Genomic DNA, 281,709 nt, shown 5'->3' on the forward strand with positions numbered 1-281,709 from the left:
CACTTGCTAAGGTTAATTCAAACAAAGAAAGATTAAAAATTTGCTTCATTATTTATTAAATTAGAACTGATACTTTCATTCGGTAATGAAATAATTATCAAAAAGTTTCCAGAAAAGATTGTTGTTAACTTATGTACTCATTTGTTTATGAAATACGACTTTAGAGTAAACTGTACATCGTTTATTGTAAAAAATTAATTACTTTTAAAATAAAATTATTCTGAATTGCTTGAATAAACTTTCTGGAGTTTACAAAATATTTGATTGCTGCTTAGTTTTAGTGTTGTTTTTATGGAGCAGGAACATTCCTCATGTGTCTCTGTTTAAAACTTATGTAAGTAAGGGATGACGGCGTTTTAGAGATGATTTCATAGAAGTGTATATTTAATGATTTTAGTGTATTATAACATGCTCTTCGAGATTGGAAAAAATTCTGACATCTATAAGTTTTATGGATTGCAAATCTGTCTTAAGAAGGAAACAATAGATCATATTCATGACTATCATAACTACATTCATAACGTGTAAAAAAAAATTTTTTTGTGTTCTGTAGTATTTGTCTACATAATGAGTTAAGTTAAAGTGTATTTTCATAAGAACCCATATAAAATAGCAGAATTTTAAAATTTCTCAACTTTAAAAAATGACCTATGAATACTGAAAACTCTCTAGATAGCTTAGGATACTCTAAAAATATATTTATCAAGTCTCAACGCATTCTCTGAAATTTCATCTAACTATTGACTATCAATAATTATTCAGGTTCTATTCAAACCTTTCTACTGTGAAAGTATAATCTTGCAGTTAGTCAGATAGGCGGTCGATCAATTGTTTCTTAATGCAATTAATATTGGTATGACTGAGCAGTTAAAAAAATATCAGATGCCACCTTACTACTTGTTGACACATATACTAACAATTTATTTTCTTCAATTGTATTCTCATCATAACAAAATAAAAAATTTCGGTTTACAGGCAGAATTGTCTGAAAAGTATATCAATTAGCCATACGTTGATTTGAACTTGTAATTTTTTTGAGACCTCAAGAAAGTAAGAGAAAATCGCGGACACGCACATGATGCGCAGTAGGAAAAATAGACATGTAATTCATAGCTTACTCTAAAATCACAGTATTTCATAAGAAGCTCACTTTATTTTGTATTTTTATCTGGTGCTTATGTACCAAAAGTGCATGTAATACAGTATGAAACAACTTTTGTTGTAAAGTAGATTAATGAAAACAGTGTTTATGTCGTTAACGCGACAGTGGGGGATATACTGTTTGTAAGAAAATTATTTATTATGTTTACTTGAATCTTGAAATACATTAATTTTAATTGATATAGATTTGTTGTCCTGATTGATACGCTGGACTTCCTACTCTTCTTATTCCTCGAAAATTTACAGATTTTGGTAAAAGTGAAGGTGATCTTAAATAAATTCCACGAGCTAGTGGAGTCCAAGCTTTTACTCGGATTATATTATCATAACTAGCAGCAATAGCTATCCAACCTACATTAAAAAAAAAATTAAAGTTTATAACTATTATTTTTCATGAAAGAACGTAAAAATAATGGGCTAAAAATATACAATACCGGCACTTGATAAGACAATGTCAGAAGATGATTCAAATTGGCTAACTCCTACAATTTCAAATTCCTTGAATTTTAATTCAGGCCACCTTTTTAATCTAATATGATCATTACATGGTACAGTGAAAGCTTCAGTTTTTATCAATTTTTTGTACACCTCTTTTGCATCTTTTTCCTTGCAGATTGTGATTGGTAAATGTTCACTGGCAAACACTGTGCATCTGTAAAAAAATTTCTAAATCATATATCAGAAGTAATTATTGTAAATCAGTGAGAAATAAGTATAGAATTGCATTGGAATCCCGACTCACTTACTATTTTATTTAAACGAATTTCTATTATTTCTATACTCTTTTTATTTAGTCATAAGATAACGCATAGAGGTATTAGAATGAAAGATTAATCACCTGAAGTTTGTAGTAATAAGCTGACAATTAGATGTATTAGATTTTTTGAAGTTATAAAAAATCACTTACCACTCTAAGTGCTAAAATAATTTTTTGTTGTACTTTATGAAAAACGAATAAAAATGCAAATAATAAGGTTTGATTTTGATTTTCCATTTATAGATAAATTAGATATTTAAAGTTTTTGTGTAATATTATTACTGGTATAACAAGCAGTATTTGTGATGCATATGTATCATCAAATTTATAGGCTCTTCTATATAGATAGAGGTACTGTTCCAAGCACTCTCAGTCCATCCCTATTTTTTTATGATAACAAATAATTTTCGAATTAAATTTTGAAAAGTCAAAAATTATAAGTTTAAAGAAATTTCAAACTATCTGCAAGAATAAAAAAATTTTTTCTTGAGTATGGGTCAAACCCATAACCTCGTATTTTCTAAGCAGTTGCTCTACCACTTACGCTACCGAGGACTCGTGCGCTCACACACACCGTAGGTTCTCATATATTTGATTCTTGGGTTTAAGCCTTGTTTCTCAACCGTAGTTCGAATTTATTATCTTATTTACTAATTTATTTATCAACAAATGGGAAATCATTTTTCAATCAAACCTTATTAAGAGCAACTGTTGAGAAAACATGAAGTTGTGTGTTCAACCCACACCAAGGGAAAGATTTTTTTATTCTTATTATTTTTGACTTTTCAAACCATATCCTAGTTTTGCAGTTATTAAAAAAAACATTAAAAATATGCGCACTGCCATCTATATACGAAATTAGCAGGGCACTCACGTTTACAGTGGAAACAACGTCGACTGCAAAGTTCTTCATGAGATAGAAGTTTGCAGTTTTTTTGCCCTTTTTCTAGTTGCCTCATACGAATTTTGCAGCTGATAATTTTTTTAAAAACTCCTTAAGCACGAGAACTTTAAAAGAGAACGAGATAATGATGTTGGTACGGAAATAAGAGTGAGGGAGAAATTTAGAAGAGCTCGCAACAGAAGACACAGAGTGAGAAAAAGGGAATTAGGTATAGAGTTGAAATGAGTATGCCACAAAAAACAATCAGAGAAAGAGAGAGAGAGAGAGAGAAAGAGAGGAAAGTAAGACAGATGTAACTAAAGATGAAACATAAAAAAAATAAGAGACTACGAAAAATCAAAAGACGTGAAGTAACACACATACATTGACGTTAATGGCGAATTTTTCTGTGGTTTCTGCAGACTGCTATCGTCGACGTGCTGCAAGGTTCAACTCTACGTCACTGTTTAGCGACCCATAAATTTTAGTCGTTTTTAGTTGCATACTATAAATACTGTTAATTTCGTTCGGAAATTTTAAACTCCACACTAAATTTTTTACATTGGCAAATTGTACCAGAAAATAATTTTATTTTTCTTTAAAAATTTTTACTTAATTTCTCATTGCTGTTGCATTATTTTCTACATTACTATTAATAGTACTTTGTTCCTTACTTAATTACTTAAAAATTCAAAACTGATATAGGTTGCGATGGACAATTCAAGTCTGAGAATTACTCGGTATAGGTGAGTTCTGAGTACCTTTTCTGGATGACACAATAGTGGACTGCCAGGTAGCATTCAGGTGTTGGCTGATCAAATAGGGCGCTTGAAGAGCGAGATTAGTGGGGTGTCAGTACCTAGGGGATGGGCCGAGCCAGAGCGAGACTGGCCCCCACGGACTCGTTGGAGCCTGTTGGTATGCAGTTGCGCCCTCGTGGCAACATCAGCCGAATTTCTTTCTGAGGGAACATAGTGCCGTTGAACTTGCGGTACCAGCTCTCGAATGTGAAAAAAGTATCCATCGACCAGCTCGCTGCCGATTGTTCCATCGGTCAGCAGCTAGTAAAGCACGGTGGTGTTGTCACACCAGGCATGGTAATCAGCTTAGGAGACGTTGAAGTTCAGGGCATGGTTGTAGGTGATTCTCTAGCGGGACGCCACCAAGAATCTGTGGGTCGTTTGCCACCCACTTCTTTAACGCGAAGCCACCCTTCTGAAGGAGGTCTCGGAGCTGATCTCTGCAATCTTGAGATTTTTAAGGTCGTCGCTGCCACTCAGGAATTTTTCTAAGTACAGATCCCTGCCTATTGCTTCAGATGCCTTAGGAAAAGGTTATCCTACATCTTCGCAGAGCTGGTGAAGTGTGTGAAAAGCTAAGTACGGTGCGCACACCGTTCCATACGTTACGGTAAGCAGCACGTACTGCATGGTAGGAATTTTCTCGGAAGGGCTCCAGAGGATCCTCTGCAGGTGAGCATGGTCCGGGTAGATGCGCATTTGCCTGTTCATCATCTTGATATCGGTGTCAAACACCCACCGATCCAGTCTCCATTATGTGACGATATCCACTAGGTTGTTTTGCAACTTGGGTTCAGCATATAGCACGTCGTTAAGGCTGCGTCTGGAAGACGAGGAGCATGAGTCATTGAAGACCACCCGAAGCTTACCCAAAGACCTTTCTGCACAATCAGTTGCCTGCGGACTTCGATATCCAGAGCCTTGAAGACAGCGCAGTGCCCTATGTTGTGATACTCCTGACTGCTCGGACAGTGTAAAGAGAGTAGAGTGGCCAGTGTTCTCAGAGGCCTGAAGGAAACACTTTGGATTCTCGAAGGGTGGCATCGGATCCTTCTCCAATCTGTCTTTGGTCTCCTTCTACGGCTCATCGACTTCTTCCTCCCAGGCTTGATGAGTAGTTAGGTCCATTGCTTTCAAGGCTATTGAGACAAACCAGTCGTTTCACTGCCCTACGAAACGACTTAGAGCTCTACGCTGATCGCGGCATCTTTTAAGCTCATCAGCCAGGGACTGACTACTTTACAAAGACTCGTTGTGGGATGGTTACAGCTTGATAGGGTAGCTATGTGATCATGAATGTCAGTCTGCTTACGATCCATGTTTAAGACGGGCACGGAGATGGGCAGAAGCTGAGGAACTCGGTGCAAGTCCATCTCCGATGTGAGCCACCCACCGTTCGTCGAGGGGATTCCTGGCGATTTCGTTTATTGAAAAGTTTGCCTCTTGCTTTGATATAGCTTTCCCCCCCGGTCGAGTACTAATCAAGATTCGAGTACTTAGATTCTGCTGCCTGAGAGTCCTCTAGTCTGTCAGTAGCTTTCGAGAAAGTCTAATCAGCTGGAAACCAATTCGAACATCCAGCTCTCCTGTTAGATAAGGCTCATACCTGAATTATTTTATTGCGTGAGTGAAAGGCTTATATTGAGAGCCTAATTCATCCCACCAGTCTGTGCCCCACCCACCTTTCCACGTAGTAAGCTTTCGTTTTTTGATACGTAGTGACTCTTCGAACTGCATGCGTTGGGCCAGGACGCCATTGCGAGCAAGGACTCATCGGGTAGTAATTTCCATGTGTAAAGCGCGAGGTTGAAGCACGAGGCAATCAGTAATCGCCACGTTTGTTAGGTCATACTCACGGCAAGGACAAAGTGCTTGTCAATTTCTCAGAGATTTCGCTTCAGTAAGAGACGAGCTCTGCCCAACGCAGCCCTCTGTCAGAAGTTCAGCATAAACGAGAGACGGGAGCCGGCACGACGCGTTTTTCACGTTGCCTTGTCGCTCAAGCCATAGTCCGTTCGGAACCCGTTTCGAGCCTTGTGTAGACCAAGACGATCGTCCGGAAGCACATCATGAGCTTAAGTACGAAGAAGCTCGGATTTGACACGCTATAACCTCTCTTAGTTCACGGGTACGTGATTGACTCGCTCTTGCACCCTGTTATGATCGCCCCAAGCCTCTTCTGCTATTTTACTGATAGTTACAGAAGTCGAGTTCAGTCGGTGCTCTGGGTTCATCTCCTGGGGGGCTCTCGTTTCGATCCACAAAGCATGGTCAATAGATTGGCCTTGATCCTCGCTATTTCCAGCTCTAAGGACAAATACATCGAATCGACTTTTGTTATCATCTGCTTGTTAAACATCGTAAGAAGTCATTTCTAGAAGACATCATTAGTGGAAAATTGTAACAGAAGATTAAAAGAAGATTTATTTTGACAATTCAAAGCAGAATAAAACACATGTAGATTCCAGACAACCCTCCAAGTTAATTTTAAAACGCGAAATTTTTACAGATAAAGTAAGTGCAAGTTACAAGTGGGTCAATAATTTCTTTGCATTCAAAAACCAAGAATTCTTTCGTGAAGGGATCTATAAATTACCGATTCAGTGGCAGAAAGTGTTGGACAATAACAGAGAATACTTTAATGATTAAGTGTGTAAGGTTTTCTTTGTATGAATAAAGTAGAAAAATGAAACAAAAGTTGCATTGTAGTTGCACACCACCAATAAATAAAAAAGATTCGGGTGGTAATACTAGTATCAACCGTTTTAATTTTAAATAATAAAACAACATTTTGGCCCGTATAGTTATAAAAATAACAACTGTACCTGATAAGGGCCTTGTTATATTTAAAACTGCACTGATCAAAAAGCAGTCCATAGAATTACCACCCGAGTCCCATCATTTAATATAGCGCAGTCGGTAATACCCCCACTTCCTGGGTTAGGTACGTTAAACACTACAGCAAACGTATTATTTGGTGAATCGTAACACTACGACGCTAAGTCAATGATTTGAAAGGAAAGAATACTGTAAGTAAGAGCAAATAAGACTTTTAGGCCAGCGGATGCTTCCTAACGAAAATAAATTAAGTTTAAATGTTTGTAGAACAAATCTACGAGTTATTTAGAAGTTCGGACGTAACATTACTTGTAAGCATATTAAGAATATCGAATTTTACAGTAAGATTTTCTCACATCAGTTAGTGTGAGCCCATGAAATTACTTTCCATTTCTTCAAAATAGCATTCTGAAGCTTTTTTCTGCTACTCAGTAAAAGTAAAATTGTAACATTGAAGATTTTGCTCGTAATTTTTTGTAGTATCAGTATTCACAATCATTGCAATTTTTCTTCCAAGACTATTTCTTGGAATGCCTGATTTCCGTGATTCAGTTTTGCTTCAAACACATTTTCAATCAACAAATGGAGTTGCATCTCATTCCAACATTTTAAAGCGATATTTTTCTTACAGTTACACATTATAACTTAAGTTTCTATTGTACCTTAAATGCATACATGTTCCTTAATGGAAAAGCTGAATAACTTCCATTTCATTCGCTTGTTTTGGCAGCACTCCGTGTAAAAATGTAGGGTTAGGATGCTCAGCTTCGACCATGTGATCGTTTACAGAAACTTTAAAACTGATGCCCAGTTTACCTCGGAAATGGTGGCCACTGTATCCGGAAAAAAGGTTATTTTTAATTATATTATTTTGTTTTGTGGTGGAGTTAGTTTTTTTTCTTTAAGCTTTGAGCACCAAAACCTGGGTCGATTATTATATAAGTAGCTTTATTTTTAATGCCATTGTGTATGTACTTAGTCCAATAAATGTTTTAGAGAAGTAATAACCAAGCATCTGATGATGCTGATAGCCAAAAAGTAAGGAATCAGAAGTAATCTTACTATTATTAAAGAGACAGCATTTGTTTGCATGTTCGAAAAAATCTCAAAAACTACAGAACCAATCAATCTCAAACTTTAACAGAAGTTCAATTACAACTTCTAATGTGTCATAAGCTATTAAAATTAACGATAACTTTAATAGAAATATTTTCTGCTACTGATAAAAACTAACTGCAAAACAGTTCTAAAAAAAGTTTTTACGTTTGACCGCTAGAGGGCAAGTGGTTATGTTTTTAATGTCACTTTACTTTGACCGAGCCGCTCAGTCGATGTTGAGTGATAACACATCTCATGAAATTGTATATCTCATGAAAGAGGGGGGCTTAATTTCACCCTAAAGAGATCGCTTCAAACCCTTCCTGATTTACCACAACCAATCCTAAAAATAATGGAAATACCATCAGTTAGTAAAGGAATATTAAAGATGTATGTGTATTACTAGATTACTGTGGTTGCTGAAACTAAATATGTATGTGCATTCCAATTTTTTGGTGTCATTGACAGCGAATGTGATTATCAGAAATCATTTAAATTGACTATTCCACCTCTAGCACTCCCTAACCACCCCCTGGAAGAGGTGGAATTTTCAATTTTTGTATAAAATCACGATGAATATGTATTTGTATGTTTTTAGGGTCGCTGGAAACGAATATGACTATCAAAAACCTTTTGAAAAATAGTATCACGACTAGTATTTTCCTACTATCGTTTTGAAGGGGTGGAAGCCGCACGTAATGAATCTATTAGTTTCTGGAGCGTTTTACCTAGACATCGTCATCTGCATTTATTGACATTGCAAATAACGTTTTTAATATAATTATTTATAATATTGTATTACACACATTTCCATTGCTACGTCTTTACCCTCCACTTCAAAGTACTGTACATGTGGCTATAAAGGTTTTACATTAAAAAATCACAAAACCTAATTACTGGGCTTTGAGGGTTCATGATTTTTAATTAATATGCAGTTTAACGTGTGGTTGCATTCAGGGCACCTCCACGTGGTGACGGTGGGCAACGGAGTTATCCCACTATCCGGCAGAGTCTCCGGTTTACGGCGATCATGCCGTCATGACAAACACGCGTAAAAGTGTTACGGGACAGGGATTCAGAACTCCAGAATCGGCAGCTGGACAGGGTGGGAAAGCGGGCTCGCCGGCGTCGTCATCAAACGACCACAGCTCAGTATTGATGGGGAACTTGGTTAACGTTGAGTCAAATATTATAAGTAAAATAATGGATGTCGATCAGAATATTACTTTGCTATTCAAAAGAACCAGTAAAACAAAAAGTTATTGCTTTATATGTCATGCCAAACAAAAGCTTTGCGTTGTACCACTTGAAGCAAGGTTGCGGATATTTATTAACCAGGGAATGATTATTCATGAACAATCAAAATTGTGTAAAAGACATTAAGAAGGTAAGGTAATTGAAGAAGATAAAGAATCTCGGGTACCAACAGTTTCAAATACAACAACCTTAACTAGTTCAGAGATCACTGCTTTGCTTGATGATCTTAGGTGTTTCGCTAAAAAAAGATTTCTAAACCTCGATATTCCTGGTGCAATGAGCAATTCTGACTATATTAGACTAAGAGGTATAACTTTATCAAACTTTGATGATCTCTTCGACTATGTTAAGGGCTCTATGCGAAATACAGCTAATAGAAGCTCACCAACTTGTCTTGCAACACTGTTAATAAAACTCAGAACTGACCTTTTGCACTCTATACTTTCAACACTTTTTTAAATGCCAAGTAGGTACATAAGTACAGCGATTGAATGTACGGGAACAGCTCTCATGAGTAAGTTTGTCTCGTTTCATCTTGGCTTGGACCACATCCACAGAAAATACTTTACAGAATATCATACAAGAGACTTAGCTAAATTTTTGTTTGCAAATGGTGAAGATGTAGCCATTGTTTTTGCTAATGAGATGTGTATATATATATACCTACATACAATATACATATATATATATATATATATATATATATATATATATATATATATATATATATATATATATATTGAAAGGGTCTCTTTTATATGAGAAAGTAGTGTGGGTGGTAAGAACAGAGGTTCACATACAGTACTACAACAAAAAGGAATAAATACGATTGAAATATGATTTATTATAAAAATAACAAAAATAATAGCAACAATGTGTGTTCATTCATCATTCAAATAAATCGCATACAAATATCAAAACGTAACGGCCAGTTAACAAAATTGCCGTGCTGGAGAAAAACAAGTGGCATATGGCCGGTAACGCATTATATAGTGCGGTAAAAAAATGTACCTACACGCAAAAAAAAAGAAGATTACGCAGAAATGCAAACGTTATAGTAAATACGGCGTGGGACTAGTTTCGAGTAAGTCGCATGGCCGAACGCAAAAGAAAATAATAATAGTCGTCGGAGGTGAGTTCCGAGAATTTAAGTATAAACTATTCGCGTATGACAACGACTGTAAGGTGAACTTGAAATTGTTATGATCCGGCGTATACTAAAGCAATACGTACAAGGTCAGCGCCGCTGCTCGTTGAATCAACCAAAAGAAAATAATGAATAAGCGCCTGACGACGTCTGTGCGACACAAAAACAAAAGGAAAATCAAATCCAACACATGCCGCGTTTACGTTTTTACTCCTGGAAATTAGATCCTTATAGAATAACCAGGCGCTCTAGCATGTCGGTGCTTTTCATATATTCGTAAACAAACAAAAGAAAAATCACTAAAGGTCTTAATAAAAAATTAAACAAAGCCGACACTATCTTCTTGGCCGGTTCGGCGATGCAAAAAACAAAATATTACGCAATTACAAAGCACAGCGGCCCTTAGAATAAAAAAATCGAGCAGACTAACTAAATTAAAGAACGCACACAAAATAATCGTCAGGTCGTAACCACACGGGCGTAGAGACAACTATGGGCCAAGGATTACCCCCTCGATCGTGTGAGTGCTGGACTCACCGCCTCGCTCTCCGACGGGTAGCTCCTACTCACTCCTATCCGATGCTCAGCTCCTGATTTACTTGATTCCGCTCGGGCGTCCCGTGACTAACTAACTCTCCTCGGCTCAGCCTTGACCCCTTTTCCTTTGCTTCCCCCTTTGCCTCTCTTTTTTTTCGGCGGTGTACCTGCGGCCAACCTGCGCACTTACAAATTGCGTAATTCCTCCTTTCGAAAAGAAAGGAAAAGGAGAGCAAGAGGTCCCACGTGACTCAGCTCGCGCGTGTGCGCACCTACACCTTGCAATATCAAAAAAGTAGTAACTATCTGTTTCAACAGCGGAGTTCCTTTATTCACAAGGGTAGACCAATGGTTAAGCCTTTGATGTTGGTGAGCACAACAGGCTATATTTTAGAAATATATGGGCCTTATTTTGTTGATAGAAAAAATAATGATGCCAGTATTAATGAGAGGCAAGGGGACTCGCGCTAATCAAGTACTCCAAAGAGAACAGAGATTTACCACGTCCACGTTGTTATTCTTGGATTAAAGTGAAAGTCAAAAATTAAAACAAACAACAAAATTAAATTCATGTCGACCTACTTTGACATTTATGAGATAGATACTATAAACGGGAATTTCACTTAAGATGGTTGGAATGCGGAGCTTTGTACCGAAGGAAACTTTAGTTCTCCTTTTGTCTTTTAAGAGCATCAGGGTAATTTACCGATGGATAACTACTATTTGGATATTGCTGTGTTATTTCGAATAATTTTAAGAAAACTGAATGTTAAAGGGTGGTTGAATAGGTGTACATTAATTTTGGAAAGTCATATTAGTTTTCAGCGACCCCAAAAACATAGAAATATACATATATCTTGATTACATACGAAAATTGAAAATTCCACCTCTTCCAGGGGGTGGTTAGGGAGTGCTAGAGGTGAAATAGTCAATTTGAATGATTTCTGATAATCACATTCGCTGTCAATGACACCAAAAAATTGGAATGCACATACATATTTAGTTTCAGCAACCACAGTAATCTAGTAATACACATACATCTTTAATATTCCTTTACTAACTGATGGTATTTCCATTATTTTTAGGATTGGTTGTGGGAAATCAGGAAGGGCTGAAAGTAATCCATTTAGGGTGGAATCGATTCAGTTTATGAGTAGATCCAACAGAAATTTTTTTTAAATCACCTAAATCCCATTTGGGTCAAAAACTCCCCCAAACGTATGTGAGGTGAAAAGTACCTTAAATATATAATAATTCTAAAATTCAGCAGTTCTATTTTGTTTGTATTCAGTTTTGTCTGATTTTCTGTCCTCAATAGTTTTTCAGATTTTTAAAGTCCAAATTAAAGATTTTTAGCATTAAAACTTCTTTCAGTTCTGTACAATCTCATTATTGCTGTGTATACTTGCTGCAAGTTATTTAACTTTGATTCTTATTTTTAAATTATATTATTCTTTCTATTTTGTTGGCGATTACTAAAAGTTTATCTTTGGGTTTAGATTCTGGCATCAAAATGCCAAAATCAAGATTATCTTGCAAGACAACTGCTGCAAGATCAGTGCTATCTGGATAACTGAACAAAAGTTTAGATGATAGTAAAATTTAAAATTCTTAAATGAGAATAGCAGCTGCTAATAGACGTGCTAGGAAGATTTCTTCCGTTTGAGAAATGCGTATGTAACGTACGTACAGCAACGAGTCTGGTCCTCTTCTCAAAAACATTGTCAATCATGAGTACACATCAACTACGGCTAACAATTATTTTATGCCGTAAGGAACGCACGCCACTTACAGCATAATATTTTTTTCACTTTTTACAGCTTATTATTTGACAAAATAAACTACATGGATTCCAAACAATTATATTTTTAATAAGAAGATTTTTGTCCCGAGAAGTATCAGAAAAAGATGTAAAATTCTTAACTGCAAATGTTTTACATTACGTGTCAACACGCTACGGTGTTCCATTCACTGAGTCTCGGGCGAAGCCGAGACGAGGCGAGGGGGCCGCTAGTAAATGTATAAAGCGCATAATCGAAGATGCGTGTTGAAAAATATACAATTGATGAAATTAAGTTGAACTATTATACAGTATATACATTTGCGTCTTTTGTGTAACTACCAAATTATAGCGTCAAAAAGTGTGTAAGGATTGTATAAGGTGTGATACGTTAGCCGGGGAATGCTATAGTGCAGCGCCAGCTACAGCAACTGGTAGTATCGTATATCTATTAGGATTAAATAGCTATTTTTTCTCTTTATTAAGAAACACTTACCAAGTTACCACTGTACTGTAGCTGCAGTTAGCGCTACCTAATACCACTGAATAAACGATATAACGTAATACTATTTTAGTGTATATTCACAGAATACTTTGATTGTAAATGATCTGCACACCACGAAGGTAACGACATTCACGTCGTGGCTTGCAGTTGTGGATACAATCTGTTGCTAATAACGTGGGCATCAAGTAATAACTCGCGATAGGGGACTTCGAGTTGACTCTATTATACTTGGTTAGGGTAATTAGGGATGACTTCTTCTTTACAACACAACGCATAGCACCAAAACTAGGCATTTACATCTACCAGGATAAATGCGGTGAAATTCTCAGTTGGCGTCCTCAAATATGCTGTCTAAGTCCGGAGCACTGAGAGTTGACGGGGTCTTGCAAGGACGTATTGGTGTTCGTACAGCTGGGGACTCGATCGACGCAGTGCACAGTTACCCGTCAGGTGAAAGTCTACTGACGCTATGCCACGCTGCTTCAGTGTCAGCCTCACGCCGAATTTAAGTATTCATCCTTGTCTCAGTGCGCAGGTGCACTGTGCGCTATACGACCCACTGTGTATTAGTAGCCAATACATCACTGTGGATTAGCCACCATTATTTTTTTACCTCTCGGTACTCCAACACACTAGTAGCTGCCGTTCACACATTCATACCCTCAATATCACACACACACACACACACACACACACACACACACATTCACACACGCGCACACATATCTGAAGGATACAGGTGGGAAGTACAGAAAAGGAGTCAGACCGAGCCCTTAAGTTACTTGTAACGTCGATGCCTCCAGACCTTACACCGGAATTTTGCCCATAACAACAAGCCACCTAATGGAGGGACAGCTAAATACGAAACTCTCACCGCTAACTGACGGTAACAAGGGGCCTGTGACGTGTTCAGAGATTTTGCTAGTTCACGAGGTTACAAAAGGTATGCACGAATGGTGTTATAAGCTCGGGTTAAGGGCAAATAAAAAGCAGACTAGATTGTATTATCAAGAGAAAATGAGACAGACGTAATCAGTAAAAATCTACGTAAGTCAATAGCTCCCACAGCATCATTTTTTTCCCAGTTCCTGAGCAGTGAGATACAGTACGCACGAGATTTCACATTTGCAAGAACTCGTCACCCAGCAGTTGTCATCATCAGACTTCATTATTTCCTTCAGGCCTATCATTCTACTACCAACATATCGTGACGCCCCGATAGGTGTGTAAGAGAAAGAAAGAGAGAGAGAGAGAGAGAGAGAGACTTCAAGTGATTCGTAGAGGGGGTATTCAGATGTTTTTGAAAGAGCCGTGAAACGAGGAAATCACAGATAGAGATGAGATTAAAAACTGATTTATGAATGCTATGATCCTGAGACCATATGGCAACAACTTTTTGGGTTGGGGAAGAAGTAATTGCAGTTTTTTTCATGTTTTTCAAAGCGAATTCATTCATATGAATTTCGAACACTAATCAACGATGCATGTGCCATTTGGATCGATGACCTTTTGCCACTTTTCTGGTAGAAGCATAATTTCGTCAATATGAAACTACTGAGGTTGTTGGGCAAAACCTGAATTAAGTGATTTTAACAAGCGTCTTTTAAGGCTAACTTTACAACACTGAGAGAGTTCTACAGAGATCGAAACTAATGGTAGTCAGACAGGATAAAATCCAGGCTATACGGCGGATACAATACAATTTTTGCCGAATCACTAAAGATGTGTGTGGTCTAGCGTTGTCGTGATGGAAGACAACGTCTTTCCAATTGATCAATTCTGGCTGTTTTTTTTCATCGCCTGCTGCAATCACATTAGTTGTTGACAGTAGACAGTTGAATTTATTGTTTGATGAGGTTTAAGCCGCTCATGCTGAACAATTCCTTTCCAGTACCACTAAACAATCAGCATCACCTTTCTTGGCATCAATACAGGCCTTGCAATAGTCTTTACAACGATTAAGTAACCTTTATGAAAGGTCATATAATAAGTATACTTTTTAATAGACTTGTTTTCAAAAATTTGCATGATAAAGGGGTGTGATAATTTGACAGAAGATTCCTATCATCTTTAATGAAAATCTCTCGAAGTTTTATGAAAAATTAAAGTAAACTGACGACGTAAAGAGCCACCATAATGCTCCGTGAGAATGTCATCAATAAGGAACGTTACCTTGCCATGGCTCTGCACCAAAATCAGGAAATTTATAAAAATGAGGAAAAGGACTAAACTAGATGAGGGACCCTGTGACACCTCAGACTTATCAGGGCGTGTTTCGATATTTCTTTTATCTAAGCACACTACAGTCTATGATCGTCTAGTTAGGTAGGAGTGGATGAACCGAATCGAATCGTCTGAGAAACTCAAGTGACTGAGAATTTGAAATAAATCATGATGATCTAGGTTGTTGAATGCCTTCTCAAAGTAAAGAAATTATAAAACGGTCATCATCCCTTTACCCATCCCCTACCTTGTATAGTCTAATACCCACAAGAGCGCAGCTTGAGTCCTGTACTCTGCTAAGAGAGAGAGAGAGAGAGAGAGAGAGAGAGAGAGCGAGAGTTGTGTACGTATGTAAGGGGTTCCGGGATAAAAAGAGTGAGAGAGCTGCGTAGCACGCAAAGATTTTACAGGAAGAAGGAATCACCTGGGTCAGAGATTTTTGTGAGTGTCAGGCAGTGTATATATATGAGCTGGGAACAAAGATCGCGTAGTAAGGCGTTGGATGGCATCCAGTGATCTCCAGTGTATTTGACAGTGTTATTTTGTTATAAACAAACGAGAACTTTTAACAGAGATTCTTGGCGTTTGAGTATTGTTGTCACGAGTTATTTCCTTACCCAGGAATGGCTAGTACCCGACTAGCCACCTGCGACGAAACCCCCTTTTTTTATGCGAATGCAAGGTGAAGGGACATCAGAGCAGAGTAGAGCACGGTGACATCAAGTATGTCACCAGAAAAAAATGTACGTACAATTTTCTTTGAGCAAGATGATCGGGACAAATTGTGATTACAACTTGGGAGATTAAAAAAAGGAATGTACAGTTAAGATTTCAACTTTCGATGACAGTCAATTCATTAATAATTATGTATACTCTTAGTTTTGGAAAAGTCTGATTAAGTAGTTGTTCCTCTTAATTTTTGAGCTATAAAATCAAATCTATCTAAAAAACAAAAAAAATTTTATATTAGTAATAGAATGAAAAACAATGGATGGCCAGTTCACCCGGAAGGCCCAGAGAACCCTGGTCTTTCTTACGGTCAATAAATAAAATACTCTTTGATTTTTAACTTTAAACCCTTATACCTAAGGATCAGAAGTTGTAAGTTGGATACCTTTTCTTTAACGTGAATTTTTCTAAGCTTTCATTTTTATCTAAACAGTACTATACAATATCATGCAGTCGAGATACAATAATACAAAAATAACATAGTATTATAATAATTATGTAATAATAGAATGTAAATAATCTCATGAATAATAACAATTTATTAATAGTTGGTATAATAATATAGCAATAATGTGATACAAAATAATATAATATTCTAAGACTTAAGGTAAAGCGTTGGAAACACCTGACAGAGCGGACAACAGATCACAAACAATGCTAAAGATAGACACAACAAGAATACACTTAATTTGAGATTAGGAACGCTAAAGAATTCATTATAAAGGACGATATGGTTAAAGGAAAAAGAAGTCTGAGAACGCAAGCTATCATACGGCAGCAAACAAAATCTTCCAAGTTAAGCGGCGCCTAGTACCAAAGCACAAACTGCGATATTCGACATAAAAGGGTTTTGGAAAAAAAAAAGAAAAAAAAAAGGAGATAAAGCAACGCCAACAGAAGTAAAGATAAATATGTTCAAGAAACTAGAAACGAAAATGCATTAAAGCTTGGAAAAACACTTCATAAAAGTAGAAGGTCACTAGATTTCTTCAAATTAGAATGTTACAAGAAAAAATTGACCTGGAAAAAAGAAAAAGAGTCCTTGAGGAAACAGAAAATAGTAATAAACAAGAGAATTAGAGCGCTAGAAATCGAAAGTGACAAGAGAAGCAGAGAAGAAAGAATATTAAATTTTGTAATAAGAGGTAAAAGTTTTGAAGAAGAAAAACGGTTAGAAGATAGTCTGGGTTCGTAGGCAAAGTTTCTAAATGCAACATTCAGGCTAGCAACTCATTCTTTATTAAGAATAAAAAAGGTACCAACCAAAGCAAGATAACAGTGGGTAAATCAAAGAGCCTGCAGAACAAGGTCGAAATCATGAAAAGCAAAAAACCCCTCACCAAAGAAATATAGATCCTGATTCAACGAGATTTTAATTGAAAAAGAGATGTATGCATAAGCAACTAAGAGATGAGACAGAGACACAACGGATAAAGGCAAGATGGCAAAAGTTGAACGTATCAAACTCTATGTTGACAGTTAATGGCTAGGATGGGATGAAGCATTTGGCCAATTAAAAGAGCTTGTAAAAACAACTAAGCAGAAAAACTTGTATTCTAAAAGAGATAACAAGAAGAGAGAGAGAGCATAAGGATAAATTTTTCGAGTACAGCGGAAGTTAAAAAAAAAAGAATAAAGACCTTTAAAGTAACTGGCAGCAATGCACTACTAGATACGATGTACAAGATATGTACTGGAATACTCCATAAACAGTTAGAAGGCAAGCTGCAGGAGGATCAGCTAGGCTTCAGGAGAGGAAAAGGAACGACCGATTCCATATTTGTCATAAACCATGCAGCAGATGTAAGACTGAGTAAAAAGAATTGAAAATTAGATGCCTGCTCTGCAAATTTTAAAGTTGTTTATGATTGACGCCTGCTTCGTGTCAGACTTGAAAGAATATATTAGGGAAAAAAAAGGTACAAACTTTGATTGATGCAAATGACATAGTGCTCTTAGTGGAGGATGAAACGGAGATGAAAGACACGCTAGTTTACTTTGATAAGTACTTGGAATACAAGGATCTGACTCCAAAAATAGAAAAAACAAAGCTAATAATTTTTAAAAAAGCAAAAACGAGTAAGAAAAGTCTGGAAATGGAAAGACCCTACCTCTAAAGGAAGTAAGTGAGATGCAGCACTTAGAATATTTGTAGCGAAAAAATGGCAAAGCAGACAAAAATCTCAGGGAAAGAAAGACATAAGCGATGGTGGCTACGAAAAAAACTTGAAGCATAAGAAAAAAGATCTTTTAACAAAAATATTGCAAGATCACTTAAGATGTATAAGGCACTAGTAGTAAATGGAGAGCTACTTGAAGTAGAAACTTGAAACCTAGAAGATAAACGGAACTTGGACACAAAGAGAAAAAAGTACTTGAAATGGATGCTTGAACTGGGAACTGACACATTAGATTATCTGGTACAAGAAGAAACGAAGCACATAAAATATAGAATCAAAGCAACAGAAAAAGCAGTCAGGTATGAGGAACAAGTATCAAAGTTAAGTATAATACTAGTGTTAAAGTGTAAAAAAAGAGATAAGAAAGGCTTACACGACCAATGCGGCAATAGGGTGAGGTGTGAATAAGAAATCTTCAAAAAAACAGGTACCTCACAAGGTGAGCTAACAAGTTTAAGAAAAAATGGCTTTCCATATCAATTACTGACCAGCAAGCTAAAGCGCAAAAAGTGTGCACAAAGGCACAAAAAAATAGAAAAATCTAAGTGTATCACAGTGTACAAGTCTTTCGCATCGAATACGACTAAGAGCCCAAAATGTATAGAGATGAAACCGAAGAAAACAAAACTATGTGCCTTGGTTCAATGCACAGTAAATAAGAAGAAAATCTCAGATTTAAATAATGCACGGAAAAAGTTACAGAATGATGGCAAGAAGCTAAGTAAACAGATAGAGAAGCTCTCGGAGACTATCAAAGTGATGAAGAACTGGGGAAACGGTATCGACGTAGGGACGAAAAAAATGAAGAGAAAACGAAACTAAGCGTCAAAATAAAAAAGCTGGAGAATGAGATTACTTGTCTAGACAGTCGTCAAGATGGAGGTACCAGGTACAAAGAAACGTGATAGTAATAGGGACAGTGTATCAACTTAATGCTCTAAAGAAAAAAAAGGTAAAACAGTTCCAAAGCGAAAAATAACAATACAAAAAGTGAAGTGTTCTTGATCACAAGCAATCTCACAGATGACATTCTTCATTTTAGCAGCTATATTTGCTAATTTTTAACCCATTAAAAAAAAGGAATCATGTCTAGTTTACAGATGCATAGTGATACATTTTTATACATTTTTGTTACGACGAGGCTTTAAAAAAAAACGTGTTTAATTCATAGTCTACGAGCAAAGTTTTGTGAAGTGAAGTCACTAATACATCAAGATTGACTCTAATCTTTTTATTAACTTACTTAGCATGACTTCAAACAACTCAAATACTTTTCAGTAATCGACTTCATAGATCTAATAGATCAAAATGTACAGACAACCCCACCCTCTACTTAGCATCACCACAATTTTTGAGTGGTCTAATGTTTGTCAATAAAAAACGGGTTGCATCACATGTGACGGACCACAGAAGTAAGAACTTATAAAATAATCCAAACATATGTGAATTAACAGAGAGAGCGAGAGTTTGTGATTGAAAAAGTTTGGGGTTAGAAATTATTAATATATTGGTACTATAAAAAAAGAAATCTAAACACAAAATTGAATAATCTTTTTACAAACATGTTGAACTGTGTTCCAGAAAGTGTACAGGACTCATACTGTGGCCATAAAGTCCAGTACTGTAATAAGCACATTGACATAATGCTCATTGACAATAAAATTGCTGATGATAAAAGTTATACGAAATTTTATAAAAGTCAGCTTTCATCAATTTTCGAAAAATTGTGTCACTTTCTAGCACGTGTACATAAGCTCCTTTAACAGTTTAAGTGCTTTTACTGTGCTCAAATGAAAGCTGGGATCAAGATCTATTAATTAAAAAAAAATTTTGTTTGATTTTGTGCCTACATTCAAAAGTTACAGCTGTTTTAACTAGAGCGTAAATATCACTAATAATGTAATTTTGGCTAAAATTCAGTATTTTTTATAAAATCACTATAAATTTTCATTCGGGGCATAAAATTCAAAGATTTTTATTTTAATCATTACAACTATGTTTTTGCTTTCATTTAAGCCCAGATAAAGCCACCTAGTGAAGTGCACCACTTGGCTACCAACGTTGAAAGCAGCACTACCGTTTTTGCATTTATGTAGCGAAAAAGGGTCAATTGGACAAAACCCCAAGACATATGTCTCGTCTCTTAGCCCAACAGTGATGAAAAAAAGTTTGGCTGGGATCGATTGCTCTAAAACGAAAAAAACGGCACTTTGAGGTGAGGTAGGGTCGGAATGGAATTTTCAAAGTTTGTAGTGCTCGTGCGACTCATATACGTATTACAATGACTTGTCTACTCATACTTTATTTACTAACCTCAAATGCAATAAGAAACCGTAGTTTCCGTACCTGCACACGCACACCGAGTGGTTGTTCCATGGGGGTCGGAACGGAATGAAATGTTTATACGGGCGAAATACGTGAAAAGAAAAGCTTGGCTATTCGAGAGGTAACAGCTTCAGGTACTACTGTCGTAAGGATTTATTTATTTTAGTCCTTTACTTTGAAAAGTGACCATTGGTTAGCATTTCCAATCCAAAAAGTTACTAGTTTGAACTGATTTTTGTTAAAACCGCGATTATGGTGCAAATATGCGGACAAAATGTATGCAGTAAAAACTCACTCGTATTAGTCAATTTTTGGTGGGGCTAAGGTACAAATCCTATCTCCAATAGCTAGAGCATATAATGCTTACACGCCCAAGTGGCATATAAGCCTTATTGTTTACCGGTGAAATCTTTCATGAGTGAAATTGAGTTGCAGACATGGGTCGGAATGGAAAATTTGACTCTAAATGATCGATTATCTCAATGAAGGGATCAATATATTGGTATAAGATAATATGTCAAGTAAAGTCGATAACATGTAACACAATTTGACGTTTTTAAAGTTTTGGATTTCATTACGGTACGTGAGTATAAATACCAGACACGATCTGAGCAAGTTACAGCAGAATCACCCACATACAAAAGCAGTTAGCGGCAATTTCAGAAATGTGGTAAATTTAAAATTATTTTTAAAATCTGTTAAAGTTTGTACAAAGTGGCTCTAAGTTGTATTTCTGAAACATTATCAGCATTGCAGCATTCTTAAACCAAAATCTAGAAAAATTAATATCCTCGTAAAATCATACCATCCCGTACTCGTACATTAACAAAATCAAACTGAAAAATTTTTTCTGTTTACTGGTGCTGTATAAAAATATGACATTGAATTCATTAGTGTCATCATGTATCATAATTTCATTATATCATGATTTATCAATAGTATACAAAAACGTTAGGTCATTTAGGGCCAATAACATACTTTGATTAGTTGTCGAGCCATGCCTTTATGTAACATCCTAATACTGTAATACATGTTAGGAAAATATTCTTAGTTTGTTTGAACTACGCGCGTTATTAGATCGGTAAGCTAGGTCCCTCAGTTAAGCGTTTACATTGAGACAATTCAAACCTAACATACGTGGCAAATACGTATCAAGCAGTATGAGTGATCAAGCTATACTAAACACAACGAATTAAGAAAAAATGATTTGTTACAGTAATTAAAAGAAATATACCGTGAATAATAACATTGAATATTATTTCTTTGTTATTTACAGGTAGCACTGACAACTAGAGTAAGTGATTTATTGTATCTGAAACAAAATATCCAAGATCTTTGTTATTTACACACAAACACTTCTTGTATCATTTACATCTAAGAAACAACATTACATACATAATGATACGTAATAATACTTACATGTTATGCAATGCAATGAACGATTTTTTTGCAAATAAAATTTAAATGCAATGATAATCAAACATTTTTATAGAATTATTATGACATAATGAATTTGTTACGAGACAACTATTAAATAATAAAATAGATTTTCATACACTAACTGGATAGATCGTCATAAATAAATAATAAATCTCTTTTTTACAAAACGAAAAATTCTTAATTAATTATAAAATCCTTATTTTTTAATTTGTAAGCTAACAAAGTTTAAGTAAAACAACTCACAATTTTGTAGCATAATTCAGTAATAAAAAAATTTCATTTTAATGTATAAACTTAAAAAAATTTTAAAATGATAAGCAAGTTACAAACACTTTTATTTAATAATCAATCATTTAATTGAATGGATTTTATATTTTTTGTTTAAAACAGTGTATTAGAACAAATTTTTTCGTGCGACCATGCAAAGTATACTTTTTAGTCATGGCACTGTTGAAACAGCAAACACTATAGCCAATAGTAAATGAGCAGTGTTATAGATACTACTTCAAAAGTATGCCTACTTTAAAAATGTAGGAAAATTTTGCCAGTAGCCAAAATCACACCAAAAATTGGAGAAACTAACGTTGAAAAACGTTAATTTGAGCATTCTGAATTTAACATCCTTATGTATATCTTCCTATATTACATAGTTGTTTATGTAGCACATTCAATGCAACTCTGCCTACAACCCCACTTTAGATCCTCACACCCCTTTAACAGATCCTCACTCACTCCCGACCGACCCCCTACTGACCCCTACCAACCACCCACTAAATAATAATAAATTTAGTATTTTTCTTCATTACTTCAAATCATGACATTTTTTGTCAAGATTCCCTACCACCCCTACTGACCCTTAACAGCCCTCTACAGTCCCACAAAAAATTTTGTATTTACATTTCACCGCCACCAAAGGTTCAACTACTACCTTGCCGAGAAACACACTTTTACTACTATTTCCGACCACGATTTGTCCACTAAAAGACTATAAAAAGCTAGCCACTATTAAACCAAGTCAGTCATTCACTGGCAGACGTCACGAGCGGAGTTGTTCGTTGCAAGGCTGAGAATCCCTGCGACCGACGACCAAAATTACTCTCTCGACTTAGCATTCAACTAGAAATCACCGATCCTCTCCAAGGTCTGCGATGGGCGAAACTAATAGCTATAGAGAAAAATTAACTTTAGCCAACGAGACAGTCTCCAACGGGCAAGTATCACGAACCAATCTCCCCACCTTAGACCACCAAAACAACTGAGTCTGCAAAAAAAGAAGGTGCTTTAGACACCAATGTTTTCGGCGTAATACCAGGAGACGTTAGGAAAGAGCTCTACATATAGCTTCAACGCTTCAGACGTAGTTTTTCTCCCGATCATTCTGGTGCTGCAATAATAGGCTAGAGAAGATCACCCTGAGGTATATTTGTATTTTTGTGGCGATAAAAATGGAGAGATTAAGTCATCATTAAAGTTGCATGATAAGATAAAAAACTTTTTAATTGTATATTTTTTGTGAGATTTAAATCTTTACAGTTTTAAAAAATAGCCCTTTTCGTAGATTATGCGGGAGAAACTACAAATCAACGGCCTTTGAGGGTCAGCGATTATTTCATGGCATGAGGAACGCACGGTACTTTTCAGCATACTTATATTTTTTTTACTTTTTACACTTCATTATTTGACCAAATAAACTGTACGGATTCCGAACAAATACGTTTTTAGTAAAAAGATTTTTATTCTGAGAAGTGCCAGGAACTGATGTAAAATTTTTAACTGAAAACGTTTCACATGACATGTCAACACACTCCAGTGTTCCATTTAGTGAGTCTCGGGTGAAGCCAAGACGGGGGGGCCGCTAGTTTATATTTATATTATTTTAATATATTTATGAGTACATTGTTCATGGTGCACTACGATTTCTTAAAATAATTCTTTCACAATCCCCTTCACACAAACCCTTTTATAAGTAATTTTGCTTTGTATCTTTACAATACAATTAACTTTAGACTATCAATACTTATCATTTGGTTTTTCCGCTAAGTAATTACTTTGACTTCCTAGATATTCTTGAAAAGAGGATGATTTTACCTATCTTTGGGGCCGTTCATATATTACATCACGCAGCTAGGGGGGAGGGGGGTATTGGTTTAGCGTGATGAAGTGTGACATGGGGGGAGGGGGGGTAAAATTAGCTGAAATAAGCCACTACTTTTGGTACAGAATTGGATGCTCCATGAAACCTACGTAAAAAATTTTTAAATTGTAAAGAGTTTTTTTTTATTTTAATAAGCAACATGCCTTGATGTTCAAGCAATAGATTTGTTGCGTCTTATTTCACCATGGATTTCAATCTGAATGCAATGGCTATTTTTGTTACCAAGTAAAATAATTATTTTAATTATTGTTTTTTGTAAATCGGTTCGTTAAATAATTTTTATATTAAATATTCTTTAACAATAATTTTGTTTGCCTACGCTGTAATTAAAAATGTTCATCTACACAACATTTTTTATTTTATAACTACAAGGATCGTTATTTACATAAATTTACCATTTAAGTTGTGCATTGTGATAACACTGCACAAAATTGCCCATGGATAAATAAAGATTCTTTTAAGTACCAAACAACAAGGTCAAAACTTTTTCCCCAAAATTTATTAATTGTTGTAGCAAGCGTTTAAAAAATAGAAGTTGCTTTTTGCTCGGTATAAAAGGTGAAGATGATAGATTACTTGTAGTTGAAGTTATTTTTAGTATAAAACTATATTTTTTAGTTTTTATCCAGTTGTTGTTTCTGGTTTACGTTAAACTAAATATATTTTTGTTATTTGTCATCGTGTACCATTGCTCAAACCATCTCATATACTTTAATTTCTTATTAATATGGCTGTTGCTCAGACTTTTTAATTAAGTCAATGGAGTGGGTGACCTTTATAAACGATAATGCTATAATTACTACTGTAGCACAATATTTTCTACAATGAATTTAAAACAGAAGATTAGCAATAGCAAAATCTCAAGAAATAAGACTCCATAGCATTATAAATTTTATTGATTCACATGTAAACATAATTGTTATGTTATATTTCTCAATTCAATGTATTTTATTACTGGTATAAAAAAAATAAATAAATAAAATAAAATAAAAAAGGATCAGGCCACTGTAAACTCGCCTAAAAATTAAATCAAAGAGAAATAAGAAAGAAAGGACCACTGATTTGAATTTTAACTTTCAAAGCAGCAGTATAATTATAATCATCACCACGAGTATTCCCGGGTAGGATTGAGATAATCATTGCTGTCAACCTTGTAAGATTTTGCAACTGCGTGTGCGCAAGCAGCGGTTAACAAACAGTCATAAAAGTAAGTTCATTAAGAAAAATTAAAAATTGTTAACCATTGTCCATAGAAACTTGAAAATGTATAATTTATATTCATGTAAGGTAAAATATTTCCTGCTTTGCTAATTTTATTAAATTACCAGATAAGATATAACTTAGTTATTGATGAAATTTGATTCTTAATTTAAACATTTAAATATTTACAATCTCTAATTAATAGAAACATGGTTTTAGATTTGATAAATAAATCAAATACCAAGCAAAAATAAGTAGATAATGTATGATAACCGTCTATGATAAACGACACCTATCTGTAGTAGGTGAACGTCAGCTAGGCGTACGACACATTAACACCACTCAATACTTACCATTCAGTGAAACCTAACATCACAACGCCAAGTCAACGATTTAAAAGAAAGTATACTGTGAGTAAGAGTAAATAAGGACTTTGGGCCTACGGCTGGTTACTGACAAACAAAATTTAAATTTATTTGTTTGTAGAACAAACCTACGAGTTTTGCCCTTGAATTAGAAATTTGGACGTAACAAAGTGATTTTAAAAGAAGTTAATATTTGGGAAAACTTCTTCTGGTCCCCAACGCAGATAAGACTAAATCCAAGAGACATGCTGCTGTACTGCGTTTTACTATTTCCAGGAGTCATCCACTTTTTCTACTGTTAGCCGTGTGTTGAGACCAAAGCCCCATGCGCTTTTCCTATGGATCACCATAAGTTGTTTCCATAGTAACTTGTAATAAAACACATCTGCAAAACTTGTGCATAATGGATCTATACCAAGACATGTTGCGATACAATAAACGCTCATTTTTTTCTTCCAACGTGTACAGAAAAAAATTTTGTTTACTACTAGTTTTTTAATAAGACCACTGTTAGAATTATATGACACATGTAATCATTTATTATTAACTAGATAGAAAATAGTAGTGCGATTTTCAAGGCTTTGTCTGTGTCTTCAACTTTTCTTGTGTCGTTCTGGCGCTAATAGAAATAAGTTTTTAGCTAAAAAATCTCAAAACTTTGTAAACTTTCTCCTACTTACACTTACCATGAAATAACTTTGCACATTGCAGCTTAAAAGAGATTCAATATTATGAAAAATTTTGTACGTTACGTTACTTGGGCAGAAAGTAAAAACTCGAGTGCCCGAAGAGCACGGTTGTTGTATGTTTGTGCCCGAGTCACGTATATTTTTTTTTTACAGAGGGCGTAAAGTGCAGTTTTGCGCTCGTGGGCACACTTTTCGCCCCGTAAATTATTTCAGGCCCTAAAGTAGAAAACTACTTTGGGCCTGAAGGGTAAAAAAGACTTTTCTGCCTTTGAACCTTAAGTTATTACAAGGGTGCAAAATGTGGCTTTAGGGTTCTAATGAGTTTTCTAACTTACATGAGCAAATAACTGATGAACTAAAAAGGCAGTTAACAGATAAAACTTGTAACAGCCATAATTTTACGGTTAAAAATATTTGAAGAATCTTCGATAACTTTTTGGCCTTGAATGTATGGAGCATAAAATGTAATACTTTTTAAGTATGTAAATTAACATTAAAACATGTAAGTTCATAGTTATCCATGGTTAAAGCATAGAAACACGTGAGTTTCGAGATTATAAACGTTCAAATTATGCAATTTGCTGGGTTTTAAAGTTTAGAGATGAATGTGTGTAAGTTACTGACTTCTAAACGTTAGAACTTAAGCACGCAACTTATTGAGGTAAGTGATAACACACATGAACAATATAACTATGTTTAAAAGTAATAAGTACTTGCAGTCGATACCTTACTGGATTTTAAAATCAGAAGCTTGAAACATTTATCTTACTGGGATAAGATTTTCAAAGCCTGAGAAATGTAATGTCACTAATGAACAGCGATCATGGTTGCACAAAAACTTAGGATGCGGTTCTTGTAACTCAATATTTCAAGATGTAGTAAACGGTTAAAAATCCACGTGAAATAAGTTGACCCCATTTTTGTGTGATTGATTTACAACGAATAGAGGCGGTTTTTTAATATACTAATGACGATAGCATAACTGAGCCGACTGAAATAGCAATGCAGAGCTTTCATATGCATATTATGTTAAAATAACCGTAAAATAAGAAGAAAAAAATCAAAACACGTATTTAAGAAAAATTTGGGGTTAAACATGTTTGCAGCACGTAACTTACCAGATTTGGGATCAAAAATGTTTACTAGTTTTTTTATTGAATGTACTTGAAACATAAAGCTTACAGAGTTTGTGACTATAAGTATTTAACGCATATATCTTACTGGATTTCGAATTTGATAGTTTGGAGCATATAATTTACTAGCGTTCAATGGGTTGTGTGGATTCGAACTCAATTGTTTTATTTATCACTTTGAATAGTTTGGATTTGACAGGTATTTTGTCTTAAGTAGTCTTTCTTACTCCTAGAAAGATTTAAGTATACAGAATAATATAAGTAGTTATCAAAATATTTCATGGTCCACAATCTTAAGGCTTTTTATACTTTTTTAACTTCCATATATGCTGTTACACCCTCTTCGTACTGTGAGATCTCCTCCTCCTATGATACATAAGTGTTATCGAATTGTATTCTCCTGTAACAATGTCAGAAATTCCTGTTATAGCTGGCTTAGACTGAATATATGTGAGAAATCATACTGTTATAATTGTATTTTATGTGTAGATTGATAAAAGTACCAACCCTACAGTTTCACCTGTAAACCACAGTCAATAATTTTTACCCATGCATAATTAAAAATGGAATGTTTGTAGTATTATATGCAAAGCGTGCAGATTTAAGAGGGTCATTTGTTGGGACAAAGGCCAGAAAATAAGCACACAAGTGTATCTGTTTTTATCCCTTTCTTTTCTCTTTTATTGTGGCAACATTTCGCTTGCTGTATGTGCCAGCCTTATTAAGCTAAGCAAATTGTGTACATATCAGATTACAAAGTGTGTACATTGTTAACTTGCACGTCAAAAGCAAAGGGTGAGCAATGAACTCGACTGAATTTTGAACTTTCTCATGAAAGGAAGATTAACTATAGTCAATGGATGTATTTTCTCCTTCTTATTGATACTCTTCTCGTTCTTGTATGGAGAATTTACTTATTTACTTTCTTATTTTGACTTCAAAACTTTTTTAGCCATTACAATTTCTTATCTTTCTTTACATATATCATATCAATACTCTCGAAGATGGACCAAAGAGCTACTTTCAGGCAACTATAGTATATATAATCCAGACCATGATAGATTTGTTCTAACTTCTGATGTTTCTAGATCTAGATCTTCTGATACTCTTAAAATGGGATAATTTCTTCCAGGAGTAGGGCAGTTTGGAAATAAATATCAAAGGGATTGTATTTTCTTCTACGAAAACGATATACCTCTTTATGAAAGTCTACCATAGCTCCACGCCTCCACTTCATTACATTAAGAGCTCTCAACCCTTTTCCACCATTCATATGTTGACTAATTTTCAAGTAGCGTGTGTATAGGATAGGAGGCGGTGATGGACAACTGAATACTCACAGTAAATAGAACACGCACAGTCGGTCAGGCAGCGGAATCAAGAGCTTAGCATACGGCACGGTACAACCATTCAGGCCATACTAACTTGCGCCGTTTCTGGCAACAAGAAGCAGCATGGCAGCTTACGCATATGATGCATAAAGGTCAAGCTTGTGCAACGCGTTTCATTAAAAATATAACTATTTAGTTTTTAAATTACATACGTTTATCGCTGTAAAGCTTCAGTGAACATTTAGAACTCATCAATTAACGTTGAGTAGTGATTTCTTTATTTGACGTAAGCCTTTGACTACTAAGTCATTTTTAAAAATTTTGCAAGAAGAAGTCACTCGAAGTAAGATATAGTAAATATGGTAGAAAATCTATCAACTAAAACTTCAATTTCCTAATATTTTCGTTTTTTTCTAATAGTCAACGAATAATATTACATGAGCCCCAAAACGCATTAGCGATTACATTTCTAGCTGATTTTACCTTTTTTGTTTTTTTCGAAGCTCATTTATCTTTTGACAATCCATGCTATGACTGTCTTTCGTTTCGGAAGTGTAGTAGTGTATCTATGCTTTATCCACAGTTACTAATATGTAAAAACTTATCTGGATTGCAATGCACGAGCTCTAAACGAGGCTTAGAAAAAACCACACAGTTGCGTTTTTTCTCACCTGACAAATAATGCAGCACTCATCTCGCAAATATTTTCTTATACAATAATGCAAATGAACAACTCGATTTAATAAAAAAATGACTGAATTTACAAAGTTTCTCCCCGCAACATAAGAGACATGTTTCTTAATGAGTTTTAGATATTAATAGTTTTTAATACATTGATTTGTACGTATAAATTTCATTTCTATTTCCATTTTAATCATCTTAGAATGATGTTTCACTCTTTCACTCTTTAAGACTTCTTAAAAGTAAATTTTTTTTAGAGGGCGGGGGGATTTAAAATATTTAACAGAAAAAATTAACGTTGAGGATTTAAATAATAAAATAGTTGATAAAATAGTAAGATACGCGTTATTAGTTGTTTAAATAATTAATTTCCGTTAAAAAAAAAAAAATGAAACAGTATCACCAAAAAATATTTCAGTGGTGAAAAATTTTCCATTCTAAGGCCTGTACAATGTTATTCCAACTAAAATGCCATTTTTTACTATAAGTTAAACCTTACTTACCTCATCTGGGGATTGTCAAAGTAAACATGCTCACTGGCTTTTACAAACTGTGATCTAGATACAGTTGTATTACAGAAGTATTTGTTTAATTATGAAAATTGCATGCAAGAATGGCGACCTCTTATCTCCTGCGTCAGATTACGTCGTCCACTGCATACCAGTGATATTTCGTATCGTTAACCGTCTATCATTCGTGCATTATTTATGTTTTATTCATGAGATTGGAAGAGAATTTGTCGATTGAACTCATAAAAGGATTGCTGTTCTATATCTAAAAACCCATAAATTAATATATAAGAGAAAAATGTTCACCATCCAGCATTTTCTAGAAAGAAGAAGAAAAAGAAGTGATTAGCTGTTCAATAAATGCTAGCGTGCAAGAAATAAAGTTCTGTAGACTACGTTATGAATATCGAGTTTGTACTAACATTAGTTATTAAAATTAAATTTATAATATTTTATAGGAAAAATTAAAAAATTATACGTCACAAACAAAAAATAATATTTATACTTCAATCATTCGTATTTGACTTCAACTACTTTATGCAGGTTATTTTATACTTTCTACACTAAAAAAACGGGTGATTTTAAGCCATTAATGGAAGAATCTACTTACACTAAGTATTTTAACCATAGTTATAAAGATATTGTGAACGATCATGAAAAAAGTAAAAAACAAGATAAAAATATTTTGTGCTTAGAATTTGATTTTGGCCAAATCTTGCAGTTGCCTAAGATCCTCGTATCTGATCAGTTTTAATGGTGTTTACTTCGGTTATACATCTTTAATGTCAACGTATTTGGTCATCATAAGAAGAGTTATACGTATTTATTTATGAAGAATAATTAAAAAAAGGAAAGTTTTACAGTACGTACTTGTCTATTGGATGCAATACAAAAAGAGCTAGCTTTAGATTGGTGCAATAAAATATACTTTTCCTGCTTTGGGCATTTTTTAACATTTAGACGTTTACTGCGCCCTCAGTAGCAAAAATAGAGTTGGCACCTGGTGTGCATACAACCAGAACAAACACAAATAGTCCCTTACGCATGTTGCTTGCTTGGGTGACATGCACCGCCACGTTCGAAAACTACTATTTCTTTCCTTGGGCTCGGTGCTTTGCTGCCCACTATTTACTTTTCAACCACAGGCGAAAAGGAGATTCCAGCCCTGCCGGGCCTAAAGTTCAATTTCGCCCAAGGGCAAAAAGTAATGACCCAGCGAAAAATGTGCCCCAAGGTAGCACTTTCCGCACTTGGTACAAAAATCTCTTTCTCACTTTACGCACAAACATACAACAACCACACCCTTCGGGCAGGCAAGTTATTTTTTTGTAAGAAATATACTAATTTTTTGATTTATGGAAAGGACAAACCAAAAATAATTTTATACTTAATTTTTTATCTTTACCATCAAAAAAATTGAAACTTGAAGTTTATTACTGTTATCGTGTTCCTGGTCATTCATACTGTTCATGCAGCAGAAATTTTGGATTCAATGGTTAAAAAATAAAAAAAATTAGAGACGTTCCAGACACAAGAAAATTATTTTAAAGTTATGTACAGCGCAAAAACATCCTTATTTATAAAAGAAAAAGATATACCAATCAAAAACTTAGAGATTTATTTACCAGCAAAAATAGATAAACCAAAAATTTACTAAAGTAAATGTGTTATAATAATTTACTATATAAATAAATAAATATTAATACTCCTCATGCAGGTGAATCAAAACAAGAAAAGAAAAAATTTTTAGTAAAGTTTAATAATTTAATAAGAACCAAACCAGCTGATGCAGCTGGACTAAGCAAAGAAAAACTACAAAATGTAAAATCACTAATGCAGTATTCAAGGAGTTAAGGGCAGAAGACTTAAAGCAAACTGTTTAAAAAAGCTTTCATAAAAACTAAAGACAAAATAATAAAAGAGTCACATAAAGTAAACTTACAAAGAATAGAACTGTGAAATCCAAGGCAGTAGTCGAAAGAGAGAGGAAAAAGAAATTTTTCAAGATTTTCAAAATAAAATATTTGATTTAAGAAATTATGTATTGTATACATTGTATGTACATAAAAATGTGCAAATATAAAATAATACTTTAAGACAAATCACTGACACGCCCCTATCTCATAAATAAAGTGTAAGAAAACGCACGGATGATAAACAGTAGACGATAAAACAAGTCACCGGTGTGCAGCAAACCTGACGCAGACGCTAAAAAATCTCCGTTATTGCATGAAATGTACGTATAATTACAAAGATCTCTGTATTTTAGCTGTTTCTTGAAGAATCAAGTCAAAATTTTGAGGGAAATTAGTATTTTTTTTTAAAGTGATTGATCGGTTGAAAAATTGACTCTTTGGTCGTAAGCTTATATTTTGTTACGGGCGTTTGGTATCTTATTCTATGCGGATCCTCCATTCTAATAGTGATAGTAATACAGCCAATTTTTTTTTTACAACTTTACAAACCATATTTTTAATGTCTGCTATATTTTATATTATTAACTAGTGGTCTTAGCTTCATCCGAGATCCTCTGAGTGAAGCACTTAAATGTGTGGACAAGTCATGTAAAATGATTTTAGTTTGTCAATACTTCAAAATTTTGCATTTATTTTTGACACTTCTCAGAAAAAATCAGCGGATAGTGGGTACTTCCATACCCAAGTATGAAGTTATACTTCTACGACATTATGTGGCATACAATATAAAAATATAAATATATCTTTTACAAAACGATATTGTGTATAAAAGTGATGTAACTGTCGTTGGGACGAGTATATAATTGGGTGTCTTTTTAATGAATATTTTTATGTTCAATAAATAAACAATTATAAGGAATATATTACGTAAATAAAAAAAGTACAGAGTCCTGCCATGGAACGGCGTGCTGCCAGGTTGGCCAGTATGAGAGTACCCACTTTCATCGACTTTTAAGATAATTATTTTTAAACAACTACCTACTCTAATAATATTTCTAATATCACGCTCAAAATTTGTCGTATAAGCTGACACACTCATTCTTGAAATTAATCGCCTCTACAACACTTACAGTGGTTATCTAAAATAAGGCTCAGAAAGTATTAAAAAATAATTTTTATTAATAAATCTTTACGTAATTAAATATTTTATAAAATTGATGTTTAACATTTCGTCAATAAAGTATGTTACAGACATAATGATCATGTATACAAAAATTATGACTGTAAATTAAAAAATGAAGATGTATGAAAACAGTTTTTGTTAACTTTATACAGATTTCAACCTCGTAATTAGGTTCATTTAGATTACATTCTAAAAATAACTTGATTGGCTTATGATAACTTGAGTAAAAAATATAAACCTTTGACGCTAATGTAGAATAATTAACATCCAGTTGTGCCGGTTTATCTTAATTAGAATTACATTACATGCCAGTGAATTTAGCTTAAAAATCACTTTTTTCACGAATGAAAAAATTCTAAAAGTACAAGACGCAACGAAGCTATGATAATGCATCCATAAAATTGTACTATCAGGATCACTCGTTAACTTCGGGCCTTTTTTTAAACATTTGGAAGTTTACTCACCCTCAGACGGAATAATAGAGTTTACACCTGGTGCGCATTCAACCATGGCAAGCATAAGGAGACCCTCAGGAATGATGCTTGCCATGACGACATGCACCATCAGGTACGAAAACAACTATTTGTTTAAAATTTATGCAATTTAGCCGAATAATAAGATGTAAAAAATGGAATGATGCTGAAAAGTCCTGCCCGTTTCTTAGGTCATAAAATGTTCGTTTGCCCTAGAAGTCCGTTGATTTGTATTTTTACATGTTAACATATATGAAAAGGACTATGACTTAAAGTTGTAAGGGTTAAAAACTAATTAAAAAAATATAGTTTACTATTTTCTTTTTTAATTACAAAATTTTACTACTAGAGCAACAAAATCTTGAGGCCTCATTTTTTTCTTTTAGCACCACAATCAATATAAATACATTTTGCTCCACCTATTTAAATAGCTAGAAGAATTAGGTCATTAATGTCAGGATTATAATAGAAAGCTGATCTGTTCCTTAATGGATTATTTTCTTTTGAATTTTCCCTGTTGCAACTTTAGACATTGTTAAAAACTTTTGTGAGTCCTGTAAAGAACTATTTTTTTTTGCAAACTTTGTTAAGTTGTAATATATTATTGGAGAGGTAGTTCAACGTTAGACGGCTCTGAACTCTTTTTCGATTGAAGTTTTCAGCAAATGTGATTGCCTGGAAACCTCTGGATAGTGATCTATGGTCTACTGTTGTAGCACCAGACTGGTTGAAAGAAAAACTGCAACGCTCTGAAGAGATGGACCTGATAGTAGTGCTCTTTTTCAACATTTTCTGGTGTTACACTGGAGATGTCAGCGTCCAAAGCACCTTTTCTTTCGTAAAACTTGGACGTCTTCATAATCCAAGGTAGAGATTGGTTTACATTGCTTGCCTAATGAAGACTGTTAAGCATTATAATCAAGTTTATTTCTCCTATAAAGCTTTTCTGAGGTTTGCCGAAGATAGACCTCGGAAAGGACTGGCAGCCTTGCAAGGAACAACTCCGGTCCTAAAATATGCCAGTGAATGACTGAATTGGTTTAAAAGTAGCAGGCTTCATAGAGTGTATTAGTAGACGAATCGTTGTCAGAATGTGCTATATAAATAAGATTAGTGGTGATTGAGTAAACGTGAAGATAAATGATGACCCTAAAAAGATGAAGATAATGTTTCTAGCAGATGCGGTGGCATGAACTTCTTGATGTTGTTCTCCCTGGCTTGTTGTTCTAGTAAGAGGTGCTTTGGCAGCACCACGTAGCTCGAAAAAATTGCTACGACACCGTTAAGCGTTGGAGCTGGTTGGGCTGCGGCCAGACGTCTCCAGATATTACGGTAGCTAGGATATTCAGATCCACGATGAATAGCTTTCAGCTTGACGCACTGCCAATAAACGATTATGGTATATTATCACCAGACTCATTGATTTCTGTTGCAGGTGGCTCTGATTTTACGTTGACGTCACATAGCGAATCCAACTGAACTTTTTTTGCAAAACTTTAAGCTTGTATATTGCTATTGTTATTAATTTTTTAAAATTATGCGGAAATCATCGAGGAAGTGTCAAGAGAAAGTATACAGAATTTCAGAAAAATTGGTTGAGTAGTTTTTGTGGTTGGTGATTACAACATTTCTTGGGACTTTGGTTTGTATATTAGTGGGATGTTTTTTAAATTTTTATTAATGATTTTAATTTTTAAATGAATATTTGCTTATTTTATTTTTGTGTCAGTCTTTGAAAAGCTTTTACTTTTGTTTATTATTAGCTTATTCATAAAATGTTCTACACTTCTATGGATAATTATTACATTTTCATTGTGTCATATTCCTAAAAATTTTTTTTTTCGTAAACAAGGTGATTTTTTAGTTAAGCTATATTAAATGTCATGTAAAATGATCAATTACTACCACTTAGAATCAAATACTACCACATTCAAGATAAAGTGGTAATACAGTATGTTCTTTCTGAGCCTTTTAGATATTTATTGTTGTTATTGTATACGTCACTAAGAATAAGTGCGTGAGCGTCTGTGACAAATAAAAATTGAAATTTTAGAGCTTTTTAGGGTCGCTGATTACAAATTTCATGTCAAATCGATGGGATTTCACCTTCTTTAAACCCTATTCACCACTATCTGAGGTAAAATATCATGTATTATAAATCATAATCAAGTTATCTATCAAGTCGCTGATTACCGACTTTGCACTGAATGATTAAAGAAATATAGTGTCATAACTGCAAGATTAAGCAAAAAAATATTTGTGTTGCAGGTTGCTGAATTTATTTATATCAGCAATTATGACTACATTTAAATAATAAACCATCTAACATAACCTTAAATTTAACGTATACAAAATTGTTTCCATTTGCAAATATTATATTACAAGAAAAATTTTTCCTTGTCCTTATAGTCATTATCATCTACATCTGTACCTGACTCCGAGGTCAAGCTTCTTTCAGTCGATTATTGTTCATCTTTGGAACTATGTACATAAAAAAGCATGAGTAAACTGATAGTTTTCTTAGATAAAGATATATGTTTTTATTATACAGCTTATATTAAAATTTTTATTAGATCAACTGAGTTCTCGCTTCGACGCTGCCGAAACATTTAAAATCAAAATGTTTAAATAACTGGGTTTCTTAATAATAACTAAAAACTTTTGCTTTGTTTCACATTTTATTTCTTAGACTAAGTAAGGCTGACAGCTGTTTCGGCAATTACGGCATTGTCAAAGGTTCGACATACACTGAATATATAAGCGGTATAATCAGCAACGTGTGTATATAAAATTGATCAGGTAAAAATTGATAAGGTGACAATATTGGGAAATTTCATCCAAACATCGTCTTACACATACAAAGAAGATACAAAAAATACTAAAAGACAAAACTCATCAGACACAACAGACAAAGACTCGATATCCCGGTCAGAGTTCAATGGAAACAACAACGCTGTACAGGTTGGAGACTTTAGAGCAAAGCCCTTCATTTGTATTGTATCCTCAGGTTAAAAGCTTTTCCACAATTAAATTAATATAAGAAGAAGCTAATATTTTGAGTAAAGGCTTAAAGCATTGTCCTAACATTAGAAAACCAAAAAAATTTATTTCACTTTCAGTAGATACAGAATTAGCCTCAAACAAAATAAAGAATAACGCGTTACACCTTTTTAGACATAATTTTATCGACATATTAAACAAAAATAAAAAAATTCAGCAAAAGTAATAAATCAGAGTTTAAGGTAATAAAACATTTGAAATAAAAAATTGACGATAATAATTTAGTTTTGTGTAAAGCAGACAAAAGAAATACGGTTACTATTCTTACAAGAGATAATTATATCAAAAAAATATAAGATTCAATTAATAATGAAAATTTTTAAATTTTGGCTTCCGACCCTACTAAAACTTTTCAAAAAGCTACGAAGTCCATTATGAAGAATTGCCATATTGTATTGTTTAAGGTAAAGACAGAATAAATATGTTAACTGTTATGAATCCTGTGACACCGAAATTATACAGCTTACCAAAAATACACAAAGGAAATATACCTATAAGACCAACCGTATCTTACACTAATTCACCAACGTATCGACTCAAAAAAGAAATTGATGAAATACTTTCTTTTCTTCTAAAATTTCAACCAAAATACAGTATTCAAAATACAAGCCAGTTAGTTAATAGTATAAAGAATATAAAAACACCACATAATACAAAATTAGTGTCATTGGATGTAGTGAATTTGTTTCCTTCTATCCTCACGGACTAATTTAAAACCATAGTTAATAACTTGATCAGTAATGACAATTCTATATGTTTAACTTGTAAGCAAGAAATTTTAGATTTAGTTAACATTCGTCTTGAAAAATTTACTTTAAATTTAATGAAAAATTTTATAAAGAACTTAACGGTCTAACGATGGGCTCCCCACTCACTCCTCTCCTTAGCAAAGTCTTTATGTCACATGTAGAGGAAATCATTTTCAACTCTTCCTCACCTCTAGTAGATAGTGTTCTACATTGGGCACGATACGTGGATGACGTCGTCTGCGTTTAGAGAGGGACAGAGAGAACGTTAAAGATGTATCTGAATTACATAAATATCCCTGCACCCAGTATTAACTTAACGATTGAAATTCAAAATGATAATAATTTGAACTTTCTAGACTTACAAATAACATGAAATAATGACGAATTAGTACATGAAATTTATCAACTTTTACTGAAACTTTAGTGCCACATGATTCAAAATAGTCCATGAAAGTTAAACTAAGTGCTTTTTATTCTCTTATACATTGATCATTGTCGATACCTTTACGAAAAGATTACTACGGCAGAGAGATAAAATTATTAAAATGCCTAGCAACAAATAATGGAGACGATGAAACTATTATAGATAGACTAATTAGAAAAACATAAAAAAAAACTCTTACTTAAATACTTTCATACAATATTGCCAGGAAACAAAAAATTCCACATGTTAATTTATGTTCCCGTAGTTTCAAAGAAAAGTGGTAAATTATTAAAACGGCACAAAGTAAACTCAATTTTACTCAATAAACATAATGTTGAAACCATTTTAGTTAATAATAAAGAAAAATCTGGCATCTTAGAGAAAAGTGGGGTATATTTAGTTTAATGCTCAGATTTTGACCCTATGTATAAAGAACGAACAGTGCGTGCCCTGTATACAGGTATTGATGAACATGTTAAATCTATTTACAATAATCAGTGCTCGACTAGTTTTAGTGAACATTGTAGCTCACATGCAAATTTCCAAGATTTTAATAATGTTAAATTGTTACATAATGCACCTAAAATCCAAAAATTAAATTTATTAGAAACAATAAAGTCTGTCCGGAAAGTATTGGGCCTACCTCTATAAATCCACGCCATAGTATTCGAGCGACCACTGTGGTGCATAAACGTAAATAGTAAAGCCTCACCAATTCAGCGGTTACTTGTTGATACCTTTCGGACGCATAGCTCATGCACAGCGCGTCTTTGTTTATAAAGTTATTTTTGAGTTTGGCGGATTTCGTGATTGTTAAAAATGAGTGAAAAGCAAGATCAACGAATTTGCACTAAATTTTTCTTTCAGCTTAGAAAAACGAGTTGTGAAACTATTCAGATGAAGCAAAAGGCTTTGGGGATGAGTGTAAAAGCAAAACACGAATAAAAGAGTGGTTTAATCGTTTCAAAGAAGGCCATACTTTTGTTGATAGTCGAAGAAATATTAAGTCAATGTTGATTGTTTTTTTTTTTTTATTGGGAAGGTGTTATGCACCACGAATATGCACCAACAGGTCAGACCATAAATTTCTCTTTTTTTCTCTTTCTAGGATCGGACCATTTTCAGTTGGGTCTTTTAAGAAGAAGGTTTCAGTCAGTAGACATTCGTATAGTGTGTTTGCACAATACGCTGGGGCAAATCCAACTTTACCCTTATAATAGCTTGATTTGCGTACAGGTGTTCTTTCGGAAATTTTGTCTTTTTCCTATAAAAACAACAAAAATAAAAATGATTCGATTGCTAAAAAGCTTTAAAACATGTTAATATTATGCCCCATATGTTGAAAATTCTAAAATCTAGCGAGTAAAAGGCTTCAAGCATTTATAGTTTCAAGACCTGGTAAGACATTTGCTTATCACCCTTATAACCTCGAAACCCTGTGAGTAACAAACTTTAAATGCTATAAATGTAAAACATTAGTAAATTCTATGCTACATGCATTTATAATCTAGGTATCACTATCATGGCATACCGCTTAGAAAGTCAGCTGAGGCAATAACTTCTTACCAAGAGAATCAGCCCCAGGACGCAGTAGGAGATATTCTCATTACCCAACCTGTATTAATAAGATTACTGGTGAAATCGGTATGCTAGAAGACATATAATAGCCTCGTCGCCACCCTTGTCAGCAAATGAAGATTTATGCATTATCCAAGGCGCTTACTGGCCACTCTATCAAACAATAAAATGGTATTTAATCACACAAGCGTCACTCACCTGATGACCTAGGACGCTAACTGGCCACTCTATAAAATAATAAAATGTTGAACAATAACACAAGCGCCTATTACCCAGTGATCCGGGGCGCTTACTGGCGACTCTATAAAATTATAAAATGTTAAATATCAACAAAAGTACCTATCACCTGATGACCCGCGGCGCTTACTGGCCACTCTATAAAATAATAAAATGTTGAACAATAACACAAGCGCCCACAAGCAGTATAGATAGAGCGCAGTGACACTTAGAACTTGGCAGCTCGGCAATGAGGGCTGGGAGCTTTCACGTATGAATATGAGATAAGAAAAGTAAATTAAAATAATATAATTCTACGTTTATAGCATATATTGTACCGGGTTTTATGGTTTTAAAAGATTTTTTAAGCTGCAAATACACGTTAGTATTTAATTGGATCACTAGATGAATATTTATTATAGTCTAAGATAGTCTTTACGCTCAGCAGCTAGCGCTTTACAAGAAAATACATAATGTTTTCAAGAATTTAAGAAAGTTAGGTGCAGCAATAATCACTTCGGATAATACAAGTCTGGGATTGAAGTAGTTAACGATTCATACAACTAAATCCTAGCGGTTCATAATCAAATTCTGAATTTTTATGAGGACCTTCGCAAGGATGAGTACGTCAAAAAGGACATGACTGATGTATTCAAAGAGACCTATTGCTCAGTGGTGGGTGGCCAATCACGACCACTAACTCTGCTTCATCCTTTGCTCTATATAATTTATTTTCTTTACCAAACGTTAATACTTCAACGTTCTCGGAAAACTTTGAGAATCGGGAAAGTTTTCGTGACGTCTTTAAGGCCTTATTTTATCTTAAAACCAAGCTTGTGACTGTAATCAAGTACCAGCATCTGCGAACTCATTTGACTGGAGACGTGACCGACCCTATAAAAAATATTCCCTTTCGGGTGATAACTATACTCAAGCTTGGGAAGCTCTCGTAAAGTTTTATGATAATAAATGACGCCTTTCACTCTTCTTAAAATTTTCGTCTGCTCATCAGAGCTCTACTGCTCATGAGGATTCGATTACTGCTGCATAATGTCTTTGGGTTCATACAAATATTTTTGGTGAATACTGTGCCAATGTTATTATTATTAATGTAAAAAAATTTAGCACTATTATAATGAATTAAATTTAAATACTGAAAGTGCTGTTGGACCAAGCCCAGCGAATCGTCATAGTTTTAGCTAGAGGCTAACTTCATATAAATGGCTTATACGAAATATTCACTGGTCATTTACAAAAGCATTTCAATATGGCCTTTACTATGGATTGCAATGGAAAAACTAGTCGAAATCAATTAGTATTAAATAAAAAATAAAAAAAATAGAAACAAGCTATCCATTATTCTCCAACAAATTTTTTGTTTCAATTCTTTTCAAACAAACATCATCTATTTTTTAGATTTACGAGGATTAAGATATTTTGAGGAGCAATTTCAAAATATTCAATTATACTTTTATCATAAGTATTAATGCAATAATGGGTAAAATGATTTAATTTATTTGACGCTTAACTCATTAAATAGTAAATAGTTTGAGTTCTTACAATAAACATTGAACATTTTAGTTTATATTTTACTGACCTGATCTTAACACCACTCCTTTATAAAAAGTATTTGCTCAAATTTTGGTTTAGCGTTGAAACATTACACATGTAAACGTATCATTATATAAACGTGGCATTCTATTTTTTTTACTATGTGTAAAAAAAAAAAAACAATTATGTGTGTGTGTGTGTGTGTGTGTGGTCACGGTGGCGCAACGGTAGAGTTTCAGTTCCGTTTATCTCCGAGCTTAAGCTGCAATTGGTGCGGTTAGTAATTGGATGGGTGATCGTCTGGTTACCATTCAGGTCTCGCCCTATCGCCTGTGCTCTTGTTTCTCGAAGGTCGATTGATTTTTCCGAGCCTACGGGCGACGATGAATAAAAAATACATAAATAGTTGTTTTTACTATTCTCTAAGATTTGCTTCTCCACTCGGCCCCACCCTTTCCTAAAAAAAACATAAGACGCCCATACATGTGTATATGTATTGTATATATGTATATATGTATGTATGCATATTTATTGATACATATAGCATTCTATATACGGGCGTTTTATGTTTTTTTTTGTAATTTTTAATTGATCAAAAATTAAAGTAAAAATAAATTTTAATTTATAATTAATTAAAAATTTAATTAACAAATAAGTTTAATGGTTAAATAATCACTGGTTTAATTAAAAGGTAACATTAATTGTTCATCAAGTTCTGTATAAATTGACTATTAATTTAATTCTTTCTTGATTTTGAGTTTGATTATTTATAATTATGAATTTTTAATTAATTACTAATGTCATTAACAGTTAATTCTAATTTTTTATGAGTTATACATTTTATAAACAATTGATTTTATTTCTTCCATTAATGAAACATTAAATTATCAATTACGTTTGAATTAATTAAATTGAAAAATTTTAAATATTTCTTACAATTCTTCAGCACACTTGCAAACTTTTGCAAAAAAGTTTTATGCTCAACTCATTTGTTTCATGATAATAATTACTGTAAATTATAAAATTGAGGATTTTGTTGGTATTTGGAATTTATTAGTTGAAAAATACAGATCTCCAGCCTCTTTAGAGTTTGAGAGGTTGTTATTTATCAGTTTAAAAACACAGGCCTGTCTAGGGTTTAGGAGCTTGGGAATTATTAGTTTAGAAATACAAGCCTGCTAACTCGTTTGGCATTTAAGAGCTTGTGGTTGATCGGTTCGAAAATGCAGGCCTCCAGTTTGTCTAGGTTTTACGGGTTTCCTAGTTTAAAAGCTTCCAGCAGGTTTAGAGATTTAGGATTTTGCAGCTTACATTCACAGGCCACTGCTCTGTCTGGAACTTAGGAAATTAGGATTTTGTTGTTTAAATACACAGATCTACGGCCTACCTGGGGCTTAAGGGCTTGGAATTTTGCGGGTTAAGTGCACAGGCCTCCAACCTGTCTGGGGCTTAGGAGTTTGGGATTATGCGGTTTAAGTACATAGACCAATAGTCTGCATGGGGCTTAGGGGTTTGGAATTTATCAGTTAAGGATTAATGGCCTACAGCGTGTAAGGGGTTTTGGGGTTAAGGAGTGCTTTTCCTCTTATACGAATAAAATTTATAAAAATGCCGAAACAAATTAACCTTTTTTTTCAATTTCGTGTTCCAAATTTTTTTTTCCTTTTTTTGTAGTGTTTTTATAATTTTTTATCAGATAATTGTTACAAAAAAATGGGTTTTTACCCTCTTAAGAATGGGAGATGCTACTCCCACTGCTCAAAATAATGATATTTACTTGTCCTTTGCACGAGGAATAATCTCTATTTTTTATTTTAAAATATAGACTTACAGCCGAGATATTTAGGAATAACGGTTTTTAGGAGTGAATTTTAAGGTTGCTTTCACCTCTTAGAACGGCATATGAGCTGATAAAAAAAACACGTGTCTAATATTTTTTCATACTTTACCACATTTTAAAATTCATCAAAATCGGCGTCTGACAACTCGAATACTTCCCTTACGAGTAACACTTGCTAATTATACTCAAGTATACAACTACAAGTCCATTTTTGTAGAAATTAGGTTATTAAATTTTTAAGTTTCGTGGATATGAAATAATTCATAGAAGAGTTTGTGTGCGGAGCGCTTAGGGCAAAGCTCCACTGATATATATATATATATATATATATATATATATATATATATATATATATATGTATACATATATATATAAATTTTATTATCATTATTACCAATTGTAATGTTTATTTATTGGTAGTGTGATTATATATGAGTTAATGTTATTTATATTTGTATCTACAATAAATTTCATTTAGTTTTATATTATTATTATATATTTTAAAGAAAATTTAGATTATTTGATCTTATTAGGAGTTACTATCATTCTGAAAAAAAAGGGGGTGTCCCTCAGTAAGAACAAGGAAAGTGTAGAGAATGTGAAAGGGGAATATGGAGGGAGTAAGGTAGAAAAGAGAGAGGTCTGCAGGATTGCGTGTGAATGAGGCAGAACGTGATTAACTTCGGAGGGCGTAGCTGCGGTTCCAATTTGTGTGAATACAGCCATTTTGTTACGCATGCCGAGTTCCTGACATTTTTATAAAAGGTAGCGAGTGGTGTTACTTTAATACACTAGGGCTGACCTCGAAATATCCTCTCACGGAGCTGTTTTCCGTGGTTTGTTGTAGCATTTTAGCCATTTGGTCCAAATTGAGGCTGTACTCTTTTCTGCTATCCATGAGCTATTCTCCACCTAGCGATTTGGACGAGTGTTAAACACAAGGTGCCTGTGATAATTTCTTATTAATTCGATACATTGTGCTAGCAGCATAAGTTACTGTATCCTCGTGTTCGCATTCAAGTCGTTTAGTTACCGCAACCATATCCTTAAATGTCAGTTTTATTAGCTTATGTGTGCGTATTTCTGACCTTTCGTTGATTGGCGCATCATTCTAGAAAATACTTCTCGCGCAGACATTATTCGGTATTTAAATTAATACCTGTTTAACAAGCGTATCTTGTAGGAGGCGTATAGCGTTGCCCGGTAGCAGCCTCTTTAACTATTGCGTACCTGTTATTAACATCATAAGATCTTGCGTAATTTATTAAACTTCAGAATTAGGGCATGGTGTATATTGATTTCATAGCAATGTTATGTGCAAGTATTTAATGTAATTATATAATAAAAATAATAATATACTATAGTTTTCTTGATATAATATTGTATTGTATGATTTATTTATCAAACCTCCTTGACCAGCCATACCTTATTCCACCAGCAATAAATAATCCCTAGAGAAATAGGTTAATACTGTAACAGAAGTAATGATAAAACAAATTGTTTTATTTTTCCCACTTTATCATACAGCTAGGTTCATACGCAGAATGAATCAGATAGTGGAAACTTGATAAAGTCGAATGCAAAGTGATAGTCAGCTTATATTTGTTATAAATTTTACTGCGTACACTGTGATTTCAAGACATATTATTTACAACTTTCTTATCTGTAACGAGAAGTGTAATTTGGAAAATAAGATTAAAATACTTTCTACAAGAAGAAGAGTCTAATAATTGTGTAACAGTAAATTTAATAATGTGATTTGTTGTATGTAAGTAATATTTAAATTTTATTTGTATAAGCTTGTTAATGTGAAACTGACTGGAACAATGCTAGTAATACCTACAGTTGCCTTTTTTAAGTAATGGAATAAAACACCAAATTACTGCGCACTTTTTTTCTTTTCAGGCTTCACATTAGTATTTTGTAATATTGTATGGTAATTTTACCGAAATAAAGCTTCAATCATAGTATTTATGCTGCGTTAAACGAAAAACAAGTGTTGTAGCATATAATGTTACGAGATTGTATTAATAATAAAGATTTACAGAAAAAAATTTACTTCACATATTACAACTAAAACCTTTGTAAGCTAAGTGAGTTCTCAATTGTTTAAATTTATCAATTGTTCATAATCACATATAAAAAAGAATAAAATTATTGGTAAAACCTGGCATACGGACGTTTGATTGGATTAAGCCGTAAAGAGTATTGGATAGGGCTAGTTAGAGAAAATTGTCGATTGACATAGCTTATAATCTTACTTGAAAACATTTTTAATGCTGAAGTAAATCAGTGGAATATCAAATATACTTATAATTTATTCTGGGTAAACTTTGGTGTTTTACGTATTTATGTCATCACAATATTGTTTATTACATTAATATTTATAATTTTCAGCTTTTCATCAGCTTTAAAATTATTTTCAGAAGGAGAAGTAGAAGTTTAAAAAATAAGATGCAAATAATAACTTTATAAATGTAGTTTCTATTTTAACACAAATGTTAAAAGATTTTAACCAAAAAAAGAAATTACTAACTAATGACGAAGAATAACTTGTAGCAATGGTATTTTTTAATATTATTCAAAGTTCTGTGGAAGTAAGAGGTAAAGATGATAAAATGGATGAGTCATTGCAATATGATGACAATTTTATACCATCTGATGATATTCCTATGGATTATGAGTCTGAAAATGGCATTGACGATGAAGATGTATGTAAAATAGATGATCAATGTGTAGAAAAACAAATAACGGATTTAGACTACAAGAAAACTGTGGAATTTAGGACAAGTGGTAATAAAAGAAAAAGTTTTGACACGGTTCAATACCGATTCAAAAAACTGAAAACATCGAAACAACTGTATGGATAAAAAGACGAAATTAATGCAAATGGCAATAGAATAGATTATTCAAGGATAATTAAAAAAGAATGTTTGGAGAAATTGAATGCAGAGAGATAATAGAGTTGCTGTTCATGACATTGATGTTCGATGATTTGCTATAGAAGCAGCTTAAAAAACGATATTAACATATTTTAAAGCATCGAAAAAGTGGCTACAGCAATTTCAACATCGATATAATAGTGTCACGGAAGATTACTTAAGTCATAATGAAAAAAGCTCTTCATAGTACACAAAGTTTTTGAGATAAAAAAGAAGCATTTCGTATAGCTGTTAAAAATGTCATGAAAAAATATGGTTCAAAGCCAGTATACAATTCAGACTAAAGTGGATTCAATCATGAAATACATAGTGGCCATACACTTAATGATGCAGGAGAAAAACATATAGAAGAAATCCTTCAATCAATACATTCAACAACCCACTTCTACACAATTCAATCAGTTGTATTGGCTGAAGGAGAACTTATGTCAGCTATTATGTCAGTTTTGCAAGAAACAAATGGGGAATTCGGACCAATTGTAAAATGTAATTTATTTCTACCTGAGAATGTGCACGTCATAGCTTTAAAATCTGGTAAATTAAGTAAGAAATATTTAAAAATTTGGACCAGAAATGTATTGGGGGGTACAACCACACATATGCGGTACCTCGCAGACGCAGGGCCGCACAATAAAGCGAGAAATTTTAGGTCGCATGGAAGGGAGAATTGCGCGGTTGGGGGAATGGCAGGGTATTGCGAGGAAGAGTCGTGTATCAAAAGTCATAAAGAGTTTAGTTTTTCCTTGGAAGATCGTGGTAAGAGTGTCAACGATCAAGAAAATCACGCTCAACCTGTTGCCACATGGTACAATTTAAGATACACGAGGCAGAGTCAGTGAGGCATCTTTTTTCTCTTACTTCAGATTTTCAAATTGGTCGTAAGTAATACGAAGTCATTGCATTGGATTTTGAGATTTTGGCCCACAGACTACTTAGCAAGGTAGTTTCTCGTCACTGAGATAGTCAAACCCTTGCAGTGGTCTCAACGACGTACCTTAACTCTATTGAGGGTGTCTCGCTTTGATCTTTAACTTTTCAATATCTTTATTTGCCCTTTGCGAATCTGGTGGTCATCGTATTTCCGGGCGTATATATTGTGATTTCCGTAAAGACGGTAAAGTTTTGCTGTCCATCTCTTTCTTAATTCGAATGCACCGGAAAGGCCATTTGCTTCATGTTTAGTAATTTTTGCTATAAGCTACACACAATAAAGCAATTAGTCATTATCTTAGGCAATTCTGTATAAAGCATTGAATCTCTTTATTTTATTTTATTATTCATTGATTATATAATTAGAGAATGTGTGGCACACAAGAGATTGCTAAAAAAAGAGGAGCCATTTTATTTTGTCTTGCGTATTTGCCTTATGTCGTATTTGAGTGAGAGTCAATACGAAATTTTAAGATCTTGATTGATTCAAGTTTTTTTCATTAATTGTTTTATTGATAATTTTAAATCTTAGTTATAGTATTTTGTTATTTTATTTTGATGTTATTAAGTCAACTGTAAAAATCGAATGCTAAGAAGAGTCCTAAGACGCTCCATTAAATCATTCTTCTTAGTTATTTTTGAAGTTTCTATAAATGCGAAATGGGTATTGAATTTTATTTACTTTGTAGTATTCTATGAGACCATAAAACAATAATTTTTGTCTAGTCTTTAGTAGCATAAATTTAGTTTATATGTTTAAAGCTAACCATAGCATAGATTAGAATGATTACATAAAAATTTCGGTCAAAATAAGAAAAGCAAACTATATTTTTTTATTGTTTGGAGAATTAAAAATAATATTATTCTTATTTATTTTTTGTTATGCTTAATGACCACTGTATTAGTTCTCAATTTGTACAAAGAATATAAGCTCTTTATTTTATCTTTGTTTTCATTATTCAGCGACGTATACCTCTTCCCGAAACCCCACGCAACCTTGTACTTTTCAAAACACTATCCTGCTCTTAAACAAAGATATTAATTCATACGATAAAAACAACATAATCAAAATGAAATCACTTCCGCATAACCAACTGTCAAATCCCACATTAAAAAACTAACATTATTGTATGTTTGGCATGTAGCAGGTTACATTAAAATCGGCCAGAGAAAAGACCAAACCCGAAAGAATTTTGTTTCAACTCTGATTATGTTGAATGCAACATATGTGGTGAGAGGGCTGTTATAACGTGCTCGTGATGCAAAAATCATTATATTCAACCCATTTCTTTAACGGTTATCATCATTGTAAATCATGTAATAAGTAATTTTATTATAATAAGTAACAATTTTTACGCAATATAACATACAGATTTTACATAAGAATTAAATCAAATACATACAAATCAACAAAAACAATTCGTACAGTTCAAGGTATAATGTTTTTTTAATAAAATTTGTTAGATATAATTAATACATACAATTAAATAATAGTAGGTAAACGGAGGGAAGTTCAGAGGGCGGATCAGGGGGGCCTTAAAACTATGAGCAGGGCTAAGGGGTGCGAGGAGGGGTGAGGGGTCTGGAATAAATAGAATATTTTTTATTGGGTTGAAATAAGGGAGAAATATTAAAATTTTTGTCTTATTTTGAGAGGGGGAGAGCTCGAAAAATATTCTAAAATTTTGAGGGGGGTCCCAGTAGTACATTGTACCTACACATTAATTTATTAGAGACCCATTAAATTTGTGACACTTGAAAATTAAATGTTGGTTCTGAGATAAATGCAATGTTAAAAACATTTATTTTTAATTATTTAACAAATCAAAATTTTCATTATTTCATTATTTTGTACTTGTACATAAACTGAGAATCTTAAGAAAGCTGAGAATTGGAACGGTTGTTAAAAAAACTCATTTTATGAAATTCATGCAGTCATTTTTTAAATCTTTTTACAAGTCATGTTAATTATTAAAAATTAAATTATTTAGTATCAATTGTACTTAAACATTCACATGATCATAACTGTATAAGCCAGTTGTACACAAACGGCGCCGGGAGTGGAGACTAATATAGATGTATTCACGTTTTTTCTTATTCTAAAACTTGATTATACGAAAAAATTTTTGTAAAAAGCATGATTTCGAATTTGCATTTTTCTTTGCAATCCTTTACCTCTCAAAAAAAATTTTCAAACAAAAAAAAGCAGTTTAAATAATAATTAAAAAAGCTTTTTTTCTTCTGTAAATGTATAAAACTAGATTTCTGTATTCAAATAATCGTGAAAAAGTGAAAGAAAATGTAATTTTTTGGAAGTAAGTTCATTCCATTTGTTTCTTGAAATTATGTTAAACCTCAAAATATCCTGAGATGAGTTTGGTCTATGTTTGTTATGTAGGTAAAGGCAGTGTAAAAGTACGTTTGCATTATTATTTTGTATCAATACCCTTTAGTTCAATCTAATGAAAATAATTTTTTGTAAGAGTAAATCTGATTGGGATCGCATGAACTATCTTAAGCTATTATACCTTACCAGTTAAAGTAAGTACAACTTATGACAGCTAAGCAAATGTACTGCTTTCTATAAAAGTACACGATCAAATTACAATAAAAAAAACGTAGTTTTATGAAGAATTTTTCAAAATTTTTATAGATTCTGTCAACAATCACTTCAAGCATCAACCATCTTTAATTAAGCAAGAGCTGCATCGCTACTGAACTTTGTGGCAACTTTTAATAATTAATAAACCTTAATAAAATATTAGATGAGTAAATTATATTGGTTTTTAGAAAATTCGTACACGCGTTAAACTATTGATCAAAATAACTATAAGGTAAGATATACATTTTTTCTTCTTTGTTAACGAAGATAATTTTTTTGAAAAAAGATCTTGAAAAAAATGCTAGTTTTAGTACTTTAGAGTGTAATGTTAGAGGTAAGCTCTCAATGATTAATGCTCTTGATAAAAAAAAAAAGGAAATAAAAGGGTACTTTTCAGACATATATATATATTACCTTATAAAGTGAGAGGCTTCCACAATATCTAGTCTCCCCAGTCCTGCAATAAATATTGTCTGGTCGGCCCACATGCAAAATGTTCGTGGGGAAATAATTTTACCAGGTAGTGTTTTAGTAAGCTCATTAGTTGTTAATATATTAAGAATTTGATCGTCGTTGATAGTTCCTGGTGTATCGTAACACCAATGACCATATCTATATTCATCTGACATATCATTTAACCCAATTTTTGTCTTTGACGTAATAATTGGAACATCCTTTGACATCAATTGATTAATAACTTCAGTCTTTTCCTTCCTTTTTTTAAAAGTATGAGTAACACGACCTAAAAAAATAAAATGATATAAAAAGCTAATAATATTTGAATGTTTTAGGAAGACATATCGTCCGAGCACAATCTATATTCGTTAACCTGTTGAAAGTTTTAGAAGGAATTTAGTGCAAATAATATTAGAGCCTCTTAACTAAATTTAAATTTTTTCTAGCATGTAAAAATAACACCTAAACACGGTACTACAATTATCGTTAACGAAAAGGTGATAATACAGCCAATAAAACTAAAAATATTATAGCTAGAATTTTAAAATAATTGCACAAAATTTAAATTGCTGTAGAAGCATGACTACTTATGAAAAAGTTATTGCATTTATCAAAAAAATTATTTTTTATTTGGTTATATTAACAGTGTAACAAAGAAAAATTCTAAGTTATAATACGTACAAAAAAATTTGAAGCTTTTGCAACTGCGGGTAAAAGATTAGGGAACCAATAATAATTCGAAATATTGGATGCATGTGACATACTACAAATTGTTATAAATAGTCATGCTTATACACCAATTTTAATTTTGTGTAAAAAGTAAAAGTAGTTGACGATAAAACAAATTATTACATCACAATTAAAAGTATTCTTGAAAACACTAAATAATATATGCTTTTTATGTTGTAGGAAATACTAACGTAACTCACACACAAATACATGCTAAGCTGCTGCGCAAAAAAATTTGAGCTCACTTTAGATTTGTCAGTAATATAGAATATGATTTTAACTTTCGTTGAGATTTACTTAAGTAATAAGCTAAAGGTATGTTAACCATATACTCAAAACCATCACACCGTGGGACCAAACGCAGTTTTTTTTGTGTCAAAATAAAATAGCAGTAGCTGTGATAATCCAATCGAGATGATTCTTTTTGGAGCTTCAAGCTTAAACATCATAAAATATAGAAAAAATGGTCCAAGCTGAAATGGGCCAAGGTGTAAACACCCCCAAAGGCTCCCCCTACAGCATTTCCTTCAGAATATCAATTGATTTTGAAAGGTTACCATTTTTGTTATAAAAATAGTGATTATGTAGATTTAATGGGTTACTGAACATAAATTTAGCATTGGCATCTGAAAATTCAAAATTGCGAATCCAATATGGCAGCCAAAAAAAATTAAAAACTGTCTAAAATGTTACAAAAATTAGTAGATAGGAGTTTTTTGGGTTGCTGAATATGGGGTCGTTAAAGGCAAATTTTAAATGACAATTGTCAAATTTGAAATAGCAAACATTTATGGGGCCAACAAAAGAAAAAAAATACTGCTAAAATGTAAAAAAACTATTTATAGAGAGGTTTCTGATAACTTAACACAAATTTGACCTTGATAAAAAATTAAAAATGTCTATTTTGATACGGTAGAAAAAAAGTATTTTGTACGAAAACACAAAATTAATTCACAGAAATTCTTTAGGTTAGTAACATAACTATAATATTTCATCTTTCGTGGCCATCCTCGGGTTCTGTTAACTCTCCGTCTATTTCATGATATTCTAAATTTTCTCCGTACCAAAAGAAATATTGGAAAATTAGGCAACTCAGATGCTACAACGTAATGTATAACTACTTAGCTCAAAACGTTATAAATAAATGTATTGTTCAATACTATAGAATTTTTTTAATGGCTATGGTATAAAATTTTTTTTATAGTTCAAAGAAAATTCAAATAATATTAACATTAGAGCTTGCTGCATGATGAGCACTATCAAAACTAAATATGTAGGTGTTTTACTGTCCATTATGAGCTTCAAGTATTATTGGTGTCACTTCAAATATAAGTGGCAATAAATAAAAAAACTCATTTATTATGTTGTTTGTTGATAGGAGGCTTAGGAGCTGACTGGAGAAAATTATAGTTATCTGCCTAATCGATACAGCATCCACAGATATTTTTTTATTTATAATATACCTCAAAAGAAAATGGATTTCTCTCACTGTGTCATTAGCAAAATTGATCGTAGGCTTTATCAATAATATATGGGACATTGAATTTTACAGAATTTCGCCGAAGTGTTGAAAACTGGTCAAAAAAAAAAAAAAAAAAAGGAACCATCATGTTTGATTACATTGCTTGAGAATATGTTGGAAAAAGGTAACGCCAAAATATTATATATTAGACTAGCAATCGATGAATGAGTTCAAACATCACAAAACATTGAGTCTTCACTTCGATGAAGCAATCATACAAAAGAAACGTAAAAATTGCAAGACTCATTTTAAAAACAAAGAAAGTAGGTAAAGGGGACCTAAGATTACATTTAATAAAGTCCATTTTTCACGAAGCTTAACGTTATGAATAATATTTAGCTTTCTTTAGAGTTACATAAAGTGATTTTTGAAAACTGCTGAAAAAAAGACAAACTTAATATAATCCTAACTATGTAATATGAGCTAACTATAATAAATACGATAATTAAGCAGTATTTTTAAAATTTTTTACAATTTCTTAATAATAACGTTTTAAATTTTGTATTTATGAAATATAGGTTGTTACAAAAAACTTACGTTCCCATCACAAATTTTTTCACCTTTCATGACAATTTGTATACCTCCCTTTTTTCCAAACGTTTTTCAAGATTGATTATCGATATCATTGAATCACTCATATACATTGCTACATTAAAAGTATTTATCAATCAAGCTTCTCTGTTAAATGGTCGAGAATCCATAATAGACCGGAAAAAAGTCGATTAAAAGGGTCTTCAGAAAACAATGCCAACCGAGATATTTTCACGCATTCATGTTCGTCTTCGAATGTATTAATAATGGACCTAAAATTTAACAGCTGAACTACTGCAGGTTTTTTTATTTGCCGGTAAAGCTCTGAAAATGTGGTTTTTCGCAATTATAATTTTTTCTTGGCTCCTTAGAAAAAAAAAAGATTGAAGAAGAGATTGTAGATATTAAAAAGATCTACAAAATGAGACTAGTTGAGTACAAGTTGATTTTTTTTTGTTTAAATACAAAAATTCACTAAAAATCAGAGTTTTTTAAACAACGTCTTCAACAAAAAATTTTATGCTTAGACGTCTACAATTTAAATAGACTGTAGGCTTAAACGTGTTGTATGAGTGGTATTTTTTAAGAATCTTTTCCTTGCAAATTTCTTGCAAAAATCCATTTAACCATTAAAAAAGCACTTATTTGCATTTTAATTATTACCTATTTGGTAGCTCATAGAATGTTGTATTTGGGCTTATTCTCTTCCTTAGGAGTTGTACTTCTAGCCTTTTTTAATAGCTAATCAATTTTTGCTACTAGGGTTTTGCGAATTAAAATGCAAAAAAGGGCTACGTTGCACAATGAAATAACTCAGTAAATATAAACATAAAGTATGTTTATCACATAGTTAGCAGGGGAAAAGTTCAGAGCAGTCAGAGGAGCGCAAATATATGCAGCAACGCTGTCAGTTGTTTTTCTCATGTAGATATTCTCACATACATGCTTTTACGCATACTTAATCTCTTCATTCTAAGTTTATTTAAAAACTAAATTGTGAATATATTCACAAAAAAATGTAATATGTGTATCTAAACTAATCTTTTATACTACAAAAATTGAAAGACTTTTACCTCGGCTTTTACAGATAATATAAATGCAATTTTACTTGATTTTACCACAAAATTACATATTAAATTGCAATTTTGAAAAATTGAAAATGTAAAAAAAAGTACAGTTGAACGACCTGTAATTTTTTCGGATGTTTTTTATGCTATTTTAAATACATGTTTCATGTGAATACTACCTTTTTCAACAACGTACGTGTGGTGAACGTCTTGAAGGGACATTCACAGGCACAGAAATACCACCCTATTAAAGAAAGTGGTGCTGCAGAATACTTTTTCTTAATTTCTTAGATACGATTTTATTTTGGGTATTCAATATAGACAGTAAATAAGTGAGTGAGCCTATGTGACAGATGTAAGCATGACGTTAGAGACGTAATCAGCGTAGGCAGTAGAAAGTTGTTTTGAAATCATCCGAAGATTCGATGAAAGCGCACAGTCTTACACTGGCCAGCCTATATATTGTTCATATTATATTGTGCTGTAATCTATTGGTTGTAGTTGATCAGTTAATAAATTTTAAAATATTTATTGAAACCACACCCAACTAACATCGGTATACTCATTCCAACGATAATTGCACCACCTTTGTACACAATATTGTTTCATAGAAGGTATTTATTTCATGATTATATTGTTTGCCATGTATTTTCATAGAAGTATAACTTAATACTTGGGTACCCAAACACCCACTGTCCACTGGATGAATTAATCTGTAGCCTTGAAAAGTTCTAAAATCAAAATATAAAAACGGCAAACTTTTTTTGATACACATTCATTTTTTATTCGAGCTTCGCCAAGATGCATAAGTGCCTCTCCTCTCATTCCTTTGAGAGCGAGCTGGACAAAATTCTCCGTTATTTTCCTTCTTCTTTCTTCTCTTATGCCCTTTTTTCTTCTAGGGGAGTGGTCCTTACGGACCTGTCTCATGCGGGGAGGTTAGTTTTTAATCAGTAGGCACATCGGGTGAATCCGACACTATCACCAAATGAGCTGGGGTATCTATGAAGACTTTCTTGTACCCGCTCCATCAAAAAAAAAAAAAAAAAAAAAAAAAAAAAAAACTGTTTAATACTCGAACTTTAACAAAATCTAACTAAGTAATGTATATTTTTAATTGATACTTTATACAAACCTCACATTAAATACAATAATGCCTTGCTATGTCGGAAGTATATGACAATGTTAGAGCATAAGTCAGTATTACGTAGTTTAATTTTGTTAAAGCATAAAAACTAAACAGTATGATTCTACGAGTGTCATACAAAATATAAGATGCACCAAAAAAAAATCTTACCTTTTTTATATTTTGATTTTAGAACTTTTCAAGGTTACAGATTCATTCAGGAGAATACTTTTTATTGCCAGAGTAGGAATGCTTCAAAAATTCCTTACAAAATATCAATTCAGCACATCAAACTTACCTAATCTTTTTGTTTTGTTAAAAGGTATTTTTATGGAAATACAGTAACTTTTCAGTAAAATACTATTTTTCTAATGTTTATTTCAAAAGACTTAGTTACGTTAGATATAGCTTATACTATAGTACTGGATAAATACGAAGTCTGTATAACATAGATACGGTGATCTATAATGGACCCACTAAATTTTTACTTAAAGTTGCTCATATAAAAATGTTTTGAATACATGAATGTGGGCAGAAGTTAATTTGTACAAGTAGTTTATAAATTTACCAAACAAAACAAATTTTCTTAAAAAATAGTTTCAGGATTTTAATCCACAATGCTTTTTTCTATTACTTTCTTTTATGAAACTACTTCATTTAATTCTTAGCCCTTTTTTCTTCCAGCTAATTACATAAATTAAACTACTCATTCCAACAGAATTTTTAGAAAAACTACTTAGTAACTATGCGCATCAAAAATCCTAAATGTGTCATTTAATCAACTAGCTTTCGTTATTATATCTTTTTAATGTATTGATGGAATCAAAACATTCCAAATTACAACTATTTAATAACTCAATAGTTTTCACAATAAATAATTTATTATGAAGTACGTATTAAAACCTCAAAAGCGATGTACAAGTTACTTAAAAACTGGTGTTTATTACATGGTTTCTCATTTGATTACTACTACTTAAAACATTGATTAGTAATATATGATTGTAAACTACCCAAATCGCTGAGTTAAATGAGGCTTAGGTTTACAGCTTGTTATTCTTGGCATTTCGGAAAACAATTAGAATTTCCAGTCTCATCGAATAGATCATATTGATTCTATCACATATGTGTTACATGATTTATTGTAAGCAGCTATTTTATTGAACAATACGTAGATCAGTAAATTTCTTGATTGTGTCCTCGACTCATGGCACGCGGTTAAAAAGAATAAGAAATAAGGTTATATTTACTATTACAGCTGTGTGACATAATTTATTATAAGCAGCTGTTTTATTGAACAATACGTAAATCAGTAAATTTCTTGATTGCGTCCTTGACTCATGGCACACGGTTAGAAAGAATAAAAAAAGGTTTTATTTTGATTGTCATCTCATTTTTCTCCTTGAGCTTCAAATCATGTAGCTAAATTTGGGCTTGATTAATTATGAGAAGCGGTAAAGCTAAGTGGCAATACTTTTTCCAATAAAATCATTATTTTTTAAATAAATTTGGTTTTCTAACTACATACTTAGAGGAATCTAATTGTCAAGGTAGAAAATTTTAATTTTCTTTGGATTATCTATTATTGAATACCTATAGTTAAAATTTATAACAAATATCAAACTCTTTCTATAGTTAATGCGCGTTTTCCACCTATAAAGACCGTACGAACGATACGAGAAATTACTGAACGCTTTGTTTGATGGTTGCGGGTACACACATACATATACACAACTTCGATTTTCCACATATTTTTCATTATGTGTATTATTGATCATTTATGGGACGATTCTAATATAAGTCATCCGACCACCCCCTCTTCTGAGACATTGTTGTTCTTTACTATTATCTGAAAATCTAAATTCTACAGCAAAAGGCAGTATACTAGTTCCATTTTTATATCATATCCTAGTGGTTGGGTCCTATAAAAAATACCTCAATACCTCAATTACGTGCGAGGAAGTAACGGAGCAGAGTCACAAACTCGAGCCCTTCAGGCGGGAAGCAGGCGCTCTACCCTCTTAGCAACTGAGAATCACCAATGCTGCGTGGTATCTACTGTAAAATTAGGAAATACCTGTAGCCGATATCACACTGTTGTTAGCTCTGCTTAATTTTAGGAACAAGTCTATCCCAGTTATACACAGAAAAAGTTCGGCTTGCAGTCATCTTTATAGTAAAAACATTTTCATGCTGAAACTGAAACTGAAAAAAACCTGATTTGAGCCCTTTTCGTTGTTCTAACGAATTTCCGGCCTATATTTGCCAGTAATGCTGTAAAATAGTAATAATGAGACTGAATTAAACCAAAATACATCAGGCATACCAGCATGAATATTTAATTTTTCATATTTGAAAATTCGAGTATGCAAATGTAAAGTAAATGGTAGCACGGTCGCCGAGGCTTCGTCTACTTTCACAAACTTACCTTGTTGTGCTCCCACGCGATTTGATTGGCAAAGGAAATTTGGAGACGATTTGACATCCGTGTTCAAGTATTTTGTGCACTATCGGGCTCATTCTAGCCTACGGACACTCGTCATAGTATAGTTCATATACATGTCAACAATACTCATGTATCTTTCTCAAATTTATTTGTTTTTTAGAACAACGATATAATGGTTGCTTAGCCCTCCACGAGTTCAATACTCACGCCCAAAGTGTTTCAAACTTTAGAAGATCACTAAAGTATTTATGAGCAACATTTCCTGTGGTTATAGTACCGTGACCTTGACACACTTGGTCCAACTCATATCACAGGATTTTCTTGATTGATTGCATCAAAAAATCTTGACAATTCATTTACTTGGACATCAGTGTCTTCAGTTTTTTTTAATTGATTGTATATTAGTTTAAACGATGTGCAAAAACACAAAGATCTCCCACCTTAAAACTTTTTTTTTACAAATGCAGCTGGAACCTATTCCACTTCTCTTGACGTAGTTTATTTTTTAAAATTATTTTCTTACAGCTAGAAAAAAATTTTTTTTCAATCTTAGTCTTAGTTGCTTGGAAATCTTAATTCTATTGGTAAGCAATTTTTGTCTTAAAAAAATTTTAAATAGTTAATACGACGAATTCAGCTATTTTATACAAAATACTGTACAATTTAAGTAAGTGTGCCCTTCAATTGTATTTTTTTTTAAAGAGTCTGAAAGATATTCTATTTTTATGGAGAAAAACATTGTACACATACAAAAGTTACATTTACTTTTATCGTTGTTCCATTAACTGCTCATAAAAAGTGTGAAGAAATAGTTTAAAAGCTTTAATTTTACAGTAAAGCAGTCTCAATTCGAATGACAATGACGATTCAGATGTAGTAAATTCGTTCTCAGTCTCACTAAACTCGTGAGTTATATGTAAGCAATGAGGACCACGACAAGTTGCTCTATTTCCTATAACCGCGTTTAAACATTTCCCATCGAACATGGTTATTGATATACGAAACTTTACTAATACATTATCATCATTTTTCATAGGAAATGAGTAAGCTTGTAGATCTTAAATTCCATTTGTTAATCCTTTATACTCTCTTATAATTACGTTATTTGTTTCTTATTCTACATATATTCTGAGTGTGTGATCATAATAAACAAATTTTAGTAAAAGAAGATTTTAAACAAATATTTGTTTTCATCCAGTCTTCATATAAAAGTAGCAGTTTATTTTTTTCTGTAACGTGGGATATGAAAGTACAATTTGGACCACTTTATTAAAATTAAGTATGATATAACTGTACTGATAATGTATGTAATATAAAGTTATTGGGTGATTCCAGTGTCTCGTATCGTTAAGATTATAATCTGAAGTACGTATTTTCTTTAACATACATCACATCTTATTCAAAGACTGATAATTAATATTAATCTTTGTACTGGACACTTTGCTCATAACAAACTTTTCACTTTTCTTAAAAAAAAATATTTGCTATTCCAAAACACTTCAAGCTCAAAAATATATTTTATATGGATCTGTGAAATCAATGTACACAGTAAAAATAAAGTCATGAACGACAAATATGATTTGAAGACTATACATTACAATACCTGCTTTCAAAGTAAATGATTACATATAATAAGAATGAATAAATCATATAATGTGGGACCTTAGATTGAAAGCACGCGGTCTTGTACTGACTAGCCTATATATTAATTACATTATATTATGCCATAATGTATTGTTTATACTCGTTTATTTATTGAATGTAAAAATGTCAATTGAAACCATACACAATTAACGTAGATATACTTATTCAAACAATAATTGCACCACCTTCATACACAACATCATTTTATAGAAGGTATATTTATATTCATAATTATATTTGTCTGCCATATGACTTCATAGCAGTATTACTTCATACTTGGGTACCCAAGCGTCCACTGTCCGCTGATTTTAATCCTGGGACTTCTAAGCATTCTTCTGAACAGACCCATATTTGTATTAGATATCGTAAAACTGTCGTGCGAGCAAGGATGTTTAAATGTGTATGTATTACAAAAAAAAAAAATTATTGCTGGTCTAGATTCGGAAAAGCAAAAAGAACGGAGTTATTTTCATAACTACTTAAAAATTAGTAATTGTCATGATTTCATAATTTTTAGTTTTTCCATTATAAAATTATTTGACTGTTTACTTTTATTTTAAAGTTGTTAAGATATACCGTTTTTAAAACTATTTTAACCGCTGTTATCTATTTACAGCATTTTTCACATGTAGAAAGACTTTTATCATTAATATAATCAATCTTCTATTTGGTTGATATGCTTGTTTTTCTCTGTAAGAGTATGTTGCTGTAAAATAAAGTAGGGGTTGCTAAGTGTATTTTTTTCGAAATGTCTCTCTGTATTGGCCTACTTTAAATAGCTTGCCTTGAGAATAGAATTTTATTTCTAGCACTGAATGCACACCAAAAGTAACTGTTCATGTATCAATTACATTTTTTTTTAAATTTGTCTCGCTTATTGTTAAAGATATTGCATATTTTCAAAAATATCGAGGTTCTGCGCGCACACAAACCATAAATAATTACTTCTGAATATCTGTCATGATTGTACAAGAACGCTACAAGTTGCTTCAAAAATTTTTTTACCTTAATTTTTTTGTATTACAAGCTACAAACACATATGTACATGTATACAGAAGAAGATATTCTACAAACACGGGTTGCATTGTACTGATTATATGAATCAATTGCTGAATCTCAAGGTGAACGATGAGAGTCGAGTGATCTCCGATTTACTGATTGATGCACGCCATTCATTTCTTAATCTTATAGTCGTAGTATATATCAGATTTTTCAATGTTATTTTAAATAGGAAAATCTGAACTGGACTGGTTTTCACCCGAGGCATCGATATAGGTACGTAGATACATGCTGATATCTGAGAAATAGATGGTTTGTCTGCTGTTTGGAAAACTGCGCATGAATACCTGTGTATACTGTTTGTTTACAACTGTGTTACCCAAAAAGTGCTATAATTACCAAATTCGTCAACATAGTGCCAAGAGTGCTCATTATTGGGAATGTAAAATGCAGTACTTAAAAGAAAGATCTATTAAGGCGTAATTTCATGTCCACACATTAAAATTTGCGACGACTGTCAGCCAATACAGTAAAATATGAGAAAAAAAGACACTCGTATGAGAAAATTAATATTTCCTCACAAGAGTTAGCAAGAGATATCAATGCAAAAATCGGTAAAACTACGAAACGCTATTATACTCAATGTATATACGTGAAACCATCGTCTACATATGCTGTAAGCCAATATTTGTAAAAATTAGGTACAGAACTCGTTTAACTTAATTGGTAATCCAGAATTCAAAACATTTGAGCCCTTTAGAATTTTACTATTATAAAACGAGTTAACGCGAGGTAAGTACATTTTTTTTGGTTTATTACAAAACATCGAGTATTGGCGAGTTATAGGAAATAACTGTTTTCGTAAAAGACGGCGCAGGCATCTAACATCTGTCCTTTCTCCGGTAGTCCAGAACCTTTATAGAAATATGTAATCATAGATTAAATTTGGTATCATAAAAGCCTAACGTGGTGCTTACTATTTAATCATTGTAATACTAAGCACATTTTCACTGAAAATATCATTGTAGTATACTACAATAAGGAAACAATATTGAAAACATACCTGTTTCAATAGGAAGGGCTCATTTCAACAATATAATTCTTTACTAAAACTTTGTTTCATGAAGTACAGTCTTATTAATCACGATCATTCAAAATTGACATATCAATCCTTAGAAGAGTAAGTTTAAAAAAAAGCCAATCGTATTTTGTAATACTACAGTTCAGCTCACTTTTCAAAACATGGTACAAAGTTAACTGAGTTTGGTAAAGTTTGGTGCCTGATACTTTATAACGTTATTGATAACCAAAATTATGTTTATTATCTTAAAGTTCACTAACAAATATGAAATGCAAACATATGGAGACCACTAAAGTGACGAGAAAATTGTAATATTAGGGTTGGTTGACAGCGCGCTGACTTGGAAATAAAAAGGAAAAATAGAAATGGGAATTACACAAAAAGTTACGATTAGGGATGTACTTCAACTGAGAATAAAATATCCTGTATGTAGTATTTGCGAGCGAGCATTTTGCGTATGTGTTACGTACGAGCGTCGGTTCAGTTTCGGAAGCGCTGCGCTAGTCAGTCGAAGCTCGTGCCGAACCGAGAGCACACGTTGTTTGTACTTACCTGTTCATGATACAATATAATACCATTAGTTACAGTGAATTAGCATTACGTTATTTACCCACGCCTATCTTTATTTCAAGTATGCCCAAAATATCACACTGTATTTACTCGGCATGTGAAAAAGGTAAGATTCATGTGGGAACACAGAATTCAACAATCGTCACCATAAGACATAAAGAAATTAATGAATAACGAAAAATCATTCCATGCAGCATTCAATATTCCTACAGTAATTTAAATAATAAGTACACATTGTAAACATGTAAAAAGTATATTATGTATATTATGCAGCGAATGAAGTAACGAATAAAAATATAAATCAGTGAATAAGTAAATATACTTCAACGAAAAACCTCATAGACTTTCCCCTGATAATCAGGGGACAAGAAATCGTTAAATAACAGTTATTTATTCGAGTTTATTGTTAAATGTAATAATAATAATAATAATAATAATAATAACTTTTAAGAAATGTATTCTTTAAAAAATGTCTTTTTTAATTTTTGGATTATCATGTTCAATTCACTATTTCTAATTGGAAAGTTGTGATGTTAAAAAAGCTTTTAGCGACCACAAATAACCTAACAGACTATTTATTTTCTAGTTTGCCGGTCTTTTCTATTTTTTTGGCCACATAAGATTCGCTGTTAAAATCTTACAATTGCCATTTAAAATTTGCGTTAAGCGATCACAAATATCCCAAAAGAATGATTTTTGGCTAATTTAGTGGATTATTTTCATACATTCGGCAGTCATATTGGATCCACAAATTTGAATTATAAACACCGAATATCAAATTCATATTCAGCAACCCAAAAAACTCCTATGGACTAATTTTCGTAAAATTTTTGCGAATTTTTAATTTTCTGGGCCACCATAATGGATTCGCCGTTTTGAATTTTCAGATGTCAATGCCATTTGTGTTCAGCAATCCATTAAATCAATGTAGTCAGTTTTTTCATAACAAAAATGTTATCTGTTTTTTAAAAATCAATTGATCTTCTGAAAAAAACGCTGTAGGGATTTACCTTTTTTTTAGCTCAGACCACTTTTTCTGTATTCTATAATGCTTAAGCTCAAAGCTCCAAGAAGAATCTTCTTGATTGGATCATCACAGCTGCCGCTATTTTATTTTGACACAAAAATCGCGTTTGATCTCACTGTGCGCCATATGAGTCGAACGTGTTGGGACATGAAATCTAAGAGAAATACTTTTGTACAGCTCGAAGTAAGAAAACAAAAATTTCTTACAACGTTTTTTTCTTATTCATGAGCATTTATTTAGCATGTCCTATTCTCCTCTTTTTACACATTTAAACTTTTTTCATTTTTTAAACTCATAACTCAAGCATTTTCAAAAGACGACTAAAAATTTTATTTAGATTTTAATTAATAAAAGAATCGAAATGAATAATTAGTTGGCGCATTGACACATCGTTGTTGAATAAAATCGAGCTGATAATCGAAGCAGGAGACCAAGATAAGCCGTTGAATTTTTTAAATGTTTTCTTTATTATTTCTTTTATTTCAAGACAAATTTAACATAAAAAAAATGTAATGATATTAGGCTCTGTCATAGTTGCTGTTGCAAGCGTACTCAGTCTATGTGTCGCAAACGGTACACGGAGTAATACAGATGACAGTAATTAATTCAAAGGTTACTAGTGTAGAAAGCTTTAGAGATAAGTATAAATTATTCTCAACTGTAGTTAATAAAATTTACTTTGAAAAAATATTTTAATATTAAAATCTAGCAACTAGCGATTTCACCGATAACCTAAGTATCGCATTACTGATCCTGACTAAACTTTTCACGTAAAAATTTAGAAATGGCATCTTTAATATCAAGTTTTATAGTTATTTAATAAATAAAAATTGAAAAATTACCCATGTACTTAAACAAATAACTTTTTTTGTTGCAAATAGAATACCGAAAAAAGTGAATATGGTTATTTCTTTAATTTGTTTTTCATTGATCCACGCAAACATTTTTTCGTACAGTTCTACAGAAAAAAAGGTAGAAGTTGTAATTTCTATTGATGTCCAAATATCTACCTCTAGGCCTCTATAACTTCTGAATTTTTCAAGACAATTTACTCGAAAATGTAAGACTTAACAGAAAAATTTTTTAACCTTTATTGCAATGTTTATGATAACCTTAAAATTTATGGATTGCCTCACTACTACAACTACTTAAGTCTCTTAAATAATCAGAATTGGTAAAAAAAATTCTTGATAGCTGATAATTTAAAAAAAAAAACGAGGGATTCATAAAAATAAGTTTATTTTCAAAATTAGCGTAATTTTTTTCGAACTTTCTTTATAAGTCGTTAAATTATAAAAGGTGTGTGTGTGCTCATGTACGTCCCAAAAGTATATATATTTAAAAATGTATACATTTATAAACGTATATTTATACAATAATAAGGATAAGCTTAAACTTATTAGAACGAAATTCTTTATCGTAGGTTTCGATGGAATACATACTTTCCGTATATTTCTTGTGTATAAGGATGTTTGGGAACGGGGACCCATCAGCCAGAAAGTGTAAGAAAAAAGCGTGCAGTTTTAGGGGGGGGGGGATACGCAGCAGCAGTGGCGACACAGAGGGAGAGAAAGAGAGAGAACACCAGCCAGCCAGCGCAGGGATCCATCAGCCCACAAGCATAAGGAAAAAGCGTGCACTCCCGTTTTCGCTGGCTTAAAAAAAAAAAAAAGCCAAATTTAAGAGACTTTGATTACGAATCTAATGCAAAAAGAATTTTTGCAAACGGATAGTATTTAAATAAATGGGAGCACTTTTGTAGTCGACATGCATACACACGACTCTCGCACCCATCTAAGCTCAGGCTCCACAATCACACGTGTACGCGCATGCCAAGTGTAGTATTAGGCAAATTCCTATTGCCATGTCATAGTATGTTACTGTGTGCAGTATCCTTGTATACAAAGTACCAGCGACGCCGCTGGATTGGGCGCGCCACCAATTTAGGCCAAGCCCTCTTCCTCGCAGTGCCGTCAACGCGTTTCCGAGCTAGTGGTTTGAAACTGACGCAATCGGCAAAATTATCGATATTACCTAATCTAAGCGTAACGTGACAATTTTTTTTTTCATATAGGGTAACTCGGGATAATAATGAGATTGCACGTATCAATAATATTCTAGTAATAAACATAGCTGCTAAAAATAAGTTTTTCATGCTTGCAGAAACTATATTGCAATTTATGTTGCAGCTATGAGCATAAGTTCACTTTTTTCGTCTTGAAATTGCGCATCTTTTTTCATATGAAATGTTTTTTTGCACAAAGCACAGCTTTTGCGGTAGAGGAAAAAATCTGTTTAGGCCAAAGAAAAGAAGCACATGGTAAAAAAAGCCTCTCATTCACTTGCAAGTATTTGCCTACCTGAATCTGGCCAGTGCGGTAGAGGCTTCTTTCACCATTCACAGGCTCACCTTTGCACCCGAACTCGAAAAATTATACTATTTTGCAACGCATTTTACAAGGGCTTACCGACATCATAAGTATTTAAAATGATAACTATGTCTTAGAAAAAGATTTGCTTGTACATATCACTTTGAAAAATTGAATTTGGACAGTTTTTGGTGTTTTTCCATAATTTTCGCAAAACACTTTTTTTAAACATTTTTTCCAGTTGCGGCAAAGCTTGAAAAAGTTTTTTTACACCATTTTTATAAGAGCTAGGTATTACAAATACCTACGGTTTAAGCCCCATTTCTACAACAGTTTCTAGGACCATTAGAACTCCTGTAATTGAATGTCAAAAAATGACCATTTTCAGCGGTTTTTATTTTTTTGAGGGAATAGTTGTGGATCCATTTAGACTTATCAACACTCATTATCTTTGTATTTCAAGCCCTATTTTATACTACCTTTTGTTTCAGCAAAAAACCTGTTTTTCGGACTTTTTTGACATAGGTTCTGTGAAAGATAGTTTTCTAAACTTTTACTCAGCTTTTTCTGTTATTTTTTTTTAAATTATCCTATTACTTAAGATACAGGATTATATATTACTTAGGATACTTAGGAGGACGACAGAATCTTCCGTTATTTTTGGGTATCTACTTGGGGACTGTCAGTGTCCGTTTGGAGGGCTGTGTGGAATTCCTACACAAATAACTATGTAATACAGGAAGATACGTGGATGTACTTATATAAATAATAAAATCAATAAAAAACTATAATGATTACATAAGTGATGTAAATTATTCATAGTATTAGAAGTATTACAAAATTTGATTACCGATTGAGCCAATGGGGATACAGGAGTTGTTAGACGGGCTTGAATTACTCGCACAGAATTACAGCACAGATTTCATGTACAACAAAATTTATTCTTTAATTGCCCTATGCTAACTCAGAACATGAACACAGAAATGGAGAGGGCTTTCGATACAAACTTTTCACTGCGCGACGAGCGAGGGGAGGAATCAAGCGCGGAATATTGATCGATATTTGTTATCCATGACGAGTTTGGCCTAGACAACTCATTTTTCAGTAAAAAATACTAGTTCAAACTTATGTAAATTATACTTATGCATTAGGAAAAAATTTTTCTTAACGTACATAATACAATCTCACAATTTTTATCAAAGGTTTGATCGTTTATTTATTCTAGAATACAAATGAAAGGTTCCAAAACAAAAATAAAATATTATGTATTTTTATTATATTTTTGTACAATATAGATTTAAACAAATTATAACGAAAAAAGTTTTAACCTATGAAATCACGTTTATTCCATTGGGAGGCAAAGTTTTCGTATTAAGCGGGCGCACTATGAAAATTTTTTATAAATTAAAGATTTGTAAGATATTTAAGAATAAATACACAATCAGTGCCTAATATTATGTTTTGTTTATCACGCATAAGTAAAAAAGTTTGCTAAAACTACGTCATTAAAAACAATTTCTCTCTACCTTTGTATCTCTCAAATGCGATTAACCTACGGCTCAGCTTTTAATACTTTTTATCTTGTTTCTTCGATAAACAACCTTTAACTTCCATAATTTCGTTAAAAAGTAGACTATTTAAACTACATATCTTCAATTTTTATCACATGTAGCCCAAAATTATCAGGAAAAGCCACAACTTTTGGTTTAGAATTCGAAATATCCCATAAAACTTAGGTGGAAATTTTTAATTGTGAATGAATTTTTATTCATTTAGTCATCAACGTGTCATGATATTTTAACCGTAGATTCATTCAATCTTATTTTATCATGACTTTTGATTTCAATACAATGGTTCAGATTTCCAAATGGTGATAGAACTCTTTACAGACCAGATAACGAAGAATAACAAAATATTAAAAAGTAAAATTTTTGTGTCTTTCTAGGTGTTTTGTGATATTTCTATAACTGTTTTTCAAACATTATCAATTTTTTTTATATGAACAAGATTTTCACTTTGAAATAGTAGTGTAACATATGAAATACAAACACTTATTTTCTATGTAAATATGCAACAATACTTCTCTTTTGTCTGTATATGCTAGATATTCTCTTTGTGCCTCACTGTGAATCAGGACGATACGCGTATAGGTATCCCCTTACGATTTTCCAGCGTGGATGTCACCGCTATTTGTACCATCTCTTGGTACCAAAGACCACCAGTAGGAGATTTCTATTCTAACGCCACCAGGCGTAACTCTCGTCATCCTCGTACATTCACGACAAAGCGTCGGGTACGCAATTTTTTGTCCCTTTCCGGTGCTTAACCTCAAAGCCATGGCTTTGAAGTTCTATGGCCCATATAAATAGTCGTCCGGTTAGGTTGTCAATATTCACTAACCACCAGATGACACGGCCAATTAGTTACTGGAACGTCACTGGCACGTTGCTCAGGCCAAAAGGTGATTGTCGTTACTAAAAAAGCCTCTTACCTAGTGCTGTGAACGCCAATATTGTGAACGCAACCTCCTCAGCTTGCGCAAGATCCATATGAGGCATTGTGTCCCCCGTACAAGGTAATGATCGTGATTTTTGCTGAAGTCAATAGGAATTTGATGTTTACGCTTCACTGTATCACGATCAATGTAGTAAGGCGACTTTGAGTTGTTGGTCTACTCTTTTTTTTTTTTTTTTTCTTTTACAGGATATAGCAGTTGCACCTGTATTGTAACTAGATTAGATGACATGGTTTGTCTACGTCTATTATCTGAAGCGAATTGGCGTCGGATTGGTCGCTAGGCGTGTTAATTCACTGTAATGCTAAGTTATCATAGAAATGTTGACGTAACCTCCCGATTGCAGGCTCAATTGAAAAAATTGTGCAGTATGTGTGGATGCTTTACATTTTACGAAGTATCCTGATGGGGTTAATGTCTTATGCAAAATTACTATGTAATATGCGACATTACAGTGGAATATATAATGCTTTTTTCGAATAAAGTGAGAGTGCGGGAGTCATTATTGTTTTCGTTTTATAGGTCTCATAAAACGCTTTCTGCGAAAGATTATTCATAGTTTTTATTTTTCTACACTATAGATCTCCGTTAGTAAGTATTTCGTTACAGTTATAAATTTTCACAATTTTTTATAAGCTTTCGTCAAACTTAGCATCGTTTAAAATTAGTGCCTGGAAATCAATTATTGTTAAACAGTAAAATTTCTCGTTGATGGTTTCAAAGGTATGTATAAATTTTTGCTTATGTATATGATATAATATATATGTTGTATCGAATACAACAAAATAATTTAATTCTAACAAATAGTGAACATAAGCTTGAATTACAAGAAATTATGTAATTTTATTTGATTGTTTATGCAAATTTTTGTTAAATATAATTTACTCATAGAAGAACACTAGGTTGTTGGAGCATGACTATTTAAACAGTTAATATTTAAATAGTCATGCTCCGAAAACCTAGTGTTTTTCTATGAGTAAATTATATTTAATTATGACAAAGGAGCAAGTGATCAGGTGTTACTACATTAAAAATTTTTATTAACATTAAAACTCTGGCATATAATTCAGATATCTCATTGGTAATAAATTTGAAAACTGTTTTTATTTAGTTGATATTGAAGAAATTTTATTTTTTAAAATCAAAAAATTGATATTTATTAATTTGCATTTAAATTACTGAAATTATTTCTTTACAAATTTATTGTCAAAGTTTACATGGTTTGTTGATTTATTTAATTTCTAATTTTTTACATATTATGGTTTTCTGACAAACAAAAATTTTTAATGAAGATTACACGTTACAAAATTAGTATTAGCCTTTTGTGTTGACAATGACTAAGCTGATAATTAAATATAATGAAAGAATTTACTCCTGTTAGATGTAGTAATAGTGCAGGATTAAGAGAGTAAGAAATTTTTTGTATGGTAAGCGTAATCACATTGTTGCTAAATTGCAACGTTTGAAGTGAACACTAAGGATAAAACTTCATTCTTCAGTTGTAAGTGTGCCATCACCTCTAAAAGTCAACAAAAGTTTAAAATGTATTATGTTTAGCAAGGAGTCGAATATTTTTGTAAGTAATGAAAAATTAGAATATTAATTTATACGCAAAAATTCTAATGTGTTTATTTTTATTCAATTAGTTTGAATTATAGGAGTACACTCGTGAAGCAAAGCTGCTGGACTAGGTGTAGAATGAGATATTCTAAGAAAGAGGTATTGATGTAAAATACGAGTTGAGGCCGGTACATTAGTGACCTAACAGTTAAGTTCAAAGAAGGGTAAGTAACAAAAGACAGAATAATTTATAACTGGACGAAAATAGGAACCACCTAGGTTTGAAAGAAGATTCCTACGGCCCAGTGAGAATATTATTATGGAAGGGTTGGAGTATGCCGGAGTCAATGGACGTGTTTAGGTTGTGAAGCTAAGGAGTGGCATGTTCGGACTATGGCGGCACTTGATTGAGAAAGATAAGCCAGGGTGTGCATAAGCGTCGTTTGGCATCAGAATTGGTGAAGGTTGGGCAAGGCTTACAGCAGTATTTACGTTGGCTAAGATGGTAGGTGGTATAGGTAACTTTCCAGAGATGGGCAATTCGGCATATCACGTCTCACGCCACCTTCAAGTTCTACATTAGTGAGCATTTGGTATATGTATGTGACCCAACGGAAGAGTTGAAAATAAGAAAAAAGAAGAAAAATTGATGAAAATAAAAATTGAAGTAGTATAAAATAGAAAAATTTAAGTTGGTGTTGGCTAGATCACTGATCTTACTAAGCCCATTTTGTAACGACTATTTTCTCTTTTCTTTTCAAGTCGAGTATGCTGATTGTAGTACGAGGAAGTACATCTTGACCCAATTGTGTTGATAAGTTTAAGGGTAATTTTGGTTTGTATGTATAAGTGTAGTTTAGTTTCATCATATTTACACCAAATAAAGTGATGTCATGGGAATGTGCTGTGCACTGCCCACTCAATGAGAAAATTCCAATGCCATTGAGTGTTACTTCCCTGCGATGAATATAATCATTCGGTGAAGTGTAATAGGTTTTCTATTGCAGTACAGATAATACTGAGTGTGATTAAATTCCATCGAAAAAAAAAAATATTTTGAAATTGTATAAGATAATGTTTTATTTTCTTAAGTTTTGTTCTGCTGGTTTGATTTCTTCCATTATTGTGTAAGTAGGTTCACATTTTACTAATCGGTCATAAGATGCACATTTATCCAGATAGGTTCTATCAGCTAGGAAATAATTACCTTCAGGTGATTTGTAATTAAATAATCAGTTTTAGGCTTAATACTGTCGTAATCTTGTTATTTGGTATGTATATTTTGTGGTATTGGTAGTGTGTGCATCTTGTAGCTGCTGTATATTTGACTCAGTTGTTCTGACAAAAGTAGTAAAGGATAGAAATTACCTCCAGTACTAGTTTCAATTGGATTTACTAATGTTTTACAGAATTTTTAAATGTAAAACGAGAATTCATTGAAATTTACAACTCATACATTGATTGAGCGTGAAGCTGTATTAATTTTTTTCTGGTCTGAAAAATGCGTTGTATTAACTGTTATTTTATATGATTTTTGTGTAAATTCTAAACTAATAATTTTCATTCGATCCATTTATTTATAAATCTTTCTCAATGTGATATTGCGACATGTGTTTGATTTGCAACTAGAGCGAAAACATTTTCCGTTTTAAGATAGATATTGTTTGATTCTATAGCAATTTCTTCTCTATCATTAGCATCTGTTGTTCCAACAATTTTCTTAGACATCAACCCCAAAAGTTTAAGAGGAGCACCCCTTATTTTTATGTACAAAATTCGTTGAATGTTAAGTTATAAATTTCAATCGTCAGAGTAAAAAATTGCCGTAACTCGGATTGTAGTAAATCAATACTCTTTAGTAGTTGCCTTAGGTGTATCGGAGGTATTAGTTTTTCACATTGATTCATATAGAGTTGTTTACAGCACTGATGTGATTTTTCGTACAATTAATACACCGATTATTTGTTGTAGTTATTGAGACTTTTACAATTTAAAAGCACGGTTATTGTCCATTCTAGCACGAATGAAGCAAACTTGACTCTGATACTCATGATAAATTTCCGGATTGTTAGAAATTTTTTGATTTTTATAAAAGCTTTTCGGAGAGAAGCGATCAATCAAAAGCATTATACGTTCATTTAATGTTATAGATCCCACTACACGTAGCTCTAGAATTCTATTGTCAGGTAGTAAAAATTCCTATAATAAGAGGGTAGTCTCGTTAGAAAAATCTTATACGTAATAGCACTTCACTTTATCTAAATTTTTGATCATTACTTTTTGTTCTCTACTTTTAGTGTTATGTTGTTATTGTGTTATTGTCTCGCTGGTTAGTATACGAATGAGAAGATGTATCTGGTGTAATACCATGCGTTCTTTTTTCCTCTCTGGCTTCTTCGCTGTTTTTTCGTTTAATCGTAGAAACATTAGGCTCTCTCCATACAATATTGATATTGTTTTCCACTACCATACCGTACCTCCAGCCTTGGAGAGTTTTCGTAAAAGTCTAGTAAAACATATTTACTTCGTTCTACTCTGATTCATAACTTTTTATTGTTCTCAATGTATTTCTTAGTTCAGGTGGTATATAATAATCCCAATATGAAGAGGGGTAAGTAAGATTTTTACTTTGCAATCTATTAGTATAAGGGAATTTTCTATCATTATTTTTATTGACACTGCCTATCATAGCATGCTTATGTCTCAATTTGCTGGCTGTGAATCGCAGTTTGAGGTATGTTTAATCCAAAAAATTATTTTAACTTATTATGTACTAGATGTGTCACTGTGAAACCTAAATCCTACAGATTTTCGGGGTGCACTTATATTTTCTTATTTATAGGAATCCTGGAAGTTCATGGTTGTACTAGAAGGTTGAATATTTCGTCCAAATCTCTGGCTTCAGTGATAGTTTCTTGATGCGACTTTTTTTTTTTTTTTTTTTTTGCTTAAGGTAAAGGATAAGTCTGGTTCAATATTTAAGAGGCTGGGAAGTAGAAATTCATCTCTTAAGGGAATCCGTGCCTGCTAATTTTCTTCCTCTTCCAATGTATCAAAAATTAATGTATTTTTGAAGTCTCACATAGACATAGGTCTGTCAGAAGTAGGCAAAATCCGTTTTTCTTGAGCTTGGCGCTTAAGTTATTTTTGGGCTGTTGACGGTGCAGTAAAATCTCCTTTTCCTTTTTCCATTCCTAGTGGTATAGTGAGAAGAAAATTTTTAGAGCCCTTTTTCTTTCTTCTTGTTACCTGTCTCGTTGTAATAGTGGATTAAAGCTTATTTAATCTTTGATTGTGTATATCATTGGCTCTATTACCACGTGCAAGATATGTTTTTGTTGGTCAGGAGATTTTTAAAATTGGTTTTAAAGATAGCATGCAAGACTGTACTGTTTCATTATTACAAGACTCACTGTTAGAGCTGAGGCTGTTGGAGCTACTACTGCTACTATTGCTGGTGGATGTTAATAGTATATTGCGTACAAGTTTGCAAAGGCTTCGATTTACGAACTGAGAGGTTTACGGCATGAGCCGAAGGCGAGAGCCGTAACGAGGTTCGTAAAGAAGCCTTTTCGAACGAGTTTCGTATACTATTTTTCCGCCTGAGAACCCATCAAGCGGCGAAGGTGCTATTTTGAGGTTAAAAAGCGGAAAAATCTTTTCAACTCTTTCATGCCCCCTTAAAATCTATGTAATCCCTTATGTTATTAATTTTATAGAAATCTGCAGGGTTACGCAATAAAGCGTCATCTTTTTATTTCAAACATTTAGATTTGCACTCATAGGTGTAGGTTTGATTGTACTTAAAGTTTTGCTCTCTCACGATTTGGTCGACTTATGGAATTTTCCATCGATTCAATGCATGTTAAAAACTTTTGGTCTCAATAAACTGCAAATTTTTGGCCGTATGAATCGTGTCAAAAGTGTTGTACTGTGACTATTACTACTTAACACTCTTTTCTAGTAGTGGAATAATTTTTTTCGCATTTATTGAGAGAGCAAGACATGTAGATTGCATGGTGGTCTTTTCTTAGCTCTCCTTGACTTTAAGTAACATCTATAGCTAAATTGGATGCAACGGCAGTTAAAATAAATGGTTTGACAAAGTCTACACATACAAGTACCAGAGTTTTGCACAGGGCTAGTTTTAATTTTTAAATGATCTCTTTTTGTATTTTAGTCTCATTGAATTATTGACGTCCTTGTAATAATAGGGTTAAAGGTTCTGCAATTTCACGCCCTTCCAAAGTTCTAACACTTATTATAATATCATCCATAAATATAAATAGTTATGTGCCTTGTAACCCCAATAAAACTGAATGTATGAATCCTGGAAATGTAGCCAGTGCATTACATAATTCAAATGGCATACCTGTGTACACGTAAAGTCCATTTGGAGTACTGAAAGTTGTTTGGTGTTGATCTTCTAGAGGTACTTTTATTTGATAAAATGCATTAGCTAGATCGAATAGTAAAAAAAATTTTGACCCATCAATTTGCTATATTTCTGTAATATTAGGCTATGGGTAAGCATCAGAGATAGTTTTAGCATTTAATTTTCTGTGATCTATTACGAGACGACGTCTTTTTTCTCCGTTGGTTTCTGACTTTTTGGAGACAATCCACACCGAAATATTGTATGGGCCAGCAGAGAAACTAGTTGTTCTCTCGTGCAACAATTCATCAATCTGATCTCCAACTTCTTTGTAGGAGGGTACCTATATTGTTTAGCAAAATCAAGCTTACCGTCAGTTGTTGGTATATTATGTTGTACATGCGATGTATATAGAGTAGCATTGTCTTTGATATAAAATATATGTGAATATTCTTTTACTATTTGGCGAAATTTGTTGAAACTTGACATATCATGATGATTCCAGCAAAGTTTTTCTGTAATGTATTTATTTAATTATTTTTTCTGTCGTTACGTTGGAGACATTATCACTGAAATCTGAGTTTAAAAAAATTTTTTGAGTCATTTAAATCAAAATGTACAAGATTTTAAAGAGAAATCTCAATTCTACTAGCTATTGTATGTTGCTTACAGCCATCGTAAAACATCAACCTTTATCGTATGTTGCGGCAGCTTCGCCTATACTAGAAGTGGTTTTTATCAAGTGCAGGTACATTCAACCGAAGCTTCTAGTGTGTATTACCGGAATTTTTGTTTTTAATGCTGAATTGTTTTTGTCAATTAAAGAAAATCATTTAAAAAAATCTGTTGAGTTTTTACTAATTCAAAAATTCTATCTTCGGAGACGGTAGGAATGGAAAGATTACTTTAGTGGGAGAAGGTGATAGGGGAGGTAGAGGGGAAGTGAGTGGAGTGGGGAGACTTGCTCAAATATTGTTACATCAAAAATCACGTGAAAATAAGCAAATAATTTTGTTATTTAAAGGGAAGCTGAGGGGGTGCTGTGGGGAAACTGAGGGGAACGAGGGGGGAGCTGAGACTTACTTTGTCTATATGTATATCTATCTATATTATACAGTTGTTGGGTGGGTCATTCCACAAATCTCCTTTCCTAGCAATCCCCAGCAGATCCCCACATAATAAGATGAAATTCGATTGGTATTTTCGTTATTTTCATCCATTTGATTTTTTACTTAAGCCCCCCACACCACTTTTATTGTCCCCCCACCTATATAAGTACCTTACACGGTTGACATATTATTACTTTATCATTTTTTAATTCTATTGAATAGGGGTTTATTAATGCCTAGACTAAAGGCCAGCAAGTAATTTAAGTATACGAAAAAAATTAGAGTTCGCATTAACAAGAGTATATAAGAATTCACTTGGTTTTTCTTTTGTTTACTCATATGATTTTTTACTAAAATACAATAGTCTTGGAATTGCAAAAAGGAAATTTTGCGTCTAAAATATCGATATGAAGAAATGCGATTTTTCATGTATCCAGCGTCCGTTTGACAATGTCTTCATGTATTAAAATTAAGAGCTAACGTTAAGAGCGCCACACGTGGCACCGCTAACATAACTATTCTCAAATAATTAGAGAAAATCAAAAATCTGTACGAAACTGTTTGTCCAAAAAAAGTAAAATTATTGATTAAATACTTTTTTCAAACAGTAATTTCGGATTCTGAACTACTATCTCTTTTTACTTAAATAAATGTTATCTTTATTTTTGCACCTTAATAAAGCTACGGCCTGTGAGAGAACAGTGGTTTTTTTAAAGCATAAGCCTTTGCTATCACAACTTTGACATTGAGATTTATTGGTAGCCATAGCAAATGCCTCAATTATTAGGAATTGCTTACAATACAAAATAAAAGCTAGTGAAGTGGTGTTTCTAGTGTTTCAAGTTATTTAAAATAAAAAATTTGTGTTTTTTTTCCCCCAGTTATTCTACGTTGTATTTCAACAATTCAGGAATTCCTAACCAGGTATCATTGTGTAAGCCGTCTGATATACTCAAATTTCTAACTTACTACTAGTGTACCAATTTTTTAATTAAGTTTAATACTATTGTACCAATTTTTTAATTAAGTTTGTGAGGTAGTAATCAACCTCGTTTATTATTTAACATTTCTATTGAAAAATTTATTTATATAAATATAAAACCAGTAAAAGAAATTCTTACTAGTTCTTTAGTGTTGTAGTAAAAAAAAAAAGTGAATAAATAAAAAGAGAAAATTAGTGTTGTGACTTTTCCATTAAAGGGCATTGGCACATGAGTGGCATAGGGGTCGAAGTCTTCATAGTATATGTATACTCTAGTAGCAGGGCTCTAGCCCCTGCCCTCCCTACGGTAGCTCTCCCTTTTCAATTAAGTTGGATACTTAATTTCTTCAGAATACCTTTTGAAGTAAAAAAATTAAGAAAAATCTTCGTAAAGTAAGTCACAGTCAAAATAGGAGTGGTGTTAATTTAATAGCTGCTACATAAATTTATAACACACTTTTTTTGCAATATTCGTTAATTATAACATTTCTATTATAAATACCAAAAATAATTTGCTATATTCATATACTATCTCAACTTGTTTAAGTATTTTAAGTATTATACGTCAGGATTTACAAAAAAAATGATGTAAAAATTTTCAATTTATCCAAACCAACAAAACTCTATATAAGAGAAAATGATACCATTACAGAAATTGGTTTTGTTACTTAAATATTTAGTTTAATGTATGAAAAAGTAAGTGAAAATTAAGTCACGATCTTCAAAACTATGTCTTAACAAAAAATCCAATTTTTTTGATTGATGGCCCAGGAGAAACATTTTTATATAAAACGTTAGTTTATTATTTCATTTCTTGCGGAAAACAATTTTATCTATAGCATGGACTGGCATAGCATCAATATTACTTTCGCAAGAAATGACCAGTCATAAAACATTTCGTTTGCCATTAGACTTGAAGAATAGAGAGAGTTCATTCTTAGAATTTAAATCTAGAAAAAAAGTAGTGAGACGAAGATTTAATTACATGAAATGAGGCTTCTATGATCCAAAAAAAGTCTTAGAAATGGATGAAACAACATTGTGTGATTCAAATATCATAAGTTTCCATTTTTGTAACAAATTAACTGTTTAAAGAGAATAATTTAAACAGATTTTTCTAGTTTTACAAAGTAGTAATAGAATCATGATGTTATAAATATCTTTAGTCATTGTTTTGTAATCTAAAACTGAATACTAATATTCGTTTAATTCACAAAACATCTTTAAACTTATTATTAGAAATTAAACAAGGAAAAATTGAAACATTTCAACTGCCAGTATTTGACATATTTCAATAAAAAAGGAAACGGGATTTCTGTCTTTTTGTGGTAGATACGGCTACAAGCGAGGTCTTTAAGTGGCTACATTTAATTCTAAGGAATCAGATGAAATAATTATCGCATTCAAATGAAAAATTATAACGTGGAGCTTAGGATTAATGAGAATTGGCTGAGGAGAGCTAGAACAAATATATTACTTTATGACGTAGTAGCTAAAGCTATCACACCACCATATACCTATATTTTTGGGCAAGTCATTGGGGGCTACCGAGTCCTATAAGAACATATATTTGTTGTACATATCTTTATGACACGTTATTTAATGTGTGTTTTTGGTGCCGCGGATTGCGAGTTAAGAGGAGAGAGAAGGATAACGCACGTTGTAAAAGACGTCGAATATCTGTGAAGTATGACTGAATGGGATGTTTGTGTGTAAGGTGAAGAAAGAAAATGGATAATCCCGCGACAGGTTGAGAACGAATCGAGGATCGGGTCGTCGCCTCAATGACTTATTTTTTGAAGCCTCCAACGATTTGCCAGTTTTTAAAAATGTTGGAGGTTTCAGATACAAGGGAAGGAGCACGCACATCTGTGCAGTCGTACTGCATAGCGTAGTACAGTATTTTATCAGGCAGCACAGAGAGCATAGGAGGAAATCAGAGTTAACGGATAGTGAAAGATACAGGGAAAGTAGAGTTTTAGAGAAAAGCAGACAGAGAGAGAGAGAGAGAGAGAGAGAGAGAGAGAGAGATAGAGAGAGATTGGTGATTAAAAAGTATAGGATAGTATCAAGTAACAGACAAGGAATATAATAAGATAGAGGAGTCACCTAGACGAGTGAACAGCTGCCACGAAGAGAATCACCGGAAGCCTGCTGTAGAACAGAGCCACCACCGAGACAAGGACAAGCTCCAAGTACCGTAGCATAATCGTGGGAATGAATGAATGAAGATATTACGAAGATAGGTGTACTATGCATAGTACACTACAGTTAGGTACGGAGGATGGAGGTACTCGGGTTATCCAAGCAAACGAGTGTGCAAGTGCATGCGGAGATAAAACAAATGTTAGAAAATTGTAAGTGAATGTTAGCAAGATTTACGTGTTAGTGACGCGTGCTAAGACGGTAAAAAATACGAGATGTGTATGACATGGGGCGTCTGAGTCTGTGCATGTGTATGTAGGTTAAGTGCGGGCCTCCTACGGGTACACCAAGGAGAAGTTTGACAGTGAGGACGACTGGAATACATATACATCGACACAGACATACTGACCTTGAATGCACCGTGTATTAATGCATATATTTATACAAGTGAGAGAAAGAGACAATTGGAATATTGAGTGTGTAAGTAAGTGAAAAAATAGCACCGATGCACTGTAAAAATATATATACTTTAAGTGTATTAAATTTTAGCTAATGTCCCACTATTTTTCCCGTTTTAGTTTTCGCTTAGGAGTGTTTGGCGTTCCTAAGTTGGATATCTGTGGCAGACCTCCTGGAGGAAAGGTATCCAGTGTGTAGGAAAAAAAACGGTAACGTACGAGTGAGTTTTGAGATAAGGTGTCGGGATGACTGTTTTTGGCTAAAACATTCATGTCACAACTTGATGGGAATAACATAAATATTGAAACAATTATACTTTATACAAAGGGTGGCTAATGCGGTACTGAGGAGGGCTAAGAGAAAGTACTAATAAATTGTATCAGGGTTGAAGGATTGCCAAGAGGAGGTGTTTAGAAATCGTGAGAAAGCTGAGAGAGTTTTTTTCTTCATATAAGGGGGGTGGGGGACAAAAAACTAAGATGTAACTTAAAAACAATCACATGAGAACCAACAGAATTTTACCTCACTTAAACGGCGAGCTAAGGGAAATTCTTCAAGCTTATGAGGGAGGCTGAGGGAGCGGAGACAAACAAAAATCTAACCCAATAAAAATGACGTAAAAACCGATAGAATTTTACTTAATTAGAGAGGGGCTAAGGTAGGTCTGAGAGGAAATACAAGGTGGATAGGGGATTTGTAGAATAACTCTCAAAAATCGCTATACCATAAGGGAATATATATATATATATAATGTTTTATGTTTATAACAATAGATACGAGAAGAATAAACTAATATGTGTTACTCTGAAAAAAGTAGAGGAACGAAAATATAAGTCTATTATCTCTATTGTATTTTATATTTTATAATGAAGTCTGTAATTTTATATTTCACTTGTTTCTTGATCTTTATTTGCTCGCACTACCTTTCTCTCTGAGTTTATATTCGTAACTACTCCTTTTCCTCTCTCCTCTATTGTTTCACTTCTTATCTTCGATATCCTTACCCCCTCTATCAATCACCTGTCACAGGGCACGCTTTCTTTGTATTAAAGAGAGTATACTTTCTTTACATATATATGTATGTACTTCAATTCTCTAAATTTAAGAAGAAAGTCTCCCTTTTTGGTTGTGTTAAAAGTAATGGTTTAGTAGAAAAACAGTCAGCCTCTGTTTCACTTAACTAAAAGCCCTTTTTTCTGTTGGTATCTGTCCATTTAGCAGACAAGCTCATCACTTCGAGATCCTTCTAACTTGTATGTACGAGGATTAAAAAAGCAATCAAAAATAAAAAAAATTTTAATATTATTTCTTTTCATTTTTAGCCCTTCTAGTATCTTCTTTCTTAGAGCAACTACATTATCCGACGACTTGATTGCGTATCACTGTTTTGGATAGCAGAGAAAGCAATCTAAATAGCTTACTCACTTTATTTTTTCCACTCGAGACAGCAAGGGCAGTAATTAACCTCGTCAAAATACCAGGGACAAAAGCCCGTACATTAAAGACCCTGCGTAGTCACTGAAGCCGCTAACCCTACATCAGACTTTGTTTTGATCCTGGGCTATTCAGTGTAAGGTTATGCCTAAACAGTACGTTACCACTAAGGTAACAGTTATTAGAAAAAAGTTTATAAATATAGTAGTTTGTAAGTAAAATCATTATAAGCAGATTAAAATAAAATTAATCCTATCTTAGAAAGACGAATAATTTCTAATGAAGCCGTTTATTTGTGATGTGATTGGTTCAAGCTGAGATCACGTGGTTATGATTCAAATGACGTTCGTAGGTAATAAAAGTAAACACAGTTCTACCATTAAGTCAACCTCATTGAAAAACTATTATAATTAAATTTGTTTTTATGTTTAAAAATAAAAGGTAAATTAGTACATGAAATTTTATCATGGTTGACGTAAATTTATTTTGAACATTGGATAACTAAATAGCTATTACGGTCATAACACAGATTAATTGACGTGGTGCACGGGAATATAATTTTGTTAACTGCTGTCATCTTACCCAGTTACTTACGAGATACGTATACATAGAGTGCTCAGTACGTATATATATATATATATATATATATATATATATATATATATATATATATATATATATATATATATATACTAGTGGGGCTCCGCTCGCCAACCCCCTCTTTTATTGTGTTATAAGTGTAATTTTTTCAAAATAAGGTTTGTATCAATATTTTTTAAAGCCTTAAAAAATGATAAAATTAATTGTTAGTATGAAAATAATATGTTGAAGTATATTTTACAGAATTCGGAAGACTATGGAATCTGGGGGGAGTATGGGGGGCGGGGGGAGCTAGCAAAAAAGTAGGATTACTTGAAAAATGCAAGAAAATGAAAGAATAACTACCTTATTTGGGGGGGAGTTAAGGGGGAGCGGGGGGGAGCAAAACCTCGCTCTAACTCTTACGACTATATAATATAGGAAGATATATATATATTCCCATAGGCATACTAAACAACTGAATGTCATGGGGGCTGATTGTTGAAACCGTTGAAGTCTCACTTTCCCTCTTTTTCTTTTTTCTCATGAGTCGTAATCTATTGCGGAAACACTTAAGCAATTGAATCTAATTTTAATAATTCAAAATCATTTGGTTGCTTCGGTCACAAGTGAAGGCTTTAGCGTGTTCTTCATTTAATAATAAAGATAGAGATTGAATTTACTTCTAATGAGAAGTTTGATGAACTGCGGGATAAAGAACAAGCAATGTGAGTAAAACTTTTGGTTATGTTATGAACATGTGCTTTTATATTTTTTTGAAAGTTGTATAACTACTGTTTCAATAGTAAAATCATTGGCTACGTCAATGAAATCGTTGCTTCAATTGTCGTAGGACAAACTAAAAAATTTAATTTATTTTAATTTGTTATGACAAATGGCAGTAAAAAGAATTATGTGTTTGGTGTGGGGATTTGAGTTGATGAATCAACTAAAAAATGAAGTGGCAATATGAAGGTAAATATTTTTTTGTTATTAAGTCTATAATCAATGTTTTTAGTGCTCCAAAAGTTTTTTTTTCTTCGAATATTATAGATCATACATCTGGACGGAGTACACTGCAAAGCAGTAGCCCCTGCCTACTAAAAAGAAGCAAAAAAATTGGTGGCGTTTGAGTTGACTGTTTAAAAAAATAGTATGATTCATTATTTTAGAATCGACACAGGAATTATTCCGGAAAAATGGAAAACGATTCTGAGATTTTCCAAGTACGAGTACAAGATGCAGCTGATAAAATTGGAAAGCTTGCTAGTAAGTATCCTTGATAATTATCTAACCCCTACTTAACCGCTACTTATTTTTCTAAATTTTTTTTCTTTTTATTTCAAATAATTGGATTCGTCAAAACTCAACTTTATTTAATGGAAACTAACAATGGAAACATGACATATGCTAGTGGATCCACGACTGATGAGAGCAAACGCAAGATTAATATTTAAGTGGCCCAGTTTGAACGAAGCTCTCTGCGAAAAGGACATTAGTATAACTGGTACACTTAAGGAGTCACCTACAATTGGTAAATAATTTTTGTGGTTCAACAACAATTGGCAAATAACCTAAAAATATTTTTGTGTTACGCATCTGTCTTCTTACTTGTTTAGCATCTTTCTATTTAATGATTTTATCGACAATGACTCTTATCAATCGTACTTTTGATTTTCAGGTGGTCCAATTACCATTTATTGCAAAAGCATATCCGACATTGTTTCTGTTAATATATTGAGGGATTTATTCCGTGGATCGAGAAATGAGCAAACACACCTTGTAATAGTTAATACGATTTAATAGAGAAAGAATGTAATTATAAGAACGATACACATTACAGCCAACGTCAAACGGCTGCTTGCATGCATGACCGCATGCTTCGACGGACAGACGAGATCTCCCTTGCGCCCGCGTTCGAGCGCCAAGCTTCCGCATACATCACACAATGGCAACTTGCCGAAGATGGCGCCCTTAGTCCATCTCTCACACTTACCCATATATATCCGTTGGTATAAATGTACAATATATACTTAATACACCTTTTTACATGTACACCAACAGAACTTCTTCATTTAACCAAATTTAACATACTTCTAAATTTTTTAAATTTCAACCTTCCAAGAGATTTCGTAAAAATATCTGCAATATTACTTTATGATTCTACTTTTACTATATCAATGATTCTTTATAAGTAACTTTCATGAATATAATGATAATGCACCTCAATGTATTTCATATTTTTTGTAAGATTTCCAAATTTCGCGATGCTTAAGGCTCCTGAATTATCTTTATAAATTTTAATCGATTCATTCAACTTTGACTTAAAAATGTCTACCAAATCTTTCATTAACTTTAATTCACTTACAGCCTCTGACAAAGCAACATACTCAGCTGAAAACGAAGACTTTGTTACACTGTTTTGTTTTCGCGTTTTCTAATAAACCACTGTACCTAAAAATCTTATTACGTATGCGATGTCGATTTTCTATCAAGACTGTCACTTGCCCAGTCTGAATCAACAAAGCAATCTACTATATCTGCATTATCATTTTTTTTGTACATTAGGTTCAAATCTCTTGTTAGGTACACGTATTTCAAAATCCTCATCACGTACTTAAAATGTGTTTCATTATAACAGTTTTGAAATCGACTTGAATAATTAACGCTATAACTTATATCAGGTCTCGTGCCTGAACTACTATACAAAAGTTTGCCAATCAAATTTTCATACTTCAAATCATTTCTAACTTTTTTTGCTTGTTCTAGCTTTAAATTAATTTCCATCGGTGTATCATATAATTTAGCATCTTCTAGTTTGTACTTATTTGCCAAAGATTCAATATAACTTATCTGACTCAAAAACATTACATTTTTCTTTGTATAATAATTAATATTTATTCCCAAATAATTATTTACTTTTCCAAAATCCTTCATGCAAAATCTTTTTGATAATTTTCCCTTAATCACATCAATAGTCTTTTGATATTAACAACAAATTAATAGATCATCAACAAATAAAATAATTTAAGCTTTATCTTTTCCATTTCTAAAAGAATATAAACAATTGTCTACTTTACTATTTTCAAATCCTAAATTTTTTATAAATTCATCAAAACATTCAAACCAAGCCCTAGGACTTTCTTTTAAACCATACAATGCTTTTTGCATATTTTATTAGAATTATTGTCAAAACCTTGCTGTTGTTTGACATATACCTCTCATTTAACTTTTCCATTTAAAAACGCTGTTTCAACATCCATCTGATCAATAACATTAAAGATTCTTGGCATCAATACGATAACAGAATTTTCAAAGTTTGCATCTTAGCTACAGGAAAATAAATATCTTAAATAATTTCCTTTTGTTGAAACCCTCTTACTACTAACCTAGCTTTGAATTTGTTTTCATCTTTTTTTGAATAAACTCATTTTACATTTAAAACTCTCTTATCTCTTCGATTATTAACCAAGTCTTATTTTTATTTAAACAATCGATTTCTCTTTTCATACAATTTTTCCAATTATCAGATTCAAAACTTTCCATCGCTTCATCAAAACTTTTCGGATTTTCTGGACTACAATAATTCACATAAATCGTATTACATACATAGTTATCATCATATCTTTTTGAACGGTTTATAATTTTTTTTGGTCTACTGTTAACATTGTTCTCTTTTTGATTTTGACATTAATTTTCTCTCTCAGTAATGTCATTGCCGTTTTCATACTCAGCATCTTCAAATTCGTCGCTTGACTCAGATTTGTCATCTACAATTTCATTTTTATTTTTTAATTCATCATCATCATTAATCTTTCATTCAATACAATATTCATCTTTTACAATTACATCGACATGTCTTGCTACGATAATCATATTGTTTATCAAAACTCTATACCCTACGTTCTCATAACCTACAAGGATTCCTAAATCTGCTTTTCTATCTCATTTAGACCTTCATCTCTGTTGAGGCATACATACAAAAACTCTGCTTCTATGCATTTTTAAATGTTTAACATTAGGTTTCACACCAAAGAACAACTCAAAAGGAGTTTTTAAATCAGCAGTATTTGCAAGTATCCTGTTCTTTAAATATGCTGCCACGCATACAACTTTCGGCCAAAATCTTCTATTTATTCTAGCTTCAGATAACAAATACCTAGACATTTCCATAATGCTGCTATTATGTCTGTCGGCAGTAACATTTAATTCGTGCACATACGATGGACATGCATTTAGACTTATTTCTTTTTCTTTTACTAAATCAAAAATTCTTTTAATCATATACTCCATACCGTTATTACACCTTAATTTTTTTATTCTTTTTCCGGTAATATTTTCAACTTTATTTATATATGACGCAAAACAATTGTAGACTTGTTCTTTTGATTTAATTGAGTATACTCTGGCTATTTACAACCAGAGCATTTTATATAATCACTCTTAATTTCTTTGGGCAGACCTTCCGATGACTCATTTTTACACCAAGCATTCAAATATTTAAAATCTACATGTCCCAAAACACGATGCTACTTTTCCTTTAAAGTAATTTTATCATTATTTTTGGTACTCACAGTACCAACGATAATCTTATGATCATTTCGAATTTCACATTACTAAAATACTTACTAAAATACTGTTTAACAAGTAGTTGGGACAATCATTTAAACGATTAAAAAACCGTTTGACTTTTTAATTTAATCTTTATTTTGTACGTATTTGTTGATTTACAAATGACCATCTTTTTTTCAGTCTCTTGAATTAAGCTTAGGTATTGAAAATAGCGCTGTTTATTCTTATTGGCTAGAGTCTTAGATCCCTGCTGCCTTCTCGCATTTAAAAGCCGTTAGTCGCCATCCCCATAGCTTAACATACTTAACAACCACAAAGTGACTACACTGAGAGATTAGTGGAACGCCCTCAGTCCTTCAGGTGGCGCGGCTGAGCTACCACGTACGTTGGAACGAGAGACGACCCAGAGTGGGACGCCAGGCGCTCCACTCTTGCAGCACAAGCAACGTGCCACAAGTATGGTGCTATTAATGTGCTATTGATGAGTACATTAGATGTTCCCACAGTAGCTCGCATGTCGAGCGTCGAGTATAATATATTATAATGCATACTCGACGCGCATATGTGTATGTAACGCGCATATGTGCATACGTATATAGATGCATATATGTATATTATTGAATGCGTTTGTATGTATGCACGTTTATGAATCGTGTCGCTTTAAAATATATTAAAAATAATACAGTATGTTTTAAGGTTAATCAATTTATTCGAGGAGTAACATATTCTGTATTATTATTTGCCAGTTATTACGTTATTGTAAATGACACTGGTAACTTATACATTATAATAATTAACAATCTAGTTTCATATAAACTAAATATCATAAAAATAAAAAATTAAAACTTATTTTTTTAAATAGTTTGTTTGAATAAACATTTTTATTTTACAGTTTGGAGAGATAATTTTTTTTCATAAAATACAGTTATAAGGTTAATATGTATAAAAGTTTTAAGAAATAATATAAAACATTTCGAATTTTCGTTACTTTAAAAATCATTTTTTTTAAATCGACACCCTTTTAGATTTTTTTTTGCTTTTGTTTTCGATTTCTGAGACTAAAAAATTTATTACAAAAAAGATGAACTATTCAGGATCTTTATAAATACATATATATACATGTATACTTATAATATACACGTGGCTGTAGTTGTTATTTTTGTGACAGAGTAACGCACAGGTAGCACCTATACAGTGAATAGTATATATAGATATGTCCAGTACTGATGTGCTATGTATCATGTACATGCATTATTATCTATAAGATACAAGTAACTTTTGAGAGAACTTTTGGAGCGTTGACACCGCCTTAGACCAATAGCTAAAGCAATGATGCGCTTAATTATCGTATCAATATGTTTACCAGCTGGAACTTTGTAGCAATGCTTCTGAAGCGATTCCTTACATTTCTTCTATTTAAATCCATGACACCAAGTAACTAAGAGCCAAGATATGGAATAAAAAGCTTCTGATTTTTCATTACACTTATAAACCAGCTGAAAATTTGAGGAATTGTCTTTCACATGTACTCAATACTCAAAAAATTTTCTTACATTTTTTATGGGCCGTTTTTAAAAAATAAATTTTTTAAGACGTTTTCTTAATAAAAATTTATTGACATCGTAAAAAATTAATTTTTAAAAAACGGCCTGTTAAAAATAGATGAAAATTTTTCGAACATTGAGTAGATGGTTAAAAACAATCTCTCAAATTTTCAGCCGGTTTATAAGAGCCATAAAAAAATTAGAAACTTTTTTCTCATATCTCGGCTCCTAGCAACTTGGGGGCATGTGTTGAAATGTAAGAAATGTTAGGAATCGTATCAGAAGCATTGCTACAAAGTTCCAGCCAGTAAAAATTGACATAAATACTGTGCATATAAGTAAAATATCTAGCCATACTTCGCAACCGTAGCAGACAAACTGATCACAAGCCTGTTCTCTGGCACACATATTTCTGATACTCCCTTATTAAAGTTTCCTTTGACTTAATTTTAATATCATATATTCAAGCTTATTTTATCCTATTTAAATTAATACATACATTCTTTTTATTTCAGGAATCCCGCTGTACCGTATTTTATGATATTTTAAAGCTTGTTTGATTGTGGAAGTAGAAATAAAAAGTACTATTCACTATTTAAATATTATTGTTGTCAATTTTAATCATAAAATCTTGTTCAACTCGTAACTGAATCGCACCTATCTCAACATAACCTCAACCACAACAAACTCAATCCCAACTATAACATTAACCACAACCAGAACCTCAACCATTACTGTAATAACCAAAACCAGAACCTCAACCAAAATTGCCATAACAACAACCGTAACTATACTAAAAACCAATATATAATCAGAACCTCATCCAAAACTAATGTCTTCAACAAATTATAACCGTATAATACATTATTTACGAAAACCTATCATCGTCAATATTACTATAAAAGTATTGTATAACATAAAGTGTAACTGATGAAAACAACGTCAATACTCTACATATGAACAGTATAACTTTTCAATTGATTAAATGCTATTGTATTTATATTTTTTAATTTAAAACATTCAAATAACGTTGAAAATTAAATTAATAAATTTTTTTACTCTACATAAATCTGAATATAACACGTTCAAACTTAAAGCAAAATATTGATTTATCTAATTGTCATTTGTACGATTTGTTGACATAATATTTACTTTTAAGCATTTGTAATGAAAAGCATCAATTTTTATAGAAACTTTTTTTCATTATCAGTTATAAATTATATATTGACATTAACGTTCTTTTTTTCTTAGACAAATAATAATAAGCATATCAGTTGAACTGCTTTACATTGAATTTTTAAACATGGGTCGTACAGCTACAGTTAGTACTACAAGTAGACGTTAACGACAAGCAGAAAATCAGCGTTGACGACGACAAAATTCTCGTCAATTTCAAGTCGAGAATAATCGTAATTTACAAGAAAATGAAATTCAAGAAGACTATTTAGAACGAATAAATGTACCCTGTTTGCATTGTAATGCTAAACATTTTGAAAATAAAAAAGTTTCACAAAAAGGATTATTTTTTAGTGATTGTTGTGGTCATGGTTCCATCACCTTAAATTCGTTACCCAAATTTCCTCCAGATCTCAAGTCATTATTTGAAGGAACACACGAAAAATCGAACATATTTTATCAACACATACGAAGTTACAATAATTCTTTATCCTTTGCTTCTTTTAATGTTAACTTAGTTACTTTTGGGAGGAAATCATCAAGGCTTTTTTGTTTGAAAATTCACAGACAAATATACTATCAAATCAATACTTTGTTGTATCCCTCGGATGATGAAAATCCATCTTATGGTTAATTTTTTATAATTGATCAACAAGAACCTTTGAACTATCGTATGATCTACAACCCTATCATAGACTATGAGCTCATAGCATTGTTAGATACAATCATACGCAATAATAATGTTTTTGCTAAGTCATACAAAATGATGCATCAATAAATCAATGCACAGCAATCTCGAGAAAATAATAATCAATTAAAACCAGGACTACAGTTGTTGTTTTCATTGAAACCTGGATAAGATGCCCGAAGATTTAATTTTTAACGGGTTACGTTACAGTCAGAAACATTAGAAAAAAAACCTTGGAATTTGTTAGTTCAATGGATCCTAATGTTTAACCGTAGATTTACCCTATATTTTATCCTTATGGTACACAAGGATGGCATTGTAATTTAAAACGCAATCATGACTTATTCCGACGAGTAACTCGTATGGCTTATGTTCGATTTAGAATGGCCATCAGGCCTAATGAATTTAATCCTACTAATATGGGTCGTAGATTGTTTTAACAATGGGTGATAGATAATTATGTAAAAATTGAAAAAGATAGAATACAGTACTGTAAAACTTATCAAAAAAAGATTAAAGTGATATTTACGAAGGTTTACATAATTGTTTTCAAAACTCTTCTAATGATATAAATGGCCACATCGGCAAAAACAAGTTTCAGATAGACCCGATTGAGTTGCACAAGTATTTCATTTAAAGAAAGATCGCTTACTAGATGTTATTATTAACAGCAATTATTTTGTAAAAGTAGCAGCTTACGTATATGTCATCGAATTTCAAAAACAGGTCCTCCCTCACATGCATTTACTCATTACACTGGAGCGTGGGTATAAATTTACTACACCTGATATTATAGATAAATATATATCGGCTGAAATTCCTGATGAAACTTTAAATACTCGTTTACATGACATTGTAATTCTGAAACACATGATTCACGGACCATGTGCTGGTTGGTGCATAGTCAACGGTTTAATGACGTAACAAATATGGATTAAAACGGATACCTAATCTATCGTACAAAAAACACTGGAAAAACTTATAAGTGACCTAATAATTATTCAGTTAATAATAAAATGGTTGTACCATTTTATCCAAAACAGATAGAAAAATTTAATTATCACATGAATGTAGAGGCAGTTTCGAGTATTTCAGCTCTAAAATATTTGTATAAATACATTTATAAAGGACATGATGCTGCTACAGTAACAACAGGAGAAACACAGGAAAGTAATACTATTGATCTCGACGATAATTTTATTGAAACTCGATATGTTCGTCCCGTAGAAGCTTGCTATGGTATATTAAGCAAACCATTACAAGATAAAAGTCACTTTGTTATAAGATTACCAATTCATTTACCAAATGAAGAATGTGTTTTGATTCCAGAAAATGTCGAAAACTTAAAATTAGTAAATAGTTTAAATAACTTAAGTAGTATGTTACTCGATTATTTTAAATTGAATACTAATTTTAAAGATGCACGACAATACTATAACACTAAAATTCCAAATCACTTTACGTACGGAAAAAAAGCACTAACGATACAAGTACATCTTTGTGGAATACTAGAAAAAAAACATTTTAACTGTATTAGTCATATGTATTCAGTGAGTCCAGCTCAATCAGAATTAAATCATTTGAGATTGCTACTACTGCAAGTTGAAGAGGCAAAAAGTTATAATGATTTAAGAACAGTAGAAGGTGTTCTATATTTTTTTCATACAGAAGCATGCTTATCATTAGAATTCATAAAAGACGATAAAGAATGGGTTAGAGCAATGACTGAAGCCACAATATGGATGATGCCACAACGACTTCGTCTTTTATTTGTACGTGTACTTATACATTGTCAACCAGTTCATCCAGAGCAATTGTGGGAAAAGCTTAAAGATGCAATATCCGAAGATTTTTCACGTACAAACGATGGAAATATTAGTTATCAATTAGCATATGTCCAGATAAATAATTTGTTAAAAAATGAAGGTAAAAGTTTATCTGATTTTCCTACTATGGAGCAATCCGTAATAAATGAACTCAATTCTAGTAATAATGTTTCAACTGCATAAGTATCTGAAGTGGGTACTCGTCAATATAATCAGCTTAATTTAGAACAAAAAGATATTGTAGATAAAATTCTCAAAGCTTGAAGGGAAACACATTACGATGACCCAGCGTGTTTCTACAGCGAAGGACAAGCAGGACCGGGTAAAAGTTTTGTTTATACAATTATTTATAATTTACTTTCATCAGAAAATGTGAAAACATGTTCAATGGGATTTACTGGAATTGCAGCAACGCTTCTCCCTAATGGTAAGACAGTGCATAAAACATTTGGTTTGCCAGTTCCCATGTTCCATGATTATTCATCGAATATTAAAGCACAATCAAAAGAAGGTAAGTTACTAAAAGACACAAAAGTATTCATTTGGGATGAAGCTCTAATGGCTCCACGGCATGCTTTGGAAACAGTTGACAAAAGTTTAAAATATATTATGAATACTGAATTGCTTTTTGGTGATAGAATTATAATATTAGGTGGAGATTTCAAGTAACTTCTTGTCATAAAAGTTCATGGAACTCGTAGTGAAATTTTAAACTTATCGATTAAATACAGCCCTTTAAGGAAAAAGTTTTTAAAATTCAAATTAACCGTTAACATGAGAGTCTCACCCCAAGAAGTTGAACTTGCAGAATTTTTATTAGATGTAGGTTATAGAACTTTAAATGATAGAAATGATTATATTAAACTTCCAGAACACAACATATTTGAAAAAAATGTATGCATCGTTCAACATGTTTTCGGTAAATTACAAAAAAAAAAGTATGATAAAATGAGTAAATATGCAATATTTTCCGCAAAAAATGTTAATGTTGACGATATTAATGATCAAGTGACTGATTTGCTGGACAAGTTTACAGAGAAGATCTATACTGGAATCGATAGTACAGAAAATTGCGATAGTGGAGAATTTTGTGTTTCAAACATACTTTTACCAGAGTATCTACATTCTTTAAATCTACCATACTTACCTCCATATAAATTACGTTGACGAGCTAATTGCAGTATAATGCTTATAAGAAATATCAGTATTAACGATGGCTTATATAATGAAACAAGACAACAAGTTATTGATTTTTCTAATCATCTACTTAAATGTAGAATACTTACAGGCGATAAACGTAACAATATTGTCTTTTTAAATCGTATCACACTCTTTTGAGAAAACGTATATCCATTAACGTACAAAAGAAGACAGTTTCCCGTAAAATTAGTTTTCGCAATAACTATTAATAAATCTCAAGGACAAACTTTCGATAAAGTAAGATTTGATCTTCAAAAAAATGTTTTTAATAATGGTCAACTGTATGTTGCAATGTCAAGAGTTCAATCATGGGATTCCTTACTATTTTATCTAGAGTATCGTAAAGATGACACTAAAATTAAAAATCACGTTTATAAGAAACTGTATGTATGAACAAGAAAAGAAGAAGAATATTTAGTATTATTTAATAAAATAAATTATATCAATCAATTCAATACTACAGTTATTTTATACTTAACAACTCAGGCACGCCTAGCACGAGTATTTATAAATATATATCTAATCTATACGGTGCTGTTATATCCGTCAATTGAACTTAATATTGTATTTTTTATTGAAATATAATTAATTTAATTGAATTGTAGTTTCAATTCTATTTTTAAAAAACAAGTAATTATTGTCATCTTGAATCATAGAGTGTCTATTCTTACTTTCCATGGACTTCGATTGAATAATAGTCATTTGGTTACTATCGTAGCCAATAAAATCACGAATAAACGGCTTCATTCGAAACTATTTGTCTTTTCAAGGTAGGAGGAAACAGAAGGAAAAGAAGAGAAAATATGATTCTAATAAAGTTCTGTGCGCGCGTAGCACGCTAAATAAGTTCTACTATATGAAATAGACACATACGTAAATTAAGAATTTAAGATTTTTTTAATTGGCAATATTAAATTAAGAAAATGTGTAACCAAACAGAGTTTCTTATTTTATCTCGCCAATCCCACCACACAATACCACACCACCAAAGCACTTATAAGCACTTATAAAAATATTTCTCGATGCATAAGATTTTGTGTATCTTAAATTTGTTTCGGTATAAGTGGATTAAAACACAAACATAATTATCTTCTAGTTCTAAAATTTAGTTAATATTTAAAAAGCACGATTATCTATATTATCAACAAAATCTTTTGAAGTTTTTTTTAAATTCATTGTGTATTGAGTTACCTTAAATATTTTACGAAATAAAAAATCAAAATGAAGCTGTTAGTTGTATTTAAAAGTTTTATACTACTTTCAAAATGGTTTTTATTGAATGTAAGTTTGTGTTTATTTTCAAGATGAAAGCAAAATTTACAACTGTATGACTTCTAGCACAAATTGGAAATTTCTGTAGTTCCTAAACTACTTTTTTTAGACTCACGTATGTAGCATCAGTATAAATACTTATTTCATTTAATATTTTTATTTTTTCATCTTTTAATTTTCAAAATTTAACGTATGCTCTGCCTTCTATAAATGTAGTCATAAATATATTTTATGCTCAGATTGATGCACAACATTTAAAATTAATATAACACGTATATTTAATCCATAAAAATTTATCACTAGGTACAACTATTCTATTATCTACTAAATATTTTATCTTTTGTCTAAGTTTTTCAAATATGTTTATCAGAAATGTTATTTGTTCTTTTATACTGTAGGTAACCATTTGTTATTAATGTAGTTTGAAACGTAATATGTGTGTGACAATTTTGTTTGTACACTTATGATCAGAATGAACCATACAGGGAATGTGTTATGTGTGACAACCATAAAGCATGTGCCTGATGACTAATTTTGTAAGTTCCGCATTACCCGAAAAAATTTCAGCAGAAATAAGTGTGTCAAATTGTTCAGGCGTAATATTTTTTTAACAAGATGTAGAGTTATTGCAATGTGTGCATGAGGTGAATAACGTTTCTGAAATTCAATTGTAAAAACGTATGTTAACAATTTACTAAAAATATTATCTTTAATATCAGCTGAAATCGATAGTAACTTAAATTGGAACAATCCGACTGTAATATTTGGAATATTATTTGGTGCCAAGTTGTTCGGAACTTTGAATAAAACATACTTTTTTTCATTTATAATAACATGTTACTATTATTAATAATTCTGGTCTACCACATTTTCTCATTATAGTTATTGCATGCTTATAGTGCTTCTGCAAATATCTTGGACTTCCGATATATTTAGATGCCAGTATAAATAGATTTACAATTTTTTTCCTTTGTTTTAGAAATTATAGAAATATTATATACATTATTTGTGATTTCATCTAATAACCCTTAATAAAATTCACTTTTAAAACTTTTTCGAATAATTAAAACGGATGTATTCAATTACGATATAAGATTGTATAATTGTTGAGTCAATCTTCTCTAACATCACAATGGACTAAAATCCTCGTAATCTCATTTGTAAGACAGTCCGTATCCAGCATGTTAAACATAGTAAGTTTCCCATTTTTCATTAAGTAGTTTTTAATGTAACCAGCACTTCAGCTAATATCTTCTAGAGAAAAAAAAATAATGGACTTACCATCCGATCAATAAAATAAGAGAGTAAACTTAAAAATGTTTCTTTAGGATAGTTGTCTGATAATCTCTTAGAGTGTACACATAAATTAAAATTTTCCAAAAGTCCTTAAATTCAAACTTTAATAGCAGTACATCTTGCTGTTAATGATTTACTAAATGTATATTTTTGTGACCATTTTTTCGTAAAAAAAATCATTTTATAATTTGGTAGATTTCTCAACGTGTGTAATTTAATGGTAATGTTTGTACTTTTTGGCTATTGCATTTAGCAATATCAGCAAGTCTATGCATAGACATTTATATATACCCATGTTATATAGTTGTGTGAGTAAGGCGTTCTACACGAACCTTGTTACAACCCGACGGTTCCCAATAAGGTACATTTCTGTAATTTTCTTCCTTATTTTTCCTTATTTAGCTTTTTTTTGTTCAGACCCCCTACCATTGACGAATTTTTACCCTTGATAAAATTGAGATAAGGATCAGCGAACAATTTCAAATCAACCTACTACTTTAAGCTTTATATACACATTCTCAATTTGTCAACCTCTAAAAAAGAAGAATATATAATATTTTAATTTTATCGTATTCTGCTTAAAATAAAAAAAATTACAAGACTTTCTTTTAATCACGTATACATCTAACAACATAATAAATATTAATCAAATAACTTGACTGGTTCTGAAAGCCTCTCTTATAAGCCAATACTTCCATGGTTTGCATTATTGTATAATCAAGTATTATTTACATTTATGTATGTATTAGAATCATATCATACAAAAACAGATAAAAAATTTCAATTCCTTACGTAATTTACTACCAACATTACCAAAAAAAGCTTAGCATTCCAAAAACTTTATATTTATATATGAATTAAAATAAAATAAATACGATTTAATTTGTAGTCTTACTTCTAGTTGTATAAATAATTAAATTATAAATTTTTCCAGTGTATAAAGTTCATTTTTTTGCGTTTTGAGCAATGCGGAGAAATATAATAAAATATGCATTAAAAATTAAATATTCATGGATTTCTAAGGTCGGTTAAGGCTGGATGGGTATCTGGGTAAAAAGGAATATAAGTCAGAATAACGAAAACAACGTTTGCAGATACTTTTTATGTTTTTAATGTATATGTTACCAGAAAATAATGTCTACTAACATTTATACATGCATGTATTAGTTTATTTTAAGGTAGTAGTTCAGTAAAACGACTAGACGATAAATTTTTCTAAAATTTTGGGTGTGGCTTCAGTTTGCTATAGTTCATCATGAGTCCAAATTTGAAGATACCTAGCCGTATAGTTTCGAAGATATTTAAGTTTTACTTTTGATCGTTTAACACGTAAGCCTGGTTTGGGATAGGATTCCAAACGAAATCATTCATAACTCCTAAATGAAACGATCAATCCTTTCAAAAAACGATGTGTTATAACTGATATTATAAATAAACTAAATACCAAGTCTCAAGAAGCCTAGCCGTACAGTTTTTGTATTTTAGCTTTCCAAAATTAAAAACTATCGTGTAGTTGCGTGAGAGGGACAATGACAACTGTACAGTAAAGACTGCATAACCTATGCATACTCTATAGTGCAGTATGCCACACGATATACCTAACTGAACTACTACCTTAAACTTTACGTCTCGGCGTACTTTGTTAATAAAATAATATATGGGAGTGGGCCTAGTGGATTGTGGAAGTAGTAGGGGGCCTGAACAAAGAGTAAGCTTAGTCAAAATAAGGGAGCAGTCGACAGAATGTACTTTTCTCGTAGGGAGGGCATTGGGGGCCAATAGGGGTTTGAAGGGGGGAGTTTAAGGGATTTGTGGGGGGGCTGTGATGGGTTTTCGGGGATTGGTGTAGAATGCCTTACACAAACAAGTATATATCTGTGGATTAAAAATAAAATGTAAATTTGAACCAAAATTTGAATCTATTGATTATAATATTGATCAATAAAATGAGAGAGTTTACTTAAAAATATTTTCTTAAGATAGTTATCTGGTAATTTCTTAGGGTATACATAGAAATCAAAATTTTCTGAAAATCTCGAGTTTGAAACTATAATAGCAATACATCCTGCTGTAAATGGTTTATTGTGCGTAGGGAAAGGTGGCCTAAAGTGGGTTAGTGGCCTAAAGCGGGTGGGCGCTTGTATGCCGGCACATGAAACGCAAAGGGCAAGGTATGGGTATGTCGAAGTTACCTGAGTACCTCCGAGTTTTGCTCATTCTTAAACGAGCCGTAACACAGTGGTATGCCACAATTACATGCAGTTTTTAAAAAGTTAATAATTTGATAAAACAAATTATAGGTATGTATTTTGTGATCAGTCAAAAATGAGTACACTCATAGTATCGTTGATAATTTTCTATTAATTCGAGCCCCATGAAGTTTAAATTAAGCAAAAAAATATTGGCGTTTTATTTTGAGCTTTTTGAGGTAAGTATTACTTAAATAAAAAACTTGTGCTCGGGCAAAGTGGGCAGGACAAAGCGGGTTGCTCAGCAAGTATCCGATTTGCACTGATATCATTCTTTATTTATTTTTAAAAATTTTTTTAAAATGGCGAGTAAATATTAGAGGAAAACAAAGTGACTTACGTCACAAATAAGATGTTCATTTTAGAAATTTTCAAAATATTGTTTACTATTCTAAAATTTTTAAGTTACCTATTCAATAGTCATTTAGATTTAGCCATATTTTCATTAGCAAGTCTCTTAAGCTGTTGAAGGGTGATTAAATTAGACTAAAATTATCATTTAAATAATTAATCAAAGCATGTTTCCTTTCATTGCCGTGCCTTTTTGTTTTGCCAGAACGGATAATCTGCTTTAGCCCCCTTTCCCGAAAGGCAAAGTGGGTTTTTCAAGGGTCTCTTTATTTTTAATAGTTAATCAGGAATTAATGTGCAATGACACAATCAAGTTTATTCATTTCAAAGGTCTATGTGCCCTTTGTCTAAAAAAAAGAATTTATCATTATTTTCGTACAAATACTAAATTTTTTGGGCTTTAACCGTTAACTAACCCGCTTAGGCTACCTTCCCCTATGTTATTTTGACGGCTTTTTTGTAAAAAGTTTATTTTATAATTTGAAAGTTTTGTCAAAGTGTGTAATTTGATGTAAATCGTTGCACTTTTTGGCTATTGGAATTCTCTTTATAATCCTTGTCAAAGTTTCGTCATCTTTGTCAAGAAAAATTGTGCGTGGGGCGCTAGAGGGAAGGGGGGAGGACTGTAGTGGATTCGGTCAAAAATCATGATCTACTCATTATAAGATTGATTATATTAATTTAGATTATAGAAGTGAAACTTCTATAACTACATATTGGAAATCTAGTGGTGAGGAAAACCGACTGATGCATCGCAAGTGTCCATCCGGTTCCTGGTAGCAAGTGGAGAGTGGGAAGCGGAGCGCGGGAGTAACGCGCATGCGCATCAGAGTAAATGTGTGGCGGGGAGGAGGAAAGAAAAAAAGAGAAAGAGAGAGAAAGAACAAGCGCACGCATCTACAGAAATAGATATATACTTATTTAGAAACCAATATATTATATAGCAGAAGGCCAAATCGTATGTATGTGTGTGCATGCACGTAGAAACTCTCTCTGTATAGGAGACTTGTGAAGCTGGCGCCTGTAACTATTAAATATTTTTATTTTGCAACCATTCAGGGCTTCAACGATTCCTTTTTGCTTTCAGATTTATTCTTTACTTGAATTTTTATTTGCGGATCAATAGTTTGCGAGATATTTGCGAAATAAAAAGTAAAAAAGTAAAGTCGCGGCACTGAAATATAAAAGCCTTTTCAAAAAACCGCGCGCACGCGTGTTTGTGTGTATGTGTACATGTACGACACGCTCACGTATCTATACATATCATGGTCCGTGAAGATTAGTCGAGTTTCCATCAGGTTGTCCAAAAGTAGTAGGGGAACAGTGGGGGTGGTGGAGGATAAAAAAAAATGCGTGGGGTCTGTGAGGGATTTGAACAAAAATCATGATGTATCAAAATGAGGGAAAAATGACGGAATTCTACCTTATTTTTTGGAGGGTCTGTAGGGAATGTGGGAGATTGTGTGGAATACTCCACTTAGTAAACTATATAATACAGGAATATATGTATAATAGTGGGGTTCTGATAACCCTGCAAGCTTCGCGCGCCAACTTTTTACAGTAAATAGTTTTTCGATGCTTTTATAGATAGTAAATATATTAACATAAAAATGTTAAATATTGTTTAATATTTGTACAGTATAAGACAGTTCAGAATACGTGCAATAATAAGGAACTGTTTGCATTCATCTCTCATTTTTATAATTTTCAATAAATGTGCAGGTAAGCTTTCCAATTGCATGTGTAATGTGCAAATGTATATATGGTTACTTAATTGTACAAATTTTTAAAATTATTCAAAATAAATTTTCGTGCTATGATAGGGCTCTATAACTCGACTCATAATAATAAGCTACCTTAATAGGGCGATACTTCCACAGTTGATATTATTGCATAAATAACTATAATTTAATTTTATAAATAGATTAGTATCACATTATACAAACACATATAAATCAACCAGGTGTGGGTCTCGGGACCCTGAACAGATGTGAAACATTAAGGAATACGTTATTGAACTAGGTGGTATTAGATTGTCTATGATAAAAAAGTTTTTTGTACCTTAAATACTCTTTATTTTTTATTTTTACATTAAAAAGACAGTTTATTTCCGAATATGCATTTTTATCAATGAATATTATAGGTTAGGTAAAAGTAAGTATTAGATTATGTTTATGTTATTTTTCATTTATTAAAACAAAAAATATACAAGGAATTGCATTTACACAAGAAATTTAAATGTGATTTAGAATAATTAACCCTTTTTTGTACAATATTACATTAAAGTAATAGAAAAAAAACCACATAAATTTTTTTTTTTCATTCATTCATAAAATTAAAACTGTAGGATCCTTCTGTTTTATTTTCTATCATAGTAAGGATCGGCTTATGATATGAAAAATATCAAATACACGCAATCGATTAAATATTATCTTCATATCTTGCAAATACTGCATCAGTAGTAGTACCATATTTAGTGATTGATCGTTTGGAATCATTTATCATTGTTAAATGAAATGTATCTCCCAAAAACTTTTTGGAGTTTGAGTAAACACAATTGGAAGACCCTCGGAAAATTTTGAATTACCGTAAAATTTTTATATTTTAAAATAATTCTGTTCACAAAAAAAAAGGTTTTTAAAGAATAAAAAAAAACACTAATTCTCATATTACTTCATTATTTTCTGCAAGATTGAGAAAAGCAATGAAAAAGGCCTACTTGTATGAATACAATAGAGAGAGCAGCAGTTGATCAATGGCTGACAGTCGGTCCAGTAATATGATAACGATTTGTTTTTCTGTTATATGTATAGATGTTTAGAAGAAAATTTTATAATTCGTATATCCAAGCAAATATCATAAAATTAAAATAGTCTTGTATTTCGTAGGTTAAAAAATTAAAAACATGTATGTAAGGCTTGCAAAAGATTTATTTGAAATCTGTTCTACAATCCCCATTAAGTAGATATTTTATCAAGGGAGAGAGAATTCTTCATACAGGGCATATTATTTAATATAGTGGAATATCAAATGGCTATGAATTGTTTAACATTATATCATTAGGTTTACAAACAAGTGAGATCGAATAATGCTCCTTGTACTATTACAGAAGAAATATCAGGATATTTTTTTATCACCAGCAAAGCATGTAATAACTTCTAACAGTGGGGATTGGCACATAAAGCATGCAGGGGAGCGAAGCCCCACAAGTAGATGTACATGGGTTAATTGATATGCAAACAAAACTGAAACATCTACCTGTATCCAAAAATAAATAGGAACGTCGACTTGTAGTTTCATTGTAAACCATTCAGTCATTTATTGAAAAGCATCTACAGATGATAATTTGAACGCATTCCAACAAAATCAATCGGGAAACTTTTTAAACAAATGTTAGAATATAAAACGGTATAAAAATTTTTTTGTTTATTCAATGAGAAAAATTACATTATAATTGTTTTATTTTAAGAAGATTTGATACAAATCTCTTTGATAGTCATGTTTTAAATGACGAATCATAAAAAAACTACCTTTAATTAGTCAAGTTTAACAACTAAGTCCTGTCTTTCGATGGATACCCTTGTCTTCTTATACTTTTGTGCGATGATTAATCAAATGTGTTTGAAACATATCAAATTTTACTATGTGTATTTTTATCTGTGACTTATACAAAATCATACTCTAACTGATTTAAGAAGAAAAAACACATCCAACTTGAATTGATCTAGACAAATCATTGCTTTTTCTGATGATGTGGATAAGTGGGTGTTCATCCTCTAGTAGTGTTGGCATCAAAGCTCGCAAGTTCATGGTGGCCATGGTTAATCTTACAACTATTCAAGCTGTTGGACAGTAGACTAAGTGTGAAATCACTTCTGTGATGAGCCTTATACTGCACGAGGATGTGGCACTTTATAGCTTTTTCTATGATTCAACGAATACAAAATGAAACATATTACTAACAATCCCTCCCCTTTTGCTCTTTCTCTCTCTTCCTTTCTTTTAATACATCCTTTATTACAAGCTATTTTGCAATTATTTTGAATTAAAAATTTAGCAGCATACATTTAATAAAATGTTACAACTAATGTTAAAGTTTTAATATTCTATTGTTTATAGTTGTTTGTAATAAACGTTTAGAAAACTTACGATCTTAAGCTGCGGGACTAGCAGATGTGCGACTTTTCAGGCTTTTTGGGCCAACGTAGACACATTTTTTGAAAGCGCTTTTCTTCATCAGAAGTTGCTCTGTATTATCTTAGAATGCCGTATCATTTGACCTTCTTAAAGTATGAAAATATTAATTGCAAAATAAAAAGCTTCTAAGCTCTAGTGATAGGGAACTTATTAGCTCGAATATGGGAATAATTCTGCACATACTAACTGAGAAATCACAGCAATTTATTTTTTTTTTATTGATATTAAAATAAGTGCAATTATTTTTGCAAAGTTTCTTACGTCTGTATTCAACATTAGAAAAAATACGGTATTTCACTTACTGTTTTTGATTAATATTTTTCTTTTTTGTTCAAATAATGGTTAAATTTTTGTTGTATTAAAAATACTGTTATTCCCTACGCATTCTAGAAACTAAGATAGAGATTTTATGCACAAGACACATTTTATATATATTAGAAATTTTTAATTATTAATTGTATAATAGACTTGCATTTTCTAATATTCGCAATCAGATAAAGTGCAGGGGCAGCATTTTACAATTTTTTCAGATACAGAGTTAGTAATTTTAAAATAGATAAATTTTTATAAACAGTAATCCTAGTTTGATAGGATAGAATGTATATCGTACTTTTTAATGAAAAGAGCTTTATTAAACAACAACAAAAGTTTAACTTCAATTATGATTTTTAGAAATAAATTCATTAACGAATGAGTTAATATTGCGAGCGTCTAAAAATTTCTTAAGTATATTAAGTATACTTACATTACTCATTGTTACAGTGTGTATTGCAAGTACGATTTTGAATACTTTAAAGCAGAAAACGGATGTACGTTCGAGCACTATGGTGCTAGCTCTGTCATTAAAAGTCTTATCAACTTTATGAAGTTGAAAATATTGGTCTAACTTCTGGCTTCCTTAAATACACAATAATCGTTTATAGATTCATTTTTTCTTGTCTATTTTTTTTGACTGAAGATATTTTTGGTTTGTCTTATCGCTAGAAACTTTGTATTCATTGATACAAAATTTTTTTGTTTGTTTGCAGTTTCCTATTCAAAATCTTTATTCGATTAAAATCAATTATCATAATTAATAACGTAAAATAAAATTTATCCTTGTACTTGATATGGGTAAAAGTAAAACAGATTGCCATCATTTAATTGAGAAGTTCATACTATTGTATTAGATATTCAAAATTTAAAATTGATTAGTTGATTTTAATCACGTTTTTTTTATATTTTATTGAGCCAAGAGTCTGTTATGAATGTTGCTAATGAAAATTTTTATAAAGTTAGTACAAAACAAGGCATTTGATTCCAACTTTGTCGTCAAAATCAAATTGTAGTTTCTGAAAATTTTTTTTCTGAAGATAAATTAAGTACCAGATAAAACGATTTTGTTACGATCTGCTAATTCACAAAAATCAGTTGTTAGAGGACAAGGATATATACATTGTAGTTCCACAAAAAAGTGCGAAATAGAAATATGTTTTTGTTGAAAAAAATGATTAATATGCAATCAACGATATCATAATTCTTTAGATGATTTTTATACATAACCTGATTGTTATAAATTTTTTTTTTATTAATGCTGACAAATGTATTATTCATAATAAATAATGTACTGATTTGTATACATTTATGTCATATTCAAATGAAAATAAATTAGTATGGCTTTTAAAAGTTTCAATACATGTGTATATGATTATAATGACGTTTGCGCAAATATTTTCAAGATTAAAACGTATAGAAATTGAGCGATAACATACAAACTATAAAAAACTGTATTCTTTTGTTAAATTTTTTTGCCGGAACACGATGTGCATTTGACAACGAGTGTAAGCACTGTAGAAATGGAAACGAAAACTCATATATAACTGCAAATTTTATTACTTTTTAAGAACAAATACTCCAGGTTAACAATGCCTTGATGCTGGAATAGGTCGTAAATGATAATATCATCTATGTATTGAAAGGGTCTCTTTTATATGAGAAAGTAGTGTAGGTGGTAAGGACAGAGGTTTACATACAGTACCACAACAAAAAGGAATAAATACGATTGAAATTTGATTTATTATAAAAATAACAAAAATAATAGCAACAATGTGTGTTAATTCATCATTCGAATATATCGCATACAAATATCAAAACATAACGGCCAGTTAACAAAATTGCCGCGCTGGAGAAAAACAAGTGGCATATGGCCAGTAACGCATAATATAGTGCGGTAAAAAAATGTACCTACACGCAAAAAAAAAGAAGATTACGCAGAAATGCAAATGATAGAGTAAATACGGCGTGGGACTAGTTTCGAGTAAGTCGCATGGCCGAACGCAAAAGAAAATAACAATAGTCGTCGGAGGTGAGTTCCGAGAATTTAAGTATAAACTATTCGCGTATGACAACGACTGTAAGGTGAACTTGATATTGTTATGATCCGGCGTATACTAAAGCAATACGTACAAGGTCAGCGCCACTGCTCGTTGAATCAACCAAAAGAAAATAATGAATAAGAGCGTGACGACGTCTGTGCGACACAAGAACAAAAAGAAAATCAAATCCAACACACGCCACGTTTACGTTTTTACTCCTGGAAATTAGATCCTTATAGAATAACCAGGCGCTCTAACGTGTCGGTGCTTTTCATATATTCGTAAACAAACAAAAGAAAAATCACTTAAGGTCTTAACAAAAAATTAAACAAGGCCGACACTATCTTCTTGGCCGGTTCGGCGATTCAAAAAACAAAATATTATAACGCAATTACAAAGCACAGCGGCCCTAAGAATAAAAAAATCGAGCAGACTTACTAAATTAAGGAACGCACACAAAATAATCGTCAGATCGTAACCACACGGGCGTAGAGACACACAGCTAATGAGCGCATTAACGGAAAAATAGGACACGGAGCAAGAATCACACGGAAAACGCAGAGAAAAAACAATTGCAAGCCGGTAACTTAAACAAGAAAGAAAAAAAAAGGAGAACAACAAACAAGATGTTATACAAAAAACCAAGGAAGGCTCCGTCGTTCGAGCTAAGCAGATCGAAGGGCACCACTTGGTTGATTATTAGACAACCATGGGCCAAGGATTACCCCCTCGATCGTGTGAGTGCTGGACTCACCGCCTCGCTCTCCGACGGGTAGCTCCTACTCACTCCTTTCCGATGCTCGGCTCCCGATTTACTTGATTCCGCTCGGGCGTCCCGTGACTAACTCACTCTCCTCGGCTCAGCCTCGACCCCTTTTCCTTTGCTTCCCACTTTGCCTTTTTTTTTTTCGGCGGTGTACCTGCAGCCAACCTACGCACTTACAAATTGCGCAATTCCCCCTTTTGAAAAGAAAGGAAAAGGAGAGCAAGAGGTCCCACATGACTCAGGTCGCGCTTGTGCGCACCTACACCTTGCAGTATACAAAACGAAACTATAAACCACATAAAATCTAGTCTACAAACATTTGCAAGGCTCGACTAGCAATTCTAAGACCAAACGTCATGAACAGAAATTAAAAAATGCCCAATGGAGTAATTATAGCTTTTTTTAAAATATCTCCTTCAGAAACTGGAAATTATTAATACGCCTTTCAAAGGTCAATTTTTTAAAACTCTGTACAACCATTAATAGAGTAAGTGACATCGTGACTTAGGGTCACAATCCGGAATAATTGGAGCATTCAAAACACCAAGAGGCCAAGTCGAATCGCTTTTCGGTGCTAGATGTAAAGGTAATGACTAAGAGCCTTCGAATCAACGAGTTGTGCCGGACCAAAGTATATCGTTGAACTTTTTATGGGCAATATTTCATTTTTCGGGACTTAATCAGCGTACTTTACTTACCACCGTTGGTTAAGGAGTAGTACGAATATCGTGAACCATTTTATGCTTAATTTTAAGCAGTAAAACAGGCGGACAAGTAATTTCAGAAAACTGAAATAAACAAGCCGAAAAAGACAAATAATCCTGAACAGCCTTAATACTTGTCTATGCAGAAGGTTGAAATGAATCTTGAGCTTGAAGTCTAGTAGAAACATCGGCGACGTGTTAATACGGCAATTAGGTAAAAAGTGGTACCATGCAAGAAAATCCAACTTTATAATAAGCAAATCAACATCAGCAACAATGAATCTCAATAATAAGAAATTACATTGGAGGCCTAAGTATCATTTTGTTAAACTTCAATCTCTTATTGTAACATTGTTTTCAAAATAGACTTATAAACTTTGTTATTGCAATGCAGTCAAAAAATATTAAATGAGTTCAGGATAGTTACATACACAAAATTATTAGTACTAGCATTAGACTAGATTATAGTAAACACAAATTATTTTTCAGCGATCAAACTAGAAAAATATAAACAATACCGTACTTTTCAGTGTCGTTAATTCTATTTTACCGGTAATTCTGAATTCTTCGTATTTTAATTGATTATCTATAGTATCTTTTTTTCTATCACTCAATAATCTTTTCATTCTTTCAAAAATTCTTTGACTTGTTGGTTTAAAAATAGGGAACTTTAATAAGTTTAATGTAGTTCCAGGCCAATGAGAAGTTGTTGCAAATTGTGTCAAATCAACGGCTTGGGCTTTGCAAAAATCTGAATGTAGCAATGCATTAAAGAGAGTCGATTTTCCTGAATTTGTACAGCCAATCAAATACACATTACCTAAAATCAAACATAATTCAAAATTAGAAAATATTGAAGCCTAAATAATAAGCTTCCTTAACACAATAAAATGCTAAATAGTTGTAGCGTAACAGCAAACAGTTTACGATGATTTTAATCTTTTTTGTTAACATGGTGCATCGTATCTGTCAAGAAGAGAGTAAGAAATGAAAATTTATTTATTTTAGACAATGCGTTCTTTTATTGTACTTCATGTCAAAAATGTGTCATGAATTCTATAAATATAACTAACACTAAAACATCTAAAAACAGTGTTCAAATCTTATTCTTAATATCATTGTTACATGTGGCAAGCAGAGCATTTACTTATACTAAACTGGTTCGTTAAGCGTGTCATGTACATTTGTTATTAACTGATGATTTATGTATTGTCATGTATTCCGTTTCTAAGTGTTTCCTAGAAACTGTTCTCCGTTCATACATTCATTACTTACACTTAGGAAGAAATATGTAAAATATAACACGTTAAGGCACAATACAATATAAACAACATGTAGGCCTACATCTCGAAGGTCACGCTCACATCTGTCACATACGCTCAATTTGTACTTTACACGTCTTCCTAGTCCAAATTTAATACCCGGAATATATTTGTATCTAAAAGGTTAAGGAAAAGCATTCTGTAATACCGCTTTCTTTAATATGGTAGTATTACATGCCAGTGCATGTCCCTTCATGACGTTTTTTACACAGGTTTTTTTTACAGATATTATTTAAACGTCAAACTTACATTAGAAAAAGCAAAAGAAATAGTCACAAAAAATTGCAGATTATTTAAATGTACCCTTTTTTTATATGTTTAGTTTAAAACAAATGGCAATGTAACATGTAACTTTATGGAAAAATCACGCAAAATTGTATTTATATGATCTGTAGAAATCTTCTATTGAATTTTTAAATAGATTCACAAGTTTTGTCTTTTTTTCTTTCTTTTTAATAATATAAAAAAAAAGGTCAAGTATGCGTAAAATCATGTATGTAAGGACATCCATATGAGAAAAACAATTGCCAGTATTGCTATATATATTAACGCTACTAACTGCGATGAACGTCCTTTAGCTGAAAAATTCCCTTAATCACAAATGGAAAAATTGTGAAAGAATGAAACAAAATAAAAATCAATTATTGTTTCGATACAATTCGAAATATTTCTTTCATTATTGAAAATTTAAAAAAAAATGAGAAAATTGTATAACCAGTTATTTATTGTACAAGTAACAAATTATTTGTAAATAAATAAATATTCATTAATCATAGCTTGGGGGTTAAGCTTAGCTCGCAACAGAAAGGGCCCTTTCACGAAAAACTACAAATAATGAGTCATTAACTGTCATAGCATCAATGCAAGAAAAATAAACATTTTATTATATATAAATAATATTTTTATCTTTAAGAGCTATGGTAAGAAGAATATACAAAAAATATATAATTTTTGTGCAACCTTCCGACATATGCTAGGCTGCTTTCATTAGGCTTTATTCAATCGGAAGAAATACTAAAAATAATTTAAGATTTTTTCTAACGTATTAAATAGAATAATGTAATGCAGGGAGGAAAATAATTCTAATGAAGTATAAAAACTTACATTTAAAGAATAAGTGACTGTCTTCTTGATAGAAGATAATTAATTAAACTGAGGTACACTTCAAACAATTAGTAACTGTACCATTTTTAAAAATGTACGAAACAAATTTTTATTTGTAATAGATTAAAATTTTTTTTTCAAATCTACATTCATAATGTACTTTTTTAAACCATTATGCCTATTCAGCTTACATATGTATCCATAGTCTAGTCCCGTTATACTTAAGAAAAAACTATATCATTTCCAAAATATACTGCATAGTGCTCTTTAACTAGCATCTTTCAAAACAGCTTTCTTTACCTATGCATCATACAGGAAATAATTATGACAATTTTTTTTTATTATTTCTCACTTTTTCACACTAAACCACTCTGCATCTATTACGATTCTTGTTTGTCTTTAGACTTTAAATTAACTTTATACATTGTCCAGAGCGATTATTTTCTTCCAGAATCCTACGTGACAGCTTAAGGTACCCTTCCACACTGGTAGAACAGACTCATACTACAAATTCTTCATTCATACGATTCACCTATTGCTTGTCTAAGACATCTTTGGAACTCATTTATTAAAAATCTCCTTATACTCTCTAGTATAAATATCTTTAGGGTAAACCTTTGCACCTTCTTGCATTCAAACTAGTTCCTCACTATGAAAAATGCTCTAGTAAAATCACTATGCTCAGCATACGTAAAGTAAAGACCTATGCTTAGCATAGGGATTTTACTATCAGTTCGTAAAATGTTTTTCCCGGATAGTAAAATTAAATGTCAAGATAGTAATTTTCAGCGAAGCCGAGATCTTCAGAAATTTTTTGCGATCGTGTAGTAATTTTACCATCCCAAGCGTAAAATTCATATCTTGGATATGAGAAGCACTATCGTACTGTTCATAGTTCCATGTTCACTAAAAGGGTTATGTTCTTATTTCTTCACATTACAGACACATCTTCACACACAATTGAGACACGTAATGATTTGTAGAGATCCGAAATAATTAGCTATTGGTCTACTAAGGTGTATATCCACGATGTCATGAAATGATACATAACCTGAAAAGTGTTTACTTTCCAGAATGCTTTCGCTATACATACAATATACCTAATACTTACTGATTACAAACTTGTAAGAGCACTGATGATAAATTTACTTTTAATCCTTATCACAATTATTGATTATAGTGCGAGAGCGCGAAGCACGAACCGTAAATTAGGTAGAAATATACATGTACATTAATGTAGTCAATGCGAGATTCCCTTACCCCCATAAAGAGTAATAGCTGTATGTAACTTCAATACTATAGATATTACTTTTACTATCTCGTGTAATTTGGATCAATATACTTTTACCTTTGGAGCGCCATATTACTATTATCTCGTATTTTTCCGAGGGATGTTAAACGTATTTTCACTCTTGGAACGTAGAATCTCCATCGTCTTGTAATTTAAATAGCCAATTGTATTTATCATGCAGCTAGTAAAATTAATATGCTGAGCATAGGTCTCACTGTTACCTATGCTGAGCATATTAATTTTAATAGCGGATAGTAATATCAATACATTGCTAGTGAAATTACGATGCTCAAGACATAGTTTTCGCTATCAGATATCATAATCACTATGCTCAGGATAGTGAAAAAAGTTACCATCCGCTAGTGATTTTACTACAGCATTTTTTACAGTGCTTTTTATTAACTGATTATTGCTAGCTATAGTATCAACGACGTCAATTCCTACGTATTAATTTTGTTAATTAACTCTTATTAATTTTAATGATTAAGTGTTAAATACATGTTTTTATATTTTTTACACTCTAGTTATAATAAATACTGAAGCCTATATTTTTACAAATATTTTTATCGGCAATTAGACTGTTTTATGCAGTATTCTCACATTTTCTTCTTATTTCTATGTAATTGGATCTTTGCTCCTTTAAAAAATATGGAAAAAAATAAATAAATAAAATTAGATATTTACTTGATAAAAATTTTTTATGAGCTATTAAATTTATACATTTTAAATAAGGTCAAACATGCAAGTAAAAAAAAACAGGTACTTTTAAAAAAAAAATAGTAATAATAACAATAACGTCCTATCCTTATTCTATTTTATTTACACAGGTTAGAAGCAGTTAGGAGCAAGCCGTGCAATTATAGTACGGAATACAGTATCACACGGAAATCTAATTCTATTTGATGGAGAATTTTTCTTGCTAGCACGCCAGAAATTATACTTCCGTTGTGGTTAACTTTTTCAATTAAAGGTGTTTTTCAATGGATACCGAATGTCCCTCAGAGTATTTTCTGGATTAACCGTGGCAGATACGAAAAATATATAAAATATATACCAATAGGGCTTTGCGACCTTGCAGGCTTCGTAATTCAACCCCCCACAAATCGAACATAAAATAATAACCATGAGATTCAAAATACAAAATAGTAATGTATGTAACCTTAAAAAATTTGTTCTAACTAATACAATATACTTCATAAATCTATATAAATTTGTATCAATATATATGAAAAGATTGAATTTTATTTTATTTTTTATTATTGAATATACTGATGAGATATTTTTAATACATTATATTATCGACAATAGTTTTCAAATAAGGAGAGAATTTTTTGGTTATCACTCCTATAGATAAATTTTAAACAAAAATCTTTTTGATTAAAAAAGACAACCAAATAAAATAATCTTTCCTTACTACATTATTTACTTGCAAATAATTTTTGGAATTTTGTAGAATGTAATCGTTGTTTAGATTTTTACATCTAAAACAAAGCAACATAAGATTGCCTATGTATTATGATAGTTTTATTTTTCAAGCAAACAAAAGTTCAAATGATAAATTATAATTAAATGACGTAGTAAGTAAGATGTATCCTTTACCTTTCTATCAGTTATTATTTTTACTTCAAACTACAACGAAAAGCAAGAAATGTTCTTCAAAACAAGTATACGGCTAAATAATAAAACGAAATCGTAAAAATGTTGAGGCTAGACACTCTCTTTCCCCAGTTCTGGACAGTAATTATTATATAATGCAGAGATTGAGACCTAGACAATCAATTTAGGTGTACATTTTATTGTAGACGTGTTATATACAATTGGTAAAGAAGTAATAGATTAACAAAAACGTATATCGGAAAGTTTGTAGGTTATGTAAAATTTCGTTTTTGTGTAATGAGGTTATGTTGACATAAGTTTTTATACATTTAACTAGTGTTATTGTCACTGAAAGATTTTCATGCAATAAACGCATGGAAAATCAATTTTTTCCGATATTAACCGTGTAAATTAAAAATAAAACGTAATCATGGTGATATTGCAGGTTAAAAACTTGTTTTTCTATTTATTAACTATGTTCGCCATTTAGGTAACAAATGTTGACTGTAATAGTTCAATAAAATAAAAAACATATTGTTAGAATCCATTTTACGATATAGCAACAGAAAATTTGGTTATGTAAGAGAATATTTTGAGGTTATGTTGATAATTCTTGTCAAAGAAGACTGTTTCCCTCTTAAAAGTACCGAATATAACTGAAAACTTAGATAACGGCAGTATTAATTGATAAAGCTGTGTTTCTCTGTGATATTGCAGTACCTCATTGCTCGATTTATAAAAAAGTTTTACGAGTTTTTCTAAAAAGAAAAAGTTTTTTAACACAATTTCTATATTTTTCCACTATTCTCTATTCAATTATCTACAAAAAAAAAAAAAAAATAGAGTTATCTCCTTTCCTTCGAAAGTTATTGATTTTGAAACGAAAAATGATGAAATCCAACAATGTGTGCCACTGGTGGGTGGTATGGCAGTCACTCGCAGCACATAATGCAGACAATGATGGCCAGAGTGGATAAAGTAAGAGTCAACACACTGAGTTTCACGTAGAACTAAATATTGGTATTTTATTAAAGTTAATCAGTGCTCTAGCTACTGCCGTAACGTAGGTCTTGTCGAACGAGCGAGTACCGAGCTTTGGCTTACGATCAAATAATCCGGATGGATAATTTCGAGAAGCCACGCAGCCTTTCTTCTATATTAGAAGCTACTTTCTTACTCACAATGTTCACCAGAAATTAGTAGTTGCCACCTAGCAAGCGGTAGGCGGTACTATCAAGCGCACAGTTTAAAATTGGGGCCGCGCACAACATTTAAAAATCGAATTTATGTAAAACAATTGAATTTAATAAATAGTAGTTATTTTAATAATTAATTATTAGTAAAATAATACCCCGAACGGTAAAAATCCCCCTCGTTTTAGAGAGTTTGTAATAAATTTGTGAAGCAGTGGTAGAGCTACAAGAGTCGGAGTAGATATCGCTCTCGATATAAATGTTAGTGATCATTCATTCATCCATTCTCGATTGACGAAGGTCAGCGGTTTTATGCAAACTCACACTTATACTACTTTATTTGTCTTTCCACTACATATATGTTTTTACAACACTTCACTTTATTTTCAACATCATAAGTTGTGTTTCATAGGTCAGTATAAATTTTTGAATTTTGAAGATCGGCAAATGTTTAACAAAACGCGCGTCTTATTTTCTTCATCATCATATATCGCTAATTAAAAAGTAACTATCGGTGGCTTGCGAGACTTTTTGTTTTTTGCGCGTTAAACTTCACTTTCCTTGGGGCTTTGGAACAGAACGGACGTGTCACGATATTAGCAATCTAACCTAGAGCTTTGGATCGTTATATTTTTTCCTTCGACGTCTCATCGTCATCGACGAAAAAGTTTCTACCGTCTCCCAACGAGATCAAACGAGGGTGCTCACTACACTTCAACATCGTCTCCCCGCGAGACTCAAATTATTTCGTGGCGACGAAAATGCGGTCCTGCCTGGCCAGCAGACCCGAGAAAGCCGAGCGCCAGCTCGCATAACCAGACTCTTCCCCTTGGGAAGCTTTCGAAGCTCACGACTTTAAGGTACATTTTCACCTCATGCAACATACACATATTCACATACATACTCACAAGAACGATCGCTGTATCGGTTATTATTAATGACTGTATCACATTCTTGTATATTAACACGAACAATAAAACAGGTTTTTTACCGAAAGGTTTTTTCCTGTAATGAATATCTTTTATTTACATCACTACTAACAACTCATAAAATAACCAATAAACAATAATAATATTGAGAGCGACACTTACCCCTAAGGTCTTACTCTCATTGCGACATAAAAATTGAAATTTAAATAATCGCCCACGCTACAAGTTGTAGCGTTGGTATGGCCTATCAGGACCTCTGGGTGGCTGTATTGGGACCTAATTCCTCTGAATTGTATCGGAATGGTCTGGTGAGATTATCTGCTCTGCTTATCTCGTTAGCATTGGATGGCTCGATCTACTGATCAGGTCCTGTAGGAGGCTCTGGGTCTGCGGTGAACTTTGGAGTTGTCGATGCCACACAGTGGGATAAACTGATATTTTTCGTTTCAAAACTATGTAAACTTTCTTAGAAAGAATATTTTTTCATGAAAGTTTTGGGATCTTATAGGTATGATGACAAGGAATAACAGAAAATTAAGGATAAATGTAAAAAATGAGATCCTAACCTACAAATTTTGGACTATTTCAGAAATTTTTCAATTTAATTTTTTTTTTTTTTTTTTTCTGTTGGAAAAAAAGTTTTAGGGAGCTGGTATTATACCTTTATATTTATTTTACATATATTTTTCATTTTTTTAAATAAGGTATCAAAATTGCGTCTAAAAAGTGACTTTTTGTCAAAATCAAGCATAATTCCAAAAAAATTTATTTTCTTCAAAAAGTTTTCAGAAATGTAAGTGTTGTGGCCGGGAGTGATAAATAATTACTCAATGATATAAAAAAAAAAATTAACTTATATACTCGTGTGGTATTTGGAAATTTTTTTCGTGTTTTGAAAATTCTTTCTTGTTCTCTTTATTCATTCTCCTAATATTAGATTTCTCAGGAATATAAAGAAGCTTGATCAAGTTGATGCCTTTGATAATTATAATCATATAATAATAGAGAAACAATGAATTGCTATGATGTGATGGATGCTTTTAAATAGTTACGTGCTTGCTTTACTCTTAATCGGATTCCGTTTCTGTGTCACTTATATCATCGTCGTTCTCCCTGTAAATGTTTATGATTTCATGATTGACATCGGTTAATAATTATCATGAATAATACTTTTGCATGAAAATACTTTATATGGCTATTTTCGTTTATTTCTAACATAATTTCATTCTCCAATAACCTTGCAAAAATTATTTATATTATTTATTTTGATAACATTCGCATAATAATCAGTCCATCTCACCATTACGGGTATTAAAATTCATTAAACAGAGTAATACTAAATTCTAAAATATTGCTTTAATACCATAGCAAAGAGACAAAACGGTCCATTTTTTACTTTACATTAGATATTTTAAATAATAGCCATATAAGATGTACTAAGTGGCAACATTTTATTGAAAAGTATTCATCACTTTTGTAATTAAAGTGATCAAGAAAGTGTCATAATTTACTACTCTACAATTCAAGACGTAATTTTAATCAAATGTAAGATATCATTAAAGTTTTGTGATGATGTACACAAACGTTTAAAAGTATTTTTAAGAAGCCGGTAAATGAATTGCAACTGTATTCTCGGTTTGAAACAAGATAAAATTGTTTAGTTTAAATTCAATAATTAGTACAATTGAATCTAACTTTTGATTAAAAAATAAAATAATTGTTTTACTTAGTAAATATAACAAGTTTAAGATACTGCACATAGAATGACAAATTCTTCATGTAAACTTTTTTTTTGTCAGCGTATAATACAACTGTTATTAGAGTTTCCGACGTCATTACTACATTTACATGGAAAAATAGGATATTATGATTTTTTAACAATGGTAATATATAATATTATGCCTGTATTGATTTTTGCAATCCATTACTTGTTGACTGTCTTTAAATTTATTCAATATTACACTGAAATTTACAAGTTTAAGAAGAAAGTGCTTTTACTTACTGTGATCGCATGAATCCACGTAAGTCTTGAACGATTTTATGATTCGCGTTTAGCCGTTGTCTTTGTTCAATGTACTCTAATGAAATGATAAGGTCTGTCATGTAAACTGCCCTATTAAAAACGTCCAGAATTCTAAGCTTCCTGCTTATTTGTCGCGCGTGTGCAGTCCAATTTCTGCGATAATACTTGTGCCAGCTTTCACTACAATCTTTGGAAAAACATGCTAAAGGTAAAGGGAACTTTTCCGCGATCTCACAACTATGAGCAAACAATTTGTGTAATGTGGGGCACATTTTCGCCCAGGGATAACATTCGTTATACTTTTTATAAGTTTCAATACACAGTGTACTCATTTTGCTCAGAACTAGTGCTTGCTTGCTTTTAAATAATGATATTACGAGAGAAATATTTTCACCAGTGTTTCATCTAGTTCAAGAACTTCAGCAAATTTTTCTGGTTCCGCGAAGCATTTTCGAGCAACGTTACCGTTTGTAGTGGCACCATGCCCTTGACGGACTTGGTCAACTCAAACCTTGAACTTTTTGTAAATTCTATTTCGTACAATTTGAGTTCGCTCATCTGCCTTTTCTAAGATAATATGGATATTACTATGCAAACTAATTGTTAACTAACGTTTAATGTCTTTTAAGTTTGTTTTCAGCTTCAAATCAAAAACTAAAAACTGTGGACTACAGTCTCACGCTCCTTCACAGGCTGCGGGACAGCAGATAGTCCAACTATTTGTTTGTTTAAGAAAAATTGAAAGGAAGGAAGAAGTAGAGTGTTGAATATAATATCCAGATTAACTTACCTTTCTTTCCGCTAATTATTGATTCTGATGGCCTGCACTTCCTCTTTCCGTCGATTTATAATTATTTATTTTTTTATTTATTTATTTGTTATTTATTATTTTATAATAATTTAATTTCCTTTTCCAATTAGTTTTATATCACTTTATTTTATATTACTAGTACACATATAAAACAAAACAGAAAAGGAAAAAATAGACGGAACGTCTGGTTAATCTTATAAAATTAATTATTACGTCTGCACTTGATAAGCGGCAGCGGGCTACTAACTAAAACGCCGCGCGAAGAAATGCACCTTGCACGAAGTTTTAGTTAAACTTCTCTGTCTTACTTGCTATGGGGCCGGTACTTGCTGACTTCATGTGTTTAGGCTTCATGGCTCGCTTCGGTTGTCACTTGACACTTCCAAGAGCCACGAAGTTCACAGTCAGCTTTGTTAGGCGACGACTCTCGTTGAGTATGACTCTGTAAAGAGTCTTAAAATTTTATCATTGGGAATGAAATATAACAGGATAAAATAGAATAAAAATAAAAATTTATTAATTTATGCAAGTCGTCACCTAACGGCCTCCCCTTATTAAAACTATCACCGTCCTCGGTGAATATATTATATTATATTATTGTATTGGTTTTTTCTTTTTTTTTTTTTTTTTTTTATATTTTCATCTTATAAGGTAACATTTATGAGTTACATAACATTAACATTTTAGAATAATTTTTATAGTAATGTAATAAAATATTAATTTACAGAATTATTACATTTGTTTATTTGGGACTGAGAGTAAGCGAAGGAATGGACTCGTGAATATTACGTCTTCTTCTTCTCCTTGGCCCTTGATTTTGTGTTGTTAATTACTAGTCCATTAAGTGCATCAAGATTTGCTGACACTCCCATCTCAAGGCATAGTTTATAGTGCCAGTCGTATTTTACCAAGTTGATATTTTCCTGGCATGATGGGCAGATCTTTTTTAATTTCATTCGTGTTTTGCACAGAAGACTGTGCACCTTAAGGTGGCATTTGGATATTAAATTTCCACACGATGAATGTGTTATTATTTTACGGTTTTTTGGCGAGTCTTTTTGGGAGTAATTCGCCCCATACATTTTGAGTCCTTTGAGGGCCCTTTCCGTCGATTCTTCGTTACAGTATGTAGCGAAGCTTAGGTATAACTGTCTTCCATCGTCGCGTTTGACATCTAATGGGTAGTAGTTTAAATGGCTCAAAGGGCCAAAGGTCATTAACAACCGGGTGTATTCATCCGGATTCATAATGGCCGGTACCTTAGATACTACTTTTCATGGAAGTGAGTCATTGTCTTTTGGATCGTTATTTATTTTGATCGTGTTTTCTGTTTTTGGGTTTTTTGTGATTACATTTTTTGGCTGCTGAGTTATGCAATACACTACTATCTGGCGCATGTTTTCTGCCCACTCAGCGGATCCATACGTTATATGAACGGGAACAATATCTTCCCGTGTTTGTTTTTTGGTTGAAAAATGAATATCTTCTATTGGATATTTGTTTTCGAAAAATTCAATAATATAGTTTGTGTTAATAGGTTTTTTTAAAATAACGCTCATTTTAGTCCCGGTACGGTTTACTCTTACAAATCGTAATATTGGACTAAGCTCTTCTTCATTAATTTTTTTTCAAGGTTTTGACTTCCGTCGTTGATTCTACATTCTTATCTGGTGCTTCGATGTTTCGTGAAGATGATTTGTCTTCTATTTCTATGGTTGTTGTATCATTTAAGGTTGCTGCAGCAACTGCTGCATCACACAGTTGGTAATATTCGACCTCGTAGCTGGTGTATGGGGCCGAACATGGCTGTTCTTCTAATGATAACATCGGACCAAATTTGTTAAGCGATGTTTCTAATTGGCGCTTGTCAATTGGTTCTTCGGTCATTATGTTTAACCAACGTCCATTTTCCGATATATTGTGGACCTTGACTTGTCTTTTACTTGGCAAGGGGACAGGTGCCGTTGACTTTGCCCAATTCCTCTCGTCCGATACATTCGACAATGAGTTAGGTTAGGTTATCAGCCGCTAACGCTGCCTCCCGTGGTGACAGGAATGCCATTTCGTAACTTGAGTACCCCATAGCACAGGGTTCCCGTTCGATGGACCTCACTATCCCAAAGTTTTCCAGAATTTTTTTTAGCATTAGCCTACTATAATCCCCCTGCAGCAGTATGCTAAGCTGGGATCCATCAGCCATTGCTTCTATGATATTAGCGTTTTGTTTGTCCATTGTGTGTGTAATTCTGCAAGCGTAAATATAATGGATGTAGTGAGGATCATCACTTGATACTGTACATGTATGAGTGTTCTTGTAGTGTATTTGATGTTGTTATTGTTCGTAAGTGATGTATGGAATGCAGATGTGAGAATAAAATTAGGTTTATAAAACTATTGGATAATGGGTAGGGAATACATGGATGGATACAACTATTACTTATCATGCTATGCCGGAATATTTGCGTATTTGTAATACAATTGAATAAGTAGTTTTAATACATGCTTAAGCTTAATATTACAAAAGAGGAGAGAAAAAAAATTTTGACAATAGAGTAACATGCAGCTAAAATAGAATACAACATGCGCTTTTAAATTTAAAGCCTAATTATGATTATTTTTATAATCATTATAATTATTTATTTATGTTTATATACATATATATATAAATATATATATATATACATATATATATAAATATATTTTTTTTTTAGTTTTACTAATAATAAACGTACTTCATATAAATCCTACAGATAAAATTAAAAAATAAAGTGAAGTTAAGAAGAAGGAATACGTGAAAGAAAAAAATTGATTTTACAAAGTTTAAAGTTAAAATCTTAGAACTAAGTGATGCGTGTTTGACGTAGAAGGTGGCTAGTTGAATGGTAGAGTTCAAGTATTGGTTTCATTTCCTGCTACTTGTGATCTTTTCTCGTAGATCAACGGTTTTGGTAAGGATTGACTTCGTTTCTGTAGTTTGTGTACAGCGTTGTCTTTTGCATGTAATCACATGTCTGTGGTAGGTCATTAACTTAACTTGTTGTTGACATAATTGGTGAGTCAATTTCCGGTTCATTTTGTATTTTGTACTCCTTTTAACTGGTTCAGCATATTTCGTGCGATATTCGGGTTCATCGTTCTGCAATGATAAAATAGCGCTTTTAGGATTCATGTATTTTACATATCCTTGGGATAATCTTCCCCGCCGGTCTCTAACGGCATAACAATATTCTAGGGTGCCAAATTGAGAGAAATGATTAAAGAAATCTCTTTCCCTTTTCTTTTCTTCTATATCTCATGGCAGAAGACACATAAGTCTTTTTGGATAAATGTTTGGTGTATCATTGTCGTTTCTTCATGGTGTTGGTGAAGAGATCTTTTCTGCTTGACAAATCGTGGATTTCATCTTGAAAGGAGAAAGTGGTTGAACTTCTTCTCCTGTATTTAGTGTTTCATCAGTTACTTTAGTAAATGAATCACTATTGTATTTGGCGGTTATAGTTCGATGTTCATAACTACGTAAATCCGTAAGTAAGTGCATTTCCTTAATATTTCCTTTATTTTCTAATTGTTCGATAACTTCATGTAAAGGTTGGTTTATGTTGACTCTAGTCTTTATTGTTATTTCATCTTCGGGGTTCATTGTTCTACCTGGAAGGAAAATAGTATCAAATTACTATTGATTTATGAGTCCATTTCCAGTTTTTGGGGTGTATGGCGTGGAAGTATCAAACTCCGTGTCTTTATTATAGGTCTAGCTTTAGATGATTTAGGTATTTTTTGTTTTTCTTCAATTTCATCATACAGTTCAGTTGGTTCGTGTTTATTTGGTTCTTGTTTTATGGTTACTCGGGGTTCTGCGTTCAGTGGGTTGATGGTAAGTTTTATAAATTTTTCCGAGACACTACGTTTCATAATCTTCTTGAAACAGCCTCTTGCTTTGCTGATGAGTATTGCTATTATAATCATAATAATAATAGCTTCAATGACATTTCGTATTAAAGAAAAAAGAGAAGTTTGTTTTTCCTCCAACTTTCGGGTCCGTATTTTCTCCATTTGATTTATTATATTTTGTACATTTAATTCTTCATCTGTCCATGCTTGTTCATTAAAGTTTAATTCTCGAATCGATTTTATAGCGTCATGGAAGTCATCAGTATCTTTTAAGGGTTCATGTAGTACTGTTAAGTTTAAGTTCACTTCTACCTAATAGATATATTGTATTTGAGTGATAATCTTTTGTTCACTGGTTAAGGTTAATCTGTAAATTTTTCCTGTACATCCATCATTCATTCGTAGAAGACCTATACCTTTTACTCTTTCTTGTTGATCTATTTTATTAGGACAGATAATGTTTAATTGTTCTTCATTGGGTGTTGAGAATAACGATGAACTATCAGCTAGTAAATAAATCCATTGGCTATCGGTTTTCAGCGTAAACATAATTTCACAATATTTAAATACTTCTGGTCCAGGTCGTAATAACATAAGAATTTTACATTCGTTCATAGAATAGGGTTCCTTCAGTGGTTCCATAGCCGAGCATATATAACCACATACCGTCTTATCGCATTGGTTTAATGTAACTTCGTTTAGTCGTAAATACGAATTATGATCTGCTGCTACTGCTAGCTAAGGGTACGACGGTTTTATGTAGGCAGATCCATTTTGTCCAGATTGGGGTATCATGACTGGATGTAGTCTACAAAGATTGTAAGGGGTTCGATCTACGAGTGGCAAATGTAATATTACCATGGTTCTATTTTCTTGATGTACAACATCTAATTTGCTAAGGGTACTTATTTCGCCAGCATAAAGGTTTTCTTTTGGTGCTACAAATTCTTGATTTCCCGCAAGGTTCTTTACATCCTAGGATACTGTTCTAAATATATTTGGAGAAAATAGCTTTGGATGTGATTGACCTCTTTGTAAATCATGCAAGATGCCAATCAGATCTTCATGGGAACGAATAATGTGATCTAGAGTAGCCTCAGTTCTTCTAAGGTGTGCTGACAAATTAATCAGATATCTGTCAAGAGTAAAATCCTGTCCTGAAGTCAATATATCAGCAACTTGTTTTAAAATATGCTCATGGCGTTTCGTGGTATTGTATAGTTCTTTGAATGCGGCTGCAAAAATATGGCTTTTTTGTTCGTACAATTTAATATATTCTTTTTAATTGGTATCCAAATTGTTGATGTTGGAGTTTATAACGTTAATATCATCTTCTGTAACTGAGCCGTAAAGTCCTTTAGCAATACTCCCAATAATTCCAGAAGGTATCAGTCTTTTTGCTCGAATGCTGGGTGGTGGAATAATGTTATCTCCTGCATGAATTCCCACAGTATTTATTATGTTCAATAGTGTTGCTTTGAGGTTTGTCAATCGCTTTATTTTTAAATTCAAGAGGTCCATTTCCATATAGCGAGTGCAATTAGAATAACCAAACTGTACAATACAATATCGAAAAGTTTCGTTTAATCCTTGAGTAGGTGTTTGTTCCAATATGAATTTATTAACATCCAGCCATATCACAATCTTCCAATCGGCTCTCTTAATTTTTGTTATACCGATTCGTTCGTAGTATATTCCAGGGTTTGTTTCAAGTGGTTCTATGCTATAGTTGCCATGGTTAGCATAGTTTAAAACTGCGCGGCCTTCAAACGCTATTGTCATTAAGATGGCCAATATAATCTGCATCGTTGTGTTTTTTCTTTGTAAGACATGTAGAATATGTTTCTTCCAAGATATTATTATCGGGGAACTAGCTTTAATTTATCTGTATGTTTGCATTTGGTTTCACCATTGGTTTTTTCAAGTAACACATTATTTCCCTCTAAAACTGTTCTAACCTTTAGGGGTTCATTATAAAAGCGATCAAATTTATGGGAACGCACTTCTTTCTTTACCCAAACGTAATCTCCTGGTTTAACATTTAGAGGCTTTAATTTTTTATCATGTCTTGTTTTTGCTTGTACTTTCATCTTTATTTGTTGATTTTCTGCCGCAATTTGCATTTCTTGAAGTCGCCTTATAAGATCTTGTAAATATAGTGGGTATGTTCGTAATCTTTCATCTTTAGGTATCTTTAAGGGCAACCTCGCTACTCTCCCAAATACTAGTTCATAAGGCGTAAAATTTGTTGCTGCATGTACACTCGTGTTATACGTGAAAGCTGCAAATTTTGCTAAGTTGTCCCAGTCATCATATGTTTCAGAGTAAGTTCGTATAAAGTCAGCTAGGGCAGCATGACTTCGCTCTAGTGATCCGTTTGTTTGAGGGTGGTATGCTGATGTAGTTAGATGATTGGTTTTGAGGGTTCTCATGAGTTGTTCCAATAAATTAGACATAAATGTAGCATGTCTATCTGATATAATTGCTCTAGGCGCACCATAAACTAATATTAGATTTTGTACGAGTGCATCGGCAAGAGTGCTTGATCTTAGGTCTGGTACAGGGACTAATATGATATATTTAGTCAAATTACTCTGTATGATCAGCTAATGGCAATTACCATTTGGTGTTATTCTTAATTTACCAACGGTATCGATGGAAACCTTATCGAAAGCTTCAATAGGTGTATCTGTAAGTACCAAGGGTTCTCTTCTTTTTATTCGTTCAATTTCTTTCTCTTGACACTTGCTGCATTTACGTACATAATTGAGAATATTATTTCTCATTCCGGGCCAATAAAACCGTTCTCTTATTTTCCGGTAAGTTTAGTTTATTCCCTTATGTCCTCCAACAGGGCTGTCATGTAATGTTTGTATTATTTCATTACGTTCTTGAATTTTCAGAAAATCAACCTTACTGTAACAGACAGTAATTTGTATGGGTGTTTTATCAAAAATTGTTAATAAAGTTTCTGTTATCAATCCAGGTTCTAATTTGTCTGTAAGATCTCCCCTTCTTGAAATTCGGAAGGTTTTAAGATTTCGTCTCAATAATATTTTTTTAAGCGATTTAAAAGCTTTTGTAAGACTTTCTGAAGATACTAAATCAGTCAAAGTTTCATTAATAACGATTGATAGTATATTATGTCCTCCATAAGGTGTTATTAAAATTTTGCCAACTCTTGAATTCTTCGATTTCAAATAGCTAAAGTCCAGTGCACCTATCGATCTCAACAGCCTTGAGACAGATGTGACTGGTTGACAATTCTTGCTAATAAAATGAACTATATTGTCTCTTTTGTATGTAAGGCAGTAACTGGTGATAATGACATTGTTTACAAGCTTAGCTCCATTTTCGTTCTTATAATTATCAGTACTACTGCTACTATCACTAAGACTTACATACACTTTTCCGTGCTGTTGTTTGTATCGATTGATGGGTTGAAAAGAGTATAAGTCCGATAGTAACATGAAATCAGTAGCAATAGTTCGATTCATTGATTTATTTTCATTGCAGTTTATTTGTTTGTTGTTTTCATTTAAGTTATCCAGGGTTTCTTCTGTTATTTTTTGCAAGTCCAGCGCTTTAGATCGTCTGTTTTTTGCAGTAGCAAAAGAACTCGTTTGCGTCGGTGTGCTAGAACTTAAGGGTGTATTTTCCTGAATACGTGGGGTAATTGATAATTTTCCACTTGTCGTATATTTTCTTAAAATTTCTTCTTCATCGAATAGGGGTTCAAGACCTGTTGTACGTCTTGATATATCCGCAATTCTTTCATCTAATACAGAATCATCAAAATTATCAGGATCGTAGGTGTCCATTTCGGTTAATATGTCTTGAATTTCGGGGTCCAGTTCATCTCCATCAGAAAATCTAGTTACTGATAAAAAATCGGCCTGTTCGGGCTCGTCATCGTTGTTAGACTTGTCCAAATATTCTTGAAGGCTTTGGTTAAATCTCTTTGTTAACTTTTCTATTTCTTGATAAGTAACTTCATCAGTATTATTTGTCGTAGTTTTAGGTTGGTCTTCAAAAACGTCATCATTTGAACTTTCGCTAAGTGAAATTGGTGTAACGGAAATTTCAGTATTTGTCATGTCTGAGTCTTAATCAGTATCCGTATTTGAGTCTATTTCTGTTACAGTCAGTTCTTGCCGTAATCCACTTCGTCTAGGGTCATATACTGGTATTTGAGTATTTTCTCTTGACGATTCTTCAGTATCGCTTGGGTCATTTTCGGAGAACATACTTGTTCTTGACGATGCACCAAGGTTAATTATATCTCTAACTGGTAATTGTGTCATTTTCTCATTTTTGGGACTGTTATGTTTCATTTCTGTAGTTTCTAAATTTGTATCGCTAGCGTGTGATGTTGATGCTACCGATTCTGAAAAATTAACTTTTAATGAGCTAGAATCATTTGATGTATTTTTAGTGACATTTCTTAATGTATTCGGTTGAGATGTAGATGATTTCTGTGGCTGTGGAAGTGTTTTTGTTCGGATTCTTTGAGCAATCACACTATGATATGATTTCGGCCGTTCTTTGTTGGTTTTTGAACCAAGAGGTCGTCCAGGGCCCTTGATCAACTTAGGTACATTTGGTTCTGATTTGGTCATGCTTCTTGGTTTTGTTACTCCTATTATTTCCTTCGAGGTTGTTGGCAATGCTTTAGGTTTGATCGTCGTTAATTTAGGTGCTCTTACTATTGCTTTCCTCTGACTTTGTAATTCTGTTTTCTTCTTTTCCTCTATTTTCTTTCGAACCATCATCATAACTCTTAGTAATGGTAATCCATTGTTTATATTATTTTCTGCATAAAGAAATGGTCCTACTGGGTTTCTAGATAATGCATAAGCGTTGGTATTGAGTCTTCCTGGTTTGTATTTAAAAGTGTATTCATAATCGGTGAATTTAAACATCCAGCGCATCAAACGCTGACCTGGGTTTTTTCTTGTATGCATCCAATTCAATGGCTAATGATTGGCTACGAGAACGAATTCATTTCCTAATAAATACGAACGAAAGTGATGCATTGCATATAGTGCGGATAGACATTCCTTTTCAGTCGTGGAATAATTTATTTCGGCTTTATTTAAAGTTCTTGAAAGGTAAGCGACAGGATGGTCAAACCCATCTTTTTCTTGACTCAAAACCACTCCAATTGCATAGTCAGATGCATCTGTTGTTAACTTGAATGATTTACTAAAGTCGGGGAATTGCAAAATAGGCTCTTGGCATAAGTGATCCTTTAGTATTTGGAAACTCTTATCCTGCACTTCAGTCCATTCAAATTTTTCTCCCTTTTTTAATAAATCTGATAATGGTTTAGCTATTTTTGAAAAATCTTTAATAAAGCGTACATAGTATCCTGCTAGTCCTAAAAATTGTCTAATATTTTTCATTATTTTTGGTTGGGGAAATTCTCTAACGGCTTGTATCTTTTTAGGGTTTGGTTTAATCCCTCATTGACTCACTATATGCCCAAGAAATATTACTTCTTTTCGCAAAAATTCAACTTTATCTGGTTGGAGTACCATGTTCGCTGAGCGTAACCGATCGAAAAGTAACCCAACTTTACGCTTGTGATCTACTAGATCTTTTGTGTAAATAATAATATCATCTAAATACACTAGCATTTCAACATTCAATAAGCCTCTCAATATGAGATCCATTGGTCGTTGGAACGTGGCAGGTGCGTTTTTCAGGCCTTCGGGCATTCGTCTATATTGGTAATGTCCATGGGGTGTCGTAAATGCTCTTTTATACTTATCATGTTCATCCATGGGAATTTGTTGGAATCCACTTGCCAAATCGAAAACTGAAAAATATACGGCTCCTCCCAACTGGTCCATAATATCTGCGATATTAGGCAATGGATATGCATCACCAATGGTCTTTTTATTAAGTTTTCGGAAATCAATTACTACCCTCCATCTTGGGTTTCCCTGGCTATCAGGTTTTTTAGGGACAATCCAAAGAGGTGAATTATACGGTGATGACGAAGGTTCAATTATTTCATCGTCAAGTTTCTTTGCTACGTGTTCCTCTAAAACTTTTCTATGTACTGGTGAATGACGATATTGTTTAGTGTTGATAGGGATGTTATTTTCCGTCGGGATTTCATGTGCAACGAGGTTAGTACACGGTTAAATGTCTCCTGGTAACAAGAAGATTTCTGAGAATTCAGAAATCAATTGATATATTTGGTCTCGTTCTTCCAAGTTTAAATGACCGGTGCGCACGAGTCCATGTAGGTCGTTTATTCTATCTCGTTTATTTTTAACAATTGGTCTTTCATGTTCGCTGCTAGTATCGGGATCAAATTCAGGTGCAATGTATTCGAAAGGTAGGATTTCTCTCGGGTCTATTTCAATCGTTATATCATCCTTATTAGTATTTATTGCCATAATATTACATTGACCCTTCTCATTTTTTACTATTCCTTCTCCTAAATATATGTTATCACACCCTACATCTATTCGCGGTAAGTATCCTTCAGTTAAATTAGTAATAATTAAATTAATTCTTACTATTTGACGTGTTCGAGCCTTAATCGTATTTTTAGTTGCTTTACTGGTGTTTTTTTGTATCTCATTAGGGCAATGTTCTACACTAGGAGTATTTTTATTCTGTTTGATGGCATGGGGTTGGTCGACTTATTTATTATTTTCACTGTATATCCCACTTTTATTATCAGTAGCCTTCATAAGATTTTCACCTCTTTCTGATAAGATCAATGTATCAAACTCATCTCGAAAATGAAAATCAGCTTTAATGTCTCCAAATTTTTCGTATTTAGGTATATTTGACCTTTCGGGTGGGCCTACGATGTATTCATCATAAAATTTCTGTTGGTTAATTTTATCTTCAAGGCATTCCGTCTCTTTGTTAGTATCAAGGGTTGTAGCTAAAATTTGATTTTCCTGTGTTTGTTTTTTGAGTTTTATGGTTTTTTGTTCTTTTTCATCTCTTTCCAATTGCTTTATTTCCTTAAGAGTTTTTAAAAAAGGGATAGGGTTCATTACGTCATCATCTAGTACTATAGCATCATAATAATATAATAATGTGGCTCGTCGTTCCTTACAAAAGTTTCGACCCAATAAATCGCCATCTTTGATCAGAAAATCGTTAGGAATCCCATGAAAAATTGTAGGTTTTCCTTGTATGGTCATATACGTTGTTCCTTTAGTTAAAACTGGGTGAGGTGTGATTCCAGTAAGGTTAATAATTTCACTAGTCTCTACTCGTGAATATGAGTGCAACTGATCTAATTTAATCAGATTTTTGGCGGCGCCAGTATCGAGCATGAGTGTTATAAAGTGATTTTTTCCTTCTGGGATTGATAACCTTATGCTTGTAGGCTTGTCGCCTACGTCAAGTCCCTGGCAGGTACCAATGTGGACGGTTATAATTCTGTTGCTGTTTTCATTACCTGCGCTGAAACATTTGGTGTAGGGGTTGAATTCTGTCTTTGGGGGCTCACCTCCGAACGACGATTGGGGTGAGCCGCCTCAGAGTTTAAATGATGCGGCAAACGGTCGCCTCCTGGTTGGTATTGATTTTGAAAGTTCTGATTCTGATAGTTAGGATTAAAACTTTGTTGATTATAACTATTATAATTATTATTTCGGGAATACCTATTGTAATTCTGACCTCTGCCTCTGTATCCTTGATTATTACCAGGATTAAAATTAGCATTCCTTTGAGTGTAATAATCATTAGGATTTTCGTTATTATATCGTCCGAAATTATTCTGATAATAATTAGAGTTTCTCGATTGATTTTGAAAATTCCAATTTCTTCCATGATTCTGATAATTTTTACAGTAATTCTGTCCATTATTTTGTTGTTGATATTGTCTATTATAATTTTGATAATTTTTATACTGCCTATTAGCGTGATTATTCTTATTGTCGATCTGTTGTTCATTAACTTGTGCCACTTGATGTGATGAGAATGGCTGATCGGGATACCTATTCTGCTGTTGATATGAGTTGTTTAAATTATTTTTAAAGTCACTACGAGGTAGTCCTTGATATCGCGTATCCGGAATTATACCCGCTCTCATTCGGCTCTCCAATCTCAACGCGTAATCGAAGGCGTCGGCTAGAGAAGCAGGTTCTTTCGCATCTACCTGCTGGCTTATCATAGGTGCTAGTCCTTCTATTAACATGTCTAACGCCATGTCTTTTATAGGGGTCATCATATGTACGTTGTATGTATTGCCTTTATCTTCCATCAAGGCTTTTTCAGCACCACTTAGCAGTAGGTTTACATAATCATAATATTCACCAACCGATTGGCCTTGTCGTTGGCGCCCTTTCTGTAGCTGAGTTTGATAGTAAGCAACGGTTTTTCCTGTTGCATATCTTTTTTTTAAATGGGTTATAAATGCTTCAAGGTTTTCGAAATCTTGGCCACTTACGCTTATGCGTGCGGCACCTCGTAGATTTTGCAATACTGCTCTTTTATATAAATCTTTCTGATCATCTCTGACCCAGCTTTCTCCATTTCTAACATCTTGTATATAATTCCCAGTGGAATATTTTTGCCATCGAATATAGGGATGGATTTAATCGCATGCGGAAATGAGAAGTTGGCATTGAGAGACTCCATCAGCGCTTCGGCTACTGTGATATCGGCATCATCGTTTCCATTGACCATTTTTTCAGTTGTATAATACCTTACGTGCGGTTTTTTTTCTTCTCCTTTTTTTTTTATTTATTTTTTTTTAAACCTTTTTTATTTTAATTTTTTTTTTTGTTACTCTTTATGTGTGTAATACTAACAAAAAAAAAATTATACTACTATTTTGTTTTGTTTCTTTGTTTTGGAAAAATATTCTATCAAATCCTTGACATTTATCGCAGAAGACATAAGAAATAAAGAAATAATTGTATGCATATATATATACATATATATATATATATATATATATATATATACTAGTGGGGCTAACGCCCCCCTGCGCGTACTGCGCGCCAACCCCCCAACTTCCGAATATTTTATAAGAAATACATTTTTACAATTTTTGTATATTTATTCTTATTTATTTTTAACTTTTACATAAACACACATTAAAATAGGAAAATCAAACGAACTAAATGAAGAAATAGTAGATAAAATTAGTAGTTATGTAGATGCTAGATATGTAAGTCCAATAAAAGCAGCTTGGAGACTTCAAGAATATCCAATTTGTGGTAGAAGTCATACAGTTGTAAATCCAGCTGTTCATCTTGAAAATGAACAAAAACTCATATTTGAAGAAAATAATATCAAAAATGTAATAATACATTATCAAACACCCCTTACAGCTTAGTTTGAATTAAATAAAGTAAATGATTTTGCAAAATCACTAAAATATGTTAACATTCCAGAACATTACATTTTTGACTATAAACTTAAAATTTGAAAAAAAAGAAAACTTACACTAAAAAATATTGCTATAGGTAGATTAAACATAGTATCTCCAAAAGATCATGAACGCTTTTTTTTAAAACTTATTTTAAATAAATTACATGGGGCTACATTGTTTGAAGACGTTAAAAAAAGTAATGGAATAAGATATAAAAATTTCAGGGATACTGCAATTGCAATAGGTTTAATAGAACATGATTCTGAAATCGACAATATTTTTAAAAAAGCCATAACAATTATGTTTCCATACCAGTTAAGACAATTTTTTGCTTGGTTTTTGATTTCAGAAAACATTCAAGGAGATAAAATATGGAATGAATATAAAAAATATTTTACGAAAAACTTCAAAAATGATAATAATAATTGTGCTCTTCTACATATTAATCAAATTTTGGTATCGAAAGGTAAATCATGTAAGTCTTTTAGTTTACCGACACCAATCATTAGAAACTATATAAATAATTGCAATATTGAGGAAATATCTTTCAGTAAAAAAATGTTCAATGTAATGAACACAAAGTCAAATGAAGATTAAAGAAGAATTTTTAAAACTATTTGTGAACGAGATGAAAAAGTATACTTCATAGATGGTCCTGGTGGATCCGAAAAAACCTACTTATATAAGACACTCATTTATTACTTTATTTCTAGAGGTAAAAACAATTTGTCAATGGCTTGGACAGGAATTGCATCTGTATTGCTACCAGAAGGTATGACCAGTCATAGAACTTTTCGTTTACCTCTAGACTTAGATAATATTAAAAGTGTATTTTTAGAATTTGAAACTTAAAAAAAAAATTAAGGAAAGTTGATTTAATAATATGGAACGAGGCTTCTATAATTTCGAAAAAAGCTTTAGAAATCGTTGATAGAACGTTGAGAGACTTGTGTAATACAAAACTTTGCTTTGGTGATAAATTAATAGTATTAGGAGGAGATTTTCAACAAATCCTTCCAGTTATAAAAAACGGTAATAGAACTATAATAATAGAAGAAACTATTAAATCATCATTTTTATGGAAATTCTTCAAAATTTTAAGATTACAAAATAATATCCGTTCTAGTAATACTGAATTTTTAAAACTATTGTTAAGATTTGGAGAAGGGGACATAAAAACATTTAATATTCCTAAATCCTGGATAACAAATTATGTCTGTACCAACATTTTTGGTAATTACAGCAACTGTTTTGACAATTACGTCATACTAACTTCACATAATGAATATACTTTTTTTTTAAACAATAAGATTTTAAGTAAATTACATGGGGAAACTAAAACTTATTACAGCATCGATACTGCAACACATAAAGTTGTTGATAAATCAGATGATAATATTCATATAAATTTTCCCGTAGAAATGTTAGACAACATTCGTGAAGGCTTGCCACCTTATGAACTTAAATTAAAAATAGGTACAATAGTAATGTTAATTCGAAATTTGAGTATATCAGACGGATTATATACCATAAAAAATTGTGCGGGGGGTCAGTGGGGGGGCTGTAGAGAATCGGTGGGGGGTTTTGAGAAAAACTACGATATGTCAAAATAAGCAAGAAAATAACGGATTTTTACCTTATTTTGTGGGGGGTTGGTGGGGGGGCGGTGGGGGGCAAATGGGGGGCGGTAGGGGGTTTGTGTGGAATGCCCCACTGAGTTAACTATATAATATAGGAAGATATATATATATATATATATATATCTGTGTATTTATTCGTGTGTGGATGTGTATGTGTTTAATGTGAGCGTTTGCTTAACGCATACAAGTGCAATAAGTTTGCTTTAATTTTTATAGGTATACGATAAGTGTTCTATGTGTATGCCCAAAATCTAAAATGAAAGAGTGGAATCGAGCGGACTTGTATGATATCATCTGCTTTAAGCAAGGGAGTATACGGTGCAGGGATTTCTAATGTGGCATGTGTAGCTATACATACAAATTGCTACGCGAGCATCAGCTAGTGCGCGGTGTAATATTGAAGGGCTCTTTCTGCACGAGAGTATCCGACTTAACTTAACACTTTTTCCTCTTTAAGCAAAAATAGGCTCGACGGTCACGGTTTAAGTACCGTATTAATAATTTTTTTATATATTCGTATGTATATGAGTAATCTCCTGCCTATGCGTTTATATGTTCTTGAGTGCCTTTAAGAAACTCTTTTTTCGCGAAAGCAATTAATTCATCAAATTGTGTATTTAATTAAATTTCAAAATTATCGCCTTTTCGCTGAACATTAATTTCTGAATTATAAAAATTATTTTTCTGAAACGTACTTACTACTTGTTTTTCGATTTTTTTGTTTTTTGATAAATTACTGTTTAATGTATCACGGTTATAGTAATTTTGTAACTGATTATTAATAAAATCTAATTTTTTTTCTAGAACGTTTTTCTCTCTTACAAGCTCCTGCATAAACAATTTTCTACCACTTCTCTTACCTTTTTTATTACTCGCAAAATTATTCGTTGGACGTTTCATGAAATATTATTTTATAAGCAATCGTGGGTATATAAGTGAAATCATTAATTATATTAAATCTTTACTCCGTTTTTTTTTAAGAATTCTTCTTCTACTAACACTATTACGTGCAAATATGTCTGTGTGTATGTATTTGTTATTTTGATAGACCGCTTTAAGTAGCAGATCTAGAGTAAAGAGTGTCCGCTATTTCAGCAGGACTAATGGGGATGAACCGCTCTGGTTAGCAGATTCAGGGTAGGAAGAGAAAGACCGCTCTGGCTCGCAGATCTTGAGTATAAAATGTCCGCTTTTTCAGCACGACAAGAGGGATGAACCGCTCTGGTTAGCAGATTCAGGGTAGGAACAGTGTATTCGTTCTGTCTTGTAAGCGTGTAGTATAAGAGGTCACTATTTTTTTATTTTTCTATTATCATTTAAAACACATTATTATATTGTAACTTATTTATTTTTTTGTTATTTTAACGACAGTGATCTCTTATTTATTTTTCCGTTTATTTGTTAATGTAGTATTATATTTATTACTTTTTTTTTTTACTTTATTTATTTATTCATTTATTTTTTTTTTTTGTTATAACGAAATATCGCATATACCATGCTATCCGCAAAAGCACAGCATATACAATTCCACGCACAGTGTACTATATGGGGTATTACGCGTCATTCATTAACATGCTTCATTAAATGGTGTTTGGTGTTTCTTAAGAGAAAGATAGGAATAAGAGAATATATAATAAACAAACAAATAGCTAGAGACCATAAACCACGCTCTGCTACCAATTTCGTTAAGTAACGTTTAATGTCATTTAAGTTTGTTTTCAGCTTCAAATCAAAAACTAAAAACTGTGGACTACAGTCTCACGCTCCTTCACAGGCTGCGGGACAGCAGATAGTCCAACTATTTGTTTGTTTAAAAAAAATTAAAAGGAAGGAAGAAGTAAAGTGTTGAATATAATATCCAGATTAACTTACCTTTCTTTCCGCGAATTATTGATTCTGATGGCCTGCACTTCCTCTTTCCGTCGATTTATAATTATTTATTTTTTTATTTATTTATTTGTTATTTATTATTCTATAATAATTTAATTTCCTTTTCCAATTAGTTTTATATCACTTTATTTTATATTACTAGTATACATATAAAACAAAACAGAAAAGGAAAAAATAGACGGAACGTCTGGTTAATCTTATAAAATTAATTATTACGTCTGCACTTGATAAGCGGCAGCGGGCTACTAACTAAAACGCCGCGCAAAGAAATGCACCTTGTACGAAGTTTTAGTTAAACTTCTCTGTCTTACTTGCTATGGGGCCGGTACTTACTGACTTCATGTGTTTAGGCTTCATGGCTCGCATCGGTTGTCACTTGACACTTCCAAGAGCCACGAAGTTCACAGTCAGCTTTGTTGGGCGACGACTCTCGTTGAGTATGACTCTGTACAGAGTCTTAAAATTTTATCATTGGGAATGAAATATTACAGGATAAAATAGAATAAAAATAAAGATTTATTAATTCACGCAAGTCGTTACCTAACACTAATATAGTTAGATTACTGATTTGACACTTCATTTTTTATAAAAATTAAAAATATCAACTTTTTTTGCAAAACGTAATAGCTATATTTGACAAAAGCCAACTTCATTCATGATCAATAATATTTATATTTAAGAATACTTTGGATATACAATTATATTTCTGAAGAAACATTGTAAATTTGAGTTTTCTAACACAGTTATTCATTAAAATATCCAAAAGCAATCAATTTCGGACTTCATGTGGAAAACCCAATCGTATGTGCATGCTAACTCAATTACTCAAAACAATGGTATGTGTGTTTTTACGTGAATATCTATGAGTAAATGATAGTTATTTACATTGAAACAATTGGTCAAACTTGGAAGCTACAACCTTAAGGACACATCAAATGCAACTGAGTGACAAACTCGTTTAATTGCTTGGATTTTTAATTAAAATTAAAAATTGTATTGCGTCACTTAAAAAAAGTAATAAACCCTGCTGTGTTATGTCTAAAAAAAAGTAAAATTTTTTTTTTGAAATTTCCAGTGCGATAACGTGGCCTAATTATTACAATTACGTCTTGCAATTTTCATTAGAAAGTAATATCTCGTATCCTTTATTTAGTAACACACGAAAGATACACATTAACTACAGTCACTGCATGTGCTACGGACTAGCGAAAAGAAGAGTTTTTCAATTTATATTTCACCTTTAATATTAGCATTAATCGTCCATGTTTTTAAAGGAAGTCTGTATGATATGTGGGTAAGATTTCCAAAAGCTTTTATTTCAGCATGTAGAAGACCAAGGCCAAGCTCCATAAATGATTCATCAATGGGATGAAAATCGGTTGATACATTTTTATCGGATTGAGAATTAGTGCAAAAGCAAATATTGCATCTCCATGTAGCTTTGTTTTCTACGATTGCGTTTACACATTTTTCGGCTAGTAATGTAACAAAAACTTTCAATGACACTTCTGCTTCTTGTCCATTATCTAACTGAAATGCATATGATGTAAGTGTGGATATTTCACGGTTTAAACAATTATACTCTGTAAGTATAGACTCCAGCGTTTCCTTCTCTAATGCAATTCGTACTAGTCTACAGAATCTATAACTCTGTGGGCTCGGATTCTTCCATGTGCAATTAGCTGTAACAAAATAATTTAGTATTTATATTACCAAAATAATCTCTACGATGATTCCTAAATTTTGTGCTGAGACAGCGGTTTTTATTGACCAAGCATCAGAATGTATTAAGGACGCCCGATGATTAGACGTTGCCCTCACTTAGAATAGTATAAAACATATATTCAAAGAGATCAAATGACAAAGTGATAAGGCAGATATTAAGATACGAGTATAGTTTTGAAGACCCAAGAAATTTTTCTCGTAAAAATTTTTTTGCATTGTTCACGCAGATATTATCGATTATATAAAATTTACTACTTGTGTAGAAATATTGATACTCGCAACTAAAATTACTCTAAATAAGGCCTTCTTTAAATCATGAAATTTTTTATGACACATTTTTCACTGTGCAAACGATACAAACGATAAACAGTCAATTTGCTTACCATTAGATCTACTTTGTAGTTAAACAATGAGCATACTAGAAACAAACAAAGATTGCAGAGGATCTTGATTAATTACATTTGAATCGGTATAGCCTTGCTGTGGGTTACAATGACCAGCAGAGCTATCAAACCCAAGTATCACAGTTAGCTGCAAGTGTTGTAAGTCCTGTTTGCTCCAAGAAGTTGCTACTGCAGAACACAGTTGTTGCGCTGTTTTATTTAAAATATTCCGGAGAGAAACGCGAATTTCAACTTCTGTATGTACATCATAGGGTAATACGAGGCAATTCTTCATCTCTTTTTGTACCATAGAGTAAAAAGGGTAAATATTACATTTTCTGATACGCAAATCCCTGACTAGAGCTACATACGACTTCTTACTAAAATCGTGTTCGCAGTACAACGCAAGAGCCGATTTAGGAGAATGCCTGTATTCCGCAATTTCAGTACTTGGCTGTACAGTATGATCTTCAACTTCCATCTCTTCTATATAGTAATCTGTTCTACTCATTTCTTCATGAGTATCATTTTTAGCAAGATTAATTTGGCATAACTTTACTGATAATTTCAACAATTCGATATTATATTTGACATAATCTAACACTTCGTAGGCTCGCCTATATAAGGTGCTCGAACTGGCCTTTTCTGTTTCAATACGTGGTCGTCCTCCTTTACCAGTACCCTTTTTCGCTGTAGGGAGACGTCCTTTTAAAACTTTTTTCTGTCTACTTTTTTGGTTAGTTGAGTAGCTTGGCATTCTATTTATAAGAGAAATTTGAAAGTTACTCTACAATTATTGACGTATACGAAATGGAAGACAGTGATTTTACATGTTATTTACATTGATAACAATATTACTTGAATGCAAACTAAGAGAACACAGTTTCCACTAAAAATCTTCATCGCAATATTATCTAATTCTTACATTTATTTTTCCCTCACTATACGCATGTCATCGAAATAAAGTTGTGCTTGCTAAGTTTTTCTAATTACCAGCTTCGTTCATAAGCTCATTTCATCACGTGAAAATAGCTGTTCAATAAATCATTGGAATAAGTAGTCGGTGGATCAAAAAATGTAAATGATTTACTGAATTTTCTCAAACTATTTATAAACATTTAAGTTTCATTTCATAGGCACGAGATATTACCTTTCGTTGTATAATTAAAAGTGATTGCAATAAATTTTGTCCCAATTCATTTTATTTCTTAAAGCATTTTTATTGAGCATTTGCAATTTTTTTCGTTAAAACACACATCAAACTGTTGATTAATAGAATTATTTATAGATCATTTAAGTTTTTAAAAAATACAATTTTTCCATAAGGGCTCAACATCGATATAAGGAGTCCCAAGATATTTCGATGACATGCAGCTTTGACTTAAATCGACAAAAGTAAAAATTTCTTACATACAAATAGTACATACTGCAGCTAATATCAACGTAAGCTCAAACATTTTCAGTGCGAAGTCACACAAAGTACAAATCGTAATCACTAAAATGAAAATCTATAAACACATTCAACAGCGATTCTGTTTAGCGCATATTTTTTCTCATTAACAAGATATCGATGTGTAAGAAATACAAATGGAATCGAATAGGATATTGTAATTAAGTCGTTAAACTGCAAATATTTGAAGTATACTCATATTTACTTAAGTTATATACATTTCCGTAAGCCCAAATGTGCACAAGTAAGGTTATAACGAGACTAATTGTCATTACAATCAATGTTGACCAGGATAACGTCACTGTTAAGGTTCTTTTTTACTTGTAATTGTAGCTCTACAACTTTTAGCATCAGAAAATCAAAGAATAAATGTGCTTTTCTGAATTTAATAGACTGATAAAAACGTTCACTCTCCATGCAATAAATGTGAATTGTTAAGTTTCTTACGATATTTTGAATGATTGTTGAACCTATCGGCAGCAACTGTATGATACGAGCACCAAGAAAATACACAATACTTACTTGCCGATATTTACTACTCACTTATATCCACGATAAAAACTCTTCTACTTAGCACATACATTAGATGACTGTCCTACGGGAATACTTCTTTCTTCTTACGTTTGATAAAACAAAACCTTTTGAGAGTTCTCAAAGTCTATTTGGCACGTATCCTAAAATTCTGCTATAAGTATGTGTAATACAGACAGTAGACTAGAGTTCATGACAGTAAGCCCCGAACACGTAAATTATGAGAATCAATAGAATAGGTAGTAACTAAAGCTATAAGCCATGTAACTGTGCCCTGTCTTATCTATCGCTGCATATCACAATAATATTGAAAAAAAAAACAAAAAAGAATTTTTAAAACACGAAAAAAATTTCCACATGAGTATATAGGTTAATTTTTTTTTTATATCATTGAGTAGTTATTTATCACTCCCAGCCACAACACTTACACTTCTGAAAACTTTCTGAAGAAAATAATTTTATTTCTTTATTTCTTCACTCTTCATTATCTTTGATTGTGGGTGGCTTCAATTTTACCTAAACGCCACCTAGCGGATCCTACTGAATTAAAGCGCAAAGCTAACTTATTTTAGCAAACCTTTGAGCTTATTTACCGCTATTGTTATCAACTTTTTCAAGAAAAAAACTATGCAAAAACCATCTCGGAACTATCAAGAATCAGTATGCAAAATTTAAGCAAAATCGGTTCAGTAGTTTTCGCGGTTAGCGATTACAACGATTTTAGCAACTTTCCTTTATATATTAGTAAGATTTGTTTTACAGTACTAGTAATAGTGGTAACGTTAAACTGACTTACAATAAAATGTAAGTTTTTTGAAATTCTATACAAACAAATAGTGCTTTATAAACAAATTTTCATTTTTAAATATAAAGATTTTTATTATTTAATGTAACGTACATTTTAATTTTCAATAACTACAAATGAATGAATGGTGCTAATTATCAAAACATTTTTATAGCGAAATTCCAATGCTTAAGAGTAAATATCGGGGCTTAAGTTGTTATTACTTGCTTTGTCATTTTACATAAAAAAAACTTAGTGTTTAGTTCTATAAACATTAAATACTTATGTAACGAGTTATATCTCCCCTGCAGAGCATAATAATTCTGTCCAGCATACAAAATTGTTTTTAAGGAAGTACCACAGCAAGAAATACATTAGAACTGCAAGTTGTGATCGAGAACTCAGGCAGCCAGTATTTAGTATACCCACACATTGCACTTATAGGTATAGCCGTAAACGCGCTCGTATTCTTGCTCTTCCACTAGGTACCTTCGGGCACATATTTTGGTTTTCCCCTCCACTGCTGAAATTGTGCGCTTAAATACTCAGTTGACTACGACAGAGCGTACAGATCTATGAAAATAAAAAACACAGCTACAAAACTCCTCTGTCAATTTCCCTTCTGAAAAGAGTGCAAGTGGTGTTCATGCTTTAGATGTAAAGCGTACGAGAATATATAGTAATTTTGAATATTTATAATAGAATTACGAGTCTTTTGATCTTGTCAAGCAAAAATATAAATATCACCTTTGTTCGTAAGGGTTAGAAAAGTTTATTGTACTCAAAGACAGTCCTATTAAATATACATATTAAAAAACGATTCCAGAAAAAAAAGTTACATGTAATAACAGGTTCTTACTAAACATGAACAAAGTGGCAAGACATGCTATACTTATCTCAAAAAATAGGCTAAAAGTCGCTTATTTTTGAGCTTTCTGTTACAAAATGTGTGCTAACTACCTGTTTATGATTTAAACATACTCCTAATGAAATTTTCAATGAAGTATACCTATTTTCATAAAAATTTGAATGATTCATCATATAAACAGCAAGGTGTTCCATTTGAAGCAACTTTTTTTGAGTCCATGAAAACAACGCATGTTAAAAAAAGAAGCTTAAATGTAAGTTTTGAAAAATGCAAGAAAACAATTTGTAGTAATCTTAAATTTCACTTTGTCATCGACCTCTAAAGTTGTTACAAGATCAACATTTTTTGTGGAAACCGGTATTACTGATTCTGGAAATAGAAACAGCATGAACTTGATATAAAACCTTCACCTATAACCAATAGTTAAGGTTATAAAAAGTTAAAATACAAAGTCTGAGATACTAATAAAGCCCAATGTTCACAGTTCCAAAATGTAATCGATCGCATTGACCAATGTCCACTGAGACTCGTTAAATAGTCAGGAAGCAATATAGTTATATCTGAAATAGAAACTTACAACGATAGGAAGGTGTAAAAGGAAGTTTATGAATGAAAGATTAATGTATACGGATAATTTTAATTTCAGCTAAAATTGACTGCGGTTTTGTGGATCCAATCTGTTCTGAAAGATCATTTAGCATGAAATTAATATCTAATAATGATTGTCTTCATTTTATATGTTATTTTGTTAACTACATTGCCAGGTTATAAGATTTTAATAATAACCGTGTCATTATCCATTATTGCATTATGTGCAGGAGTATGAAGTCACTACAAATAAGTGAACTATTTGGGTGTTTAATATATATTGATTTTTTTAATTATATTTTTTGTGCTCATGGACTTACTCTTAATTCAAACCAATTACTCTGCATTATGCAATTCTTATAAATATACTTAGATGGTAGTTGTAGAAGGAAAAAATTACATCAACGTTATTTTTTGATGATAAGTTATACATGAAATATTGACATGACATGAAATCTCAGATGGCATACTAGTTGACATTAGTCAAAATGGTACACATACACACACTCTTACACAGAAGAAACCCACGTTTGACTAAAAAAATGTTTAAAAGATCACTGGAAGTTTTGAAAAATAAATTATTCAATATTATTAAACATAAAAAAATTAAATTAGCGCTCGGTTTACGAAATACAATACAAACTGTAACTATTAAAGCAAGTTACGCTTGTAGAAGAAATCACTTACGCTTTCTAAAAGAGTTAAAAACTGTGGATAACATAGTAATGGACTCAAAGTAGCCCACCTAGCAGTACTTTATAGAAGCTATTCCGCAAATAAAGCAGTTCGTATCTTTTTTATGTAAAAAAATTGGCAGCATAGTGAAATTAACCTCTATTTTAGCATATGTATGATTTTACGAGTGAACCTGATTATAGAAGGAAATGTGTAATTTTCAGTATTTATTTTGAAAAAGTATTTTGATACCAATCTGATTTTACATAGCTAGGGCATCAGAGGCTCAAAACTCTGGAAAAGAGACGGTTTTCCAGAACAAAGAGAATTTATGCTCAACAAGTAGAGAAAAGTGTTAGGAAAAATACCTGAAAATATTGACATACCAGATACACGTCATAGATTTTTTAACATACAATAGATTACTTTTTTGCTTTCTTCAAGGTCTTTTTTTATATTTTAAAAACTGTTGGGTACATAAGAAAATTTTAAATACAAAAGTTGTTTGGAGGATAATTCTGCATAAAGAGCAAGTATTTAAAATAATCAAAAAACTAAGTTTTAGTACTAAAACGAACGAAAAATATAAAACAAAGAAATCAAAAAAATTAAAATGGGTCAAAACATATACTAAATTGGTTTAAATTATGTGAAAATTAGATATGTTATAAGCATAAGTATGCTTAACATCAAACACCAAGTTTAAGTGCAAAATTACAAAATGGTTATGTGTTGCAAAATTGTTAATTAAAAATTTTAATTTCTAGTTTAATTAGATAGGTACGAATAATCTTTTTGACTACTTGAAATTCAGATTTTCTAATGAATGATCGAAAAATTCATTTAATAAAAACTTGTAACAAAAGACCATTCTTCCATGAATAATTTTTATTTTACGTATAACTTGTAGCATTTGATTGCACTTATTTTTAAATAATTTTAAAAAGTATGTATTTTTAATAGGGCTGTTTACTTTTTGGCTGGTAACGGCCGCTTGAAATATTTTTTCGACTTCAGATCCAGCTTATTCTCTTTGTTAATATTTATCGTACATTCATTAAATTTTTCCGTTCCAGTTAAGTCAATAGTTTTACCTCAATCGAGTGATAAAGTTAGTAAGACATAGTGCGCATTTTGCGGCAATTAATCGCACGCTGCCAGTGACAAGCTACGCTTGCCCAGAGGCTCAATTTGCGATTTACTGAGGCCCAAGTTGAGTTTCATAAACAAATTTACCTACGAAGATGCGCCTTTGCCCGTTCCAAGATAATTTTTTCTTAGTGTTCTAGTAGTACTATCTATTCTGACGAATCTTCAGTGCAACTAACCGTAAACTGAATTTTCTTTGAGTGTATCATACGTATATGCAGTGTCGTACAGATTTTTACCAACTAAACATAATGTTACAGTAAAATTTTTGAAGTTAAACTTTTTGAATGCCACTCCGCCTTCGCCCCGCCTCCGTTGCGGTACCTTACCGCACTGGTCACTTTCATACGACGCCACACCACTACACCATACATTTTATTTCTTTTACAAACTCTTACAAAAAAAACAAAAAACAAAAAAAAACTTTCCATGAGTCTAAAGCCCGCAATCTCCTGCACACTAACAGAGGCCCATACCCACTCAGCTACGGACAGCCCCGATATAGGAAATTTGGTTACTTCTTGTAATAGTGTGGTTCATAACGTATTTTCAATTCAAACATTTATTCAATAAACTAATTTTTTTTGTAAAATGTTTTTTCGATAACTTAGAAATTAGTACATTTTAGCAGAGCAGCTTTCCTATGTATTAATAAACATTTACTTTTTTATTATTAATTTGTTACTTTTATAATAAGTAAATAATTGTTTATACAATTTTTTATATTTTTCAAAATAATCAAAAATAAAAAAAAAAATTTGTTCTGCATAGATACAATATTGATTTTTATTACGTTTTATTCTTTCAGAATTTTTCTATTTGTAATTGAGGTGATTTTTTGACTTAAGGACGTTCTTCACATAGTTACCGGAGGAAAAGTGCAGAGAGGTGAGGGGAGCGCGAATACATGCAGCAAAGCTGGCAATCGTCTTTCTTATATGGATGTACTCACATACAAGCGCTTGCGCACACTTGACCTTTTCCATCTTGTGTTACTACAAAAAACAAACTGTGGATTTATTTAAAAATCAAATACATTTATCTAAAAGTTATCTTTCATACAAACAAAAATTAGGGGATGCCTACAGATCACATGAATGCAATTTAACGAAATTCTTCCGTAAGGTTACATGTTCAATTGCGATTTTTTAAAACTTAATACATAAAAAAAGGGTGCAGTTAAATGATCTGTAATTTTGCTATGCTATTCCGAATAAACGTTTGATGTTTGAATAATATATATCCAAAAAACCTATGTGTGATGAACGTCATGAAGGGACTTTCACTCGCATGTAAATACTATCCTATTGAAGAAAGTATAACTACAGAATGGTTTTTTTTAACCTTTTAGATACAAATATACTTTGGGTATTAAATATGGACTGGGAATACATGTCAAGTAGGAATATAGCGTGTGTGACAGATATAATCGTGATGTTAAAAATTTAATTAGCGTCGGTGGTAGGAAGTTCTTTTAAAATCATCAGAAGATTTGATGAAAGCGCACAGTCTTGTACTAGCCAGCCTACGTACTGTTTATGTTGTAGTGTACTGTTTTTAGCGTTTATAATCGTTCATTTATTAAATATTAAAATATTTATTGAAACCACACCTAATTAACGCAAGTATACTCATTCCAACGATTTATACAACCTTCATACGCAATATCGTTTTATAGAAGGTAAATTTATAAACTTAATTATATCAGCTCCCACATAATTTTATAGAAGTATTACTTCATACTTGGGTACCCAAGAACCTACTATGTTCTGGATTTTCTTTATTTACATAAGAAATTACAATTTTGAAATCAGGCTGTGAAATATGGACACAAAAGTGGCGAGTCAGAATAAGATAATTCATGGTATTACAGCGAAACTCCTGAATCTTTAATGATGAAGATAGCAAAAAAATTTTCGACTTTAATGTAAGTAGAAAAAAAAATTATAGGTATTAGGATTACAGATACGACGTATGAATCAGCCATTTACATAAGTTCTGACGTTTTGTCTATCGAAAAGTGTATTTTTCAGTAAATGTAAAATTTATGTTTAAGAATCAATAAAATTTTTTAATTATTAGTGCCCTATCTACATCACAAGTGAAAGTAAATTACACGAACTTACACGAACATCAATGTATGTAATAATAATTCTACCTGTCTTGCTTTAATATCGCAAATTCATCGTAAAAATTATGTTTAGATATAAAAAAAATGTATGACACTGCCTAAACATATTATGCATTCAAAAAAAGATACATTTTTTTCACTTGTTTATACAGTAAAACATAATTTTCGGATCGTTTTACATTTCTACTCTCTATGCAAAATTATCTACCAAAAGGATTTCGTAGTTATGATTTTTTTCTACAAACAATAGTTCTTAAGATAATAAAGAAAAATCAAAAAAAGGCCAAAAAATAATTCATTACATAGTAAAAACCCATGACGCGTATCTTGCTTCATGTCAAATCTTTTAGGTATTGTTTCTAATATTTTTTTTCTAATTTTAACCCTTTAATTTACTTTGTTAGAAAAAACCACTAAGTTCCAAAACTCTGATGGTGCCCTGACTAATAGTAATGTGTAATTCTATACGATGTTACATCAGTGGCTATTTATCGATAAAAGCATTCAGCATAAGATGTATAGCTGTTACATGGTAACGAAGGTGTAGCATAATCGCTTACACTTACGATACAATGCTACACTACTTCTACACCTGAAAATAAAAGGGGGTACCAAAGCAGTAGTCACAATTATTATTTTGTACGTCTTTCTCTTATTTCTTGTACTCACCTGGACTCTGCTCTTAAAAAAGGAAGTTCACGCAGTAATTCTCCCAGTGACTGGAAATAATAATCAAATCGATGCGAGCGAAGTATTTTTTATCGTACTTTTATCACACCGACTATACCTAATGTACTGTTGATCGAGTACACTGCAAAGTGTTAAGGCAGCACTGCAGTATCTCCTTTCATCACGCGGGCAATGTTGGGCGAGGTGGATTCAATATTAGAACTTTTTCACTCGAACATATATAGCTACATAGAATCTAGTGAAAAAGTATCGTCAAGCAGAATGGCCGCAGCAGAAGGATGGGAAGAATCCAGCGGTTCTCATACATGTATTATTACAGTATTAACACGTACATCTTGTGTCAATTGCTGCAGACAGCTGATATAACTTCAGGGCCATTTATTCAAATAAGTTATATACAGAAAAACTAATTTAATAGCCAGTACAAAATACTGGTTATTAACGTAAATAAAATGCAAACAAGATATATTGATAATATTTGAGAAATCTGTTGGCTTTGCAAAATTATACAGCTTGGTATACTTATTTATGTCAACACTTATTATTGTTTTCAAATAAATATACATAATTTAAATGACAACACTAATACCGGTAAACAAATTAACCAATTTAAGAAATTTTTGCGGGGTTTTGTAAGTCTTCTTACAAGGCTTTTATTTATTTTAAATATTTTTCTACACAGTCTCAAATTTTTTAGTAATTAAAAAAAACATGTTTGTTAACTTTTGTGAATTTTTTAAACATCTCATTAACAATTTTCAAATGTTGCCAAAGACGGATATCCGTTATTTTACCACTTATCTATACGACAATATTTTTGTTGGTGGAGTATTTCTCATTATTCGGCCAATCTAGTATTTCTCATTATTCGGCCAATCTAGTATTTCTATTACACTATCTATAATGGCCACACCCCTGTGACAGTCGAACATTTTATTTGGAAGTCAATTTATGTTGATATTTTTATTTATTCATGAAAGTAAAAGAAAAAAATAACTAGAGCAGAAACTATCAATGATCTTGCACTGTTAAAGCAATAGTTCCTGATCAGAGCATTCAATACATAGCATATTTCACTCAAGCGTAATCGTCATGTTACGTCGAATTCCTATTTAATGGTTACATCCGATTTGCATTATTCGTTTGCTTATTATTCATTCATAAATGTATAGTCAAGCAGCGTATGGCTAAGAATTACTACAAATGTAAAAAAAATAACGCTTAAAAAACAAAATAGCTTGCTGTAACGTTGTGACATGACGTGTATTATTTAGAAGCGTTATACATGAATAAAATTAAAATAATGTAACATAGAATCTAATGTTATATCAAAGTTTTCTATACATAAATAATGTAGCAAATTTTTCTAGCAAAATTTTTATTGAAATTTTACTTTGTATGTGTGTAGCTGGTTGTCGATGGTTGATGAAATTTTTTTTTGGATTTCAATGAAAAGTTTTAATAGTTTAAAAGTGTTAAATAAAAGAAAACGAGATACATTTTTTTAAGAGTAACAAAAGATTAGGGAGCTTTAAATGATACAAGATCATTCAAAATTATTTGCGAAAAATAGGTCAAAATCGAATTACAAATCGCTGATTATGAAGACCTTAAAAAAATGTACGATAAGTTCATGCATAAGTCAGTTCTAATTATTTTAAACACTTATTTTATCCGTCACGGTAGCATATGTGAGTGCATTACTTAGAAACGTCATAATGCTTCTCTAATAGTATCCACTAAGTTGGGTATAGGTTACGTGTATATTATAACATGGCTTAAAGTACACAACGTATGAAAATAGATCAACGCGCAAAACACATGCATGTACAAATATCAGGTGATTCTCCTTTAGCCTAGCTTTTTACGTGTCGTGTTCTTTCGGGCGCACAGTACATGCCTTCAAGTATTTTTATGTACTTATTTATTTGAATTATGGTTTAGTAATAATAAGAGCAAAATAGTCCTCAGTAAATTATAAAAGCTATTGCAACATAACTATAGTGTTATATAAGGATTACACAATTATGTATAGTACAATGTAAACAACATCCATTAATATATTGGATATTTTTATAATTATGTCGCTCTGTGAACTATCAATTGAAAAATTTTCTTCGTTAACTAAAATTTTTTTTCTTTCTCAAACAATTCTAAGTATTTTAAACGTAAAATGTATGAATAAATAATCATACTGCGTTCTACTAAGTTGTGGTTCTTAATATAAATATTTTTCCATCATGAATTGACTGTTTGCCTCATTTTAAATGTAAAATTTATTTGGATTTTTACTTCTTGAAAGGAAAACGTACAACTGGCCATAAAAAAGAATTCCTTCTTAAGGTAAAGACCAACCTTATCGAAACTTTGTCTTTGTAATTCATTTGTTGACAATGCAATCGTTGGTACAAGAAAAATTGTTTTTTATAGAGAAAAAAAGGTAATGATGAATCATTTCCCGTACTTAGAATGATTCGCCAAATAAATACTTTACTTACTTTATTTTTACTTGAAATTATTTCTTCTTCGATGTTGTATTTAAATAATTTAAAATTTTTTAGTTTTGTTTTATCACATAACTTATTACATGTACTTAAATTCCTGATTAACAATACTATTGAATTGATTTTAAAACAAAGATTATGTGGTGGGAGGTCTTCAATTATATTATTCAAAAATTCCGGAGAAAAATTTTAATGCAATCATTATCAGATTGATCAATATCTTTATAGGTTGTGTAGTCAAATAATAAATTTAACATCATTTTTAATATTATTGAAAACTTTTTTATTGAATTAAACGGTGTATTTATTATATATTGTTCAAATAACATTGTTTAAAGAAGTATTATATGCATCACTATACATGTTTTAAAAAAAGGTCATTTGTGAATTAACTAACAGGAATTGGAAATTCGTCGATTTTTCCTTCACCTATATTTAATAGCATTGATGAAGAATCTTTATTTACATAACGTTAATTTTTTTTCAAATTGAATATAGTACATTCTTGCCATAGATATAAATATTTTATTGTTTCTTCTATGAAAGATGATCTACAACTGTTTTTTACTATTGGTAACATTTGACGGAAATCACCCCCTAATCTTATTAGTTTTCCTCTAAATAGTTTTTATATTGGTAATTATATCGGTTTGAATGTATTTAGTGATGCGGTAGTACTCTTATGCTAACTTACATATTTTATAATTTTATGTTTTGTTGCCATTAAGACGCCATGCCCTTAAAATTAATAAATTTCGTTTCAAACTGAAATCCTATTTTTCTATCTCTCTTTTTATTTTTCTTCGCTAATTAGCAACTGGTAAACGACTTGACGTTCATCATCACTTGGCTAGGACTTCCTTGGTCGCATCGGATCTCATTGTATCGACAGTTTCACTGTATTATCAAGAAGGAAGCGTGAGTGCAGAACGGTTACATGAATTTGAAATTCCTATTAGATAGAAAAATTTAAAGTTTATTTAAAGTTTGAATTTAAATTTTGCGTCACTGTTTAAATTAATAATGAATAATAACTGGCGTTTCGATGAAATTTTAAGCAAAGCAATCGTGATAACTAAACGCAATAATGCACCTCAAATTCAAACTGAAACTGTGTCAGAGAACATTAATACAAACTGAAAAACATACAAACTGACACAAACCAGAGTCCTTTGAGCCTGACATAAAAGTTACCAGCATCCCAACGGACTTGAAATGTTATTTTTCAAATAAATGTATATAAAATTTTGGTTGCACTAAATATTGCTAAATTAAGGGACGATGTACTAGTGACTCGCAAACTGCCAACTAGAAAAACCCATGAGAATAGAGCTGGTGCAGTTAGTGCCAAAGGAGCCAACTCAGCTTCCTTTTGTATTGTTACATTCAAGCTCATCTCTGTTCAGGATCATGTACATTTACTAAGGAAAGGACCAAAGAATTAGGGTTTAATTATGTTTGGGTACGTTAGGGAAAAGTCTACGTTCGACAAGAGGAGGAGACTGATAGGATCACAATAGCTACGGAATCAAATCAAGATATCTTCTTATAATAAGTTTCAATTGCATTAAGACTTTGGGGAGTAATATAGAGCGTTACCCCTACTTCAGGTAAATGAGAACAAGGAAACAGAGTGAGCTTAAAACTGCACACAGTCAGTAAATGTGTAGTTACTGATCAGGTTGGTCATGCCATAGTCAATAAATGAGTTCACATAACTAAAGTAAATCTCTTTTGTTCTAGGTCATTTGTGTCATCCACCACAGCACAGGTTCTCTAGAACGGAATACCGAAAAAAAGAATATATTACGCAGATCTTTTAGTTCACTTTTATCTCGAATCTCGTTGTTGCGCTGTATTTAGGTATCAGGAACGGACTAGGAAAACTTTAATCCTTCAGTGCTAAAGGTAATTTTGTACTAGTTAATGTAATAAGACCACTGCGTTACCTAGTCCCACCAGCCGCTTACACCACGAGATGCCAGGGTTCTTCTGCCAACAATTTCTAGCGCCTCAGCTTCACCGTACTTCAGTGTGTACTGGGGTTGCCACCCAGAATCCTCCAATTTAAAGGCGCTGGTCAAATTTCTCACGTCAGAGTCATCAGTGAAGGGAACGTGTGCTTTGGAAAAAAACAGAAATAACCTAGAGCAAAAGAGATTTACTTAAGAGTAATATGAACTCGTTTATTGACTATAGTCTGACCGACTTCATCAGTAGCTACAACTATACTGATTGTGCACAACTTTAAGCTTACTCTCTCTCTCTCTCTCTCTTCTCTTTCCTCTCTTCCTCTCTCTCTCTCTCTCTCTCTCTCTCTTCTCACTCTTTCCTCTCTTCCTCTCTCTCTCTCTCTCTCTCTCTCTCTCTTATTTTCCTCTCTTTCTGGTATCAGTGCCCGAGATGAAGGTCGTGAGTGTGCCTACTGACTCTGTAGAAGATCTTGTATCAATTTTCACCAAGATTCTCACTGTGTTAAATCTGTTCAAGTTTGCGGATGATGTACTCGAGATTCGTAAATTGCCTAGTGTATACTCGCAACTGTATTTTTAAAGTGGCTCGATCGTATGGAAATTTATTACTCAAGTCACTTTACGTATATCTAAAACCTAGTTCACCCCGGCTAGATGCTCTTCTCTTTAAGAAATGCCAGGGTATCATCTGATAAGAAATGATCGAAGTCTAATTTCTAAGACTGGTAAAAGACAATGCGTACAGGGGGGAAGTCCTCTCCAATTTAGTCCATTATATTGTTACGATCCGTTAATCATTAGATAATGAATGATAAAATCGTTAATATCGCTGAAGAACACAGTGAGAGTGAGAACGTTTTTAATGAAAGCATGGACCGAGATAGCAGTTGGTTTGTGTCAGAAGTCGATTCTCTTTGCTATGATGAAGAGTAGTCGTAAGAATGTATGAATTATAATGTTGATATATTACTTACGTACAATACAAACAGCTGTATACTGTAAGATCAAACGTATATAAAATGTAAGCATTTTTTTGTTGAACACAATGAATCTAAAAATTTTTAAACCTCAGAAGCAAATTCTGAATTAATTTTAATCATTCGGCTCATTTATTTTTGAAAAAAAATTCATACTAAACAATATTATATCTTGAGAACTTTCTAATATAATTTTTATTTTTTATTCTTATGACTTTAATCAGAGTTATAACCTTCACAACCCTGAAACTATTTTCAAAAATAAGACGTAATTTCCACTTACGATAAATTATTAAAAGAAACCTTTTGTATTAAATTGTCAAACATTTCTGAAACCTTTTGATTTGTAAGTCAACTGTGAGTACATATAAACAGCAAACTTATGAGTTTTTAAGGTTTTAATATATTTAATGGCTGTTTGACGAACATTTCGAGAATTCCGGTTTTTTTATATCATACGTGCAGTTTGCGAATGAGTAAAATAATTATTTACGGAAGTTTTTATTTTATTTTTCTAGTTTAGCTTTTTCCTGTATAGTTTTGACCTTTTTGGGACGTACTGAATAAATATTTTGTGTGTAACAACATATTATATTCCTTCTTCGTACAAACAATTATTTTTTAGTGATTTAAGATACGACAATCAAACTGGCATTTAAAAATGGGGTAATTTTAGAACCTCTGAAGGTTGTTAATGCCCCTTATGTCTTCTTAATTTAAAAAAATTTTCTATGTTATGTTTTAATACAGACATTTAGCACTTATTAGATTAATAAATAATTTTTTTCACCCAAAGTTGTAACATTCAGTCCATTGTAGCTTACTTAAAGGTAGATTTAATGCCCTAGATCTGTAACAAAATGCCAAATAATATGATACATTATTCGACACTTTTCATCCTCTCTAGTAATTTTAGCAATTCTTCAGAATTATAGAAAAGATATTCAAATTTGAAAAAAAATTTCCTAATATAATTAACGTATGCGACTATTTTTACCCCGTATTTATATTATATATAATCTAAACATAATTTAACACTCTTTAAGTTTGGCTTAATCAGACAACTAAACAAAATTATTCCTACAATAGTTCTGAAGAGCTGTCCGTTAAAGATCAGCGAAGAGTAGTTTCAACCCCCTGCAACATACCAACATAACAAATGTTATGTAATATTTTAAACTTAACATTTTAACTAGTAATTTTCAATGATTCTTAACAATTATACTTAAGAATTGTAAATTAATGTTATTATTTCATAACTTGATATTCCTTAAGGGTTGTTTCTATCCTTTCAGGTCATTTTAATCCTTACAGTGTGTATATGATTCGAGCAAATATACGTTTAGTTGATTTAGTTGAATGATTGAATTTTTCCTCAAGTTTTTACGAAATTTGATTAAAATTGGCCTATTTAAGGGCTGTTTAAACCTCCTACAACATATCTACATTATACATTTTTTCTTCTCAACAACTTTTGTTCCTTTCTTGAATTCCGAAAGATTTCAGACATTTATAGTAGAAAGTCAATTTTAAATAATTTTCTTCAAATTTTAGCAGCTTTAAAGGCTGTTTTCATCCCCTTAAGGTTTTGTTTACAATCAGGACCACTTTTTCTACATTTTGCGTGAGATAAGCTGCAATTTCGAAAAAAAATTATGGCAATTGGTTAATTGCTTTTTGGAGATATTTTATTTACAGAAAAAAAACACGTTTTGTCCCACTGTGGGCCGCAGTAGTGGTAGCTCATCGGTGGCCTTTTTTTCGTGAGTATTCAGCCTGGTTGCCCGTATTTTGTATGTTTGTTCAACTTGTCGTACACCATGTGTACCTACCCTGTACTTGGAAATTAACGACTGTAATACTTCTATGCAAGATGGTTGAACCAAAGGAAGCAAGCAAAACCTATCCAATCGCTAACGTTACACACATGGCCAAAACCTTCGATTATCTGGTTACCAATTAAATCTGCAACTACTTACAGGCAAACTCATTAATTTTGCGGTTGCAGTAGGATTTCCGGCGCAGGTTCAGTACGCAGTCAACCTTACTAAAGGTATAAGAAAATTTTCACTGAGAAATGTTGGCGGTATATTTTGACTTTCACCAAGCGTTCAACACTGAGTTATTTGGGTCTTCTGTGTGCATTGGCTGCGCTTAACTTCTTGTCCCAGCCTACAAGATGACTGCACTCATATCTGTCTGACCATTTGATTGCTGTCTTGGATCTCGAGGGAGAGCTTACTGAGCCTAGCCGTATAACCTCGGGTGTTCAACAAGGGTCCTCGCAGGGTCCCATGTTGTTTCTCGTATTGGTCAATTCCATTGTGTCAGCGCAGTGTTACTGTAAGGCCAAGTTATTTGCAGACGATCTCCAGATTTACATCCAATAGAAATCTTCGGATGTACCTGAAACTGTTCACCTGTTGAACGCGGATATTCAAGTGGTAGTTGGTTGGTCCCGGGAATGTAATATTATGCTCAATGAGGGAGAGATCTATGCAGTCCTATATGCAATGGTAAAGCACCACATGCACATTGATAAGTCTGCGCTACTACCCATTTATGTGAATAGTGGTTGTCTGGGATCAGTTAGCTCTGTAAAAAACTTGGGGTCACCTTTAGTGAAGACCTAACTTGTAACGTTCACATTTCAGGCATATGTTGAAGGGTTAACGGGGTTCTACATAGACTGAATTACAAGGGTAGAAAGCTGTCGACGCAGTTTCGTGTGATGTTGGCGCATGCCTTGATTTAACCTCATTTCAAGTTCTGTTACTTTGTTTAAGCGGATCTGTCAGGCTATCTAGACCTTCAAATGCAGTGGCTCTTAAATTCTGTTGTGCGCTTTGTACATATTATCGGAAAAGGGACGCGGAACTAGGATCCTATGACAAGCGCTTGAATTGGCTCAGTTTATTGTCACGTAGGCTCTATGTCGTAGGCCTTATAATGTATAATACGCTCGCTACTGCCCGCCCGGAGTATCTGAGAAAGCTTTTCCTGGAAATGGGTAACTTGCGCAGGTCTGCCCGACAAGAAAACTTGATATTATTTAGGCCTATAGCACGCACAACAGTGTACCAACACTTCTTGTTCTCTCGGACCAGGCACTCTAAGATTCTCTGCCGTTTGTCATTAAAATGAGTAGGACTAAGTCTACCTTTGGCAGCGCTTTGTATGAGTATTTTATAAGAAAGAATGAATATTAATGTAGCCCTCCCACTTGAGTTCGCTAATCGCTAGTCCGGTACTTTTCTTAAGCGTGGTGTATGTTTGTCTTTTAGCTTTTCAGAATTGTACATAAATTATATGAACCGGTGTATTAAATAAATTATTTAAGATATGGGTGATTTTGCTGTAACTTGCTCAGATCGTGTCTGGTACTCATACTCACGTACTGGAATGAAATCCAAAACATAAAAAATGTCAAATGTTAAATGTTGTCAACTTTAACTGACATATTATTTCATACTAATATATTAATCCCTTCATTCAGAAAATCAATCATTTAGAGTCAAGTTTTCCATCCCGACCTATGTCCTTAACTTAATTTCCCTCATGAAAGCTTTCACCGGTAAACAATAAGGCTTATATGCCACTTGGGCGTGTAAGCATTATATACTCTAGCTATTGGGGATAGGATTTGTACCTTAGTCCCACCAAAATCGACAAAGACAAGTGAATTTTCACTGCATACATTTGTCCACATATTTGCACCATAATCGCTGTTTTAACAAAAATCAGTTTAAACTAGTAACTTTTTGGATTGGAAATGCTAACCCATGGTCACTTTGTAAAGTATAGGACTGAAATGAATAAATCCTTACAACAGTAGTACCTCAAGTTGTTATCTCTCGAATAGCCAAGCTCTTCTTTTTGCGTATTTCGCACGTACAAACATGTGATTCCTTTCCGACTCCCGTGGAATAAACACTCAGTGTGCGTGTGCAGGTACGTAAACTACAGTTTCTTGTTGCATTTGAGTCTAGTAAATAAATTATGAGTAGACAAGTCATTGTAATACGTCTATGAGTCACACGAGCACTACAAACTTTGAAAATTCCATTCCAACCCTACCTCACCTCAAAGTGCCGTTTTTTTCGTTTTAGATCAATTGATCCCAGCCAAACTTTTTTTTCATCACTGTTGGGCTAAAAGACGAGACATATGTCTCGGGGTTTTGTCCAATTGACCCTTTTTCGCTACATAAATGCAAAACGGTAGTGCTGCTTTCAACGTTGGTAGCCAAGTGGTGCACTTTACTAGTTGGCTTTATCTGGGCTTAAATGAGAGAAAAAACATATTTGTAATGATTAAAACAAAAATCTTTGAATTTTATGCCCCGAATGAAAAGTTGTAGTGATTTGATGGAAAATACTGAATTTTAGCCAAAATCATATTATTAGTGATATTTACGCTATAATTGAAACAGCTGTAACTTTTGAATGGAGGCAAAAAATCGAACAAAATTTTTTTTTAATCAATAGGTCTTGATCCCGGCTTTTATTTTAGCGCAGAAAGAACAGTCAAACTGTTAAGCTTAGCTGCACGTGCTAGTAAGTGATACAATTCTTTTAAAATCAACGAAAACTGACTTACATAAAATTTCGTATAACTTTTGACCAGAAAATTTTATAGTTGCATCACTTTAGATATTTGTTACTGATGTTGTGTACAGTAGAAATACCATGAAAAAAATTTTTTTAACCAACTTTTTTTTCTTCAATTTTTCAAGTCGCCATGCATCAATCGTAATAAGCTAAACTTAGTTAACATGATGCTCATCGCAACTAATGGTACATTAATTTTATACTTATATTTCATTTTTTATATTACATCTACAAAAATGTAAATTGTAACTTTGTAATTCGTTTTGCCATTCGGACCTACGTGTCCTTGGCATTAATAAAACGAGTTATTAATCAATTAATCAATCTCCCTCTCTTTTCTTATTCTCACTAATGTGTGGGGGGGGGGTGACTCTCTACAGGACATTTAGAGCACACTACATTTAACGCTATCTCTGATCAAGGAGAAAAAACGTGCAATGTTCTCATTCAGGGCAAGTGTCTAGAAATAATTATTTTCACTCGTGTGTACTGTGGATTCTGTAAGTTATTAGACCATTATTTTAACATGAGTAACCATTTTGTAACGATCATCTTTTACGACACTCCTGATCTGTTTTGGCGTGGCTAACGTATCACAAAGGGCTAATGAGATTGTCCGAGTGTTCTATTATTTCGTCTTTTTCGAGTTAAGCTCCAAGAAATAGTGTCTGCGCAGACGATTACGCAGGGTCGCTTCCATCCCCTTTTAACTTGTTTACATAACGCATAACTCTCCTTGTAACTCCAGAATTACAAAGCCCTAAATATTGCATCACAGAATCCTGCTCATCCGGGAACCTCTGATGAAGCGATTTATTGCATTCATCTCTGATTCTATCATGGTCTAATAACCTAAAATATAGAGGGCCCAAGTGACTGGCTTGAATAGCACGATCAACATAGCTTACTTATTCGTTGAAGTACAACAACTCAGGGATCTGCAATTTTCTCAGCAAGATCTACCTAGTTTATGTATATTCTGTCTTATTCGTAGTAGTCTAAAAAGGAATAACTTATTACAAAATCATTCTTCTCGGTTAAGCCAAGAATACTAGCAACTTGACTGAACACAATTTTGTGTTTGGAACTTCATATTAACACCCAAGATATTTGTCTGTATTTGTTTTATTATTACATGTAAGAGGAAGAATCAGAGACAAAGCGTCAGATAATGGCAGTAAAAAGTACAGAGATGCAACCAAAGAGCGAAATATTTTGCAAAATTGGAAACAAATAAAGCAAAGATGGTAATTGTCGAAGCTGGAGTGAAAGTAGTATGGAGAAATTTAATTTTAGCGGTTCAATTCTCATGAGATAAGATGTATAGTTTACCGTTACCACCTTATTTTATGCGGGATCATTTCAGGTACTATTTAAAATAAATGTAACTTTAGTGGAGAATACAAAGAAAAAGTCAAATGCTAGCAATATAGCTCAGCGTTAATATAGTACAAAAGGTATAAATGTGTGATAAGATACCATTAAATTATATGGAAGGATTGGAAATAAGAGCAACTCAAACGCAGACCGTACTCTATGGGTCGAAGAGAGTAAGACAGCCAAAAAAAGCTAGTCTTCACGAGCCAGTGGGTCCTGTGTATATATCCCGCATAGCCACCTGCTACCACGTTTGTCCGCTCACCCAAGTCTACGGTGAGGATCACATTATTCTTAACAAGCGACTCGAAAAAATCAGAAAGTGAAGCAATTGAGGAGAAGATGCGACTCTTTTGGTTACCGCGAGAGGTACCATGTAGCGCAGGAACTATCAGTATAAGTGACACGCATCCGATTAAGGTGTGTATGGGCGTGAAAGGTGGTAGGGTTGCGAAGAGATTCAACTAGTAAATAGACTCCAAGTAGAGGCAAGCGAAATCATGAGATAACGGAAGCTAATATACATAGTAGCCGAGAAAAAAGCCAAAGGAATGATAAATGTTTAAATGTAAATTTTTGATAGAAAGTGCTTTTACTATTCATTAAGCAATAGTACAGGCTTACCTGCTTTAGGGCGTAAAAACTTAATATATGTTAATAGTCTTCATTACATAGAGAGCTATACTGTTCCCAAATAGAAAAGTAATTAGGATAGTAATTATTAGGAGTAATTAGAGTAACAAATCAATACGTTAGCATATATTTGCCTGCATCTGGCACTGCTCCATATTAAAGAAAAAAGTATAGCCACTGTCCGATACATTGGCACAGACACGCTACCGTTTGGTACCGCTACGCTCGAAAAATTCGTAGAGCCTGCACAATAATACAGTGTTAGTACGGTATAATCGTTACTATTGGTAAGGCAGCTATACCAATATTCCCTTAGTGTACCAATTGTTTAATGTATTTCTAGCATTGTAAGCTGCAAACAAATCTGATAAGATATCAAGCCACATATAATTTCCTTTAAGACTGGGGTTTGTGCTCGTTTTGTTTTGAATGAGGGATTAAATCGTTAACATACAGATGTCTTGAGATCGCTTCAGGGCTAATAGGCGTTAAAATGTTAAAAATCCATAAAAACTACGTTTTTAGCTGAGTAGAACACTTAACATACAAATTTATTCCAAATATTGATAAAGGTAACAAAAAATTTCACGTAGGAAATAGACTAGTTGTATTGCCAACAGAAGGTTACAATTCAATATGTTAAGTCATTTTTATTTGACATATTACAAACTTATGATATATGTGTTTCTTTGAAACGTAACAATAATCAACTTTTCTATTTTATTTCATTTCATCATATCATTGATTTTCTACCACTTTCTCTAATTATTTTTTATTATATGGAATAGTTTCGGTCGTCACTTAATGAAGATTTAAATCCCTTTTAAAATAAATGAAGAACGAGTTTATAAATTAATCTCCATACTTTATAAATAAATACGGGTGTTGCAATTGTTTCGGTACACTTGACCTTCCTCAGACACAGAGGTTTACAAACTTTTCATCACTTTATTAAATCTGATTTTGATTTTTTTAAATTTTGGGTGTCATTCTGTTTCACGGATCAATAATAATTTCAAAAAACTCATTGCTCATTTGACAGTTCATTATTTGCTAAAACGCATACGAAAAGCTTTATTTTGATTAATGAAAAATACTGTTCCATATAATGAAAAAATTTTAGTTAGTGGAATAATTAATTCCAGTGATTAGTGTCTACAATTGAATTTTATAACAGAGGAAGCAACTTTGAGAATTTAAAGAAACTGACTTAACTCTAGCATGAAGAAAAATATTTACAGATATATTTACAGAGCTTTTGCAGAGGGCTTCAAACAATGTCTGAAGATTGCAATATAGTAGCAGTTAGCATCATAAAATGAGCACGAACAATAGCAATAAGAACAGAATTATAAATTCATAAATAAACATGAAAAATAGTGAAAAAGAAAATAAAGGAAAAGTTTTGGAAGTTATGTCAGAGATTGTGAAAATAGAAAAAACAAATTAATCGTGGCCAGAAAAATTGACGGACATGGAAAAAAATTAAGAGTTTGGAAAAAGAAGAAAAAGGAAGAATAACTTGTTTGTTAGAATAGTAAAGGCAAAAGGCAAATGCTTCGAAAAGAGACCAGGTAAAGTAGTGTGGAAAAGAATGCACCTGACAATAGGTGTAAAAAAGCTTGAATCAACCGGAGGAAGGGTTGTAGTTCAATTATATCACTTAAAAAACAAAGTGAAAGTGATGAAAAGAAAATGTGAAAGAGAAAGATCAGCAGTGTAGTAACAAAATAATTTTACAAAAAGAGAAAGACAAATTCAGGAACGGCTAATTAAAATAAAAAACAAAGTGCGAGAGAATAGAAGGAGGGCAAAACTAGGATACCAAAAATCTGTGTACACGAAAAATGGTTTTACTGTGACGTAGACAAAGGAGATCTAATAAGATAGCTAATAAAGTTTTTTGATCAAAAAAAAAGAAAAAGAAGAGAGGAGAGGAGGGGAAGAGAAGATGTGGAGGCCAGAATCAATATGATACTGTAGAATATGGCAGTTATACGAAACATAAAATCAGTTTGGAAATTTTTAGAGAATTATAGTGTTGTTATAATAAAAAAAAATGACTAGAGAAGCTCAAAGAAAAAAGTTGGTAGATAGTTTAAATAGCAGCTGTAACTTGACATGCAAAGCAGCAGTAAAAGAAAATAAAAAGGGAGGGCTATGGGGGGTATTTTGATAGGAATAAGAAAAGATGCAAAAGAATAAACAATATTTAGAGAATGAGAGTAGGGTATAGTAATGATGGAAATAAAAGAAAATTGCAAAAATAAGTAAGTCTTTACAATAATGAAGAAATGACGAAAGTATCAAAAAAAATTTTATTAAGAGATGAAGGAGCTGCTAAAAAAGAGTGACAATATTCATATGATCAGAAATTTTAATGCTAGACTAGGTAAGTTGCAGGTTATTGGCAAAGATGAAGAAAGAATTGCTTTCTTTACCTCTAGCTTGTATTTTAGAAGAGGAAGAAAAAAGAGAGACAAAGCCAAACATAAACGGTATAAAGATTTAAAAAAACGTTGAAGAGAGGTTAGGATGTAAGAGAGAAAAAGCTATTGAGTACAAAAATTTAATGAAGGAAAATATAATAACAGAGGGGAAAGAGATACAAGAAAAATAGAACTTTTCATGTAAAAATATATGGGAGGTAGTAAAAGGGTTTCAGATGATAGTTAAAAAAGGAGGGACAGTAAGAGAGCTAGAATACTGGGAGGAAGAGTTTGAAGCCCAGAAAAAGAATGGAAAAGTCGCAAAAACTGATTTAGGACAAAAAATGGCGAAGACGAAGTCGTATGTAGGAATAGTAAAAAAAACATTAAAAGAAATAAAAGAGTGAAAGAAAATGAAGATTTTGTTAGGAGCAAAACAAGAAAGAGTAAAAGTAGTACAGGGTTCGGAAAAAAAAATAAAAGAGGTTTCAGATGAGGATGCAGATCTAGAGATCCTTAATGGAAGAGTAGTAGGAATTTATGTATTGGCTGCCTTAAAAATAATAAAAATTAATAAGGCAGTGGAAGAAGATGGGTTATTGATAGAGTTTCTGAAAAGTTTACCCGCTGGATGCATAGCTGAATTCTCAAAAATTTAAGATAGGTGCATGACTACAGCCAAAATACTAAAAGGCTGGACGACTGCCAGAATTTACCCGATGTATAATGTAGAAAACAAACAGGAGGTGAAAAGTGATGAAGTAGCATTATTAAACGTAAAGTGAAAGTTACTAATTTAATGGCAAGTAGGATGAAAGACTAGAAAGAGAAAGAAAGCAAGTTTAAAGAAAGGAAAGTAGGATTTGGAGGGAAAAGTAGTACGGGGGACAAGATATTTATTTTAAATAGTTAAATTGGAAAAAAGTCAAAAGAAAAAGAAGGGTAGAAATTTAGATTTTATGGATTTCACAACAGCTTTTGATGTGATGGACAGAGAATTATGCATTTAAAAAACAGGTATTGAAAAAAGAATATTGGTAATGATCAAGGACATTTAAAGAGAGGCAAAAAATGAAACAAATACAGGGAAGGGCATCTCGGAAAGCTTCAGAACGGGAAACGGAGTTATACAAGACTGTTCGTTAAGTCCGATACTGTTCAATACTTTTATTCATGATTTGGATAAAGATTGGATAAGGAAAAGCAAAGGAGGATCAGTATTAGGGGAGATAAAAATTTTTTCGCTTAAAATTTGCAGACAATGTGGTAGCAATAGTTAAGAATAAATAGGGCCTGAAGAGTATGATAAAAGATTTAGAGTGATACAGTTACAAAATAAAATTTTTAAAAAAGGTGGTAGAAAGAAAACGGATGGAGACTGGAAATATAAAGGAAAAAAATTAGTAGTTGTTAAGGAGTATAAATATCTTGGCATTTATTTTAATGAAACAAACATGATGGGAACGGGGTTTGGGGAACTTACAAAAGGGGAAAAATTGATAAATTAATCAAAAGATCAAAAGATCATATGATTTAGACACGATTATAAAATCGGCTTGTGTTCGTAAAGTAAAAGTATGGATGTGGATGAGAAATGAGGTTGAGAAAAAATGTTCAGAAGATATGTAAAAATGGCCATGAGAATAAGTAGAAATAACCAAGGGTACGTAGGGAGGAGATAAACAAAAATATTAAAACTGGAAATAGAAGCAAAAAAAGGTGGGAGAATATTTAGATAAAATTGTTTAAAAAAGCAGAGAAAGATTGGTGTTTACATGTTTGAGGAAAGAGAAAAGGACTAAGCTGAATGGTATCGCATCAAATCAGGCTAAAAATATAAGAAGAGCATTTGAAGAAATAGGAAATGGTGGAACACTAAAAAAATCAACGAGGGTCAAGAAGTAGGAAAAACAAAAGAAAGATTACAAACAAATATAGCTAAAAGATTGAAAAAGGAATCTAGATTTAATAAAAATCATAAGTATATAAAGAAAGGAATAGAAAATATGGAATACTGGAAGAAAATAAATTAAGGTAGTTTAAAAGAGCAGAGGGTTAGCATGAAGTGTGACAGTAAATAGACATTGGGAAATAAAGGGATTAAATACATATTGCGTAAATTATGTAAAAAAGAGGAAAACATCAAGTCATGTCTTCAATAGTGAAGTGCCAGAGGAGAAAATAAAAAAACGAATGATTACATTGCCCCGAGACATCAAAAATACTATTTAATCTTACGTTTTGCAGTATAGAACAATTTAATCATTACCCTACAGAATTTTACCAGGAATACAGGAAACCCTGTTTTTGAAAAATATAAAGTCGTTTTTGTTTATTTACTTGAAATTTTATAAAAAAATGCTAATTTTTTATTTAGTTTTTTGCTCACTTTCCCGCTTCTATTGCTTTTAGAGAAATTTTTCTATCGTCAATCACTTTGTCATTAAATTGTAAATAAAATGGACACTTTTAAAAATGCATTATTTATTGTTAATAACACATTAATGGCAAAAAAGGTGCAGAAAAATTTTTTATACCCAAAAATTTTCGACCGACGTAAAAAAACATACGTAGTAATTTGAACGTAACCATAAAAAAATTCGTATATTAAGATACACAACAAAAAGCTATTTGTAAAATTGTAAAATAATTATTAGTTTTTGTTAGTTAAATTTTTCAAATAAAACTTTGAAGTATTATTACATACTTTACGGTCGTGTAATCGACATTTTGCTTCGGTAAAAATATTGTATTAGGTGTTAGTAATAATAATAAACAAACATAATTTATTTTTGTGAATTTTGACGCTTTGTTCCAAAAAATTTCATTTTGCAACTTAAACACTTGCAAATATCTCAGTCAATTTGGCAAATTTTTTTCCTTACGAACGTCATTGCATTTGTTATAAAAAAAAACACAAATGAAAAAAAATGCTCTAGCTTCTTCTAAAGCCAAGATACAAGAAGTTGGTACTTTTTGCAATAAGTGACAGATAATTAAATTTTTTATCGCAAAAAAATTTGTATATTATCTTCATGTATTTCTGCAACACACCATCTGAACACTTCATCAATCGCATTCAGAGGGAACCTAAAAAAAATTAAAGTCTCATTGTAACAGCCAGCGGTAGCCTAGCACTTCTTTCTGTACCCCTCTCTTGCGACTAGGTGGCCAACAGTTTGCAGTGCGCATGGGGCAAGACATGGGCTGTGGCTAGCATATGAATTTAAATAAGTTGTAGATAATTATACAGTTACAAACATAGAATTAAATATTGAACATTGTTTATTCAAAAGTTAAATACAAAAAGTGACATCACATCCACATCAGTTACGTCGTCTATTCTATTTTTTTTTTCCTGGGGTCCAATTTTCCTAGGAAAATTCTGTAAGGAAATGATCAATTTGTTCTCTACTGGAAAATATAAGATTAAAAAATCTTTCGGGCCAAGGACTAAATAAAAAAGGGAAATAGAAAGATAAGGTTAAAAAAAAACAAAAGGAAGACTCTCCTCTGAGGACAAGGAAATTCCTGAAAAGAGTAACTAATGTGGAAATATGCTTATAATGTAAAGAATGTAAAAAGCTTGTCGGTGAAGAACAGAATTAAGATGTTTGGCATATATACGTATGTATGAAAGGATTAATTTAGTGTTAAAAAAAATTAAGGTGAATTTTCGAAAGTAACGTATAAATCAAAAAATGGATGCGATGATAAACAAAATTATATTTATGAATTGTTGTAAAAACTATTACTGAAATATTATTTTACATTGCTATTAATATAAAATATTTTTCGAACTGTGTGACATACTGTAAACTACAGAGAAGAACGTAAAAAGTTTTTGTACATCTATTCAATACAACTTTACTACTACTACTTTCGAGTATTTAAAAGCTTTACAGAAAATTTTGTTGAAATTTCAAGACACTAATAAATTTATTCTCTACAAAACCAAATCTTTTAGAAATGACATTAGATTTTGTACACTTTTTATTTTATAGAAATTAAATTAATGTTTCAGTTTAAGCAGTAAAAATTTTGATTAAAAGGCTTTTGACGTCAGCCCTATGTAGCCACAAAATAGAACTCTCCTCTACCTAGCTTTTTGATAAAATATTAATAATGTACACTCATTTTAAAAAAAAGAGCCTATCCACCTTTCATTGAGTCCATGGATATATACGTAGTAAAAACAATAAAAATGAATATTATAACGTAAAAAAATATTTACAACATCTGTAGAATACTGCAATATTTATTAATTTAAAATTACAAAAACGAAAAATTTTTATTAAAGTTTACCAATTAACATTTTCTACTTTTAAATCATAGTAGTAAATAATGACTTTGAAATAAGCTATACTAAGTGAGGTTTTCTGAACAATACTGTACCATTTTTTTAGTAATAGATCATGTTATGTATTATAACTGAAAAAGGCAACATTGTTCTATATCATGAAAACTTAGATTAAACATGCCAAAGTTTTCCATTAAAAATTATATCGTAACTTCATCGTAGTTTTACTATTTAAAATTTATTCATGTACATTATATCAAATAGTTGTCTAGCGAACGCCTTTCATTTATGTGTTATCATTGATTACTTAGATACTTCTTATGACAGCATAGGAGCTAACTTTTCCAATTTATATCAGCAGGTGACGCATTTCAGGTGTAACTACTGGTTCTGCACAGGTTCGATGAGTTGTGTCAATCATTGAGCTATTGACCAGAGAGTGTAGACAATATCGTTCTTGAATAAAAATTAAGAACCAAAGGCCAGATGAGCCAGATCAGCATTTTTCGCGTCTTCTACGTTTTCCTAAAATGTTAGTCATGCCTCATTATAGACAGGTGGCGTTAGTAGTGGGTACAGCAGCTACCTGTATAATCAAGTACGTTCTGACACAATAAATCTATTAGAAGCTATAAAAAGACGCAAAGTTAAAATGAATATTAAAAATTAATGAATTCAATGATGAATAAATTAGAAAGAAGACAGGTAGACTCGTGGAAGCCCAGGCAAAACTGGAACACACGCTGATGATTACTGATAGACAAAAAACATCCCATCAAATTTTTTCGCAGACATCCAAGTAGATTTCATGTAGAGTATCTTCTTAGAATACCGCACTTACAAAAACAAAACATTAAGGGTTGGCGCACAAACCCCACTCATTTATATAAAATATCTCTCGGCTGGCGCCGTCTTGTTCGTCGTTTACATACTACGTAAAAACGAAAAACCTCTCTTTTTTTTTGTCAATATCTACGTAAAACAGTCTCATCTTTCGATGTAGATAGTCCAAAAAATGCCAAAAGTTGAAGATCATAAAGATATAACGTGTTTTTTGAACTTTTGCATTTTTCGAGATTATGGAGGCAGAATTTAGAAAAACAGATACCACCACTAGAAAGCTAAGGAAAAAATTAGTAATAGAATGTGTTTTGATAATTTTTTTATTAACGTTTTGAGATCGAAACGACGAGTTAAAAAAGTCGTGTTTTAAGCTCGCGCGGGCCGTGCCCAGCAGCGCTAGGGCAGTTGACGTGATTTTCCCCATGTATGAATATCTTTTTATATGTATATATATATATATATTTTTTTTATATTAGAGTGCTCTACGTCCGGCTCCTTTAATAAGGGCACTACTATGGGCACTTAGCACTTGGGAGATGGAAGGGATGAGGGATGGGAGGTCTCCCATTACTGGGAGGGGGGTAGGGGGAAATTAGGCAATTTTTGCTGTGAGAAGATCGCCTAAGCCCTCCTCGAGGAGCATTGCGTGGTAAAAAGCACATGTGAAAAATCACAGAGGTACTTGCCCGAAAAAGTCGCACTGCACTGGCCGGGAATCGAACCACGGTCTCCCCGCGTGCCAATCCACGACCTAGCCAACTGAGCCACCACGCGCTTATATATATATATATATTATAGTGCTCTACGTCCGGCTTCTTTGATAAGGGCACTACTATGGGCACTTAGCACTTGGGGAAGGGACAAGGAAAGGGATGGGAGGCAGTGTTTCTAACAACCAAGAGTTCTCGCGCAAGCGCACAACAATTTTACTCTCTCCACGTCAGGCAGGCACTGCCAGACAGTGAAGGGAGAGCTCTCCATACCGTACCTTTAACCTAAGCCCCGCCTACTTTCACAGCTTAAATATAATCTAATGCTACTACGTTCCGTAGCTGTCGTAGTCGAGCGAATAAACTCTTTTGCCCACGCGTTGAATCTGACAAACTCAGGTTCAAGCCACGATCCCGAATATTTTTTGTTTTCTTGTTACTACTTATACTACAAGTTTTTTTTTATTTTATTTAATTCAAGGCTACTAATAAATATTAAATTTTGAATTTTTTTTTATTGCTTATGCATTCAATAAAAATCTATTGCTCCATTATTTCGAAATTATTTTTATTAGAAATGATGAAATTAATAGTTATGCTACTAAAAAAATACCCATTTCACACCACCTCGTGGTACGTTAGTTTTAGAAGAAAAAATTATGATTTTTTTACAAGTTTTATTCTTTTTTATTTATTTTACAATGTTACTATTATATGAAAAAGATTTTTTACAAACCCTACCAAAGAAATTATATGACTAGTCTTTGCTAATCACACAACAAAAAAGATCCAGTCATATGATAATCAATCTGTCACAATAAAATTATTTAAAAAAAGAAAAGAAACGCAAATCAGACTAGTGGAAAAGAAATGTGTTATTTGATTAATACGTAATGCTCTTTTTCTTCTTGAGTAGTTCCCAACATAGGCCATGTCCTTTTGTCGTAACTCTTGGCGAGTTGTTTGTTTTGATTATATACACATATATTTCACGTCACGCACTTTAGAAAAAGATGCACATTCGCGCGAGCTGCTGTTTTGTTTTGAATTTAGCTCTTGTAGTCATCTATACAGTAAGATGCACATTTACGCAAACTGCTGTTTTGTTTTTTAGTCAGTTAGCTTTCGAGTAGTCAACAAGATAGCATCTTTGCTGGAGTCGATATTTTTTGAGAAATCGTGCTTGGTTATTTTTCGTGTAACGGTGTATCGAGTATTTTCTTTTTGTGCTTTTTAGTGCTTTAGATCTTCGCATGTTGCTAGTTCAAACGTTAAGATCGGCAAAAGAATCGTTAGACCCTAAAAATATTCCTGATTTTTTGTATTCGACCGACGAATAGAAAAAGCACGTTACAGATATTGAGGAGCCAGGGAAACAAACGGTAGAAGAAGCGGTAAACTTATCTGGCTTCGATATCGAAAGCACAATGTTAGGCAGTTCCAAAATATTTTTTTGCTTAGAAAAAGATAAACCGTTTTCCGAGTGTGCTAGTTGTGGAAAAGCGGGGCATTTATGCACTGATTGCAAATTTCGAGATGCTACGTGTATAGAGATCGAGAGGTCATCTACAAGAGATGCCACACGTGTAGTAATTGCCACAAAAAAGGATACACTCAGAGTGCATGTTACTAAAAAAAAGCAAGGGATCGTAACCAAAATTATTGAAAGAGCGAGATTTGGACAAGCAGAGTGACGCATACAGTGAGCAGGAAGCAAGCTCATTGCACTACTTACATTACAAGGATTTTTTTTCGATTAAGAATTAAGACGCAAGTAAGTTAAAATAAATGTTTGTAAGTGGCAATCGCGGCAGTAAATCGATGTATGTTAGCGTAAGTGTGAACGGGGTGAATTAAGAAATGGAAGTAGATATAAGTACGTATGCGACAGTAATTTCAGAAAAAATTTTGCCAGAAAAGTTTAAAGATGCAATAATAAACAAAATAAGTAGAGTGTTGGAAGGCTGCGAAGGAAATTCAATAAAGCCTTTAGGTAAATTAGCAAATTTAACAGTAAAATTCCAGGCAAAACATCGCGTATTAGAATGTTATATAGTTTTGGGTTCAGGGCCGGCCCTGATAGGTGGACAATGGCTTGAATCATTCAAGGGTTGGTCATTAGAACTGATCACGCGAAACACCAACATAATTAATAAAATTAAATCAAATAAGCTATTAGGCTATCTGTCGAATAAATATCTTATATTATTCAGTGACAATGTAGGTTGTTACAACAAAAGCTACTCAAAAATTTTTGTAAAAGGCAATGTTAAACCCATAGCCCTTAAGTGTACGCATATAGCTTATGCCATTAAACATTTGATATAAGACGAAATTGATAGATTAGTATTATTAGAACACTTAAAACCTGTACAGATAAGTGAATGGGCCACGCCAATAGTACCGATATTTAAAAGCAACGGTAAACTACATATTTGTGGCGATTTTAAAATGACGATTAACCCATACATCATAATAAATAAATATCCACTTCACACAGTTAATGAGATTTTCCGTGTGCTTCAAGGAGGTCAAAACTTCTCAGAGATAGATTTAAAGCACGCATGTATGCAGTTTTGCGTTGATGAAAGTTGCCGAGAATATTTAACAATCTTGACTCATAGGGGTCTATTTCGATACAAAAACGTACCTGAGGGAATTTCTGTAGCGCCTGCCGATATTCAGAGAAAAATGGACGAGTGTCTGGTATGTGTAAAAAGGAGCAATTGCATATATATATATATACACTAGTGGGGCTCCGCCCCCCTGCGCGCTCCGCGCGGCAACCCCCCCTTTTATTGTGTTATAAGTGTAATTTTTTCAAAATAAGGTTTGTATTAATATTTTTTAAGGCCTTAAAAAATGATAAAATTAATTGTTAGTATAAAAATAATATGTTAAAGTATATTTTACAGAATTCGGAAGACTATGGCATTTTTCGAAAATACTCGGGAATAAATTTTCTACGCTGGGGTATGATTACTGGTCTGTTTTTAAAGAAATATAAAGAACAAGCTGCTAATTTCAAATAAACGTTGTAAAGTTTATAAAGACAGAGAGATGTGCCCTTAAATTTTTGTTAGTGAGCTTTATTATTTCTTCTAGTTACTCCCTTTTTTAAATGAGCTGTCTATCCTGTATGTGTCAATACATATTTCTAAGCTCTTATAACTATATATGCCCCCTGCGTGCTCTGCGCACCAACCCCCGTAATTGCAAATTAGATTTACGAAGTATGGAAAAATACCCGAATTATATTAATTGTTACTTGAAATTTATATAGGTAATAAATGTATATTGATCATAATTAATTACATAAATTTTTAACCATCACTTTTTATTTTCCCTCACTAATATCAGCTATTATTACTATGGGATTAGTAGAACACGATTTTCAAAACAATATAATTTTTGAAAAAGCATGTAACGTTATGCTGCCTTTTCAACTGCGAAAATTTTTCGCATGGTTTATTATGTCTGAAAATTTTTTTGGTAATATTACTTGGAACAAATACAAAAAATTTTTCATTAAAAATTGTGAAGATGATCAAAATAAAGCTCTTTTACATTCAAACGAAATTTTTAATTCTGAAAATATGTCTTGTTAAGATTTCAGTTTACCAGAACCAACAGAAACGATGAAAAAAAATATTGATACTGACAATGATGAAAGAATATTTTGTAAACACAAATTCCATGAAATGTTTTTACAACTCAATCATGATGAATGTCGAATTTTTCAAGAAATAATAAAATTAAAAAAAAAATTTTTTTCATCGATGGTCCTGGTGGATCTAAAGAAACTTTTCTATACAAAAGATTAATTTATTATTTCATATTAATTGAAAAAAAATTCTTACAATGGCTTGGACAGGTATTGCTTCTATTCTGCTTCCAAAGGGAATGGCCACTTACAGAACTTTCAGACTTCCTTTGGAATTAATTAAGCACTATAGAAAGTGCATTCTTCAAGTTTGAGCCAGATAAACAAAAATTACGTAATGTAAAAGTAATTATTTTGAATAAAGCTTCTATTGTACCAAAAAAAGCGTTAGAAATTGCTGATAGGACTTAAAAAGATTTATCTAGTGGTAATAAACCTTTTGGAAATAAAATAATAATTTTAGGTGGAGACTTTCGTCAAATTCTCCCAGTACTAAAAAACGGAAGCAAAATTACTATTGTTCAAAAAACCATAAAATTTTCCAATTTTTGGCCTTTATTTAATATTTTCTATTTAAAAAATAATATACGTTCAATTAATAAAAAATTATCTTCATTACTACTGGATATAGGAGAAGGCAAAATTCAAACTTTTATAATTCCTCAGACATTGAAAACAAATGATATGTGTTCTTAAATTTTTAATAATGATGATTCTTTTATAAGTAAAGCTACATTAACATCTCACAATAAATACACTCACTTTTTGAACAAAATAATTTAAAATAATATGGTAGGAATATAAGTAACGTACTATAGTATTGATAAAGCAAATCACAAAGGAGTAGATAAATTAGACAATAATATTTATACTAATTTCTCTACAGAACATTTAAATAGTAGTAAAGAAAGTCTTTTTTCACACGAATTAGATTTAAAAATCAACGCTATTGTTATGTTAATACGAAACTTAAACATATCTGAAGGACTTTGCAATGGTACAAGATTATGAATTACAAAATTATTTACATACAACATCAAAGCTGGAATAATCTCTGGTAAAAGAAAGGAAATAAAGTCTTTAGTCTAATTATAACACTCATTACAAACAATTCTTCTTCACTACCATTTATATTGTACAGAAAACGATTTCCATTTATCGTAACTCTTCCTATGGCTATCAATAATTCTGAAGGTCAAAGTTTTGATGCCTAAGGGTTGTACTTTAGAAAACCATTATTTTCTAATGGGCAATTATATGTTGCACTGTCTAGATGTTGAAACCAAAAAAAATTTTTTATTCCAATTGAATAAGAAAACAAATTTGAAATTAAAAATATTGTTTGGAATGAAATTTTAGAGTAACAAAAAAACTATTCTATAGTTCATTACTATTTTTATACTCTCTTGCAAATTTTATCTTTCATCAAAAAAGCAAATTTCAGTACCGTCTAGTACCCAGATTTATGTAATCATAAACAATCCGTTTTTTGTTACATGTTTTCAGATGCACCATCACGGATGCAAAATTTTATCAGTGTGATAAATGTAACTCAAAATTTTCAAATCAAGAGTGTCTATCATCGCACGAAAAAATTCACAAAAAAAATTTTTTGTATGTGATCTGTGTAGCATTATAATATTAAACAAGAAAAACTATTTGCGTCTCACAAAGGAATGCCAAAACATTGAAAAAATTTTTAAGAGTATTAAATGCAAAAAAAGTTTAAAAAGAAATCATCACTTACAGAGACATTTGAAAAGTCATGAAAAAAATGTTCAAAAAACTATTTGTCGAAATTGTGGAAAAGGTTATGTAGGGTTAACTTAATTTTTTATTTTTATTATAAAATTATTCTAACAAGCTCTAACACCTCCAAAAAATTTCGGTGCTCTCTTGAGATCCTAAACAACAATTTAAAATTTACTGAGTCAATATTTAGTATCAAACTGTCTTACAATCATGGTAACAAAATAAAGTGAATTCACGGGTGTACGGTAGATGGTGTGTTTACCCCTATAAGCAGAGCACCTAAAAAGACATTTTAGAGTATGTAATCAAAATAAACATCGTAAGTAAGATAATTGTAACAAAATTTGTTGTTATGGTCAAATAAAATTATATGTGAAAATTAGACCACTTGTAACAGTTAATATACAAGGTTTTACTAATATATTTACAATAATAATGGGGAAAATGGGGGGAGCTGGGGGGGAGCTGAGGGAGAGCTGGGGGAGCTGGGGGGAGAGGGGGGGGAGCTATCAAAAAAGTAGGATTACTCGAAAAATGCAAGAAAATAAAATAATAACTACCTTATTTGTGGGGGAGCTGGGGGGGAGTGGGGGGAGCAAAACCTCGCTCTAACTCTTACGACCATATAATATAAGAAGAGAGATATATATGTGTGTGTGTGTGTGTGTGTGTGTGTGTGTGTGTGTGTATACATACACTAGTGGGGCTAACGCCCCCCTGCGCGCTCCGCGCACCAACGCTCCACTAACAAATTTAGTAGATATAATAACGACATTACTCGTGTATTTATCAATGCAGGCTGATAATTAGCTCACAACAGCAGAATACGTGACTCACAAAGGAGTTGATAAAACATATAATAACATAAATATTAATTTTCTAATAGAATTTCTAAATAATGTCAGAGATGTTCTTCCACCACACGAATAAAAAAAAAATAAATGCTATAGTAATGTTAATAAGAACTTTAAGTAAATCAGACGGTCTCTGTAGAGGCACCAGATTAAAATTTTAAAATTATTTAAATACAATATAGAAGCAGAAATAATAACGGGATAAAAAATAGATAGCAAAGCTTATATTCCTATAATAACATTAAATACTGGCACCTCATTATCATTACCTTTTGTCTTCTATAGAAAAGAGTTTCCCTTTGTATTAGCATGTTCTATGTTTATCAACAAATTTCAAGGACAGAGTTTTGATTCCATAGGATTGTATATTAAAAAATCTTTATTCTCTTACGGACAATTATACGTTGCAATCCAAAGATCTAAGAATATTACAAGACTTAAGAATCCAAAAAGAATTTTTATTTAAATTGAATCCGAGAATAAATCAGAAATTAAAAATGTTGTTTAGCAAGAAATTTTTCAGTAATTCAAAAATATGTAACTTTGAAGATCGTCACATTTAAACAGACGTATGTTAATTCATAAAAACCATGAAAAAAAAAATATGTGAAAAATGTAGAAGGGGTTTTAAAAGAACAGATGGGTTAAAATGACACATGAAATGTCACAACATTAAGCTAACATAATGAATTATTGTTTTAAAAGCTTAATTGTGTTTGTCTATTTAATTATACCTTCTCCTGAATTTTGTCTTTTTGTAAATAAAGTCCTCAGATAATCAAGAATTTTTTATTTAGGGGATTTGAAATGTAAAAGTTCAATTAAGTTAAACAAATACTAGTACTTTAGAGACATATAGTAAGTAAGGGGGAGCGAATAGACAGAGGGAGACATATGATCAGTGACTTGGAAAACCCTAAAAATGAAGTATGACTTGGGTATTAAATTATATATATTTTTTAACATTTATGATGGTAAAACATTCAATAAATAAGTATTTTTGGGGGGGAGGTAGACGGGGTTGTGAGGGGGAGCGGGGGGGAGTTTACTCAAATAATCATAATTTGATCAAAAATAACGTTAAAACAAGCAAATAATTATGTGAATTGAGCGGGAGCTGTGGAAGAGCTGAGGGGTAGCGGGGGGGAGCTGAGACTCACTTTCGTTGATACAACTATATAATATAGGGAGTTATATACACATATATATATATATATATATATATATATATATATATATATATATATATAACAGTACCTACCCTCGAAGCACACATGAAAAATCTAAGAAAGGTCTGCGGGTGACTTCAAGAATGCGGTTTAATTTTAATTGAAGAAAAGTGCAAATTTTTTCAAGATAATTTAGAGGTACTCGATTTTGTTATAGACAGAGTCGGTTTGTATAAAGCAAATTCAAAAGTTGAGGCGATGGTTAATGCCCCGAGGACAAAAATGTAAAGGAAGCCTAGTCGTTCCTAGGATTAGTAATATTTTCCACAAGGTTTTTGGAAAATCGTTCGGAAACCTTATAATCATTGTATGATCTGATAAATGTGAACAATATGGATGGAGAAAATAATGTGAAAATGCTTTTAATTGGCTGAAAAAAGAATTAATTTCTCCACGGATATTAGCTCACTACGACCCTAAAGAGCAAATCGTGTTGGCGTGTGATGCACCGCACCACATATTATCGGCAATACTTTCGCATAATTATAAAGACGGCACAGAAAAGCCAACAGCTTATGCTTCGCGTACGATTCAAAAGAAAGAATTGAATTGAACAATCTTGTATAAAGAAGCCATGGCGACAGTTTTCGGGCTTAAACGTTTTAGAGACTTTATTTTTGGCAAAGAAATGATTTTGCGACAATCAGCCATTAAAGTTGATTCTTGGTCCTAGAAAAGGCATTCCAAAGACGGCTGAGAAAAGATTGCAAAGGTGAGCATACTATTTTTCGGGTCTTCGTTTGAAAATAGAACACATTAGCTCTAAATCGAATTCAAACTGCGACGCGTTATCTAGATTATCTCTTCAAGATGTATGTCATGAACTTTCGCATTGAGAACCAAAGTTTTTCAATCTTTTTTTTTCGAAGAAGGAATCAAAACATTCGACAGTAAAATGCTAGCAGAAAAAAGTTTAAAAGACGAAACTCTGAAGCAAGTAATTAAATACACACTCAGTGAATGGCCAGAATCAAAAAATTTATCAGAAGATCTGAGATAACTTTACAAAAAAAGACTTGAATTTTCAGTCGATAAAAATAGCTTATTTTGAAGACTGCGGGATGTTATTTCAAGCAGAATGCGATCATTAATTTTAAAAGAATTAATGATCGCGCGCCACATTAAGGCATTATAAAAATGAGAATGTTTGCTCGTTCCTATGTGTGGTGTCCAGACATAGATAACAGTATTTAATTCACTGTAAATAGCTGTAATGTTTGTTTATCCGAAAGAAAAAAACCAAAAAATTCTCCTTTAACAACGTGGCCTTGGCCAGACCGCGCATGGAACCGCATACATTGCGACTTTCTTGGCCCTTTTTTCGGAAATACGTACCTGGTAGTAATAGATGCTCACTCAAAATGGCCAGAGGTGATCAATTTTAAAAACAACACCAAAGCGTACAGAGTAATAGAAGAATTTAAAATGTTATTTATGCGTTACGGATTACCTCTTTATGTAGCGACTGATGGTGGCCCTCAGTTTTGAGCCAAGGATTTTTTTAGATTTTTTAAAAACAAATTGCGTAAATCATAGCTTTTCACCGCCTTATCACCCCGCGACTAACGGGGCAGCCAAAAATGTTGTCGGTACGTTGAAGGATAAGGTTGGTAAGATAGTTAAAGAAGAAGAAACTCTCGAAAATGCTATTAGTAAATTCCTGTTTGACTATCGTTGCATAGAGCATTGCAAGACAGGAAAGAGTCCTTACCAACTTATGTTGAACCGGGATATGCGGACATGACTTCATATGCCTAAACCGGATGTGTTCACGCATGTACAACAAAAACAAAGGGCGCCAATAGTTGCTCCAGGTGGTGATCGGCAGTTAAATTTAAGAGAGGGTGATGAGGTATTCATAAACGATTATAGCGTACGATCGGAAAAAAGATGTAAGGGGGAAGTTGTTGAACCATTGTCGCCGTCGACGCTTGTTTTGTGACGCTTAACGATGTGTTGCATAAACGCCATAAAAGCCAAATTGTAGCGAGCGCAGATACAACACAGAAGTTGCGACGTTCTACTAGATTAGCTAACTTGTAAGAGGGGGGAGAAGTGTGGTATCTGAAGCAAGAGTGTAGGTGAGCAAGGTTCAAGTGTATGTGCGTAAGTCGCGCGATAGCTGGAGCTGTTATAAACATTTCGATGTACAAGGTGAGTCAAAATCGTCAGTTACGTCCCGGGAGGCTTGATAAACAGTATATCTCCAAAGCGCTGTTTATTGTACATCATCTTTACATATCTTATAAATAGTATTAACAGTATTTCTACATAGTATGTGCTGATTTTGTCTAACCCGTAATCGTACTATCACAGTTTGTAAAAAAATGACCCATATTCATGATGTTAATTTCTTTTTAATCTTGAAATTGTTTTTCTCGTGGCATCATCTTCTCTACGAAGCTTCAGCTTTCTACACTGAGAGATTAGTTGAACGCCCTCTGTCCTCGCACGGTCGGATAGAGTCCTAATGTAACGTACGCCTACCGACCCAGGCAGCGGGACAGCTGGCGAGCCACTTTGAACGCTAGGAGGACCACCGTAGTACAGCAGCAGTACTATCTATACAGTATAGCAGTTGTCCCAGTATCTAGTGCATGGTCTGTTCCGGTTCGTGGTACAGGATATGTCTGTTGGTGTAGTCGTATAACTATATACATCTTACTGATGTAAACAAAATAGTTTTCTCTCTCGCACCGCCGGACACGACACCGCATTAGGTTAGGTCTGCTACTTTATTTTTTTATATCTCTATATGATAAAAACATATGTCAATGATGTACAGTGTATACCTATAGTCTTATACTATTACTTTGAGATTGTACTTATTTTAATAATTTAAATGCATGCACCAAGTTCTGATATTCAATATTCAAATTTTTGAAGATGTATAAAATTAATTATTTTATAAAATTGAAAAATTAAGTTAACGTTATCATCATCTGAATAAAAATTTGAACACTGCTAACTTACGTTTTGCAAAGTCTCAAGTGCAACATTGTTAGTTTTTAAACCGGGAGCTGGCAGGACATTTTTTGTAATAGGCAATTTTACACATGTATTTTGCTTGATGAAAACAACACACAAACCATGTATAAGTTACCAGTGTCATTTACCATAACGTAATAAGTGGCAAATAATAATACAGAATGTTACTCCTCGAATAAATTGATCAACCTTAAAACATACCGTATTATTTTTAATATATTTTAAAGCGACACGATTCAGAAACGTGCATACATACAAACGCATTCAATAATATAAATATATACGTATGCACACATGCGCGTTACATACACATATGTGCGTCGAGTATGCATTAAAATATATTATACTCGACGCTCGGCACACGAGCTACTGTGGGTACATCTAATGTACTTGTCAATAGTATGTTAATAGCACCATACTTGTGGCACATTGCTTGTGCTGCAAGAGTGGAGCGCCTGGCGTCCCACTCTGGGTCATCTCTCGTCCCAACGTACGTGGTATCTCAGCCACGCCACCTGAAGGACAGAGGGCGTTCCACTAATCTCTCAGTGTAGGTATGTTGTTTGATAAGTGTTTGTCAGTTGAAGTAGTCACTTTTTTTATATTTCTGATTTTAGACTATCTCTACATGAGCCTAGTAAAAGAGAGGAAAAATTATTGTTTTTCAAATCAATTTTTTATTTTTTAGTTGTCTGTTCAATAAATTTGATATAGAAATTTCAGAAGCTTACTTATTTAAATTGTTCAAACAGAACTTTGAGTGAAGATGAAATTCATTAATTCAAAAGAATAACCTTGGCACATATTAGTGTAAGAATTAATTTCAGTGGACTCCTAAAGTGGCTCTGACACGTTAGTTGCATATGTCTGATTCTGAAGATTAGCAGCTTAATTTTAAATGTTAATTAATTCGTTTTCATCCGCATTGTTAAGATACAATGAAGAAGTGGTTTTACTAATGAAATTCGCAGTCTCTTTGGGTGAACTATCACTGCCTGCAATCCACAGGTTGAACTTATAATTGGTAAGACATAGTTACGGTATGTAATGCTCACTAATAATGTTAATGTATAAATGTACAACAGAACAGAAAACAAAATTCATAAGTTAGTACCTCCAAGCAATGCAGAGTGGCTCACTGTATTGGCTTGTTCACCAGTTACTAATTTGCTATTTACTTGAGGGCAAGCATGAGGCTAAATCCTATTTTTGAGATCATTAAAAAAAAGGTAGTCTGAAAAATGCAATTGACAAACTCTGTAATTATTATACAGGTCATCAGAAGTTTTATTACTGAGATTATTACGACCGCTAGATTGAATTGATAGTGAACATCTGCCATGAAAAATTTATATTGATTTAACTTATTCTTTAAGTGATTTTTATAAACATATTACCAATGAGCATCCTTTGAAAATCTAAAAAAACTTAAGTTCTTGCAATGTTTTGATACATTTTTACAATTAATTGTGCACAAGAGAAACCCTTTACTTTGCCCATATCACTTCATTCAATAAGTATTTACAATAAACTGGAAGCATTTGAATCATTTGTAACGTGTGTATTGAAATACATTAAAAATCTATTTTTTTAACAGCATACTGTAAATAGTCAAAAAAGTTATAGAGATCATTTAATTTGCACGTGTGGTAGCCATGTTCTTGATGGTATGTCTGATTACTGTCTCTCCTGCATGTGGCTTTCTGTAATGTACGAAATCCCGGTGTGAGGCCTGGAGGCCACAGCATTAAGAGTAACTATAGAGCTCGGTCTGACTCCCCTTCCGTTCTTTCTACCCGTATCCTCTGTGTGTATGTGTGCGTGCGTGCGTGCGTGCGAGCGCGCGCGTGTGTGTGTGGTATGTCGGTATTCAGGGAGAAAACATAGTATTGGTGGCTAATCTGTAGTGATGTGTTGGTTGATAGTGTGTGGTGTGATGCATAGCATACGGTGCGCTTGCGCGGTGAGACAAGGATAGACACCTGAGCTCGCTGCGAGGCTAGCACTGGAACAGCTTGGCGCGGCTTCAGCAGACTCTCGCCTCCCGAACTATAGTAAAATGATAACGCCGAGATCCTAGTGCCACACACACACACCAGCGAGTCCTTGCACGGCCACCCCGGTTCCTTGGTGCTTCAGACGCAGATAGCCTCGCAGAATCAAGGAGATCGTCACCAACGATATTCTGGTAGGTGACTGTACTAAGTGTTGGTGCTGTGCGTTGTAGAGTGTTAAAGCAGTTGTCCCCCATTATTCTGCCCTAATATCTACTAGTCAACCCGAGTCTCCTATCGCGAGTGTAAACATTAACAAAACGCCGAGTGCAACGTAGCATAAAAGTTACAGCAAGCCACGATGCTGGGCCATCGTCTTTGTGGTGTGCCGCGTCCGTATTGTAATTTGAGTGGATGTTCATGAAATTAAAAAATATACTTCATTAAATTAAGAAAGTTGTCTTAGAGTATTCGCTCGGCTTGGGTGATGTCAAGTATAGCTGCCACCGGTTGTGACCTAGAGTAAAAGGGTTTTTGTAAGTGTTTACAATAAAGCTAAAGAAAAAGCTATTCCATATCGTTACCTCCACTAGACTAGAAGTTGCTGCAGTTGACGCCACACACAACTGTAAACAACCTAATCCCTTCCCCAGTACCATTAACGTAAAAATATAGTAAGTAAATAAAAAGTAAAACACACACGTTAGTCGCAATTCCCGGCTAACGTGTCACAGTATGTAGGTATAATCTACGGGTACGTCAGGCAAACCGAACGCTAGCTGCACTCTGGTGATAAATTTTTCATACTCTCTCGTTAAAAACTCATCGTTTTCCTTTCAAAAGAACCTTTATTGAATCTATTATTATATCTTAAAACGTAAGGTGATAAAATAGTATTAACGTTAACTATTTATTACAAATACGCTTAGAATAATACTTTGTGGATTTCTTTTCTTAAAACTCGTTTTGCTGTGTGTTCAAAGTCAATGATATCACATGCTTCTTTCTCTAATAACTCGTACTTTTCATAGCTATTTTGCATCGATTGAATACTAAATTTTAATGATTTTTAAAGCGCAATAGATGTACTTAGATCTGAATTATAGTTTTGTAATTTTAAACTCATCACATTAATTTTACGTAGTTTAATGAATGACAAACTAAGTTAAATGAATGCGTAAAATAAGGGACCCATAGTGCTTAGTTACTTTTTATAATTAGCAGTGATTGTAAGCTATTGAATAGGCCACTTATAACTGAAGCATTGTCATACAATTGACCACGACAATTTTTAAGATCTATATCATGAATCTTAAGAAACGATGTAATAGCATTAAATATGTCTTGAGCCTTGTGTCCAATATTCGAAAAATATGTTAAAAATCGCTCAATGGGCTCATTATTTTCTAGGTACTGAATAATCAAAGACAATTGATCCTTATGACTTGCATCTTTTGTTGAGTCCACCGAGATCGAGTAATACTTAGATTTTTGAATATTATCAACGATGATGTTTAGCAAACGAATGTTTATGAATTTAACTAGTTCCTTATAAACAGTAGACGATAAATAATTAACGTGTCCCTTACCACATTGGGCGCATTTTAGTGTACGAACTTTTAAGAGAACACACACAACAGTTGGCTTAAAAGTAGTTGCTTCAGTCAGTGATGCAGGCTAAAACTTTGTACAGATGTCAAAGTCACTTAAGATCACAACTGAGAATTCTTGTTTCGAATTTGAGGGAGAATAATATTCTGATACATTTGATGTACCTTATTTAATTAAAGCAGTTAGAAACAATATTTTGTCTAATAATATTTTGATTAGCTAAATTGATACATAATGAGATTATTTGAAAAAGCTTATGAACAAGGGAAACATTTTTTAAATCCCACAGCCCCTAAACTTACAGATTCTCAGACAAATTCAACCAACTATAATAAGATGAAAGTCAATATAATACGCAAGTAATTAGTAAGACTGTTGCTTGTTCAATAGAGTTATTTATACGGTTGAAAACACTACCCAAAGAAGCTCACAAGACATATTAATTTATACGAAATTTTAATCAGATTTAAAAGTAAAAAAAAAATTTTTTTTTTGAATTTAATTAAGAACATGTACAAATTGCCTGTCGCTTTTGAATATTATTTAGAATAAGTTAAAACAAAGTAAACATACTGAAAAATGAAATTAGCATTAAAAAATATAGTTCAATTTGAAACATTCATTTTGCTAACAAAAATTATTTTAATAGATTATTTTAAAATAAAAAAATTAGGTTAATTTATAAGATTTCAAAAACTACATTTTCTTAAACTAATAATAACATTATAAATAATTTATACAACAAAAATTAAATGATTTCATTATTTAAGTATTAAATGAGAATCTCATTAATTAGTTGGATAATGAATTTATTAAATATTACCTTTTGTATCAGGTTTGATTAAAATTAAATGATTAATTTTATTTTTTCGAAAATAATTGAATGGAATGAATATGAAAATTATTGGAAATTAATATTTTGAATGTTTCTGTTAAAACTAAATGTTTTTCATGATTATTGATATCTAATTATTTTATAATTAAATTTAATATCATTTGAAATTCATATTTAAATTATTAAAAAAATTTAAATGTTTATTTAAATAAATATTTTAAGGATAAGCTTAAAATTTATTTTAATAATTAAATTAATAAATTAATTTTTAATATATAATTAAAAACTTTTATTTGTATATAATTTATACTAATGAATTTATTAAATTAATATTATTTAAATAACAAACCATTCAAGTTTCTAAAATTATTTGAATCAACAACAAAATTAAAATAACAATGATTAAATTAGTGAAAAATTAAATTATAAGATTTTTAAATTGTAAAAATTAATTTAATGAATTCAGCAATAATAATTACTCATCTACTTAATAAAAACAAAGTTTATTAAATTAATAATAATAAATAGCTTCTGCTCCATGAAAATATTTTAAATAGCTACGTTTTTATACTAAGGTAGCATAATCATTTAGCTTTTTAATAAAGTCTAGAATGAAAGAATAAATGAAACAAAAACTTAATGAAATTAAGTAATTAAATTTTTACATTTAAATAAAAAATCTTAAATATTTATAAAAAACGAGAAGACCCGATAGAATTTTATATTATTGATTTATAAATAATTTTTTTCAAATTTTTGTAAATAAAATGCATTGTATTGGGAATGCAAAAAAATTTAAATAAATTTTTTATTAGTTTATTATATACAAACTATATTTAAAAGTTTAACTATAATAATCATAGTGAATTACCTTGAAAATAACAGCGTTATTTTTTATATAAGTTCATATTGGTAAAAAAGATTGCGACCTCGATGTTGAATTAAGATAAATTAAAAATGAAGAAGTTGATAAATTAAGTCTTTTCGACTTTTAAAATCTTACATAATTTAAGTTCAAATCAGTGTGAGCCAGATTAAATTCTATCTTTATAAATTAAAAAAATTTTTGTACAAAAGAACTTTATTTTTTTAATAATTAATTTATTAAATGAATTAAAATATAATTATTTGGACAGATAAGTGTAATAAATTTAGAATTTATTAATGATAATGTTGTTAAAATAATAATGATATGTATATGTTTATGTATATTTAAATTTTTTTATCAGGTCAAGTATAATTGTAATAGTATTAATTAGTGTTGCTTCTATTACTTTATTAGAACGAAAAAGGTTAGGGTATATTTAAAATCGTAAAGGGCCTAACAAAGTTAGAGTAATAGGATTATTCCAACCTTTTAGTAATGCCATTAAATTATTTAATAAAGAAATTTTTTTAATTTTCAAGTCTTATTATTTATTTTATTCAATTAGTCCTCTTGTGATTATTAATTTTGTGAAATTTAATTTCTTACGTTAATACAATAATTTAAAGAGAAATAAATTTAGTATTAATTTTATGTTTTATATGTTGAAGTGTATACCCTTGAATAATTAGAGGGTGATCATTGATCAATTTTCTCTTTATTAGAGGATTTACGGAGAATTGCTGAATCTATTTTTTATGGAGTAAGAATAATTTTGTTAATTTTATCAATTTTAATTTTGAGAGAATAACTCAACTATTTAATTTAATTAATTTACAAAAATGTTCATAGTTTTTTGTTTCAATTTTCCATTAATATTAATTTTAATAGTTAGATTATTAGCAGAAATAAATCGTACTCTGTTTGTTTTTTTTGAGGGAGAATCAGAATTAGTCTCAGGATTTAATATTGACTGTATAAGAAATAGATTTGCGTTAATTTTGATTGCAGAATATGGTATAATTACTTTAAAAATATTATTATTTATATTTTTATTTATGCGAGGAAATCTGTTCAGAATAAAATTTTATTAAATATATTTAATAATTTTATTTTTAGTAATTTGAATTCAAGGTACTTTTCCTCCATTTCGATATGATAATTCAATGTATTTAACTTGAATGAGATATTTACCTATTATATTAAATTATTTAAAATTTATTTGATTAATTAAAATTTTAAATCATTAGAAGAATTAATTTTTTATTTATGTATTAAAAACATATAGTTTTAAAAACTAAATAATTATTTATTTGAATATAAATCAAATTTTTTATAAAAATACAAACAAAAGAAAAAATTTAAAAAGTAAAAAATTGATGTTCCTTGGCCAATAAAAATAAAGGGGTCTTTAGCAGGACAAGCTCCAATTCATGTTAAAATAAAAAATAAACCAATAAAATTTCAAAATAAAGTTTGATTCAAAAAATAAAATTTGTATGATTTTATTTTATATTTTAAATTAAAAGGTATAATTAATAAAATTAAAATTTATAATAATAATACAACTACCCCTGCAAGTTAGGAATAGACTGCAAGATTGCGTAAGCAAATAAAATATCATTCTGGTTGAATATAAACAGGAGTAATCATAGGGTAAGCCTTATTATAATTTTCTGGATCTGATAAATTGTAAGGTATTGATAAACAAATGAGTAAAAAAATAAAAAATAAAAAATAAGAACCCTAAAATATCTTTAACTGAAAAATACGGGTTAAATGAAATTTTACAAAAATTTCTATTTCATCCTAAAGGATAAGATGATCTGGTTTCATGTAAAAATATTAGATGAAGAATTACTTCAGCTAAAACAACGAAAGGTATGATAAAATAGAATGAATAACATCGATTTAATGTAGCATTATTAACTGAAAACCCTCATAAACATAAAATTAAAGAATTACCAATAAAAGAAATAGCCAATAATAAATTTGTAATAACTGTAGCCCCTCAAAGAGATATTTGACCTCACGGTAACACATACCCTAAAAAAGCAGTTATTATAGTAATTAAAAAAATTAAAATCCCTGAATTTCAAGTTTTATAAAAAGAAAAAGAGTTATGATAAATTTCTCGTCCAATATGAATAAATAAACAAATGAAAAATATCGAAGCCCCATTCATATGACATAACCAAAAAAATCACCCATAGTTTACATCTTGCATAATATGAATAATTCTGTTAAAGGATAATTCAATATTTGGGCAATAATGAAATGACAAAAGTAATCCAGTTAGTAATTGAATAATTGAACAAATTTCTAACAATGAACCAGAATTTCATATAATTGTAATATCTAAAGGAGTAGATGAAACAATAATTATTGAATTAATAATTCTTAATAACTCGTTTGATTTTAAAATAGATTTTTTCATTAATTTACTTTACATTAAGTAAATTTATTTAAAATAATTAATTTTACAATCAATCTTAAAACAATTAAAATATAAATGATATAAATTAATAAATTTAAATTTATATTATATGTATACATATTTATGTGTGTGTGTTTGTGTGTATAATAATATTGAATATATTTTAATTTAATTTAATTTATTTAATATATACACTCTTGGGAGGTTGGGTTGCGCGGTCATAGGGGTAACACGTGTGTAAGAGTAGCTCCGTAAAAACTGATAGAGGAGCGGGTTAAAAGAAAAAAAAAATGGAAAAGATAGTGCAAGAGGTGTTTTATCACAGTAAGTGTTATCTAAAGAGAATACGCGCGCAATTCAGGAGGAGAGTGAAAATAAGAAAGTTACAAAAGTGGTACTGCAAGTAAGGAAAATGGCGGACAAATCAGTTAAGGGAGAAGCAGGGAACAAAGGAAAATCGACGGTTACAGAGGAGAAAGAGATGAGACGGCAAAGACCGTCCGAGAAAAGAAGCAGTGGATAAGAAAGAAGTCGAGGAAAGGAGCAATATTTTAAAATTTTTAAAGTGCGGGAGCAGAAGGTTTGAAGTAGTAGCGAGTGGAAGGAAGAGGGTAGAACACTTACCAGTGAAAAAATATGAGAGAAGGGGGCACAAAATTGCAGGAGAATCGCTAGAAAAGTGGAACAGAGAAGGAGGAGGACGAAGGTAGAAAATCAACGGTGCCAGGTGCAGAGACTGCAGGGCAGGGAGGCAAGGAAGGCGGGAAGGAAGATAAGCTATCACCGACTAAAGGGAATAAAGATAAACAAACAGAAACTGTGATAGTGGAAGAAACAGGTAACCAGATTACCGACAATAAGAGACAGATGGTACAGAAGTCTACTTGGGAAACGAATCTGGACTCGATAATAGCGAAAACGATAGATGAGAAATAAAACACTAATCATGAAGAATAAGCATAGACTAAAGAGGAGCGATATATTGATTGAGAACGATTATACGGAGAGAAAGAAGGAGGAACAGGGATGGATTAGGGAAGTGGCCGGACAGGAGAAGGAAAAAGGGAGGGAAATTCATGTGGGGTACCTAAAAATAAAAATTCAAGGGATTTGGTGGGATTGGGATGAGGTGAAGGGGGCGCTAGTCAAAAGTGAGCTTTGTCAATAAGGGGAGTGGTAAGGACAAAGCGATCTTTCACTGATATCGTGGAACATAGCGGGTATAAAGAAAATCATTTAAATTAAAAAGTACTTGTACAAGTTTGATATAATAGTGCTTCAAGAAACATGGATAGAGAAATGCAACGAGTCAGGGTGGTTGGGTAGATTAGATAAAAGTTATGAGTGGAAAGCGTGCGCAGCTATAAGAGATCATAGAAAAGGGAGAGCAGAAGGAGGAGTCCTAGTGGGAATTAAAAAGTCTATTAGAAAGACAAAAATCAGAGAATGGGAGTATGGTGATATCGGGTATAGTTATAAGAAGCGATAAGAAACTGTGTTTAATTTTTGTTTACTGTAATGTTAATATTGATGTATTGATAGTTAAATTAAAAGGGGTAGTGGAAGAGAAAATTGCTAGGGGCAAACAAGTAATAATAGCAGGGGACTTGAATGTGCGTATAGGGAAGTGGCAAATAAACCATGAGGGGGTAATGGAGGAAAGTAGGAATTCTTGCGACAGTGTACCAAACAGAGAGGGAAAAAACTATTAGGTATGTGTGAGGAGATTGGATTGATAATAAGAAATGGAGCAATGGAAGCGGACTGGGGGGGGAGGGAAATAACGTTTGTGGGGGATAGAGGTAGTTCAGTGCTTGATCTGGTACTGGAGCTTGATAGTGAACAAGTTAGCATGATAAAAGAATTGAGAGTGGGCATAAAGATGGAATCAGATCACCTCCTAATAGAGGTCAAATGGGAAGGAGGAGGAAGTAAGAGGAAGGAGACAGGGAAAGAAAAGGGGGGCGATTTTAAAGAGTAAAAATGGGATTATAGGAAAAAGGAACAGTAAAAACAAAAATGTTTAATAGGGGGGAGGACTGCGAGATGAAAGGCAAAAGTGCGCAAGAAGTATGGGACGAGTTAATTAATGAAATTTGGGAAACAGTGGGATAGTTAGGGATGGTGAAAAAGGGCATTAGTGAAAATTATGGCTGATCAGTAGAGTGGGATGAGGAGGTTAAGAATCAAAAACGAAAGATTTGGAGATCTTTAAAAAAGTGGGTGAAATCTAGAGAGGGTGAGGATAAGGAGGAGTTAAAATCAGAGAGAAGGGAGTTGAAAAAGAGAAAGGTGGAAGAGGAGAAGCAAAGAAAATGGAAATTAGTGGAGGAGAGTAGGAGAATGACAGAGTTTTGGGAAGGAATAGCCCAATTTAGGCCAAGGAGGAAAAATAGAGGGGGAGACGTAAGAAAGGAAAAGTGGGTTGCACATTTTAAGGAGATCTTAGGAGCGGAGAATTGAAGCGGAACAGGAGGGGAGGAACGGGAGAGAGGAAACGACCCAGAGGAATGGGAAGAATTGAACACGGAGATAAGCAAAATGCAGTTAAGTAAGGTGTTAAGAAAAATGCAAAATAAGAGCACCGAGAGAGGATGGGATACTGCAGACATTTAAAAGAATTACTGGAATCTTGGTTAAAGAAACAAACTTGGGTATTGAATACAGCTTTTGAAGAAGCAGTACTGATTAAGGGATGGGAGACAGCAAGAATTTTCCTAATTCATAAGGCGGAGGACGAAAAGGAGGCTAAGAATTACAGGGGGGTGTCACTATTGGATATGGGGTATAAAATATTGACAAATATTTTCACGAGTAGATTGAGGGGGAGTTTAGAAGCAAGGGATATTATTGATGAGAGTCAAGCAGGATTCAGAGTAAAGAGAAGTACAAGGGATCACGTAATTGTATTAAAAAGCATCATAAACAATAATTTAAAAATGGAAAAGGGGAAGGTGTTTGTGTGCTTTATAGATTTTAAAAAGGCTTTCGATAGTTTGGGGAGTATGGAAAAGGGCAAAGCTAGGTAGTTTAAAAGGAAGACTTTACCTATTAAAAACAATGGTGAAGGCCGGCTGTTTATATATAGTAGAAGTGTGAGGATGAAAAAAATGGGAGCAGATCGAGAAAATACAGGGAAAATTTGTTAAAATGGCATTCAGAGTTAATGGGAATACTCCGGCATACATTTGGAGAAGGAAAGCGGACAGGAAAAGTCTAGAAATCGAAACAAGGAGAATACTTCATAAAAAAAGCAGAGGTGAAGGACATTAGATGGATTAAAATATGCTTAAAAGAGAACATACGGGGGCTTGGAAATAAAAATGCGTCAAGCTGGGAGAAACTGGTAGAGGAAGCTTTTAAAGAAGTAGGCGATAGGATAGGTATAAAAGGCATGTTTGACACGCTTGAGAGATAGGATTTAGTAAGGAGGATGACAGAGGGGCTAAAAGTTGAGGAAAACCAGGAAATACAGCTGGATTGACGGAGGATTGAGAATTCGGAGTATTGCAATTATGATAAATACATCAAACTAAAACTAGGAGTAGGAGATTACTGGGAAAAGACGTCACAGAGAACAAGTCATAGAGAATATTAAAAAGACAAAGGGTGGGACATTAGGAGGGCAGAGAGGGTATAGCAAAAAGAAGGAAGGAAGTAATTTAGATTCAAGAGCGAACTGTTAAAGCACGGCATGTCATGCGAAAGGTATACAAATGTAGAAAGATGTAAATCTATACAAGGAATAAATACAAATACAAATACAATGCAAAATATACACTCTCGAAATTTCATTAAAATTTTATTATCAAATTAAAAATTCATTAGTATTTAATATAAAAATAATGAAAAATGTTATCCCATCTATAATAATTAAAAATCTAATATACGATCAGCAATTATTATTATTAAAAATTGATAAGTTTAATGAACATAACATATAAAATAGAATATTGATCCTGAAATTATAGAATGAAATATTTTATAGTAAGAAGGTAAATAATTAATAATTAATAAAATTGAAGGTAAGATAAATTAAGTAAGTAAAAATATATTAGTTAAACTTTTTATATTTATTCAATTATAAAATTCAAGTTTATGAATTTAAGTTACAAAATTAATATTTTTATTTAAATTAATAATTATTTAGAAATAGTTTAAATTTAAAATATCAATTTTGAAGATTAATGATAAAAATAATTTTTCTGAAAAAATTTTTTTTAATAATTATGTATATATGTATGTATTTTTATTTTTATTATTTTATTATTTTTGTATTGATCTTTATATAAAAATTTAATATTAAATTCAATAAGCTGAGAATTTCTAATGTAAAGGTTATTGATATTTCTAATGTTAATAGTTAATCCAATAAATTTATGAATTTCAATATTGTTTTAATATTTTTTTAATTTTTGTTGTCTATGAAAGAGTTTAAGGTTTAACATTATCATTATTGTTAATTTGAAATGAAGGATAAGACAGGCTTACAATTTTATTAATAAATTTATGATGTATTGAATTTATTCAACTATGATAATTTCAACTTATAATTTTTTAAATATTGGTTTACACTTATTTTTAAGAATTTTATTTTTATTTTTTTATTTATTAGTATTTTATTATTTAATTATAATAGTTATTTAATAACACTTTATTTAAATTTTGTAGTCGATAAAATTAGATTTATAATAGTTATAGTGACTTGATTATTATTTAGATTAGTAATTATAGTAAGGCAAAGAAATTACAATTTTTTAATTTATTTATTATGTTTACTTATTTTCACAATAGTTTTATTATTAAGATTTATGTTTAATAATTTTTTGTATTTTATTTTATGTTTGACTTAAGGTTGATTCCTACATTTTCATCAAGTATAGGTTAAGAACACGAACCTCAACGATTAAAAGCATTTCTATACGTATTATTTTTTCTATATTTTTCTTCTTACCCTCATTAATTTTGTTTTATTTTTTTAGTTTTTAATTTAATAAATTTTTTTTATGCTTAAAAAAATAATTTGACTAAATAAATTTTGAATAATTATTTTCTTTTCTTTAATGTTCAGAGCATTTTTAGTCAGATAACCTATACTTTTATTTCATAATTAATTGCCTAAAGCTCATGTTAACGATCCAATAATTGGGTCAATAATTTTAGCAGGATTTGTATTAAAATTAGGAGGATATGGGTTATATCGAATAATTATAATACTAAATATCAACTTTTCAATTTTTAATGATTTAATTATACTTTTAAGATTTTTCGGAATGATATTATAAAGATTTGTATGTTTACGACATTGTGACATAAAAATTATTGTTGCATATTTATCAGTAGTACATATGAATATAATAATAATTAGATTATCTTCTACGAAAACTTAAAGGTATTATGGGGGATTAATAATAATAATTGCTCATGAAATATGCTCATCGAGAATATTTGTTTTAGTAAATTATTTTTATTTACGATCTAGAAGACGAAACATAATATCAAATAAAAGTATAATTTATTTCATACTATCTCTAATAATATTTTGATTTTTATAATGTATAAATAATGTAGCTTGTTCTATTCCTTCAATTTAGTAAAAAAAATCATGATTGTTATAATTATTGTAAGATGAAGAAAATTAATTGTATTTATTTTCGTTCTAAGAATATTTTGTAGTGCATATTACAATATCAATTTATTTTCATACTGTTTTCATGAAATATGAAATAAAAAATTAATTAAATTTAATTCTAATAATATAGTTTAGAATGTAATATTATTCTCTCATTTTTTACCCTTAAATTTATTAATTTTAGAACCTAATTTTTTTTTTCATTTAAATAACCTAATTAAGAATATCGATTTGTAGAATCAAACTTACAAAATTTGTTTTGAATATATTATTCGACATAATTCAAGTAGAGTTTATAAGATTACTAATATTTTCGTAATATATACTAACATTTATAAAATTAAATGTATTTTTTAAATAAAATTTAAAAGTTACAAATTCTTTATCAATAAACATATAAATTTGTTTACATGAAATAACTTGATTTTTTTTGTTTACTGTATTTTTAATTTTATAAATAATTATATTCTATTGTTGTGAATATACAAGCCATGATATACACAATGTTTGGTTTTTTTTTTTTTGTATTTTTTTTTATCTCTACATTTTTAATAATTATTAGACCTAATATATTCTTCAAATTTTAGGTTAAGACGGGTTAGGAACAGTACCTTACTGTTTTGTAATTCATTATCAAAATTTTTACTCTTATAATTCTGGAATATTAACAATTTTAATAATTCGAATTGGAGATATTATGATTATATTATCTATTAGCGTGATAATAATTTATGGATCATAAAATTTTATAAACTTAAACTTTAATAATAGGTTATTATTAACTTTAGTTATATTTAGAGCTTTCACTAAAAGAGCTAAGTTTTTTTTCGTGGTTACCTGCTGCTATAGCTGCTCCTACTCCTGTGTCCTCATTGGTTCATTTATCCGCCATAGTAGCAGCGGAAGATTATATTTTAATTCGATTTTACAATTTAATACACAATAATAAAATATTATTATTTTACATTATTATTACTGGTATAGTCACTATAATAATAGCTGGGTTATCTGCAATTTTTAAGTATGATTTTAAAAAATTATTACTCACCATGTTTTATCTCAGTTAGAATTAATACTAGTAATTTAAGGAATAAAATTTTGTATTTTAGCTTATTTTTATTTATTAATTTATGCAATATTTAAATCTTACTAATATATAAGGCAAAGTCGCTAAAACCGTTGTAATCGGTAACCACGAAAACTACTGAACCAATTTTGCTGAAATTTTGCATACCGATTCTTGAAACTTTCTAGATAATTTTAGTATATTTGAGATCTTGAAAAATTTAGTAACAATTGCAATAAATAAGCTCAAAGTTTTACAAAAATTCTCCAGCTTTTCACTTTAGTTTAGTAGGATCCACTAGGTGGCGTCAACATAAAATCAAAGCTACCTGCAACAGAATTAAATAAGTGTGGTTATAATACGCCGGAGCGTCTCAGGAAATCTCTAGTTGTCTACCGAAAGTTGATCGAGCTGCATCGAAAATGTAGATGATAGTCGTGCAGTTGGGTATCCCGGTTACCGACAACACTCTTCTCTATGAGCAAGTGACCTAGGTCTACATCCACCCTGAATTTCCAGGGTTGACCAGTGCAACCAAAAAAAAATTATTATAACCGATTACGTCTCTGGTGAAATACCAGGAGACGTATCTAGCCAGAGCACAACCTACTCCACCACTTCATAGATATGTGGCCGTTCCACTATCCCGCCTGGTGCCGTCAGAGAATTTTTAGATACAAATATAAGCCAGGAAAGACAGCCCTGAGGAGCACGGGCAGCCACAACGGCTATTTTCTCCGTGGTCGTGTCCCTAACGGCATACCCATATTTTCCCGACTATCAATAAGCCGTTGGTTATGCAGGAAACGACCCGAAGACGGAATATTCTTTGGTCAGCAGCGTACCTTCCTACATCACAGTCTCCATACATAGGGACTTCGAGAGTGAGAGTCAAGCTACCCGCAGCCAGACCTTCATCATCAGAAATAATAATAAGGAATAGCTAGAAGTTTCACCACTGGCCCTTTTCAGGGCCATGATAAGTATTTACGTTCCCTTCTTAACCATCAATCTCATCGGTTGTCTTCAAGGCCACCTAAGTTTAAATTACCTTGCCAACAAGTACATTTTTACTACCATTTCCAAAAGCAATTCGTCAACCAAAAGACTACGTTAACTAAAAATGGCCACTATTAAACCAAGCCAGTCATTCACTGGCAGTCATCACGTGCGAAGTTGTTCTTCGCAAGGCTGGAAACCCCGGTGATAGATAACTCTAAATTACCCCCTCGACTTCAAGCATTCAACCAGAAATCACCGATCCTCTTCTAGGTCTGCGCTGGGCAAACCTAACATTTATAAAGGGGAAAAAAACTTGAGCCAACGGGACAGTCTCCATCGGACAAGCAACACGAACTAATCTCCCCATCTTAGATCACCAAAACAACTGAGTCTGCAAAGAAAAGGTACTTTAGACACTAACGTCTCTGACGTTATACCAGGAGACGTTGGGAAAGAGCACTACAACTAGCTCCAAAGCTTTAGACTTTGTAATCTTTTCCCGATCAGTCTGGGGATTTAACAGTAGGCCAGAGAAGATCACTCTGAGGTATCCTGGCAGTCACAATTGCTGTTAACTTCAGTCAAGAAAGAGTTTACTTAAGAAGCTTACCTTTTTTTTTAAGCCATCGGACGTCAAACTACCTTGCCAACAATTATATTAGAACTTAACAAAGTTGACAGAAAACAGCCTTTGGGGTCACAAAAGTCTTAAGCATGCCAAATATCGAAAGAGGGTGAATTGGAAGGAGAACTTTAAATGTATCTAATAAATACAATTTATGGCGTCAAGAAACTGACGCAGAAAATTTATCAACAAATCAACAAATAAAGAATTTATGACGTGAGGGATCAGCTCATCATTGTACCCTCACAGTAATCTCTTAAATCTTTTAGTTTTTTAAATAAGTAGAAAATGTATTTGTATCTTTGTGGCGATAAAAAATGTAGATATTAAGCTCCAGGACTTTGTTGCTCTCGTAATAAAGTTGTGAGGTAAGAGAAAAAAAATTTATTTAGTACATATTTCTTCGGGGTTTTCAATCTAAACAACATTAAAAATTAGCCCTTTTCGTAAAATATACGGGAAAAACTGCAAATCAACGGCTACTTATGGCCAACGATCATTTAATGGCATAAGGAAAGCACGTTACTTTTCAGCATAATTATATTTTTTTAAATTTTTACAGCTCATTATTCGACCAAATAAACTGTATGAATTCCGAACAAATATGTTTTTTATATGAAGATTTTTATTTTGAGGAGTGTCAGGAATATTTGTAAAATTTCTAATCAAAACATTTGACATTACGCGTCAATGCACTACGGTGTTACATTAAGTAAGTCTCAGGCGAAGCCGAGACGGGGGGCCGCTAGTTTATAATATTCATATATTCTAGGATTATTTTTTACTTCATAAGTAAATTATCAGGACATTCGATTTATAGTAAATTTAACAAATTTGATACCAATAACTGTCATGATAATAATATTTTGTGATTTTTCTTTATGTGGAATACTATTTTTTTCGAGTTTGACTCTAAAGATTTAATTTTAGCAAAAAATTTTATAAATGATTTTTTTTTAATTTTATATATCATGCTAATTGTTAGAACAATATTAACGGTAATATATTTAATTCAATTAATTTTTTATTTAATAAATAAAAGTAAATTTCTCAAACTATTTCAATTAAAATGATAGGAAAATCATAAACTTTTTAATAATACTTTTAATAATTCATATAGTTATTTTTGAAAAATATTTAATTATAATAATTTTTATAAATATCGAACAAATTTTGTTATTAAAACTTAAGAAAATTAAAATTTTAATTTAATGTTTTATTTCATTAATTTTAAGATTGAATTTTTTCAAATTTAAACATATTAAAAGTGATTTTATGATATTTTTTTTGGAATTATAAATTTTTTATATTATTTAAATTTTTATTTTTATTTTTTTGTATTGAAGATAATAAAAAAAAATTTTTCAATCTCTAAAAAATTAATTAACTTTGTTTTTGAAAATTCAATTATTAAAATTTTAAAATCATCAGATTTCAAAATTTATTCACATAACCTACAACTGAACTTAATAATAATAATTGAATTATTTACTTTATATATAGTAATAATTTAAATTTAAATGGTTTATTTTAAAATTTGATAATAAAAATATTAAGAAAACATCTATATATTCTTGAATATTTTTTAAAAATTTGTTTTCGTTTTGATATAGAAAATATAATGTTTTATTATTTTAAACTATATAAATTAATGAAAATATAATTGTTTACAACTAATCATAAAAATATTGGTATGTAACATTTTATCTTCGGGATATGATAAGGAATCATAGGATAAAGACTAAGAATTTTAGTTCGATTGGAACTAGGAAACCCAGGCTCTCTAATAGGGAATGATCAAATTTATAATTTTTTAGTTACAAAAAACAGAACATATTAAATACATTATGAACCGTTTGAATAATTATAATCCGTATTTACAGTTTACAGTAGAGAGAGAGAGAGAGAGACAAATAATTCTATTCCATTTTTAGACATTTTAATTACACGTATTCTTAATTCTTCTTGTTCGTTTGATCTATATAAAAAACCATCTTCTTCTGGACGATTATAAAATTTTTTTTCGCATAATCCTGTTTGTCAGAAGAGATCCATCGTTTATTCTTTGATTGACAAAGTTTTTAAGTTAGCTGATCCTTGTTTCAGGACCAAAAACATTTGGGAGGTTAGAAGGGTTCTTGCTGAGAATGCTTATCCGTGTTATTTCGATGAAAAATACATCAAAGCGAGGATTAGCTTTCTCAATAGATTGTTTAACAAATCTAAGGACTCAACACCTGATTGTGACCGTTGCTGTTTAGAAAACCGCAATTCTTGTTCTGGAACACCTTTTATTGTATTTCCGTATTTTTATTGCTTAGAAAGTTCTTTCCGTGAGATTTTTTCTAAATTTAATATTAGAGGAATTTTTTCCAATTCATGAAAATTTACTGATATTATACGATTAGGTAAAGATAAAACTCTTACACTTCAAAAGGAGGGTATAGTTTATTTAATTCTTTGTGAATGCGGTATTTGCTATGTGGGTCAAAGTAAGAGATTGCTTGGCATTCGTATAAGTGAACACTTACGAATGGTCAAAAACCATGATAATAAATCTGCCATTGCTTCTCATTCAATACAATTTCAACATACATTTGATTTCAATAATGTTAGAATTTTGGACCGGGAGGAGAATAGATTTAAATGCGAATTTTCTGAAATGATACATATTTTTGTTCATGATAATAATGTAAATAGACCGATTGATACTAACAAACTGAATGTCTCTTACAAAATTTTTTTACAAGATATTAAGCGTAAAATTATGCGAAAACAGTATTAAGTCTTTTTACACGTGTGTTATACGTTTTCATACGTTCAATAAGTTTTATACATTTTACACACATTTCATTGGTAGTTTAACATCCTTGATTTTTCCTCACTATAGTACTTACAGTGTACCTTGTTATACATATTTCACATATGCGCCTACTTTCTTACATTTAGTTTATGGTCTTGCATTTTAATGTTTCTGACTATGTTCCTCGTAAAAGCAAAAATCTTTTTATTAAATGTAATTTCTTCACATTGATCATTATGAACTAATAATTTTTTGCTCCGTTTGCAATGCCACGTGTTATCCTAACACTTACATTGGTAATTATATTAAACTTTTCTTAATAATTTATGACTTGTTTTGGATATTATGTATTTATGATTGTTTATATATTTTGTTAGTTGCCCTGAGGATGACGTCAGCATGACATTAAAATATTGGCTTTTATGTTAGTTGTGTAAATAAAGTCATGCTCCAATAACCAATTTTATACTGTGTTATTATTGATTTTTGACTGTGGAGCAAGTGTTTGGAAGTTTCACCTTTGATATTAGTGTATTAAAATTATTTAAATATAATTTAAAAGCAGAAATAACAACTGGTGAAAAATCTGGTAATAAAGTTTTTATTCCAAAAATCACGTTAAATACTAGTAATAATTTATCTTTACCGTTTATTATATACAGAAAACAGTTTCCAATAGTTCTAGCTTTTTTCATGATAATCAACAAATCGGAAGGTTAAAGTTCTGATAAATTAGGATTTTACTACAAAAGACTTTTGTTTTCTCGTAGTCAACTGTACGTATTGGTATCTAGATGTGAAAACCCTGAGAATATATTTATACAAAATAATGCAGAGAACCAAGCAAACATTAAAAACATTGTATGGCAAAAATTTTTGATTGTTCACCATTTTTTTATTTGTTTGTTTAAGTTTATTTCTTATAATTTTTTAATTTTGTCTTAGAAATTTAGTTTTTCAAATATATAGAATGCATCTTGAAAATTAGTTTTTTAACAAGTGAAAACATAAAAAAAACTCATATATTAAGACACTGTTTTCCTAAATTTCTACATTAAAAAAAAAAAAAAAAAAAATAGAAGTGCATTGCTAAGTTTTTCATGCATATTATAACTTCGACATTAATCTTAAAAATCTTAAATTTTGGTAAAAAATTAATTTCACAAAATTAAAGAACAGGTCAGCCTTCAATTGTGTACTAGAAATTTCTTAATAACAAAAATTGTTTTATATTTTTAAACGCTGATTTCATAATCATAAAAATTTCAAACTCTCATTTTTTGTGCCAAATACTTTATCGCTGCTATGTAATAATAATAATATTAAATAATAATGACTAAATATTTTAATTCATACGACTATACAGATATGTCCATTTTTTTTGTTTTACAAAAAAGCCTTTACAATAATACAGAGGATGCCAAAATACTTTACCTAATTAGCAGTAAATGCGATTTTTACTTGAGAGGTTACGCTTTATGCAGAATACTTTTCCTATAAGCAGTACATGTGATTTTTTACATGGGTGGAATGTTGCACTATGCTCCCTGAAAACAGCAAACCAAGTCTTACTTTTGACGCGGATGTAAGAAAAAAGCTTTGTTGAGAAATTATTAAAAGTAACAAGAGTACGTGTCGTATGGGGATGGCGACTTAGCAAACTAATCTCAGATGGCGCTACCATTACTAAGACTCAGCCAATGAGACGTGAGAACGGTTTATGCACGGAAGTATACATACATACGTACATACGTAGTTTTCAGTGCAAATGCATACTTTTGTGCACAAACCGTTCTCTCATCTCATTGGCTAGAGTCTACAAGCGCCATTTGAGATAAGTTTGCTAGGTCGTCATCCCTATAGCATATGAATGTATATTTATGTACTAATATATATTGAGAAAAAAATTCTTATGTTTTATTACCCTACAGTCGTATGTGTAATAAACGGTTTTTATTGTAATTGTATGTTCCGTATTGTATTTCCCGCTGGTCTTAATTTGATTTTCATAAACATTAGTTTTGAATAAGCGTGATTAAAAATTCTCTAATTATTTTGTAATATTTTCAATACATCGATGTTCGAAAAAAACGGTATTTAAACGGTTATTATACCAAAATCTATTTAGATGCATTGACCTTTTATTTCTTATGTCAACATCAGTATTCTATGTATGACATCTCACCACCACATTTAAAGCTGCATCCCAATTAAAACAATTTCAGCCAAAATCTTACCTTATAACTCATTGTACTTCTAACCTTATTTCTCAGGTGAGATCTTACTTTAGGTTTTGGCATAAGAAATCACCTGAGATTTCTTCTGAAAAAGCAGATAAGAAATTAGGTGAGATTACAGGTGAGGTTCATTAGCAGGGACTTTACCAAAAATGTGTTTGCCAGTTATATCACTTAAAATAGATTGTAATTTTGTATGGAATAATTTAACTTTTATACTTTAAATATAATTTAGTGTAGTATTTTTGGAAATTTTGATAATATCACTGCCATTCTTCCATTTAAATTTCCATTCTTTGCATTTCGGATTGCATGTTGCATGTATCTTGGGTTTCCGATGTATACAGACGGTGAGCTATGAAGATTACGACGGAGTCGCAGCGTCGAGCTTACGCACGCAGGTGCCTGCATGTGGTGAATCCCTAAGTTTAGGCGTACGTGCCTGTGTATGTGCTCGACTGCTCGGCGCGCTCGGGTATTGTCATTAGGCCTAAGTCGTGCGCGCGTGCTTATGAAGCGCCGCTGACTTGACTTTATAACATGCTATAGAGGTGTGGTTTATTGGTCGTTGGCAAGTAGATTACTTGAGGTTGAGCCTCCACTTTTAAGAGAGCCGAATAGACTGAAACGTGGTGACTAAGCCGGTGGAGGTGTTGGCATATTTCAGACAGTTGCGACACTCCGTGCTGAAAAGTATCCACCAGGTGCCATTTTTCTGAGAGTATACCTCGGGAACATTGAAAAATAACGAATTCAGGTTTTATTTATTTAGTATTTAACAGCAAAGAAATGTTGTCATTAAATGTTTTGTTTGTAGTTAAGGTATTAAAAATGCCAACAAAACAATCGTAAGAATATTTATAAATAAAAGTATGAATTTAAAAATTTAAGAATAAAATCAGATTTAAAAATCGGAATGTTGATAACGGAATAAAAAAAATTTTTTTAATTTAAAAAGTACAGTAAAAACTGTAGTAAACCATAGCAATATATTTTAAATATTTTTAGGTTAAAAATGATCCAATAATTTTTTTGTGCAACACGTTAGAGGAGAGAGAAGTGTAACTTTATCGTAATTTAAATAAAAGAGTCCTGTAATATCAATGTCATCAGCTTATGGTATCTTTTACTTAATGAGATAGTGATTGTAAACTACATAAAATTTGATACAAGCTAAATTATCTATTGGTTAAAACTGTAATTCATTTTAAACAAAAGTTTTTTTATTCAAAATAACGGTTTATTAAAACTTTTACTTATAATACAAATTATTACAAATCATCAGACTATTTTTTTTCTTGCTTATGTAATGATAAAATTTTTATTAATGACATACAAGATTAATGTAGTACTTTGTCAAGCAATATATGAATATAAAATAAACAAAATTATCTATTTACGATTAATAAATATATTTTTTCATGGCCTTTTTTAAATGGAAAGTTTCGATTTGTAAATTTATAAACAACGAACCCTTGCAAAATAATCGTATTAAATAATTATGCGGAAACTGATTGCATGGTCATGCAAAAGACACTTGCTAAAAAATATCAACAAATAAGTAAATATCTCGTTCTCTAGAAACTACATTGCACAATCTTTCGAATAACAATTCCTAATTTTTTAACATATAAAACAAAATTGTTTGAAGGCATGCACAGTTTTTTTTTAAAAGTATTGGGTTTACTATCTGAAGCCCGATGACAAGTATAACTAGTATTTTCATTTAGAATGTTCCCTGCTTTTAAAAAAATCAAACAATTGTTACAAAAATTTTTGCCTAAGCATTTTTTTAACAAATATCCACAAGCAAACATAAATACATTTGATTCGGTTAAATTTTAAAATTCCGTCTTTTCTATATGAAGTTAATTAATATCTTTTGCAAAATAAGTATCTCTTTCATAAATATCATTAACCGCTCAGATGAATTGGTGCAGTTAAAATTAAGTAGAATTTTATCATTAAGTCTTATCATTAAGTATTCATCAATTGTAAAGCTGTGGAATTGAGTGCATTACCATTAAAAGATTTAATGATCCCGAAAAAAGATTTAGGGACATCCTGATTAATAAAGTGAATATTCAAATTTTACATTGCATAAACATTTTTACAAACCCTGGATTAAATGAACAGTTATAATCTAATCATCTACAAAGGACATGCTATTAGATAAGTCTTTTACCAATCTATTAAAATTCATCTAATGTACTTCCAACTTACGAAGATAAAAAGTTATGTAAGCAGAACAAGTATGAAGTTATAAGGTAGACAATATAATTATGATTGTAAATGTGCAGTTACCGTTAAAATGAGTATACCTACGTTAACTAAGTGTGATTTCAATAAATACTATGATATTTAAGAAGGTTCGATCGTTTTTGAGGAGATGTATTCACTCGCTGAAAAAAATTAATGTAATTTAACATGCCTGAAGTACACTTGTTTTTTTTTCAATTTTTTTGACGAGCGAAAAAACTTTCGAAATTGCGTAATCTAATACGGCTGTTATGAGTGAGAGCGATTATTCAGCCTTTGTTGCACAAATTTTGGGGCAAGAGATGTATTCATAATGAGGAAAAAATTTGAATGGAGAATTCTGAAGGAAGACTCTTGTATCAAAAAATATGTACCTTATCAGGCATTTGGAAAAAATACATGTACAAACGTTAAAAAAAAAATATATATATATATATACATATATATATACATAATAATTTAATATATTTTTAATTGCTATTTCAAATAATATAAGTATTTTATATATTATAAATATTTTTAACAAATATATATTTAGAAATTAATACGGCTAATAGTATACAAGAGAATGTTGATACATTTAAATCATTGCATCAAGAGGTGCATATGCATAGATGGCGGCACTTTCAACACAAGCATTTTATATCCTCTATTCATGCCCTTTTCTCAATATCCAATATACTTTAGACTCATACTACGAAACCACATAGTTTTTTTTTTCAAGAAAATTTCTTAAGAAATAAATGAGAATGAGAAAAATATCCTCCCCGGGTGTGACTGTCTAGTAAACAGAAGGTTGTGTGATCGATCCGCACCCGGGGGAGTGTTGGCAAAGACGATCTTCGCATGCCCCCACCGCTATCGGAACTTGCCGTTGGAAAAGTTCCGAAGCCAATCAGAGCAGAGCTACAGCAGGAGTGTAGGGGAAGACTTCTTTCTCCTACGAATAATAACGAAAGCGCCTATCTCCACGCAACCCGGGGCAATTACTAGACGCTTTGATCATTTATAATATGTAATAAAATAATAACGCAAGCGCCTATCCCCACACAACTCAGGGCACCTACTGGTCTCTTTAAATATTGATGAAATAAATGTAATAAAGCAAGCAACAATCACCACACAACTCGGGGCGCTTACTAGGGCGCTTACTAGGCGCAACCAGTAAGTGCCCTGGGTTGTGTGGGGATTGGCGATTGTGTTATTATTTTATTTACTATAAATAATTAAAGAGACCAGTTAGCGCCCTGGGTTGTGTGGGGATTGGCGCTTGCATTATTATTTTATTCATTTTGAATAATTAAAGAGACCAGTAAGCGCCCCGAGTTGTGTGGTGATTGTTGCTTGCTTTATTACATTTATTTTATCAATATTTAAAGAGACCAGTAGGTGCCCTGAGTTGTGTGGGGATAGGCGCTTGCGTTATTATTTTATTACATATTATAAATGATCAAAGCGTCAAGTAATTGCCCCGGGTTTCGTGGAGATAGGCGCTTTCGTTATTATTCGTAGGAGAAAGAAGTCTTCCCCTACACTCCTGCTGTAGCTCTGCTCTGATTAGCTTCGGAACTTTTCCAACGGCAAGTTCCGATAGCGGTGGGGGCATGCGAAGATCGTCTTTGCCAACACACCCCCGGGTGCGGATCGATCACACAACCTTCTGTTTACTAGACAGTCACACCCGGGGAGGATATTTTTCTCATTCTCATTTATTTCTTAAGAAATTTTCTTGAAAAAAAAAACTATGTGGTTTCGTAGTATGAGTCTAAAGTATATTGGATATTGAGAAAAGGGCATGAATAGAGGATATAAAATGCTTGTGTTGAAAGTGCCGCCATCTATGCATATGCACCTCTTGATGCAATGATTTAAATGTATCAACATTCTCTTGTATACTATTAGCCGTATTAATTTCTAAATATATATTTGTTAAAAATATTTATAATATATAAAATACTTATATTATTTGAAATAGCAATTAAAAATATATTAAATTATTATGTATATATATATGTATATATATATATATATTTTTTTTTAACGTTTGTACATGTATTTTTTCCAAATGCCTGATAAGGTACATATTTTTTGATACAAGAGTCTTCCTTCAGAATTCTCCATTCAAATTTTTTCCTCATTATGAATACATCTCTTGCCCCAAAATTTGTGCAACAAAGGCTGAATAATCGCTCTCACTCATAACAGCCGTATTAGATTACGCAATTTCGAAAGTTTTTTCGCTCGTCAAAAAAATTGAAAAAAAAACAAGTGTACTTCAGGCATGTTAAATTACATTAATTTTTTTCAGCGAGTGAATACATCTCCTCAAAAACGATCGAACCTTCTTAAATATCATAGTATTTATTGAAATCACACTTAGTTAACGTAGGTATACTCATTTTAACGGTAACTGCACATTTACAATCATAATTATATTGTCTACCTTATAACTTCATACTTGTTCTGCTTACATAACTTTTTATCTTCGTAAGTTGGAAGTACATTAGATGAATTTTAATAGATTGGTAAAAGACTTATCTAATAGCATGTCCTTTGTAGATGATTAGATTATAACTGTTCATTTAATCCAGGGTTTGTAAAAATGTTTATGCAATGTAAAATTTGAATATTCACTTTATTAATCAGGATGTCCCTAAATCTTTTTTCGGGATCATTAAATCTTTTAATGGTAATGCACTCAATTCCACAGCTTTACAATTGATGAATACTTAATGATAAGACTTAATGATAAAATTCTACTTAATTTTAACTGCACCAATTCATCTGAGCGGTTAATGATATTTATGAAAGAGATACTTATTTTGCAAAAGATATTAATTAACTTCATATAGAAAAGACGGAATTTTAAAATTTAACCGAATCAAATGTATTTATGTTTGCTTGTGGATATTTGTTAAAAAAATGCTTAGGCAAAAATTTTTGTAACAATTGTTTGATTTTTTTAAAAGCAGGGAACATTCTAAATGAAAATACTAGTTATACTTGTCATCGGGCTTCAGATAGTAAACCCAATACTTTTAAAAAAAAACTGTGCATGCCTTCAAACAATTTTGTTTTATATGTTAAAAAATTAGGAATTGTTATTCGAAAGATTGTGCAATGTAGTTTCTAGAGAACGAGATATTTACTTATTTGTTGATATTTTTTAGCAAGTGTCTTTTGCATGACCATGCAATCAGTTTCCGCATAATTATTTAATACGATTATTTTGCAAGGGTTCGTTGTTTATAAATTTACAAATCGAAACTTTCCATTTAAAAAAGGCCATGAAAAAATATATTTATTAATCGTAAATAGATAATTTTGTTTATTTTATATTCATATATTGCTTGACAAAGTACTACATTAATCTTGTATGTCATTAATAAAAATTTTATCATTACATAAGCAAGAAAAAAAATAGTCTGATGATTTGTAATAATTTGTATTATAAGTAAAAGTTTTAATAAACCGTTATTTTGAATAAAAAAACTTTTGTTTAAAATGAATTACAGTTTTAACCAATAGATAATTTAGCTTGTATCAAATTTTATGTAGTTTACAATCACTATCTCATTAAGTAAAAGATACCATAAGCTGATGACATTGATATTACAGGACTCTTTTATTTAAATTACGATAAAGTTACACTTCTCTCTCCTCTAACGTGTTGCACAAAAAAATTATTGGATCATTTTTAACCTAAAAATATTTAAAATATATTGCTATGGTTTACTACAGTTTTTACTGTACTTTTTAAATTAAAAAAATTTTTTTTATTCCGTTATCAACATTCCGATTTTTAAATCTGATTTTATTCTTAAATTTTTAAATTCATACTTTTATTTATAAATATTCTTACAATTGTTTTGTTGGCATTTTTAATACCTTAACTACAAACAAAACATTTAATGACAACATTTCTTTGCTGTTAAATACTAAATAAATAAAACCTGAATTCGTTATTTTTCAATGTTCCCGAGGTATACTCTCAGAAAAATGGCACCTGGTGGATACTTTTCAGCACGGAGTGTCGCAACTGTCTGAAATATGCCAACACCTCCACCGGCTTAGTCACCACGTTTCAGTCTATTCGGCTCTCTTAAAAGTGGAGGCTCAACCTCAAGTAATCTACTTGCCAACGACCAATAAACCACACCTCTATAGCATGTTATAAAGTCAAGTCAGCGGCGCTTCATAAGCACGCGCGCACGACTTAGGCCTAATGACAATACCCGAGCGCGCCGAGCAGTCGAGCACATACACAGGCACGTACGCCTAAACTTAGGGATTCACCACATGCAGGCACCTGCGTGCGTAAGCTCGACGCTGCGACTCCGTCGTAATCTTCATAGCTCACCGTCTGTATACATCGGAAACCCAAGATACATGCAACATGCAATCCGAAATGCAAAGAATGGAAATTTAAATGGAAGAATGGCAGTGATATTATCAAAATTTCCAAAAATACTACACTAAATTATATTTAAAGTATAAAAGTTAAATTATTCCATACAAAATTACAATCTATTTTAAGTGATATAACTGGCAAACACATTTTTGGTAAAGTCCCTGCTAATGAACCTCACCTGTAATCTCACCTAATTTCTTATCTGCTTTTTCAGAAGAAATCTCAGGTGATTTCTTATGCCAAAACCTAAAGTAAGATCTCACCTGAGAAATAAGGTTAGAAGTACAATGAGTTATAAGGTAAGATTTTGGCTGAAATTGTTTTAATTGGGATGCAGCTTTAAATGTGGTGGTGAGATGTCATACATAGAATACTGATGTTGACATAAGAAATAAAAGGTCAATGCATCTAAATAGATTTTGGTATAATAACCGTTTAAATACCGTTTTTTTCGAACATCGATGTATTGAAAATATTACAAAATAATTAGAGAATTTTTAATCACGCTTATTCAAAACTAATGTTTATGAAAATCAAATTAAGACCAGCGGGAAATACAATACGGAACATACAATTACAATAAAAACCGTTTATTACACATACGACTGTAGGGTAATAAAACATAAGAATTTTTTTCTCAATATATATTAGTACATAAATATACATTCATATGCTATAGGGATGACGACCTAGCAAACTTATCTCAAATGGCGCTTGTAGACTCTAGCCAATGAGATGAGAGAACGGTTTGTGCACAAAAGTATGCATTTGCACTGAAAACTACGTATGTACGTATGTATGTATACTTCCGTGCATAAACCGTTCTCACGTCTCATTGGCTGAGTCTTAGTAATGGTAGCGCCATCTGAGATTAGTTTGCTAAGTCGCCATCCCCATACGACACGTACTCTTGTTACTTTTAATAATTTCTCAACAAAGCTTTTTTCTTACATCCGCGTCAAAAGTAAGACTTGGTTTGCTGTTTTCAGGGAGCATAGTGCAACATTCCACCCATGTAAAAAATCACATGTACTGCTTATAGGAAAAGTATTCTGCATAAAGCGTAACCTCTCAAGTAAAAATCGCATTTACTGCTAATTAGGTAAAGTATTTTGGCATCCTCTGTATTATTGTAAAGGCTTTTTTGTAAAACAAAAAAAATGGACATATCTGTATAGTCGTATGAATTAAAATATTTAGTCATTATTATTTAATATTATTATTATTACATAGCAGCGATAAAGTATTTGGCACAAAAAATGAGAGTTTGAAATTTTTATGATTATGAAATCAGCGTTTAAAAATATAAAACAATTTTTGTTATTAAGAAATTTCTAGTACACAATTGAAGGCTGACCTGTTCTTTAATTTTGTGAAATTAATTTTTTACCAAAATTTAAGATTTTTAAGATTAATGTCGAAGTTATAATATGCATGAAAAACTTAGCAATGCACTTCTATTTTTTTTTTTTTTTTTTTTAATGTAGAAATTTAGGAAAACAGTGTCTTAATATATGAGTTTTTTTTATGTTTTCACTTGTTAAAAAACTAATTTTCAAGATGCATTCTATATATTTGAAAAACTAAATTTCTAAGACAAAATTAAAAAATTATAAGAAATAAACTTAAACAAACAAATAAAAAAATGGTGAACAATCAAAAATTTTTGCCATACAATGTTTTTAATGTTTGCTTGGTTCTCTGCATTATTTTGTATAAATATATTCTCAGGGTTTTCACATCTAGATACCAATACGTACAGTTGACTACGAGAAAACAAAAGTCTTTTGTAGTAAAATCCTAATTTATCAGAACTTTAACCTTCCGATTTGTTGATTATCATGAAAAAAGCTAGAACTATTGGAAACTGTTTTCTGTATATAATAAACGGTAAAGATAAATTATTACTAGTATTTAACGTGATTTTTGGAATAAAAACTTTATTACCAGATTTTTCACCAGTTGTTATTTCTGCTTTTAAATTATATTTAAATAATTTTAATACACTAATATCAAAGGTGAAACTTCCAAACACTTGCTCCACAGTCAAAAATCAATAATAACACAGTATAAAATTGGTTATTGGAGCATGACTTTATTTACACAACTAACATAAAAGCCAATATTTTAATGTCATGCTGACGTCATCCTCAGGGCAACTAACAAAATATATAAACAATCATAAATACATAATATCCAAAACAAGTCATAAATTATTAAGAAAAGTTTAATATAATTACCAATGTAAGTGTTAGGATAACACGTGGCATTGCAAACGGAGCAAAAAATTATTAGTTCATAATGATCAATGTGAAGAAATTACATTTAATAAAAAGATTTTTGCTTTTACGAGGAACATAGTCAGAAACATTAAAATGCAAGACCATAAACTAAATGTAAGAAAGTAGGCGCATATGTGAAATATGTATAACAAGGTACACTGTAAGTACTATAGTGAGGAAAAATCAAGGATGTTAAACTACCAATGAAATGTGTGTAAAATGTATAAAACTTATTGAACGTATGAAAACGTATAACACACGTGTAAAAAGACTTAATACTGTTTTCGCATAATTTTACGCTTAATATCTTGTAAAAAATTTTTGTAAGAGACATTCAGTTTGTTAGTATCAATCGGTTTATTTACATTATTATCATGAACAAAAATATGTATCATTTCAGAAAATTCGCATTTAAATCTATTCTCCTCCCGGTCCAAAATTCTAACATTATTGAAATCAAATGTATGTTGAAATTGTATTGAATGAGAAGCAATGGCAGATTTATTATCATGGTTTTTGACCATTCGTAAGTGTTCACTTATACGAATGCCAAGCAATCTCTTACTTTGACCCACATAGCAAATACCGCATTCACAAAGAATTAAATAAACTATACCCTCCTTTTGAAGTGTAAGAGTTTTATCTTTACCTAATCGTATAATATCAGTAAATTTTCATGAATTGGAAAAAATTCCTCTAATATTAAATTTAGAAAAAATCTCACGGAAAGAACTTTCTAAGCAATAAAAATACGGAAATACAATAAAAGGTGTTCCAGAACAAGAATTGCGGTTTTCTAAACAGCAACGGTCACAATCAGGTGTTGAGTCCTTAGATTTGTTAAACAATCTATTGAGAAAGCTAATCCTCGCTTTGATGTATTTTTCATCGAAATAACACGGATAAGCATTCTCAGCAAGAACCCTTCTAACCTCCCAAATGTTTTTGGTCCTGAAACAAGGATCAGCTAACTTAAAAACTTTGTCAATCAAAGAATAAACGATGGATCTCTTCTGACAAACAGGATTATGCGAAAAAAAATTTTATAATCGTCCAGAAGAAGATGGTTTTTTATATAGATCAAACGAACAAGAAGAATTAAGAATACGTGTAATTAAAATGTCTAAAAATGGAATAGAATTATTTGTCTCTCTCTCTCTCTCTCTACTGTAAACTGTAAATACGGATTATAATTATTCAAACGGTTCATAATGTATTCAATATGTTCTGTTTTTATAATAAGGAGACAATCATCTACATAGCGCATATAGGACAGAATGGAATCTCCGCATTCCAGAATAATGGATGATTCTAAAGATTTCAAAACTATTTTAGCTATCCATGGAGAAGAACAGCCATCCATATGAGTTTCACATTTCTGCCTATGTACTTGATTATTGAAAATAAAATCATTCGAATTAATCAGAAAATTAAAACCATCAAGGAATTCCATTTTATCAATAGCCAAAAGGTTCATAAAGGTTGTGTTAGTTGTGTAAATAAAGTCATGCTCCATTAACCAATTTTTTACTGTGTTAATATTAATTTTAATATACGTTGTGTAGTGCCATTGCACAATCTATCGCATGTACTCAAGTTTCTTATTAACATAAGAATAGCATCTACTTCTAAATTCATAACACGTGGCGGTAGTCCTTCGTGTCTATTTTTTAGAGTTTCTATAGAAAAATTTGTTTATATTCTCATCACAGCGATCACTACCTTAATATTTTGCATAATCTATGCTGTAATATGTACGTTCTTTTCCTTTAATACAATTCAAAATTTTATTATTTGGAATAATAGTGAGTTCGTTATGAGTTGTTAGTACTACTTTGTTGAAAAAGCTATTTGTACCATCTACATTAATTTGTTTACAAACATCATCAGTTTTCCATCCCTGTGGAATTTCGAAAGACTTTATTGTTCTATTTACAATGTCCCTCAACAATAATAAAAATTTTTAATTTATACACCGCATATTACTTTTCAATTTCATAATTTTGAAGTATTTCCATAGAAATAAATACTTTACAGTTTTACTAATTACAGAACTTTCACACTCATGCTTTATTACAGGGAGTATTTGTCTAAAACCGCCTCCTTAAATACATAATTTTTCCCCAAATAGAATAGTATTCATATATCACATAAATCTCTATAAGTTTTATCCACTATTTCCAAGGGTTTAGTAAAGATCGTTGAAGCTTTGTCCTAAATAAATACATTTACTTCTCGTAATTTTTTTTTATTAGCTTCATATTCTGAAAAAAACTTTTAATGTTGTTTAAATCTAATGGTGATAAAAATTTTCTATGACTTGTCATTCCTTTCAGTAATAAAATTAAAGCAGTTTCGGTCCAAGCCATAGATATAACCTTCTTCTTTTTAAACAAAAAATAAAAAATAAATATTTTGTATAAAAACGATTTCACAGAACCTTCTGGACCATCAATAAGATGTAATTTGTTATCACTGTTAATAATTTCATTAAAAATTATTTTTTCATCACAATTTAGGTTAACAAATGAATCCTTGAAATTTGTTTCTAAATCAATTACAGTTTTATTATCCTTAAAATTTTCAGATTTTACTGGTTGATTTCGTTCTCATAGTCCATAATCTTTACAAGATTTTTCTTTAAATTTTAAGATTTAATTTAAATGTAATGAAGCATTGTTTCGTTTATTATCTTTTAAATCTTCAATAAAAAATTTGTTGAAGTAATTCTTAAATAGACTTACCAAAAACGTCTTCAGATATTAAAAATCATGCGTAAAATTTTCTCAGTTGATATGGCAGCATAAGGTTACAAGCTTCTTTAAATATTTTATAAATTTTAGAGTCGTGTTCAACTTGACCTAAGGCAATAGCAGTATCTCTAAACGTACTGTAATGTATGTTATCAACTGTTTTGAAACTTTCGAAAGATTCAGCTCCACTCGCCCCATTTAAAAAAAAAAAAAACGCTCAGAGTCCTTAGGTGACACTATTTTTAGTTGGCCTGTTGTTAAATTACGTCTCACTCTTTCTCTTTTAACTTAAGTTTATACCGTTGAATTAAAACAGTAGTATTCTGGAATATTCACGTATCTAATTTTTTTGCGAAACTATCTATTTCATTTTATTTAAACCAAGCAGATAATGCTGTTTCAGAGTTTCCTATTTCTTTAAACATATTATTTTCTTGAAAAACTATTTTTTGTATGTTTTCAAAATGTACCGATAAAATACATACAGAATGATTCCGTCTACATAGAGGGAGCTCTTTCAATCGCCATGCTGCTTCCATAGGGCTGAAATAGTGGCCATCTACATACTCTGATATTTCATAAAAAATTTTTATATCGTCTTTTTTATCACTCGTATCTGTTTTCGTTATTTTACGTGATGCTCTATCTCCTCCTTTATGAATGTATTAAAAAATATACTTTATACTTTAATAGATGCACAATACTCAACATTAATGTGGAAACTATATTTAGTTAACAAAAATGGACTGTATAGTACTACCATTGAGTTATCAACTAAAATTTTTTCATCATTATTTTTGATTCTATACATGTAATTATCACATCTATGGTCACTTCTTTTGTAATTTGGGTATCTGTTGGGGTAAAAACAGTATCATTAGTAAATTTTTTTGGAACTTTTTTGTACAAATTTTTTGATGACTGATAAGAGATGGAATATCTTTACCATGAGGTCCATAAAGCATATGTTTAATAACAAATTTTTGTATTTGTGAACCAAGTGGAATTTCCGCTAAAAAAATGTTTATCTATGTCTATAGTAGTAAATAATTTATTGTTTATATGCAATGTACAATAATATGAGAATGAGGCAATCCTCTTTTTTGAAATTCAATGGTATAAACGTAAGCAATAACTTTTTCGAAAATATTGTGTTTAGTTATATCGTCTAAAATTAATTTTAATTTTGTATGAAGTAATTTAACAGGTATATTCGTTATATCATTCGGAGTGGTACCTTCAGGGAAGTTTCTTAAAATTTGCTATATTTCTAACCAGTAATGGTTATATGTGACAGTGATAAAAAAATCAGGTCGTCCAAACTTTCGCATAATTACCATTGCATCTTGATAGTATTATTCTGTTGCTTCCTATAGTAATATATGCATGCAAAAATTTGTTGCGTTAATCTTCCAGCATAGAGTATGGGACTTAAAATTTTACTATTGGGTCAATAGGAAGTTCGATATAAGTAATATTGAAGCAACGTAAGATTTTTTGCTTTTGTTAAAAACTTTTGTCTGTCAGTTGTACTCCATCCTACATCTCCTGCTGGAAATAATAAAGGAAATACCATAGGACCAACATGCAGTATCCAGCATACAACATCGATAATGCAACCCTTAAGGGTGTTGATAAATCAGATAATAATATTTCTTTCAATTTTCCCGTAAGAATGTTAAGCAATATTCGTGAATGATTGCCTCCTCATGAACATAAATTAAAAATATGTGCAACAGTAATATTAATTCAAAATTTAAGTATATCAGACGGCTTATGTAACGGTGCACGATTGCGAATTATTAAATCGTTGAAGTATAACGTAGAAGGCGAAATAGGTACGGGAGAAAAAATTGTAATAAAGTTTTTATTTCAAGAATTACTTTAAATACGGGAACTATTCTATCATTACCTTTTATTTTACATAGAAAACAATTCTCATTAGTTGTAGCATTTGCTATAACTATGAACAAGTCTCAAGGTCAAAAATTAAATAATGTGGGGTTACACTTGAAAAAACCTTTATTTTCTCAAGGTCAATTGTACGTGGTTTTATCAAACTGCAAAAATATAAATGTTATTTTTGTTTGAATCAATAGAGAAAATATTTTAAATATTGAAACTATAGTTTGGAAAGAAATTTTGGATTATAAGTAATAATGTTTCTAATAATGACAACATAATTTAAATATTTTTATATGTATAGACAAAATTAATTACCTAATAATACATCCCATAAATGTATATTGTGTTCATCTATTGTGCCAATTTGATTATTAACTCAAAACAGAACAGGAATAGACCTAAGTCTTCGTGGTTTGATAGGGCTGTTTAAGTTAACTTATACAATGAGTCATCTTAATGCGGAACTTCTACGGTTTGTATTAATGATAAACTAAATGTAATTTACTCTTTGCGCAACGATCCCCTTTAAATCAGTTATGACTTAAACTTATTTCTTGACGATGAGATAAATCATAGCGATAAGAAAATTTTGTCTTAAAGTAATTTAGTAATGAAGCAGATTAAAAATAAAAGATTTATATATATACGACACAAACACGTCGGTATACAAATCAAGGTCCGAAAAAGACAGTATGCTCCCTGTCAGATTCCCCAAAAGTAGTGTGGGAGGTGGTGGGGGGCAGTGGGGGTCACAAAAAATTACGTGGGAGCTGCGGGAGATCTGTGGGGGGTTTTGGAAAAAACTGCGATCTGTCAAAATAAGGGAGAAAATGACGGATTTTTATCTTATTTTGTGGGGGGCAGTGGGGGGTGAATGAGGGTCTGTGGGGGTTTTTGAGGAATTCCCCACTAAGATAACTATATAATATAGGAAGATATATATATATGTAAAGAAAGTAGGCTTTCTTCATTTGAATCGGCCGCGCTTTATACACTACGCACGTCTCCTTCAATTAACTCTCCTTCAACTAACTCTAGGATGATTAGCAAATTTTGAGAGACTGAACAGATCAGAAAAATACGTTGGAAAAACTACAGTAATGGAGAGAGATAATTCTAAGGATTTATAATAAAAGCAATTATTAGATAGATTTCGTTAAGAGTGTTAAACGAGTGAATTAAAGAAGTGATAATAATAAACTTCAATTGTCGTTTCTTTATTTACAGGTAACTTTGTAATTATTGTAAATAGCCCTTGTAAATAGTAATAAACTAAACTTTATTTACAGAGAAACAAATTTGTTCGTTATTATTGAGGAAAGATTTAACACCCTTATAAAACGACAATTTTGGTGAAACATGAAACTACAATTTAACTTTAAAGTCGTAGTTTCTCCGACCGATACTAAATCAAGTGTGATAGCTATAATATCAATCAAAACAGAGGATGGGAAAGTGTATGTATTACCAGAGGATGTTATGAATGTTAGTGCACATAAAGAGTTACTAAAAGAAAACACATATAGTAAAATAAAAGCAAATTTGAAGAGAAGAAATGACAAAATCAGTGCATGGTTTATATTAACAGATAATCTTAAAAAAATATATATAGATGAAGCAGGAAACTTACAATTTGAAGATAGAATTTTGCAGGAGATAGATTGTGAAAAAACCAGTGATATAGACAATACAAGTTTAACCAAAATATTAGAAAAATTAGTAGAAGCTTCTCAGAAAAAAGGAGAAGAAAAGAATTTAAGACATATTGCAGATAAGTTAATTGTAGAAAAATTCAATAGTAAAACATCCAATGCCCATCAATGGATAATTATATACGAAAAAGAATGTACAAGATTGCAGATAGATGAAGAAGAACATAAGATTGAAATATTAAGATTTTTTTTGGATGACACATGCCAAAACTGGTATAGTTCAATGATGCTGAAAGAGAGAGAAAGTCAATGGGATACATGGAAAGAAAAATTCATAAAGACTTTTGGAAACAAAGGATGGAATAATAGAGCATATGCTCACTATTACAAATACAAAGAAGGCTCACTATTAGATTATGCAATAAAAAAAGAAAAGTTATTATTAGAAATCAACAAAGATATGGACATAGACACAGTTATAGATAGAATTGGATTTGGTCTACCAGAAAACATTAGGAAAAAAAAAGATAGAGAAAATTTAGAAAATATAACAGACTTATTTAATGAATTAAAAAACCATGAAGGAAGAGTAGATAAAAAGAGTAATTTTAGAACAAAAGAATTTAAAAATTTTCTAAAAGAACAAAAAGTAAAACTTATATTCACAGCTTTAAATACACCCTTTTCAAACGGCCTAAATGAAAGACTTAACCAAACGATAGTTAACAAAATAAGATGCAAAATTTACGAAACCAAGGAAAAGAAAGCTTGGACAACAGTAGCAAGAGAGTGTGTAAACAAATATAACGTAACAGAACATTCAGTTACAGGTTTTACACCAAAATATTTACTAGACGGTACAGATACAAGTCTGTTACCCGAAGAATTAAAAGAGAATAAAAACGCAGAAGATTGGAAGAAAAATAGAGAACTAGCAGTACAAAGGACCATAAAATCACATGATTACAATAAAAAACTCTTTGATAAAAACAGAAAAGAATACGAGTTCAACATAGGAGACCTAGTATATGTGGAAAATGGCAATAAATTAAACAGAAAAAAACTAGATGAACTTAGGATTGGCCCATTCGAAATAATGGAAAAAATATCAGATTCAATATACAAAATTAAAACCGGAAAAAAAAATAAAGAAAAAGAATTATTCCATAAAACAAAATTAGTACCAATAGAAAATACAACAGATGATGAAAATTCTTGACACAATTTTCACGGTGGGAAGGGGAGATGTAAAGAAAGTAGGCTTTCTTCATTTGAATCGGCCGCGCTTTATACACTACGCACGTCTCCTTCAATTAACTCTCCTTCAACTAACTCTAGGATGATTAGCAAATTTTGAGAGACTGAACAGATCAGAAAAATACGTTGGAAAAACTACAGTAATGGAGAGAGATAATTCTAAGGATTTATAATAAAAGCAATTATTAGATAGATTTCGTTAAGAGTGTTAAACGAGTGAATTAAAGAAGTGATAATAATAAACTTCAATTGTCGTTTCTTTATTTACAGGTAACTTTGTAATTATTGTAAATAGCCCTTGTAAATAGTAATAAACTAAACTTTATTTACAGAGAAACAAATTTGTTCGTTATTATTGAGGAAAGATTTAACACCCTTATATATATATATATAAATATATATATATATATATATATGTATACATATACAGAAAGTGATTTATATGGACTTCACGTGCTTCTAAAATATATATCAATAACATGGTAGAATCATGCGGACGTCCGCATAATTCCACTTTTGTTCTCATCTTTACCCTTACATACAAGTGAGTCTTCGCATAAGTCACACATATGTATTATACTAAGTCATTGGCTTTGCTATCACTTTCACCATCTCATTATTATTCATATAATAACTTTTAATACAACAACTATTATTTTATAATTTATTAACATCTGAGTGAATTTGAAAATGATTTTTGTAAATATTTTATTTTATTGTTTTTAAATACACAGCTCTTCACATACTTTAATTTTGAATCTTTATAACTTAATGCTGTATTAAAAAAGAGTTAATTAACTATTAAGTAACATGAATAAACCTTAATCTTTGTAGTAATGCATACATACTCTCTTTTATTTAACTTATTATATTCTATACGCTGAGTATTGAATGCGTACCTATATAAGTAAATTTATACTTGTTCTTATATATAATTCAACCCCTAATTCTCATAATAAGTTGATGCATCGTTCATTTTTATTCAACGTTTTTTCTTGCCGTGCAATTTAATTTTTTTTTTCTTTCAAAATCCGTATTTCAGTAATTATTACTTCAATCAGTAGATTCTAACATGCTTTCATAAAAACAATCAAAAAAAATATGTTAACAGAAATTTATATTTAAATTATCAAAAAAAAATTTTAAATTTACTCTGACTTATACACGCAAATAAAATTTGTACCATGAGAGTACAGGGGTCCAGCTTAAGAGTGTACAAACACGCATTAAACGCATACAGTATAGCTGTCTGCTCGCAACTATCCCAACTTTGGACTCGTACAGTTCAAAGCAACGCTGTACTGTAGAGATCTAGGAAGGGGGGTGTCTGAGCCAGCGTTTGGATCATATACGTTCCAACCTCCGAGCTCGAGCTGTAACTACCGATGTATAGTTACGGTGTACATAGTCAGCTCCTGCTGTACGTACATATGTCTGCCAGACAGCACGTCTGTAATCTCTATATATATATATATGTATATATACACACCGTAACTATACATCGGTAGTAACAGCAGAGATGAGTAGACTACTCATCTCTGGTTACAGCTCGAGCTCGGAGGTTGTAACGTATACGTTCCAAGCACTGGCTCAGACATCCTCCTTCCTAGATCTCTACAGTACAGCGTTGCTTTGAACTGTACGAGTCAAAAGTTGGGATAGCTGCGAGCAGACAGCTGTACTGTATACGTTTAATGCGTGTTTGTAATCTCTTAAGATGGACCCCTGTACTCTCACGGTACAAATTTTTTTTGCGTGTACACAATTCTAACTTTTTTACTCTTTTACCACATTTCCAGCTTCATGAAAAAATAATTATTTTGGTACAAAATTATTTTCATTTTCTTAAAAATTTCATCTGACTTTACGCATGATTTCTCAGATGAGATCTCACCTGAGTTTTGGACATGAGACATCACCTAAGATCTCACCTGAGAAAGCAGATGAGAAATCAGGTGAAATCACAGATGTTCATTAGCAGAAGTATTAGTTTACGCTCTTACTACAGAATTGAAATGCGTTCTACCATACACAGGTCTTTTTATAATACTACATCCGATCAATAAAATAACTACTATAAAATAGGTCAACAAGATAATATCAGCTTAAGTACCTTTGAATAGTGAAAATCTTGCAAAGTTAGCTATGAAACAAATGCTGCATGGTCCTAATACCTCACGGAGTCCATGTTCAGACAAACATAATAATAAATGTCGAAAAATTTCTAAACATTTTAACTTATACTATGTAGCCAAATATATGAAGCATTGAAACCTCAAAAAATGGTCACTTAAGAGTTTTCAGCAACTACAACGAAAATGATTGGAATCGCTTCATATTGTGATTAGAATACATGGAGAAATAGTTTTAAGGCACAATCATGCCGGCTACCCAAGTGAAAACTGTAATACTGTCAAACCTGGCCAATCTCTGGCAAACTTTGCCAAACTCTGCCAAATATTGCCAAACTCCGGCGATTCGGACTTTTAGCAGAGTTAGGCAGAGTTTGGCAGATTTTAGCAAAGTTTGGCAACGTTAGGCAAAGTTTAACAAATATATGTTAGTCAAGGTTTAGCAAAGTTATGCAAGATTCAAAAAATTTAAGCAATATTTGGCAATTTTCGGCATAGTTTGGTAAAATTAAGCAGAATTAAACAAAGTTTTGACAGTTCTAGACTGAAGTTTAATAGTTAAATTTATAATTCATGCACATGCGCAAGAGTAAACACACACTATTTTCTATCAATGTATTAACCTATAGTAAAACATACACCTCACTACTAAACATTTTTATATAGCATGTACGGTCGCTTATATAAAAATAAATATTTGATTTTTATAGGGTTCTTGGTATATTGGGTTATTAGTAAATATAGACTGAATACATTACAATAATATCATCTTTAAACTTTAATATACCAGTTACAGTATATGCTTAGCACACCTCAATTTAATGTTAGTAATACAAATCTTCTATCTTATCAAATTGCGATAGAATACAAGATCTTAGTAACATAGATGGTTCTATGACATTTAAATGCGTTTTCTGATATTTATCGACATAATTTTAACGAGAATTATGCGTGTGTCCTGCATTTAAAAAAAATTATTAGATTTTTTAAGCTTCTTAATAAAAATAAAATTTTTTTAAAAACTTTCATTATCAATTATGAGTACGTTCGATATAATACCGCAATCGTTGGTTGTAGTTTCAACAATAAAATAATTTATTTTCTGCTATCTTAAATATTTATTCGTTGTATATCTGTAGTTATAATAGATAATTCTAGAATATTTTGTACTTTTATACATACTATTAACATTAATTATTATTTTTTTTGAACAATTTTTTTCCATCTCTGAAAGAGTATAAGAAACATCTAATAAATATCATAAAAACTCTATTACTAGTAATTCAAGTGCTAAAAAAAATTTGGTAAGTAATCACCTCAAATACAAGTAAAGAAGATTGATTTTTTTATTGACTTATAAAAAATATGTGATAGTCCTATTTGGTGCGATACTGTTCTGTGTGAAAGTGTGTGAACGTAGATGTTTATTCATGTATGGAGTACATGTATTCACTGCTAAAAATAATCAGCTGATTTGTCAGCTGATTCCTTATGCCAAATCGTCAGCTGATTTTTTGACTGTGTAAAAAAATACAAGTCCCAAGGGAAAATTTTTTTTGGCCATAATCAAAACTATGCATTCTGGAACTTATACAGTAAAATGAGATAGGTTACACTTGAGAAGTTTAAAAATTTTTCGATAGCCAAATTACAAGTTTCATACGCTGAAAAAGTATAAGTCCCGTCAATGTGACAAAATACAAGTCCCGACGGAAATTTTTTTTCTTTTACCATCATCCAAACAATGCGTTTTGGGACATTCACAGTAAAATGAGATCAGGGAGGATTAAGAGGTTTAAAAAATTTTTACCTGTCACATTCTATTGTAAATGTCTCAAAATACAGACTTTTAATGTTCCTAAATTAATTCTTTTTTTCTTTGGAACTTGTATTTTTTGGCACTAAAGAGACTTAAACTTTTTTTAGCGCTCGAAACTTGTAATTTTTGCTATCGAAAATTTTTCAAACCTCTCAATTTTCACCTACTTTATTTGACTGTAAATGACCCAAAACGCATTGATTTAATGGACAAAAAAAATTTTTCCGTCAGGACTTGTATTTTGTCACACTGATGGGACTTAAGGTGGTTCTTCACGATGGTGCCGTATCAAAGCGACACGGGACCCTGTGGTTTTCTAATTTTCGATTAGCGTATTATTTGCAACAAAAAATATGTTGTACTGGCACTTGACTATAATATCATTTCATTTACGTACAAATAAACGTGCTAATAAAGTCAGAGTAAGAGTTATGAAAAAATTTTTTTTTGACGCAAGGTTCTGAAAATGGCATGTACGCTCCTACTCAAGCAGATGTTGCCGCCGAATTCTACATGATCGATAACTGATTACGTTTACGATTAAATATCGTATACTATTTCCCTGATTAGCCCATACTTTTGTTATATTATTAGAAAGCTGAAAAGTTCTTCTTTCACTACAAACTTTTTCTATTACGATCTTAAGTCTACTTTACGAGATATTACATGATATCGTAGTATGGAAAAGTAACCTACATAAGAATACATGTTAAAAGTGCATTTTTTCACTGACTTGTTTTCAAAAATTTGCCTGATAAAGGGACTTGAAATTTTAAGAGAAGATGTCTCATAACTTTAATAACAATCCCTCCAAGTTTCCCTGTAAGTTTAAGTAAATGGGTTAGGTGAAGAATCACCTTAAGGTGGTTGTATCCCACGATATTGTCAATGCAGCAGATTCATCAGTTGGGTATGTCATCTATCCCTCTTGCACTTATGCTAAAACATAACCTTTAGCAGTTTTTTCTGCACTTATTAATTTATTTCTTATCTCACAGACACCCTCGAGATGTTTCACAAAATTAAATAAGATCATTAACTATTTTTGAAATACACAAAAAAATATCGTCAAAAGTTTACGACTATTTTGTGGGATATACGCAATTAAAGCCCAGAAAAATACATTTCTCCGCAAGGATCCATGTTTAAGTATGAAAACAGTGAATATCAAAATTTTGCTTGCTGGGAACCCTATCTAGCTTCACAAAAATTTAACCGATTTCTTAATAGACAATAATTTAGCTGTGTGGTAAGTTTCATGAAGATCTCATTATTATTTTTGTTTGGGATATAACTACCTTAAACCTTTTTCAGCGCACGGAACATGTAATTTTACCGAAAATTTTTTAAACCTCTTAATTTTTATCTATCTCGTCATACTGTAAATGTCCCATAACGCATAGTTTTGATAATGGCAAAAAAAAATTTTCGACTACACTTGTTTTTTTCGCGATGATGGAAGTTAATTGGTTTTTAGCGCACGGAACGTAAAATTTTTGCTATCAAAAATTTTTCAAATTTCTTAATTATAACGTGTCTCATTATACTGTAAATGTCCTAAAATGCAGATTTTTCATGTTCGTAAATGTATTTTTTTTTTTTTGGGACTTGCATTTTTCTCACTGACGGGACTTCAACTTTTTTCAGTGCACGGAACTTGTAATTTTGGCTATCGAAAAATTTTTAATGCTTTTTCAGAACACGGAACTTGCAATTTTGGCTATTGAAAAATTTTTAAAACTCACAAGTGTCACCTATCTCATTTTATTGTAAAAGTCCCAGAATGCATAGTTTTGATGATGGCCAAAAAAAAAATTTTTCCTCGGGACTTGTTTTTTTTCAAACTGATGGGACTTTTCTTTTTCGAACAACCAAAAAATCAGCTGACGATTTGGAATCGGAAATCAGCTGACAAATCAGCTGATTTTTTTCAGCAGTGTTATATTTTGGATTGTTCTATATGTACACTTACAGAAACAGCATCTTACTTATTTATTGGCTCCATGCAAACATCGTGCTGCCCTAGGAGTATGAAATAAGCTTATTTTATACCCCCAAGCCATGTTAAATCTTATGGAAGCAAATAGTACCCATGGCAGGCACCAACTCTATGCAGGGAGCCAATACGATAGGTAATAAATAAATAAATAAAAATTGAAAAAATATAGTAGATTTGTTCGATTAACAGGTTCCAAGCGCTTGGAGCGATCGGAGTGCTTAGAACTTTAGCCCGGAAACGCGTTTTTGCTCCGAGCGCTCCAACTGCTCCACACGTGCTTTCGGCCTAGGTGACCCAAAAAATCCGTAGTAATGCCCGATTTACTTGTCATCTAGTGTAAGTTAATTATCTACAGACAATACGTTAAGATAATTCATGGCTGGCTCTCTTACGGCTTTTTTGGTTTGCCTGATTATGAGCACGTGTGGAGCAGTTGGAGTGCTCGGAGCGGTCGGAGCAAAAACGCGTGTTCGGACTAGAGTTCAGAGCACTCCGAGCGCTCCGAGCGCTCGGAGCCTCACAATCAAACAAATCTAGTGATTATATTTTTATTTATAATATTCTTAATTTTCATTTTTCTTAACTCAGCCTGACTTACCTTGCAACTTCATCTGACTGACCTTGCGTAACTTTGCATAAAATTGCTTAGCTTTGCCAAAATGTGCCTTAAATTCCTTGCCTATATTTGCCAAATCTTGAATAACTCTGCCATTCCTTGCCTAACTCTGCCTAACCCTGCATAACTCTGTCTAACTCTGCCAAACGCTGCAAAACTTTGCTAAAGGTCCGAATCGCTGGAGTTTGGCAGAGTTTTGCAGAGTTAGGCTAAGTTCAGCAAGGTTTGACAGTATCACAGTTTCCACTCGGGTATTAACTAATTTTACAGTCAATATTATTTCTCTTCTATAAAAATTTAGTTTTAAAAGTTTAAATAGGAGGGCTAGTGGATTTGGACCGTATTTTCTATACTCACAGTGACAATCCAAGACAACTATAGTTATGTTTTACACTTTAAATTTTTTCAGCCAGACATTCCTCTATAATCGACAAATAATATAGTTAGTATCCCCTATAAACAATGAAAATTAAAAAACTTTTAAATGTAAGATGAAATTATAACAGCTTAAGTTTTCTACAAGAAAAAATATATTATCTAGCATGATTGGGCCAAGACTAATACTACATATTTCTTCTATGCAGCAGTAGAGTCAATCGATATTGTTTTACACGGAATTTTAATCCCGTGTTTCTGTATCAGCATTCGTCTGAACAATCATACAACAAAACACAGACTTCATGGTTAAAATTAATTCCTATTCCATTCGCTAAGTCATTTAGTTAGTAAAAAATTTTAAATAGATAAAATGTAACACAACAAATAAAACATAAAATGGAATTGTACTAGTTTCAATATTAACCTTTGTACTGCCAAATAGTATGCATCTTATTGACTAGTTCTTCCACGCCATAACCAGTTTTAGCTGAGATAAGACCAATGTATTTAATATTTGTTTTAGAAATTCCAGTTCTCATAATTGATTCTTTTAGGCAATCTCTTATATTATCTAAGAAATGTGGAGAATCTCTGGGTAAAAGATCAATTTTATTGCCTACGATAAAAATACATCTTTCATTATTTAAACATAAGGACAACTCAGACCATATACTACAAGGAAAATCTGTAAGATCTATTAACAGTATTAGAGCTGCTTTCTTGTCGATGTTCAATTGTTTGATTAAATTTTTGTTATCCTCACTTGGTCTCACATAAAGACAAGTATTGTAGTACTTCATGAAATGGCATCGTTGACATGTGATTGTTTTTAAAACGTCTTTGCTTGAATGTGCATACAATTCAGAAGGTAAATAACCCGGAAGATTGTTATCTTTGCAATGCAATAACGCTCCACAACCACCACAAGGAATAGAACTTGATTGACTGTAAGGGTTTGGTGTACCATATTTTGAATTGTGTGAAGTTGTTTGAAGAGCATCATTATACACTTCATAATCAGTCATCCAGTGAGAATAAGTTTTTGTAGTATTCAATAACTGCAATTTCAACTCATTAGTGAGTTTTTTATTATTATTCAAATTGCTGTAACTAATGCAATCCTTAACTTCTTTTTCATCAAGAGTGTATTGTTTTTTAATTGATTCGAAAGTAGAATTTTCATTTGAACAGAAAATATTCATGTTACTCTCATCCTTGAACATAAACCTTGGATGAAGCCTTGCATATTCAAGTTCTTTCTGAACACATAGGTTTTTACTTACTAATTTGGTAGCTACAATTGAGGCAACTCTTTTATCATTTTTTAATTCTTTTTCAAACTTATACTTTAATTTGCATTTTATTCTAAAATTTTTTTTAAAACCGTATTTTAATTTATTATTTTCAATGTAATCGCAGTACAAAAGTTTGTTCCTTATTTTCCTCACTTTGGGATCTATAAGTGCATCAAAACAAGTCGACTTGACTTTTATCATATCCAGAATAATAGAATGATTAGATGTCAGTCTAACAAATTCAAACACTATGGGTGACAATTGCAAGAATTTTTGTTGCATTTTGGAAACTAGAAAAAGCCAATGACAATAAGTATTACTGTATTGTAGTGTTACCAGACGTCCTAGTTTAGCCTTTTGTCTATCCTAGAGTCCTAATGTTTTATCAAAGTAGAAAAAATGTCTTCGTTATGGCAATTTACGTTACAATGAGCATTCCAAATAACGCGAGAGTGTCACACAGTCCTATTTAAAACCAATACTAATGTGTCGCACGACACCCAAGTGTCGCGTGTCGCGTCATTTGGAATACGTCCAATATTTTCAGCAGACAATTTTCTGTTTAGGTTTTAAGGCCTACGCAGCACTCAGTCAAATTGACATAAGGTGCACAGTGCTCAGTGCACAAGAATAACATTGGTTGGTATATCTATATATGTAAAAACGTAAAGCACAACGCGCTGTGCATTATGTATACAGGTATACCGACCAATGTTATTCTTGTGCACTGTGCACTGTGCACCTTGTGTCAATTTGAGGCCTTAAAGGCCTTAAATGTTGTAGACCAAGAGCTGAGGCCAAATAATGGTCAAAATTTTAACCAACCGCCACTTCCACCAGAATTGAGGAACCTTGTGATTCCTGCAGATCCAAAATATTTCAGTCATATTTTATTGTGGTAGAGAGTTATGTTATAATTATAGTTGTGCCATATAATCTTTTTTATTCACCAGCCGCAATTTACACCAATAGATATACAATAAAAAGTAATAACCTGGAAGTGCCGTTTACGGCAAGATTAGAATGCATCTTGTACCCGAAAATCGACCTTCAAAAAATAGATATTGTATTCTTATCTATGATGTTATCTACAACACATCATCTATTATCTTAGATGAGTATTACAGATAAGATCGGGTAGGGGGTCCATTTTTTTGCAGGTCGATTTTAGGGTACAAGATGCATTCTAATCTTACCGCAAATGACACTAACATGTCACAACTTTTTATTTTCTATCCATTAGTAAAAATTGCGGCTGGTCAATAAAAAAAATCATATGGCACAACTATAACTTCAATAATTTACATCTATTCCTGACGCTTCTCAAAACACAAATCTTCTTAATAAAAACATATTTGTTCGAAATCCATACAGTTTATTTGGTAAAATATTAAGCTGTCAAAAGTAAAAAAAATACGATTATGCTGAAAAGTACCGTGCGTTCCTTATGCCACAAAATAATCGTTGGCCTTGAAATGCCGTTGATTGGCAGTTTCTCCCGTATAATCTTCGAAAAGGGCTATTTTAAAGCTATTAAGATTTAAAATTCCCAATATATATATTGAAACAAAATTTTGTTTCTCTTATCTCACAATTTTTTTGTCAGAGCAACTAAGTCCTGGAGATTCATCCTTACATTCTTTATCGCCAAAAAAAAACCAATACATATTCTACCTATTCAAAAATCTAGAAGATTTAAGAGATTACTGTGAGGGTACTGATTTAAAAGCTGATCTCTCACGCAATGGATTATTTATTTATCAATTTTGACGCTGCTGTTTCAATCTCGATAAATGTTCGGCGTCAGTTTCTTGACGCCTAAAATTTTATTCATTAGATGCACAAACGTTTTTTTTTAATTCGGTCTCTTGCGACTTTTGGTATGGTTAAGACTTTTGTGAGCCCTGAACGCTGTTTTTTGTCAACTTTATTAAGTTCTAATATAATTGTTGGCAAGGTAGTTTGACGTCCGATGTCCCTAAAAAGGACCGATGAACTTCTTAAGTAAACTCTTTCTTGACTGGAGTTTCCAGCAAACGTCCCTGTTGTTGCGGTCCAATAAAAACCAATAAAAAATTCATTGATTTTACAATGGGATTTTTCTATTAGTTTCTTATCGGTATTTGCACTCGTAAATCCAAATAAAACCCGAAATGGTCAAAAATAGATTTTCTTTATCATTTATTATAACTAGGACATGATTGAACAAAAATAAATTGACAAATTTATGTCCTACCACCCGGATGGCAACACCAAAACGGGGGGACTAAAGTATTTTTTACAAAATTCTAATAAAAATTAATAACTAACTTTTCTTTCAATTTACATATAAGATACTCTAATCCCCCCGTTTTGATGTTACCATCCGGATAGTATGACATAAATTTGTCAATTTATTTTTGTTCAATCATGTCCTAGTAATAATAAATGATATAGAAAATCTATTTTTGACCATTTCGGATTTTATTTGGATTTACGGGTGCAAATACCGATAAGAAACTAATAGAAAAATCCCATTGTAAAATTTTGTTGGTTTTTATTGGACCGCAACAACAGGGGTGTGACTGCCTGGATACCTCAGGGTGATCTTCTCTGGCCTGCTATTGAAACCCCAGACTGATCGGAAGAAAAATTACAAAGTCCGAAACTTTGGAGCTACTTGTAGCTTTCCCAACGTCTTCTGGTATAACGTCGAAGACGTTGGTGTCCAAAGCATCTTCTATTTTTTGCAGACTCAGTTGTTTTGGTGATCTGAGGTGGAGAGATTGGTTTGTAATGTTTGCCCGTTGGAGACTGTCCCGTTGGCTCAAGTTTTTTTTCCTTCATAGCTGTTAGGTTTTCCCAGCGCAGACGTTGGAGAGGATCGGTGATTCCTGGTTGAATGCTTAGAGTCGAGGGGGTAATATAGGGTCTTCGGTCACTGGGCTTCCCAGCCTTGCGAAAACAACTCTGCTCGTGACGACTGCCAGTGAATGACTGTCTTGGTTTAATAGTGGCCGTCTTTAGTAATTAATATCTTTTAGTCGACGAATCGCTTCCAGAAATAGTAGTAAAAATATATTTGTTTATAAATAATCAAAACATTTAAATATTTGTATTGCGCGCGTGGCAGCCATGTTCTTGGTAGGATATAACTATATATCTATACGGAGTTGAAACTTGGTACGCTATTTCAGGCCAAGTGCCCGAGTGTCGCAACTGTCTAAACTGTGGCCTAGACTTGTTTTCACTTTCAACGTTAGTACTATACCCATAAGGGAGATGGCGTAAGGGTTGACTGTCTTAAGTATAAACCAGTGTTGGGTAAAGATGATTCCCGCATTAAAAGTATGAAAGTAACTGGGTCCGTACCATATAACTTTTCTTCGCTTTGCGGGCCTATGTTATAACATAGGCCCACGAAGCGGAAAGAGTACCGTTATATGGTACGGCTCCTGTCACAAACATACCAATCTTTAGGGTGCCTGTACATGGGAAACCTGCAGTCTGGAGAATGCCAGTCAAAGCTTCAGCGGGCGATTCAATTCAAATTGATAGAGATCAATATTTTTTTTTTCTTGCATTCCGTACAACAGACACCTTGTTTTCAATAAAACTAAACTCTAAAGTCGCATTTTAATGTCAGAAATTGATTTTGGTAAAAAATTTCGAGTAAGCACAACAAATAACTAGTTTTTGCTGGCATCCTGTTACTGCAATTTCCCTGTTTACCGACTAGTCGTTTGTTATACTGACTCGAAATTTTTTTAAACTTTTTACTAAAACCAGTTTCTAAAATCAAAATACGACTTTAGAGTCTAGTTTCATTGAAAACAAGGTGTCTGTTGTACGGAATGCAACCCCAGCGGAAATTTAAATACGTAACAAAATGTTAGAAAAAGTGAACATGTGTAATAATATGCCGTAACCCGCAAGAAAATGTAAGAAAATGTAAGGAACTGTAATAGTCTCATGGATTTCAGACGTTTCTTACACTTTATAATGTTGTGTTACGTTTTCTTACATTTTCTTACGTTTTAATATGATTGACCACATGCTGTTACACTTATACTTTTTCATAATAGTTACTCAGGTTTTTTGCATTTAAGGCAAATTTTATTCGAAAATGTTAGGAAATGTGTCTAAAAGTTATCAATGATAATAAAATATTAAAAAGTGTAATAAACTGCAAAAAACTGTAAGCTGTTATAAAATATTACAGATGACAACACTTTCTTACAGTTTATTAGAGTTTACTACAGTTGCTTTTTCACGAGATTCAAGTGTCTTTTTAGACTTATAATAAAATGTAACGTATCGTAAGACAATGTGTTGGGTTGTAGTTGACTATAATCAAACGTAACAAAATGTAACAAACTGTAACTGTTGTCAGAAATCCAACGAAACTGTACATTACATCACAGAAAGTTACGGTTTGCTACGTTTTTTCACACTACCTTTTTCGTTGGGGAAGAAAAAAAAAATATTGATCTGTATCAATTTGAATTGAATCGCCCGCCGAAGCTTTGACTGGCATTCTCCAGACTGCAGGTTTCTCATGAACAGGCACCCTTAGAGTGTTAGAGAAGCGAATAGACAGAGGCTCTGTTCGGAAATAATGCGTTGGTTAAGTATTAAGTTGGTACCTACCCCCACCCTGGCTTAACTAACTGACCGTGCGTTCGCACATGTAAACAATAGTTAATCAGCTGATCACGTTTTGGCGCACTTTAAGTGCTTTTAAGGTTAAAGAGAGGACTTGAAAGCGCTCAAAGTGCGCCGAAACATGACCAGCTGATTATTTATTGTTTACATGTGCAAACGCACGGTCAGTTAGTTAAGCCAGGGTGGGGGTAGGTACTTACCAAAAACTTAACCAACGCATCATTTTCGAACAGAGCCAGGAGCCGTACCATATAACTTTTTTTAGCTTCGCGGGCCTATGTTATAGCATAGGCCGATGTACAGAAAAATAGTTATATGGTACGGCCCCAGAGGAGGAGGGGACATTCCAGAGGTTCTCATCGGTGCTCCCAAATGTGACTGGCAAACTTGCGAGAAATAACGCAAGCGTCAATCCCTGCACAACCCAGGATGTTTCCTAGGCACTTTGATTATTAGTAATAAATAAAAAAATAAGTAAAGCACCAATCCCCGCAAAACGTGGCATGCTTCCTAGTTGCTTTAACTATTAGTAATAAATAAAAAAATAAGGCAAGCGCCAATCCCCGCACAACCTAAGGCGCTTACTACAATTGACAGGTATACAAAATTTTCGGTAAAATTACAAGTTCCGTGCGCTGAAAAAGGTTTAAGGTAGTTATATCCCAAACAAAAATAATGATGAGATCTTCATGAAACTTACCACACAGCTAAATTATTGCCTATTAAGAACTCGGTTAAATTTTTGTGAGGCTAGGGTTCTTATTAGAAAGCAAAATTTTAATATTCACTGTTTCATACATTAACATGGATGCTTACGGAGAAATGTATTTTTTTGGGCTTCAATTGCGTATATCCCACAAAATAATGGTAAACTTTTGACGATGTTTTTTTTTGTGTTTGACGGGAACATTATTTTTTTTGACCATCAAAACAATGCGTTTTGGGGCATTCACAGTCAAATAAAATAGGTGAAAATTGAGAGGTTTGGAAAATTTTCGATAGCAAAAATTACAAGTTTTGTGCGCTAAAAAAAGTTTAAGTCTCTTCAGTGCCAAAAAATAGAAGTTCCTAAGAAAAAAAATAAATACATTAAGGAACATCAAAAGTCTGTATTTTGAGACATTCACAATAGAAAGTGACAGGTAAAAATTTTTTAAACCTCTCAATTTTCACCCATCTCATTTTACTGTGAATGTCTCAAAACACATTGTTTGGATGATGGCAAAAGAAAAAAAATTTCCGTCGGGACTTGTATTCTGTCACACTGACGTAACTTATACTTTTTCAGCGTACGGAACTTCTAATTTTGGCTATCGAAAAATTTTTTGAATACTTTTTCAGCTCACGGAACTTGTAATTTTGGCTATCGAAAAATTTTAAATATTTTTTCATCGCACGGAACTTCTTATTTTGGCTTTCAAAAAATTTTCAATACTTTTTTAGCACTCGGAACTTGTAATTTTGGCTATCGAAAAATTTTTAAAACTCACAAGTATCATCTATCTTATTTTACTGTATAAGTCCCAGAATTAATAGTTTTGATGATGGCCAAAAAAAGTTTTTTCCTCGCGACTTGTATTTTTTTACACAGTCAAAAAATCAGCTAACGATTTGGCATCAGAAATCAGCTGATTGATCAGCTGACAAATCAGCTGATTACTTTTAGCAGTGATTACGTCACCGAAAGTTACGGTTTGTTAAGTTGTCTTGCATTTTTTTTTTCCGTTGGGGCACTTTTAAATATGGACTAATCTTTCCCTTGGAATGAAAAGTATACGTAAAGTATAAGTAAAATCCGTGAACAAAAAGTAGTTGTAAAATCAATTACTAGATTTATTGTTGACGAACGTGTTAAGAGACACGAAACAATATAAAATATACATTAATAAGATGTTTATTATCAATTAGGTAACCAAGGTGGTAAATTTTATTCACGAAATGATGAAATAATAAACATAATTTTTAGATGTACCTTATGAGGACGTAAATTCTAATCCACTCTGGCCAAGTGGGTAAGACACTCGACTACAAGTCCTCCGGACCATAGGCTCAAATCGCCTAACTGGAGCAAAGAGATATTTTTTTTTACTACTTATATTAGCTTTTCTAACAGCTTTTAAGCAAAAAAAATTTAAAATAACATGGGTTACAATTTATACTTTTTTATTTTTTTGTTGCCGAAAATATTGCTTACTATCGTGTAGGAAATCATGTAGACTATCATGCAAGCAGTCTTACACGATATCCTATAAGATTTCGTGTACGATATCTTGTAAAATATCGTGTAGGATATCTTGCATGATATCGCGCAGAAATTTCGTTACGGGTTCGTTCTTACTCAGAGCTGCTTGTATGAGTTAACAAGATTAGGGTGCTTCGATTTCAGCTTTCTTACTTTTGTACGCGTCTTACCATTTCTAAAGTGTAAAAACAAACGCTTAAGGACTTTTATTGTATAAAATAAATTTTGTCACATGTTAAACACATACAAACAGAGTACCTCTAGCTTTTACTTATAGTTTTTATGAGTGGCTAAATGGACGAATAATTTCTTAATCGTTATTGGAACGGCTAAAAGCTTATTTATAAATTATTCTTCATTTTACATAATTCACTTTCTTTATGTTTAACCATCATCCCCATTATTTAAAAGATCTCAAATTAATTCTGAATCTTTTTATCTTACATAAAATATTACTGTATTTTTAAAAATAAAAATACGTTCTACTTACCATACCATTCCATATGATGTCAATTCTTAAAAATTGTAGGTATGTAAACTAATTGCAAATTTATAGTAATTGCTTCTACATAATTTTTAATTCCATTATTTAACCCATGTCACTATAAATTTTCGTTTTAATTTTGATCCAAACTTGAATTATTAATGTAAGTACTCAATTAATAAAATAGTCATTTGCTATTTTGTATCTATCACCAAACATGATTTTCAGTAACGTTCTGTTCAATCTCAATTTTAATTAATCTAATATGTTACTTGGCGGCTCTATTAGTCTGTTTGATTCTCTTGGTTATTTGGTGATGTTGGAAAAACAACATAAAGAGATTATTTTTTTTTTTACGTTAATTGTTAAAAAAAGGCTCCATACTTAGCTATTCTCTGAAATATTGTAGAAGTAATTAGTAGATTAATATAGATGTATAAAAACACGTAGCTTTTTTAGAAAAACCATATGATTCATAAAAACCACATGGTCATACGTAAAAACCACATAGTAATGAAAAACCACGTAGTTCTGTAAACCACATGGTTTTAAAAAAATTTACGGACCACCCCCTTAAAACCAAGTACCTTTGCCCCCCGACGGCCGCCTCCACCTACTACACCCTCTCCAGCTATATACGAGCCCAGAGGTGTTGGAGGCTACGGAAGCTCCTATCCGCCATCTATAGGCAAGCTGCTTGCTTTCCTCAAAATAGGCAATGCAACTACTTGCGTTGCCCAAAAAGCATAATCAAAACAAAGCGTCATCACCTGTTTCCGGATCTTTCAGCAAATATTTTTAGTGTTTATTAATTTTGAAAGTACATACACAAATTTTAGTAAACGGGTAACTATTATGATCATCCATTTATCATTGAAAAAGTAAGCCTGTGGTTCTAACTACGCAAGTAGTTGCATTGCCTATTTTGAGAAATGAAAGCAAGCAGCTTGCCTATAGATGGCGGATAGGAGCTTCCGTAGCTTCCGTATGGAGGCTCCCAAGCCGCTCATTCGGAGTATAGTCCGCAGGTATTTCCCCACTTCCAGATCCCGAGACCTCTCGACATCGAGAAGATCACCGAGGCGAGTCCAAGAGACCCCGGCGAGATTAGGAGAAATGGTGTCTTGTAATAATGTAGTAAATAAACAAATACCAAAAAAAAAAAAAAAAAAAACTAGACACACACTAGTCAACCTGGCGACCAACTCGTCCAGGCCTCTACGAATTACCGCCCAATTACCGCACCTCACCGATGAGTCGGATTCCAATAAATCAAACAAAGCCACAACGCCAACAACATCGTAAGCAGTGCCACCATCGTTGTTCGACTTAAAGGGACGGCTCGAGTAACTCGAGAGTGACTCTAATCTCTTCCAACCGTACTTCCCCACTCAAAGTCGCCCAACCCCAACGGCTACTTTTAACAATTTGGCAATTCAACAATTTAACAGGTTTTTTAAAAACCATGTGGTGATTTGAGACAAAATCCACATGGTTATCTGTGCCAAAAACCATGGTTTTTTATGTGGTAAAACCACGTGATGGTTTGTTTTAGTAGAGCTCTTTTTAAAAAAACCATATCAAAAAACCACATAGCAAAACCATATGAAAAACCACATAAAAACATATGATTTTACCACTCCGATTTCATGTGATTTTTGTCTCAAACCACCATGTGGTTTTTAAGTAAAACCATATGATTTTTACAAGCTTTTCTTTTTATAAAAGAAATTATTTCTACTTAAATTTAACTATTTAAAAATCTTAATAACGCATCAACAATGAATATAAAAATAAAGCAAAAGAAAAAAAAGCCTCTTAGGTGGCTTGAACTTTGGCTAACAGATTCTTAGCCAAGTATCTTATCCATTGGGCTAAAGTAGATTTTATTATAATTTCCAATTTTGTGTCCTTATAAAGGTACAGAAGGCACAGTATTCTATTATTTGTATTTGTACATAACTAGTTCTTTACATATAAACTACAGTGAAATCGAGTGAATTTGTGTATGCAATATATTTAACATTGTTATTAATAATATGTGTTAAGATATTTGTTTCCGAGATAAAATGGCTACGGCAATTGAACCTTTAATTTAATTTGCTGATTATACATACTAAAATGGTCCACTTTTCAGTCATACATTATCCAATAATTATACTGATATGTAATAAATAACTAATCGAAATAATAATTGATTTTTTTTGCTATTTATTTAGGAATAAAAAAAACAGGATAATAATAAGTGATTAAGCATTTATAATTTTGGTAAAACTTACCAGAAGATAAATATCATAATATCATGTATTATAAATCAAAACCCTTGAAATTCATAGATATAAATAATACATATGATTTTACTTTAAATAGCACATAAAAACAATTTGTGTGCTTCAGTATCTCATCCACATGACCAGAGGGGACTTGATGCTGGCTGACAATTTTTCGTCTTTATAAGCTACAGAAGGTATAGTATTATGGTATTTGTACATACTTCTTTTAATAATAAATTAATTTCAAGAATTTTTATTTGCAATATATATTTTTATAATATTTATATTTATGTGAAATTTTACTTTATTTACAACTAAATGGCAAAACGTAATCATTATTTCGATTAGTTATTTATTAAATATTAACATAATTATTGGATAATGTATGACTGAAAAATATATCATTTTGGTATGTATAATCAGCAAATTAAATTAAAGGTTCAATTGCAGTAGCCATTTTATCTCGGAAACAAATATCGGACACAAAATTGGAAATTATAATCAAATCTACTCTAGCCCAATGGATAAGATGCTTAGCTAAGAATATGTTAGCCAAAGTTCAAGCCACCTACGAGGCTTTTTTTTCTTTTGTTTTATTTTTATATTCATTGTTGATGTATTATTAAGATTTTTCAATAGTTAAATTTAAGTAGAAATAATTTCTTTTATAAAAAAAAAAGCTTGTAAGAACCATATGGTTTTACTTTAAAACCACATGGTGATTTGAGACAAAAACCACATGAAAATGGAGTGGTAAAACCACATGTTTTTATGTGGTTTTTTACATGGTTTTACTATGTGGTTTTTCGATATGGTTTTCTTCAAAGAAGTAATTTTTATCCCTCTCATTATACTGTGAATGTCCCAGAACGCATAGTTTTAATAATGGCAAAAAAAAATTCAGCGCACGGAACTTGTAATTTAGGCTATCAAAAAATTTTTAATACTTTTTTAGCCCATGGAACTTGCAATTTTGGCTATCAAAAAATTTTTAATACTTTTTCAGCGCCCGGAACTTGCAATTTTGGCTATCGAAAAATTTTTAAAACTCACAAGTGTCACCTATCTCATTTTACTGTATAAGTCCCAGAATGTATAGTTTTTATGATGGCCGAAAAAAAAATTTTTCCCCGCGACTTGTATTTTTTTACACTAATAGGACTTTTATTTTTTCGCACAGTCAAAAAATCAGCTGACTATTTGGCATCGGAAATCAGCTGATAAATCAGCTGACAAATCAGCTGATTTTTTTTAGCTGTGAAATAATCAGCTGATTTGTCAGCTGTTGAATCAGCTGATTTCTGATGCCAAATCGTCAGCTGAGTTTTTGACTGTGCGAAAAAATACAAGACCCATCAGTGCGAAAAAATACAAGTTCCAAGGAAAAATTTTTTTTTGGCCATCATCAAAACTATACATTCTGGGACTTTTACAGTAGAATGAGACAGATTACGATTGTGAGTTTAAAAAAAATTTTTGATAAGCTAAATTACAAGTTCTGTGCCCTGAAAAACTATAAGTCTCGTCGGTGTGAGAAAACACAAGTCCCGACGGAAATTTTTTTTCTTTTACCATCATCCAAACAATGCGTTTTGAGACATTCACAGTAAAATGAGATTGGGGAGAATTAAGAGGTTTAAAAATTTTTACCTGCCACATTCTATTGTAAAAGTCCCAAAATAGACTTTTAATGTTTCTAAATATATATTGTTTTTTTCTTTGGAACTTGTATTTTTTGGCACTTAAGAGACTTAAACTGTTTTTAGCGCTCGAAACTTGTAATTTTTGCTATCGAAATTTTTCAAACCCCTTAATTTCACCTACTTTATTTGACTGTGAATGCCCCAAAACGCATTTATTTAATGGACAAAAAAAATGTCTCCGTTGGGACTTGTATTTTGTCACACCGATGGGACTTAAGGTGGTTGTATCCCACGATATTGTCAATGCAGCAGATTCAACAGTTTGGTATGTCATCTATCTCTCTCACACTTATGCTAAGACACAACTCTTAGCAGCTTTTCCTGCACTTATTAATTTATTTCTTATCTCACAGACACCCTCGAGATGTTTCATTTTCTTTTTTCAGTGCACGGAACTTGTAATTTGTGCTATCGAAAATTTTCTAAGCCTCTTAATTTTCACCTATCTCATTTTATTGTAAATATCCTAAAACGTATTGTTTGGATGATGGCAAAAGAAAAATTTTTTTCTCGGAACTTGTATTTCGTCGCACTGACGGGACTTATACTTTTTCAGCGCACGGAACTTGTAATTTTGGCTATCGAAAAATTTTCAATACTTTTTTAGCGCAAGGAACTTGTAATTTTGGCTATCGAAAAATTTTTAAAATTCACAAGTGTCACCTATCTCATTTTACTGTATAAGTTTCAGAATGTATAGTTTTGATGATGGCCAAAAAAAAAATTTTCCCTTGGGACTTGTATTTTTTCACACTGATGGGACTTGTATTTATTCGCACAGTCAAAAAATCAGCTGACGATTTGGCATCAGAAATCAGCTGATTTATCAGCTGACAAATCAGCTGTTTTTTTTTAGCAGTGCGGGCTGTTTTAGATCAGGTTTTTCCTACGGAAGATTTCATGGGGTTTTCCTGATCCACATATTCCACATGACAATTGTCATGGGAAAATTCGGAACAGTTGTTAGGGCCCTTCTCTATCCAATCCTCTCCTAATTCCTTTCCAATCCCAGGTACTAACAGTACTAAGTTCTCTAAGTGGTGTCTACAAGAGAGGCGGGCGTAAAGCACTATAATAATAAAAAAAAGGACAAAAAAGATATATTTTACTTTACATACATACATATACTCTGGCTAGGCCTCGATCATAGCCTGCGGTTAACCTCACTACACCGTGTAATAAACTCTACATTTAAGCCTGCCCAGGTCCTGACATCGATGTAAGGCTTCCCTTGCCAGTAGGCCTTGGTCTTAGCTTTTGGATCACATTCTTGTGGGGTCGTTGTTTTTTGTTCTAATAGGTTCGTTTCGGGCTTAGCTTGGAGCAGCTCGGAGCTCCTCTGAGCTCTGAGCTCCTCTGAACTTTGCCTTAAAACACGCATTTTGCTCCGTGCTCATCGGAGTGACTCCGAGCAAATTCCTACAGTCGGTATATCTATATTTACGGTCTTGGCCATTTAAATATTTACGTTTTGGCCATAAATATAGATATACCGTAGGAATAGTAGACTGTAGAAATTAGCTCGGAGTCGCTCCGGTGAGCTCGGAGCAAAACGCGTATTTTGGAGCAAAGTTCGGAGGAGTTCGGAGAAGCTCTGAGCTGCTCCAAGCTAAGCCCCAAACGAACCTCTTTTACCATGATTTTTCCGTAGAATCAAGTAATTAAGTTTCGTGTAGGAACCCTAAAATAATGCCGCTTCAGATACAGAGGAAAGAACAAGTACACTCATAACAAAATAAAATAACGTTAATAACAATTTCTAGAAGTTCAGATCAAAGTTTTGGCCCCTTTGGTTGTGGAATAGTATTTACTGTTATTAAAAATGTTTAGCCGATTATGTAAAAAATTTAAATCTCTTTATGTACTAAGAAATCCTTTAGTTCTTCGAAATTTACATTTCCAGAACAAATGTAATCAACAAAATAAAGTATTTTTTCGAAAAAACTATTTCTCACAGTACCTAAAAAGCCATGTAAGACTTACTATTTCTTACCTTATGATGAATATTCTTAATTTGGTTTTCTATAACTTAACAATTTAAGATGTGTGACTACAACCGGAAATTATCAATTCAAATGGATTCAACACGATTATCAGGAAGAAAATTAGTCGGAATTTGGTTACTGACGTGTAGTGGCATGGTATTTTTTGCTGTTACTTTAGGTAAAGTGTAAATCAAATTTTTTTTGTTTACAAAATTAATTTTTGAAGTGAAAAATTAATAGTGGTTTTTATTTAATTGAATGTCAATATATAACATAAGAGTTGAAAATACTATGTAAGAAAAGTATTACGTTATATAAGTATTTATCTGAGTGACAAATAGCAATATGACGTTCATATTAGACAAACTAGCAGCTAAAAATTGGTATTATAATCTTCAGAAAGCCTATGACAAGTCAAAGGTCATAATAATATTTTGTTGCATAGACATCGCAAGTGGTCAAGTTGATATATTTATGTTTTATAACAAGACCACGTATTAAATTTATAAAATATAGTATCAAGACCTGCGTGGGCTTCTTGACATTTTGTGGCAATAAGTTTCTGGGAGTAAAAGTTATATTGCTATTATGTGATCTGAAAGGTGCATGATATGCCAGATTGTCTTTCATCGCAATGTACCTTAGATAAGTACTTATTCATACTTAATTGCATAAGATCAAAACTTATTCATTTGAAAAACTGTTGGCATAGAAGTAACAGGTTCGTTTTTTTGATGATTGGTCTGTTGGTCGATCCGATTCCTCTGGCATGTACATCTGTATACAAAGTGAATATAGGTATACTTTGATGAACTACAGTTTACAAAAATAGTTTTCTTTATCAATTTTCGGGTTCAATTCCAATTGCCGTCAGATTTTTTCTTTTTTTTTAATATAATTCATTATTCTGTTTTAATTTCTTATTATAACTATCGTTTAAATTTATCAATATTGTCAGCACTTTTTTTTTGGGCAGGTCAAAAAAATTTTATTTTTAATATTGACTATTAGATAATTTATCACGTTAATAGTTCTAGTTTGCAAGGCTATTTCATAACTTTGTACTAATAAACAAATGATTTTTAAGGTTATGAATAAAATTTGAACGTTTTCAAACTTCCAAAAAATTATGAACGTCCAGTTTATGAGAGAAAATAGTCAAAGGCCCAAAAAATTTACTTTCGTTTTAATAATATCATCAACAATTATTACCAGCAAATTTCGACAATAGTATTTGTTTAATTTTAAAAAATGGGTGCTTTATGTTTTTATGCTATCACTACACAGATATTAAAATTATATCAAATCCCACAGTTTGAATTGTACTTTAAGTTCTGGCAACCTTTTGATTAGTAATAGTGCCTGTTATGCAATCCATAATGCTTAGTATAAATTAATCTAATTGTTTTTATGTGATAGAATCGATCATTAAAGTGCAAGGCAGTTAAGTCGTTTTTGTTTAATTATCCTAGTATTATATATATATATATATATATATATATATATATATATATATATATATATATATATATATATATATATATATAGTATATAGTTTTGTTTAATGATGAATAACCATTTTTTATTTTAAAATCGGGTATTCGCTACGTGTACAAGCTGAAAAAGTGATCGCAGCAATACCTGTGCTAATATGTGAAACTAAACGATATATGTTTGTCTTCTGCTAGCAGACTGCTAAGCATTACTATCATTAGAACGTTATTTGTTTATATATCGACAACCATTCTAAGGGTTACATTTTTAATAAAATTATGAGTAGTATGTACATATTTTACTCAGGCATGTTCATTTTAGAAAAGGCAATGAAATATATCGTATACTGTGTATTTCTTAGAGTTTTTAGCTGGGGCCCAATCCTCCAAGCGTATCGTATGAACGTGTGTACATACTATGTAACACGCTGGTATAGGGCTAATGGAGCTCTCTGATTGGTCAGAGGAGGTCTGTGTTGACTACATTGCAAACTAATAAAACGTATCACGTATCACACAGTACACGGACTTGTGTTGAAGTTATACTCAAGCGCTTATAGTGCTTGTAGTACACATTTTGTCTTTAGTTATTCACATAGGATTGTACCACTTGAGACATTGTGTTAATTCGTGATATAATAAACACAGAACCTTTCGTGTATCTATCGAGGTGCTGTGTTCCTATAGGTATCAAGCACGTATCGCGAATATTGCCTTCTGCTGTGCCAGACCAATAGTTCTCGTTTTTCCCTCGGTTGCGCTGCTTCAAAATTGTGCACGTAGCGAATACCTTAAGATTTAGTTGACAGATTTAAGTATGCAAGCTTTTAAATTTTTGTTTGCTTTCACTTACAGTGGCTTTAATGATTGCATGCAAACTTTGTATATTATTAAAATTGATACAACAATTCCCTAATTTGTAATTTTAATTTAATTCTCAAAATGATTTTATTTTATACAGCACGAAATGCTTAATTTTAATTTTTCTTCATTCCGTAAGGTTTTTAGATCTTTTTTTTTTTTTTTTTTTTTTTTCGTCAATTTTATCAAATTTATTAATAATTTCATTTTATAAGATAAATTTTCTGCTTTTCTTAACAGATTTTTCCAGCTTAACAAATATTATTAATAACAATATTTAATTTATAGCATGTAAATAATACTCATGATTCTACTGTAGCTTATGTACAAAGAATCAGTTATGCACAAATACAAATAATAGAATACTATGCCTTCTGTACCTATGAGGATTAAAAATTGTAAGCTAGGATTTAGTCTACTCTGGGCCAATGGATAAGATGCTTGGCTAAGAATTTGTTAATCAAGGTTCGAGCCACCTTATAGGAGTTTTTTTTCTTTTGTTTTATTTTTATAATCATTGTTGATGCGTCTTTAAGATTCCAAAATACTTGAACTTAAGTAGAAACATTTTTTTATTAAAAGAAAAGAATGTAAAAACCATATGGTTTTCATTATTAAATCACATGGTGATTTGAGACAAAAAACCACATGAAAACAGAGTAGAAAAACCATATGATTCTTTATGGTTTTTATATATGGTTTTCTTATGTGGTTAACCGTTATGGTTTTTTTCAAGAGAGTAAAGTTGTAACTTATATGTACTTTAAAACGCTTACCACTGCAAAATAAATAAATGTAGTTTGGTTTGTTTTAAAAGAACTTCTACGATTGTTTGATGACAACATGATAAAGGTAAGGTTGCAATAAGTGTCTAAAACTTATTTGCATTTTTACATAATTTAATGATGTTAAATGATTTTTTTACTGCTGAAAATACAGTAAAGTGTTTTACGGTAGCTATTTAAAGTCTTAGATAACTGTGTAAATTTTTCCAAGATTTTGCACTGTAAATTTGTTTATTAGTAGCATTCTTTTTTCTAATACAAGCAACTATGTAAAAAAAAGAAGCTTAGATTCATTTTTTTTTTTTTGAATGTAGAATTTTGTATAAAAAATAAAAAATTTCGATTAACAAGTCATTCAAAGTTTTTGAAAAGTTTTTAAGAAATGAAAGATTTCACGAAATAACGTAATATTTTATTATGAAAAAAAATAACCTTATAACCTTCAAGGATCGTGATAATTAAGCTATTTTTATGTTTCAGATCGTAATGAAAGTTTAACTATTTACATCAAATGCCAGAAATGTAGTTGTACTTTTAAATATGATTTTTTGGGTACGTACAAGAAAAAGTCTTTTCAGAGTGAAAGAAAATAGAGAGCCTTTTCAGATTTTTAGAGAAAATAGAGCTTTTATAACCTATGTGACAAGAAAAAGTATTTTTGACTAATTTTTTTTTCTCTGATTATAATGTGGCAGTCTATACGTAGTTATAAATATAAAATACTAAATCATTATTTAATAATTTAAACTATAATTACTAGGTATCATAAGGCGCTTACCTTATCATTATGAAACTATCAAAGCAGTAATTGATAACAACAGTACTAATTAAGGTAACGCTGAGTGCTTTCTGGGGCATAATGACATAAATAAAGCAATAATTTATATTGATAAAGTAGATCGTAAATACTCCGTATTATTTGGTAATAAGCTTTTTTATTATTAATAAATGTTATATTAATTATTTAACAAAGTGGCCAGTAAGTGACCTATCTTACCTAAAGATTGACCACAGTGTTATTAAGTAATGTTTCATTAATTTACGCATATATACATACATACTTTTATTGCCAACTTGAAGTTAAGGGAAAAAAAAATTTACTTTAAGAGATCCTTTTTTTCCTCTTGATTTAAAAAAGCTCTTTTATGTCTTCTACTCGGAAAGGACTCTTTCTTGCTCTGACCCACCGATGTAATTCAGCGATTCAAGAAATTGTAAGACTTAATAAAAAAAAATGGAACCACATCCAAAATTATTAATTAAAAGCAGGCCTTACTTTGAATAAACAAATTTGCAGTGCAAAATCTTCAAAAAATCCACTCAGTTTTCTGACACTATAAAAAGCTATCGTTAAATTTTTTAGTATTTTCTTGGCAGTAAGAAAATTATTTAACAATATTAAATTATCTTCGGTAGGAAATCAAAAGTTTTATTCATTTATTGCAATCTAACGTTTTTTGTAATCAAACAATCGCATAAGATATTCAAAAACAAACCAAACTACATTCATTTTTTTTAGTTACAGTAAGTAATAAAATGTACATATGAATTATAACCTCAGATAAGTAAACCCTGTCAATGAAATCATAATATTTATCACATTAAAGTAAAATTATCCTACCAAAAAAAAAAAACTCTTATGGAATGTGCGAAAATAGAAAATGTGATTTTTTCGTACTGTATGAAATAAGATCTTGTTAAGAATTTAATTAAAATTACAAATTAGGAAATTGTTCTATCAATCTTAATAAAATACGAAACTTAAATGCATGAATCAAAAGACAAAAATTTTTTTATTGTTAAAAATATAACTGTATAACGTATGGAGAGATTTAAAAAAATTTAATTGTTCGAATTATTTACTGTGTAAAATTCATGTATGTATAAGAATATTTTGTTTACCTAAATAATACAACAATCTACTTGAAAAATCGAGAAATCGAGCATACGAATACGCACATAAAATTTTGTATGATCTACCAAGTATTTATCTTAGTTGCCGATGTTTCTATCATTCAAATTATTATCTTTTCTAAAAGTAGAATATTTGAACTATTTTTTAGTATCAATGTGCTGACAGCATGAAAATATTAAGCACCCATCTTTTTAAATTGAAAAAAATACTATGTAGAAATTTGCTGATAATAATTGTTAATGATATTATCAAAACAAAAGTAAATTTTCTGGGCCTATGGCTATTTTCTCTCATAAACTGGATGTTCATAATTTTTTGGAAGTTCGAAAACGTCTAAATTTTATTTATAACCTTAAAAATCATTTGTTTATTATTACAAAGTTATGAAATAGCCTTGCAAACTAGAACTACTAACGTGATAAATCATTTAATAGAGTTAGTATTAAAAAAAAATTTTTTTTGACGTGCCCGAAAAAAAAGTGTGAACAATATTGATAAATTAAAACGAAAGTTGCAATAAGAAATCAAAACAGAATAATGAATTATATTAAAAAAAAAAAAAAAAAAAAATCTGACGGCAATTGTAATTGAACCCCAAATTGCAAAACTATGTCATCAGAGGCATAAGCCCTAGTCATCTCAGCTATTCAATTTTTGAACCTAATACGATCCGAGGTCACATGTTTATTGATACCCTCCGAAGCTTGGCCTACAGTTCATAGTGATTATAACAAGCAAAAATAATAATTTATATTTAAGGTGCTTATAGGCATACTGTCAACCTCGAAAAATATTTTAAGCTAAATATTTTTTCAACGTATCTTCTTTGATACACACTACTATAAAAAAATCCAAAGTACGGGAAGAATTAAAAATAAATGCCTTAAAAGTCTGAGCTTACAATTGTGTAAGCATTTATTTGTATGATTTAATTTTCGAAAAATAATATGGCTAGCCTCTCTTAAACTTTTATATGTTGTAGAGAATTGTAAAATGAAAAAATAGATTTTTTTTTATTTTATAAATATTAGATGTCAAATCTTTTGTTTTCTTTATTTTCCCTTAATTTCTAAGACCTTATTTAAGAAGTGAGTATAGCAAAAAAAACTCATCGCTTGTTTTCGCTATGATATACGCGGTCATATAGCTATATAGCTGGAGAGCGCGTATTGGCTAGGTCGGCTAGGTCGTGGATTGGCACGCGGGAGACCGTGGTACGATTCCTGGCCAGTGCGACTTTCGGGCAAGTACCTCTGTGAGTCTCACATGTGCTTTTTCACCACGCAATGCTCCTCGAGGAGGGTTTAGGCGACCTTCTCGCAGCAAAAATTGCCTAATTTCCCCCTACCCCCCCTCCCAGTAATGAGAGGCCTCCCATCCCTTTTCCCTTCCTTCTCCCAAGTGCTAAGTGCCCATAGTAGTGCCCTTATTAAAGGAGCTGGACGTAGAGCACTATAATATAAAAAAAAAAGCTATATAGCTGTAGTCAGCATTTCCATGCACCACTCCTCTCTCCGTAGGCACATATTCAGTATACCCCTTCCACGCGTCTCCAAAGTATGTGCGTATATGCCCATTTCCGCGCGAATCTGTAGGCACACACTCAGTATATCCCCTCCACGCTTCTCAAATTAAAAAAAAATGTGCACTTTGTTCGACCGCTTGGCCGTGACGAGGCGCTCAAAACAGTGGCCAAAAGTGAACTCACGCTGTAGCATTGCAGTCAGCAATCTCTCTACTAATCTCTGGTTAAAGATGTATTCATATCGGTGGAGAATTCTGTACTACTTTTATTGCTATTAATTTTTCAGTATTTAATAAAACGTTAAATAAACTTGATTCATCCTGTGATTTAGTAGTCTGTGATACACTATGAGTGCTCGTGATATTAGCTACTAATAACGTGTTATCTTGGGTGAAATATTTGCAGATCGTGAAACCGTGACATTAACATTGTTCAAAAGAAGTTCTTGGTAGGCTGATTCAAACTGGACAGTTGTAGGATTATGTGTGAATTCATACGTCTAATAATAGGGCAAACAGCATTTCTACGTGATTCTAAGACATTTATAAGATAAAATAAAAGAGCCGTACATTCTCCAGGCTGCCCGCCTAAGTAAAATAAATAACCATTCCATTTATGTGTTTTCTAACAATAGTTTACCCACTCTTTAATGTTCATCTCATCAAACGGAACATTGAATACTAAGTGCTTACTACTTTCTAAATTATTTGCAACCATAAAAGAAACATGCTTTAAAATCTCGAAGCTTATACCAGGCTTACAGTTTTTCGATGACTCCCAAGCATTTAATGTTTCAACGCACGGCAAACACTTAAGAAAACTGTTCCTTATCATATGATACGCCGCAGGTAAATGGAAGTGCAGATCTTTTGAAAAAATTTTCTAAGTGGCAGGAAACAGTGCAGTTCTTTTCTTGTCAATAATTGTTAAATGAGCTAAGGTAAGCCTTGCATTAATAAGAAACTCAAATAATGAGACCAGTGGTGGATATAAATCAACAAGTTTTCTGCTATTTTTATGACAGCTTGAAAACAAATATACATATATTTATTAACCGGTATAATACCAAATAATCATTGTAAGCAACGTAAATTAGCTTTTAAGTAATTTTTGTACAGACGAGTTGGTGCGGGTATGTGTGAAAACAGTAGAGAGCTCACATATACTGTACTAGCAGCCCCCCGTCTCGGCATCGCCCGAGACTTACTAAATAAAACACCGTAGTGTGTTGACATGTAATGTGAAACATTTTTAGTTAGAAAATTTTACACATATTCCCGATACATCTCAGAACAAAAATCTTCTTATTAAAAACATATTTTTTTGGAATCCATATAGTTTATTTGGTCTAATAATAAGGTGTAAAAATTCAAGAAAATAATTATGCTGAAAAGTACCGTGCGTTCTTTATGCCATAAAATAATCGATGGCTATAAGAAGTTGTTGATTTACAGTTTCTTCTGTGTAATTCACGGAAAGGGCTATTTTTTAAAGCTGTTAAGATCTTAAACCCCCAAAAAATTTATATTAAAAAAAATTTTTTTTTTCTCATATCTCACAATTTTATTACCAGAGCAACAAAGTCCTGGACCTTAAACCCAACATTTTTATTGTCACAAAAACAGAAATACATTTTCTACTTATTTAAAAATCTGAAGTAGGATCTTTAAAGATTTCAGAGATTGCTGTGAGGGTATAATGAAAAGCTGATCTCTCATGTAATGGACTCTTAAGTTGTCGATTTTGACGCTGCTGTTTCAATCTCGATAAATTTTCTGCGTCAGTTTCTTGACGCCTCAAATTGTATTTATTAGATACATTTGAAGTTTTCTTTCCAATATACCCTTTTGCGACTATTGGCATGCTTACGACTTTTATGACCCCTAAAGGCTATTTTCAGTCAACTTTGTTAATTTTAATACATTTGTTGGCTAGGTAGTTCGACGTCCGATGGCTCTAAAAAAGACCGGTGAGCTTCTTAAGTTAACTCTTTCTTGACTGCAGTTAACAGTGATTGTGACTGCCTGGATACCTCAGGGTGATCTTCTCTGGCTTGCTGTTGAAGACCCAGACTGATTAGGAGAAAAATTACAAAGTCCGAAGCTTTGGGGCTAGTTGTAGTGCTCTTTCCCAACGTCTCCCGGTATAACGTCGTAGACGTTGGTGTCTAAAGCACCTTTTTCATTTGCAGATTCAGTTGTTTTGGTGATCTTAGATAGAGAGATTGATTAGTGATACTTGTCTAGTGGAGGCTGTCCCGTTGGCTCAAGTTTTTTTTCCTTCATATCTGTTATAGGTTTGCCCAACGCAGACCTTGAAGAGGATCAGTGATTCTTGGTGGATCCTAAAAAGAACCGATGAAATTGATGGTTCAGTAGGGAACGTAAATACTTTTAATGGCCCTAAAAAGCGCCAGTGGTGAAACTTCCAGGCTATTCTTTATTATTATTTCTGATGATGAAGAGCTGGCTACGGGTTGCTTGATTCTTACCCTGGGAGTCTCGATGTACGGAGACTGTGATGGAGGGAGGTACGCTGCTGACCAAAGAATATCTCGTCTCGGCTCGTTCCCCGGATAACCAACTGCTCATCTTTAGACGGGAACATGTGGGTAAGCGCATTGGGGACGCGACGACTAAGAAGGTAGCCGTTGTGGCTTCCCGTGACCCTCAGAGCTGTTTTCCCTTGCTTACATTTGTAGCCACAAATTCTCTAACTACACCAGGTGGGATGGTGGGATTCCCTCACAACTCTGATGAGTTGAACCAGATAGTGCTCTGGCTACATATGTCTCCTGGTATTGTGGAAGAGACGATATCGGTTGGAATTAATTTTTTTTTGATCGCACTCGTCGAGATTCAGGGTGAAAGGACACCTAGGTCCCTTCCCCTTTAGAGAAAAATGTCGTCCGTAACCAGAATACCCAGCTGCAGGACTATCACCAGCATTCTCTATATATCTTGTTGAGCTGCCGAAGCTCGACTATACCACTGTTGATGCGCTCCGGCCTATTATAACCACACTAATTTAATTATGTTGCAGGTAGCTTCGATTTTATGTCGACGCCACCTAGCGGATTTTACTGAACTAAAGTGAAAAGCTGGCGTATTTTTGCAAAACTTTTAACTCATTTATTGCTATTGTTATTAAATTTTATAAGATAAAAACTATACTCAAACCATCTAGGAAGTATCATGAATCAGTGTGCAAAATTTTAGCAAAATCGGTTCAGTAGTTTTCGCGGTTAGCGATTAGAACGGTTTTAGTGACTTTGCTTTATATATTAGTAAGATTTGTAAGTACAGGGGAACGAGTCTCTATCGGGCACGAGGGTAACCCAACCCAGTCGTCTTCACGTGATTGTTAAAAAATACTACAATATATGTTAAAGTATCAAGCAATTAATTGAAATATCATCAAAGAAATGTGTAATGTGTTTTTAGAGTTAAAGTATTCATTGGTCTCTTTTTATCTACGTGTGTATTTTTATGAATGTGCAAGAGTCGTAACTCGTAATAACGCACTGCGGGCATTGGAGGATCCTTTTTCACCAACACAGATATAGTATTTTTAACTTCAGTTTTACTCATGCTACGTACAACTGTAGAAAAATGATCATCGTACTCTGAACTGCACGACGATGACTCGGTATCATCTACTCTATCTATTTCGCTAAAACTTTTATCGCTTTCATCTAGTATAATAAAATTAGCTTCAAATACATTTAAATTTAAAAAATCAATGATAGCATGAAAAAATTATTATCGCTAGTTTTTTGTATTCATAACAAATTGTACTGCTTTCAAACACCTAAAAAGTTCAGCTAAAGCCCCCAAAAAAATGGTAAAAATGGCCAAAACAGGTTTTTTGCGCCTAGAAAAAGAAACTGAAAATTGTACATAAAAAGTTGAATACATAAAAGTTGCGCGATTCCAAGAAAAAATGAATAAGCCAAGTTGAGCTCCAATTGATTGAGCCGTTTTCTTAAAAATTGCAAAAAACTGTCAGTAGGTAGCGGGGCGGTAGTGCCTAACCTAGTCGTTAACGTACTTGCTCCTGGTTAAATGAAACGGCGTTAAAATATCTCATACATGAACTCTTGACAAACAACAGCGTTTTTGAAAAATGAAGCTACTTTGCTCCAAAAATTTTTTATGTCTGTTTAACGAAAGGACCTTTTTTAAGTTTTTTTAGTAGTTCGTGAAAAATTTACAACGATCTTGCTTAAATTTAGTGCGTCTGTTCAGGGCTATGATACCGACATTGTGTCTAAATTTTAGCTCTAAATATTAATTAGAACGTGAGTTACATTTTCAAAAATGACCAAAAATGAAGGTTTTTGCAATTTTCGAGAAAACGGCTTAACCGATTGGAGCTCATCGTGACTTATTCTTTTCGTCTCAGAATCGCGCAACTTTTTTGGATTTGACTATTTTTTGTACGATTTTCAGTTTTTTTCTAGGTGCAAAAAACCTGTTTTGGCCACTTTTACTATTTTTTTGTGGCCTTTGCTGAAATTTTTAAGTGTAAGTAGTACAATTTGTCATGAATACAAAAAACTAGCGATGATAATTTTTTCATGCTACTATTAATTTCCGGATCCAAAAAGCTAATTCTGTCATACTAATCCAGCAAGTCAGTAAAGTCTGCAAAATCGTAAATTTATACATACATAAAAAATGTTTAACTACATCCATCATGGATCCATGTACACAAATATTGTAAAGTATGAATGAATGTATTTGTTAAGATGTACATATTTATATACATATTTAAAAAATATTATAATATTAACGAGTATCTGTCATTGCTGAGGCATCTTGTTCAAACTCTGAATTAACTGGTGATGAGTGCTCATCACTATAGAAGTTCTGACGAACATCTGCATAGTACACATGACCATCATCTAGAAAAGAAATCATTAATTAACAATTTCATACACATGCTAGCCTTTTAAAAAAATGAATATATGTAATATACCATTCTCAGGATAGAAAACACCAACGGTAATTAAAAGTTTGTTATATTTATCCATGCATGGGCTCATTTTTATATCTATCCCTTTCATTTTATACTGCATCAATCACACGTCTGTATTTATGTAGCATTAAGTTATAATATATTATTAGAAAGTTTTGAAGATTGATATCAAAGCGCCGCTCTTACCTTGCTCTTAAACTTCTCAGCATCATCCATTTTTCTATTTCGAAGGGCACACATGCTTCAAATATCGATTATTTATTTATGACTTTTATAGAAAAAGCTAACCAAATAATAACTTACTAACAACCAAATCACGGACTTATAGTACATAGGTTAGAATAATAGGGTTGCTACACACTCCTTTGTTTCCATAATTAGTTCAAGTTTCTCTGTTGTTACGGAACGAACGATATAGGTTTTTTTTTTTATACTATAGCGCTTTACGTGCGGCTCCTATAAAGGGCACTACTCTGGGCACTTACCACTTAGGAGAAGGAAGGGAAGAGAGATGGGAGGTCTCTCATTACTGAGAGGGGGTAGGGGGAAATTAGGAATTATGCTGCGAGATGGTCGCCTAAATCCTCCTTGAGGAGCATTGCGTGGTGAAAAAGCACATGTGAAAATTCGTAGAGGTGCTTGCCCGAAAAAGTCGCACTGGCCGGGAATCGAGCCGCGGTCTCCCGCGTGCTGACCCATGACCTAGCTGACTGAGCCACCTAGCGCTGTTGAACGATATAGGTAACGAACGATACTTTTTGAACGCGCCCTGTAGAATCTCCTTTCGATGGAGCTGCTTCACATTCACTCTCACAGCTTTGGAATAAGAAAATGTCATCATTGTAGCTAATTCTCCTACTGAAGTTGTATATAATACTTGTTTTACCAATTTAGGAATAAATTAAATTTTTAGTTATGTACATATATTAAAACGAATATTTATGTAAGTATTTATTTTTTTTATTTTATTCTTTTATTTCATACTCCGTCCCTTTCGATTTCGGCTTCCATTGCATTTCTTACAACTTTGCATATTCTATATTTTTAATACTCTTAAATGTTTATATTTTCTCTTTTCTCTTTCTATAATGAAAATAAAATAAAATGTAATCAAATTATAATTATAACTAAAATTAAATTAATCAAAACAATCAACATATGTAGATTATCAGAAACATAACTGAAAATACAATTTTTTTTTTTTTATAAGAACAAGACTATATTCAATACCACTGTTTGTATTGTCTGTTACAGTCAATTTTTATCCCCACCTTTTCCCACTTTTCACTTTTCATCACTTTTCACTTTCTTCTCTCTTCTTTTCTTGCTTCCTCTTCTCATTGTTTCAATAATTTCCTGGTGTCTTCTTTTAATTTACTTTATAAGTTATCTCTATCCTCTTTAGTATTTGCACTTCTTAAAACTTCTATTTCCTTTGAATCTTCGCTTAGAACTTCTTTCTCTTTTTCACTCCTTATTTTTCACATATCCTCAGTATATGTCTATGGTCCTCTTCTTCTTTCTGACACAGTCTACACATCTCTTCTTTCCAGTATTCTTTCCCTTTACACTTATTTCCGCATCTTAATCTTGCTATCAGCCTCCTATCTTTACTTGTCACATCCTTTTTTAGGTACTCTAGTTCTCTCTCTGTTTTGATGTGTCTATATATCTTGTTGTATCTTGAATTTTCTATCTTCTCCAGTCATTATTTTTTCTCTTATTTCCTCCTTAAATTCTACACCTCTCATGTATTTTGTTTCTTTTAGATTTTCTTCTTTTAAAATTTTTAGTCTCTTCTTTGATCCTCTTCCTATTTTCATTCTTACTTTGTCCTTGTCTTTTTCTCTTATACCTTCTTTCACTAATTTTATATTTGAGTCCCTGATTTCTCTTCAAACTTCAGCGCTCTTAATACTTTTATTTTTAGCTTCTCCATTTTTTACTCTTCTTCCACTATGTAATTTGAGGTATTACTATCTAATCCTAGTATCCACTTGAGGTATCTTCTTTGCACACTTTCTAGCTTTTCAAATTCTTCCCACCTCTATATCTCTGCTCTAAATAGTGCTACACTTTCCACAAGAGCTGTAAAAAGTTTCTTCCTTCTGTTATAACTGTTCTTAAATATTCTCTCACCTATATACTACATGCACTCTTCATAGCAATTACTGTTTTTCTCCTCCTATCTTCCATGTGTCTTTCACTAGTGCCATTCTTCAGTAGAATATATCCAACATATCTTACTTCGTCTACTTCTTCTAAATCTTTTTCTCCCCACATTCATACTCTGTTTTTCTTCTTTCTTTTTTCGTTTTTTGTTTTTGTATTACTTATAATCATTTTCTTCTTCTCAATATACTTTTTAAGTCTTTTAATTATTCCCTTTAATTCCTCTTTCCTGTCAGCTATTAGCAGAATGTCATCTGCATGCGAGAGGTACCACACTTTTTCATTTCCTATACTACATCCTCCTACTTGCCCTTTTTTCAGCTTTTTCTCGAGATCTACCAGGCACACGTTGGGCAAGGTTGGGCTCAAGGGACATTGCTGTCTTACTCTTTTTTCAGTCCAAAATTCCTCTGATACTCCTTCCTCTGCTTTAATTACATTCTTTGGTCCTTTATAAAAATTCATAATTCTATTTCTTAATTTTTCACGCACCTCCATCTCTATTAGTCTTTCTCCTAGTACATCCCTATCCACCTGGTCAAAAGCTTCATTAAGATCTCTGAAGCATGCAAAAATCTTTCCTTTGGGTATGCTCAGCCTTTCCTCTACTATATGATTTAGCGTCTAAATTGCTTCTATTACTCCTTCCCCTTTCCTAAATCCGAACTAACTCTCTAGTAGCTTATTTTCTATTTCTTCCCTCAACAATTCGTTTAGCATACTAGCGTATATCACATATGCCGTGCAAGTTAGTGTTACTCCTCTGTAATTAAGCGACTTATCCTTATCTCCTTTCTTATATATTGGACAAATTACTCTAGTTCTCCATTGTTTCGGCATTTCTCCTTCTTCCCATACAGCTGTCTAACTCTTTTGGCATATATTTCCAGACCTCATTTTCCAGTTTATCTTCTCCTAGTGCTGTCCTCAGTTTCAGCTTGTTGATCTGTATTCTAAAATCTTCTTGAGTAAATTTTTCTTTCTCTTCTGTGCTTTCACTTGAAATCCTCTCTTCTTTTCTTGATTCTTCCAGTACCATTACTCCTTCATTCTTCCCACTCAACTTTTTTATGAAATGTGATCTCCAATCCTGCATTTTTATCTTATTTATTCCTTTTGTCTTTTTTCTGAATCTGTTTACATACTTCAACACTTCTCCTTCCGATGTTGCTTTCCTCAATTTTTTCTCTTTATTTCTTTGCAACCTTATCCACTTCGCTTCGCACCAATTTCTGTATTCTCTTGTTTTGCTTATGAAGTAAGATCTTTCTACTTTCTGTTTCCTCTATAGTTTCATTGTCTTACGTAACTAGTTTTTCTTAGCTTACCATTCTTTATCATACCATCTTTTTTCTCTTAATTTCCATTTTTGTATGTGTTTTTTAACCTTAGGCACTGATCTTTCCACCATTTCTGTTATTTTACTCCATCTTTCATTTACTTCTTTTCCGTTTATCTTCCAATCTTTGCATCTTTCTTGAAACTGATCAAGCAGTTCTTGAGACCATTTTCTCGGTGCTTCTCTTTCCTAATCATTTTCCTCTTCTAACGTTTGTTTCTTTCTCTAAATATACTTCCATCGGTAGGTGATCTGACTACGTTCTTCGTCCGATTTTCATCAGTTCAATTTGATCAAAAACCTCTTCATATCCTACAGCATAATTAATTACAGTTTCGCCTCTGCTGCCAACATATGTGAACTCACCTTCTTCTCCTTTTTGTCTATTTACTATTTCCCATCCTTTTTCTGTAATTTCTTTAATCAACCTTTTTCCTTTCTCATTTATTGTATCATCCTTAGATTCCCTTATTTTTACTTCTTTACTTTCCCAGTTTGTTTCGTCAATTCATCCTCCTTTTTTTCCTGTTCTCGCGTTCTAATCTTCTACTAAAAATACTTTTCCAGCTTCTTGCTCTCCTATTTTCTCTTTTATAATTTTCATCGTTTCTATTACCTTTTGACTGTATACTCCAATAACTATCTACTCCTGTTCTTCATATTTAATCTCTTGCATTATTATATTTTCATTTCATACTTTAGTCGGGGAGCCAGAGGTTTTCATTTCGTTGTTGGATGAAATTTAACGAAATCTCGCAAAAATTATACATTGTTGTCCATATAATGATCCCTTAAAAAAGTTCGAATAGACCTGGTCGGGAAGATCTTTTTTCGTTGCGAAATAACTTTGAAAACCGATTTTTTTTCAGTTATCTAACAATATCTCAAAAATGAGGCATTTTATCAAAAAAAAGTTCAATACAAAAATTGTTTAACTGATGATTTTACGTAATTGTAAATTTTTTTCAAGAGATGAAAATTGTTTATTCTTACTGAAAACATGCGGTAAAGTTGTAAACAGTGAAAAATAAGGAGATATGATAAAGTGAGGGAAGAAATCGTTTTTTACTGTTGATATTTCGATAGTAGATAGGTATTAGTGTTAGTAACAAAATGCACCAGGTCCGCTTTTTCAAAAGCAATATGGTGACCTACTACAAAATTATTAATTTAAAAGTTTATAACGCTGTAAAACCTGTCACAGAAAGCAGATCTTGTTAAAACAAATTGGAATCGGTAGATGGTAAAATTATCTGTCATTAAGCTGATTTTTAAAATTTTGTAACAATTATTTTTTTTGTTATTAACAAAAAACCACTTTTTGTGGTTCGTAATTTTGTCAATTTGCGAGATAGAGCTTTGGAATGAAATGCATTTGATTACATTTATTTTTTAATTAATTTACTAATAAAATAAATTCATTGCATGTCCAACAAAAGCCGAGAAACGATACTTTTACGTTTTTAGTTGTTGAGCCTAATGTAATGCACGTAGACGATTGAAACTTGGATAATTAAATGTCTAAATGCTAAGGTACATAACAAAAATAATAAGACATTAATTGCCAGAATATTTATTTAGAAATTGTTTGTTACAGGCAATTTGTACGATGTCCAAAGTAATCAGTCGCTCTGCTGCGTCTATAAGTTCTGACACCGCACTCGTTTCGTACCGACATCGCGCTCATATTTGGCCCACTCGGGCGTCGCTGGAATGCTTAATTGCAATGTAAAAGTGTCATATCTCGGCTTCTAATGGTTCTACAACAGATTTTTTTTTTGTAAATTAATTAAAAAATAAATGTAATCCAAAGCATTTCATTCCAAAGCTCTATTTTGCAAATTGACAAAATTACGAACCACAAAAAGTGGTTTTTTGTTAATAACAAAAAAAAATTGTTACAAAATTCTAAAAATCGGCTTAATAATATCGAGATCCGCTTTCAGTGGCAGGATTTACAGTGTACTAAACTTTTAAATTAATAATTGTGCAGTAGGTCACCATATTGCTTTTGAAAAAGCGGACTTGGTGCATTTTGTTACCAACACTAATACCTATCCACTATCGAAACATCAACAGTAAAAAACGATTTCTTCCCTCACTTTGTCATATCTCCTTATTTTTCACTGTTTACAACTTTACCGCATGTTTTCAGTAAGAATAAACAATTTTCATCTCTTGAAAAAAATTTACAATTACGTAAAATCATCAGTTGAACAACTTTTGTATTGAACTTTTTTTGATAAAATGCCTCATTTCTGAGATATTCTTAGATAACTGAAAAAAAATCGGTTTTCAAAGTTATTTTGCAACAAAAAAAGATCTTTCCGACTAGGTCCATTCTAACTTTTTTAAAGGATCATTATACGGACAACGATCTATAGTTTTTGCAAGATTCCGTTAAATTCCATCCAACAACGAAAAATCATGTTGTTTGAACCTCTGGCTCCCCGACAACTTTGAATTTCTTGCTCTCTATCTTTGTGTCAAGTTCAAGTCAAAAGCAATTATTCCTCCTTTTCTTTTCCTTTTCTTATGTTCTCTTACCGCTGATACTATAGTCCATTCGAACTTTCTCGACATCTTACTATCTAGATTTGTCTATTTATCCTTTTCCAACCTCATTTTTACCAACACTATTATATTGAAGTCATTTAGATATTTCCACACCTCCCTGTCCTTATTTAATACACCTGCTATATTCCAAACACAGACACTTATATTACATCTACTCCTTCCCTCCACCTGTTTCTCTTTTTGCACTCATCATTCTTGTGACATTTTTGCTTCCTTTTCTTGAATCTCCTTCCTATCTTCCGTAAATTTATTGCTCCACTCATTATATCTAAACCATTGCTCATTAATCATTATTTTTATGTAACCCACTTTTGTGGTTTTTTCTTTGCTTCTCTTTGGATTTATCCAGTATCAAATTCTGAATTTCCCTTTCTCTTCCAATCAGATCATTCTCAATATATATCCCCTTCTCTAGCTTCTTCTTGTTTGCCATAACGCTATCCTTCATTTCCTTTTTTTCTAGTTTTACTATCACTAATTTCCTTTCTCCTTTTTCACTATTAATAACTTTTTCATTAGCCTTGCCTACTCAAACCTTGACATTTATTTTCTGTGCAATATATTCTTCCACTGTCTTTTCTACATTGACTTTTTTAATAAATACCTCTTTAATCACAATATTCTGAGTTTCACCTTTTTCTTTTTCTTACTCTAGTCTACTGACTCTCTTTTCTACAGATTTTTTCTGTTCCGCCCATTCCTGTTTCTCTTTATCCCATTTGGTTCTCTCTTCTCTCCATTCTTCTTCTTTTTTTTTTTCTCATCTAAGTAACACTTCTGCTCCTGTCATCATTCTTTTTACTTTGCCACTTTGCCGTCTTTCTGAAAATTCAGGGTAGTCTAAGCGTTACTCCTTGTGTTTACACTTATTCCCGCCTTTGTTGACATATTAGGAATTTTCTGCTCTGTCAGTGATATATAAAATCTCATTTATTGACACTATTATTGATAAAGCAGCGCCCTATTTACCGCTCTTCAGTAATTCAGGTATCTTCCCTACCAACTGTCTACAACGACGAGACCTACTTTATCAGCTATCTATATTTCTGAGATTATAACATTTTATTACACGTTCCTCTCCATTATCTGTTTCTCTTACACTTATATATCTTTTTAAATCATTCACTGTTGTCCACGTAGAGGTCACCGTTATCCACTGCACACTACCTTTATCTCCCTGTCTTGGAAACGTGACATCTCTTCTTCTTTCTTTCCTTTTTAACCTTACTTTTTTACTTTCTCACCTGTTCACTATTTTCTCGGTTTTTTCAATTTCACAGTCACTTTTTTACTTCATCATTTCTTTTACCTTTTTCTTCTTACTTATTTCCAGTTCTGTTTTAACTTTTGATAACTAATCTCACTTTATCCATTGACTTTACTTCAACTTCCTGTCAATTTTTCACTCACACTACTCTTGCTTACATTTTACAACTTTATGCACCTTTATTTTACTACTTAACACTTACTTATTCTTTATTATTCTTTTTTCTTAGCCGTTCTAGCACGGACACGTCGTCTCTCCTACCCGTACGATACGGAAGTCTATTTATATGAGTATAAAAGTATTAATTTTTTCTTTCAATTTATTTTTCAAAATTAGTAAGTATAAAAACCCCTTATATAGTCTCAGTTTCCTCCTCATTTACTGTAGTATCATGAACATCATTAGAATTAAGAGCATTCATTAGCATCAAATTTAGAGTTTGTGGCTTGTGTTGTTCAGTCGTTACTTGACAGGAACAGTTAAATTTAAAATGACACTTACGTTGGTATACATCGATAAAACCAAAAGAAAGCAAAACATTAACAGCTCTTACTCTTGTTTGATTTCCCCTGTTACCAATTTTTGTGGCTTTAAATAACATTTATGATCGTTTTTTTGGGATCGCATTTGATAATTATCATCTAATTGAAATGTATCCAGTGCCATGAAATGACTAAATCTTCAAAGTGATCACTTCAAACAGTAGAAGTTTTTGTAATCTTACAATTATCTATTGCCTCCATCCACTTTCTCTTTTTATTTCAGAATCGTCAGAAAATCTAAAAATAATTTAAGAATAATACTGGATATAAGAATGCTAAGCTTACTACAATAATAAGTTTTTAATTTGCTTTACAGTAAAGTAAAAATGTTGTCATTTGGATACACTTATTTGTTTTATAAAAATTTGAAAAACAAACGTACTTGTGAAAGCTTCGGATTTTATCCTAAGGGTTTACTTCTTTCTAGCAAAAAATACAAGTTTTTGTCATTTTGATCACTTTTACAGAACTATTTTACAGTTTTTTTGTTACATTATTTATGGTGCAGGCGATGAGGTTAGATGTATTGTCTACGTTTACTCAGCAGACATCTGAGGCAGCCTAAGTAAAGATATAGGTATATTTAAAACCATTGAAAACCACAACCAATCAGCGAAGAGGGTAGAGAGAGAGAGAGAGAGGGAGAGAGAGAGAGATAAACAGGTACCAAAATCTTTCATCTCTTCTCTAGCGGACAGTTCCACTTACATAAAATCCTATGGCTATAGCTTTCCTTCTCTATCTTACAATATCCTTATGATTCAAGTACAGTGTAAGATGTAAAGGTGGTGGTCCCATTGTCCATGTTGCCTACAGTAAATTTTTGTTAACATTTTGTGTCATTTCCGCTTTTTCGCACCAGGTGTCGCAATAGGAAACTAGGACCTACAAAGTGTCAAGGGGTAGTGTGGCAGATGCGGGAACTTCTCCTGATTAGCTCTGTCATATTCAGGACCAACACGTGCACAATCCTAACCAGCCAATCACTGGTTTACAATCTTACGTCTGTGATCTTCATAAGTTTGAGTGACATACATCGATATGCAGAAGTAGTGTAAACAATATACATAGATATACAGTTTCTCTGTTGGAGTCCTGAACAATGTGACTGTTAGACTAAGAACTCAGCCCAAAGTGCGTAATAAAAAGTATCTGCCACATCTTTTTCAAACGTTCAGAAACGTTGTGATCCGTAGAGATGTAAAATATTCTCGTGACTTTTTTTTATTACAAGTTATATTTTAATACAAAAAGTGCCATATAGTCCAAACGATATTACTTCCGCAACTTGACAACTGGATTAATGTTGAGGGGCTGGGCTGTTAGACACTCTCGTGTGCTGACACCGCTGGAATAGTCCAATGGATAGATAACACAGGACCACAAAAAAAAAGTGTCAGGGTACCAATAAGTGAATATATATTTCTTATGTATTTTGAGGTGCTGATTCAAGATCTGAAGTCCAAAATGCTCCATCACGTCAGAATTTCTACCTAACCTCAAAAAAGACCAAAAATGATCATGAAAATCGCGAATTCCAGGCTCTTAATGCAAAGTAATAAACTACGAGAATTCGAAATGTAAATAAAAATTTTTTATAGTAGATGTACCCCATTTGATATCCAAGTGACACGTGTGACATTGTAAAAAATTTCGAACCTCAAAAAACTAGACAATTCTTACCCAAATGAAAAAGCTTATAAGATTGATTTGTAGATGTATATTTAACGGTCTTAGGGGTAGTTTCCCACGTATATTTTGATTTTAAATAAGAATTCTGCTTATCAATTGCTTTATATCATCAAAATCTAAACCTAACCTCAAAAAATACTGAATATAAACATAAAAACGGCTAAACATAGATACTGAGTGTAAAGTAAATTATTTCTTGTGTATTTTTGCGTGCTTCACCACAATCTACAACTGAAATTGCTCAACTACGTTATAATCCTAACATAACCTTAAAAACATTTAAATAGAGCTTCATTCCACTAAAGATTGGTATACATTTAAAAGTGTAACCATGCATTTGTCTTTCGTAGTGTCTATTCGCACCAAAACGCACCGTATATCCACGTAATTACGTGGATATAGTGGATACGCATGCGCAGTGGGCAAATCTACTGTCCGGTACTTATAAGGTCCAAGTTTATGTTTTTTTCCGAGTGAGCGAGGCGCATGCGTGTACGTGGATATAAGGTGTAAATAGACACAGCGTTTGTCTTTACAACATCAGAATCAAATATACATCTAAATTCGCTGATACTAATTACGGTATGTAAATCTTATTTATCCTGTGATTCGTTTCTTCTAACCTCCAAAAGCACTAAAATTTATCTTAAAATGGAAAATCCTATGTAAACTTTTAGAACTAGTTAATGAAAGCTGTCTCTAAAACAGTCCTACACGCATTTGGATGTGCTAATTAGGAACCTCTTCAATTTTCTCTGTTACATCATGATGCTTACATAACCTCAAAATAGGAGTCATTTGTTTTAGTGCTAGTACTGAATATGACGTATATTATGGCCTTTTTCTTTGGAAGTAGTATTCATCATGTGCACAACTCTCCCATTCACATGAGAAACATGGAATATTTTGTAAAATTGAATTTCATTTTACTAGCGTGGCGTCAGTTTAGGCATATGGTTGTTGATAAAATAAAATCTTCTACTTAAGTAACTGTTTTAAAACTTTTATTTGTTTTATAAACGTTACACAAAGAAAGAAGTAGACAAATAAAAAATGTTGAACATTAAGTAAAGTTAAAATGTTTTTTTTTAATTAATAATCATATACCTGAAGTGACACAACGCTAGTAAAGTAGATTTGAAGATTTTTATTGATATGTAGCAGGTCGTCTTACCGACAAATCAATCAAAAAATCATTAATTACTGTAGCATACTCATAACACTGGTCACTTACATTCGATAAACTACAAGAGCTGAAATTAATAAAGTGTCTTTACATAATTACTTACATAGACTTATTTTAATGTATTTTAGTATACTCGTAAGAATTGATAGGTATATTTTTATATACTTTGGCGTATATGTTTATGAGACTACTATATATAGCTATATAATTTTTTTTTTAACGTACAGATGACAGTTCATTTATGTTGTTGCTGTTTTTAGAATTAATCTTTTACGGTTTAAAAACAATTTTTTTTATGTATGAGTTCTTCTAAAATGTCTGTGTCATAATAGAGATAAATTTTGCGTTGTTTGTGGACAATATTTACCAACTAAAGTTAGGAAAAATGTCGCAGATACATGTAGAGAAATGTATAAAAACTGTTACGGTATTGAGCTGCAGATGAGTAACGATTGGACCCCCCGAGTGATTTGTATAAAATGTTCAGCATCCATCTCCAGTTTTGATAAAGGAAACAAAGAAGCAAAACGTTTTTCAAAACCTATCCTCTGGCGACAACCTGAAAACCATGAAAAAGACTGTTTTTTTTTTTTTTTTATGTGAGACTAAGGGTTTCAATTCTAAAAACAGACATAACATCAAATATCCTGAATGTGGTTCAGTAACTCACCCTGAAAAGGTTACTAAAGATCCATCTGAATTGAGCTTGTCCAAATCTGATCGATCTGAGAAGTACGACGTTGACATGCAAGTATATCTGAAGAAGGTAATATTAATGTCTATTAATTTTAAATGTAAATTCATCAAGTATTTATAGTAATAAGATAAATTTACCATTATGTTAGAGGCTGAAGAAGTATTAAGAAGTGAGTGTGAGGATTCAGATACATATCTTATAAGAAAAAAAATGTTTGATCAAGATGAACTCAGCGATTTAATTAGAGATCTGGGATTGTCCAAAGAAAATGCTGAATTGTTAGCCTCTAGATTAAAAGAGAAAACTTGTTTGACGCCACAAACTAAAGTGAGTTTTTACCGTAACAGAGAAAGTAAATTTAGGCAGTATTTCGCCAGAGAAGAGAGTTTAGTATACTGCAAAGATATTAATGGTCTAATCAGCAAATTCAATAGTATTTTATATGATCCAAATGAGTGGCGTCTTTTTTTAGACTCTTCAACAAGAAGCCTAAAAGGTGTACTATTATACAATGGTAACGTATATGCACCAATACCAGTAGCTAACTCTGTAGTGTTGAAGGAAAAGTATGAAAATCTGTATTTCGTATTAGAAAAATTGCATTATAATGAGCACAATTGGCAACTATGCGGTGATCTGAAAATTATTACAATTATGCTTGGACAACAAAGTGGATTTACTAAGTTTCCATGTTTTTTATGCGAATGGGACAGCCGAGCTCGTGATCAGCATTACGTCAAAAAAGAACGGCCAGCCAGGACAAATATGATACCAGGGCAAAAAAATTTTTTAAAACGTACTTTGATACCGGTTGACAAAGTATTGCTACCACCTTTGCATATAAAACTGGGACTTATAAAACAGTTCACAAAAGCAATAAAAAATAATAATAGTGAGGCTCATCAGTACATTTTTCTAAAATTTTCACATTTGTTAGAAGCCAAAATGAGTGCAGGAGTTTTTGATGGTCCGCTAGTTAGAGCTCTATTGAACGATAGAGATTTTGAAAAAAAATGATGAAAAGCGAAAAAATAGCTTGGCAATACTTTAGAGAGGTTACCCATGGCTTTTTGGGAAATAGAAGAAATCCAGAGTATAAAGCCACCGTGGCATTAGCCAGCAGAACCAAAAAGTCATTGTGGAAGAATAAAAGAGTTCACTCGTCACTGTGAAACCTTTTCTCGGAAAAGACTCCATATTTCGGGACCTCCACTCCTCGCTGGTTAAGCTAGCGCTCTCTGCCGTAGCTTAAGATCCAGGTAAATTAGCATCCCCAGAGAAGCCCCATGTTTCATGGACCACTCCTCGCCGGTAAGGCCAGTGATCCCTGCCTGGCACCTGACATCAGATCCGCTAAGCCCTACATACAGTTCAAACACTGTTTCGCATTGACCCAGGCCTGAAGACCTGTAGGGCAAGGAAAAAATCCTGGAATCACTTAGAAAGAAAATTTCATGAAAAAACTCGCCCTGAAAAAGCCGGGGTTTCATAGGAACTTTTTCCAGTGAAGATAGTTTTTGAAAAAATCTATCCTCCCCGGGAATCGAACCCATGACCCCTAAAACAGCGATGTATTAGTAACAAGCATGCTTACTACTGAGCCAAATACCACGCCTGCTAAAAAACTTTGTTATCATTGGTGACTGTTATGATGCATGTATGCTACTCTATGTACACGATGGATATATTTTTTAACACATGTGGAATGCATACTTCAGCTTTCCATATGTCTGGGCTTCTTAGTATAGACTTTTTTTTAATTATACTTCTATAAACGCATTCTGAGCTGAAGTAAATTAGCGATTTCTGAATGCTGACTTTAAGGAAATATGTAACGGAAGTTAACTTTGTATTTTATACCCCCTCCCCTGCCCCGCCCTGTCTCGCCTCGTCGCGCTGCGCCAGTTTTCTTCATACTATCTCCACGCCATGTCACACCATGGCATCACATGGCACCACAGCATTCATGTGAAAAAAGTTAATTTTGATTCTTATTTCTCCTTAAAAACAAAACACTTTCCTCGAGATTCGAACTGGCGACCTTCTGCACACAAGCCGAGTGTATTATCTACTCTGCTATTAGTAGTTCCAATATAAGGAAATCAAATATTTCTTTTATAGTGTGGTTCGTAACTTATTTTCATTTTTAATATTAATTTATTGTTTGTTAATTAATTAGGTGTATTTAATTTCTACGTATTATTTCCTTATAAATGCAATTTTACGTGATTCTTCCGTAAGGTTACATATTTTATTAAGATTTTTTCTTTAAATAATACATGTAAAAAACAGTACAGTTAAATGATCTGGAATTTTTTGTAGGAATTTTTTATGCCTTAGAGGATATACATTTGCCATTTTCACAATATTTATCGAAGTCCCTAATCTACATTCATTAGCATGTAATACTACCCTATTTAAGTTGACAAGTACGCTACCGATTGTGCTATCAGAGACTTAGATTTACTAATATGTCTAGAAGATGTCTTATCAATAGTTGGTGTTGTACAAAATGTCTTAAACATAGCTTAAAGATGCCTTAAGCGTTATTTCACATTGTCTTAAAAACAACTAAAAAATAACTTGAAGGTTACTCAAATGGGTCTTTCAGTAAACTTTAAGACGACTTAGAAAATAATTCAAACATGACTTAAATACTGTTTATACACATAAGGCGACTTAAAGGAATTTTCCACGTTACTTATGATCTTCATTTAGTAGCACGCTCGTAAGGTTGTTTTGAAAATAGCAATTTGAAATTATTAAAACTACTGCCAAGGACAAACTATTTTGAATTTTGAAATTTAATATCTCGTCAGCGTGCTTCTGTTAGGATCATGATTACGAAATAAATCTAATAAGCATTTTCGATATAGAATTTTTCTCTCTTTTAGAATCTGGAATGAAAAATAATAAAAAAAGCCCTTAGAAAAGCAAAGTGCGGCAATAAAAAACCCAGAAAGTTCTTCATATTATTTAATTATGAAATGAGGTTCTAAACATAGGCAATATTATTAACAACTAAAATATGACCTTGAGCAAGCAGGCATCAACGAGTGGGGACCCAACTGTTTCTCAGTATTATTTATTATTAAGATGTTACTTTAGGCGGGCAAGCATCAGTGATATAAAACTTTACAGTTTCTTAGTATTATTTATTGATGAAATGCGCCTGAAGGCAAACAAGCATTAGCGATTTAATACTTAACAGTTTCTTAGTATTGTTGAAAAACAAAATGTGCTATAAGCCGAGCAAACATTGGCAGTTCAGAACATGACATTTTTTAAAATTTATTCATAAATAAAGTGTGCTTTTAAAATACAACAGATTTTAAGTACTATTTAATAAAAAAATATGCCAATAGATGTATAAGTTATTTCAGTGCCCTCTGAAAAATTTAGGAGTAAGGTGATCGGTGATTTGTTGAGGGTGAGGTTTAAGAAATAATAACACCCGGAGTGTTCGTATTTTTTTGTTAAATACAGCAGTGTTTCGCTGACAATTTGTGTCAGCCTCATTAGGCTTAGATACGTGAGAGTTCGTGAGTATTATGACTCACTTAACACTAATCAAACGATAGACTAAGTTGATAAATCAGTTGGCACCTAGTGAGAATTGAGTCGTAACAGTCACGGAGTTTTGTTTACGTAAGCCTGACGAGGCTGACACAAATGGTGAGGGAAACATTGCTGTATTAAACTAAGAAATACAAATACTCTGGGTGTTATTATTTCCTAAACCTCACCCCTAACAAATCAACGATCACCTTACTTCTTAATAAAATATGCCCTTAAACGAGCAAGTACCCGCAATTAGTTACCAAACAGTTCTAAGTATTATTCATTAACTAAACGTGTCCTCAATCGAGAAAGCATCAGCAAATAAAAACATAACAGTTTCTTATTATTAATTATTAAAGAAGTGAGCCTTTAGGATAGGAAGCATCTGCGATTAGAAACTCAAAAGTTGTTCATTATTATTAATGATTAAAACAAGCTCTCTGTGGAAAACAAGCATAGGTGATCAGAAATTCAAAAAGTTCTTAACATTATATTTTAATAAACTACACCCTTACCCAAACAAGCATAAAAGTGAAAATGAAAATGTTTGTTAGTATTTTTTATCAATAGAGTTAGGTGAACAAACGTCAATGATAAAAAACCTTATAGTTTCGAACGACAATGATTTAATACTTTTAAAGATACAGCGTTTTGAAAAAAGTATCGAACATACAAGTAACCACCAATAACGTATAAATGGTTACATCAAATTCGCTTATAATTTAACCTTGTCTGCATAATACCAAAACCACGTATTTCTAAAAGTTTCAAGAAAAAATATTTATTATTACTCGACTTATAGTAAAAAATCCAAATTCATGTTTTCCACATTTATTATTATGACGGCACGTACACAAGGAGTGTATGTACAGCTATGAAAAATAGAGAATGTTTAAAGGGCTATATCTTGTAAAGTTTTCAATTTAAAAAAAAAAGGAAAAACACGTGTCGATTATTTCACAAAATTATACAAGACAGACCAAATGGAATTTTTCATACAAAAACCTAATTGTGTATTAAACGTAAAGATTGATGATGACCCTGCAAATGACCAGTGGTGATACTTTCAGTTATTTTTAAATCTCAGTAATTGATAGTTGAGTAGCTTAACTCTTAACGTCGAAGTCTCTTATTTCTGGAATGCGTGCTGGAGGAAAGTACGCCGCTGGCTGAAGAATATTTCGTCTTCAGGTCGTTCCCCGGATAATCAACAGCTCACTGTTGTTTGGGGAAGTGGGCCTGGAAAATACCTCCTTTGTGGGTATACTGTTGGGACGAACCACTGAAGAGGAAGTGGATGTTCTTTTAGCCGTTGTGGCTGCCAGTACTTCTCAAGGCTGTTTTTGCTGGCTTGTTGTTGTAGCGAAAAATACTCTGGCGGCACCAGGCTGGATGGTAAAACGGCTACGGAATTCTCAAGTGTTGAAACAGGTTGTGCTTTGGCTGGACGTCTCCTGGTATTACGTTGGAGACGTTGGCGTTTAAAACGCCTATTTTTTCATGGCGTTTAATAATCTTGCTGGTTTAGGGTAGAATGGTATGTAGGTTGCTTGTCCATTCAACAGGAGTGTTGTTGGTAGCCAGGATACCCAGCTGCATGACTAACAACTCTATTCTTGATGTAATGCCAGTTAACCACTATGGAAATGGACACAAATCCTTGGGCCTATTATAACGACAATTATTTTATTTAATTGCAGGTTTTTTCCTTTTTACTTCGACGTCACCTAGCGGATTCAGCTAAACTAAAGCGCAAAGCTAGCGTTTTTTTGAAAAACTTTGAGCTAATTTATTGCTATTGTTACTAATTTTTTAAAGAATGAACTATGTAAAAATTATAAATAGCATCAAATGTTACGTAAAACTCAGAGAATGTGTATTATTATAGTAATTTTTTTCCGATTACTGTATCCCATAAATAGAGATTATTTTTCTTAACATGGAGTACGAGAATAAGGTGAGCCACATTAAATTAAGTATTCCAAGGGAAACGTTCATTAGTTTATAATGCACTCAATTGATTGTTCTTTTAATTTTTGAACCTGTAATAATATGATATATTGATTTAATATAGCTGACCATATTTTGCTTAGTATACTTTTTATAGATATTTATGGCAAGGGAATTGTAGAAAAATTTGACGTCTTTTTCTTTGTGATATTGGCCATATTATATAATTTCGCATGGTTTTTATGATGTAGTAGATAATATACTAAATTAAAATGTTTAATTACTATAACAATTAAAGTTGTAAGCACAATTTCAGCCAAGCCATGAAAATTATGAGTAAGTTTATGAAAAAATCAAAAAAGTTGATTAAGTATTATAACTATACGATAATAGCCTTTAATAGCTTATTTTTATGTAAATAGTGCATTACGATACTAGTGCACGAGAAAGGCGATTGATGCACGCGTGTCAATCACCTAACCTCCCGCACGTGTGGTGTATACAACTTTTCGACACATCGTGCGCGAGGAACAAGATTATGAGCCATTTAATGTGGTTCATAATCTCGTTCTCCGTGCACGGCGTATCGAAAAATAATATTTGTACAATTCTCTGGCAAGCTTTTTTAATCTAAACGCGCAAGCTGTGCTTATTGACATCAGGACCCGACGTTCAGTGTTTTTTGGGTGGGGAGTTAATGAAAAGATGGTGGGGGGCTGGTAAGAGACATTTTTGAAATTTATAATAAAGAAATGTGTCTATTAAATCTAAAAGTTATAAATATAATAGGTTGTGTTGCGTTAAAGTGGCTTGAGCGGTTGGTTCCGTACCTAGGGTAGGGTGTCGTAAAATTATAATTTTGAAAATTGGGAGATGTTGTGAGGCAAGCAAGATTAACATTTCATACTTTTCTTCTGATTTTCTCTTAAGTTAAGTCGTTGACCCTATATTTTTAAGAATTTAATAGATTCTTTGTAAAAAAAATACGCAAGAATTATTTTAAATTTCTGAGGTTAATTAAAGATTTCTTAAGACATAGTCAATTTTATGACCACTGCCCATAAGAGTAGGTGTTGAACTCGTGAATTTTCAGTAGCGATTTGAAAAAAAATTAAGTCGTTAACCCTAGTATTTCCTTATTGCAAATGAATTTGGCATGATTTATTTATATAAATCTAGAATTTTACAGGTTTTGATCAAGCTGATAAAAATGGCCCAAGTCACCGTAACAACACAGTTATATACATCCACCTATGCAGATACACCAACTTCCTCTCTCGTCGCGTGGAGTCCGTTCTAGCCGAGTTGAGAAATTTTGGTAATACGTGTGAGAAAAAATAGCAAGCCACACAATAATTGATTTTTTTTTTCAATTTTCAGATTAGGAAAAGAGGAACGAAACATACTTTTGTGTGCCCACTGAATTTTGCTTACGATAGGAGACACACTCGATAAGTCTATCTTTGCTTCTTGCCAAGACTTTTTTTTGTAAACTGAGTTGACTATCTATTTGGATTCAAATAAATTATTGGCGAATTACCTGGTTGATAAAGTGTTGCTGGGGTCTCTCGTATGTTATCGTATAAAAATACATTCAATAGCATGATTGACGTGCATACCCATATCAAAGACCTAGATAAGTTTGTGTATTTGAAGAGATCCCTTCAGAGACCCACGTTGAGTAAAATCTTCATTTACGACACGAGCTCAAAATGCTTACAAACTAGCACGAAAACTTTTTACTATTACACACGATATGAAGCGCCCTTGTCTCAAAATATTTGTATGCGATCCTTGACATTGCCCAATCACTGCTGCGACGTCTATTGAACTATCAAAATTAGTTGACAACATTCGCCAACACTTTAATCAATTCTCTCCCTTGGGTATCGCATTCGAGCTCTGGCATACGCTCGCAATTCTCAAAAAGGATCACATCCGCCAAGAAGGGAGAAAGGCGTTGGATTTAAATAAGCTACTCGATTTTGTTTAGTTTTATTCGTTTATAAAGAATTTCCACTATCAGTTAACGTCATTAAAACAAGCAAAAGCGAGCGTGCAGACTAGCTCCACCGGAAAGCGTTACGTAAAGCACGAATAAGGGACAGCAAAAATGCGGAAAGCCGAGATCGGAGCTTGCATGCTCGTCACAATTACTCCTGCTGTTATTGGTTGCGCTAGATGTGGGGGAAATCATGCGCTCTACAAATTTTCCGTGTATGACAAACTTGCTGTCTAACAGCATTGGGGTTTTTTAAAAATCACCAACTCATGTCATAATTGTTAACGCACTCACGCCAGGAAGTGTAACTCCATGTATTGTAAGCGTTGCGACCGCTATTACAATCCTGCTCTATATGATGACGCTAAACCAAAAAGCAATTTGAAATGAGAACTGTCCAATAAGGTGATCGCCTGACTAAGGACAAATTTTTTTAATGTAGTGCTCCATACTTCTAGATATTAACTCATGATTAGTGTAGTAATGAGCGTGCAAAGCACCGACGGTAAATCTATCGAGGCCCGCATACTGCTTAATACGTGTTTGACTGCTAATCTTGTCACTGATAGTTTCGCGCGCAAATTTTGACTACTGATGTAGGTGTGCGTGATGCCAATAGATACCATGAATGGGATACAATTTTTATTAAAAATCATCTCCCTCAATCCGTTTATTTATTAATTGGTACCAGTGCACCGTTATATTTATTTTTAATTTGTCAAATAGATGTTTCCCGCGATACCACTGACTTATTTTTACAAAAAACGTGGCTAGGTTGGGCGATAGTTAAATGTATAATTAGCGGTATAAAAATACAAACAGTGCTATGTAATTTTACTAAGTTAAGCAAGCAATTAGCAAAGTTTTGAGCTATCAGAGACTCAACAAAGAAGCCGTGTGCAAAAATCATTACATTTAGAATACGAACTGAGGTTCCACCGGAAAATACGTGGTGTATCTTCCTTTTCGTACGTACGATCCTGCATTTGGTGACTCCCACGTACTAGCTCTACATTGGTTCCTATCCTTGCAGCGAAAATCAACCTCCGATCCTTCATATCAGGACTGATACGCATAGTTTATGCAGGAATATATTGACTCAGGTGTCATGACTAATCAGCCATGAAACCAGGGGAGCTGCTACCTACCCCATCACGCAGAATTAAAACTGTCGAGTGCTACGATGAAATTGCCGATTGTATTTGATACCTTGTTAATGATTGGCCCCACCATCTAATCTGAATTATTTGAGTATATGTTAGGATTTTGCATAATTGTGAATGCTTTTATCTTTGATATCAAGACCGTGTACCGGAAAGCTCTTGCACACCCGAATTACATAAAATATCGAATCGTGTTCTGCTACGATCATGGAATAATTCAAGCGTTTCAGCTTAAAACGGTAACAATAGGCCTAAAATTGAGTTGGCTAGCTACCAAAAATTAAATAAGTTATTGGATGTTTGACTCGGATGAACGACTCGGGTTTGCTCTACCATCCAACTTTCTGCGACTGCACCTGGCCCATCCGGTCCATTAAGCGCAAGACCATCTCTCTTCACTCTACCACACTCTTCACATCTCTGGCCATACTAATTACCAATTTTTACACATACACGCACAAGTTTTGCTCACATTCACATAATTTTTCTTATTTTTTGCTGTATGGAATATTATGCTCTGTCGTGATGGCAAAGGCTTTAAACTCGGAAAAGTAGTAGTTGATCCCAACGAAGCGATTTTGGGCTTAAAATTAAGAAAAAACATAAGATACAACACCTAAAGTCTTGACTTAAACCAAGATACGCGTCATGGGTTTTTAATGCAAAATGAATTTTTTTTTTTTCTTTTTTTTTTTTTTAATCTCGATTATAGAAGAAAATGTTGAGTACAATAATTGTCGGAAAATAATTTAGCGTTAGAATTAAGTGTTAAAAACATTTTAAAAACTAATTTTCATCGTTTAACCAAGCAAAAAATTAAAAAAAAAAACCGAAAAATAAAGGAAGGGTATTAATACTTATTCAATTAGTAAAAATTTGCTGAAAATTGGGTATGCTTTGAAAATAAAGGTGGTTACTATTGTACTGTTGTACGCTACGTTTAATCGCGAAATTTCAGAATGGTGATCTAGTGCAAGACTGTTAATTAAAAATTTCGATTCCTCGCACTTCGTGCTTTAACGATCTCTATTGTTTCTAATAAATTTAACTTTTAACTTTTAGGTGCATAATGTAACAATTCTATATTATTTTAATCTGGAAATTGTGCATGTAAGTTACAATTTTTACTAAAACTAGTCGAGCCCTGATTATTGTAAATAGATTTAACATGTTCATCAATACTAGTAGACAGGGCCATCAAGTCCCGTTCGTCCTATGTAAATAGCGTCGCAATCTCAGCATTTAATCAAATATACCCTCCTTTTTTCCACAATGCCATATTTTTCTTTATTATCACCTAAAATGGTTTCGAGATTGTGTTACCATTGAAGATTGACTACTATTGAATTAATTTTGGGTCTTTTTAACAATTTATCAATTTTCTCTGAAAATATGGGAACATAATCTAATATGTAGAATTTTATGTTTTCTGGCAATATTGAATAAAAGTGTTTAAGTATAAGTTTTTTGGATGTTTTTCATTAGGTTATCTGTAATAGACTCATCGTATCCATTATTTGTTTACATTAATGTATAAAAGAATAAAAATCACCCATTTTAACTTGACGAACTGTTGTGAATCATGTGGCACCAAAATGTCAGTAAATGTTGTTTTTCTATAAATTTACATCCTAACTCATCATTCCTTCGTGTTATTTTTAAGTCTAGAAAATTTAAACTATTATTATTTTGTATTTCAATTGTAAAGTTAATACTGGGTACGATGGTATTTATGTAATTAGGAAACCTCTTTAACGTTCTTTCTGTCGCTCTCCACATGCAGAAAACATCTACTAGAGGTGATGCAGAGTTGAAAATGGCATCCTCTTCGTGTGACATGGAGACTTCACTAATAAAAGGAGACATACCTATACTTACATTCTTTATCGTCCCGTTCGCTAGGAATCATTTATCAATATTCGCCTTATCAGTCGAACCTTTGAAAATGGCGTAACTGCCGAAACAGCTGTCGGCCTTACTTAGAGTAAGAATTAAATTGTAAAATAAAGCAAAAGTTATTACTTACATTTTGATAAATTATATTTATTATATCAAATTTTAAATTGCAACAAGAGAGTTATATGCCATTATAGTATGATAACAAATACAATTTAAAATTGAATTATAACGTATGCATGCACGTGTGTGTGTGTGTGTGTGTGTGTGTCCGTCCTTAATCCCCCTCTAAATAAGGTAAAATTCTGTACGTTTTTACCTTATTTTTACTAAGTTAAATCTTTCATAACTCCCCTTTACCATTCTCAGCCTTTGTGCTCAATTTTAAGGATTTCCCCTTAGCTCCCCTGCCACCCCCAGCCCCCTTCTTAAAAAGGTATAATTCTATCGGGTTTTAATTTATTTTTATTGAGTTAAACTTTTATTTCCCTTGTTTTAAAAAAACTTCCTGCAGACACCCTTCAGTTGCATCTCTAAATAAGGTAAAATTATGTGGGTTGTCAGATTATTTTTAGTTAAACCACTTTTTGCATCCTTCCCTCAGCTTTTCTACACGTTTCCAGAAACCCACCTCAGCCTTCTTACAGTTTCTTAAATAATAGTCTGAGAGACGCTCCAACATTTGTTCTAGTCCTCCTCATCAGACAATTTCAACCACTCCCTTAAAAATTCTTTTATCTATACAATTTGTTAACACATTTCCAAACCTTCCTTAAGGCAGTGCTACGGCGCGCTGGTCTCTTTTATCTTCAACTCTTAATAAGTTTAATAATTGCATTTAATCCATATCAACATAACCATGATTGCAATTTTCAAATGAAGTTCATGCGGAGTTGAGCCTTCACAAATATTGTTTAGAAATTTATTTGGAATTTATATAAATATCATATTTATCATCCCCTTTGGAAATAGCATGATCTATCCTGTTATATATTCTCATTTCCCCTTTTACATGATTTAGAATTTTATTTATAAAAGAGTAAGTATATTTGTTCTGAGACGTAAATATAACGTTATTAATCGACGTGTTAATACCTTTACCAAAATTATCACAAATAACATCGGTTGTTTTCCATTCATTTGAATTTGCAATGATTCACTTTTCCCTTCTCCAATATCTAATAATAATTTAAGAAATGTTTTGTTAATGAAGAGCTTTTTTGAGAATTTTTTGGAGTTTGCTTTAAATTAGAACGTTTAATTTAGCTCTAATAAAGCATTATTTACTTTTCCTTTCTCAAAATCTCTAATGAAAATTGATTTAATTTTCTCCACAAATTTTTGCCTCAAATATATTCAGACATTAAGAACCATGAAAAAAATTTTATCAATCGGCATGGCAGCATCACGTTACATACTTCTTCAATCAAATGAGATAGTATACGAAGTGGTAATTTTTTCCAATTCACCCAAGTTTTTGTTACTGAATTAAAACAGAAGTATTCTTAAATATTAACACTGAATTTTGATATGCAAAATTTTTTCGAAGATTTTCCTGAAGAACAAAAATTAAATTGTTATAAGCGTGGAAGAGCAATTTTACCTGCTTGAAGCCTGTCCAACAGTAAATTAAAGCAACTATTGAAACAATAATCTTTTCTCTTTTGCATTATTTAGTGCCAATGTAGTAAGTAAAAAAAAAAATTGACTTTTAATTAAAAAATTCAAGGTTAAGTTTGTCACACGACACCTAAATCTTTTCTAAACATGAATGATAATCCTTTTTACAGTAAATTTTATATATACATATGATGACTTCTGTTTTGTAGAAAAACGTTCGCCATAGTAGCTTGTTTTTATAATTTGTTGTTTGTGTGTATCATTTTTTTGTTGTATCTGTTTCATTTATTGACCCACTTTTTTTACTATAATATTTTTTTATGATCTTATTTTACAATGAGTGACGCTACAAATTCTTTATTTCTTATTAAAAGTTATAATTTTTATATTATCCTGCAACTTTTTTTTCAAATTATAATGATTTTTGTTTATTATTTCCTTTACTTTTTCCTTCATTCTGACATTACTACGTTGTATTACGTCATAATGCCCGGTACTATTATTACCAAAAGTGTAAAGTTTAAATAACTTAAATAAGGTAATTCAAATTGAGTGATACTATAATAGAAATACTTCGTTCGAACGTTAAAAAAAAAAGAAACTTGTGTGCAACCAAAACTTGAGATTATTTAAAAACTCAATGTACATATTATTTCAATTCAAATGTATTAATGTTTTTATTTTATAATGTTTTAATGTTAAAAATGTTCTTTTACTTGCTTCAAAGCTATATTTACTGCTTGTATATTACTATGCTTGGTTTTCTATAGCTGTAGAGGAATAGCAGTTGATAGCAGCTTTTTTGTAATAAATTTGCTTTTATCATTATTTAAAGACGTTGTAAACTCAACTAAGTTCCCTTCAGGGATTTTGAAAAATATTTTAACTGAGAATGATCATGAACAATTATTGGAGACAGTTGATATGACCAAAGATAATGACATTCTAGTCCAAGCTGAAAATCATGATCTCCAAAGTGAGACTGAAGATAATATTAATCAAAGTAATTTTCTAGTGTAGAACAGTATTTATGCGTCAAATGTTGAATTAGATTCACCATTATTGTAATAGCGGACCATCAAACAAGCGAACAAAAAAATCCAACTGTGATAACTGAAAAGTCTGAAAATGACATTGCACTCATTAAAACTACAGATCTTTATGACCATGGTATTACTTTAACCATTGAAAATTTACTGATTTTGTATTCGTAATTTTGTTATTAATTTATTTATTGTTTACGCAAGCAATGATATATTTACTGCCAAAAAAGGCGTAGCTGCAGGCCTAGTCAAACAAGCTAAACGAATAAAGCAAACCAGTGACAAATTGCATGCACCTGCCCACGTAGGAAATAATGTGACGAATGCTATTCCAGCTGTGGACAAAGCAAAAAGTAATGAACGAAATATTCTTGGAATAATTGTAGACAAAACTGAAGATAATTTGTACAAAATTGGAACAAAATATAGCATATTTAATAAACTCTACTGCAGATCAAAGTTTGATACATGCGCTCAGAATTTTTTAAGTGAGAAAGATGTATTAGTGAATAAACTTATTTCCTTACGATCTGCTGCAACATGCGATCCAAATACAACTAAACAAGGGTACGTTCGCTGTAACTGCCGAATATCTTGTGCAACTAATAAAAGCTTATGTAAAAAAAAACGTTTTTTGTAACTCTAAGTGCTTTGATAGTACGACGTGCTGCGATAAGTCATAAAACATACAACTTTTAAAATAATTTTAACTGAGTTTAAAAATAATATTGTTTTAGTAACATATTGTTGTAAGAAGGATTATATCTCAATAAAAAAGATCTACAATTAATAACAAAGACGTGATTTTAACTTTTGCCTGATCGGTTTCAGGCAATACTCGAATTACTTCAAACTATTTTAGGCAATTCGAGTATTGCCTTAAATTCTAGGCATTTCAGGTTTTGTCTAGGCATTTACTAGAAATATCGAAATTCAGAGTTTACCGGTAACGTATGTTACTAAGCGATAAATTAAACAATTTCTGAGTGGGTTGGCACGTGGAGAGCGCAAAAGGGTAGTACTCTACTAGTATATACAACGTATAACGCGGTGTCACCCAGTGCCCTCAAGCCTCTCGTGGTTGCACAGTCTTCAGCCAAGCTGCAGATGATGCCTCTCCAGGCTTCTAGTAAGTCGCCAAGAGCTGGTGAATGGACGAAAGTTGGACGACGTCTCGATGGCGCACACACTCTACATCCTTCACTCTCAGTCACGCTGCTCGCAGCCTACTCTTCTCGAAATCTTCTCTATTTCTTTCCCCTACTCCTCTCATACAACTTAACTCGCACTCGGTCCATCTTTCCTCTAACTTCACGTATATACTCATACACACTCTTTATTTCCAGTGCAATACAATTTACAAGGATACGGTAAAATACAATTAATTATCCCAATAATTACTAAAAACCGATAACACGTATTCCTCTTTTTCTACTAAATCACATCAAAATATACACATACATTGGCGCACACAATTACAATATTATCGTCACTTAAAGTCCTTTCATCAACGATTTCTCGTTCTATTCACGCTTTTCACCCTTGCTCTTCTCTTTGCTTGTCTCTCTGACTGTAAGTGTCCATCTTCATCTCCTCTTCCCTCGCATGAAACATAGTAAAAAGACAAACACACGTAAGCAAACGTTAAAACGAGCCTCGGGCATCAGAATTTGTACCAAGTCGAGTTTTGGTGCATTTCGGCTTAAAATTAAAAATGACCCTGTCACAAAAATATAAGGAAAACGCTTTGGATCTTCGAAAACCATGTGGTTTTTCAGTTCCTGTGGGAGTAAAAATGATAATTTTTTTTTTTTACAAACGTTGGGCTAAAAAATCCACTGCTGACAGTGGGTAGTATATATTGCGAAGTACATCGTAAATGTCTCTTCCATACCCTGACTTTGTAAGAGTACGAGAGAGGACTTACTGGCTATTTGCACTCGACTTCTCTTTGTTCTAAAGTGAGCTTTAGTACCGTGGACCCCCTGTTTGTAATAAGTAGTCAATCCTTAGTTATCTATAGATATTTTTAAAATTGGTTTAATAAGTACACGTCATTTTTTCAACCGTGGTTTTCAGTTAACGCGGGTTGAATTATGTTACAACATATTTATGTCACTGCAACCGTAGTGTATACAGTATATGGGAATAAAATTCAAAATTGTGCATATGTGTAAGCATCATTATTTATTTTCATATTGCATCCAACATATGTAATGACTAGTAACAATAATATTGTATTTGTATAGCCCTTATTGTAGTCTGTATATTTTTGTCCATGTTTTACTTGTAGTTTAAATGTACTTATTAAATTTTAATATAGTATCAGGAGTGCATTGCTTATAATTATTAAGAAGTGCTAGTATTATTATGTACTTATGCAGAGGTGAATTAACCCAATTTTTATTCGGTTAAATTTCACGGTTAAAAAAAAGAAAGTTATCCTATTGGCGAAAGCTATTTTAGCCTAAAAATTATACAACTATATAATGCAAAAGATATACTTTCTACAATAAGTAATTCTTTTGGCGGGGCTTTCCACACTTCCTCAAGAAAAAATTTTTTTTGGCCCCCTACTGACCCCCCTCGCAAAATAAGGGAAAATTCTTTCATTTTCTCTCTTATTTGTATGGACTGCATTAGATTTCAAGTACCATCAATTCTTTTCTGCCAATTCTTTGGAACCCTTGCACCTTCTCTGTTGCTTTCTTGTACCCTCTGTCATGACGAATCTTACCACCCCTCACATCAGTTACTATTAGCTATCCCTTAGAATAACTTTCTTTGTTTGAACCAAACTGTTAACACTTTCCTTAACTCCTTGTTCCTCTCTATTATTTTTTTGTTGAGAGATACTATTTCTAATGTCAGGATAGTTGCATTATATTTATAAATTTAAAGACATTTAATTTCTTATTACATAAAGTAGAAGAAATTACTGACTTTATTTTTTTTTTATAAGATATTTAAAACTAAAACATTATTATCGTATGTAATTAATACTTATAATAACAGTTTAAGGATTTCCTCTGCTCCTCTACCTCCTTCACCTAATGTTCAGTACTTAAAAATTTTTTAATTCTAAATTATTTCCCTTTCGTTGTACCGCTCTTGAGGCAAATAGATTTACTTTATACTTGTGAGTTAAGAATGAATCGATACACATTTTTATATTGTTTTATTCAGTCAGTAAAATGATTTTTCCATAATATAATACATTGATTGACGTATGTTGTTAATAAATTTGCTCTACGGTTTAGGTACAAAACGTTCAGTAACAATAAATATTTTTGATTTACTTTTTAATTAAAACTGTCTTTCACACAACATTTTAAATTTTATAAGTATTATCACCTTCAATTTATGTACGTATACCATGTTTAGTTTTGCATAAAAATGACGCTACGTAAAATTTTCCGAGCGCAAATAAAAGTTTTTTTTTAATGTAAACCAACATTGTCATTATTTTGTCCTTGTAATTTATTAATCGTCACAGCAGATATTCACGTTAATAGAAATTACTTTCTTTACGGTACAAAAAGTGAAACTGATTACTTTTAGTTGAAGTTATTTTTGGTCTAAAAACTTTATTTTTCAGTTTTCAGTAAAATGATTTTGTGATTTACAATCGTCTACTATTGCAAAACCCGTCGTATATACTAAGTTTGTCACTTTAAAAACTATTGCTCCAACTTTTCAATAAAATTTATAGAATAGAAGGATAGGAGACCTTTAAAAATACCATCTAAAACTTGAAAGACAAAATTTATGTAAATATTTTGGTCTGTAATATTATCTTTGTACGTTTCATGATTTGTAGTAATTGTAGTCAGTTGATCTATTCCCGTTTAGTTGATTCAGGATTTAGTTTTTCAGGAAATAAGTATACAGTATGAGAAGTCGGTTAGACCTTATTAATAATAAATATTGTTGTTACTTTTCTAATTTAAAAAAATTTTAAATCATTTCATTTTTTTCTTTTCCAATCTGCAGTAACAATTTAGCAAAATTTACATTCATCAAACGAATATTTTTGCATGGTTTTCCAATACAAGAACATTTTTATAAACACGATGATTTAATAGTCTTAGCTATCAACATACTTTTATTATTGTTCTTACGACCCACAGTATTTAGCGAAAATTCTCTTCTTACACAATTTATCTGTCTCTAAAATGTATTATTGTATCACACTGATCATGCAAAATCCTATCTACTATTTTTAAGGGTTTTTTTTAGAATTCCAATTGGTTCATCCCAAATTATTAAATCAACTTCGATCAACTTCGCGTAACCTTTTTTTCGGATTCTATCTCTGAAAATGCTTCGTCTACATCGTTCTAGTCCAAAGTTACATAAAAAATTAAATTAAAAGCGATTGATCAAAATTTTGTACCTTGAGAAATAAATAAATAAATGAATGTTTTGTGCAAAAAATTTCTACTGGTCCTTCTAATAATCATTTAACTAAAAATACATAAAATTTAAATTGTTCGTGTGTTCATAGAATGCAAACTTTTTAGTTTTATTGTTTTGGGATAGGTCAATTATAATTATAATTTAATTAAACAGTAAGTATGATTTATCTCCAGATCAATAACATTTGATTGACATTAAGAGGATCACAGCATTTTTTACTATCAACAAAATCTTTTGTAAAATGCGTTTTATATTTTTTCTGTAACTTATAACCATAAATGTGTTTCTAAATTGAAAACCACGATAAAAATTATTGTGACTACATAGGAAGCATAATCTGCTAGCTGTACTTAGGCTTATCGACTGAAATATCATTTCGAATGAAACTCATAGCGATTACAGTACCTTCAAGCACTTTATATTGACTGTTGTTACGTTTTTTTAAAACTTTAAGTATTATTGCTTTTCACTCATAAATGCTTGATATTCAATAATAAGTTTCTATACAAAAAATTTTCTTTGAAACTTTTGAATAAATTAAGGTCATAATTGATAACTGGGGGGTTGGCGCTTAAACTAAGTAAGGGATAAAGACTTACTTTTGTATATCTTTATATTATATAGTTCTTTTGTGGAGGCTATCCACCCTCCCCCGCTGAGTTTGTTGGCCTTCTTACCGCCCCTTGAAAAATAAGGGACATTTATTCCGTTTTCTCTCTTATTTGTATGGACTTCATTTGTTCTTAAATCTCGCCAGCTTTTAGGAGCACCCCGCACCCTTTTCACCCATCTCCGTACCCTTTGTCACGATAAATCCGTAATGAATCAAAATTTCCTCTACTTCTCTGCTTCCTACACCTTACATCAGTATTCTAAAATGTTTATTTAAATAACTTAAATATAGACTACGTTTACTCTCAATCATAAAGTAATTGAAAAAGATAATTCATTGACTAATTATCACATCTACTTCTCGTTATACTTGTTTACCAGAAACTATGTCTAAATGTATGGTTTCTATAACACTCATATCCAATCGCAGGCAAAAAGTACGATGACTAGTCCCAAAATCGACGCAATACCTTTAATTTTATTCGTAGACGTACGGAAAGAAATTAGAGTTTTGCTCAAAAATATTCATCAAAACCTCCTGGCCTATCGTTAAAATAAGGTTTGATATTATTTTAACAAATCGTTTGAAAACAAATTTTTCTTTTCCTTTAATCACTTGAACATGGATTTAAAATACTTTTGACTTAGTTTAATATTTATTTTTCTGATTTCATTATTTTCTGTTAACGTTGTTTATAATATTATCTTAAGTAAACTAAAAGTTATGCAAGATTTATTTTCTGACTTGAATATGGCATAAAAATTTAATTACATTTTATTTTGTTCGTTTTCAAAGAAATCTTCCATAATATATGTATTAAATTACATGTTATGATATCTTAAACTTTTCAATAAAATTGGTCTTTTTACTTAAGTAAGAATTAATTTAAGTAAAAAATGTTCTAGGTCTTTATGTGATACAACGTTTAATCTGCCAATACGAGTGTTATTTATAGGTCTTTTTCGTGAAATCCACAATTTTTGGCCACCAAAAGTGTCATAATCTGGAATATTTATATATTTTATTGTATTAGAAAATTTATCTGATTTACTCAATTTTAGAAAAGTTGAAGTGTAATTTTCCAATTTTTCGCAAAAGCATGGATGTTATCTTCTTAAAAAATAATTTTTTGTTGATTTTCAGTGTGAAGTGCTGAATGAATCATGTTATGACTTCTACTGCAGATGGAAAATTCTTACGAACGCTATGCTGCCCCTATAGGACTTGAGTATCGTCCATGAATATAATGTGATATTTTATTATAAATTTTAATGTTATCTTCTTGATTCATAGTCAACTGAATGTTACACAATGGTCTATCTCTTTTGTATTTATAATAGCACGAATATTCACTCTGTGCAAGTCCTTGGAGGGGGTTAAAAAAAGCATGGTGAGAGAAATGTGAAAAATTTCAGGACTCTTGAGAACTCATAACATTATTGATTGCGTGTTTTTGAGTTTTTCAATATTTCGAATCACCGAAGGTAAATATAATAATTATCGTGATAAACTCATGGTTCACAGCTTTTTTATTGAAAAGATATTGAATATAATCTTCAATCATACGAATGGTAATTAATAAAATAAAGCTAGTGGAGATGTCACTCACAGTCATTTACGTCATACCCGCGTAAGTTTACGGTCGAGACAAGTCTGTTCTGCTTCGATACTAAAATTTGAGGTTATGTTACTGGCTTTAGTGGCGTTTTTGTTTCAATAATTCAGATGTCAGTGTAATTTTTTGCTTAAACATTGTACATAATAGACAACTAAGATTTTCAGAATTGTTAAAATTATTGTTGCTTTCACGTTTGCTGTCGTGATAAATCTGTAAACTTGTGATATTTGCGATATATAATGTATTGGATCCTCTAAAGTCCTGAAATTACGCACCGTTTCACCATCAGATGGCACTAACACACTTGCACACAGTGAATACCTAATACTGATTATTATTGCACAATATTCTACATTTATAGGACATTTATATTTTTTCAATAAAAATATGTTGTAAGGAATAACCATTAAGTTGTCAACTGGAATATTAATTAAGAAGATTTACGTAGGACCGATAAAAATATTTTTTTTACTCATAAAATGAGGTAAGAATGCAGAGGGGGTTTGAAAAGCAATCCAACATATAGTCGATTCTATATGAGTTTTTTACGCATTCCCACTTTCTCTCTCTCACGCTTCCCCATCCTCCCTGGCGCGTCCTACCTTCCACCACGCCTTCACACTTGTTCCCATCGGCTTTATCAAAGTTCTCCCTCAAAACAATGAAAAATTCTTTTAATTCTTACGTGTTTTTAAAAATATTTTTTTTGTGTTCCTCCCTCTGTTCCCTCACCCTCCTCTGTGCTTCCTAACCCTCCCCCACTTTTCCCCTACCAAATTTATTTGGCTCCCCTGTTATATCCCGAGTTGATAAAAACGAATTATACTAAACTACTTTAATGTACATCAAATGCAATAGAAAAACACAGTCAAAAATTTGAATGCACAGTAATTAGGTCATTTATCTTTACTGTAATTAACTAAAACAATGAGTTTCGGCTCTTTGGCGATCCGAGACACTTCTCTCTCGCGCTTTATGAATTAATCATTATTAACAAATAGGCGCTTATTTACTTCTTATTTAAGGCTTTTATCTTATATGTAAATAATTATACATCCGAGAGATGGCACAATTTGGATAAAAATACTTCTGAATGTCTTGCTCCAAAGATACTTTTACCTAGCATATTTTGTCCATCATTATATCCACTTACCCGAACGGAAATTTCAGTCATTCTGTATGATTATAATCTAGCCTGGATCCATGGTATTTGTAAGAGTTAGGATGCGGTCATATGGAGCACGTGATACGCAATACAGAACTACTTAAGCCCATGAGAGTGAAAGAGAGGCACACGGAAGTAGCTCGGAAGGAGCCTTTCTGACTCTCATGGGCTTAAATTGTTCCGTATTGCGGATTGCGTGCTCCATGTGACCTTGGCTTGAGTTATCATTATTTATGAAACGTTTTTATTTTATTTCATTTTGTTTTTAAAAGAAAAATGATGGTTTATGAATTAAATATACCAAAAACATCGAAGCATTGAATCTAAAAAATTACTTGGAAAATCATTTCATGCCTGATCTGAACTGGATTCATCCTCCATGCTTTACACGGAGGTATTAACCCTCAAATAGTACCATCAATGCTGGAGCTCAGTACCAAATTTTCCAGCATGTAAGTAGCCCGAGTAGAAATAGAAGTGTGCTGCCGATCTAAATCGCATGGCCCAATTCAAGCAACCAAGCCTAGCCGCAGGTGGATTTGTAATGCCAAGTCAGGCCAGGCTGCACCCAAGTCAGCGCCGTAATAGAAATCCACTGTAGGCTAGGTTAGGTGCTAAGCTGCGGCCTAAGTAGGCGGCGTGGTGGCCAAGCTTGGCCCCAGTTTTACGCCCTCTTTCAATTTCCATTTGGGAGTAGGTCTTGAACTCTCATGACATTGGTGGGGTTACCACAACGATATTTGTACATAGTCATTAGTTAACTTGATCCATCTAGGAAATTTTTCATTTAAAACTCTCAATTATATACATGAAGGCTTACTACCACATGTTTGAAATTTAAAAGTGGATGCAATTAATGTGGTAGTTGGAAACTTATTATTTATTTTATTTATTTATTAAGGTAATTGTTTCAGGGACGTACCTCATTACAAATATTATGATATTGAAAAGAAAAAAAGGTACACTAGTGAAATAAGTAGATACATAATTGAAAGAACAATAAATTATAAGTATAACAAGTAAAATAAAATATTAAAATTATAATGAACAGTAGTGATCGGAGAGCATGTATTAAATCATACATCTAGAATAAAGGCTCTAATCTTGAAAGCTTTGGCTAATGAGTAGAAGAAGTTGGATTTATCTTTTTTCGTCTCGTAAGAGAGGACCAAGTTGAGGCTATTTCTCGTAAAAAACTTAGCTCTTTAGTTAGTGTAAGCTGGACTTTGGCATTAACATTGCACAGTGAACATATCTCATCTTCATTGAATTTGTGTACCGTGTTATTCAAGTACGTAAGCACTGTTTTCCTTCCAGAGAGTCTCCAATTGGCAAACAGCCTGATAAAGGACAGTGGCAGAACGTGCTTCAAGAATGGCTCAATATTTATAGAGCTTATGGTTTTAAGTTCTGTTTAAGTAGGATTATAGCTAGATTTTACAGCTCTAGCAGAATCTTCGTCAAATTTGCGTCTCGTGATATGTGCCTCGATGACTGGGAGAGCAAGATGAATTTCATCTGGGTTATCGTTTTCAAGTAAGTAGTTGTGACCCGTTTTCCTAAAAATGACTTTTAATACTTAGTACTACTTGAGGTTTGCCCTAAGGGAGGCACGTTCGTCGAAAGTTTTTAAGGCAAAGTAGATCTTTCTAAGGTAACGTGAAGCGTCCATTTCGAGTATTTTGATCCAGAACATCAGGATACGTTTGACGACTAAGCTCTCAAGCCCAGACTCGTCTGTTTCAAGTAGCCAGATGTGTATCGTGAGAGTTTCAGCAATCTTTTGAGAAAGTCAGTGTGTGCTTTTTCCAAATCACTCAGGTGACTAAGCCCATAGACCTCGGAGCCATAGAGCACTGTCAACAGTACTGTAAACAAGACAATTTTTCTGCTTGTATTCCATTTGTTAGTCTTCTTCTTTAACTTCTTATCTCTTGATAGAACCGTAGATTGAGAGTGTGTCAAACTTGCTTTGTAGATCTACTGGAGTTTTTCCCAAAATGATGAGGTCGTTTGCCAAAAGCAGGAGATCAACTGCAGATATGATGTCTCGGTGGCCTTTGCTGATAAAAAAGTTTGCTATATCTGAAATCAGTAGCGAGGATAACAATGAGCTAAGCAAGTCGCCCTGTAAGACCCCTTACAGTTTACCCTTGGATTTCTATAGCTCCATTGATACTCTAGCTCTCAGGGAGAACAAGTTATCACTGCAAGCTATGTTTCACCTAAATCCAGCTTTACACTCTGGCAGAATGTCATGAAGCTCAGACCACTTCGAGATTTGATCTGTAAGTATTGAAGTGAATATTGTAAGCACGATATTCAGTAGTACTATACCTTTGTAGTTAATTGGGTCGTATACATCTCTTTTTTATACAAAAGACTAATAGTTAATTCGCACCAAGAAGAAGCCAGTGTTTAGCACTAGGTTAAAGATGTCTGTAAGGTAAACGAGCCATATGCGCGGAATTGACTTGAAAACAGAGCCTAAAATTAAGTCTGAGTCTGGGGCTTTGTTGCCGTTTAGCCGGTTGATCGCCGGAAGAGCCTCTGAAGTGCTGATTACTTCATCCCTTGGAGGATATGCATCTCTGTAAAAATTTTCTATAGCCTTCTTGGAAATAGGACAGCCAGCAGGTTTTCGGGGTCTTAAGCGTTTGACTGCAGTCCAGAAAACACGTGGGTTCCTTGTGTTAGTCAGATTTGCCTGTAACTGAGAGTTATAACATTTGCTTGCATGATGAAGTTTATGATAAGATTTCTTAACTTCCAGGATATTGACTCTTGAGATTGTACTCCTGGACCTTAGAAAAGTATGGTATAGTCTCATCATATTTTTCTTGGCTTCTCGACAGTTATTGTTGAACCAAGCTGTGTTCGTAGCCCTTTTTCTCACAATGTTGTTGGTGACAATCTCTAATTCCGAAGAACGAGCTGCTCGCTTAATGAATTCAATGAGACTTTCATTCATACGGTAGATATTTTCTGTCTCAGAAGAGATATACGTTGCCAACTCTCGAGAATAACTTTCTGATTTAGATGAGTCCCAGATGTATTTAACTAAATTAATCTGAGGTTGGGTGCCCTATAATAGTGAGATCGAGGCAAAGTTTGGATGTATGCAGAGGAAAGCAAAGACAGGGAGGTGATTGGAGCAGCCAATGCCTAGCACTGAGAAATCAGAAAAAGTAGAGAAACCGTTCATGTTTGACCAAATGTGATCAACTGTGCTAGATTTATTGCTGTTTATGAAGGTAAAGTTTCCCTGTCTGTCAGAGACACTACTGCCATTAAATATTGACAGTCCTAAACTTCCCATTTCTTCGGTTAAAATATGGCTCTGCTTGTTAACAGCATGGTCTCTAAAGCTGATGTGCCATGAGAATGGTGTGTCGTTGGTAAGATCACTCATGAGCTGGTTCTCTTCACCTACTCTAGCATTAAACTCGCCTCTAACTAATAGCGTAGCATTCAGATTTTCAGAAAATAGCCCTAAGAAAGTGCATAAATCCTTAAGCTTTCTTTGAAAGCATTTGACAGTTGATTTTCAATACACACTAACAATAATGAATCTTAGATCTTGAATAAATAGGTCGATGGCCAGGAAGGATTCTTCTATACGCATAACTTTAAAGCTCCTAACGATGTTCTTGTTGATTAACGTTGCGAGGCCGCCAGAAGCTCTGCCAGCAAGTGTCGATTTCGTGGCTGAGCTGTTGATAATGTCGAAGCCACTGAATGCATTGGGTAGGTTTTTCATAGGTTCCTTTCACCAAGTATCTGAGGTACTCAGGACTGCTGCTCTCGAGAAATTAGTATTGAATTCTTCTACAGTAATATTGTAAAGGTTAGAGAAGCCGTGTACATTCCAAAAAGTAAATGAGACGTCAGGAAGACTGGATCTTAATAATTGCCTGGAATGGTTAATCATCTTGTCAGTAGAAGAGAGGAGGCAAAGAGACCATGCGTAGGTGTTCTGACACCGTGAAGCAGACCGTGGAGGGGAGCATACATGTCGCGATTAAAGGTGGCCATCAGAGAGCTGGGTGTTGAAACACTAAGTACTCATGAACGAGTTCCTGGTTGCGAAAGGAGTGAGAGCTGACGTATCCAGGACTAGAGCCTCTAGGCTTCTTCAACGATTTGGTTAGGCCTGTCCCCTCTCGCCACTCTTTGATTTATCCATTGACTTAAATTTTCCTGTATCCTAGTTTAGCGGTGTTATCCTTTTGTCTTTCTTCTTCCACAATCTTCGCCAGCTGGCTCTGAACCATCCTTTTAGCCTTCGTTCGATCGTTTAGAATGAAGACGTCAAACCCTCTCATCTTGTTTCTCATAATTTGCTGTTTATTCTCAAATGAAGCTAGTTTAACAACAATGACGCTGCCTCTTTTAGTCTTTATAGAAACGGCTTGCCTAACTTCTAGTGCAACTTCCAAGTTTTGAAGAAGGACCCAGCTTCTTGATTAAGAGCGTTGGAGTTGAGTGATAATCCACTAATAATAATTTTATTCTTCTTGTCAAGTCTCTCATGTCTCTCTTCACTACGTTCAACAGCCTCTATTCGTTCAGATAGCTTAATTAAATCGCTCGACCATTTAGTCTCACGCGTGTCCAATTCTTCTGAGACATATTTCTTTATGTACGTTTTGACATCTGAAACCTCTTTTTCAGTGGACGTGTTATGACCGGACTTGTTTAAAGTATGGTCTTAACCGTTTTGTTTTAATGTTATTCGTGGATCTCTGAGGATTCAGCTCATGAGCTTTATTTGTTCTTTTTCGTCAAGTAAAAATAATTATTCAAATAATATGGATGATTTTAATCAATGTTTAATTTTAAATTCTTTTATTAAAACAATTCAAAACAGGTATTCTCTTGGATACAGTCCATTCAGATCACTTCACAGATTTTGATATGAATTATATTACTGATGAAAAACTTACATCTATCACTGACTGTTGTTACTGCTGCTTTGGAGTTCCCTAATGCTTCGTGCACTAATTCCCAGTAATAACTTAAACTACACCAAGGAGTTCGTGGCCTGTAAGATGTTGCGGTATCTGCTTTCTCTGCTATCGCTGGAACCACTTTTGATGGGCCTCTTTCGTTGTACCTCGCTCCTTAGTGTAGTCTGATATGATTGATACTCTCGTACTGCATCAGAGTTGCCTCAGCCAAAACGTTATGCCTTACGTGTATAAGGTACTCGTGAGTCGTGGGAGTCAAGAGTAGACTAAAACCTTCGAGAAAAGGTGACAGACGTAAAAAGAGCGATTTTTCCTGTTGATGGTCAGTTTTTATAGCATCAAAGCGAGTAAAAGAGGCCTTTGGTTGAATTAGGTCAACCAATGAGTGATGTTCTTGCAGACTGCGTTGACAGCAAAACAGTAGGCTTGCACGATGATGTTACATGCTACGATTTTACATATTAGGAAATAACAATACAACAGTACCAATCGC

The 281,709-nt window shown here is 32.2% G+C and overlaps 1 protein-coding gene across 4 annotated transcripts; it reads right to left on the minus strand.

Moving 5' to 3' along the window:
- Nucleotides 1-1,135: 1,135 nt before the first annotated feature.
- On the minus strand, nt 1,136-219,355 carry LOC106636386 (nitric oxide-associated protein 1). Of its 4 annotated transcripts, none has more exons than XM_089595026.1 (6): nt 218,303-219,355; nt 217,964-218,155; nt 104,628-104,924; nt 49,602-49,929; nt 1,596-1,813; nt 1,136-1,512 (listed from the first exon to the last, which is right to left on the minus strand). In XM_089595026.1, exons 1-6 carry the CDS (start codon nt 219,114-219,116, stop codon nt 1,334-1,336), a joined length of 2,028 nt encoding a protein of 675 aa, XP_089451152.1. In that variant the 5' UTR covers nt 219,117-219,355; the 3' UTR covers nt 1,136-1,333. The 4 variants fall into 4 exon arrangements, with proteins under 4 accessions (XP_089451152.1, XP_089451153.1, XP_089451151.1 ...); XM_089595027.1 differs by lacking the exon at nt 218,303-219,355 and adding an exon at nt 218,242-218,255; XM_089595025.1 differs by having other exon boundaries at nt 104,628-104,855; nt 217,964-219,355.
- Nucleotides 219,356-281,709: the final 62,354 nt, after the last annotated feature.

The sequence above is a fragment of the Copidosoma floridanum genome, unplaced genomic scaffold (genome assembly GCF_036245765.1).
Source record: "Copidosoma floridanum isolate Cflo_tuat_1 unplaced genomic scaffold, Cflo_Japanese_pri ptg000024l, whole genome shotgun sequence".
Lineage (NCBI taxonomy): Eukaryota > Metazoa > Arthropoda > Insecta > Hymenoptera > Encyrtidae > Copidosoma > Copidosoma floridanum.

Bases quoted from the DNA above. Each gene is read 5' to 3' on its own strand.
- LOC106636386 (XM_089595024.1), bottom strand. From the start codon at position 219,116: ATGCAACAAAAATTCTTGCAATTGTCACCCATAGTGTTTGAATTTGTT. The intron at 104,925-217,963 runs GTTAATATTGAA...GTTTGATTTTAG, and splicing joins TACTATTTGGCAGTACAAAG to GTAATGTGTATTTGATTGGC. The intron at 49,930-104,627 runs GTACGGTATTGT...TTATTTTTTTAG, and splicing joins AGAATTAACGACACTGAAAA to GTCGTGTTACTCATACTTTT.